Genomic DNA, 287,154 nt, shown 5'->3' with positions numbered 1-287,154 from the left:
TCTGTGACTATTGCCATTTTCTATAAGCTCTGTCATTTAATTCCTTGCAAAGATGCTATTTCTAGCACCATAGATATTCTTTTTCCCACAAAAAATGTTACAGACAGGAAATGTTTTGGATAGTGTAAAAACATTTCCTGATAAACATTTTATCACAGCTTGATAACCATTTCCTGTTGGTAGGATTTGTTTTAACTATTGACATTTTGTTTGCTTTCTTGCTATAATTAACACACATATGGGATCTGGCTAAGTGAGCTCATCCTGTTAAACAAAGGTTTTGACAAGTCACACATTTAATTATAATGTCATGCAAGATTTTATATTGTCCATTTCCCTTCATTTCAACTTCGTCTGGAGCAATAAATGAAGGAGCAGTAGGCGTGCAGCATTCTGGGAACTGGGAATTCCCAGAAGGGTGGGGGTTCCTCAATATTCCAAATAGAGCATTGTCTGCTGTGAGCTCAGTGATTTCAGTAAGCTTCCAAAATAACTTTAGATGAGAAGGTGGGACTTCATGGAGGATCTTGTTGTTTAATGCAGACTTGGACTTGAATTGACCTGAAGAATACCAGAAGAAATTTGTCACTTTCTAAGGAGATTTAAAGTATTGTCCTTGCAAACTAATATTAAAAGGAGACTTCATTCAAGAACTGTACTCTATGAAAATACCTTTTCAGTCAGCAGAACCACTTTTGGCATTTTTGTAGCTACCTACTTACTTTATAAGTGGTAAGAGTATCACGTGCATACAGCTCAGTCTGGTTCTCAATCACACAAAGATTGGAGGCGTTTTTAGCTATGCCTCTACTAAACAGCAGATGGCCAGGACACAGCCTCTCTCCCTGCCTGGAGGCATAGCCTAGCTCATGACCATATTATTTAGGGCTGTATTCCCCTTAAGATCAGATTGGCCAATCAATACCATCTCAAATGGCCCTGGAGCTCCCCTGTGCTGTTTGTCTTCCTGTGGCCTTCAAACATATCTTACTTATGTCTGTGGGGTTTTTTATTCAGTCCATTGTATTTGAAAGTGGCTGTTTATTACCTTTTGTTTAAAAGTTTCAGCTCCACAGTTTTCTTTCCCACAGTTTTTTTTAAAAAAAAGCTAAATTAGGTCACTTGAATGAAAGCATGTAGTATTTGAGGGTGCAACACCTGCTGAGATAGCACTGAGGGAGTCTGTAGAGAGCAGACTTGGAGCAGGGTTATCCATAGAGCCCACTGGAAATGGTGTTTAGCATGCACTACCCTTGAACTGCCCTAGTTGGCACAGGCTAAGTCTGCTGGGAAGTCAGCTAACCAGCAGTCTGGGTGATCAGAGGTCAAGTGGTCAGGCATGATGAGTTTAGGGAGTCTAAATAACACATTGTCTTAAGCTTTATTTCTGTTAGAAAAGTCAGAGGAAAGAAGAATCTGGAGGTCAAGTCTTTGGGAAAAGCCTACATGCATGGGGCTGAATTTGAAAAAAAGGAAAAAAAAATATTGGTGTGTTGTGGATAGGTATATTTTGCATGCACATCCTGAATGTATTCTTGGAAAAATATCCAAGGAAACAATCTGAAAGGTGGTATCTTTTGGGGGTTTGTTTGTTTGTTTGCTTGCCTTTAATTAGACTGGAAGAGAGTGAATAAAGTATTCTTACAAGTAGTTGAGCCCAGTCGTGCAACCCAGTGCTGACTGCACAATCTATTCAGGCATCTGGAAGAAGGTGACATTGATGTAATCATATATCTCACTCACTGAGGATGACTGTGAAAACATGAAGTGTTTGTGGAACAGGAAAATGAACTCACAACCTTGATTTAGAATTCCAAAAGGAAACAAAAGTGGTTGCACTGGATCCAGTAATAGTGAGGCTAAAGAAGATTGATTTTCTATTATTGGACTCTAGCAATAAATAAAAAGTAAGGCAAAGTGAATGCTATTTATGGATAGTGTATCACATCCATTATCATCATCTGCTTTCTGTGGAGCAGGCATCTTAGTAGCCATTACCTTTGACCCTCATGAATAAAGCATTTTGCTGTACTAAAAATGTAAAATTTATGGCAGCATGTATTTGATGAGGTGCAACATTTTTCACTAAATTGCCTTTAGTTGTGTAACTGTGTTATTGAAAGACAAGGTAATTGCTAATTTTAAGCAAATTCTTTAGCATTGCTCTCAGATATCTTTCTGGCAAGGAACATATACAGTAACCTTGTAAGAGGTAATGACTTATGTCTCAGGTTTTGTGGGATTTATATTTCTTGATGCAAACAATTTAAAAACAGTCTGCATTTTTTTTTCATTGGAAGTAATTTGCAAGTCACTCTATGGGCTGTTGAAAAGATAAATAAAATCAAGCAATTGCTTTTTGGATATATGTTGAAAAGAATGGTACAGATGATAGAAGCATCCCATTTTATCAAAAGCCAAGAGCAATGTTATATTATTTATGATTGCTATCAAAATTTGAACTTATAAAATTAATTGTCAGAAGACTGTTCTTTTTCCTTTTCAATTTACAGCATTAATCCTAAGAGTAAAAAAAAAAGTAATTTTCCTCCTGCAATTCAACTTTCAAAACTTTCCATTTTAAGATTCTGGAAGTGCTAAAACTTCATGAACAAGTGAAGGGAGAGCAATCAACTGAGATTCCTCACAAGAGTCTCCTGCTGAGAAATCTCAGAGCTCTGAATGTTCTAAGCCTAGGATAATACTTAAAGGAAGTTTCATATTTACCTACCCTGTTCTTTTCTAACTCACTGCCAGGGAACAGATTTCGATAGAAGGCCTGACCCTTTATGGCACTTTTCCCATTCTGTGTCCTCATGCAGAGGATGTTTAATTATGTGTCTAGCTTTTGAGATAACACTGATATGCACTTTTTACTTCCTGTGAGGAAATGCTCAATGCTTTCTGGGATTGGAGTATTTTTTTTGTGTTTTGTTTTTAATGGAAGCATTGTTGCTGTTTGTTGGTGTAAGTATTATTCTCTTTTAAGGTCAGAGGGACTGAAGATTTTTGACTAGTCTAAGAAATTCCATGTACGACCAGCCGGGCAGCCAGGCACTGAATCTAACATTGAAGGTGTCTTATATACTACTATACTAAAGCATACAGAAATAAATAGCTTTAAAAAGAAAGCATACTATAGATTCTGTAAAAATGTATTTTATTGTCATTAGCAGCATTGCAGTATTATACCATACACTCATTATAGAGTATGTACTCCATATATAGGTCTTGATACACTTAAAATGCTACACTAATTGTGACATAGCAGCTGTAAAGATGATTTACAGAGCACCACACAAGGGAAATAGATGGTTATGTTTATTAAACAGCAGCATCAAAAAATAAACTGAAAATTTGAAATGAAGATGAATCAAGCAACAGATCTGGGTCTGCTTGAGGAAGTGATCATATTTTGTTTTCCCCAAAGTGATGTGTAACCATTAGTTCTCAAAATACATGGGGAAAGGAAGATAAACAAGTTGCTCAGTGAAAAAAGCTGGAGCTATAAACTGGACACGGACAATTTGATCTCTCAGCTTCATTTGAAACATTCCTGAAACTGTTCATCTTTCCCAGTGACAGGAGTCTTTGGATCACCACAAGGTTTCAAAGTTCTTTTTTGTAGCCTAGGAAATAGCTCACGCTGCACTTCACAGCTTTTTCGTGTATTTCTCTAAGTGCAAGTCATGGTGTGTGACAATTCATCAGTCACCCTGTCAGTTTCTCTTCCAATGGAGAAATGAAGAGTGTTCTAAAAAACGTGATGGAAACTGGCATTCAGGGGAGCTTTTGCTTTTCGGAGAGAAGTTGGAACAATAAAGAAGCCTTGCCAAAATGATAATTTTGTCCTAATTCTAATATCAAAAACCTTTAATCTAAGTAAAATTAATTTATTGAAGTCATAGATACAAACTGTGCTTTACAGTTTAGCAATGGAACAGAATAGTTAATCTCAAATTCTTGATTTGCATGGGAAATGAGTTACATTTTTTTTTGTTCCACTTAACTTGTTTGTCTTTAAGGGCCATGGTTTTTCTCTTTTACTACTGCTGCACATTTATACACCACATGTTCAACAGTATTCCTTCCCTTCTCTTTCCTCAACCCCCTACCTTTCCTTTATTGTAGTCTTCTTGAAAATCTCACAGATGGGGTAAAATGGCTTCAATTGAATCTTGCCTCTGGCCTGGTAATTAAATGGCCAAAGCAGGGTTCTGACCACCTGACTATAATATAAAACCCACTTATTAAAAACAATAGCTGCAGAAGTCCTGGAAGCACTTTTGATATATAAATTGCATTCTTCAGAAGAGTGCTTAGCCCAGACCTGTAATTAAGCACCAAAACAGAATTACCACTTCAGATGTCACTCTTCTTTGCTACTTCCTCTGGGTCTGGGCATCATGCATAAGCACTGCTGTATGGTATAAACAAGTCTTGGGGTCAAGGCTGGGGTGTAGGGTATGCCCAGCAATACTGGGGCATACAACTCTTCCAAGCCAATGTTCAAGGAATACGAATGATGGTCAATTCCACTTCTTTCAGTACTGGAGGTCACATGGTTTTGTGTTCACCACAACTATACCTGTGGTCAGTGGTGTTCTCTCTTTCATTGTTTTGAGATAAAGACACAAGGGTCCCAACTGGTCCTGACTATTCAAGAAATGTCTGAATTGGAATCCTCTGGAAGAAGTCTAATCACCCTATGTAACTTACCTTGCATCAGTGGATCGGTATTTCTTGTTATCTAAAACATTAAGATCCTACAATGTTAAACATCCTTGCTGTGAACTATTTCCTCTCTCTTCCTTTTCAAATCCAATACAGAGACTAAACTACAAAATGCATTGATCAAAGTCACAAAGGGTTTCAGGTGCAGCCAGGAAGGTAACAAGGCCTCCCAGGGAAGAGTTCAATGCCTTAAGTACAGCCTGTTCAGTCTTTCCTTTTTTTTTCCTAACTTCAGAGAAGAGTTATCAACATTTGGTGCACTGCTTTTTTATGTAGATGTTGGTTCTACATAAAATTTGTAAAAAAGTTAGCATTTGGATAATGGATCCAATCAGCTTAGCACTGAAATCCTTAAAAACTCCTGCATGGATCACTTTCAGAAGTTCACCTCTTAGATATGCATTCCACTGGCTCCATTTTCAAAGGGCAGACTTGTGTCACCACTCCATGCCCACACCTTGCTTATCTGTAAATCAGGTCTACCATCATTAAAGGTATTCTATTCATGTGAAGGACACACTTTAATGACAGAACAATCTTTTAGCCCACAGCCCACTGAATAATTTAATGGGAGCAGATTAAAAAACCAACCAAACAAAACTAAATTACATTTTTAAAATATGTGTATAAAATCTAGCACGTGCAACCAGGTGGTAGGACTCCAGCTGCCAGGTAACTGGGTACAACATCATGGTTTATGTTAGCCCTGAAGTTACTTAACCCCATCAGATAGAAACAGTTCCCTCCAGGAACATCAGGATGCAGCTGGATCACATGTTGATTTGCTCTTTCCCATAAGTCCCATGGTCTGGATGGATGAGCTGCAGCAGGATCAAGTGTAAAAGTGTAAAGATCTCATTTGGAAGAGAGGAGATAAGCAGCAGAGCTGTGCCCCACTTTAGCTGCTTGCTCTAACCACTGCCACCAGGCTCTTCTGGGCACGATCCTTGTAGCAGATGGAAAGAATGTGAGGAGAAAGGCTCTCTTGGACAATGACCACTAGCCAGGAGATGCTGGAACTTTGTGTATTCAGCTAGAGAAACTCTCTAATGAGACCAGTTCCCTCCCTGAGGAGCCTTCTCTTTCCCCAGGCAAGGAGAAGAATGGTTTTTGAACTTCAGTAACTTCTCAAAGTGCACAAAGGCCTAATTTCTCAAAGACTTGACTGTATGTCCTGACCTGAGTCCACATGCCATTTCCAGATCTGTACACCTGTGCATCCAATGGCTTTCTCTCAATTGACATCTGGGCCAGTGCAGATTCCAGACCTGAGCTGTGTGATTGCACCTGAGAGAAGGAGGTCTGACTGTGAGCAGTGTAGGGCAGTACAGGCTGGAGACCTCTTTCCTGGTGTCAGGGAGCCAGATATCGTTCATCTTTCATGTCCAGTGCTACTTCCCTTTTGAGATAAGATGGACCGAGCAAACCCAAAGAATCCCTGAAATGACCATCTGGAACTGTGCCCAGCACACAAGTCTTTTCTTATCCCTGTGAATGCTGGTCAGGATGCAAAGCCAAATGAGAACCTAGGCCTTTCAACAGGGCCAGTATCCAGCAGGGCTCACTTCCCCAGGACACTCATGTCTGAGGCTGGGCAATGGCTTTTTGGCAGGTTTCACAACAATGTGGAATCAGGAACCGACATTCCATCCAGGTCCCAGCTTCAGTACTTAAGTCCTCTGAGGTTCTCCTCAGAGAAGTGCTTGTCACTCCTTCCCATGCATCATTAATGGAAGCGCTACAGTTTCATGTTTCTGCCATGATTGTTTAACTAGCCAAGAATAAAACACAATTACATCAGCATTGCGGGATTTGCTAAGTAAACCAAAAAATATTAAGATGCCATCTATTTTGCTAGACAGATTTAAGGGAGCACATCAGTAAGTAGAGAATAGACTTGCCTTTAGCACATTTTCAAAAGATTTTTTGTTTGTTTTGGAACTGCTTGTCCATAAAAATGCAACAACTGCCCCTCACACATCTGTCCAAAAAAAGCCTGTACCTGAATTAGGAAAAAGGAATATGCTGTTAATAGAGAAACACAGGAACATTGCAAGCTGTGATTGGTATTGTTGCTGTAAGAGAAGTTTGCTCTGGAATATCACATATTAAGTATTACTACAACCACATAAAAATTTCAAGTAAAAAGCATCTCTAAGTCATTAATCAGATCTGTGATATGCTGAGTGCCATTTATTGCCAGAATATAAGTTCTGATCACCTCAGAGTTGTGGCCTCTCGAACATTTTTGGGGACATAGGTAGAACATACTTGAAGAATAAATTTGGATTAAGAAGCTTAGGCACAATGTATTTCTGGTACCTAATGCTCAAGGTTCAGGGCAGCACACCAAACCACAGCCTCTCAAAGTCTTAAAAAACCCACTTAAAGATCTCTTTAAGTTTCTCCTGCAAAACCAAAGCTTAAAACATTTCTTAAGCCTCTCCCTGAACATCTACACTTCTCTCATCCAAATTTAAGGCTTCTTATGTGTCTCATCTAACCTGGCTGACAGCAGAGCCAGTGTTCCTCCAGGAAAGACCATGTAGTGGTTTGTTGCTCAGCCATGTGATCCAAGATGCTTTGGAGAGGTCAGGCACAGCAGGGTTGGTCTGTAGGGCTGACAGATACCTTGAGAACCTTGTGACAAAGAGGTATGGTTTCCTCTGGACATACAGTTTAGGCTGCCTCAGAACACTTCCACAGGCTTTTTGGGAGCAAGCAGCAAATCCAGCCCCAAGGTAGTTCAAGTTCGCTTTTGCAGAGCAGTGCTGAATAATGAGGTAGGATATAGCTCCCCTCATCATTTTGATGATGCTCACACTGGACTCCAGAGTGTCTTGCTACTTCTCTCCCTGCACCCATCATGTTTAACACAGCTTTGAATCACCCCAGTGCTTATCAGGTTGCAATACAAATGCAATTGCATGAGTACTACTGGAATTATGTGGGTACAAGCGGCAGAACTGAAGAATAAGGGTACTTAGGTTGAATATTGAAGATTATTTTAATGCTTTGCTTTCAGACCATGAACAGGATTATATAACCTGATTGCCAGTATTTTCAAGATGATTTAGTGAGCAAGGAAGTCCTTCGGGGCTTCCATTCTGTGGTTGTAGGATCACCTTACTTCATGCATGACTGTGACCTGTAGGGTGGCCATTCTGCAGCTGCTGGTGGTGCCCCAGTGTAGCATCCTACACACTGTACGCAGACACCATGGAGCACATAGCACAGAAGAGGAACAGCGCTGAATGTGACTCCGTCATAATTACATTCCTTATCATCCTGACCTATGTTATTCTTCCAGATGGAGCCAGTCAAGCTGCTTCAGCCATGAAAAACAACAGTAACAATCAGGAGAAACTCAAAAGCCAGAAGTTATCACGAGCAAATTGCACTGAATAAACAAAGAAAACATCAGCTTTACTTCGAATGTGTAACCTGATGCCTATGGTTGTCTTGTCTCTACCACAGCCTACTTTTCAAGTCTTCTGAATACTTTTGCAAAGGCAATTCCAAAAAAACCTTTAGGCCAGTGGAGTCATGTACAGTTCTCTATAAAAGCATAAAGGAAGGAAGAATGAAGCCCAGCGGTCTCTTTTACATTATAATGACAGCAAGTCAGCCATAGAAGATAGTCCACATATCTCAAATCCCTGGCAGTCCTTCCTGGTAACCACCATTTCATGTCTGTTTAAAAGTCCCCTGTGCACCTTCCCTTACAGAAATTGTTCAGGGGAAGGAATATTTGCCCTCTGGTTCAGTGCTTTGGTGTTGCCAGAACACAGGTCCATGCAAACAAACTTTAAGCTCTTTAGGGCCAAGCAGTAATTATCCAGCTTTGCCAGCTGACTGGTTGACTTGCTGCCAGGGGACTGAAGCAAGGCTGGAGACTTCTAAGCATATTGCCTGACAAGTGACAGAACATGCAGCGGGGATAAGGGTACAGATTAGCATGGTTCAGTGGACAGAGAAAGAAGCAAAGTAGATATTTATTCATTGGGTTCAAGCTTCATTTAGGGAATGCCATCCAAAATTTCAAGAGAAGTTTCTCCTAGCTCCAGTTTGCCAAAAGTATTTCCTTAGTGTATTTTTGTCCCCTTCAGGGGCTTCATATACAGGGAATTGTTCTTCAGAATCTCTTTCTTTGGCTTTTGTTCCCCCTTAGTGGAATTTCTTTCTAAAGAAGGGCTAAGGTTACAATCCTATCTAAACTGGTTCTCTTCTATCCTCTACCCAATCTTCTAGAAAGCTTTAACTTCTTCTGCCTGTTTCTTTCAATCCAAATGGCTAATCAAACCTGAAATTTAACTGAGAAAAATCAGTTACAGTGAAGCAAAAAACTAATATTGGTTTGCTTTTGTAAGTTCTAAATTAGGGATGCAGCTTAACTTCAGTATCACAACCTAAATTAAGGAAGCTTTAAATTATATTTGAAGCTTCAGTTTGTTCATTGCTCTGCTTGAGCAACAGGAATCTTGATAGGATAGAGTTCTATGAAGCAAGGTAATTAGGAATTAATATATAAAGCAAAATGTGCTGTTCAAATCATACATTAGTCTTCCCAGCACACACATGCTTACTCTATGAGAAAATGTTTCAGAGACAGGCAAAAAATACATAAGCAAATATATGTGAGGAATGCCAGGCTAAAAGTGAGTCTTTTTATAATGTAGGATATCAAGAGGAATCTGGCTCGATTCTCTGAAAGCAAGAGGCCTCACAGAGGTGTAGATGACTTCCCTTTTTAATGAATCTAAAGTATTCCTTCCTTCATGCTGTGAAATGCCAGGATCTCTTAAGGAGGGATTGGAGTTCACAGTTACATGAGCTGAGGGCAATGTTTGTATTCCTCAGCAGGGCCAGATCCAGTCCCCACACAAGCAGGTATCATGGGTAGGAGCATCCTTCCTACCTTTAGATATCCACAGGGTAGGCCTATACAATCACCCATTAATCCTTCCTAATCAGTGAAGAACAATCCCCATTTTGAGGGATGATTTACTGCAGGAACTCATGCCTTGTGATGAACAAATCAATATGATTGTGCAGAAGTTTCTTATTGTTTAAGATACCCCTTGTGTTCACACATCTCACAACTTTGACATAATACCTTACCTATACACTTTGCTTACCTATACATTCTACCTACCTATACATTTCACTTGCTTATCTTATACTAATTATACATAATACAGTGCTTATACATTTTCTTACTTACTTATACTTTTTACCACTTCTACATAACACAGTACTTATACATTTTATCTACTTATACATTTTGCAACTTCTGTACATGAGATCTCACACTGCTTGATTGGTTTCTGTATTTTATCCACAAGCTCCACACACACTTTTCTGATAATATGATTGGTTTTAATCTAGTGCAGCACAGTCCTTTTTTATCTACTCCTTGCTGTCTTGGTATTTAGTTTTTCAGCTTCTTCTTTCCCAATTTATCACAGTTTATCTTTCAGTCCTTGAAGAATTCCTGAGGGTTCTAACAGGTGGGACTCCCAATCCAGGCAAGCAGCATCAAGATGATGACAGCAACAAAACCCATCTAGTGATCAGCAGCCAAGTTAGTCCAGGAAATCCAAACAACAAGACAGCAAAGACCAAGAAACAAACACAAACCTCCCCCACCTCTCTCCTCGAGCCTTCAGAGTGGAGCTTAAAAACCCTCTTGGGGCTGATGTGCTGCAGCTGAAGGTGGAAAGGCCAGGTGAAGCCAGTGAGGGTAATTCCAGCCTGGTGCCACTCTGAGGGCTCTGATAAGAATAGCTAAAGATTGTTTGGCTGGGGCATCTTGTAGGACAAGGTGAATTAAATCCTGGCAATGGCTTTTTCTCTCTGCTAATATAGTTGGAATTTGGGATGGTGACTGGCACAGAAGTCCTTATTTGACTGGAAGTCCATCACTGGCTTCATGGGAACATGGCTGTTTACAAGGCAACAACATGATAACCTGCTGAAATGTACAGAGATTTTGGAAAAGTTTTTGATAATTAGAACTTGAGATTGTCTATTTGATGGTGTGTGCAACACTGTAGTGAACTACAAATGATATCTGATGCTTTCAGTTGATTTTCATCAGAACAAATAACTTCCATTCACACATTTTTACTCTGATCTGCGTGAAGAATTAAAAGTATTTGTTCTCTCACTTGATCAGGAAAAGCTGAACATAATCTTCAAACCCACAGGTCTAATTTTAAATTGATAGCTTCTCTGGGCATTTAAATTGCAATTAAGATATTAAACAACATAATTTTTAAAAATCTTGATATCTCTTTGGAACATTGACATCAAAAATAAAAAAGACATTGGATATTATTAGTTTCAATATGTACCGGGTTACTTAAAATGCAAATTGCTTTCTGAAAATTCTTAAACCTGAAGGTATAATTATTGATATCTATTATTGTCACTGACTAGCTCTCTCTTTTTTGGTCATGCTAATAATAATCCTAGTACTATTTCTTTCTCTTCTTATTTTGTGGGTGTTCCTCACCGTCTAATTTTTTCCTGGAGTTTTAAATCAGCTTTTCTAAAAAAAGTAAGGTCCATATGATCACTTCATTTGTTGACCTCTCCCCCTTCCATCCCCTCAGCAAATGACTTTTACGTTTCTTGTCCTGTTTCAACCAAATGAATCAGAGGGAGAGAGGTTTCCAGAATAATTACATTCTTTACCAAGTCTGTGAAGATTGATAGCTAGGAAGAGGGAAGAGCTGGACAAAGGACTCTGCTGATGGACAAACAAGTGGACCTAGATTATGACACGGCTTTGGCCCCAGTATGTAATTACTTTTGTGGTCCTTGGAGGACTCCAAGGGGACTTGGGGGAAATTTGGGCTATTCCAGGATGAGCACTTAAGTGCCTATAAAAAGAGGGGACCCAAATCAAGAAGTCTGATTTACCTATTACTTGTGTCATTCATGAAGTAAGTTCTCTGATTCTCTGCCTTTTTTTTGTCCCTTTATTCTTCTTTACTTTACCCTGTTTAAATGAGCTGATAAGAGCTCTCTAAACTTGTGCAAATATGCAAACAGACTGAAAACAGATTCCATTTGACCTTGGTTCACTGCCTCAGAATAAGCTTTTCAGGGTGTTTTTAAGAAAAATATGTAAAATTCCAGGAAAAGTGGTCTGTGATCTCAAAATTTTAACCTGAACTCCTTGAACTCAGAAGCAGGGCTGCTATTTCTGTGCCAGATAAGGACACACACTGTGGATACATCACAATTAGTGTTACATTTACTCACTTGTAGAAGCCTCAAATGGAATTGTGGCCTCTGAGCTTGATGTTTTACAAGTGCATGTGTGCAAGAGACAGAATGAGACACAAACCAAAAGCAGAGAACATTCAATTAAGTTTTCTGTGTAGATTAGACATGGCCAAGAACTTTTCACCTAAGTGACTGTCAACACAAAATGCCAGTTATCTGAAATGAAACTCCTTTTGCACAAATGCATTTGTTTCAGTTTCATTATTTGCATGTGACAGAAATAAGTCCCGGGCTTGGTCTGCCCTGTGCAGAAACCTGTTGCTGTCTGATGAAAAAAACCTCTCTGAAAGCTCACATACTGGATCATGAAGCTCAATCCTGGAACTCTTCTCATGACCCCCTGGCCGGATGTCCAGCTTGTGGAAGGATCCATGTGAGCCTGGTCATGGGACCTGCTCCTTGGCAAAGCCTGGGGTGAGCTAACCCCAGCCTCTAAAATGGGCAGACTGGCACCTCCACTCTGGGGCTTGGGCTCTAACTCAAACTGGGATCTCACTGTAAGAGGGACTTAGCACTTTGTAAAGAGGAGGTCATGATGCATCTTGCACTCATGATTTTGTACTAACTGGGTAAAGCCCTTAACCCTGTAAAGTTTTTAACCTTCTACCACAGAAGAGTCTTCACCCCATTTTGGCTGCGAAAATTAGATATTTTGAAATTCCTACTTTGTTATATCTTGAGACAATTGAAAGAGAAAAATAATATTCAAAATTAATATGTTTTTTACTCCTTATCACATATAGACCCTGAAATTTATTTCTTAAAAATTCTTAATCTAGTATGGGTAATTTGCTGAGTAGCACAGAATCAAAGAATCATAGAATTATTTAGTTTGGAAAAGACATCTGAGAACATTTGAGTCCAGCCATTAACCCAGCACTGCCAAGTCCATCACTAAACCATTTGCCTATGTGCCACACCTACACATCTTTTAAATACCTCCAGGGGTGGTGACTGGGTTTGATGGCATCAACACAATCTTCCAGTAAAGTGCTGCTGGATTTTGAAGCCTAAATACCCTTTTCCTAGAGTTCTTTTATATATACGGTATTTTTACAGTATTTTTAAACTTAAAAACTTGGCATTTTTTCCCAAAAATGGAAATAAGCTATTTTTATCTGACAGTTTCATAGATCGTAGTTACTTCAGCCATCACAGATTTTCATGTTTTGAACAACAAATTGTAAGGCAGATCATTGTGTTTGGACTGATGGACACCCAGACTTGCAGTGAACCGAGGGAGACCATGTGATTAATGGGTTTCTGACCTCAAAATTTACATCTGGATCAGAAAAGAAAGTCTAAGGCAAAATTTGGAGAAAGAGTTAGTGTGGATTAGCCTGTTTAAAATAGAGGGAAGATTGTGGAGAAAACTTCCTAATTCAACTCCTTTTTGTGCTGGCAGTTTTATTTCAAGGAGTGGCAGAATTATGTCCCACCCTGTAACATACAGCTGCCATTGGCTGATTACTGCAAATTAAGACAATCTGCAGACTAATTTTAGATGTGTTGGAAGTGAACTAAAGAATCAAGAAGTTGTTGCTTTCAATTTTGTTGTAAGCCTGTTCTCTCTTAGGGCGAATCACATGATATATATGCGTTTGTTCATAGCAAAGTACATCAAATACATGCTATTTCATCATCTCTGGTCCCACAGGCCACATGCCAGTGAAAAATAATTACAGACATTGGGTTTGATGGCATTTATGCCCAAGATGCTTGGCCCAGCACCTGTGTTTCTGAACAAACAGGCAGGGAGGGATAGAAAGGCACAACTCATGGGATCTAAGCAACTGTGGCACATAGGAGAAAAGAGAGAGCTCCTCATGTCTTTGCAGTCAGGAGCAGTTCTGCTGACAGCAACCAATTCCAGTTCCTTGGGCTCTGCACCCGCACTCTACCTTTGCTCTCAGCAGGTTGTGTAAGCACAATCAAGCTCTTATTTTCATGTAGGTATAAGCTTTCGATCTACTGACTTTTTAAGCTAGACCCTTTGTGTAGGATGCTTCTGAACAAATTGGACAGTGTTGTGTCAATGCCTGTGTCTGAGCTGGTTGTGAGTCACTAGAGAGGGACAGAGGTGTTGGGGCCCTTTTATATGTCTGAACTAGGTCAGATGCACTGCCTTAGACATGCCTGCTCATTTCCTTTCACTGTAAAGAAAGCATGTGAGATAAGTAAAACGACACAGATTGTAACTTGTGTACAATTTGGCACTAATAGGAATTCTATTTCAGAAACAGTTCCACCTTATGAGCAAATTTAAATTTTTCATATTACTGTAATAGTATCTTCCCACTTGCTTGGAATTCACAGTAGGACAGTGTTTAGTTTGGAATTGCCACTCAGAATTAAAATACACATTGAACATTTCATGTGACCCCAGCCAGTGCTGTACGAATTGAATCAGATCATGGATATAATAACATATTCAATCTGAAATAACTGAAAACAAAAGAGCAGTGCCCACACTTGGAGCTACTGCAGAGGGAGAAATGACTGAGTTGAAGCAGAATGGTTTTGAAGTTTGACTCCTAGCGACAAATTAGCCAGTAATTAGACCGTGGAGAAAAATTCTGACAGACCATAGATGGATGTAGATTCAGAAAATAAATAAAGAAAGAGGTCAGCCTTAATTTTACTAAAACTTCAAGTCTATAATTGGTTCTAGATTTTATTCTAGATTGTCTGTAATTTGATAATTCCCATTGTGTTCTTGGAAGAGTGCAAAGAAGAGCAGGACAGGTAGATTGCATGACACCATTCAGCTGTGCTTGCTTTGTGAAGCACAGGGCTGTTTGCTGTACCAGTTTCTGGGCACTGTCAATAGCTGTAACTCATCACTCTGTTTGCTTATATCTGATGGGAGATGTTGGAAATGGAAACAAAATTATCTTTCCTAAAATATCTTTTATTCCAGTGAAACTTCACCAAAATAGCTTGCTATAACATGGCTGTTTTCCTAATGTAACATTAGTAACCAAAGGTTTAATTCAAATATTCATACTCAAGTGTGTAAATCATTGCAGCAGCTAATTCCCTTAGTAGGGAGAACTACAGGAAGAATGATTCTGTATGCAATTCAACCCAAAGACAGTGATATTTATATAATTATGCTCTATAAATAATGTTTCCGTACACAACTGTATATGTTCCAGATACACTGTGATGTGTCTTCTCCACCCAGAGCTGCAGGAAAAGGGGAAGATGAGAAGAGGCACCTCAGCAGCAGTTCTGGCCAAAGGCATTTTGCTGGTGGTGCTGCTGCAGGCTGAAATTTTCTGTGGCTCCTGGGAAAGCTCCCTTTGAAGCTGCTCAACACCGCTTTTTAGGAATGAACTCTACATCATCTCTGGAAACAGCTGTACTTGGATTAGGGGACTTGTTTGTAACCTCTTTTTCAGCCTCACAAAGGGAGTATCTCCGTTGCCTTTAACACAGGTATAGAACAGGGGTCTGTCAAAGGCACATTTCTTCCTCTCACAAAAACTAAAGGAAAACCAGAATCCAGTCATCACTGGGATATTGTTATTTCCTCTAAACAACCTTTTTACTCCGGTATGTTTTTATAATACTGTGTATTATAATATACCTCGGCATGTTGTATTTAAAATAAGAGATTATATGATCTAAAACCTAGCTTAGACATTCACAGAGCAATTCTGAAGTTTAACGAAATCCTGTATCCGTCTGAAAACTGAAAATTGAAAGGTAACAAAAAGAAAAAAGGCCAAGTATTATGACTGGTCTTTGGTTACCATTTTGGCCAATAAGTTGAGACTGATGTATTTAGAGCTAGCAACAGAGACAGCCTGAAAACATGAGAGCTATCTGCACATCTGGCACACCAAGCTGTGCTAAAAGAACATGAATGCTTTGGATCCAACCTCTAAAAAGTTAGGAAGTGCCAGGGAAAAAAAAGCACAGGCAACCTTGGTTTTTCCCCTTTCTACAGACATGTTATAATATGGACTTTAGCTTTTACTTTTCCTTTAAAGAATTTCTGCCTTGATCTGCACGAAGAGTGTTGTTTATTCGAGAGCTGCTTCTCAACAGTTTGTTTTGTCCTGCTTTAGCCTGGCACTGGCACTGGAATTAGAGGACAGTTGTCCAAAGCTCCCTCTGGAGTCAGTGGTGAGACATTAGTGCTTCCTCAGAGTTTTTCAGTTCAGTGTAGATTTCAAGTTACTTTCTCAAAGCATTTCTTTCTCAGCTTTCTGCAGCAGGGAGCGTAAGGTGAATAAATGCTTTATCATGCACTTTAAATGAGCATTTATTTAGGTGAGAAAAAGCTGTTCCATAAGCCTTGTTTACAGAAATTGTTCTGTTCCTTTTCTCCAAACAATGGCTAATTTCCCATTTGTCATTTGCCATGATACATATTGCTTCAGTATCTCAATGCTTTGCAAATTATAACTATTTTTCAGGGTCCTCTAAAATGAGGGAATAACACAACTCCCATTTGTCTGTTGAGAGCTGATATCCTGAGTAACAATAAAAAAGCCCTGTTAATTTTGGCTTCTGTGTAATGTGCATTATATGTAAATTAAGAGGGAGTTCTCATTACCTTTGGCTGTAGCTCTGTGCCAATACACATCCAGATCACCTCACAGGATTCAGGGCAAGCCCAGAAAAGTGCACTTGTGAGCCGCCATGAGTAGTCTGGAGTAAATGATCTGCCAAGCACCTTTCAGGATGGTATCTCCTGGAAAGGGCAGTTTCCTTCTCCATGGCATCTTTCCATTGGCTGAACTGCATGGCTTTCTTCTCCTTCCCTTACCTCATTCATCAGTTGTCTTACAATTTCTGTTAGTTCAGGTCTTCCTGCTCCAGATCTGCCTTCCTCTTGGCCCTCTTCACTTCTCCAGCTACCTCAGTCTGGGCCTTTTTTTCCCCTGAGCCACATCAGGAAACTTCCTCAGCTACCTCAGTACAGTGGAAGGGTCTCCCAGGAATAGCTCTTTACAGGAATCTTCTTTAAAAATGTCTTGGCATTAAGCAACCGTCTTGGCTCCTGTTTGAAGCTACATCTGAAATATAGAATGTCCAGCAGTGAGTAAGCCAGCTCCAGCACTGAGTTGAGACTCTGGTTCAGATAAATTATCTCCCACTTGCAGTGGTTTTTCTTGTCACATTTTGGCTTTGCTTGTTTGTTTCTCATCCAAAGAAAATCCTGACCTCATTAAAATATTGGCCCTATGGACTTTGTGTCATGTCATAACTGCTATTACTTTACGCTTACCACCGGGGAAAAGAGTGTGCCAGCCTTCAAAGTTCAGAGGTAGAATCCAACACAACTGCCAACTTTCCTACGTTTCAGGTTTTCCACATCAACATCTTGAACCAAGTCGGTATGTTTTGAAAATTCAGAGACCAGGAAGTCTGGAGTCCACTTTTGTATTTTAATTTAATCTCAGTGCTCTTGGAATTAAACATACAGAATTCCATGTGATTAGATTGAGTTTGGACATAGTGCCAACAAAACACTTACTTTAGCTAGGAATGACTCATTTGTAAGGGTTTAACACTGAAGTTAGAAGCTTAGTTGAACAGAAATCAGGAGGTAGAGTTAATAATTGTTACAATACATTAAAATCACAAAGAATAATTTTATATTAGCTTATTATATTTTTTATGCTCATAAGCTGCTTTTCAGGCCAGAAGAAGAGAAAGAGCAGATGTAGAGCAGTGAGTTTGGAGGGCATTCTAAAAGCATTCCTCAGCCACTGCCTTTTAAGGCCCAAATCATCTAATTTTCTGGATATTTTGTAGCTGTTTCCAACAGGTCAATCATCAGTTAATTTATATCTATGTCATTATGGCTGCATTGGGACCTTGAAAGCTCTCAGCAACCTTACACACATCTCATGAGAGCTGCTGTTTCAAAGACAGATGGTCGATACCTTCCTTACAACACCTCAAGCAGGGTCTCAGCCACCTTGGCCTCTCGAGCTGCCCTGTCTGCGCTGCAGCAGTGACCAGCTGACATGGTCAGCAGCGTGCAGCTCAAACCCACAGCCTCATCCAGCTGGTAATTTGGCAGCCAAGAGGTAGATGCATTATACTCACTTTCACTCAGCTACTCCCACACTGCTGGTAAAACTGTCCCTGGTGTTTCTAGTAGCTAACTCTGTGAACCTCCATGACCCTGTAAAATGACCCTCGTTAAAGGCTTCTGCCCTGGGTTTTACCGAGTGAATGAATGCATGAGGCACATAAATCACACACAAACTTTCTGGTAAATAGGCATTTAAAGCTCTCCTTGTTTAGTACCGTCTTGCCTAAGTGTTCTGTACTGGAACCACAGATTATAATACTTCTATATTTTCTTTCTCCCTTTTTTTAGCTAATTTATGGATTGAACACACTCTCTGAGCAACATGGATGTGCAGGCAGGTTTTGAACTCAGAAATTATGGCCTGTCTAGTCTTGTGGAAACACTCTAGAGACTTTCTACCACAGTTATGAAATTTGTTGACTCAAGCACACAAAAAACCCAGAAGCAAACCGAAAGTCATTTGAACACAAGCAGATGTCAGATGGAATTTAAACCTGAAAGAGGGCATCCATTAAAGTCTTTGATTTGTCCTTTATAAGTGAAAGGACAGAACACTTTGTTTATTGAAAGTGGAGCTAAGAAGAGCAGTCAGTTCTTCTGTCTTTAGCACAACAGCACATGAAGAGGAAGAGAGGATTGCAAAATTAGAGAAACATGTAGAAACACAGCTGAAGTAGATGCTTTCAAGACATGGCAGTTGCAGATGGGAATTCCCAGCAAGTGGGATATCTCGGATAGCTGATCCTCTGGTTCCTGGTGATCAGGCTAGTTTGAGCTGTGCTATGGCTCATCTGGTCACCATCTCTCTCCTCTATTGCTCTATTAGCAGATAGGACAAGCTGCATCTGCTGTATCTCCTTGTTGCAGTAATGTCATGCAGCATCTCCCTCGTGAGAAGAGGGGAGACACTCCACCTATCCATTATATATCTGAGTGGTGACTGTTGTGTCATAAGGTTCAGGAATGTCCAAAATGTTTGTGAATACCAGACTGCAATAAGGACAGAATGAAGAGTTACTTTTCAACATGCCACCTAAACCAATTTCCCACCTTTGCTCTCCCATCTGGAAATGGTTCCTCATCTGTCCTAAATTGTCTGCTGTGGCAAAGAAGGAAAAAAGCCATAATTCCTCCCCTCGCTCCTCCCTAAGCCTCCCCAGCAGCAAGCCACAGACACACAGACCTCTGCAATTCACAGTGCTTCTGTCAGCCTTGCTGTGGCCCTCCCAGTGACAGGAAAAGTGGGAGTAGGAGCTGCCTAAGTCTCCCCTGAAAATTCCTGCTCCATGGGGCAGAAACATCTAGGGTCTAAGTCATATGAAAAATATGTGTAAAAACAGGATTAAGGCACTTTTAAGTATTTTTAGAATCACTGAGGGTTGGAAAAGCAGAGAACAGTTTTCACCGAAATGTGTTCTTGTAATTCATAAAAATACTGTGTATGCAAAATGCCTTTTACACTCTGTAAACCAGGCTGAGCTGCTTTTTACGCTCCACTTTTTTTTCGGTGTGTGTTTTATTCCTCTTCTAGATGGCGCTAGTGTCTCATTACTGATATGTCTCCTTCCTCTCCGTTATCATCTTATTTTTATGTTTTTATTTTAATGACTGCTTAGGTAAAGGACTAAAATAGGTGTTTTCCAAGACTCAGGTTTGCATCCTGTTCTGCTAACTTTTGCCAGTGGCTATTATTTTTCACACAGTCTTGACTTTATTGTATGGAATATTTTCTACAGGTGTTCATGTTTTTAGTATATATTTTACACCTGTTTTATGCCTTATTATTGTTAAATGGAACATGCCAGTTAACGTGAAATAGGAAAGAAGATTAATGATATTATTCCAATTTTTCCGTGCTCCTGGGCCCTCAGGGGAGCGGCCCCATAGGAACCGACATTCTCGAAGAGCAGAATGAAGCCTGTGTATACTGAGGCATTGCAGTTCATGTGTAAGGCCGACATCAGGGGGTTTGTGGTATCCTTTCACATGTAGCTGGTGCAGTTCAGTTTGTCTTCTCTGTGCTGCTGTAGTTTTAAACGCTTTACCACCTAATGTAAATTGGTTCTTCCTGCAGGATACATGTCTCTGGTTACAAAAAAAATGCAATTTTCCACACTGAGTTGTTTCAAGAAAAGCTGATGCCTTTTACTTTCAGATAAATCACACAAAGACCCAAGAAAAGGAGCTGTTAGGTTAAAAGAACTATTCCTTAAAGTAATGGTTTTTGTTATAAGGGTGATGTTGCTTTCTAAAGTCTGGACCAACATTTTTTTGTCTACCCATCCTGCTGAACAGATTTTTTTTATTATGTTGCTCTGCTAATCAAAATCCATGCCTGTCACAAGGTTTTCTACAGCATGTGTCATCCAAAACGCCAAATGCCCTCAGTGGAACTGGGATTTTCTGGCTTTTCTAGTAGGAATGTTGAAAGAAGAAGGAAGATTTTGCAGCATACCTGAAGGTTAATCACAGTTTTTATCATTTTGATTTCCTTCAGGATTTCATTCCCCATTGGCAATCTTGAACTGAAAACATCTGTCTGTGACTCATTGCTTTGATGCTGAGATTTGTTTCAGCAGCCAGCAGCTGCCTGGGTGGCACAGGGAAGAGGTGGCCTTGCTGTGGCAGGTGTCTGTGCCCTGGACCTGCTTTTCTGCCCAGCTTCTAGGATGGGTGTTGCTCTGCACCTTCAATACCTTAATACCTCTGCCTTGGTCGTGCTGAGGGCCTGCTATTTGCAGCCCTGCAGCCTGCATTTTACTCCCAGCTCTGCAACCTCTCCCCACAGCTGTTGTGGCAGCAGATTTCAGAGCTTCTGAAGAGGGGCCTTTCCCTTGTTGGGCTCATGCTTTTGTTGTTTTTCATGCTCTTTTCGTTGTTTTTGTACCTAAAAACCCAGACGTGGTTATAATGTATTTTCACAGATGACAATTACCACTGACATGAGTCTGCCACCTTATTTCCCCTTTTTCCTTATCTCTCATTTTGTAGATTTTTGATTTGAATCAGAGAAAGCCAAAACATAGTTTTTAGTAAAGTAGATAGAAATAATTTAAATATTCAATGGATGTTATCCAGTAATTTACATGCAATGCTTGCACATAAGGGGCAACCAGAGGAGGATGTTCATCTGGGTCTCCATCACTGCTCTTCCTGGTCTAACTGGTCACTCAGACAGTTTTCATTTTCTCCCTTCTCTCTCCTGCGGTGTGTTTTTATTTCTTCCAAAAACAAACTTTCAGCATTAGAGTGGATGTCAGCCATCAGCTGCAGATCCTGCAAACAGAACTGCATGTGCACCTCTCTGAACATTCTTTGTGCAACATAAGCACAAAGATGTCAGCCCTCTGCCATCCTGCAGTGACACTGTGGTGTCCCTAAAAATAGCCCACATGCTTCAACTGTATGAAAGAACAAGACTCCCTGGTCTCTCTTTCAGCATACATTAAAGAGAGAGAGAGAATACAAGTGTATATAAAAGCAAGTTTTGAGTTCGGACTGAAAAAGGCTTCACTGAGGAGTTTTAATCCTAAAGCCACTTCAGTACAAAAAGCACTGTTTTAATCCAGACGATTGCAAAGTGTCATATGAACCACTCTACATGTAAGAACTTGCTTTCTTCTTTCAACAAGAACTGGCAGGGACTTTGCTAACTCTGTAGATATAAATGGAGGTCAAAGAATGCTCACACCCACAGATCACACATAATTCAGCAGATTACTGGAAAAGTTAAAAACCCCTTAATCAAATAGCAAATGGCAAAATTATACAACAAATAAGCATCCATTAAGAGACTGCAAGAACCAGCATGCCTGAAATTCTGCTCTCCCTATTCACACCAACTCTCCCTATTCAGACCAATTCACTTAGCACGCAGATTGACACCTCTTTGAGAAGTAATTCCAAGTCAGTTTTTAGGTATTTTTAGTATTTCAATAACACAATTGCTCCTTTTTCCAAACACACAAGTGAGAAGTCTGACCTTTTCAAAGATGAACTGAAGCTTCACTGTGAACAGCTCTGGCTAATAGAGGCTTTGCCATCCCATGTCTTAAATTACATCAAATCTGTTAGAAGAAGCTAATAAAAGTTAGCTACAAGAAGGGGAAAGATGCTTGTGGCTAACAAACTATCCAATTTTATGTGAGATATTTAAGCTTGTGGGCACTGTGTCTGCATGTGCTGGCATTCCACCTATATTTACACAGGTACTACCCTGTCAGCAGTACCCCAGACCAAATCCTGCATCATTCCTGCATCATTCCTGCATCTTTCCGTGCTGTCCAAGTGCTGTCACACACCAGAATAGCTGAGCTCCTCTCTTCTGCTGTCAAGGACAGACTTTCCCAGTAGAACACAGCTGGCACATCTGGCCTTGCTCAGACCTTGCACCACCCCTCAATGGCATCTCCTGCCTCAGTGCTGCCCCACTGCCAAGGGACTCAAATTTACCTCACAACAGGTATGTGCCTGAAGAGATTTTATGCTTGAGTAGCTGCTGTTTGCAGCCACAGCCTGTCCTGGCTTGAACGTATCTCATCACCCACCCAGCATTTTGACAGAGACAGCACAGATAGACAGGCCTTTAGGGCACAGAGCATTGCAGCACATGGCCAGATTTAAAGAATAGATGGCGATAGAAAACCCAGACAACAGAATTGAAACCCTGATTTTGCCCTGGTGATTTCCCCTGGAATGTGAGTTGAGTGTACATGTGTCTGACATCTCCCACGAGTTCCACTTGGGCACACAGGGAAGCCACACTTCTTTGGGGAACCTCACTGTGCCATGGACTAGGGATACAGCGAGATCTGTGGAGCTGTGGCCATCAAAGGTTCTCTTGATGCTTCCTGTGTCCTGCTGAAGTGCCCTGGGCAGGCTCCCCTTGGGCACCCAGTGTACCAGACTGCAGATGCAGGCTTCTGTGGCTGCTGCAGGGCTTTCTCAGGAGACTGCCCATGAGAGCCCTGGCTTTGCCTGCGGTGTCTGTGAGTGAGGAAGGAGAACAAATGTGTTAAGCCTGGCAGGGGAAGTAGAAATAAAATGTATATTCCTTGACTGTGTGTGCCTTGCATCCTGACTTGTTGCATTAGAGCTCCCAAATCCCATCCCACTCCTTCATCACACCCAAGTATAAATCCCCAACAACAGTTGTTCCGCCTCTCCCATGGCCTAGGCATGTGGTCTGTCATGTCCATGGGTGCTCCTGAGTTGTGCTGCTTTTGTCTGAGGCTTGTAAGCTCCTTCTGTGGAAGAAGGCCTTCAGGCCTTTACCTCATGCCGGAAGAAGCCCTCAGTGTGCTGGTGGTTTGTCTGTTTGTCTGTGTTATCTCATGGGCACCTTCTCTTGTTCTCCCTTGTTCAGCGACAGGAGGAAGCCACCTTGGTGAAAACAAGGTTTTCATATGCTGAGGCACAATAGGAACTAATAGGAATGGAGTAAATCCCTCCCAGCACTTCCAAAATAAGTTAGGGCATAGAATTTTACACAGAAACTATCTACAATGTTGTCAGTAGATGCTGGCCAAGAGGTACATTTGGCTTCTAGATATGGCATGGACAGCTTGGGCTAAATTTACTTTCAAACATTAACATTATAAAGTTCTTCAGAAAGTTCATGATGGTAACAACCCATTCCTAAAACCAAGAAAGAAGAAAGTGACAAGTGACAAGGTGAGGAAGGTTTGTATCCTTCAAGCCAACATCTTTTCTGAGACATAAACAAGACATGTAATAGGTTCTAGGATATAACACACTTATTGACCTGGTCAGAAAAATGAGAATTCCTAGATTAGCTGAGTAATCTAAAATAATTTTAGTCTTTTTGTTAAATTTTGTCAGAATTAACTACAAGTATAAATTATATTCTTTTTCATTTCTGGTTCCTGTAGAGGGTGTTGAAGTACTTCTTAATGCAGTGCCTGCGTATGCTTGTTTTGGTGGTTTAGAAAACTGCAGATACATTAAAATATGTCTTCTGAAACCACAACTCTGCTTTCAGTTCTTTGCTCAGGCTTGTTTTTCAGATTTTTTTTTCCTCTGTCTACACAAAGATATTATTGAACTGGAGACCTGAAATGCGAGGAGCACTGCATTGAGGAGGCCACCATCTGAAATTTGGCCCTTTAAAATTAAACTGCAACAGTCTAATTTCTTTGGAGCACTCCAGCTCTGCTGGGCTGTTCAGTTCAGGGGCTGCAGCACCCCTGGCATCTTTGAACACTGTGTCCCTTCTGACAGTCAGGCATTTGTCACCTCTCAGATCGACCTTGGCGCATCATCTCTCACCCACAGTAAACCCAGCAAAGCCCATCACTCTTCATTAGCACCTGGCAAGGAAAGAGAGCAAGCACAAAATGAACTTGGTGCACTTTGTGACATTGTCCTCAAGCCTTGGCTTGGGAGCTGACGTGCTGGGCACAGTACAACCATTCCTTGCAATAGAACAGTACTGGAGGGACTATTTTAGGTGCCATATAATTTACCCATAGTTAGTAACAAAAAGCATATACAATTGAAAAGAAAATACTGCATTTGAGAATCTGAGTCTCTGTGCCTTAATGAACATTTCAGTATTTTGCAATCTTCATTTTCCTGGACACTTCAGGTAGGCAGTGCAGTTACCAATGTACCAGAGTGTGGGAGGGAAGCACTCTAAGTGAAGTCTCCTCTAGATATTTCCCTAAATAGATATATTTTAGCTGTTCCTTGGTATTTTCCAGATTTATTTTCGATACCTTTATGAAGACGGCTGCTTAGTAGACGTTCCTTCCACAGGTAGGCTGGAAAGGCAAGATCTACAAAGTCTCTCGAACATTACTTTCTTCTGGCATACAATCATAATGAGACAACAGCCCAAACTTTTTCAAAATTAATAATCTTGCCTTTTATTCACTGTCGTGATTTTCTCACTGATGAAGCCATGATTTTAATGTGTATCAGAAATGAATGCATTCACTTCAAAGAACCTTTCTTACTGCATAGGTAAGTAATTTTGCCTTAAAAAAAGACCCTTTCCTATTCGTCCGTGCATGCACTAGACATCTGTAGTTTTAGCTTGCTAACTGATTAGATCAAAGTCCTTAGGCCATTATCTGAAGGCTTTTTGTTGCTTTTGCTAACAAGTTGCCAAGAACAACCAGTCTTAAACCAAAAAAATATCCAAGTAATTTTCAGTAGACAAAGATTTGGTTTAGTATAGGTAGTCCAGCTCCTCAGTCAGATGCACTGTAAAATAATTCAGGCTGTTCCTTGAGCTTATTTTCGGAGCTTTACAATAGATTATATAAGAAGCCATCTGCATCTAGTAAACTTGAGTTTGTGCACATACCCTGCTTAGTGAAATATCACTGCACCGCCTGTCAGAGGTACAGTCACAAAGATGAGACATCAAAGTGTCAGTTCAAGACTTGCTCTGGAGTCAAAATGAAGCTTACATTTATAGAATACCCGGTCTTTCGGACAGAAATGCCACAGATGGGTGGGTTGTAAGACTAGTCTTCATTTTCCTTTGTACACATTTTGCTTGTACTTCTGCAAGGCTTTGCTCGCCCCAGCTCCATAGGTTACCTTGGCTCAGGCAAATAATTCTTCAACTAGACTGCAAGCAGCACCCTGTGCCAATAGACAAGTGTTTGCGCATCACCAGAAACAAAGTACCAACAGGCACCTTTCATATTAACTGGAATATTGTCTATCAGTATTCTGATATTGTTGTTTTCTCTGCTGCAGTCAAATCAACAAAAGTTCATAGCCTTGACAGTGTTCTCTGCATGTTTGTTGCACTGAGGGAAAGGGGAATTGGGGCTCAATGGCTAATTCATTCATCGTCGTGGATTTGAGGTACAATTTAGTAATGTCTCCCAAAAAAGCAACTCCTTTGGCAAAGTCTCTCTTCTCCTGGACATCTCCACTTAGGTTTTTCTCTCTTTTGCTTTTAAAGGGATATGTTTCAAGTCCCATAACTGCTGAGTCAGTATGCATGCCTGCCAAGTGGCAGTGGTTTTGTAAAATCTCCTTGTAATCTACTTCATGGACAAGATATTTATATTAAAAGTAGGAATGCTCAGTTCATTGCAATTAGTGTTAGTGCCATTGCATGGCAGGCAATAATTAGTGTATTTTTAAATGTCTTTTCCCTGCTTTGGGAGCCACCCTAAATAGTTTTTGCAGCCAAGGAGCCTCTCCCTCAATTCAGATCTGTCTGTTTTCTTATAAACTCATTTTTTATTTACTCAGAAATCTGTTGTTTCCCTACCAGATCGTGCCTCAGCTCTTGTCCTGAATCTTTGAGTTACCAGAGAAGATGAGTCTGCTCTGATAGGTTTTAGTCATTCCTATTTTTCAGCTCACTTCCCAGACCTATCACAATTGCCGTGGTTCTGGCTATACTAATAAGTGTGCTGAACTGTCCTCTCACACTGAGCAGAACTGCCTACATGCACATTGCAAAACTTTGACTGCTTCAGTCTTTATGACTCTCTGTTTTCAAAATGAGCTATTGTAATGACCCTGGTAATTTCCAAAACATACATGGAAATCGGAAGACCCCAGGCTGGCACTCCCAGTAGCAGATTGTTTTAACCATTTAGCAGTGTAGACCATCTGGGAACATTTCTGACATCTGAGAATATCTCTGGGCATGTATCGTTTCATTCTTCTAATTGTAGCCTGCATGTCTTAAAATAGCTGTTTCATAGACTCTTGCTCTTCCTAGAAATACCCATTTATGAGATTTCCCAATGGGGGTTTTTCCAGAAATAACATCTAAGGTTAGCATTTTTTCTACTGCAAATGCTACTAGTGTTTACCATTCATCTCAAATCTTAAATACACAGACTTATTGGTAATTGCTGCCAGAACCTCCTCACCTCTGTTTGAGGAGATCCCAGGGACAGCTTTCAGTGGATACAGTACACTGATGACCCTGCTGACCGTCTTCCCCTGCCTCAGAAGCTGAGGATATTTCTTTGCTCACTGTATTCCCCTGGTGTACCCAGCCCTGTCTATCTGTTGCAGACTTTCTTTGGTATCCTTCCTACAAGTGGATGAAATCTGTCAACAAAACTATTCTTTCCTTTGTTTCTTGATTTAAGAGGTCACCCTCAGCAATTTACATACCTTGGGTCTTGTCCTCCTGTGGGGCTGAATTTTACCCATGCAGCAATTGGATGCTCAAACCCAAGACAGCCTTCAAAGGACCTGACTCATGCTCCTAATGAATTAATCTGGGCACTAAAGGCCTCATTCTCTCCCAGCACTATTTTGAATGATAATACTCAAGGTTCCACCAAACCCAGCTTTACCAGCCCAGTTCCTGGGAGAGAAACAAGCATTTGCACTCTCAATATTCTTTCATAGCTGTGTTAGCAACAATCCACCTCATTCTATTGCTGTCCGCATTGTGTTAATACTTTTCCAAGTACAAGCAGGCATCATTGCTATGAACAAGCCATAACTCCTACAAGACAATTCCTTGTCTCTGTCAGGTCTTAGTGTTGATCATTGTGCTTTGCTCTTCAGCCTGTCTTTATCTTTTGATTAGTGATGCCACTGGGAGAGATCTCTGCCCACCTTCTGAGCCCTTCCAGTCACAGTCTGACAACTACTAAACATGTCTGAGTTAGTCATCTTGTGCTATTAAAATGAAAAAAAAATCCCTTGATTCCTTTTAGCTCTTCCTGTGCTTCAAGAAGCCCCCCTGCAGTGTTTCAGTTAAATCTTCAGTCTTAAAACCTTCCCCTTTTTTGCCATGGAGTTTTAATGTCACTTAGGAAGGCATTTCATTTTTAGTATGGCCCAAGTGTGGCCTACTAGCTGGCCTACTGGCTTCTATAAAAACAGATTCTCCTGCATCAGACATATACTTTTCAGGTCAGAATTAATCCCCTGGTCTTTAATTTGAGGAATTGAGTCCTTTATTAAGTCCCTAAATAACTCTTTCAGGAGTAACTTAATACTGAAATATTTCTACCTTACAGTGGAAACCACAAGAAGATGAATCTTTTCCCAGGGGTGCCCTGATTTTGCTGTATTTCCCTTACTAACCAGAATGAAGTAGCTGCCATCACTCCCTTCCCTCCCCCAAGTCTTATATATCAGAATTAAGCTGCTCTGGAGGCAGAGATACCCATGGAAGGGAGGAAAAGCTGTAGCAGTGGCCAGTTTGATCATCACCCATATAAATAACTGAACTCATAGCAGTGGCTTGCTTGCCAAGTGAACCTTAAAGTGCATCTGAACCAGCTTCTAGGAAATATTGGAGAGATGTTGGTACTTGTGACCTATGTTCAGCAGGATGCTGAGTTTCAGGATATCCCTGGCTGTACTGTCTAAAAGGCTCCTGGCACATTGTGCAAGGCTAAGAAGAGGCAGAGATGCAATTCCAGCTGGGGGGAGATAGTTAATAGGGGCTGATGGCTGCACAGGGACTGGCTAGGCATTGGTCAATGGGTGGCTAAGTAAATGTATTATGTACAGTTTTATTAATTTCTCGTTTTTTGTTATCTCCCTTTCCATTGCAATTGGTATTAGCAGTAGTATTATATTTAATTTTATTTCAATTGTTACACTGTTCTTATCTCAGCCAACCACATCATGGTTAAATCACAACACCATATACATTATTTTCTGGTATATTATTGTTATTAAATAAAATCACTTAATAATATCACAGAACAGTTGCAGGCACCTCTGGATATGATCTAGTCCAATTGCTCTGCCTCAGCTGGAGTAGACTACCTGGGACTTCATGGAGGAACAATATTAGCATATAGTGACTTATTGTGGAAGAGCCATTTGGTGGTCATGACCATGATGTACATGAACTTACAGCACTTTCAGGATCAAAAGAAGCAAGAATGCTCCAAGAATGAACAACTGCCTTACAGCTTTGAAATTTTGCAAAGGGGAGCTATATAAAGGAGAGGACGCCTATTAAAAAAGTGTTTATTTTAAATCTCTGCATACAACTTTAGTACCAGGTAAGAGTACCATAGTGGAGGAAGAAAGCAAATACTTTCTGCTAATCAAAAAAGATTTGAGAAAGCACAGAAGGAAGGCAGCACACATAGAAGCCATTGAAAGGAATCCTGTTACAGACAAGAAGACTTCCTCTGAGCAGCTGAAGTTGTGCCCAAATAGGGTGAAAGGGAATATCTGTTTGCTGTAATTAAGTGCGAAAGTGTAGCAAGGCAAGCCAAGAAACTTCGTCCTGAACATCCCCCCTTCCAAATTCAAATAATCCAGGGAATTATTTACTAAAATCAATTAATAAATCCTAAAACCATGTCAGGAGCAGAAAGCCTGTCAGAGGTTTGTTTCAGTAGCTCACTTCCCAGTGAGCTACTGGCAAGAAAAAGCCCCAGACAGAAAAAAAAAAGTATTCATACTTTTTGGATCTATCCACTGAAAAAGAGTCTGGATAGCCCTTCTTGCAGAGAATGTATCAGTGGACATGTCTCAATTTTAATTTTAGTGTCTTGGAAGAAGCAGACAGTATTAACATTAATGAGTCCCCATTACTTGATGTTTTTATCCAAAGTGCACCCAAGAAGCTCCAGGCACAAAGTGCTGCATTTCTCACTGTAATGTATAACATGGCACTTAGAGCTGTCTTACTAACAAAGGAATGGAAGAGAGTTAATGTGAAAAAATTAAGCTACTAATTTGGAAACCTGGCATGTGTACTGGGAAAATTACTAGTAATGCTCTTAAAAAAACATAGAGAATTAGTGAATAGATGCATAAACCAGACAGTGTGAGGAAGAACTTTTTTCTATTGAGGAAGAAATTTTAGACTGATAAATTGTGTTGCAAAAAATATATTGAGTTCCTCTGAATGAAAAGTTATGAGAATAAAGGAGGTCTGGATTCAGCATATCTGATGATGTCTAAAGAATACTGAAGAATCTAAATGCAAGCCTTTCAAGCAGCTAAGCAGCTAGTGCATAGAAGGGAAGGCCCTTGTGTTAACAATCAGGAGGAAAGGTAGAAGAAAATAGTAATTTTTTAGGGCAAAAAGGGGGTTGCTACTAGTGTGTTCCAGAAGTCTTTCCTGGGCCTTAACTGTTCCACATAATAAAATAATCTAGAAAAGAAGGTAAAAGGTGAGGAGAAAAAATTTGACGATGATATGCAGCATTCTTCGCTATTCTGCAGAATAGCAAAGATGAGGATTGACTTTGAAGAACTGCAAAAGCACCATGTGAGTATGAATAACGGAGCAATTAAATGACACATGAAATTTAGTAAAGACAGATGCAAAGTGATGCACATCAGAAGCATCCATGCTTGGCAGTTTTACTTTTAGCCCTAAGACGGGGGGCTCTGAGCTCATGGCTGCCTCACAAACACAAAAGTTCGTTGTAAGGAGACCTTGGAGTTCAGGAGCAGACAAAAACCCCAAGTTACTGCACCACTGGGTAAATCTAGAGTTTTTAACATCCTGTGCAGCATCAAGTGCCCCGGTTCAGAGGTTATTAACTCCAAAAAGTTAATAAAAAGGTTTACAGTTAAAAATGACCAAGGTGAGCAACCTGGCTTCTATACATGGAATGCATGTGTAGGCTGGGGCCCTCCAGCCTGCCAGACATGACATGGAGTTGTGTCAAAGGTCTACAGCCTGGAAGGGGTGATTACAAATTGACTGTACTGACAGAAAGTTTGAAAATAAAAGAAAATCTTTCACCTCTGTTAATGACTGAAAGATGCACGCTTTCTTTCAAATGCACCATGATTTTCTGTACCAGCTCAAGGGGCCCAAAAATAATTCAGAATAAACAAAAAAAATTGTCCATGCTAAAAATAATTGCAAGGTGGGAGAATATTAAGGGGAAGTAGTATGTAAGTTTGCTTTGTTCCTGTCCTTCTCTGTCATGCACACGGAAGACTGGATGCTGCTCTAGGTATATCCTCATTCTGAACCAGCCAATGTTTTCTTCATATGTAGAAAGGAACGGTTTTTTCCTGTCCTTTTTCAGTGGAAGAAGCAAGGAGTCTCAAAGAAAGGTGACAGCCAGCAGGTTCAATCAAGATGAAAGAATGTGATTTCATGCAGGTAGTTCTAATGTGTATATATATATATAGATATATATGTCTAATGTACGTGGTCTAATTCTGCAGCACTTATTTTCCATGGTATGTACTTGTTCAAAGGAATTCTTCTGTGCAAGATGTTGGGTTGCCAAAGGCTGACATTCACTGGAGGAAAACCCATCAAGAGTTACTAAATCTAGGCTGTTCTCCTGCAGCAAATCTTTAAGCAAGAATCGTCGACAGCTGAAAGACTGTTCTAGGGAAACATCACTACATACTTGTTTTTTATTGAACTGCTCCGCAGGCATCTGTGATTTGTCCCTGTCACATTCAGGGTGCCAGGTAAAGTGAGCATCTTGACTGATTTTGTGTGGCCTTTCTTCACATCTGAATTTCTCTTGCAATGATGTGAAGAATGTGTGTGTACAACTCTAGGTTTGATCTTCCAAAACCTGGTCTTCAGGATAAAGATTTCTTTTTTTTTTTTAACAGTGGGCTGGCAGCACACAGAAATGGCTGAGATACAAGACTAATTCTTATTGTATAGCTTATCATTCTGCATGGTTTAAATAAGGCTGCTGTTGTGCACTATCAAAGGCAGTCACGGCTTTCTAGCTGCAGTCTCCACTCTTGCTGGTGAACACAAGCATGGCCTGATGGTCACCCAGCAGTGACTTAATACATATGGACCAGCTCTTCATCACTAGTTTGATTTCTTTTTTTCCTTCCATTGAACAGTTGCATAAAGAGAAGCAATATATTTATGTTTCTACAGCTATGGCCTGCAGACATTGTATATCGTGTATTGTATCTCAAGAAAGAGCCAAACATAGTTTGGATGGTATCTTTATAAATGTGAATCCTAGCTGTGGCTAAGATTTCTTGTGCTGAAGCAAAGGAAGATTTCATTTTAAAATATTTAAAACCATGTTAGGTTTACTACAGTTTGCCATTTCAAAGAAAAGAGCCTCTATCACCCATTTGCAAACCCTTGACATAGCAAAATTGTGCTTTCATCTTTTGGATAATTCCAGCACTTTAGTCTTACAATTCCCGTTCTAATATGTGTCAGCAATACAAGTGATGGATCTATGCACTAGAGAGATGAAAAATGAACAGAAAACATCCCTAAAGTGGGAGCATGCAGTTTCCTCAGCCAATTTGCTTACACCAGCAGATGTTTTCCGTATTGCCTGTCAAAGGGAAGCAGAATTTTCCAGTGTTATATTGGGTGGATATTGTACATAATGCTGCTTTGCAGAGATGCAAGCAGAGGATATTAGACCTAGGAATTTTGCTTGACAAAAGGCAATGTTTCTGATACATGGAAACTACTCTATTACCTACAGAGGCTATAGTGACCATGCTTAATTATTAAAAAAGAAAGTAAGACATGATACTGTAGGCAAATTAGAAGATTCGGTTTATTTGCAAAAATTGTCTTTGATTAGTGGTGGAATGAAAGGTTTAAATTATAATATAATGACGCTAATACAATATAAGTGCTGATACAAATTTGCTAGAAGTAATTTAGCTAGCTCATAGGAATTATACTTACTATTCTACTGAATACACTTAGGAGATACTTAGGAAATTAAAATGCAGAATGGAGCAAATGAAGTGCAAAAGACATAATAAAGGTCTTGTTCTTTGGAGCTTTCCTCAGCGATGTTTTTTAGAGTCTGCATCATGTAGTTCTATCAAGTCATTATCAGATACAAAAGGTAAGCTGCTGCCTTGATTTTAAAGCATATTAACTTCATCTTGTTTCCTCTTTACATAAGCCTTTGACTTTCTGTAGTAACTTTAGTGTCACAGAATAACCCAGGAAAGTTTGAGCATCTCAAGCAGATGTGATGAGCCTCAGTCCCACTCTTGTCCTGTGCATGGGTGCTAGTGATTGGAGCAAAAAAGAAAAATTGCATTGCTCAACACCGAGAAATGCAAAACAACAGTTTGTCAGTCCGAGACATAGTTTACACTGATAAGAGCTTTCCTTAGCCCAGCAGGGTGCCACATACATCCCACGAGTGGGTCAGAGGTCCCAGCAGATTTAGGAGGGGACCTCTGGGTTTACTGCGTATCTCCCCTTTCTGCTTGGCAAGAGATGTTCTGATCATAGGGAAATCGGTTGGGCTTGTGAGAGATTCCTGCAGCAGCAGTGGTTGTCTGATGCATATGAGGGTCTCACTGGGAGAAAGCACAAGATCTGTGTGACAAAACCCAAGGGATTTCATCTGAACTGGAAATCTACTGACAGCCTGCTGTGTGTTTTGCCTCTTGTCTCTCAGCCAGGCAAGATGTTGTTAAAACCAGACTAGCATGTGGAAAGCAAGAGTGAGGATAAATGTTGTAGGCAAACACAGCTTTCACCTGGGAAACCAGGATCAGCCTTGTTGCCAGCAGAGTACAGCATGACACCATTGAAAAGGGATGGTAACTGAAGATGTCACCAGCAGGGCAGACTACACAGACCTTTCCCATGGAACCGTTTCATCTGCCTGGGGATATGGCTTTTATGGTGTTGCAACACATATTCAAAACCTGATGGAGCTGAGTGGGCAGATGTTTTGGCCAATGTCCCCACTTTAGAGTGGCTTCTGCTTTGCAGCCATGGAAGTGTGTTAGCTGAGCTAACAAGAAGCCTGAGTAGAGAGACTGCATAAACTGTACTAACACTTGGTCCCCTTGTGGCTCCTCCTTGTCCTAGAATTAGCTATACCAAAGCTTCATGTACCTGGTTCCGAGAAGAGTCACGACGAGCTAATTGTGGCACAGGCAGTGAGTCCTGCTGCAGCTAACTAGGGCTAGAAGGAGTACATTTTCATTGTGTCATTCTCTTTAATGAGAAATAAAATATGAGCTAATGCAGGAGATCCTGGGCGAGAGAAAGCTTTATTACATATAAAAACTTCTCTACTTTCCACCCAGTCTATTATGTGAAAAATGAGTCATATTTTTTGAAAGTGGCTGATAAGAAAAGTTGTGGCTGAGGGACTGTGAGTACAAAAGCAAGCAGATGGACGGGTGTTGGAACATGCTGAACAAACAGCTTACTTCATTTTGTTTATTCTCATCTAAATGATCAGTCACTGGGTGTTGAGAAAGTTGCATAAAACTAAAACCATTGCGCTAATTCTTCTCTGGTGGCATGCTCTGTATTTCCAGAGAATAGACAACAGCTTTGGTCTTGTAGCAACAGCAACAAAGTAGAAGAAACATCTCTGCCAAACAAAACTAAATGAGTACCTTTATTTCTACTTCCAGCAGAAGACCAGTCAGACTCTGCCCAGCTTCTCCACCTTGCACTGAGGACTCTGAAAGCAAAACATGAGGTACTTTAATCATCACCATAAAATCCTATGCAAGATGGACTGACTATTACCCTGTTGTGTAGCCAGCCCATGTCAGGCTGCTCAGAGCTGCCCAGACTGGTCCCAAACACTGCTTGAGCTGGTGAACAAGGTCAGCTGATGACAACCAACCACAAAGAGTGGTGCTGATATTGGAAATGATCTAACTCATTTTAAATTAGTTGTTTTAATTATTCATAAGCAGTGCCCACTTGTAGCCAGCCCAAGTTAAGTTTCTTTTTCACAGACTCTTATTGTTATTTTGATCATTAAATCACCAAAACTGAAGTTTGCTAAACTTGCCCTGGTAAGCTTCAATAAACAAAGCCTGAGAGAGTTAAAGATTGGTATCTGGGATCTTAAATTTATGGCTCTTCAAGGACATGTTGGAGTAACCAGAAGATACAGAGGAGATTACAGCCGGGAGAGATGGAGATTCTGTCTTAAAAAAAGATAAGAGGGATGAAAAAAATGTGGACTCATTACCTTGAGGAGTGAGAGATCAATAATCAATAGAGGATAGAATACTAATTAATAAAGAAAACTATGTTGTTACAGTGGGGATTCTGTAACACATGTAGCAGACAACGAGGCCCATAGAAAAGAAATATAAGGACAGATTCTTGGTGGATATTTTCGGAGATGTTTATTTCTCCAGCCACATGGCCGGGGCTCTGCCGAGGAACTGCTCAATCACGGGACCAAGGGTCCTTCTGCCCGCGCAGGGAACACAAACCAACCAATGGGAACGAGGCTGAGCAGGGGCAGGGAAACCCCGTGCCTCCCCCCCAGGGCCCCTCTCCCAGGATCCCAGGGCAGGGGGGGGAGGGCCCTAACATTTCACCCATTTATTTTTAACAAAAAGAGATTTAAAACTTAACATTGAAAACAACTGGATAAACATAACAAGAACAGTTTCAAAACAAAACAAGCCATCCTCCTGAGTCTTTAAATGTCCTAACAGATTCTGTGGAACATCTTAAGGCTGACAGAAGGGAGGCAGGACTCTCTGAGCATGCTTTGTGGGGAAACTGAGGCAGGAGAGGGTTTCTTTTATTTGTACCTGTTGGAACGCTAAACAAAAATAGTTAATTTCTTCCCTCCCCCTTTTCATCCCCCCCTCGGCATTGGAGAGGAGTTGTAGGGAAAGGAAATTGTATAGGGAAGCCATGGGGTGAAAAATGGGTTAGGGATAAATTGGGGATGGGGTAAACTTAGGAAAGGGTTCACTATGTAACTTAGAACCAATGAGCATTAATGTCTTTGTTTGCTAAAAGTATATAAATATATAAATAAATAAGTGAAAAGTCCTGAAGGGGGTGCATGTGGCTGGAGTGATTTTCTACACATCCTTGCCCTAATGCCTAACTAACTAGCTCTTATAAGATAATGTTGGAGGGTTTAATCTATCCAGACAATTTCAGTGACACTGAAGTGCCCCTGGGCTTGGTGCCTGAGCACATGAAGCAGGAGAGCTCACCCCGGGCTTCTCTTGTCTTCTGCAAAGAAACCCAGAGTTCACAGAAACACACAGAATGGGTCAGGTTGGAACGGTCCACAGAGGATCATCTGGTCCAACCTCCCTGCTCAAGCAGAGTTGTCCTAGAGCACACTGCACAGGATTGCATCCAGATGGTTCTTGATTATCTTCAATAGAGGAGACTCCACAACCTCTCTGGACAATCTGTTTCAGTGCATGGTCACTTACACAGTAAGTTCTTCATCATATTCGGGTGGAACTTCCTGTGCTTCAGTTTCTGCCTGTTGTCTCTTGTCCCATTGCTTGGCACCACTGAGAAGATCCTGGCTCCATCCTCTTGGCATCATCCCTTCAGACACTTCTACACATTGATGAGGTCCCCTCTCAGCTGTCTCTTCTCAAGGCTGAGCAGGCCCTGCTCCCTCAGCCTTTTCTCACAGGAGAGATGCTCTGGGCCCTTCATCATCTTTATCGCCCTACGCTGGACCTGCTCCAGGAGCTCCCTGTCTCTCTTGTGCTGAGGAGCCCAGAACTGGACACAGCACTCCAGATGTGGCCTCAGCAGGGCTGAGTAGAGGGGCACAATCACCTCCCTTGACCTGCTGGCAATGCTCTTCCTAATGCATCCCAGCATTCTGTAGGCCTTCTTGGCCTTCAGCACACTTTTGGCTCATGGGCAGCTTGTTGTCCACCATGATTTAAATGTCTAAGGTAAAGGGAAACGATTGCATTAATCAGCTCAGCATGGCAACTTCCCAGAGAGCAGCAGGTTGGGATGTGTGGGTGGTAGATTTCCCTTAGCACTGAACAATCCCCATCCTGTAATGGTGGAGGACCCTGCCACCTCAGAATTTACCCTTCCCTCTCCCACTTGTGTCACCACCATAGCCAGCCTTTCTTAGACAGTTTTGTTTTCAGTATATGACTATCAAGAGGATTTCATGAAATCATATCACAAAAACATGTAGCCTGGGACAAAGATGAGCTTAAATGAATTCTCACTCTTATCTGGGGGGACACTAGTTGCAAACTAATTACAAAAGAAATACGTCATTCTAGCAATTTTCAAGGATAGAAATTCCATTTATGAATAGACCTTGTTTTTTTTCAATGTATTTATGGCTCATCACAGACACATGGATATTTTCCTGAAATTCTGAGCAAAAAAAAGGGACAAAAGGTCATGTTATGATCTCTTTCAAAATCACATCTATAGATACTTTTATATGCCATTATAAAATACAGCTTAAAAAACATCAAACAGCGCACAATAAACCATTTCCCAAAGTCAGTAGAAGAGAAAATGTGTCTACTGAGATCTAATCCCATCTGAGTTTTATCTGAAGAAACATCGTTAAAATCCAGACCAAGGACAAAAATTTAAACTTACTTTTCGTGTCAGCAGCAGTCAGTGCCTGCAGGAAGAACTTCCCACATGCTCCAGGGAGAGGGACCTCTGGCAGTTGGAACCCATCAGCCTCAGATGACAAGAGACTTATGTCCCACATTGTGCAGAGAGGCACATTGTAGTCTCTCGTAAAGTTTTTGCTAACTATCATTGATGAGTACATTGACATGAAAGTGGGCTTGGTGGTCATGGGTTATGTGGAAGGACTCGCAGGTTGTATTTTACAGGGGTGTTTGGCCACTGGATATAAGAAGCAGAGCACCTACGTCTGGGCATTCTGATGTTAGAATGTTGTCATTGAATTTTGTCCAGCTCTTGGGTCAGGGATATCATGAAAGAGTCATTAGAGAGAGAAAAAGGAAGCTTATCTTGCTTTGAGTTTCTATATTTGTGTGGAAGGAGAGTTCAGCAGAATTCTCAGGTTTCACAGAACATTTAGTATGTGGTAAACACAGACCAAAACACAGCACTGTGTGCATGCATGCATACATGTGCCAAATACAATCAACAAGTCTTTGGAAGACCAAATCTTAAGATAGAGGTAACTAGATTCATTGCCAAATCCTTCAAATTCTGCACTTTCATTATCCCAGCAGTGTGCAATCCTGTAATGTCTAACACACGAACCAGAAATAACACAAGCAGAAAGCAACTTTGGCACCGTGGTGATTGGTAGGTAGAGAAATGGCTGCAGAAAGGTTTTGAAAGGTACATTACATGGAGAAGACAGAATATACCTGACATACTGACAAGTTTGCACATGTTAGATCTGAAATGCTTTTAGCTAGCTGAAGGAAAAAGAAAAAGAGTTGGTTTTTTTTCCAGTCATGGTTTCCGAGTCTGTCTTATTTAGGTTTTAATCCTAAAAGACGCTATTCTTTCCAGTGATGTCAATGGGTTTTAGATGAAGACCATAGAAGGTGTTTGGTGTTTTGTTTGGTGTTGACTACTCCAGTTCAGTCTTTTCAGAATCAAAGACTGGATCGATTATTCTCTGGGAAGAGCATTAATGCTCCCAGCTGCCATCATCTCCACAGCTTTTGGAGACAATCAATTTTTCCCGAGGCCCACAGCCACCTTTGAAGAAGCTGGCAAAAATATTACCAGTTTTAGTGCTTCATAGTTAAAAAAGAACAGTTTATTTTACTTAAAGACAGCATTAGATGTCTTTTTCCATTCCAGCTATGTATTAACGCTCCTCCACTCTCAACAGTATTTTAACGAGGAACTGCAAACAAATAAGAAAGGACCACAGGCAATTAAAAAAGATGCCATTACTAATGTTGCAAAAGAAACAGCTTGAAAACCGTCTGTGCTTTTCCTTCCTGTATAATTCCTTTTAAAATTGCCCATGCTTCTTCCCCCTTCTTCATGCAGCTGTCACTTTCGTCTTCCCATCCATCCAGCCTTATGGCTGACAGCAGATGAGCGACTAACATTGGATGCTGTTTTTTTCTGGATTGCACAGAAAATGAATGTCGGCTTGTAATTTTGGTCTCTGGAAATAGATGTGTGTTAGTAGGCTAAACTGCCGTGTTGAAGTCATGCAGTGCTAAAATCTTCAATGGAGGTAATCCCTTCTGTCTGTTTGACAGATCCATTTTTATCAAAAATTTTTTGGCATGAAAAGAAGTGAAACTTTGCCACTAGAAGTTTGTGCCTCCAGACAGCAAAACATTGAGCAACTGGAAAAATATGCAGGCTGCTTCACCTGGGTTGCCTGGGAGACCTGGTATCTCACCCCAGCTCTCCTGGTGCTGGGGATTTCCATGTCTCCCATGCACAGTCCTTGTGTCTGTGGGAAGCCAAGGTGCTGGAGCTGCTGTGCAAGAGTGTCCATGCTCTGTGAGCTGATGAACTTTCAGGACTCTGTTGGGCTGTGTGCATCCAGCAAGACCCGTGTGGGTTTCAGGTGCTCTTGGCCCCTCTGTTGAGGTGTGGAGCAGATGAAACTGCCCAGTGAGACTGCAGTGCTGGAGGGATGCACCAGAAAAGGGGGTAGGGATGGACCACTCTGAGACAGCACGTCACCTGACTTTAGGGTGGCACAGTACTGCTGGAGGTGGAGGCCTGGCTTATGGAGCACATGATGGCATGACGTATATTTGGGATGTCCAAGGTGTCCTATACAGGCAGTGTGGTACACAGGCTGCTTGACTGGCACCCCTAGCAGGTAGTGCTCAGCCCAAAAGGACGCTTGAACTAGCCTATAGAAAACTTGGAAAAGCTGAAGGAGAGTCTGAATTTTTGCTTTTACTTAGCCTGGAGTACTTATTTCAGACCCAAAATCTGGCTTCTTCACACATTTGGAGCCCTCCTCTGTGTCCAGTACCCCTGTGCAGGGCTGGAGGGCATGGGGTTTTATGAGAAAGGGGAAGGAATAGTATGAACAACCCCCTCTTGCATTTCTGTCTTGAAATTGGGCTGTTGTGGAGCCAGAAGTGCAAAATGGAACAGAAACAGAGGCAGGATGGAGACTAGCTGCAGCCCAGAGGGGTCGTTTGCACTCTGCTGTGTCCTCAAACCTCTATGCATTTTAGGGACTCAAAATTCAGAAATAGTCTAGGCTCTTAACTGCTGTTGAATACATGATAAGCACACAGCATCTTGTGATGAAAGTCTTTGGTTCTTCATGATATTCTGAGATGTCTTCTCCAGAATTACTGAAGTTTTTATTAGTAAGAAATGTAATAAACTCCCCTCGGAAGCTGAGTCATACAGTGAATGTTTCTAAAAAATTCCAAGCAGTCACTCCGGATCTAGCTCATCAGGAGCAGGGTGAGTTGGCAGCCAACCTCATTTGTTCAAAGCCAGGCTAAAAGCAAAACACAGAATTACTTTATAAAAGGGAGGAAGCAGTACTCTCCAGAAAGCAGGGCGTTTAAGAAGGTGAATGTGGGAAATTACCCAGGCAATGAAGATATTCATATCTCATGGTGAAAAAGATGTTCTCAAAATATCTCAGGAAAATAAAATGTGATCAGTGTCTTAACTTTTCTGCATATTTCAGCCTCTGATCCTGTATCTGAGAACAGGCTGCCCATCAGTCCCGAAGTGATTATTGCCACACACCTTGTGATGGGGATGTCATCAGACTGCTACTGCAATGCCTAAATTAGTCTCTGCCAGCTGCAGATAAGATGCAGTCTGAGTTACTGGGGCATTGCCCAAATGAAGACCGAGGCCAGAGCTGCCTTTTGGCAGTGACCTCACTGGCTGAAGCAGCCGCAGTTCCTGATGCATGTCATGGCTCTTTCCCAAAGGACTCTGTCCACAGAGCAGCTCACAGAATCTTTTCCACCCTGCTTTAGTCCATGTGAGCTGGGTGAGAAGATACGTCCTGAGTCAGGTGTCTACAGTACCTGCCTCAACAACTGGGTGGGGTTAGGGAGAACCTACGAGCCACTCTGCAGGCAGACCTTGGCAGAGAGGGAAACAGCTGTGACAGTAACCAAAGCAGCCAGCACAACCACAGCTGGAAGAGGACACTTATCCATGGGCTTAGATGCCACAAGAGTTGGCAAACAGTGGTTTCAAGAGGGTCCTAATTCGTTGTCATGCTGTGCCTTGAAAATTCAAGTGATGTGGATCTCTACTGTGAAGCTTTTTAAGTTGGCTTTGCTCTGTCAATTCAAACACAGGTGAGTGTCAAAACCCACTTTTTGTGCTCACCTTGGAGACCAAAAGAGTTAGACTAGTTCTTAGCTAAGGTGGTTTTCTATGTCCTTTATCAGCTCCATGCTAAAAAAGAGGACCCACAGAGCTGCTTGTGGGTCTAGGGATTTGTGAGCTCTGGTGACACCAGTCTTTGCAGCCTGCACGTTGCCACCATGACCCCACATGGGAGCACACCCAAAGCACTATTTTGGATGTTCTCAAGTTTACATGTACAAGGGGTAATATAGAGGAGAGATTAAAATCTTTATCCAAAGCACTTTGGGGTGTAGATATCTAAAAGTGTGGGTGGCAAGAAAGTTGGGTTTTTTGGAGACTCTCCATCTGCTATGCTAAGCAGCCATGTGTGGACTCCTGACCTGCTGCCAGTATGAAATACAGCACAGCAAGCAGGAGGCACTTGAACGTGTCTGGTCCACCTGCACGTGCTGACAGCACAGAACAGAAATAATCAAGCTTTTACACCTGTAGTGTGTATAGAAACCTATTTCACAATAGCAGTGGGCTCTGAACACCCATCTGTGCAGTCAGCATTGCTCCACTAAGAAGTAGTGAAACATAAGAAGGGAGTAAGGCATTCACTGCAGCCATTTGCTCATGGCTTAACAGAGCTATATCTGTTCCTATAAAAATTCAAGGAAAATTAGTCCCTCAGCTTGTTAACTCAGACTTGAATTATGAGTTGAATGAGATTATGCACCAAATCCCAGTAGACTGTTTACGATTTTGTTATTTGTGTGTTTTCTGGGAAGTAATCAAAACAAATATCCTCTCCCTAATTCCAAGAATATCTTTAATGATTCATGCAAAGATTATATGGGCATCTCCTCTTAATATTTTGAGCAACTCTGAGGAATGAAAGCACATATATAGAAGTGTGGGCCCGAACACAGAAATTCAGAATGCTTCTCAGCATGCCATGTAGCTGTAGAGTCTCTTTCATTGGGTGAAAGTAACGAAAGATTGCCGTGTGACTGCTAGCACCAGTCCCTGAGCTGAGAACATTTCTCTTTTAAGAATATGTAAGAACTTTTAACCAGGATTTACTTCCCTTTACCCTGTTCATGGTTTTTCTTTGGCTTCTGCAGTAGTAGTACTTGGTTTTTGCATCAAGTTTTTGTGGGTTTCCTTTCCATTAAAAATCCTGAAGTCTCTGAGCAACAGCAAGCAGAAGAAGGAAATACTGAACACACCAGAAGGCGCATGAGCTGAGGTAGGACAAGATTTGTCTACTTTCTCTGCTGTAGATAAAATGGTTGCAAAGATTAAAATACAACCTACTTTTCTTTCTTATTATTTGCAGTTAGTGTATTATTTGCCAGAAGCAGTGATAGCTGACCAAACTTCTCCGTGACAAAGATGGTGTTGAGAAATATTTTTGGCAGAAAAAAAGGGTAGATTTATGTAACTAGGATTGTTTGCCAGATGGAAGATAACAATGAAGTTGTGGATCTGATTAAGTGAGCCTTGTTTTTTAACTAGATGAAAAATGTGCATTTGGCTTATGGCAAACTTCAAAAATAAAAGGTGTTAAATGTCAGACTCTTGATTTTTTTTTTGTTACTGTGCATTTAGAAAGGTTAATAATATGCCATGCTTTGATGAATTTAGTGTTAATTCCAAATATTGCATTTTTTTTCATTTATTCTTGGTAATGCTGCTCCTGAAACACAAAGTGAATATTTGCAAGAAAGCCAGTAGGAACTTTAAAAAGACATGAGAACTGTTTTTCTTGGAAGTGCAGTGGCAAATGCAAGTGATCTCCTCTATAGCAGAGATATTATAATTGCCTTCCTATTTGGGTAATAAACAACAGACTCACGTGTCTGGGATCCTCTTCAGACAAAGGGTTACTGTGATAGATGCAAAGACCATCTTTTTTCCTGGCACAGAAGAGGTTCTATATACTTATCACTTTACATAGCAAAGTAGTATATTTTGATGGAACAGCCTGACTTCCCCATTTAACTTTGCATATGAAGAATGTCTTGTTAAAATGAAGTTGTTTCGTCATTCCTCATGTTATAGTGAACCCAGTGTTTCAGAGCAGCAGATCTCAGATCAGCAGTTTAGAAACTGAGAGTGTATTTACACCTCCAGGCACAGTGGAGGTTTTGTATTTAGGCCTTTAGCAGCAGCACCCCTCCACCACACATCTTCAAAAGGACTGTGTCCTTCTGTCCAGGCATGGCACAGAAACTCATCCCATTCTCTGCTGAGATGCCATATGACTTGATTGACTGCCCTCTGCAAGAACTTGGGTAGCCCAGGGCTGCTGACTTCTTTACTTGCCTCTCTCTGCATGTTCTCTAACTCCATAATCTCTGTTTTCAGTGTAGAGACAAGAGCTGCCCACTATGGGAATGCATAAAGGTTTTATACAAGGTGACATCCTACTCTGTTCTCCATAGCCTTTTTGATGGTGTCCCTCATTTTGCTGACAATTTTAGTTGCTTCTGTTGCTGTAGCCAGTGCAGAACTGACTTCAGCAAATGGTCAATGACTTCAGCAATGGCCAAGTGCCAAGTGCCCTTTCCAGACACTGTGAATGCAACAGCCAGTTTAAAGTTCATATAATTAGGCACAATTTAGATTATTTTTCTGTAGCATGCATCACCTTACATTAAAATATACTGATTCTCATCTGCCACCCTTCCAGCACCGCATCTAACAACCTGGAGAATTATCATCTCCAGGCTGTTGTTAGAAACATTGAATAAATCTAGTCTGAGTTGCAAACCCTAGAGGACTCCATTGCTGATTTATTGAGCCCTCACTTCACTTCCTACACTTCAGCGAGCTTTCAGCCCACAAAAGAACGTGACTTCCAGCTCTCTGGCAACTTAGGTACTTAAGAAACCTTTGTTGCAGAGCTATGTCGAAGGCTTTGACAAATGCAACTCTACAAATGCACACGTATCATAGAATCATAGAATGGTTTGGGTGGGAAGGGATCTTAGAGATCATCTCACTCCAAACCCCCTGCCAGGGGCAGGGACACCTTCCACTGCGCCATGTTGCTTAAAGCCCCATTCAGCTTGGCCTTGAACACTTCCAGGGATTCCATTCCCCCTTGTCCTATCTCTACATACCCTTGTGAAAAGTCCCTCTCAAGCTCTCTTGTAGGGCTCCTTTAAGTACTGGAAGGCTGCTATAAGGTCTCTCTGGGGTCTTCTCTTCTCCAGGATGAACAGCCCCAACTCTCTCAACCTGTCTTCACAGAAGATGTGCTCTAGCCCTCTGATCATCTTCATGGCCCTGCTCTGGGCCCCCTCCAGCAGGTCCATGAAGTTCTTATGTCAGGGTTTCAGAGCTGAACACAGTGCTCAGGTGGGGTCTCATAAGAGTGAAGTAGAGGGGAAAATCTCCCTCGGCCATATATGTACATCCAAATATATGTATGAAATTGCCACTGGGTGCCCTTCATCCATTGTCATCACAGCCCTTCAGCGGGTGAGTGAACAGGATCTCCCTTTTCAGAAGACATGACTCTTTCTCAGCAGACTGGCATTTCAATGACCTCAGTGCCTTCATTCTTCACTACAGATGCCCCTAAAATGTCCCAGAGGAGGAAATCGTTCCCAGTGGTCACTAGTTCCCAGGACTGATGACCAGCTCATGGCCTTGAGCTGCCTTATCAAGCCTTTCTTGTAAATGAGAGCTGCACTGATGACACATCAGTCCCCTGGCACCGCGCCTGATTACAATGGTGGGTTACGTGCCTTGGCCACCAGTCTCACAGTTGAGATCCTTTGGGATACTGATATGAGTGCCATCTGGTCTCAATTATTGGCCTCCCACTTATCTGGTTGGTTTAATACTTCCTGCCCACATCTGTCAAGTGGAGCTGGCTCCTCTGACCTTTTTACTGCATCAGACATGAAAATATCCCAACATCTTTGGTTGAAAAGAGTGAATTCCCTGAGTTTTCCTGCTATGACCTTGTCCCTAAGAGATCTTTTGTCACCAAGCAATCCTGCCAGTTCCCAAGTGGTTTTCATCTTTCAGTAGCTTTACAAAACTTACTGTCAATCAGAACACCCTTTACCAGAAGCTCTTCACTATATTTTTCTTTAACGCTCCTAGTTTCCTCTCCACATTTAATCTGTCATGTTTCCCATTCTCCCCATTTTGACAAGCCTTCTGCTTTCCAAATGGAGATCTTTTCCTTATAATAGTCTTGGTAACCATTTCACTGATAGACACTGGGCTCAGTATTTCTTAAAATACCTATTTCTTTTGGAATGTAGGCTTGTTGAATTTTCTGTTTGTTTTCCTAAACAGCCCCGAAATTTATGTAGGCTTCTTTCTTTTCGGACTACTTCTCTGTTCCACAATGCTGCTGAGCCCAGCTCTACTGTGATTAGCAGTACAAAACTCCCTCCACCAAAACCTGCTTGAACTAGGGCCTGTACAGCACTAAAGATCAAATGGCATCTTGTAGAGGTAGAATGCCAAGGTAGAATGGCATTTTTTTGCAGGACTAATTATTCAAGGAACCAGGAAGTTGTTGCATATGGACATCCCATCCCATTCTGCTGCAGCATTGCATCTTTATAAAGACACTCAAAGCCTCCTCCTGTTGCTACCTGCTTTCATCATCCTACCCTCACTTAATGTTTTCTGGCAACTGTCATAATCATGATAAGGAGTTCAGTAGTGCACTCCTAGTACTATATTTTTATTATTAGAGTATATGATGTCTGCCTGCAAGAACCCTGTTGTGCTTCTCTTTAGCCACAATATTTTTACACTGTTGCAAGTAATGTAGTCCCTCATGCACAGTGCCACTCCTCCACCCAGCATCCTACACTATCATTACCATAAAGCTGGTAGCATGGCAACACAGGCTTCTATTGATTATCCTCGCTCCTGCAGGTCTCTGAGGTTTCCCTTGCACCAGGGTTTTGGTTTCATGCCAAGCCTGACAGGTGCCCTGTCTCTTTTTCAGGTTTGAATCTGCATCAGTGCAGAATTACACGTAAGATTTGGTTTTCATCAGGCATTCAAGATAGCATGTGCCAGTCTATTGGGCTTTGTGGGCAGTTGGATTTGCCTTCCCTAGTTATTGCAGTTGGACGTTTTTTCCCTCCTGGCCTTTTCAGAGGTGCACTGGATGCGTGTTCACTGCCCTCACAAAGTGTTGTCAGTCCAGCCCTTTGCTCTCCTATGCCCCTCAGCTCCCCTGTTGCTTCTAATTAAACACTCCTCTGCAAACCTCTCAGTCTGCAGCACCAGCAGCCTGAATCTGCATCGGGTATGGTGTAGTCTCTCCTTCCCGTATTGCTTGCCTTTGTTCCCTCACTTCCTCACATACCTAAATTTCTACTCTCTACTGTCTCATCCGTTCATTGCAGTACTGGGTCTGACTGAGCTTCTCTTGCCTCATAGCGGAGCCCCAAACATCACAGCCTTCATCCCTGGTACCCACAATGACTACAGCCACCACCAGCTCCTCTCTCACACCCCCAAATTATCTGCATAGAAACCTCAGAAAGTCAGTTCCTTGGGCAGACCTGCTCCTCCCCTGCTCCTGCTGAGCCACTCTTGCCTCAAGACAGCCAGCCCTGTCCCGCTGTGTCCCCACACACACACCCTGGTGAGGTGGACATACATATCACACCCTGGGCAGCTTCACCTCTGCTGCTAGACTGCTACCTGCATCCTGAGCTTAAAATATGACGGGCTTGGGGCATTTTTATTAGCTTATTATCTCCTTCAATTAAACAAATATCCTCTTACATTTGCTCTATCAGCCCCCCACCTGTCTTGCACACCCATCCATTTGCTAAGGGCATAAAATTCACCTTAGTCAAGGAATGTCTTTCTGTTATCGTCTTACCTTAAATTGAACTCAAGCCAGGCTAAGCTAAAAGGCAAAATATATATTTGTAATAAATAAATGCAGTTTATAATATATATGTAATTTGTTATGAAAGGTAAATATTTATTTATAAAATCCATACTAATCAAGCTGTAAATATTTTTTAAAGATTTCACAGAGATGAAGAAAAGACAAAAACCCACCCAAACTCTAATCTACTTATGCAGCAATTATTTCAGAAAAGGCTCCCTTTTTCTTGCTCAGCTGATCTTCTCTTTCTCCTGCCAGGGAGGTTGTCAGAGCCTCAGGACATGTGTCAGCTGCTTCCATTTGATAGCTTCCGTCACTGACACTCACATATAGAAAAAATCTCCTGTTAGAGAATTTCTATCACAGAACTCTTTCAGTACCACTGAAGAGAGAATCCCATTTCAGTTTGTCCTTTCTCTCCTTTTTTTCTCAGAGGGCTGTTAGATCTTACTGTAAATCTTCCTTCTTTTGGGGGACCCAGAAAAGTCCTAAGTCCAGTCTTTCACTCTTAACCCATCCTGTTCATTCCCGATCCAGGAGACCATCTGGACACTTTTGCTGAAAACAAATTTATTGCCTGCCTTTAGATAGGTTGTTCTTTCTGTATATCTAGGAGCCATTTCCTAACCTTAACTGGCTAATAACAGTTCCTGGATTCAAGAAGGGCTAAAATTCTCCCCTTATTCTCTGTGGCTGGTTGAGGTAGTCCCATGTGAAATCTTTCACTTCACCTTCCTTTCTACTTTGATCTGTGTGTCAAAACACAGCTAACAGGAGTGTCTACATAGGAAAATGGCATGTGTCATTGTTGGCCCTTTGCTGAGGGCAGGCACCATGGTGCTTTAAGAGCTTTCAGATGACTGGTCTCCGGTTTCTTTCTCTTAGACATCCCATAACAGCTTGAAACTTGTGTTTGAATAATTTGGAGAGGAGTCTGAGAACTGATTTTCTTGCCAGGTTCAGGGATACTGAATTTTCTCAATTGCACATGCACTATTCTACTTTTAGTCTCAGCCTTTGGCCGGAAAGAGAATTGAGGAGCATTTATACAGATAGAGGACAGAATAGGTAGTTGTTACCTAGATACCCTCATATGAGAAGCCTGAGCAAAGTGCCTCAGCCCCTGTGCTTGTAGTGCTCTCCCGAGGGTGCAGGGACCCAAGGGCTTTTCATCAACTGAATTTTCATTGCCCCAATCCCATCCTTCATCAGATAGCATTGGGCACAAGCCATCACTCGTAGTGCTGAGCAGAGCTTGAAATTTATCCATGGCTCCAAACTCATTTGACTCCTCTATCTCACAGCTTCCACACACAACGGGAATGCTTCAACAGGTGGCAGATCCCTTTCCTAATATTTTCTTCTGTTTTGGAGTTTCTAAAAGCAAGGATGCTTGGACCACAGGAAAACACTGTCAGAAGGGCTCTTCTCTTTGCTGTACCTCAGGGTGCAATATTTCTGTGCAAAATGGGGGGATCATATTCAATCTGGAGAAAAGCTGGTCTTTGATCCCATACAGAAAACATGTATATCAGACGATTTTTCTGTAAAGAAAAACAAAACATTTAGAAGTCCTTTGATTGCAAAAGATTTGTTTTTAAGAAGAATATATTTTCTCTCTCCTCTGTGAGGAAAGAGGATCTCAAATGAGGAAGAGACTAACTTTAGGAGCATGGATATTGGGTCTCAGCAAAGTCCTCAGTCCAGGCCTTTGCTGAGACCCAATATCCAGGAACTCTTCCTTGGGAGCCCAGCCTGAGGAAGTGCTTCCCACGCTTCCCATCTCAGTGGGGCTGGATGAAAGGTGCCTGCTGGGCACATCTGGTTGCTATATTGAGGGTCTTGGACAGACTCTGAGATGCCATTCCAGAGATACCATGGGCTTTTCTGAACATAGTTCAGGCTCCCACACCATGGCTTCAGTTTGCAAATTAGTTCCCATTTATAGCACAGTGGGAATACCACACTGGGTAGCTGGGCATTCAGAGCACCCAAATGTAAAGCCAAATTTACCCCCAGGGAGGCTCCATGTGTACAAACAAATTAGTTTCAAATTGTGAAGCCAGTGAGGTTCAGAATAAGAGATAGGGTGCAGTCATGTACCCTGGGCACATTATCACTCTCACTGGAGCAAATTAAAAGCTTCTTTTCCATGCATCTGGAAATACCACGTAGTTGTGGTTTTCAGGCTAAAAACTTCCACACCCCATCTTTAGAATATATTGGCAGATACAAAGAGGGAATTGCTTCCACTGTCAAACAAGAAGCAATACTGACACCTTCCTTTGAAAATACTACTAGCTGCAGGACAGCTGAGATAAGAAATCAAGAGATCAGAAAAGAAACAGACACTAATGAGAAAAAAATTAATTTATTATTTAGAATGTTTTAGTGGTGAGTGGTTTTGATTTGATTGAATTATAGTCTCACAGGAGGAAAAATGCCACTCTCCGTGAACACAGCCCATTTTCTTAGAGGCCATTTTCATTAGGGCTGCAAATGTGCGCTGCCCTGGAAGCTGCAGTGTGTGTAGATGACTGACTGCTGCAGAGCAGATGAGCATAAAAGAGGTTAAGAGAGTGATACATGAAGCAAAGGCCCCACAAAAAGAGACAGAAAGCCACCAGACGCTAACAAAAAAGAAGAAATACTGTGTGAGGAGGAGGGAGTTAAAAAAGGAACCATGCATAATTAGCACAGTGTTTGCCAGTGTTTAAGGTCAAAATGTCCTTAATTGATACACGTATCAAAATATGTCTGCTATTGCTCAGGAAATACTGCCAAAAACATACCAGAAAAATTTCCCTGGTTCCAAGAGACAAATTCAATTCTTTTAGCTTTCCACCCTAATTTGAAATGCGGACTTAGCAGTGGGCAGTGATTTCTTTTCTGATCAGGTTTTGATGTTTCCATGCTAGGTGACTGGGAGCTCAGAACCTCCCTGCCACAAAATGGCTGACAGCAAGTTGGCTTGTTTTGCACAGTGAAGATCAGAGACTTGTCATTAAAACACACAGATAGCACCTCTAAAAGGTAGCACTTTTACAGGCTGAGACAACAACCAGCTGCTGTAATACTGAAACTCGTTAGAGCTTACTTGGGGCCTTGTGTCTTGAGATGTGTATTTACTGGGACATCACAAGTAATTATTCATTAACGAACCCTTACTTCCCACTGTTGTCTGCATCTTGCAATTTCTGCCCTCAGTGAAATAGTCTCACATAGCCAAACTCTCTGCCCAGCCCGTAACCCAGAACTCACACCACTTCTTTTCACTTTGGCAGAAAAATGGAGGCGCTGGCTCAGACTACGAACATTTCCAAGGTGACGCTAGATGGCAACTTCACTAACAGCTCCTCCAACTGTACAGTTGACGACTTCAAACAAGTAATTTATCCCATCATGTATCTCTTTATCTTCTTCCTGGGCACTGTTGGAAACGGCCTCTCCATTTATGTTTTCTTCCAGACTTCACGAAGGACCTCAGTAAACATTTACATGCAGAACTTGGCTATTTCAGACCTCATGTTTGTGAGCACTTTGCCCTTTCGGGCCACATATTTCCTCTTGGGATCACGTTGGATATTTGGTGATATTGTCTGCAGGATCATGACTTACACCTTGTACATGAATATGTACTGCAGCATTTATTTCCTCACCGTGCTCAGTGTGGTTCGTTTCATAGCCATCGTCCACCCGTTCAAACGCAGAAACTTGACTAACACGAAGTATGCCAGGATAACCTGCGTGGCCATATGGATCTTCGTGCTGGCAGCCTCCAGCCCTCTCTTAAACAAGGGAGTTGCTGGCTACAGCAACCCTGTCAAATGCTTGGATCTCCACCCCTCCAGCACACACAGGCTCCTCATGATGAACTGCTTTGTCCTTGTCGTGGGCTTCATTCTGCCGTTCTGCACAATTGTGTTCTGCTATGTCTTTGCCATCAGAGCGCTGCTCAAGTCCAGGGCTCTGCAGAGCAAGAGGGCGATCTGTCACAAGAAGGCACTGTTAACCATTATCATCAGTCTCATCTTCTCCCTCATCTGTTTCCTGCCCTATCACGTCCTGCGAACTGTCCACCTGATGTACAGCAGCTGCAGCCAGGCCAACCTGCACAAAGCGCTGGTGGTCACTCTCTGCCTCGCTGCCATGAACAGCTGCCTCGATCCCATCCTCTATTACTTTGCTGCTGAAAATTTCAAAGCAAAAATCAGAAGTCTGTGCTGCAGGTAGCTGGTGAAGAATTGCATAACAATATATGCGTGGTCCCGATGGGATAATTAGACTGGGCTCATACTATCCAATGACAGGCTGTGTTCAGACAGTGCGATTCCCTACAGATTCACAGTAGCCTGCCAGTTCCCCTTGCAAACACTGGCAAAGGGGTTGCACATTAAAGAAATGTAAAGCATCAATGATGCTTTCTGCTGAGACTGACTTAAAAAGCAGGAAGAGAGGCAAACAGGACCTAGCACCGGCTCAGGCTGCTCGGAAGTCACTAACATTTCTAAATTTTCCACTCTGAGCCAGCCACAAAGGTATTCTGCTTAACATTTTCATGGGTTGTCAAGTGAGAGAATGATTTCAAGTAAGTGGCATCACCATGGAGTGTTGTGAGTAAGATGACTGCTGGCAGTGAGGGCAGGATGCAGGCGCCCAGAGCACTGGGCTGCATCCTGCAGCTCTTCATGTGGCGTCAATTCCTTCAAGGTCATTGCAACGCTTTGTTTTTATGCCCAGTGTTGCCAGTGCTTTTCAGAAAGCTGAGGCTAAGCACTTCCTTTCCCATGCAGGGATCCAAAGACAAACTTTTAAAATTATTTTAGTCCAAACAGGTAGCTAGGGAGTGGTTTCCTCTGCACAGGTAAATCAGTCTGACAGCAAACTGCTGCCAAAGACATCTCCAATCCCTCATCTTCTGTCTCCTCTGAGGCAGAAACTGATCCCTTTTTTCATAGGATTAACTTCCAGTTCGTTTGAATTTCCTTACATCAAACATGAACGAATGCAACAAGAAAGCACTAACCCAGGTACAGGAAGAAAGATGGGCAACAGAGAAGGTGGAGGAGAGCATTTTTAGAAAGCAATGGGAAGCTACTTCTATGTGTACTTTGGAAAATTTCATCAAATGGCTGTGTTTTTAAGTCTCTGAATATTTTCTAAAATATGTTCTCTAAAAATCAGACCTAAGTGAAAACAGGCTCCAAACTCATTTTGACCATATTTAGATTATGGTTTTAATTACCTCATCGTTTACTAAAAACAGACAAGAAATTTAGTCATATTTTCCAAGAAAGCAGCCAGTCTTATAGGAAAACTAACAAAAATGCTGAAAGCCTTCCCTCACTGTGAAATTCAACCAAAGGAAGGTTTCTGCCTGTGAAGGTACTTCTCAATGCTCTGAACTTTTTATGGAGAAAGTACTTCACAAACTGAATGTTACTGCTCCCAAACAAAAATAACAGCAGCAAGCTATTTTTAGCTCTGTCTGAAATATGCAGAAAACAAATCATTGCTGGTCAGGTGGAAAAGTGCTTGGCAAAACACTGGGAAAGGCACATTTTTTTCTTGGCTATCTAAGAGTTATGTTCAATCTATTTCAGTCACTTGATGCTGCCTTTGATGTAAGCACAGAGTTTTATCAGAAGTCTTCACTAAAGTTCATGCTCCAAATTCTTATTTCAATAATGCATCAGCATACCTAAGATCTGACCTAATGATGCCATGTGAACTCCTTGATCCCATGCTATTGGTGAAAAAGGGAGTATTAGCAGTGGTTTGCAATGGGAATATGATTGAGATGGTAACCTGTGCAGATATAGCAGGCACATAATTGGAAGGAAGGGGCAAACTCTTCTTCTGTGGTTTTCACCTGTCAGGAGCGGACCTGAGCATCAACAAGTGACAAGCTTGAAGCCTCTCATGAGATACCATACACTTCAAATACTGCAAGAGAATGCAAAAAATTAGCCACAGTGTATTCTCACCAACGTACTTCTGTCTGTATCTATCCAATGCATCCGATTATCAGATAATTTTGCAACAAAAGGATATATGTATCTCACTTACGAAGTCACTTTTTTTTGTATTGACCATGCTACAACTTTGTTGGCAATTGAATTAACTGGCAGACCTGTGTTTTAATAAAGTAGATTTACTTGTGGCTGAAGATATATTTTTTATTGATCGCACAGCTAACAAGGGATCTCCTCTGAGTGCAGGGGGAGAAAGAACAAGAAACAGATACTGAGTTTCTGTAAGTGGGCTATTATTTCACAAGGGTGAAATGTCCTTGGAGGTGTGAGAACATCCTGCTGCCTTATTTACTTTACTAACAAAATAGTGAGGAACATGAGTCAAAATCTGAGGTGCAGGTGAAGGAATAGATTTTTTAAATTACGATTTACTTAAAAAAGGATTCAAGACCCTCCTTGCTAGGGATCTTCTCATGAAGCTTTAACAACACTTGTATAACACGCCATGTTCCCATTTACTGCCATTTCTCCATTTATTGTTCTTGCATGTCTCTACTCACAGAGCTGATTAGTGTTCTTCACTGTGGAAGTATCGTAGTAAAAATGTAGTTTAAAAAGCATCACCATATCTATTCTAAAAAATAAAGCTGCTGACAGTTAAATTCCTAGCAATGCCTCTAGGTCCCTCAAGGGATCACATACCCCTTAAAAAGTACTTTGGTATGTTTCCTGAAATTTCCAGGAGGCAAAATCTAAGAATAGCTATGTGTATAGACAATTAAAGCAACAGTAAACTTGTGAGCTTGAAGGAGACATAAGAAGAGGAAATGAAGTCTTTAAGTGACTGTGACCCTTAAGCAGCAGCAGCAAATGATCTACCTTCATATGCATGTTTCCCTGTCATTCAGGGAACCACTGGTACTTCTAGACAAAGGTAATTTTTTAATCCAAAGTTGTGCTAGAATCATAGAGAGAGAGCAGAAGGAAATGTCACTCTTCACATTAGCATTTTAGCCCCAGTTTGAGACCACGTGTGGTTGTGACTGCCTGATGGAGTGGTGCTGCAGCAAGCAGGGGAGCATCGCATGACTGTGGTCTTTCCCCTCCACTCTGCTCTCATGAGATCCCACCAAGAGAGCTCTGTCCACCTCTGGGGCCTCCAACATGACAAAGCCTTGGACCTGTTGGAGCGAGTCCAGAAAAGGGCCACAAAGATGGTCAGAGGGCTGGAGAACCTCACCCATGAAGACAGGCTGAGAGAGCTGGAGGTATTTTAGTCTGGAGAAAAGAAGGCTCCAGGGAGACCTTCTAGCCCTTTCTAGTACCTAAAGGGGACTACAGGAGAGCTGGAAAGGGACTTTAGACAATGTAGCGATAGGACAAGAGGAAAAGGCTTGAAACTGAAAGAGGGCAGGTTTAGATTAGAAATTAAGAAGAAATTCTTTACTGTGGGGGTGGTGAGTCACTGGAACAGGTTGCCCAAAGAAGTTGTGGATGCTCCACCCTTGAAAGTGTTCAAGGTTGGATCGGGCTTTGAGCAAACTGGTCTAATGAAATGTGTCCCTGACCACAGTACAGGGACTGAAACTAGATGATCTCTGAGGTTCCAAACCATTATATCATTCTATGATTTTATTATTTGTATTTTAATCAATGCATTATCCCACTAATCTTTGTGATATATCCTCTGCCTTCCTCAACATACATCCTGTCACCACAGCTTGTATTTTGCTTTGGCTCTTAAGTGTGTTGGGAGAAATGGGTGCAGATTTTGCTGCTCAGCATCTCCTTCTGAGGTGCATATTCCTTTATGCTACAACAGCACGCTGTGCTGGCAGCAGAGCAGGCATCAGACTTTTTCTCCATCTTAGAGTATCGTATCTGAGGCATTTTAAATGATGGCCTAATTAAAAGACCGTGCAAGAACAGATTTCCTGAGAGAGTCTGGTATTGTTTGAGGTACTTCAGCTTCCTGGCCAGCACTGAGCATGACCTGCTAGGCACTGTGACTGTCCCAACGTGCTGTGCAGTCCTGTCCTTCTCACATGTTGTGCTGTGTATATACAGGAATCTCCCTGGACATCTGCAAAGACAAGCAGTATGTTTAATTGCATTCAGCTGATGTCATGTAGCTACATCTGTTCATCCACCAGTCAACAGCTTAAGGTGGCCAAAGAATTCAAGTAACTTTCTTTGTCCCAATTTCCATTTCCATCTTTCAGAAAAACTGGCAAGAATTCCACCACTCCTTCTCCTTTGATTTTACAGCTGAAAGGATAAAGCTGCCTAACACAGGGGCCTGGTCACACAAGTCACATTCCTGTTCACAGGAGCAAAATGTGAGCCTTTACTTCTGAAGATGAGAAATAAAGCTCTGGACCTTGGTCCACCTCTCATACTGCATCACTCAAGGCTTGAATGCTCAGAGTGGTGGCTGGCAGTTTGCTTGTCATATTTGCAGTCTGCATTTCCAGATGCTGAGGTGCTGAGCACGTTAACTGTTGGGTGATATTATGTCTTCTGAGCAGCCGTGGTAGATGCAACTGGGGATGATTCACTCAGCACGGAGCTGTGTTTTGTAACATGAAAATTTTGGCAAAGGAACCACCGAAGAGGGGATCTTTGTTCTCTGCAGATTTTTCTTACATCATCACCAGTTTTCAGTTCTGGAGGCAAGGAGCCTGAGTGTCTCTGGCAGGCCAGCTCCAGGACCCCTCTGATGTCCAGCCCAAAAAGCCCTCCATAACAGATAAATCCCTTCTTGCGTTTAGTTTCTCCTTGCAAGTAGTGTCTCAAAAGAGTTTCAGGATGTTTAAGGATGCTTTGCTCATTGGTAAGATACTCCTTACATGCTGTAAATAAGCTTCTTTTTGGCAACCAGGACAAACAATCCAGAAGGAATGAGAAAAATAATACAGTTCAAGAACCAGACATCATACTACATCTTCTGATCTTTATTACTGCAGCTGGAGCAATCTCTTTTGGTGGTCCCTCACCATTAAAAACGAAAATATAAACACAGATAATGAATGAGAATATGCTCTAAAAACCAGTGCTCTCAGATAGGCTTCTTTTTTTTTTTTCTTTTCTTAACTTTGAGTCTCACCTAACCACTGAAGACATTGAAGCTTGTGGAATTCACTTGGTAAAGCAGCTAGCAGCAGCACAGGCACACCTGGATCCTCCAGAAGCAGAGGTGTGTACCTGGCTCAGTGCTGCTACCCCAGCCTTTCACAGACACACGGTCACGGGGGCAGTCTGTGGAGCTGGGCAGAAGGATGCCCTGTGGCCAGCCAGGGTTGTGAACCTTACTATTGCTTTGCAGCAGTCCAGATACACCTGACTCCACACCAGCACCAACCCAGCCCTTCCCACACCTGTGTGTCCTGGTTGCCATGGAAAGGAAAACCAGGTGCAGAGACTAGATGGGAAGGACATGCTCCAGCAGGTCACCAGCATGCATGACACACCCGAGTGTTGTGTCTGGCCATGCCACCTCCACCAACTTGTTAGTGCCAGGTACAATTCAAGATTGGCCATTTCCCAGTTCCTTTCCCTTCAAATTCCTAATGGCATTTAGTTACACCTGAGCTAGCTGGGCTACGTAAGTGAAGGTTGCCCTGGGAAACATAAGAGTAGATGGGCACATGGCCCAGCTGGGAATGGCATAGGAGAACCTGTTGTCCCATTCTCAGAGGAATGGGACATTCAAGCCAATGCCCAAAGACAAAGGAGCTGCTGCCCACCTGCAGAACCATCTCTCATTGTGGCATTTACTGTCAGGGCCATCACAAAGCAAGTAGCAGCCCATGCTCTCTCAGGGAGGATCTTTCTTCATGCTTGCAAGGAGAAAGATGAGCTCAATGACTACTGGCATGGTTTGTGGTGTCTCTTCCTATTTTCTGACCAGCTGTTCTAGAGTTTGCATGGTCTGTCTTTCTGGAGGGATCCTGCAGACCCGACTCAAAAGAAGCAAAGCTCAGCAGCACAGGAGGACATGATACAGGCAGCCTGGCAATGGGGAGGAGAACATGTTCTTTGGGCTGTGCTATGGGAGGGAAAAATTGTGAAAATGCTGGACGTGCCTCAGACACCAATTCCAGTGATGCAATTTACACTTGCAAGAGTCAAAACATTCTTATTAGTGAAAAGTGTTATTGCTGTCTCCCCACATATTGTCTTGGAATTATCCAAGACCATGAAAAAAATCAGGCCCTAAAAGCCACCATCCACCACAAAGACATCCCTTGGCTTTAATCCAAGGCGCTGCAAATGCTGTGGAGGTGGAGCTATTCCTAACCCATCATCAGTGGAGCTGACACCATGGTCACCAGCATGCTGAGGCAAAGACAGAGAGCATCTAAACAAGCCTTTCCCAACACCACTCCCCAAGTAAGGCCTCTTTCCCTGAATAAACCATCAGTAAGACCCTTTAAAAGCCACTGGATCTCCTGCTGAAAGTCCTCAGGCAACTGTGTTCTTTTAAGACATCTTCTAAAGCAAGACTGCACACAGAGCTACCCACTCAACCAAGCCAGTAAGATCTATTCAGAGAAACCCACTGAGAAAAGGAAGCTCCCAAGCCAAAATACCCCCTTTGGACACCTCTCCTGGTCTAGTGCACCTTGCTGTTTCTACCCCTACAGTCTGTACCTCATCTCAGGACAGGGGCCATGTGGGTAAGATGGTTTTGGAGACAATTTGACATGTTGACAGAAGATTTGTGCCTGATCAGAAGAGAAAGGACAATGATGGCAATCATTCCAACACTCCCTGAGCTACTTGGGCACCAACAATGCCCTGGCATCTGCCCATCTTCCTTATCCCCCTCTCCACACAGACAAATGACAACTTTTTTGCCTTGAAAGTCCAATGAGCAGAGAATCTGATGGAAAATATTGAACTAAGCATGACTACGGCTGACTCAGCTGCATTTTTCATAGGGAACCAGGGTCACCTAGCAAAGAGAAATCAACAGTCAGGGCATGAATACCAGAGACTTTCTCAGAAAACTCCAAAAATCAAGGAACTTAGGAACCTCTATGAGGAATACTCTTTATAGTATATCTATACTATATATACTTCCAGGAATTGGGAGGAGCTGTTGACTCCCTTGAAGGCAAAGAAGCCCTGCAGGGATACCTTGACAAATTAGAGAGCTGGTCAATCACCAACCATATGAAGTTTAACAAAGACAAGTGCCAGATTCTGCACCTAGGACAGGGCAAGCCTGGATGTATGGACAGACTGGGGAATGAGAGGCTGGAGAGCAGCACCTTGGAAAAGCACCTGGGGGTTCTGATCAGTGGCAAGTTGAATCTGAGTCAGCAGTGCCCCGGCAGCCTCCCTGTCCTGGGAGGCATCAGGCACAGCATCGCCAGCCGGGCAAGGGAGGGGATTGTCCCGCTCTGCTCTGCACTTGGGCAGCCTCACCTCAAGTCCCATGTGCAGTTTTGGGGGCCACAATGTAAGAAAGACATTAAGCTCTTAGAGAGGGTTCAAACAAGGGCTACAAATGTGGTGAAGGGCCTTGAGAGGAAGCCATATGAGGAGTGCCTGAGGTCACTGAGTCTGTTCAGCCTGAAGGAGACTTTGCAGTTACAACTTCCTTGTGAGGGGAAGAGGAGGGGCAGGCACTGATCTCTTCACTTCTGTGACCAGTGAAAGGAACTAAGGGGATGGCAAGTAGCTGAGTCAGGAGAGGTTTAGTTTGGATATTAGGAGAAGGTTCTTCAACCAGAGGGTGGTTGGGCACTGGAACAGGCTCCCCAGGGAAGTGGTCACAGCACTAAGCCTGACAGCATCCAAGAAACATTTGGACAATGCTCTCAGGCACAGGATGTGACTCTTGGGGTGCAAGGCCAGGAGTTGGACTCAATGATCCTTATGGGTCCCTTCCAATTAAAGGTATTCTGTGATTCTATGATTCCATGAACAGAAAATCATGGCAAAATCTCCATTTTAGAAATTCATCTACTTTGAACTCCTGTACCAGAAAGGAGCCTCAAAAGCCACAAAGAACTATGCCTCTGTTGCTCAGACTGTGCCTCACAGGCAAGAACTTTCTTTGTGTTTCACATACAGTACATTTCAAGATGTTTGATTTCTGGCTTGCAGTGGGCATTATCATTGCCATTGCGTGGTACTATAATATACTTGCCTTCAGAGTGCCATCCTGATTCCTTTTTTCTTCAAGTACTTGAGTAACAAAAGGAAGAATAGGGAGAATTTGAGATTGCTGCTGAATGAGGTTAGTGCCCTAGAGACGAAGAAACAGAGAAGGTTGACTCAATGAATACCACCTGAGAATACCACTTAATGAATACTGCTGAGGCCAGCCCTCAGGAATCCCATACCCTGGAAACAAGGGAGAAGGAAAGACTTCCCCTTCATGAGAGAGGATCAGGTTAGAGATCAGTTAGGCAAACTTGACACCCACAAATCCATGAGTCCCGACAGGATGCACCCCAGCAAGTGCTGAGGGAGCTGGCAGATACTGCTAAGCTACTCTCTATCATCTGTAAAGGATCATGGAGAAGAGGGGAGATTCCTGGGTAATGGAGGAAAGACAATGTCACTCCAGTCTTCAAAAAGGGCAAGAATGCGGACCCAGGGAACTACAGGCCAGTCAGCCTCATCTTCATCTCCAGAAAGGTGATGGAAGAGCTCATCCTGGATGTCACCTCTAAGCATGTGGAGGAACGAAAAGGTTTTTAGGAGTAGTCAGTATGGATACACCAAGGGAAAATCACACTTGACCAATCTGATAGCCTTCTAGGATGGAATGACTGAATAAATAGATGAGGAGAGAGCAGTGCACATTGTCTACCATCACTTCAGCAAGGCTTTTGTCACTGTGTCCCATAATGTCCTCATAGGGAAACTCAGGAAGTATAGGTTAAATGAGTGGACAGTGGGGTGGATTGAGAACTGCCTGAATGGCTTGGAGGCCTGTAGCTAATGATGTTCCCCAGGGGCCAATACTGGGTCCAGTCTAGTTCAGCTTATTCATCAATGGCCGGAAGGGACAGCCTGTGCCCTCAGGGAGTTTGCTGATGACACAAAGCTGCAGGAGTGACCGATACACCAGAAGGTTGTGCTGCCATCCAGTGAGGGCTGGACAAGCTGGTCAGCTGGGCAGAGAGGAACCTCATGAAGTTCATCAAGGGCAAATGCAGGGCCCTGCACCTGGGAAGGAATAACCTCATACAGCAGCACAGGCTGGGGGCCAACCTGCTGGAAAGCAGCTCTGCAGAGAAGGACCTGGAGGTCCTGGTGAACAACAAGCTGTCCAAGCAGTGCCCTTTTGGCCAAGAAGGCCACTGGTACCCTGGGGTGCATTAGGAAGGGCACTGCAGCAGGTTGAGGGAGGTAATCCTGCCTTTCTATTCAGACTGCATTGGGAGTACTGTGTCCGGTTCTGGGTTTCCCAGTTCAAGAAAGAAAAGGAAATACTGGAGCAGGTCCAGTGGAGGGATATGAAGATGTTGAGGGGCTGGAGCATCTCTCTTATGAGGATGGACCAAGAGAGTTGGGTCTGCTCAGCCTTGACAAGAGATAACTGAGAGGGGACCTCAACAATGTATACCTGTATCTGAAGGGAGAGTGCCATGAGGATGGAGGCAGGATCTTCTCAGTGGTGCCGAGCAATGGGACAAGAGACAACAGGCAGAAACTGATACACAGAAAGCTCCACCTGAACATGAGGAAGAACTTCTTTACATTGCAAGTGACCATGCACTGGAACACATTGCGTGGAGAAGTCTCCTCATTGGAGATATTCAAGAGTCATCTGGATACAATCCTGAGTAACATGTTTCAGGTGAGCCTGCTTTAGCAGGGGGGTTGGATGGGATGATCTCCAGAGGTCTCTTCCAACCCCATCTATTCTGTGATTCTGTGATTTATTAGTGTTGGATTTTATACTTCACATCCAGTAATTAAAGACAGCAGCAGAAAAATAAAATACTTTAACCATAATAAGTGAGTTAAGTATTTTCAGTAATGTATAGCAATATGAAAAAACTTGGAGAAATAGATAGATAGATAGATATACACACATATGCAGGCACATACACATTCTCATATTTATTTAATTTTTTTTACATTTTTATGTGTTTATATATTTATGTACATGACCACAGATCTTAATTTGCAAAGTCAATGAATATATATTTAGCAATAAGTGTCAAACCTCTCAAAACTAATGTCTTGTATAACCCTATTCCATTAATATCTCAGTAATGGATTTAAAAAAAGAATATATTCAGGACTAACTCTGCTTCATCATGAAATTGTAATGTAGATCTGAAGTATAAGAAAGTGAAACTTGTTCCCTAAGTGATGTATCAAAATTCCTACCTGCTCTGATGAGCATTCTTCAATAGGGGAAAATTCAAACCCAAACCCAAATACCTCTTGTCCTACATCTTGCTAAATTTTGCTTGACATTACTATTATGAGAAAATTTCTACTTCCAGTTTCATTGTGACTCCTCCTTTGGCCTGAGGTGACAGGTAAAACCTTTGACATGCTGTCTTTTTTAAGAAGTTGACAAGCTGTCTATTTTTCACACACAGGAAAACCATGTGGAAAAGATTTCAAAAATCTCTACTGACACCTATGAAATTAAGAACAGGTTTTTGGTCTTATGCTAGTATAATAAAATAAGGTTTCTTACCCTATGGTCTGCAGGCTGATGGGCTCCACAGATTCTTCTAAGAGACTACAGTATGTAAGAAAAACATCGAATCTGTAGTTAGCCAGATCAAATGTGCTGTTGGAGGGTTCACACCTTCAGAGGAAAGCAGAAAGATATTAAAATGTTTAGGACTAAACTTACTCTCTCCCATCAAAGACAATGTTCCCAATTACAACTAATTTATCATCATGGAGGGCATCAGGAGAATTCCAATCTTTAAAGTAGAATGAAGTGATGAAAATGTAATACCCAAAAATAAAGATGAAATAAAATTAAATTGAAGACTCACGAGAAATTGAAATTGATTTGAAGGCCAATATAATCTTCTTCAAATAGAAGACGATACCACATCTTCTTCTCATACACAAATGTATAAGAAGCGATCAAATTTTATTGCTTCAGAAAAGATGTGCCATAAGTGGAGGTGGTAACAGAACAGTCAGATTGTTCTGCTGCTCTGGGGACTTTTGTTCATGCACTGTGGAATTGACCAGCTGCCTCTAACAACTCTGGAAAAATATAAAATAAGATACAAATTGCACTGATGCTAGATTTTCAAAATCCAAACAGAATATTTAGAAAGTAAGTGTCCAAACCCAAGAAACATAGAAAAGCATGTTGATAATTATCTTAATTTCTATGGGAGGAGACAGGTAAAAAAGTAAGTCTGAGTAGGAAGAGAAGTGAGTATGAAGAGCATAACTCTTCATACATTAATTAATGTGCATGAATTTGTGGCTTGGTGTGGTCAGATGCTTTCCTGACCTGAATTAAGCAAGATTAATTAAAATTAGCCAGGTTATTTAGACCTCAATATTTCTGTATCGCACTGTGGTGTACAGTAAACCTATAAAGGATGGGTGTCAAGACAAAGTCAAAGTTTGAACCATGACTGTGTGGAAATCTGCAAGACACTGCCCTAAAAAGCAAGGATTTCCATTTCATAAACCATATTAGGATAGAAATCATAATAGTGCAAGGTTCAGAAATAGTGCATAGTGAGGATGTGCACTTAAAGCATCCCAAGTACCTTTGCCCACGGTCAGCTATAAAACTCCAGTGCAGGAGATTCACCCTGAATAACCTTGGCTGGAGATGTGTGACCCAAGGTGGAGGGCTGTGAAGGAAGCCCCAGTACGTTTTAAGAAAACACTCCAGCACATTAAACATGGTGCTGTTTCTTAACATAGAATTCAGTGCAAAATAAGGCACCATTTCCCCCAGATCCTTGGTATAGGAAACTAGCACCAGTTCCTTGACATTTCCCCAGTGCACCTCATTGCAAGAACTGCTTCAGGTCAGCTCTCCCATGCCAGGTGGATTTTGCTCTGTCCTTGCAAAGGTTGACTCCTTTGCCCTTGATCTCTGCCCAGGCTGGCTGCCTGCAGCACAGCAGCAGTCACTCCACCAGCCAAGCATCCCCAGCTGGTGGACAGATACTGGGGCAGTGCTAATGTCAGCCAAGGTGTCCCCACTTGCTCTGTGAGTCATCCTGACAGGAGTTGCTCCCGTTGGCTTTAATGGCAGCTCAGGGTGATTAGCTCCATCCTTTTTTCTATCTTACAAATAACTACACTTGGGCAAGGCACATCCCATCTTAAATCTTCCAGTTCTCACTCTTGAATACTGCAGGGACACAGCACTGGAAGAGATCTTCTGGGAAATGGTGCCTGTTGCTAGCACCAACATCACCATATGTCCATCTACACAAACTGATCAGAGTTGCCTAAAAAGCAGTTACACTACTTCCAAAAATATTTCTTTGACACAGCTTTTCCAGGTGACAGTGCTTTGATGACAAGAAATAATTTTCCTGTTCCCACTCTCCTGTTTGACTCTCTCCTGTGTTTTGCATAGCTGTTCTTCTCCATCTAGAGGTAGTGTTGAGGGGATACATTTTTGGTTTAGTTTTTGCTAGCTTAAACAAGTCACGTACTCTTGGGACAGTGTTTCCATTCACCTTGATCATCCTGATCATCTCCACTTGAGGCTGAGTGCATCTTCCTGGATGTGAATGTTTAGAACTGTACACGTTGTTTCAGCTCAAGTGAAAGAAAAAGTAGCAATGGCCCATTTTCTTGCCTTGTCAATAAATGACTTGACTGGTAAATCTCCAAACCACAACGGATTTCTCATGGTTACATCATGTTCTTGGGGCTCATATTTGCCCTGTGGCTACCTAGCATACTTCTATACACCCCACAGGTTTATTCTCCATTGGAGGAAGGTCATTTTTCTGCTTTTTGTCATCAGTCTTTATGGCAATTCCTACACTGCTGGATAAAGGCGAGACCAAGAAGCCCAGACCAGCTCACACCGACCCTGTCATGTAGAATTGCATTGGATAGAACCAGCTGAAGTCCTCCAAAACGGAGTTAGGAGTGAAACAGGGTGCAGAGAAGCAGATAATCAGCCTCTGGGCTTGGCCTGGTTCTCTTCTATCTAGTGATGTGGAGACACTCAAAGAGTATGTGGTTTCATGTTTTGCACTACTAAAGTTGCTCCTGATTTCCACTTCCCACAGGCTTTTTAAGATGATGCAAGAGTTCTTTGCTTTAAATTCTCTATCATATACCAAAACTCAGTGCTAGTATTGTCAATAATAAGGTAAAAAAGGGTGAGTTTCATGTCTGATTCTGGAGTGTCTGCAGTCCAAAGATCCTTCAAGCTTTGATCTCCTTCCCCCAGGACTACTTGCAGTGACCTTTCTTTAGAGAAGGATAAATGTCTGTTAGATTTTTATTGGACTCATCTACCTGTATGTCTTTTGCTCCTTCTTAAGTAGCAGTACTAACTGCTGGTCATTAAGTGCTCCCCCACTTGAGAGAGATACTGAAATGCTTTGCTTGCTGGTGACATCAGAACATGTGAATGTGGTCACACGAACTTAAGGAGCCCAAAATTGTTCCAGTAAGGGATAGGTTTATAAAATATTTGGCAGGGAACAGCCTTCTGGGAAGACCACATTGATCAACATGGTCAAGTGGGGACTTTCCCATCTGCTGTACCAGGATGCACACAAAAAAATGCAATGTGAAGAGAAGGAAGCAGAGGACAACAGAAGGCAGGAAAAACAGTGGTGAGGAGAAAGGGAAAGGAGAAAGGGAAATGGGAAAGAAAACAGAAATAGAAACTTGTTAGAGGGATAACTCATCATAGCATGAGTCATCTTAAGGTGCCAGACCTGGACTTTTGTCACAGGACAATTCTCTTTGGCTTTCCTTTTTTCTGTCAGATGAGAAATGGGTGTCAGTGTCTGAATGAATGGCTTGTCCCAGAAGAGGAAGTGTGAGGAGTCAGCCAGGCAGACCTGGGTTCCTTGCTGCTACTGCTGGGAGAGGGCCAGGCTCTGGCCTCAATGAGGAGGATCAGGTAAAGATGATGCTGATAAAATTAATACCTTTGGGAATAAGATCTTTGTACCAGAATGGTTGCTGAAAGAAGCTCCTTGGTCTAGGAGTATGGCTATAGTTGTGTTTTGGTGCTAACTTCTGGCATCATTCAAACATGTCACTTCTACAGCCACAGAAAACTGGAGTGGGGCACAGATCCAAGGAAAGGAAGAGGGAAGCAAAGGGAAGGAAAGCACACATTGGTGTGGAAATGAGGACTAGGAGAGAAAGGAAAAACAGTGGGTGATACAGAAATGTATGAGCAAAAGAAAAGGGATAGAAGAGAGAGGGAAAAGCAGATAGAAAGAAAATCTTATTGCTGAAATCCAAAGAAGGAAAGCCATTCAGTGACAGAGAGGAAGATACATGCTGCTATTGGAGTAGCATGGAAAGCTTAATATACATCAGTCACACTATGATCTGTACATAAGCCCAATACAACTCAGCACTTACAGGCTGCATGTTAGAGAGATAGAGAGGGCAAAACAGCCTGAGACACCAGTCTAAAAGGGTTTATTCACATGGGAGCAAAGAGGAAGAGAGTTTAAGCCTGTGGACACAATCCATGTTGCACCACTCAGTCTCAGAGTGAAAGAAGAGACCCTGGACTGTTCTCTTTACTGGTTCTGCCAGTGACATCAGGGGAAGGTTTGGGTTGAGGTACTGATTACAGTGGAGATATCTAAAATAAGGAGAGGATGAAGCTGCCCTGGTGCTTTAGCCCGCTTTGCACTATCCCCTTTGCTCTTCTGCTGCAAGGAAACTCTGTTACTTTTTGATCATGTGACTTGGTGCCACTCACTTCAATGTGTAGCCTTTTAATTCTCCCATTAATAAAATGCAACAAGTTACCACAAAAAACTGTATTATTTAAAACAGCAGCTGTAACTCTAATATCCCCATTCTTAAACTGCAAGTGAGGAGGTTTTTTCAGTGTTTGAAGAATTTCAGCTGGAAGTAGAGCCCTGAGAGTATGAATAATTTTGCCTTGTTGCACCAATGTATAAACTCTGTGTAATGCCACAGAGGTCAATGATGCTTCAGATTCCTACAGGTGAAACTGATTATGAAATGAGAGCAGCCTTGCAGGGCTGTGAATAAAAATAAAGCAAATCCTGTTCCAACACATAGACTTTTAGATCAACTTCATGCTAATAATTGCTGCATGCAGCCTGGCGTTCCTAAACATGATTTTTCAATAAAACAATGCAAGTTTTTAAAATGCAGCCATCACATAGCAACAGACAGAGCAAGCTCATACAAGTAAATCCCTAGGTACGGATGACACCACCAAGCTCTTTAAGTGATAAACTTTCACCTATCTGAGCCATACAAAAGCCTATTTTCTTGCTAAAAATACACTGTACCAGCAAATTGCATACACTCAAGCGACACATTAAAATGCAGAGGGAGCTCTCTGGGATTTGAGGACAAATATAGTCCTGTGTCAGCGCTGACTGATTTAAGGCTGTTAAAGTGGCGCTCTTAAACAATTAAAGATCTCCACCAGTCCTGTCAAGATGTTCTGCTGGGCTTTTCCATCTCCCACTATGCTAGAGCAGTTCCACAGTGATGGGATGATGGTGATGCACAGTGACATATGAGTGGAGGGCTGAGTTCTTACTTTTCCAGTCACCAGGACTCCAGATAAAGGACAAGAAGAGAGGGGCTTGCCAGCAATCAGACTCCTTGAGCAGCACAAAGTTTGGAAATGTCAATGTATCCAGAAAGATAAAAAACTGAAATTCACAGCAAAGACTCAAAGCTCAGCACTTTGAGAACATAGATCTTTCAGGATGACTATTGAGGATGAGCACTGTGTTCTCCTGGGACAGAGAATCAACATGTCTTGGCTTGGATTTATAGGCTCCTTCTTTCATAAAATTATCCCATATATGTTCTCAGTGAACAGGGACTGTATCCAAGCATACCTTGTAAAAATGGTCCTGCACAGGAGCAGCAAGGTGAGATGCTGCGATATTATCCAGCAAAAACATTCAGAACTGACCTTGGCAGTCTAATCCATGGCTGTCATGGATTTTGGACCCAAAATAGCTGGGTGAAGGTGCTGTGGGGATCCCGAAAATCCCAGATTTTCTTGTTACCTGCCTGCATTTCCAAAGAGATTAATTCCTTGAAGACTGTGAGACCAGAGACCTTGCTGGGCAAGAAGCCTTCCCAGCAACCGCTATCTGAGAGATGGGAGATTTTTATGTTCCGGCTTCATTTCTGGGGATCTCTGTCCAGTTGTGTATGGCCTTAGCCTTGCTTTACGTGGAAATGGAACAAAATCAGTCCTTCAGCGAAGTGTCTGCCAGAGGCACAAACAATGTGACCTCCTACTTACATGACAACCCCCTAGCCTGACATGGTTTTCTTTTACTTCATACGTGTACATACATACACAGATAAAGAAATTGATTCTTCGTGCCCTGTCCCTAGACTTCCAGAGTTTGCAGCAGCGGCATGGTCCACAGGACTCTGTCCACAAAGAGCAGCACAAGTCTCCAGAGCTCCCCATTGACAGCAGAAACAAGAACCTGACTGACTACTTGGAAATCCCCAACAAGCTGGGATGTGTCCATGACTGAGCTCCCTCAGCTGCTCCTTTGGGGCTATTCAGTTTTATCTCAAGCTCCTGAAACAACAGCAGCAGAATTGGACTGAATGTGGGGGTCAGGTACAAGAAAAAGGAGCTGCACAGACCAGCAGACCCAGTTCTGAAGGTTGCTGCAATTAATAATAACCAGTTGTAAGGGTTGTGGCTTTATTACCTGTGACCTTGCCTGTGGGAAAAACTAGGGTTCACTGCATCAGCCATTGCCAGGTGCAGCTAATGTGAGAGCTGCTGACATTGTTCTGGAGGGAGAAAACATATTTTTCACTATATTAGTGGTGGATTTTTTAATAGCCCATTAGCTGGGAAAGCACCCAGGTGAATAAAGACTCTTCATTAGAAAATGAAGTGATCAGGAAGGAGAAATGCATTGTTACAGTCACTTCTAGGGTCATTTTCTTCTGGTGCTTTCAGCTGTATGCAAAGAAACTCTGCAAGGAAAATATACAGCTTAAATGTATAAGGCAATGAACTATTGATTATCACAGACAAGTCCCATTACCCACAGACTACAGCCTGGAGGGAGGAGGAGCAGAAGGAGCATGTTAGGAAATAGAGTTGAAGGAAATATCCTCAAATGATCATAGGTCACTCCTGTTACCTGCTCACAGTTAAAGATTTTGAAGATACTCATGGGTGCTCCTGAGCTGGAATGTCTTGTAAAAGATGATCCATGTCTGAGCCCATCTAATGGAGGATGCAAATGGATGAAGGAGGTATCTGAGCACCTGCTACAGCTGGTAACTACATCCCAGAAACTTCCAGAGCTGCCGAAAGCAGAGGACCCAGGAGATTAACTGATGGTGTTTCCCAGCAGCCCCTTTGGGGATAGGTTTTTTCTGCCCTGACTGTACCATCACCTCTGCTTCTCTCCAGGAGTTCAGCTCAGAAAGTCCTTGCTGTCATCTGTATTTTTACCTCTCTTCACTAAAAAAACAAAGTTAAATGACCATTTCACCAGCCTGTCATTTCCCTGCACTAACTTCTGAATGTGCAAGCCAGTTATGACCCTATTTGACAATGGAGGGGTGAAGGTTTTAACAAATAGGTCTTTATATTAAAGGTACGTATGTTTTATGATGACATTGGGGAGATGAGAGACACCCAGATTCACTGCTCTACAGAGTTAAAGGCTGCCATCACTTGTCCTTCCAGCTACACCATCGACATTCTCTTATAGTAAGGGATACAAAAGAGTGTGGGATTTGTGCACTGGCAACAGGAGCAGGGTACAGGAATCTGTAGCTGCCATGGTAAAAAACCAGAGATTCAGTGTTTCTTCCTATTATAAAACATCTTGTTTTCCCACAGTACAAGGAAAAGTGACTTTCTGGTGAAGAACTAATAGGTGGAAAATCAGGATGTTTTTCTGCTTATTTGGAGATGCCACTGGATTTGTTAGGTGGAGGGAGCCTGGAAGGGTTTCTCCATAGAGATGGTGCAATAAGGTCTCAAATCATTCCCTCGCTCACACATGTACACATTCATACATGCACATGCACAGAACTAAGGTATCATGAATGGCAGTTCAAAATGTTTTTCTCATTTGTGGTGTCTGGTTGGAGTCAGACACATCTCCGTATATCTCACCCATTCAGCACCCCTCTGCATGTGCCAGCTTACAGACACCTGCCCTCCTGCCAAGGACCAAAACCCAAGAACTCAAGAGAAAAATTTGTCTGTGATCTAAACAAAGGGAGTAATCAATATACCCAGCTAAGTTATCCCCCTATTATGAACAGGATACTTGATAATTTACTTATCATTAACTTGAAAAATGTCTACATGCTGAGGAACTTGCAGCTCCAGATCATACCACACCTGACAGATTAAGTGGCAACACAATTGAAAAGCTGCTGCAAGCCTTGCTTTTATATTGGAATTTCCTGGATGTTGAGTAAACTGTTATAAATGTCCACACACAAATGCACACCACCTACTTACACCAGGAAAGTGCTTTGCCAGTCACAAGAGATGGAAAGAGCAGAACACAGCAAACCACACCATGGGCATGGTTGAGCGCTGGGGCAGTAGACGGCCATTTCCCTGAACACCTACCATTCACATGGACTGAGATAAGGGAAGCCTGAGAAGCCTGGAAAAAGCTGTTGGGAAAAAGCTTTCTCACAAGTATTTGTTTAACTTCTTATTGCATAGCCATGTCCAAACTACCACACCTAGGAGAGGCATGAGACAAATCTGGTCTATCAAAGACTTTTCACTAGCAGGAGGGAAGTCTCTTAGGAATGAGTCCATTCCCAAGCAAGCCTGATGGTGCTCACCTTCTGGCCTTGGAGCTGTTGTTTGGGGCTGTCAGATCTCAGGGTGCAGGGAAACCCCTTTCTCAGCAGGTTCGCACACACTCAGTGCTCTCCTACTGTCACACACAGCTGGGGTGGGATGCAGATCAGTCTCCGCGTCAGTGAGAAGTCTCAAGTTTCAACAGCGGTGATTCAAGGCTCAATTTAGCCACTCACATGCAGTGCCACTGAGTGATCCTTCAACATCATCACAGGGCCAAGAGACATGACAATGAGCCTTGGGGTACCCAAGGGTATCCCAGGGTATGACAGATGCTAACAGAGACTCCCCTCTCAAAACTGCTCAGCTCAGAGGCCCATTAGGCTCCTCTGGCTTTACCAACACAGACCTGGGTTTCAGTTGTCCAAACATCTCTACAAACATGGAGCCATTTGTGGTGTCAACCTGACGTTGATTTAAATGGTGCAGGATATCCTTCCTGTCTGGTGTATCAGGGCATGGACCTACTGTAATCACAGTGTCTTATCTGCCAGCTCTGAGAAGGTGTCATGGGACCACAGGGCATCTCAGAGGGCATGAGGTGATGAGATGCACATGGCTGGAGCTGGCAGCATAGACACCCAGGTGGAGGAACCTAAGCTGGACCTGGATACCACCCCAAATATCTAAATCACAAAGAAATTTGCAACTGCACGTTTTTCCCTGGGTTTTCAGTACTGTTTGATCAATATCAGCAAAGCCTCAAATCAACCCACAAAACACTCACTCAAGCACTTTTATTTGTCTCCTTCCCAAATTGAAATCCACCAAATCAGATTGGTAAATTGAGCTATTACCTTGTAAGACAAAGACTGAACAGAGGGTTTTGGCATTTGCCCATCCAGGATCCTTCCCTATTCATTTGACAAGATGAGCATGTAATAGCAATATAGTAACACTTTATATTTCAGTGCTGTAACAAATCACTGGTATTACATCTGTACAGGTAATTGCTTTAATATTGATGAGTACAGCCTGTGCTGCTCTGCCTGTATGAGGCACCTACCGCTTCTACCCATACTGTGTTCCAGGTAACCAAATAAACAAATCTAAAATAACTTTTGCCACACTAGTCCTGTGTTCCTTCCCGGATAACTCTGCAGTATTTGTTATTAATAAGCATGATATTGGCTGCACGTTAATATCAGGTTTTATGCTCTTAAAAGCTGTAGGCTTTTTGCTGAAATTTTGGTTCCAGTACTTTGTGCTACTTGCCTTGCTCCAAAATTACTGCCCGACAGCTGGGGTTAGTTCAGTATTTCAGCACAGTCAAAACCCAGTGGGAGATCGTTACATGCACCTGGTTTTGGCAAAATCTCTTCTGTCCAGTGACTTTCTGAATGGCTAGGTTATGACTCTGACAATCTCACATAGCAAATCCATTCCTGTCTCCTATGGGGTGCTCATAAGGACTTAGGAGCTGCCAGAAACATGCACAGGGACAGGTCACAGTGCTAATGCAGAGCTCTCTAACAGTGTCTTTAATATGGAATATGACAAAAATGTACATGGGAAAAAAACACTACCATCTGGCTTGCATAAAGGCAGACAGTCTTGATTCTAGCTGCCCCTGTGGCCATGCCTAGAAGTCCTTCAAGGTCAGAAAGGATAGGCCAAAGTACTTATTTAGAAATATTTAGGCATTTTAAGCAGTGAGAGGATTAAAGTGAGTGTCCTTTCCCCTCAGATAAGCAAAAAAACCTAAAAATACGTAAAGATGTTGAACTATAGTTTGTGTTTAGTAGAGACAGGTGGGTGAAAGACCATATTGTGCCATTGAGCATAGACCCGTGTTACCCACCAGGAGATGGAAGTGGGAGTTTGACAGCATCTGTATGGCCATTGCAATTGGGAAGGACAGGATGACAGCCCACAGATGGCTCTGGTTTGTCAAAGGCTGAGCTGCTTTAAAAAAAACCAACCCATAGAGCCTGAAGGAAGGCGAAATAGCCCTCTGTCTTTTCTGATTGCACAGCACAAAGGATGTGGTTTTCCTTTTTCATGTGGGACTTGTCTTTTCTGCCACTTCCCAGCTGGAGAACGCTAAACAGCCTTGTGTGGCTATTTGAAGGTCACATGGAAATTTTGTTAGCACAGGATGGATCTCCATGGCTGATCAGTAATGCTTAGCAGCTGGTACCTTCATTATTTTCTGCCTGAAAATGGAACTAAATCCTGCTGCAGTTTGAGGTTCAGTCCAACCAGCTCTTTTTAATTCCAGTCCTTTCTAACTGGCGTCCTCTGTTTCTAACAGCTTCCCTCCATATTTATGAGACAACTTAGGTGAAGATATTGCAAGATCATCCAAATGTCTATAAAAGAAAACACACTTCTTTCATATTTAAAAATATGATTCCTCCTTCCATTTCTCTGTTTTCTCTTTTTGTGTATTTTCTAATGGCAACTGTAACCTCTCCCAGAGTTTCAGATACTGTTTTTCTGGCCAGGCTTCAAACCCAGCTCAACTTCTCTTTTTCAGCTTTGCATTTAATTCCTTCAACATTCGTGCGTGTCTATCCACCATTTCAATGTAAGTTCCTTACAATGAAACCCAGATCTCTTCCCTTTGGCCTCTTCTGCATTATCTGTCACTGTGGACAACTCCATTTTCTTGTCTCTGTCCTGTAATCTGGCCTCTCCTCTCTCCTTCAACCACACTAAATCTTGTCTCATTAAATCTTGTCATTTCTTTTTTTAATGTAATCAAGATCAGTCTTTTTCCATTGTTATCTCCAGTGTTAACACCTGATTCATCTTCCGTCCTTATGACAGTAAATTCCTGTAATACATAGATAAGTGGAATGCTGCTAGAATGTTTCAGTACAGGAATAAATCCTGCTTGTCTACATTTTTTTGTTCAATCTGAATGATTTGTTACTCCGTCATAACCTGACTTTGCTTCATGGACAAAGCAGACCTTAGATGTAGTCCTGTTCTCTGTGCTGTTAATTGTACAGCCAGTACCACTTTTCAACATTATTGAACAAAATTTCATATGGTATTTTGAATTTCCTTTATTACTTCATTGTAGGGTCATCTGATCTGTTTTCTGCTCTACAGTAATTACTTCATGCCACTCATTATAAGGGAACAAATTAATTCAGTTTATAATCTCTGACTCTTCCTATCAAAACACTTTCTCCAGTGGGCTGCTTCCAGCTTGTGTTCTCCAAGCCACCGACTGAACATGCCTACACTGGATGTCATGCAGATAAAGATCTTTTTCTTTGTTTACAAAATGGTTCAGTGGTAGCTGTACTTTGATGGGAAAGGTGATGATTCCTCTATGACACCTCTTTATCTGAGCTCTTTTATTTGCACAATCTGTCTCTATTTTGTGCTTTGCCAGTTTAAACCTTTACTTAACTGGAACTGTATTGCTCATGCTCAGCTCACTTGCATTGTGTCCATCAGGAAACTGGAAGTTGTGCCAGTCATCACAAACACCTCTGCTTTTCAGTCACATCAGTTACAGGCCCAGCCTTTAGATTCCTGTCATCACCATTCACCTCTTAGGAACTCAAAGATCCATGAATCTTGTAGGCTTACATGTGTATGATGTTATATTCTAGAGAAAACTGGTAGGGATTCTTCTCTTTAGGAGGTCTAAATCTTCCTCACTGCAAAGAAAATTTCTTTTTGTAAAAATTTCTTTTTCCGGGATGGATTTTACTTCTTTGCACCACTTGGCCACCTGGGAAATTGCAGTGACAGCAAGGATGGAAGGTGTACGCAGCTGCACAAAGGTGTGCATATCTTACATTTATACACACACACACACAGGTCAGCCTCTGCCAGAGGAATCTGCACCACATCTGAGCAGCACAGGACCCATGACAGAAGCTAAATGTGTCTGATTGCTCCCAGCAGAGGTCAGTGGTATCATAGCTGCCAAAATTGCTCCCTGTGTCCAGTCCAGAATGCACACACAACCCTGCACCAGAAAAAGTGACCCAGGAGAGGGATGCCTCAGCAAATGTTTATGCCCAAGACTGGGAAATTTCATATGGATTTCTCAGTTTAGGGCCAGAAGCACTTCCCATACACAATACCTCTCAGCTTTTTTCTGAGAGGTATATTGGACTTTTCATTTTGGTAAATAACACCTGTGGCTCACACCATCTTCTCTTTCACACTGGGTTTTTGCCCTTCAAATCATGTAAACATTACTTTGTCAATTGTGGTCAATTTAACATAAAGATCTTCACAACATGGGGGGTTTTTGGTTTGGTTTGGTTTGGTTTTTTGCTACTGAAAATGCATTACCTATTAATAAACTTTCATTTCATGTTTTCATTTCTCTTTTGCTGAAAATGAAAGGTATGTAAAATACACTCCCTTTTTTGTTGTTTCCCCCATCTTTATGCCTTCTCCAAAACTCATGCTGCCAATATAAAGTGTATCTCAGATAGAAGAGGCTAGAGACCTCATTTAATAAATGGCATTGCAGAAGATAATTTTGTATTGTATTTTCCAGTATTTCTTTTCTCTTCTTTCTGCAAAGTATTGCAAGTTTTATTTCACATCAGCTTTCAGTACAGCCCAACCACCAAAATGGTGACAGAAAGTACAAGTGAATGGTAACAAACTTCTAATTAGAGCTCAATTTGCCTCTGTTAATGTATTTCAGATTTACCAACCTTGAACCCTTGATATATGGCAGACACTCTTATAATTCAGTTACTCATCATTTAAACAGCAATAAAAGAGATGCAGAGCATTTAATAGATATTAATGACCCCCTAGAGACCTGTTTGACTTAAGACCAAGGCCCAATAACCTCAATTGATCATAAATTCCCAAGCAACTGCTTTGGCCAGAGATCATCATTGCTATTGAAATCTGAAAGGCAGGGAATGAAATATGCCTGTGTTCTACCCACTGTCAGGTTCTGTGATGTGCATGCCCTAAACTGACCTGGAAATGCTGGGAGCTAACAGAGAATTGATTTTCCTTGTGTTAGCTCACCACATCCCATTTTTACATCTGAACTGCCCCATTTCCTTAATTTAGAGACTAAGTTCCAGTAGCCTGTAAGATTATTTAGTCCACAGGCTTCAAGACGCCTTTCTAGTGGTAACATAAAGTACATGGTATTGAAATGTGCTACAGTCTTAATGTTAAAACCAAAGATGTGGAAGTCTGATCACTTACGGATTTTTCTGCTTTCCTTCTGAGGTAGATTTGTCAATAGCTTTTCTAGATGAACTATCCTCTGTAAAATAATGAGGATACCCAAGCCAGAGCAGTGCAGGGCAGGACACAATCCTTAGGGACCAGCAGAAGCAATGCTCACAGCTGAAGCAACATCTAAATTATTGATGATATCAAAGCCACAGGGAAGCTAAACACTTCCTTACAATGGAGATATCAATAAATCAATGGCTTTGGTGTGTGAGGAATAAATCATGGAAGGTGTCCTGAGCCACTGTTAGGGCAAGAGAGCAGCACAAGCTCAGGATTGTATTTTGGCATGTCCCATGCTGACTTTGATAAGGATGGTCCCTATGATGTCAGGTCTGCCTAAAAAAGATATAAGATCATCTTCCTGGAAGCACATGCTTGCAAATGTTTCTGTGCTTGAGCTGGCCAAGACTCTTCCCAGCAGAGGCTTCAGTGGAGCTGATCGAGGGGGGAATTCCCATCAGGAACCTCCCTCACCTACTGTTTATTGCAACCTTCCTGTTGGATTCCAAGGGGGAAGCAGGGACCACCCAAAGGGAAAAGGGTCTTGCATGAAGGAGCTGGAGAGATGCTGTTTTCCAGGGAGAGTGGCTGGGCAAAATCCATCAAGCCCAAGGAGGAGATAAAGCAACAAAGACCTGGTGAAGGACAGGGAGTGTAAGACCACTTATTTTTGGTCATGCTTTTGTGGGAGGTGAGGCTAAGAAATTATGAGGCGCACAGGAAGGCAGGGGAGAAGGCGAAAGATGCTGAAAAAATTGATAATTTTATACCAAGATCATTTATTTAGCATGTTTTAAGTGTTCTTGGGGTGTCCCGTATCATAATGACACACACAGAATCACAGAAGCATCAGGGTTGGGAGAGGCCTATAAGATCATCAAGTCCAGCACTACCACTGTGACCACTAAACCGCACCACCCAGTGCCAAATCCAGACTCCTCTTAAACACTTCTAGGGATGGTGACTCCACCACCTCCCTGGGAAACCTTTTCCAAGGCCTGACCACTATCAGAGTGCAAAATTTTTTCTAATATCTAATCTGAATCTCCCCTGTCTCATCCTAAGGCCGTTTCCTCTGGTCCTCTCACTGCAGAAGAGATCTCATGGTAGAAGAGATCAGCCTCACTACACCCTCCTTTCAGAGCGTTGTAGAGAGCAGTAAGCCCTCCCCCAAGCCTCCCCTTCTCGAGGTTAGACAAACTTAATTCTTAAAACACTTGTATTTCTTACCTACATGCCTTCTGTCAGAAAGCAGAGCTCTCTTCTTATTACTTAATACAACTGCCTGAAAAAACACACCAGAGGAAAGATTTCAGTGGAATTTCTCTCCAAGTTATCTTTTCTGACTGTTTCCTAATATTTCAGAAGGTAAACAGCAGCACTACAGAAGAGTTTTAAAAACTGCTCAGCCAACAACTAGTTATCTTCTTCAACTAGTTTTCCTATCATAAATATACTGGCAGCACAGCATATATCAGGGGGGGATGGGTTGTCACAAAAATCTAAAAATAGGATCCTCCATGACCTACAGTTTATTAGAGCTGTAACTGTACCTCTTTTGGGTTGTTTTTCTGCAACTATTTTATGGGTTTTTCTGCTTGTGTGGATGGATGAGTAGTTGGATGGATGGGTAAGCAGATGTCTGGAGAAGGGATTTTATTCAAGCAAATGAAAAGTCGGCATGTGAACAAGTATATTCATGCCAGAATTGCTTTCTTGCCTGTCATGGATAGAGACATTTGACTAAATATAGGTATATACATGGTTTTTGGCAGAAATGTGAGACAAAAATGAAAGGAGTGTCTTTCACAGGATAGAATTTCTGCTGTCAGGAGGGAAGACAGCTATTTAAAATCTGGGACCAACATATAAAGAAAACATAGCACCCTTTGTTGAGCAAAAAAAAAAACCCTATGAAAACATTGTTAAATGCTTTGATTTTTCCTAGTCTTAGATTTCAGCTGTCTGTATCTGAAGCAGTGGAGAAAACCCAAGCACCAACATGATGACTATTTCTCCAAGGAATGCAGAAAGGGAAGTATGGTGCTCCTGCCTGCAGTGATCCCAGTGGGAAAGGTTGGTGGTCCCCACAGCTGGCTCCAGGGCTGTGACACATCTCCCTTGATACAGGACAGACTGAGCTGGGCCATTGCAGTGGAGGATCCCACAGGCACCTCTCACTCTGTCCCACATTACACCCCCTGTTTGGCCTTGCCTTTATCTCAAGTGCAGCAACAAGTTCTCATGTGAACAGCCTGCCTGTTGGGTGGGAGAAACGATGAACAGAGATGTTTTCTTGTAAGAAACCCCTGTAATATCTTGAATGACCAGTATAAGGTAACCCTTTCTACCGGCAGTCTCCACATTGTGCTGCAGCCAATGGGAGGGCAGTTGGATGCTGCTCAATGCGAGGCTCCCAGCACCTAAAGGGATGTAAGCTCCTCTATGTTATGCTCTCTTCCTTTATACTATCAGGCTTAATAAATAGTATTTTAAATGATACTTCATAGAATCTGGCTGCATTTCGTGCTAGGATTATAACAAACCAGCCAACATGCCTGACAGGCAGCTGTACAAAGAAGCCAACATACACACACTTTAATAAATGCACCATGCCAGGGGAAAGGGACAGGGGAGGGGGGCAGCTGTCTTTGCTGAGAGCTGAGCTTCATTGCCTGGTCATGGCCATGGAGAGAGGGGAAACCTGAGCCTGGGCTGATAAGATTGCTCTGCTGGTGCTGGTCAAGTCATGTCCCAGCAGCCATCCTCTCTTCACCATCCACCAACTGTGCTGAAGAAGAAATCCTCCATCCTTTAAAGTATGTGTAAAATACATATTGGCATTGCCCTCTGCTGACTAGTGCTGGCCCCACTGTGGGGGGCTTTGCTCCAATGAACACCCCATGGTGCACAAAGTGCCCATTGTTCCCAGCCCCTGCCTCAGTCTGCTGCAAACCTGGGCAGGTATGGGCAGCCACTACTGAAGAAACCAGGAGCTCTGTGTAGAATATTTTCCACTGCATTTTATTCATGTAGTCATTTTTAAAAATATATATTTTCTTAATTATTCTAAAAAACATCCTTTTAAATTTATTCATGGTTCACATTCACTTAATCTGTTTGGGATGGCTCCTCAGACTTGGTGCCCTGTGGAGAATCTAGGCTGTGTCAGTAAGTTCAGTAAAGATTCCTAATCTCTGTTGTGATGGCCACAGTCCTGCTCATCAGGAAAATGGCTAGAGGACTGGCAGAGAGAGAGGGATGATTCTCCCACAAGGAAGAAAAAGAACAAGATCAAGGAGATTTAAAAAACTGAGATTTAATCAAATGAGCATCAGTTTAAACTGCAACTTATCCAGCCCTGTTCTTATAAAACGTGTGTAGACACGTATCAGAAACATCAGAGCAATGGTCAAAACTAGTTATTGTTTATACCATGTTATTTTATATTTATATCATGTTATTTACAATTATAATTATGCTATTCCTTTATATTACCAATATAATTGATAATATTTATATTTACGGGTTTTCTATTACTATCACAATAATTTTGTACTACTATTTTATATTTTTTTATTATGTCTTGGAGGAAGTGTTCTGAGAGCCCTGTCTCTGCTGAACCAGCACAGTCCGAGGTGGTTAACAAGGCCAGAGCTAATATATCTGAGCATCCACCTCCACTCAGTTATTTGAAATGCTCATGGACACAAAATAACTAATGACTGAAAACACATTTGAGTGAAATAAAAAGTGAAGGGGGAGACCCCTGCATTTTTCTGCCCGGTTCCACACATAACCTGAACATGGCAACAAGCACCCGAATGCACAGATTTTTTGACCAGAACCCCCCTGACAATGCACCAAAGCCCAAACCTGAGTGCACGAGGACAAACTCAGGATGAAAATGCAATGGCAGCTGTGCTGTGTTTAAAAGAAGTCTTACCAGCCTGCAGGAACCTGGGATGCTGTAAAACTGGCAAGTGCAGAAGATTGCCAGCAAATAAGGGAAGAGGGGAGGAACAGAGGGGCAGGCACCCTCTGGGCTGCGTTCAAGGCTTTGCACCTGCACAGCCCGGCAGCTCAGTGCAGGTCTCCTCTGTACTGGTGTACCGGGAACACACGTGCTCATAGCGATGCTCATAGGGATAATTGCCTACCTTGGCTTGTACCTGTATCCTAATGAAGGGGATCCTGTGATGCCCAAAGTGATATTGAGATTTAATTTCCTTAGCCTAACTAGATTTTCCTCAGACTCAGGCAGAGGCCTTCAGAGTGTATGGACTTGTAGGTGAAAAATCTGTACAGGTTTGTGTTAAATCTGTGTCTTTTTGTCACAGGATTTACACACTGTGGGTACAAGGGCAAGCTGAGATCTGAGAAGTGCTCAAATTAGTTTTTTTTGTCCAGCATCCCATGGAGCTCAGCTAGGAAATGCATTCAGGTTATGGGATGCTGTGGAAAACATGCTGCAACAAAGTGTCTCGATGCAACTATTGCTTACAACACTGTGGGCTTGGAGGGTTTTCTGTTGAATTTCGGAGCAGCTGTCCAGCTCTGCAGTCACAGGTAGTGGGGATGAGGGGGTTCAAGGCTCATTCCAGGTACATCACAGGATGCCTATTAGTAAAAGAATTCAAATAATAGCAAAAATTAACCCTAGGATATGGTATTCTACATGCTGATCTTAAAATTGTTTCTAGGAGATACCCATGTGTGCTCACTGGTGCGCTGCATTTGCCTTAGAAGCACCAATTTCTGATCTCAGAGGCTCACACACTTCACTTTGTGCTACAAAAAAGGTCTCGTCGTGGTTTACTGGGGAAAGCACATGCAGAGGCCATGTCTTCACCTCAGGAAGTCTTTCAGTAGGATGGGAACAAAACCCACCCTCATATCAGGGGCATTGGCCTTCATCTGCTGGGATAGCCCCCATTTAAAGCCTTTATCCCTTTAAAGGCACCTGCCATGTAATGCCCTGGTAAGCCCAGGGAAGCAGGCTGTCATGTTTGCTGTCATTTCCTTTAGCACTGCTGGAAAAGCCAGAGGGACAGTCATAAAGCAAGCTAATGCCCAGAGGGCTGTGGTTTGCAAGGTATTGCTGTGGCACTGGGATATTCTTTCCATGGCACAGCAAGAGCAGGGAGCAGGCACTCTACTTCAGGGAGACATTTTGAGTCCAAATGCTTCTCCCATGTATATTAGTGCTTTCCAAATACAGGAATACAACACCCAGCAGTTTCTCTGCCAGGAAAGGTCATCTTTTAATCTCTGTTTTAAAACAAGGTGCTCAGTAGATGAGCATTTAAGATACTTCAATGAACCAGATCTGCCCCTAGCTGCTGCCCCATGACCTGTGCCACTGCTGCTATTCCAAACAGACATCTCAGACATGCTGAAGCATTGAAAACAGATTCAGATGCCTGTGCAGGTGACCTAAGAGGAGTGTTCAGCTTGAGGGCTAAGGCACCAAGCGCTGACACCCTGAGAAGCAGAGCTCCTCAGCTTGCTGTTCCCAAAGGGGCCAGGGGCTATGCTGGGACACCAGCAGAGACAACACCTTCTCCCAGCTCAGGGCAGCCAGGGCAGTGACCCTGCCTCCCCAGGCAAGCTCATTTCATCTGCCTGCTTTGGGCTGAAAAACTCCATTTTGCATAGACCACTGTGAAGCCCGGAGTCAGTTCTGAAAGACAACCCCAGATGCACCATGTGAAGGCACATGAGCTCACAGCAATCACCAGCTTTTGCCCTCCATCTGCTCTGATTACACATGTTTGTGACGAACTGGCTGTCCATTCCTCCAGGAGAATATTCTATTAAAACAAGGATCTTAAATTGAAATCAAAACAAAACTGACAAGGCAAATCTGTTTGAGAACTGGGAGTTCCAAACTGTGTCCTTTTGAGGATGAAGTCCTTTTCAACTTCCCCCCTCTTCCCTGTATTATTTTTATAAAAGGAGGAAATTATCTTGGGAATCAAAATTGTACCGTTCCTTTTCAAATGGACATAGGGTACAGTGCTCTTTTAATCTTTCAAGGTGTGCACTGTGAGGGGAAGTCAGGCAGATTCTGGCTGCCACCTTGACTGGTCCAGCAGAGCCCTGGCCCCCACCTGGCCCAGCGGCCTCTCAACCCATGAGAACAGAGACCTCTCTGCCTCCAGCACAGCTCACCCCAATGGCAGCTAGGGTAACCAGTAGCCACCATTTCAAGGAAGATTCCAGAATGGGCTATGGAGTGGGTGGTGAGCCATGGCCTAAACTATCTTTCACTGCTAATACCAGTTTTGGCAAGAGCTCAGGCTTGAGGCGTTCTGAAGAGAAGCAGTGTTACACAGGATGAGCCCTGTGTGCCTTAGATAGGAACGTTGAATCTCTGCTATCTATTAGATACCAGGTAGGAAATAGACAGGATCAATTACTATCAGGCTTCCTCTGGGAGTGCTGTTCACCAGCTGCGATACAGAAGCTCTGATGGGCAGGGAGGTTTTCACCAGCCGCTGCCTGCCTCAGGTGCTGTCAAATATCACCAGGCTTCGTGATGAGATCCAGACCTTTATCTCCTCCTTCTGCCTCCAGCCCATCAGCCCATCCACTGGTAATTGAAAGCTGCCAGAAAATTACTAGTCAAAGTTTCTGCAGCACAGGAAAGGCTGCTCTTGTGTATTTCCTTCGTGGCTTCCAGCAGCCTCTTGTTATGAATGTCAAACCCCTGCATTTCCAATGAAAGATCTAACAAAGCCTTCACATGGGCTGTTAGTTATTCCGCTGCTTTTTACATCCTTTTCTCCTGACCTTTTGAACGGATTAAGAAACTCTCAGATATTTGTACCTGGGGGAAATCTCAGCGGCTCAGCTTATATGCAAATTCTCCATGTTTATAATTCAAACTGTGTTGATTAGGTACAGTAAATAAGTATTGATTCCAACTAGATGGTTTATGTAACTAAGCAGCACAGCAGGAATGAAGCATTACAACTATTACAGCTGCATGTGCAAATTACAGAGCTCTCATTTATTGGAATAGTAGAAATGAGCTGCTCCTGCTGTGCTGATTAGTTAAATAAGCCATCAAATCAGGGAACATAACCATGTGCCATAACACCGTGCTCAGTCTGGAATTATGTATTGGACTGTAACATTTGTGATTCATACCAACCAGTCATCCATCTAGCCAACTCAAGGCAAAGAGCGATTTGTCTTATCCTAAACATATAATGTGATATTTATTCTCCTCAAATATTTAAATGTGGAGTTAGCCTATGGTGACTAGCTAGGGCTTTGAAGTGTTTGTGAACATGAACTGCACAGATACTAAATGTTAGCAGAGAGCAGGCGGGAAAGATTTTGGGAACAGGAGCCACATGTGAATTCCAGGCAGGGTTGGCCATGACCCTCATCTCCACCGAATCCGAGTGCTGTCTAATGGTGCCCTGGCAAAGCAACTCACATCTGTCAGGTGTGGCTGATCCCCCAGCTGGTCCTGCAGGAAAGAATTGCATTAGCAGCCCCATGGTGATTTTTGAGGAGAGTTTACTTTTAGTATTTTTATTGGTTTTTGTTGTCACCCCCCCTCGGCATGCTGAGCAAAAAACGCAGCAATGCATCTTGCACACAGGGAGTGCGAAGATTTGTGGTTGTTCCTACTTTTATGGTCTTGGATGGTTATTAGCTGCAGTAGACTTGCTATCCAGCTGGAAAGCTGTACAGTGGGTTCTCCCATGCTGTTTTTGCACTCTTTCCTATGCATCAACTTCCTCCTCGGTCCAGAGATCATCAGAATTCTTGCTTAGATGAACTTCTGGTCTGGCCTGCTAAGGTTGTCCCACCTTGAAACTGTCCTCTGCCTTTAGCAAAATTTCCAAACAGGGTAAGGTGTAGAAGAGATACAGGGAACTGTAGAGCTCTGTGTGGTTGGGTGACTTTGGACTGAAGACTGTGGGTTGAAGGACCAGAAACAAAGGTGAGTTGATATTTTAGGCACTGCTGATGCAGGGAGCAAAAAAACCAACCCTGTGGGCTGTGTGGCAGCCCTAAGGGATGCCTTGGGAAATGCTCTGACCAGCACTCAGCCTTTTACTGGGGTTTCAAAGTGGTGAGCTCCTCCCTTAGGACACCCTACCTGTTTACTCTTCACTTTGGGCTGTGTACTTCTCCCATCAGCAAGGATGGAGGGCAAGGCTGGGATACTGCCAGACAGTGCTGGTCCTGCCACAGACCCAGCGCTACAGAAAGCTACTCCAACAAAGCTGAGTAACTCTTTTCATCACACGGATATTTGCTTCTCCCAGACATTTAACAGGGTGGCTCACTACATTAAGCTTGGCAGCACACTTTAGTAAGCTTTTGGGGGGATGCCTGACAGCCCTTATACAACCCATGTGAATGAGGCATGGTGTCTCAGAGAAAGGGAGCAGCACACACTAAGCCACAGCAACAAAAATGTGAGGCACCTGTTAACGGGCTGGATCTGATTTTGCAAAATCTGCCCACACCTTTGGCTTAAGCCTTACAGAGATGTGACGAAAGCTGAATATCAAGTCAAGTGGAGTTATATAATGTTTTGCAGTGACTGGTAAGATTGATGACCTGGAAAATAGGATTTGGCACTGCTGGCAGCAATTGATGAGTGTGCTGCCACTGCATGCAGGTAACAGTGGGTCTCTCAGCCAGGCTGCCTCTGCCTCAGATCCTGGCTCAGGTTTGTTCCTTCCCTACACTGTCGTACCTCCTGACTCCAGACTGACCTCCATACTCTGGAGATGTTTTCCTATTTTCTATAAGAATCCTGTCAGATGCCTCTCAATAGCCTGGTGAAGGGGATGGACTGCACCCACGCCCAGTTTGTGGAAAGTTGGTGGAGGGATGAGCTTCATTGGTCCTACCTAGCCTGAGTACTTCTTTGGCTCTGTAAGTCAGTAATATTGCACTTGCTGTGCAAAATGAGAGTTCATATTTTGCACGGCAAATGAATCCTATCTTAATTGGAAGTCGATATCACAGGGGAATAGGCAAAGCTTCACTTCTGAGATCCTCTGGGAAGTTCTGGAGTTTGCCTCCCAAAGCAATCCAAGCACATCGCCAAAACAAATCAACTCAGGCTTAACCATGGGTCTGCAACCTAAAGCTGGCAGAAAATGTTAACTTCTGATTTATATTGCCACAAGCAGGAAGAGGATCACACTTTTGGTCTATCAGCCAGGCTTCATGCACTACAAGATGACCTCCAGATATCCCTTCCAGCCTCAGCTATTCTGTGATTCCATGACTGAAGGTGAGGGTTCTGAAGCACAAGTCATATGGGGCAGGGGGCTGAGGGAATTTGGGTTGTTTAGCCTGGAGAAAAGGAGGCTGAAGGGAGACTTTATGGGTCTCTAGAACTATCTGAAAGGAAGTTTTAGCAAGGTGAGGATCAGTCTCTTCTCCTGAGTAATAAGCAATAGGACAAGAGGAAATGGCTTCGGGTTGCACCAAAGAAGGTTTAGACTGGGTATTAGGAACATTTTCTTCATGGAAAGGATCATCAAGTATTGGAACAGACTGCCTGAGGGAGTGGTTGAGTCACCATCTGTGGAGGCACAAAGATGTATAGATGTGGCACTCAGGGACATGGTTTAGGCAGTGCTGGGTTGACAGCTGATCTTGGGAGTCTTTTCCAACCTTAGCAGTTGTGTGATTCTATGATTGTATTTGTTTAGTGCTTTCTCACAGAAAGCAGTCATGATATTGTACAAGACTCTGTTGCAAAAGGCCAGTGAAACTATCAACTCCTGGATTAAAAAAAACAGAGAGACAAATGAAATGATAGAAGAGACAGAGGTGGGCTGAAGGGTTTGTAAAGTGCTCAGCGCTGGAAAATATTTCAGTGACGGTGAATTTCTGTTAATCACCCTCAGTTCAGATCTGACTCCCAAGCAGTATAAAAATGCACATATATATATATATATAACTGTACAGTTTTGCAGAGCCCTTCAGAGTGAGCTCCACATGGCTCCATGTACGTAAGAAATTTGCTACAGAAATTGTTACAGAAGTATAAAAAGTTGAAAGCAGGCAGACCATCATAATTAACCCTTAATTATTGCCATGAATATAAAATATTAGAATAAAAATAAAGAGTGACTTCTATCTGAACTATCAAATTCTTTTTGGCCATAGAAGTATATTACAATCAGGAAAATAAATACATAAAGGCAGAAAACCTAATGGGACACTGTGGCGATCTCCATCTCTTTGGGGTGCTCTGCCGAGGCACCACAGAGCCCTTCTGAGCTAAACCAAAGCCAGTATTTCCCAGAAAGCATGCAAAAAGGTCAAGCCATGTTTGCCTCTAGGAAGGAAAAACAGTGGCTCCAGGAGCAAACTCTTCACTGTAGCTAAAGGCTAAGGGAGCAACTAGCTCAGGAGGGTTATTTGAGGGCAGGAGCTCTGAGCTGGACCGAGAAAGGGAGGAAATTCCTGAGTTCGTGACATCCTGACACCACCATTTTGTAGAATCGAATTAAACTGGTTTTCTACCTGGGTTTTCCTGTTGTCTATAGGTGGAAGTGGTCCTCCAAGCTGTGCTGGGGGCCTGTGGTTCAAGGGTTGGTGTGTTCCCTGCCATTGTCAAGATGTGGTGGCTGAAACACTTGGGGACTGGGAGTCTTAGTGGCTGTTCCAACTGCCCATAAGGCCCCCAGCAGATGTGCACATCTGGAGCACTCCGGTGAGCCCCTCTCCCTGCTGTTCTGACTCCCAGGACAGCAGAGGTGGGAAACATTTTGGTAAGGTCATGGCCTTGCACCCTCTTTGCTCTGGCATAGAGCACTAAGTAAAACACCTCAGGTGATGAGTGAAGACAACACGCTTGTTTCAGGTAGCTAAAAGCAAACCTTGCTTTTTCCTCTAGGCCTGACCAGCTTCCCACTTTGGGGAGCACAGAGGAAAGACATGACTCAGCTGCTCCCATCTCACATATTGCAAAGTCCATATTATTCAACAAGGATGTCACCAGAGGAAAGCCATTTCAGAAACAGTGCAAGTAAATCCTAGGCAAGGAGGGGGTTACAGGTATGGAGATTTTGAGAAGCAAAGGTGTTAAGGAGATCATATCTGAATGCCTCATATGAAAGCCCAGGGCCTGCCCGGACAGAAACAAACACAGAGGAGGCTGCCTACATGGGATCACTTCCCGCAGGCACCCTTGTTCCTTCTCCAACCACTTTTTCACTACCTTCTCACTTTTCACTGACATTTTCACTTCTGCTTCTCTCCGCGGGACCTTGCTGTGGCCCTGCCTGCTGCATTGGATTTCAGCATCTACACACTGACTAGCTGTGGTCAAGCTGCCATCTCTTGTAAAACTGTAGAAGAGCGGTACAAGATACTGTATTTACAAAAAAAAAAAAAAAAGAAAAAGAAGAACAAAAAGGAAAGGAAAAAAGAGCAGAAGAACAGAGCGTACAGCAATCAGGAAAATAAATTCAGAAGCGTATGAGTTCTTCAAGGGGAAGGTGACGATCATTTTAGTTTTAGTGTTGTTGCATATGCTTGCTGGCTCTTTTTAGAAAGTGGTAGGGGGTTGCCTCATCTCTGCTGCAATTCATACTACCTGAGCACTTCCCACAGAGCAGACGTGGCTTTGCAATTTTGTTTTCCTTTTCATTTTTCCTCCCTGGCCCACTGGGAAATCACTGCAGCAAGCACAGAGCTGCGTACACACACACACGGCAGGGGCCAGTGCCAGCCCTGAACCAGGGATGGGGACAGAGAGCATCCCCAAATCAGGTGCCTGCTGCATCATGCAAGGAGTCTGCATGCAAGGGGATTCCCACCAGAGGCTTTGCCTTTCCACTGTAAGAAGAAGACTCAACAGCAAATTAAATTCCAGAGATGGTGGATTTAGCCAAATGCAGGCTCCAGTTCAAATGGTTGATAGAAGATCATGCAGCAGCTCTCCTCTGCTGGCATAAGCCATGGCACTTTGCCTAAGACTGAAGGCTGTATGCAGCCCTCTTAAGTTCTGTCCTATGCTTTTTGGGCAGTTTTGTGGGGCACCTTCCCAACAGAGAAGGAGGAACAGTATGTTTTGTATTCTCAGGTCAGCTACTGTCCTTGGGAAAAGCAGCTTATCCTGGACCATGACACCACTTCCAAGATTAATATCCTACAGAAGCAACGGGCCAGTTTTATGTGGCCCATGGGCGGTAGCAGCTCTGGCACCCTCTCAGCACCACACCTAGAAGAGAAGAGGTAACCAGGACAATGTGGTCAAGGAAGAGGAGCAGGGAGACATGCACTGAGTGATAAAGTTGACATCTGTGGAGATCTATGGTGCAGTCACTGCTGTGGCATCCTCTGAACTCTGGTCTGGCTTTGGGAAGCTGCTGGGCAAAGCAGTGCAAGCAGGTCTTCTGCACCTCTTCCACCCTGGTCCCTCAGAAGGTATTTCTCCACAGTGTTTTTGGACACCACCATCACCTCCAAGCACTCTGGCAGAGCACACAATGCCTGTGTTTTCTAGCCAGACTGATGCCAGACTTACTGTGCAAGCCCTAACTCAAGTGGGATTTTGCTTTTGAAGTTATTCAAAACAAAGAGTTCAAATGCATTTGTGCAGCTGCAGAAGGACTGTTATGTGGGCTAAAGAGGTGATGTTGAGTCCAGAACAGCAGGTCAACATGTCCTGCTCCTTCACAAGGCTCCTGGTATCTTGGACCAAAAGCAGCAGGCTAGCTTTCCCCTCCATCTTTTTTTCCTTTACCGTGCACTCTCCAACGGCATAAGTTCTCTGCCCCTGGCTACTCCAGCAGCCCTCAGGAAGTCCAAACAGCCACAGCTGGCACCTCTTGACAGCATCTACCACTTCAGATCTATATCTGCTGACTTTTATTGATTCTTCCAGCACCTTTTCTTGGTCCCCAGAAATAACAATTGCAGCTTATCTGTGAGCAAATGAGCAGTGTGAGGACTTACTAAGAAAAACATTGAAAAAGAGGTAAAAAACAAAGCCCAGAATGTGACTCTTGGCATGTAGGAAGGAACAAGATCTGTGCAGGGAAACATGGAAACTCACAGTGGGAGTCGGCAGAGGCAGCCAAGTTGCATGCGTCACTGGGTTGAGTAGGGTCCCAAAGCAAGCAGCAGACCTGAGGTGACTCGTCCAGTGAGGAATGTCAGCATGAGGCACAGGCAGCAGGTACCTGGACTGAAAATCCTGGTGTGTCAGGCAGTGAGGAGAGTAAATATACTGAGGATAGGCATGGAGGAAAAGGAAGGAGATACCATGCGCACTGTGGGCTGACCAGGTCCCCATCATCTGTGCTGGCTCCTGGCCCTTCCTTTCCCAGGCAAGGGTCTGATCCAGAGATAGAACCTTGGGGCATCAGTCAAGTGAAAGGTATGCTGCATGGGCCCAAGACTGTATAGAAGGGTGGGAGGCAGCATGTGTGGTGACACCAGGAAGGAGGAAGGAAAATACAGAAGAGAAGCCTGTGGTAGAGCCACAGGAGGTCAAACCAGGGAAAGGCAGGGTCTGCAACAGCAGAACCAGGCCAGGCTCCACTGCATCGCTGGATCCATAGGCCGAGGCCAGTTGAGTGAGGTTCAACAAGGAAAAGTAATAGGTCCTATACTTGTGTCACAACAACCCCTGCAGCACGACAGGCTGGGGGCAGAATGGCTGGAAAGCTGCTCAGCAGAAAGGGACTTGGGGGTGCTGGTTGACAGTAGGTGAACATGAGCCAGAGTGTGCCCAGGTGGCCGAGAAGACCAATGGTAGCCTGGCCTGTATCAGCAATAGTGTGGCCAGCAGAACCAGGGCAAGGATTGTACCCCTGTACTTGGCACTGGTGAGACCACACCTCAAATCCTGGGTTCAGTTCTGGGCTGTTCACTGCAAGCCAGGCATTGAGGTGCTGGAGTCCAGTATCATCTGCATAATTGCGTTTAGATACAACATTTGTGTTCAAAGACCTGAATCTTTGCTGCTATGATTTCTTTTCTTCATAATTAAATGTAATTATAGGCAGATGTCTTGTTAATTGCTCACATCACATGAGTGCTTTTCCTCATGGACTTCTTGACATCTCCTGAAAGTGAGTTACCCTCTCCTCAATCCTGTCGGCATTGAAGAAAAGAGGAGGTTTTGCCTTGGCTCCTGTTACAACAAAGGCAGTCAGATTTTGCTGACTTATGGTATTCTTGGTGTAGTCTCGGTGTATTCTCAAGGCAAGTAATTTTTAGGCCTGTGCTGTCTCTGAGTGGAAAAGTATTATAAAAACTTTTATTCTCCCCTTTGGTAGGAGCTTATTGCAAGACACAGCACCCTGACTTTCAAATAACAAGGTAATTGCATCATCACCTAATCAGTTGCCTTAGTAACAGATTTCCTAAATTTCCCTGTTGCATTTGCATGTTCATAAGTATGAAAATCAGATGTGGGAGAAGGAAAGGAAACAAAAGAAAATCCAGGGCTTCGTAGGCTGTGGTCCTTGATGAAAAAGCACCCATAAGACAGTTTGCTGATGGCCTGCACTTTGTTTACTCACCTTTGTGGTGACTGTAGCCCCTTAGTGACATGGCAGCAGCTGGTGTTGGCTCAACTGTGGAGGAAGGGGACAAATCTGGAAAATTACTGGCATCCTCTCTGCAAGGTTTGGAGGCACAGAGAGAATTAGATTATGGGCAAATCTTTATATTTGTAACTTCCAAGGGAGAGCTAAGGCAGAGCTGGAAACCCAGCAGATAATGAATCATGGAATCATTTAAGTTAGAAAAGACCTTTAATATCATAAAGTCCAGCCATTAATTTACAATTTTAAGAAAGCTTGGGGTAAAAGGCCTGGGCGCTTAATCATCAATGCTTGATTCAGCAAAGGTTACCACAGCAAATGCCATTTCCCTGGAATTTGCAGGAAGTCTTCCAGATCAGCTCCTGTTCAACACAGACTCAGATGGCCCCTTTGACTTGCACACTCGGAAGAGGCTCTGGAGATGCTGCTGCTTGCCTTTTCAAGGGCATTTGTCCAGGCAGATCCACTGCAGCTCAGTAACTAGCAGCCTTTCAAATCTGACACTGCTCTCCTTCTTTCTGGCAAGCTTTGGTGTAGAAATATGAGTTGGGACTGACCTGGAAATAATGGTGGGGGAGAAGGTGAAGGTGCTGGATGAACACAGAAGCAGCGTCCAGGCCAGCTGTAATGGTCTGAGAGCAGCAATCCTTGGGGAGGGATGGGAGCTTGTCCATCTGGTCATGAACCCTGGTTATCCTGATGGAGTCTGTGCCATGCCTGGAGATCAGATAACAGCCTTCTCCCTGCCCTGGACACTCACAGTTCCTGAGTCTGTGAAGCTCCTGAACTTCACTTCCCTGATTGACCTTAGGAGACACAGTGTGTGGTGGCAGTGTGGGAAAATGTTTCTTTTAGTACTCCTCACAATTTTTTACGTATCTGTCTTCAAGGAGGGAGGTAAGGGCACCAGTGAGGTGCCCTTAGCTCCCCACCTTGCCCAGCACTGCCAGCACATAACTTTGAGACCTCCCCCATCAAGAACAAGCAACTGACAACAACCACAGAGGTATTTCTCATCATGTAAACACACCCCAGGTGATAAGGCTGAGAACAAGCTCCAGTCACACGTTCTAAAGTACAGCTGCACCTACCCTGTAACTACCCAGTTGTGCTCATTCAGTGTGGGAAGAGAGCAAAGGCTACAGTGTGAGGCTGGCAAACACAGCAAACACATGGCCAGTGTGATGTGGCTGTGATATCTAGAGTCTTGTTTTCAATTCCCATGTTTGGTCTCGAACTGAGTAATATACATTTGAGAATTAGAGCATGCCTTGCTAAAAGGTGAATGTTGAATACAATGAATTAAGAAAGCACAGTATACAGAGAGCTCTGTAATTATATCATCAGAGAATATCATGTACACTGTGCAATGCTGTGATTCATGATGTTACAAGTAAATAAGAGGAGATTAAAAATGTTCTTGGGTTCTCATCTGTAATGTAGCCCAGTTTAATGTTATGCTTATCAAAATTATCAGTGGAAAAACACTATTTCAGAGCTGAGTCACAGAGAGTCACACCAAGTCAGAGACTAAGGTCTTGCTGGGAGAGCTGGGCTTTGATACTACAAGCAAGGCCTGAGGTATCCCCAGGGACTACCACATATTGAAAATACTAGAGAAAACATTACTGGATGTTTTGGGAATGGCTATGAGAGGTGGGTTTATCCCTATTTTACAGACCAATTACGTGAAAAGCAGTTCCTCAAGGAAAAAGGACTCCTGAGCCAGGAGAGCAGCAGGGCATATCCCTGCTCACTCTGGCAGAGCACATTACCTGTGGTGGGTACTGGTTCCCTTCACTCAAACATGCAGCCCCCTCTCTCATGGCAGCACTTCTCTTTTCACACCAAACCAGACGGGGCGAGATTTGTCTCCATGTTGTTAAGAAAGGCTTCGGTAAATACTCAATGCCAAGTGCCGGGAATTGTCATCCCTGGGAGTTGCTTTGGCCACTTGGACATGTACGTGAGAAAGTCGCCTTACAGAAGGGCAGGAGGCTGGGAAACAGGGTCCTGAACCTATGCACCAATTTCATCTCCCTGTGTTGGAAATTGTAAGAAATCATTTCAGTAATCCAGGCACGAATGTGCCACAAAAAAAAGACAGTGCAAATACAAGAAAACTTAACGGTATGGGACAGGATTTCCCTGCATATTAAGCTGAAGAAGGATGCTACACATGCAACAATTGATATCTGAAATAAGGCCAGAAATGGATTTGAGTGTAAACAAAGGAAATACTAGAACAGGATGTTTTAAAACCTTAATGTTCATATGAATTTTTACAGCTAATTTGAGAGGTATTAACCCCCAGCTTGATAGCTAGGCAAAATACTGAGCAGGGGAGGCAGAGAGCTGAATGCAAGTGGGCTGATGGCCTGTAAGAAGTCTCACAAGGTGCAGTACTGACAGTGAGGTGAGTATCAATGAGTTCTTTGCAGCAACACCTATGGGAGAGCCAGAGGTCCCTGCCTGTGCTGCAGCACCATCCCTGTGGTCACTGCAGGGTGACAGAGAGCCCTGCTGGTGCTCTGCTTTCCCCTATGGCAGGGGAGGCATGGTGAAAGGGGGCCCCATCTCCACAGTTGCCAAGATTCAGATTTAGACATGTGATTACAAGTTTTCTTGCTGTCAGAGATGCTCACGACTCATTAATACTTTTCAGGCCTCTCAGTATTGTGTACCTTCAATAAATCCAAGCCTTTGCACAGATTCAAGGTATTTAGTGGCACTGTTGGTCCAGAAAAATGATCAGTGGTAAAGCTGTCTGTGGATCACTGGGTTCCTTCATCCTTGATCTGAGGTCTACCAGAGCTGATTGAGAAATTCAGAAGCATTTCAACCAGGTCCCATCATTGCTATTGCCGACACAAGTGACAGATACTAAACCAGTGAGGAGCCATGGGTGATGTGTTCATCCAAATAGGGCATAGCATTTGTGGATGTGTGAAATGCATGAGGAAAATTGCTAGCACAACTGGGCCTGTTTGAACTAACAGCTGAAATTCTGTCCTTCCAGCCAGCAACTGGATGCAAGGTCTGGGACCAGGCAAGCACGGATTGAGCTAAAGTTCTTTGGCAGCTTCTAGATCTGTAGGGGGAAGCATGCCATTGCTGCTGAACTAGTGGGGATCTGGGGATGCTGCTCCAGCCAGAGCTGGTACACAGCTGTGGCCAGCAAACGGTGTGGTATGCTCCAAGGAAAACCTTCCTGCCTTTCCCCTTGCTCCCAAAATGACCTACATGTGGAATCATGCATGTATCAGAAACCAGAGCTCAACAAGAGCACCCAGAGATTGTCCAAGAGAAAAACGGAGATGTCTTCCCAAAGGCAGCACCTGGGTAGGATCGGATAGCCAAGGCAAAGGTGACCCAGGTGTAAAAGTCCTTATGGGCTTTCAACTCCATACAAAAGTTGTATTCGGCTCCTCTTGACCTGAGGACCGCAGAAAGAATAAAACGGCAATAGATTTCCTCTGACTGCAGTGAAAGATGTAGCAGAGTTTTGCTGATGGAAACCAGGCAAGTTAAAGGTGCTACATAGAGGTCAACAGTTCTGGCTCTTATTTCACGTCCAAGTTTTGATTTCAGACACAGTTCAGTGTTGCTACAGCTCTCTCTGTTGATAAGAAAGGACTCAGGGCCAGCCAGTGATGCCAAGTGAACACTGAAGGACATTGCTATTTGGCTGCTGCTGGCCCAAGGCTCTGCCCCAGTTCTATAGTATCTCACCACAATCCAGTGGTGACTCTGAGGAAAAACCTGCTCACCAGAAACCTACCAAATAATGCACTGGAAACATAGAAGTGTTTGTCCTTCATGCTATTAAACAATTAGGGGGAAAACTCTTTTTGTAGACTAGGTAATTAATAGTTACATTAAACCATAAAACAAAACAAGAACTGGATTACTAAAGTCATTTATCAAAGCTGGTTATATTTCATATACAATAAAGGAGATTACCCTGGAACAAATGCCAGTTTGGAAGAAGAACCAGAAAGGTATGGTTCCCCCTTGCTTGTCCTTTGAGGAATGGCAGTGGTGAATTAGCTGTTTGGAGGTGCCCCAAGCCTTTACCACCACCCAGATGTGGTTGCTTTTGGGAAGAGACACCCCAAACAGCACTGCTATGATGTAGGGCATAAATGCTACTTAGTGCTGGGAATGGTGCACAGAGGCTTGTGTGCAGAAAAGGTACCTCTAAGGTATTTTTAAAACCATCCCCAGTGAAATAATAATGACTCTTGGAATGGGAAGAGAGGGCTCAGTATTCCTTATGTCAGCCATAATATCCAAAGCAGTTTTCATTAACCTGGGAATCTTACACTGGACAACAAATTCATATCCAGTGTCATTGCAGTAGCACACACACTCCTTGCAAGAGCCCAGTAATTTCTGTCAGACCCTGCCCTGCTCCTCCCAAGCCCACCACCCAAAGCCATCAGCCCACCCAAGGAAGCCTGGAGGCACCGCAGCAGCCAGGGGAGCCTGGAAACGAGGAGGAACGAAAGGTGGAAGAGGGCGCACTTGGAGTCCGTAGGTGAGTGGAGTTGTCTGTGTCAGTCTGCTCCCTAACAACTTGCACATTCCTCGTCAGCCTTTCATGTAAAGGAGGGAACTTCTGTGACCCATGGATGCCTCATGTGGTCGCTATGTGTCCTCCAGCAGTGCCAGGAAGGAAACTGCTGAAGATATCCCCAGCAGCGGGGAATCCTCAGCTGCACTGCAGGGCGGTGCCTTCCGATACCTGCCCCCTCCTTGCGCAGGGATCACCCAAGGAGGAGGCAGCAGCAGAATTCCCAGCCAGCCTCTGCCTGCCCATGCCTCAGCACAGCAGGCTCTCCGGCCCCCTCCAAGCAGCTCCTTTCTGACTGCCAGCAAAGCCCACGTTTGGGAATGGAGTTTTAGCGAGGTCGGACTGCGGTGAAACTGCTTTTCTGTAGCACACCGCACAGATGCGAACTGACACGGGTGCTGCAAAGCATCCTTCAACTTTCCCCTGACTTTTCAGTGGTTTTTCCTCATTTTTATCACCTAAAATAAAATTCTCATGGCAGGAGGAGGAAGTACCAGTCCTATGCCTCATAAACCAGGCCTCCAATGCCATTTGGAGCCATTCTGTTCCATGATTAAAGCTGGACTGGATATTTTATCCATAACAACCACATTAGGCTCTTTCTGTGATGTTTGTGCTACTTCCTCTTCAGCCCTGCCCCCCTTTCAGGGCATTGATGTGTGTAATGATTTCCTCTCTGCAGGATCAGAGTTCACAGTATAGGAATAAACACACATTTTAGCCAAGGGTGAATTCATGTCTGTAATTCATATTTTAAAACAAGGCAAGTCCTTTGCTTATAGACAAGCAGATCATGTGGTTGCTGTTGAAACTTAGGCATCAAAACACTAAGTGTGACATTTACAGAGTAGGATCCTAATGGAAGTGGCAAAAAAAGGAGCAGGGCACAAAAAAAGAGCTGTCTCCCTCTGGCAGCTACCTGTCCAGATCCTGCCTTTGCCATTAGTATCCTTTCCAGCACATAACCCTGCACTGGTTTCCTTGTTAAACATGTGGACTTTATTTTAATAAGTTTGAAAAGGCATGGAAAGGAGATGAGCTCCCTTTGGCAGGGAAGGTGAGGATCTGCAGAGGCTGTTGAGTCACTTTGAAGCAAAAAAGCATGAAAATGAAAAGACTTCATTGTCTGCCAGTCACACGGGGATCCTGGAAGCACCTGAGTGTGACTACATCCTTCATACCTGCAAAAAGCCGAGGCAAAACCTGAGAAGGAAGGAAATGCCCCGCAGAAAAAGAAATGTAGCTGTGAAAGAATGAAGAGTAAGGCTGGTAAAGGGAGGAAACACAAATAATCTTGGAAGCTTTCAGCAGCATGAGACTGTTGCACAGAACAGTCTCGTTCCTGCAAAGACACGCAGTTAACGTTAGAGGCACAGCAGCCCCATCGGACAAATCTGAGCACACATTTATATTTCTGCCAGACTACAACATCTGTTTGTGGGCTTAAATGCCACCTTGACAACGTGAAAGGTGGACAAGTCATTGTCTCTGGAAATCCAGAACTGGGACTGATCACTCAGTGCTCCTAAATGGATGGCAAAGCTCCCCAAAGGGACCTCACACTCCTCTCCCACTTGTGTGGGAGAGGTGTGTGGTGTAAACAAGGCATGCATAGCTTCAGGAGTCACATCAAATATATGTCTGAAGCAGTTCACACAAAGCAGCAAACAGCATGCAAACACTCGAAATCCACTGCATCCCGAGAGCTGAATCCTTTACCCGTTAGTTACCCAGGGTTACGGATACAGGAGTTGCTGAGTGAGCTGCAGACATGGGGAAGTTTTGTTTATCTGGAGAAATGTGTCCTTCAGCCCCTTGCCTTTACATGTCTACAGCCCAGCTGCCCTGTGTCCTTTAGGACATCATCCCACAGGCAAGAGACAGCATAATGTGTTTCAGTCTTGAAGTGTTCTGTGCTCCAGTGACCTGACAAATAAGCACGTGCCAAGCACCCACTCAGATGATATCACAGACAGGGTACCAACAGCTGGGTTCATCCTGCCCTTATCTCCAGCAAGAGCTGCGTCCTTCCCTGAGGAGCAGCCAATTTTCATGGCACCTGTTGAATAATTCACCATAAGATGTCCATCCCACCATCAGACTGGAATGAAACAGGGTCACGGGGGTTTGGGGAGAATGGACAGGTGGGAGGAATAGACAGCCAGATGGGCAGCCTCATCAGCCTTGTTTCTTTAGCAAACCAAGCTAAAAATTATAAGAGCAAAAGACAGATATTTGAGAAGCTGAGAATAAGGCACAAATGTCATGTGAATCATAGGGTCTAAAAGGATGCCAGGGCTATCTCAGGCAACTGCATTGTGTTATTCCTTTCATACACCATCCTCAAGGATGGCTTTCTCTTTCATTCCACCTACTCAATGGAAAGCTTGAGTTACCCTTTATTCATCTGGTCACTGAACACATCCTCCTAACTTCCAGCTGAATTTTTCTTGCTTTCTTGGACAACTTCATTAAAACAAGAACTTTGACTGCACCCAATGAATTTTAAGCTAAAAGGAAAAGTATGAAGTCAGGAAAAATAATGTCAGCTATAGAAGAGCTGTGACAAGTGTTTGGGAAACACAGCCTGAAGGAGGCCTGTTGGTTTGCATATATCTGAATGATGTTTCTCTGTGTTTCTGTAACACCTCTCAGACAATGTGTTCAGGAAGCCAAAGCTGGACTACCACCCACATTTCTGAAGCCCAGTCTCACAAACATCAGTTTGGAGTTTGCACCTTTTCATTATCCCTGGTACTGATGCTATTTCTAGAGTTCACAAACCCTTTGCTCTACAGTGAGATACTGTTCTGAATTGTTCTGGGGTTAGAAAAAGGAAAAAGACCCATCAAAAATCCTTCATTGTTGCAAAAGGTCTTAAACAAAAAGTGAGGCTGAGGGTGAAATAGCAGTGAAAAGACAACCAGAAAATATTTTTTGCATGCCAGGAAGTACTAGCTTGTGCAATGACTTTTCTTATCAGCCTCTGCTTGATTTCTTGAGTGGCAGTTTTTCATACAACAGCCACCACCTCACCTGAAATCCACAGCAACAACAGAGCTGATGTGTTGGTGCCATGTAGCAGTACAGACATTGCTACCCAGAGGGGACAGCCCCAGCATGGGACTGCAGGCTGTCAGAAAATAGCTACTCCTGCATGTCAGATGCATGCTGTGTAGTGAGTGCACAAGCTTCACCAACCTGTATTTATTTGGGCGTGGATCATGTAAGGCACCTTTGGTCTACCTACAGCAGCTGGACGTTGCTTTTCCTCTTACACTTCACAGCAGTTTATTTCATAGCAGCCTGCGGAGGAAAGGGTCAGGTTGAAGGAGCTTTTCTAGCAAGTAATACAAAAAACAAAATATAGTCTGTGTTGTGAAAAGCTCACCGGGCACACATCAGGCACTGCAGATTGATGAAATACTGTGGAAAGGAAAATGGCAAAGAGACAGCGTAGGAGCAGGAGCAGAGGGATTAATTTACTCAAATTGCAGTATTTGGATAAGGAGAAATAAAAAAGTCCAGAGTAGTCTTCACATCCTAAGGCTGTGGGACTTGTGGTGGATTACAGAAAAGGAAAAAGTATGAACCAAGGATTCCCGACTCAGCACTTAGGTATGACAAGTAGGTGCTGTGTTAGTTGAGGACCTTCTCAGGGTGGAGCAGTCACCTGAGGATATTGAAAAGCATGTGCCATGAAGGAGAGGGCCTGAAGGGTCCTCTTGAGCCCATGACCACATCAGCCACAGTCTGGACCTGCTACAGTGGATACAGTGGATACCTGGCAGTGGATACAAATCCAGATTTGCCCACAGTCTGAGGTCTTCATACAAATTCTCTTCTAGTTAATAAAATGCCTAGGACTAAAGCAGCAGTCCCTTCCCATGCCACAATAACTGCTTCTGATCAAGAAGGGCACTCTGTGTGCTTCCCAGAAACCAGCAGTTCCCACTAGAAACAAAAGACCCACGCCTTTGTTTCAATGTCCCAGTAGCATAAGCACAGGGAGCAGTGGAAACACTGGCAGCAGGCAGTGGGGTCGAGGGAGCAGTTGAGCACAGATCCTAGGGAGAAAACCATGACCTTTCACAGAATCACTTTTGTTTGCATGACAGGATGGAGGAGATGGGGAGAGGCTGCAGTGACGTGTCGGATAATTACCACCTGGGTGTGAAGGGCTCTCAGAGAGGCCAAGGAGATGCTTTGCCAGCAAAGGCACAGTACTGTCTGGGTTTGCCCGTAGCACACTGGCGTCATTGCCCCTCTGCAGCTGTAAATGCCAAGCTGGCCAGGCCATATGCAGGGAAAAGGCTGCCCATAATCAGGGAATGTTGTGTCTGCTGGCGGCACACAACGTGCTAAGCAGGACTGAACACACTCCCTGGATTCCTTGCTTGCAGACGGCATGAGGGGGTCACCCACAGCTCCCCTGGGAGTCAGGCAGTGCTTTTAGGGTGGAATAGGTCCAAACGCATTTAAAGGGTTACCTTAGGAGGAGAGGAACTGCAGCCTACAATTGCACTTATGCCTAATGAGAAGAGAGCAGATGGGCAAATCTTGCTCAGGAAAGGTGCAAGGAGAGGTCCTCTGTAAGCACCACTAGTGTCCACCACCACCATCCACACCTGCAGCACCATCCCCACTGGTGTCCCATAGCTCTGACACATGAGCAGATTGGCTGGCACAGAGCTGTATATGCATCACTTTGCCACAGACCCTTACATCTGAGGAATCCAGAAACCCTACACTTGGGATCTTCTTCTAACTAAGGCATTGTCTAGTTTAAGGATGCAAATGTGACTGACCTACACTGTAGAGGCAAGAGGAGAAGACAGTCTCCATATCAATGAGATTCTGTTCCTCTGTGAACAGAAAAATGAAAATACCCGCTGAAGGTTTTTCTTTGGTCAAAATGTTGTGATTCTAAGAAATAATTGGCCACTGTGAATTCCTAAGTCGTTTTTTTTTTTTTCAATAAGAAATACAGCCAACTCACAAAAATGTAGATTGGACTTACAGAGGTGCAAGGGAAAGTTTTTGCTTTATTATTCCTGCATATTTTTGTGTCTTGTTGTGAGGACATCTTCTGCTACAGCAGTAGCTATGATAGGACATGAAGCCAGAGATACAGCAGCTCAGTGCTTGTCAGTTCTACAACTCCAGTTAACCTTGGGTGAGGACACTATCGCTGGAATATAATAACAGGTTACTGGGCAACATGATCTCCTGTTTCTCAAGTGATCAAACTTGATCATCTTTCTAGACTGAACCTAAACAGACACCGACCTTTTCATTTAAAGCAAATTAAAGATCTCAGACTACCTAACATGAATAACGATGGTTTTTTGTTGATTTTTTCCCCCCTTAATTAAATGAAAGTGGGTTTTATAATTTAAACATTCCCACACACTGTTGAATGAATGCAAATTTTTTCCGTGATTATTCATGCAGTGCAGCAGCAGGCTGAAAACAGCAGTGTTAATTCCCCTGTGATTCCTCCAGAATGTATAGGGTGCATACAGAGAGTTACAGTAGCTCCTGGAGACCTGCCACAGAGGGCTTTATTGTGCCAAGTCATGCACAGAATAATAGGAAATGACAGAGTGTGCTCCAGCACTTCCACTCTAAAGCAGAAGCTTAATGTGACAGAGAGGCTGGGAGAAACAAGAGGATGCCCTCCTTTCCCCACTGCACAGCCCCGATCAACATGTGCATGGTGACATTTGACAAAGCAAAGCCTGGACCATTGCACAGCTCCTTTCCTGGCTATGTCCATCCCTGCTTAGCCATGGGATAAGGCAGGGCAGAGGCAGAAGGAAAATGGAGGTTATGGATAAAGCGGTGAAGCATGCCATGGCTGGGGTGGCTGAGGCACACGGGCTGGTCACACTGTGGGGCACAGCTGCCTGAAGGGTAAGTCATGAGCAGTGTCATGCTCATGTCCCCAGTGCCATTGCCATCGAGTGGGTTTGCAGAAGCAGTGAGGCTGTAAGGACGGTGCAGGTCCTGGCACCACTGCTCCTGGTCTCTGTTACTGCTCACCACTGCCAGGGACTTGCATGGTGAGGCACCCCTGGCTACACCAACGCTGGTCACTTGAGCAGGATGGGGCATTGAATGTCCTCAGATGCAGATGACTTTTCCCCCAGTGTCATGTAAAGAGAGATGAGCTCCCTTTAGAAGCAGTGGGAGACAAGGGCCAGTACAGGTGTGTGGCTGGGCTGTGCCACAACACCTGCAAGGCTGTCCATCTCCGGAGTGCCCTAAGGAGCCTTGACTCCTTGTGATTCTTCCTTTGCTATGTTCCACCACCAGCAGGACTCCCCACACTGGAGCAGATTGTGAAGAACTGCAACCCATGGGAAGTTCTTAAAATGGAAAAGTTCATGGAGGACTGTCTCCTGTGGGAGGGACCCCCCTGCCGGAGCAGGGGAAGGATGTGAGGCATCCTCCCTTGAGAGGGAACAGCAGAGACAACTTGTGATGACTGACCACAGTCCTCATTCCCCAACCCCCTTCAGCTCTGGGGTGAAGGAAGTAGAGAAAATTGGCAGTGAAGCTGAACCCAGAAAAAAGGAATGGGTGAGTGTCAGGTTTTTGCGTGCTAGCTCAAAGAGAGCTCGGAGGTCGAGCCACAACCCGACTGCACTGTGGCAGGCACAGACACACAGAAGCGCAGCCAGACGAGGGTGCGCTCCTCACCCGAGGGGGCCGTCCCTAAACAGGGTGTGAAGGCACACAGGCAGAGGCAAAGAAGGGAGAGAGAGGGGACTCTCCGTGTAATTTCTACGCAGAAGGCTTATTGAGGGAGACAATGAGAGGAGGAGATGGAGAGCCAAGGATCTGACAAGGGTCCAGGGATTTTATAGTGCGGATAGGAAAGGCGGGGATAAGAGATACAGCAAATGGGATACTTGGCAGGAGGCAGGGTTGAGTGCAAGGGAACCAATGGAAATAACACAAAGGAGAGATTTAGGGAAGGAACCAATGGGGCATCGAGGAACAAAGAACTTTCTAGAACTAATACATATTAAACTTGGGAAATGGATATACACAACCTCATACATAAAGCAATGAGGGAAAAACATTAACTAATCAGGGGAAAACATGCAAACAGCAGAACAAAGGAATCATGGGTTCTCACCATGACTGCAAAGTTACATGCTAAACTTGGGTTGCTGACCGCCACAGCTGGCTGTCTGAGTTCTTCTCAGGAGACAGAATGGCTGGAGCCACCTGTACCACCACAGGTGAGGGTAGGTTGTTTTAAGACTTCGTTTTGTTTCTTATTATCCTACTGTGATCTGATTGGCAATAAATTAAATTGATTTCCCCAAGCTGAATTTGTTTTGCCTGTTATGGTAATTGTTGAATGATCTCTCCATGTCCTTACCTTGACCATGAGCCTTTCATCATATTTCTCTCCCCTGCCCAGCTGAGGAGGGAACTGATGAAGCAGCTTTGGTGGACACCTGTCATCCAGCCAGTGTCAACCCACTGCAAGGGGTTAGGTACTTTCTGAGCAGGAGATTGTATCTGCAATATCATTCTTAATAATCACAGTCAGAGGTAATTTGTTCAGTCTGTCATGAATATTTGTATGGTTTCCACCTTCACAATTAGTACAGCAATCAGTTCCATCATTTTATAGGTACTCTGTGAAAAAAGTACTTTCTTTTGTACTTTTGTACAAAACTTGCTGATGGCTGGACTCCCTCTAGTTCTTACAATATGAGAAACAGTAAATGACCTTTACTTTTTTCACCCTTCTCTATGGCATCCCAAGTTCAGTGGGCCTCAATGGGACATAGACACCTCTACAGAACCTCAGCTGACTGTATCCCAAGGTGGAGACTCCTGATCCACTTTGCTTCTTTTAGTCAGGAAAGCACTTTATACTTATATCCTTCTCTCAAGATTTTCTGTCTGTGAGATGGGGGAAAAGCACTGCATCCTGCATTCACAGTTGGACTACCCATTACTTAGCAACATAACATTTTTTGACCTATTCATTATTCATTTCCTAACAATTACCTTACAAAACCTTTAAGCCTTTTTGCAATAGCACTATCTTACCTCTTAGCTAACAGTTTCAAACTGCATTGTCTAATACTACACCTCGGTCCACAGGAAATGTGACCTGACTTTTCAGTGTTTTCCGCAATTCCCACTGAAGTTGTTCTACTCAAATTTCCCCTGAAGTGCAATCAGGTAAAGATACATGCATTCCTCTGTGGAATTAACCTACATATCCCTAGTGAGCAAACAGCCATCTGTCTCTAGCTGAAATATGCACACTGCAGAACATGCCTGACTGAGCTCTGGTATTGCCAATGCCTCCCCTGTGACGGTCCTGAGCACTGGAAATCACCACACTGAGCATGAAGCACTATTTTGCCCCACAGAAACCTGTTTGCTTCAACAAATGTTAGCCAGATTTTGAAAGGAGTCCAGCCCATTAGAAATTATTAATTAAATTTTTAAAAATGTATGTGTGTATGTATGTATCTGTCTATCTATCAGGAAAAGGAATGTTATCTAAGCAAATGCATCATGAGTTGGAATTGGGCTTAGTTGTAGTGTTAGCCTTGGTGATTGCCATCTGACAACCTAGTACAATACAGAGCCAGACTGAGCTTGCTGTGTCCACATCCATGCCCATATTTCCTTGTGTGTTCTGCTAGGCAATCGGCAGAGATAAATCCATGTTTTTCTGGGCTTCAGCATCTCAAAACCTCTGGTTCTTCCTCATTCAACTGCAGTAAAATGCTGTTGTGTATTGTTGAGTAGAGGAGGGGGTCATGGGGAGGCACTGGGAAAATGCATGCCAAGCGCAGCACTGCCCCAGTTTAGATCCTTCCACGTATTTCTTATCTGGGCCACCCATGGTGCAGGGACCTCAGCCTCAGCTGCCATTAGGGTTAAGGATTAGGGTTTGGATTCAGAGAACCACCATGCCTACAAGCTCCACAGATCAGGGCTGAAAAAGGCATATCAAGGAGAGCATGTCACTGTACCAACATTGGTCCACCCACAACTTCCTGATCTTGACAACTCATGGTACTAGGGACTTCAGTCTCAATCCCAAACCTTCATTAGGATTAAGGTAAGAGTTCAGAGATCTACAACAGTGATAGCTCCAGGGGCAGCAAGGCTGGGAAAGGCACGTCAAGACTGCACCAACATCAATCTGTCCACATGTTTCTTTTCTGGGCAACCCATGGTACATGAGACCTCAGTCTCAACCACAAGTGAAGGCTATCACTGGTCTCTGGTGAAATATTTCAGTCTCTCAGCACTGGAAATCTTGGATCTTCCCAGTCTGATGTCAATGTCTTGGCCCTGAGAGGGGCTATTAGGGACTTCAGAGGAAGAAGCACAAAACTGAATCAGACCACTGAGGAAATACTCTAACAGAATATTTTTTTCTCCTGTTCATTCAAAGCCCAAACATGCCTTGTACTTTGGATCCTCAGCCTTTCCAGAACTCACAGAGGTTTTATTTATTTTGTAATGTTTGCTAATCAAACTGGGTATTTCTATTGTCCAGAAATGGACAATGAATGGACAATATAATGTCCAGAAAAACATCCAGTTTTCTTTTGATTCATACTGAACTCCTGGCGAGAGTGTTATATTAAAGTTCCTAGAATAATGCAGAACAAATTTGGAAATTTACTTTGGGATTGAATTTTGTAGCAGGCACCTACCTCACACAAACATTCACAAAAAAACTATGCAAAATGATGTCTGGTTCTTACACAGCACTTCTCCATAGGCTTCAAAACTATTTGCAAAACAGGTCTACATCATTTCACTTCTCTTTAAAACTGAAATGACTCATTTTTATCTAATAAATCAGGAAATTAATTATGTCAAACTTCTGGTCTTACTCCAGGGAGCTACCAAATTGTCTACACAGTCTTCCAGAAAGTAGATGAAATTATGGACAGTGTGGCCATATGTAGACCTCCTGACATACGTGCATCTCCTGGCCATCTTTGTACTGCACTGTACGGTACAGTGCAGACACAATGTGCCTGCACTGGCCCACGCCATGTCACTGCTGAGCGCTCTTGAGCAACGTGGGTCCTTATGGCAAAGACCAAGCGAACACTGGGCTGTGATAGAAAAGCATGGCCCACAGGTCAAGGGAAGAGGCCATTGCCCTTTACTCAGCACTTGTGGGACCACATCTGGACCAAACGAGTCTGATTTTGGGCTCTCCCATACTGAAAGGCTTGGGCATAGTAGAGCAATCTCAGCGGAGGGCTGCCAAGCTGGCCAGGTGACTAGTCCATGGTGTATGAGGGGAGGCTGAGAGAGTTGGGCTTGTTTATCTTGTAAAAGAATCAAATTTTTCCAATGTTTCTATGATTTTGGGTTTTGAAGACCCTAGAAATTGTACCAGTTCAACAGTGGGTAATAAATCCCTGTATATGCTCTGTTTACCAGTTGCCAAATATTTGAGAAGCCTTTGGGGTACTTTGAGAAGATCACAACATGTAAGTTAAGATAGTAATCAAGAGCTTTTGAAGTCAACTCTAATGTGAATTTTGCAATTTTTCCAGCTCCTCCCTGTTAAAGATAATAAGTTCCATGCTGAACTGAGGAGCATTCAAAACACTTACTAATCTAGGCAAGGTGTCTGATGCCATATTTAGCACATCATTTAAAAAGATGCTTGAGCTCAATCTGTCTTTTATATAACCCATTATACTAAATCCCAAAAGGTGGAATAAGGCTACTAGAATCAGCTGATACTAAGTGAAAATGTGAGTAATGCTCGAATGTTTCAGAAAATTTTTTTTTTCTCCATAGTTAGCAATGTATGAGTCACTCAGGCTCCCTAGCTACTGCACTGCATGAATGACTCAAAACTCCATCAAGAACGGAGGCACAAGCAGTTCTCTCTTTGTGCCAGATTTTCTCCTTTCAAATCACCCTTGCTGTATCTCACCCACTTCAAAAAAAAAAGGAGAATCTCTTTCCCTTTTACTTCCTTCCGCCATCCCCATCCAAGCCCAGATAAAGCATTGTGCACAAGGATGGTCAGTGCTAGTTGTGATTGAATAGCACAGGATATGATGTGTTAAAGTAAACTCAGTTAACCTTTTTTTAAGAAGTGAAAATATGCATAAACTAGTTGCTTTGCTGAACTCTTCTGAAGTTCTTGGAAGAGCAAGGACACTGCATTTTTAGTCATGTTGGACCCAAATGTCCTCTATGGAATTTTCCTGTATAGCAGAGTTCAGTCTGGGATCTTGAAAATTTTAGCCAATCATTTGTTTGAGAGAAAGTTTTAAATTCAGTGCACTGTAGACTTTAAAACACCTCAGTCCCCAGAGACCTGTACAGTTTAACAAACTAATAATCTCCCTTTAGTTTAAATGGGATAAATTGCTGCTGAGAGGACCCATTTTAATTTGTATTAGGTATCTCCATCAGAACAACACATACAACCCCATTTTTACTGATTTCTAGCTACAAGCCTGAACCCAAGTTCCCTCTGCAGAGCTCCGAGAAGCTTTTCAGAGTCACAGGCAAATCTGTTCTTGGTGTCATACTGCCACTGTCTCATCACTTGATGCATCACATAAGTCATTTTCCAGGGACAGAAAGGTGGAGAGGGAAAAATCATGTTGGACTGTATATTAGTTGTCACTTGAAAAAAAAATATGCTGCATAACCTGGCCATTGCCTAACCCCATTACCTCACCCCTATGCTGATCACCAGCTTCTTATTCTCTCAGCACATCTATGTTGCAATGACCATGGGGTATTTTGGACAGTGATCATTTCCTCTTCTCAAAACCCTTCCTCCATAAGATCAGTCTGACCTTTTGGTCACATAATGGGAAGAAGAGTACACAGCCATTTGTCAGAGCAGATCTCAGTAAGACAAGCCACTGGTTTCCGTTCTGCAGTCTGTTTCCTATTTATGAGAAAGTTACCAAGTTCAGAAGGAATGACTGTGAATTGTTTTCCTAAGCCACGTTTCCCATTACACATTTATAATTCAGCTTTTTCAGAAGATGTTTGAGTTTAATTCTCTTTGATTCTTCAGCCTTCTGGATACATCTTTATACAGACAAAAGCAACAGCTGTCCAAGAGTCATGAGCTCCTAATGCTCTTAACACAAAGTCTTTTTGCTAGAATTCCTGTTTCAGAGTTAAGCATTTTGCTGGTGGCTGCCTTAACCATCTGAATCCAACAAAATGATCCAAGAATGGGGTATTCTGCTAAGTAGGTAAAAGGCTCCACTGCCAGACAAACTTAATTTGGGTGAGTCCCTTCAGCTTGCCCATAGTTTCTTCTGTTGTCACCATGAAACACAGAATTCATCTGGGTCAGTCATTCGTTCCTTTACCTTGGGGCTTCTGAAACAGTTTTTGATTACAAGTCTCAAATTATGGTCAAATACATCTGACTTTGTCCTCTCTTTGGAGGCTTATTCTGTTGGTGTTTAGACACCTAATTCAGGAGTCCAAGTTATGTCAATAGTCATCTGAGAAAGCAGATATCCAGAAGAAGAACATGGATATATGAGGAACAGGAGATGGATTTGGGCTTGTTCAGCCTGTGGAAGAGAGAGGTTGGAGTCATCTCACTGTTGAACACAACTACATTATGGTATTATGCAGAGAAGACAAACTCTTCTCAGAGGTGTAGAGGAATTGGATGAGAGGCAACAGACGCAAACTGCACAAACAGGAATTCCAATCAGATTACAGGAAACATCTTTTCGCTATGAAGACAGCAAAGCTGGTACAGGTATTGGCATCTCCATTTTTGGAGCCATTCAAAACTCATCCAGACACAGTCCTGAGCAACATGCTGTAACTGGATGTGCTTTGAGTGAGGGATTAGACAAGAGGACCTACAGAGGCTCTTTCCAGCCCAGATTTTCCTATGGCTCAATAATTCTGTGACATTGCAGGACATCTCAGATATGGAACAAGAGTCAAAGCCACCCTCTTAAATTGCCTTTCACATGTAGCTTAAGAAATTTTACACTGGTAATTTCCACACCACTAATAGTGAGTTTTTCTCTTCTTTGACTAGTTCATTGAAGTTTAATTTTGTTTCAGGTGGGGACCTATTTATTTTTTAATAAAAGTACTTTAGCCATAATGCTCCCTGAAATCTTTTGGACATAGACTAAAATCACTCATTTCTCTCTTTCTTTTTAGCTCTACTTAGAGGATCTCATTTTTCTCCTTGCTCATCATTTTACCAGTTGAATTATTCCTGTATATAATCTCCTCCATTCATTAACTTCTGCTTGTCTGTTGGCTGCAAAGATATTTGGCATTGAACACTGACAGAATATCAGTATATGTGGTGGCCTTATGATTAATTAGTGTTTGGAGAGCGCTTTGCAATCAGTCAAGGAAAAACTGCAAGGCTGTGAGGGTTAACAGTGAGATCTTTTCTCTTACTTTTTGCTTGATTTGTTTTATAAACAGTGACGCAAGCAAATACACCAGGACCCAAATTGGAAAGCCACTTCTTACGATGTTGGATTAAAGGAATAGAAGATCAGTGCGATGATTTTGTTCGCTTTTTGAAAGATATGACAGCTCTGGCTTTTTCTATACATTTTCAGTCAGCTTAGTTCTCATCAGCCTGTATTTTGTCAGTTAAGTACTTCTCTGAAAACCTTGCCCAGCAATCTTACCTAATGATGCCTTTCTCACTACTGTTGCTTTCAAAGCAGAAACTCACACAATCTTGTTTGGCATGTTATCTCCTATCAACTCTTATTCAGTTGAGAAAAATGTCTTCAAAAACAATGGGAAACCTTAGAAAATGTGATAACAAACATCAGTGTTTTAGGGTTTAGGAAAGTGTGATTAGAAGCACCATGGAGACCATTGTCAGGTCATATCTGTCTTCTTAATTAACTGAAATAGAGAGAAAATATAATGTTAACAAGATTAACAAATGAAATTACCAAATTGTAGGTGTTAAAATTGCTAAGTAAAATTTCGCTAAGTATTATTTCAGAAGATATCAACCTAGAAAATAATTTTCTTTCCATTTTTTTAGTATTTGTTTCTCACTTCTTTTTTTTTCTTTCTCTCCATCTCACAGAGATTGGAAAATGTTCTGTGAGAGCCTCCCGAGGACTGGACTGGAACTGGCCTTCTTGTACTTTATCTCAGAGATCAAACTCTTTTACAGAGAAGAAAAAGAGTGCTTTTGGTTTTCTCTTTTTCCTAATATACCAACTTAAAGATGTCATCCCTTGGGAAAAATTCTAGGCTACAGCATGAAGCTTTCCCATTTCCTTTTGATGTTTTCAGAATCATCTCCTGGAAAAATTATTTTAGGGACAGGATTATTAGGATGGTTTTTCCCCATTTTAAAGCTTCTTAGGGTCTTCCTTTGGAAAGGTGGAAAGTATGCATCTTAGAGAGAGAGCACAGATACACATTTCTGTGCAAAGCATTGGCAGTTTTATTGCAGAATCTGTATCAGTGATTTGGAGATATCTAAAGTCACAGCTGGCAAAAGTCATGACTAAGCCAGTCGCTGACTAACAGGTATGTGGAAAACAAGTAATGGGGAGGACAAAGCTTGCCACAGATCTGGATTGATCAGCACACCTGTAGCATTAAAACATAGTTTATCATACACCGTAGTGAAATTAAAAGGTAAGTGTGTGTCATTCAGAAAGAAGAGAGATAAACCTTTCTCCACATTAAGAAGTTCTCCAGACACTCTGCATTGACTGGTAATATTCACACTTGTAATGAAAAAATAAAACATGTCACTGGTAGCACTGTCAAAAACTGCAGTCCTGCCAACATTTATTGTGAGGCAGCATGTAAACACTGAAAACTACAGACAAGGAAAGGACTCCTGCCCCTTTGATGTCTGTGCAGCCTTGGCCAATTCCTTAAGCAGTATTTTGGTAGTCAAGAGTAACAATTCTATTTCAGTCTCATCCACCCTTCCTACTTCTTTATCCTAGATGGAAATGACGGGAAATTCATAACATCTTAGAAAACTTTGCCCATATAAATGCTATTAATTGCTCCTTTCACACATACAGTCCTATTCCAAGCACTCTCCAGCAAAAATTGACTTTCCCTATGTTTTTTATAGTGGACGTCACAAGAGCTTGCACAAAGAAAAAGTAAACAGCTGCAACTATAAATCATACAATTCCCCTAAACTAGAAGTCTTTTCTTCTAACTGGTTTTATACAACACAGGCATGAAGCAGGTTATTCTCAATTCTAGAGAGATAAATACCTTCCTCCATCATACCACACTCCTGGTTCTCAGTATAAGAGGCACACATGACAAATACAAATACAGCTTGGAGAACATCTTATTGAAGTCACTAAGGCTACAAGGGGCACATGAGCCCTCAGTGTTTCAATATAATTCAGAGTGCTTGCAAACACTACAGCAAGAGCAATGCCAACCCAATGCCAAAAGATTACGGAAGTGTTCTCATAGCTCAAGGTCAATAAAGGCTGTCTCCTTCAAATAGATTCTGTGGTTGGCAAAGGTTGGCAGTACCAAGCCTTTTCCAAGCACTAAACTTCAGTATAAACAGTGCAAAACACATTTTCACACCATCTTTTACTATACAAATGGGTTTGAAGTAGATATCCCATCCCAGCCAAAAGACCTAGGTACATTCACTTTCTACCTTACTGGGGCCCAGGTTAAGGATGTCACTAACAAAATTCCCAGATGGGCACAGCCCTCAGACTATTAGCTGTTAGTACTCCTTCATCTGCATGGCAAAAAAGTCCAAGGGCAATGAAAACAGTCTTCTGAGCGTTAGGACAGTTGGCAAGGGAATCAGGAGCACAGGTTATTTTTACCTCTCTCCTTCCAGTTGTGGGCACCAACACTGAAAGAAACAGACAGGCCTAGTCTACTAATACAGGACTCTGTTGCTGATGTCCCCACCACAATTTTGGGCTGGCCTACACAGCACCAGGCCCACAGATGTCAGATGGGATCCACCTTTCTGACGGAGGAAGAGTGTTTTTGCTCACAAGCTTGAGGTACTCCTTGGCAGAGCTTTAAACTAGACTTGAAGAGGGAGGGGGATAATATTGGGCTTGCCTGAAAAGCTGTGGGATATCCCCAGCAAGTTTATAGGAACAGAGTGCTAGTGACGGCCCTCAGCCTGTTCCTAGACTGGAGCACACTTGAAATCTTATGTAGGTGAGCCAGGGCCTCCTTTGGGAATAGGAGCCAAGAGGGAAACACCAGTGAAACCCCTCAAAAGAATTAAGGGGTATTCCTCTAAGAAAGTGACACGTTCAAGAGCCCAGCTGAAGTGCCTCTACACCAACGCACACAGCAGAAACAACAAACAGGAGGAGCTGAAAGCCACTGTGCTGCTAGAAAATTAGGTCATAGTTGCCATTACTGAAACTCAGTGTGACAAATCCCATGACGGGAGTGTGGCTGCAGTCATCACACACTGGTGGACATGGCAGTCCTGGGGAATATGGGTCAGGCAAAGAGTAAAGTCAGGATCCTCCTGAACTTTAGAAAAAACTTTCAGCTGTTCAAGGAGTATGTCAATAGGGCCACCTGGGAAACTGCCCTCAGGAACAAAGGAGCAGAACAGAGATGGCAGGTCTTTGAGGACTCTTTCCGTAGAGCACAAGAATCATTGATCCTCAGGCACAAGAAATCAGGAAAGGAAGGTAGGAGACTGGCATGGCTGTGTCTAGACCTGCTGGTAAAGCTTAAGGGCAAGAAGGAAATACATATCCAGTGGAAGCAGAGGCAGGTACCCTGGGAAGGGTATAAGAACACTGCCCAGTTACATTGGGATGACGTCAAGAGTATAGTACAACAGATATGAGAGCAGAACGAGTGTGTGGGGACTTCAGGAGCAGTGCATACAAATTAATGTGACTGCAGTGACCATCACAGCAGTGACCCAGTACACCCTCCTGCCCCCAGGGTCAAGGAGGAGACACAACATACAAGGTCACAGGAGACACAAGTCTCTCATCCCAGGAGAGAAGCTGTTTGAAATGATCTCTCATCCAGGCCCTTCACAGATGATCTTCCTCTTCTGTGGCTGCAGAAGGCTTAGCCTAGGACTCATGGTGAAGTCAAAAGAACAATGTGCCCAGCTTCACACTGCAAGCCATTGGATTGGTACATGAGGACTTGTTCTTGGGCACATGGGATGAGCCAGGTAGACACTCCCAGCAAATCTTACAAGCTCAAACTCGCAGCATCCCAGGAAATGACAGAGGAGGAGGACATGTCTCACAGCTCTAGCTACCCAAACAGCAAGTAGCTTTTCATGAGTAGATGGCTTTAAGACAACAAATGAAGTCTACTACTCCAAGTTTTGTTTTCTAGGTGAGTCTTTAATTTTAAAATTTTAATATTTAATCTGTCTCCCCAAAGACTCACACAGCCTTTCTACTTTAACTAGATTCCTTATGAGTTTGTCAGTAGTACATTTCATCTTGATTTGAATCCTTTGTCTTCATCTTCTTGGTAACTGTTTCTCTGGAACTCCATCACTGGCATAGCTCTCCTATAGGGATACAAAGGCACCAACTCTAGGCATGGCTCTATGAAAAAGGAAAATGACTGTCAGCTGCTCTCTTGGAGGCATTTTTGTTTTATGCAGGGTGGGAAAAATTTCTGAGAGAAGCATTCATTTCTGTAGTAATGAAGTCAGCCAGAAAGTTAAGTGCTTCTGCCATAACTGGCTCCTTATTTCAGAAGAGAAGATTTCTAACTTTGAGAACAAAATTCTGTGAACAAAGCACTTTTTTGGAAGCCTCGTCTAGACACAGTCTTTCAAAGTACAGGGGTTTTTGTTGTGCTTTTTTTTGCAAATACATACTACCAAACTTTTCTCAGTTCCATAATTGCCATCTGCCATTAAAATCAACAGGAATTATGCTTGTATACCCGAGGAAAGATGTGTCTGGTAGTTCTTAGAAATAAGAGCTGAATTAATTAAAAATGGATTTCACATTAAAAACACAGGAATCAGCTGACTATGTGCTGTAGAAAGGAAAAGAGCTGACTTAGAAAGCCTTAGGAATCTGGGTTATCATAGGAATTCTGCCAAGGCATTTATCTGTAGTGGTAGATACTGCTATTTTGACTTGCACACTTCTAAAGAAGTATAGACTGCTTTATTCCCTTGTCCCAGATAGATTAGTCGACTACTTAAGCACTTTATCTTTTAATTAATTGTATCAGCTAAGTGCGTATTTAAAAACTGAATTTCTGTACAGAAATCCTCAAAATATTAATCACTTCTTGTACACCCCTCTTCTCCACGGCCTGCCAAGCACTGAATCATAATTCCATTTTATTCTATTCTTTCCATTGCTGCACAACAATTACACAGTCTATGAGAAAATGATATTTGTTGTTTAATCATCAGGGAGACCAGCCTTTCACAAGAGGAGGAGACAGCAGCCTGTGCACATAGAGGATGACTTAAGGGAGGGCTGCAGAGCATGATCTGGTTAAAAGTCATCTAAACTCAGTAAATGGAAGATTTGGAAGCCATGGTGGGAGGTTGTCTTTTCTGGCAGTCTATTTTAAAAGAAAAATTGTAAAGGAAGAAGACTACAGCTGCTGGTCTCACATTCATTAGGTCAACCTGCAAACTTTTTATTTTCCAAAACTTCGCTAACCTAGAGGAAACACAAACTGCATGTGACTGTTGTTGACGGTTTGGATTGTAAAACAAAATCCAAAATAAGGCTTTCCTAACCATATATTGTTTAATTTGCCCGTTGTGAATAGAGCAAAACCAGTGGCTAAACACAGGAATAAGTTCAGTCAAATGACTTCTCAACCTCATCCAGCATGGGTTTTTAGCAGCTGTGCTTCCCCAGAAGCCTAATTCTGAAACTATCCCTAGATAGCACTGCAGGGCAATCTCTCCCTCCCAACCACTCAAACAGAAACAGGAAAAAGGACATAGGAAAATTTGGCCACAAAATGCTCACTTTAAAAAATGTTAAATATATAAATTCTGCTTTCAAAAGTTCCAAGTCTGGACAAATACATAAAATCTGTTTTCAAAAGCTCCAAGGTTGGACAAATGAATGGATATATAAAAAAATGTTTTTAAAAGCTTCAAGGTTGGACACAGTGATCTTCTACTTCACGGAAAGTCAGATTGCCTTGGCGAAAACAGTGTTTCAGGATGTAAACATCAATTCATCCTGAAACCCTTCCTGACTAGACAAATCAAATGCCCTTAGATTACAGCCCAAATCAACATGCCCAAGTCAGGGCTGTGCAGGCAAGCAGCATGTCTTGAAGGATTGTGCCCAGACTGTAGTTGCTCCATTACAAAGCACAGTGAAAGGACTGTATGTGACAAACAAACAAATTCTATCTGTAAATTTCAGTGGAGTCTTATCCCGGATGTGACTGCTCTCTTCAAGCCAGACCTTGTGGTTGGGACTGAGCTTGCCAGTCCTGCCTGGACCTGCTGCCAGTGAGCGCAGTGGCCCACCTTTATTCCCTGCAAGCTAGCCTGATGGTCACGGAACAATGGAGAATGGGCTGTCGGTGCATGCTGGACAGACATCCTGCCTGGGAAGTCTGCTAGCTATCCCTAGCTTCTTCAGCCACTGGGATAGTGCAAATTTACCGTATTAGAGGTCACACTGCCACAGCTGGTTTCTGAAAGAAAGGAGTTAGGAGATAGGTTATGTTGAGTTAGGACCAGGGTCAAGTCAAACCGAAAAGGAGGCCTCAGGTGACAGACTAAAGCTCTGGCAGCCAGGGGTTTGCAGTTACAACTTTAAGCCAAACTTCTGACTCATGCTGGATGTGTGAACATGAGCAATGCAGCTGGCTCCTTGCTGCCTAAATCAGCTAGGCTGGATGATTGAGTCATGGCTGGACCTCCCAGAATCCAGATGCAAGGTCTGAAGTGACCTTTCTAGAATAAATAAGAAAAAGTTTGCCCATTGCCTTCAAACTCAGCATATAAGTGTTAGTCTGTGCTAGAGAGCTACAGTGAAGAGGATGAGGGAGAGAATGACATAAGCTCCCCCTTCCTTAGCACAGTGGGGAGCTTCTTGTAGAAATGAATGGGGCCTTTTCTCCCTTACACTGTGGGAATGCTACTTTCCAAGGAGTTCGCACTCAGCTTGCCTAAATATACACTGCTCCGTAACACAGCACACAAGTTCATCCAGGACATTGGAAGGAGAAAAAACCCATAGAATCATGCAAGCATGAAGATTGGAGTGGACTCTGGAAGTCACCCAGGCTGACCTCTACTCTCTTTACACCCCAAGGGCTATTTCCAAAGTTAAATCAGCTGGCTTACAGCTTCATTGAGTGACGTTTTTAATGCCTCCTAAAGACAAAGAATTTGTGGAGTTTTTGAGAAACCTGCTTTAGTGTTTGACCACCCTCTCTGAAGAAGTTTTCCTTACATCTAGTCGAATTTCCTTTACTGCAGCTTGGTTTTCATCTTTCTCTGTGTACCCAGAAAGCTGTCTGGCCACATCTTCCACATAGTTCCCTTTCAGGTTAAAACAACAGCCTGTAGCTTTTGTCTTCTCCAGCCTAATCTCAGCCCTCTGTGTATTTTAGTGGTCCTCAGCTGGACTTGCTCCAGCTTTTCAGCATCTTTCTTGCACCGGTGTCCCTAAGCTGGACACTGTAATGCAATCTCACTAGTGACAAGTAGAGGGGACTAGTCTCTTCCCTTGGTCTGTTGGCTATGCCCTTCTCTTTCTGTGTATTCCAGTATGCATCAGTCTCTGCAAGGGGACGCAGATGACGTGTTCGCCTTGGGGTCCACTTCTGATGAGCTGCTGTCTAGCCAGTCTGCTCTTATCTTCACATGGGGTTTTCTGTCCCAGGTGCAAAACATCAGAAGCGAATCCATGCTAATTAATATACCTATTGCTTTGGCTGGAGCAGTTCATAGTCAGAACAAGCTGCATGTGGAGGGTATGGGGGCTCAAAAATGCTCTCCTCTGCCATTACTAGGCGGGCTATTGGGGAACTGGAATGCAGGACTCTGTCTGGAAAGCGAGCAGAGACAGATATGAACCATGATCACAGGAAAGGGAAAAAGAGGTCAGCTGGACCAAAGATCTCCTCTTTTACTGGTCTGGCAGGCTCCTCACTCTAGATGGGCTCCTGAGAATGGCCCTGACTGAATGGACCTGTGGCTAAAGCCGCTCCTCGAAAATGAGAGGAAACATCCAAGTATATGCTCCCCTGGAAGCTGAAATCCCTGTTTTACCCATCCTCAAATGAAGCAGCAAGTGCATTAGAAGCAGAAGAAATCTCTGTTTGCTGCCGTAACCTAACACAAACTTCTGTGTATGGGTCCTGTAATGCTACTGCTGTAGAGCTGGTGCAGAGGCAGGCAGGGTTTTGACACCTAGTCTGTGGCCATCCTAAGTGGATATAGATCTCAGGATAAAGTCTCTGCCAGGGGATATGTAGGGAACAAGTGGGCATTCAAAGTCAAGAGGCTACAACTCACTTCTCAGCTTTCAGCATCCTTGTGACCTTTAACACAGAAAGGGGACTTATAATTGGCTCTTCTGAGCTGACACGGGAATTTCTGCTGAAAAAACCAGGGAGAACATCCTGCCAGCACCTGGTCAGAGATTACTTGAGGAGAGGACCCAGTGCTGCCCATGGAGCATGAGACAATGTGAAGACTCTGTCTTTCCCAGCTGGGCACTGTGAAAATGTCTCCCTTCACCTCCTCCAAGTTTTTTCCCTGGAGTGTCTCGTGTAAGTCATTTTATGCTCCTGCCACATCCTGTAAATGTCACAGCGGTGACACCCAAGTTAGATTACAAGTGCCTGGGGCAAATTCACATGAGTCCTGTCCCTAATGTGAAGTCAATTAAAATCAAGTAACAAAAGAAACACATCTGGTCATAGACATTCAGGATAATAAAGAAACCCCATTATGCTACTCATGTAATATAATTACTACATAGCAATTTTTGAGATTACATCCAGAAGTAGCCTGAGCCACAAAACTGAGATACTTGTTCTAAGGTGGATTTCAAGCCTTTAGGGTCTGCAGATAAATAGACTCCATTTTCTCTTCAGATTATTAAAAAGCTAGATCTTAAACACAGCATTGAGCCCTACAGTTAGTTCTGCACTTTGAACACTTACTCTGCAGCAACTCTACCAGAAACAATTACAAAGAAGTCACCTGTGGTTCTGATTTGGGGGAACGACAAAATTAGGACAGTGAGGAAGCTTTAAAGCTGGGATCCATCGTTTCAGTAACACAGAGCAGCACACCAACATCTTAGTGACCTGAAGCAGCTAGCTCAGCCTGATTCCTGTGAATTCAACTTAATTTCCTCACTTCGAGCTTTTTTCTTTTTTTTAATGTCTATGAATCATTGCACCCTCCAGAATGGATATGGACAGAATGCTTCCCTGGCTCAGAGATAACAGAGCCCTTTGCTCTGAGAATGATTTAAGAAAATCAATGGCTTTGCTTTGGTTACAAAATAAATTTAGAAAATAACAGAGAAAGAGCTAAACAGCTGGAATGCCAGCAGGGGGATATTTTATTTGACTTCCCTTACATACCAAAAGTTTGCCTGACAGCAATTAGATAAACATGTTTCTCAGCAACATCAAATCTTAGGCAAAGTCCTATAGCTATTATTCCATCACTAAAATATTATGAACAATCATGTTAGGGACTTGTCTTGCCCAATAAGGGAGCTCCAAGCACCCTTGCCATAATTCCCCCAGTACAGCACTGAAGCTATGACTAGCTGAGATCTTCAGGCCACACGATCTTGATAGAATGATAACATTAACTTACGAAAAGCTTGCAGTCATCTACAGAGTCGAATGTGGGAGCTGATAATTTTTTTGTGCTTTTCGACCAAAGCACTATTCAGTCCTTCCCATGGATGTTGACCTTGAGCAGCACATGCAATAATTCGGGGTTTCCCAGCTCAGGGACTCCCATCCTTTTTTCCTGTCCTCCTCCTCCTCCCTTTGATTTCATCTGCCGGTATACCACAAGAAAGTGGTATCTGCAGCACATCTTTCCTTTCTACCGTCTGTAGTAGGACCCTGCAAGCCTTTATTTTCGTCTACACTGCTAGCAGTAGTGAAGCCTAGTGGATTGTCTCTGACTCTTACCCTCTCTTTGGGACTAAAGGGTGCTAAGAAGTTGTTCTAACCCCTCAGTGATAACACACATTTTTCTCAAGACCTTTTCTCCATTTGCTATGAGTTTAGACTGTGAAATTCTCTGAAGAAGCATCCATGACAAAGTAGAGTAAATCATGGAGCATTCAATAACAATCTCAGCTATCCCATAGGTTAAAATCTATTACTTTTAAGTTGATTAATTTCTAAACGAAGACAAACTTCAAACTTACACAGCAAAATAAATCTTCCATATTCCTATTCTTCTGTAATCCTATCTGGCCTGCAGTTGGTACAGAAGCTGAGAGAGGTCTATGTTTCCCCCAGCTCCACATTTCTGATGGAAAAGTGCAAGCAGCCTGCATGAGCAGCTTCCTCATGCTTCAACAAGGCTAAGGAGAGTATAGACTCATCCCTCTGGAATTCCTGGCCTTGTGCTACCCAGCAAAGGTCCTTCCAAAGTGTCTTTTTTTTCCCATCGTTTCACCTGCATGCAACACACACAGCAGGCACTTGATTACCACCATCTCCTGGACTACCAGAGTGATCTGGCATTAATACTGTCAGTAGAAGTTCCCTTGGCTTGCCCTGGCTGGACCCTGTAGCCCATGACTGGAAGTCTTACCCCAGAAGATACATCCACCCCTGCTGTAATTCGCTTAATTGAGGCCAACCGTGGCATAACCTTTCACCATAAGGTCACTAGAACTGAGTCACCTGCACTCTTTTAAAATAAGTCACTGAGCAACCGTGACTTGGTAAAATGTTCAGTCACAACAGATGTGGGCAGAGTTAGGATTAGTCATGGAGGATGAAAAGGCTTCACCAGCCATTCACCTTTAGAAATGACATTTCCATAGAAAATAAATTCAATTTAAAAAGCAACAGATTTCTTATACATGAAGGAAAGCCTCCTCCTAACTGAAGATTTGTTCATTGTGAGCATCAGTGAAGCCTTTACTAAAAACCAACCTGCTTCATGCCCAGGGCAGCAAGCACCTGTCTTTGAAAAGGTTTCTGTTACCCTGTAGTCATCATCTGCTTCCAATGGGTCTGCAGGGGAGAGATGAAAGGGAAGGAAATGCTTAGTTCCCTGACAGCAACCCACAAAGAGCTGCCTTCTGAGGGAAATGACAGCTGAGTCAGCAGAGATCAGTCCCAGGGAGTGGCTATATCTCCATGATTTTACATGTACATTTCCTCTAGAGGAAGACCAGGAAAATCCCTCAGTCTTCCCAAGGACAGAAGACTTTTTGGAGGAATGGTAGGACTGAAGGGAAACAGAAACAAACCAGCCTGAACATGCAAACACCCTTGAAACTTCATGTTCATGTTGATGTATGACTGAAAGTGGACATCTGCATTACTATGCTCAAAAATGGAGGAAATAAAATAAAAACAACCAAGAAATTCCAACTGAAATCTTGGCCAAAATATTTGTTACCTGCCAACTCAGTACTGGAATAATTGCTCCTTGCATGCCTCGAGCACAAATCCCACCCAACAGGGGCTGCAGAGCTGGGGCTGCACAGTGTGACAAGGCTCTAATCTCCCGCAAGTGTGGCCACCCCAACCATGTGTCCCTGCCATGTTAACACCCCATTTCTCCCTGACAAATGCAGAGGTCAATGCACAGGGACTGTCATTTTCATCCCCGAGCACTTCTACATCACAGTGACACCCACTGCAGTGTGATCCCAGCTTGTGCCTCCGGGAAAAGCAAACTGACAGTTTCCACACAGCCCATGTTTGTAGCCCACATTAGCAATCATAGTGTGGACCACAGGGGAATTTCACCTGATCAGCAGCTTTTGCTCCAGAGGTGTCTAAAACTCAGCTTTAAGTGGGATGCAATCGTCTCTCCTGCCATTAAAAATCCAAAAGCAAAATGGACAGCATGAACTTTACAGGTGACCACTGCAAGCTGGATCCTGTGAAGAATTCAGTGGAGGCAGGTGGACATCTATAAAGCAAAATCATGCCTGGGATCTCATTCTTTGTGACCCAAATATTCAGCTAAAATATTTCAAATGAAAAAAGTCAGTTGGCTTGCAGTCATCAGTCCACTGTGGATTGAGGAGAATCTCCAGTGGGAGAAAGAAGTTTATTAAACAGATTGTACAGAATACAGCAATATGGGGCAGAAAGGAAAACTATGTTATGAAATTACTTCTGTCTCAGATACCCAGTACAGTTTTTATTAAAGTCAACAGGAATTGCACACATGGCTCCAGGAGCAGGCACAGTCCTTCAAGAGAGTGTTAAAGCAAAAGCTATGAGAAAAACGGAAAGGTTTGAACTCTATGATGGCTAAATCATAGCAACCCTTGCTGCTTTTTACAAACAGTAAGACTTGCAAATCTTATGTGTGCAAAACCCCAAGTCTGACATCTCAGAAGAACTGAAATTTTGCACCAGTTCCTCTGTAGAGAGGTGCAGGAGACAGCCCACAGGGTGTGCCAGGCAGAGGAAGAAATTTGGTACTTCCTCCCCTAACAGAGAAGCAGAAGCATCTGTGTAGATGCACGGAAGCAATAAATAAAGATTGCTGAGATTTTTTGTGCATCAGACAGGGGAGATTTATATAACATATAGTGATACTAGATTGCTTTATGCACTCTCTTGGTTTTTTTCCCCCAGTCAGACCAGGTGAAGTATTTAGGGAACTTTTGGATTTAATCACCCATGGACTATGCTGAGTAACTGGTCTGCATAAGGTAGTGATTAAGCGTCATGACAAACCCCACAGCACTTGGCAAGATTAGCTGCACAAAGAGATCTTCTCACTTACCACTGACACGCAGCCCTCTTGCATTGCAGCTGCTTAAGAGTGCAAGCAACATTTCTCCACAACCACAGACGAGAAATGAAACACCCTTCTGTAAATGCAGCAGTAGACCTACCAGCATCTCCAGTAGAGCTACCAGTACCTCCCCACACCACAGTGCAGCAGGAGAGCTGTGACACCACAGCTCACAGCCCACCCCCGTGGCAAGTAATGCCACCCAGCACTAGCTACCACTAGATCCCATCACCTGATGGCTGAAGATGACAACCTCATGCATACAGCCATGTATAGAGACGATGGCAGCCCTGCTGATATGCAGTGGCTAATGAAGCCATCAACGGAGCTTAGATGCAGAGTCCTGGTTAGGTACCTGTCTGAAGACCCACCTTTTTGCTCTGTAGGGAAACAGTGGCCCAGTGAAAGGTCTGAGAAAGAGACATGGAATCAGGTGCCTCTCTCCCAGCCCCGCAACAGAAACAGCAACGTAAGCTTTCCACACTGTACAAAGTTACCTCATTCCATGCTCTCTTCCAAGGACTTCCACCTATTTATGCAGTGAAAAGCAAACAGAAGTGCTCAGTATGGTTTAATGACGTCATTGCACAGCTAATTTGTTTGCTACAAATCATTGCAGGCATGAATTTTGCCATCTAAGTTCATAACAGGTTTGTAATTCACACTGTTGAATGGCAACATCAACTCATACCAGTCAGCTGAGTGCATGCCAAATGGAGGACTCTATCCATGTGACAAATCAAAAAACCCATTAACAAGGGAAACTTCTATTGCTCTGGAATTTCTTGCCTCTGGCATAAAGAGCTTCTTCCTTGGGAGGGTAGAGCAGTATTGGAGCAAGGATCCAGAGACATCTGGAAGGTTTTCAAGATTTGACTGCACAAAACTACTTCTCATGTGACCCAGCATCGATGATATTCCTGCTTTAAGTGGGAGGTCAGACAAGAGCCCTTTGCAACCAACATTTCTATGATCCTGTGAGCTCTTCCTGCAATCTCAGTATATTTCTGATGCAAGTAATTTTCCACATTAAAAATGAAAGGGAATGAAGATTTGTATGGGACTAAAATATACTTGATCTTTAAATGAGCTTGAAATTAAAATGATGGGCATTTGAGAGGGATGTGTTAATGGACTCACGCAACTGTGCACAATAGTGAGGGCTATTTAGGGGCAGACCCTGAGATGAGCATGACTGTTCCCACATGCAGTGATGCCAGCTCTCTTTCTAAAGAGGGGATGTCAGAGAGGGACAGTTGACCTTTAAGACACCAGCACAGTTGTGTTAAATTTCCCTTCACAGTGAGAAGACTGTCAAATGTCACCATTCATTGTAGAATTGGTCAAAGCACAGGGCAAAGCTGTTGCTGCATTTTTCACACTAGAGCTTTGAAACAAGCAATTTTTATTTTTTGTCTCTCATTCAGGCCAGCAGCTCTAGCATGAAATCTTCCTCTGCGAAGCAAATTGAGTTGCAGAGACTTTTATTCATCTTCCCCAACTTCACGTGCTTTAAGATTTCCATAAAGCAGAGAACATCTGTATGAAGACTATGTCCTTGATGGAGATAACTGTCAACACCAAGTCACATGTTATTTCACATGAGGACAGGCACTGTCATCTTAATTCAGTTTCATATACCGCAAATTGATTTCTCTGCGGGAGAGGAACAGTTGCTAAGTGTTATGTAGTCTTTCACATTAGAGCTGCCCCTTTTACCTTCTCATTGAGAAGTATCCTCAGTTAATCCAGGTTGTGAATCAAGTCTCATATTAGTCTCACCACACTGCTTTGCACCAGCATGACTAATGCTTGCCCTTTAAACATCCTGTGACACTTCTAACAAACTTGTTTGCTACTGACCAAACTGCTGGGGAAAGGCAAGACTGAATAGGACCCAGATCACAAAGCTCTGGATTTATTCTGTTCTGTTCTCATTCAGTTCTAGGGTTACTTAGGTTTGGCAGCTCCCAAAAACTGGCAGAGTGGAGATTCCTGCAGTGCTGTCAGCAGGGTAGCAGCAGGAAGCCAGAGGCAGCCTACCCTGGAGTCCTACAAGGCAGGGCACAGGGAGCAGGGCTGCTGTAGTTGTGAGTCTTTCTGTGCTGCACAGACACACATAGGCAGCTCCTACCAGGCTGAAATGTTATTGTACTCAGTGTGGTGCATGGCTTTCAGGAAATACAACACAACCTCTATTTCCCAAGGGAAACAGAACAGGACCTGGATGAAGATAAATCCTGCAGAGATTCTCCAGCCTCTGCCTTTTTATTTCATCAGCAAGTAAACTTAATGTTTTTTCAAAAACCTCTTGCATTATTTTCTTTTCTAAAAAGCAAAGCCTGTCTTTGTGGTGCCTTTGGAATGACCTCAAAGTATGAGATGTGGATGCCTGATGCAGAAATGGAGCTTGTAAAGCACGAAACTACAGGTTTTGAGCTCTAGTTTCAGCGGTTCCCAGTCAGACACCGGTGATACTGATTTAATTGTCAGCGTTGTTAACAATTTCGCAGCTTAGAGAGGGGGTAAAAATGAGAACATTGAATTGCTCTGCTAGTCCTCAAAATGTGTGTGTGTATGTATATGTGCATGTGCATATATACAAATGTGTGAGCAGGGATAGGAAAAAAAAGGAAAATTAAATAAACCATATAGGCCACCGCCATACATATAGTGAGTTCAGAGGATGTTTGGTTTAATTTTCTGTAAGGAATTTTCTATAGAGAAGGGACTCAACATATAAGAAGCTGGCTGTTTGGCTTCTTTGCCATTCACAAAATCTGGCATGAAGTAGAGAGTCTCAGCAAAGGTTACGAACCAACAACTTCAGAGTGGGTGGCAAAATTAGACAAAATCTATCTTTCCATCCCTCAGAGCAGACACAGCAGCAGATGTGGGTGGGGACTAAGGGGAACCACAAGACAACACAAACAGAACCAAAAAAAACCACCTTACAAGGAGCAATGATATCATACGTTGTTGCCAACACTGCCAGAATGTTCATGTCATTTGCAAAATCGTTATGTTTCAAGCAAACCCTCCTGAAGTCTAAAAAAAGAATAGGTACTGAGAAAAGAGACAAACATTTCTTTTAAATTTTTCTTCTGAGTGGAACTGGCTCAGTTCTAAAGTAGGCATTATGGAAATAGCCAGGGCCCATTGAAAATTTCTAAAAAGGATAGACATCACCTCCAATTATTTTGCCATGTACTGAAAATATCTTGGTCTTAAAATATCTTGAGAAAGACCCTGAGACTGAAAAAGTAATGCCTTTGCTCTCTCCATGTGTCAGTGCTGCTTCTCATCCCCCACTTTGTGAACTTCAAAGAAAAATCTGTAAGAAAAGAAGAATGATGACAAAGACCTCAATAACCTGAAAATCATCTCTCTGCTTCTCAATATCACTGTGAAAATGGACACACTGATGTCAGCTCAGGAGAGGGTAACAATTGTGTCCTGTGTTTTGGTGCTAGCAGATACCAAAGTGAAGAAATGTAAGCTCATTGATTTCTGCTGCACAGATAGTGTGAGATACCATCTTATCTTTCACATGCATTAGTGAAGGTGGTTAAAAACCAGTGTATCTTCACAGCATCCCTTCTGTAAGGCAGGTTATTATTCAGTTCCACAAGGCCAAGAGAAAATTATACTAACATGACCAGATTACAAAGAATCTTAAATCTTTCCTGTGATGTAGCAACTTGTCTTTATGTATACATGCCAGCCACACATCTACTGATCTGCCTGTGGTAAATGTGAACTTTTTCTTTGGTTAAAGATGCTCTTTCAGGTACACTGGACTATGCAAAAAAATTTCATGCAATCTCATACCTATCATACCCTGTATAGCTTGTAACATCTCTATCAGGAGCATTTTATAGTCATGGGCATTTTATAGTGTTCAGAAATTTATTAACTGGACCACTGGAGACATAGACAGTGGCTATACATACAATTTTTTGAAAGACAGCTGATAAATCATAGAATCATGGTCTGGGTTGGAAGAGACATTAAAGATCACCTAGTTCCAAACCCCCTGTCATGGGCAGGGACACCTTCCACTAGATCAGGCAGGTATGTCAGTTTTAATGCATGTACATAAGTTTGTAGGGAAAAACTGAAGATCCTTTTTCTCATTGCATGGTGGGTATGTATGTGCCTGGTGAAAGGGACACCCCCGGTCAGAGAGGGCTATGCAATATATCAGCCCTTTATTCTAACAGATCTACTGGTCTTCCTGAATCCTATGGATACAGCCTCTTACCTGGGTATGCAAGATCCTCATAAGGGTTAATGTCTTTTTCTTTGGCCAGCAAGAGCCCTGGATCCTATTTTATAGGTTGTGAGCTGAAGAACAGAGAAACTTTGCTAACAGTCAAAAGTCATGGGAGAAATCATAGGGAAGTGGACCCAAACACGACTAAATGAACCCAGTGTCCAGATCACGAGGCACAGCCCTAAAGGGCTTACACAGCTCACAGCAAAACAAGCAAGGATGACAAATATTTATGTAATGGGTATTTGGAATGCAAATGGCATGCATTGGGTAATGCAGAGCAAAAGTTCCCTGTGATAACAGCAGGGTTTGCTTAAGGATATAGGGATTCTAATGCCATAAGGTAGCACCTACCACGATTTTATTTCATGTCCATTCCCTCACTCCCTGAAGTGTCCCCCAGGCACCTCTGACTGTCACTGTAGAGCTAGTAGGTAAAATAAAAGCTCAGTCTCTCACTGACACTCCATTCAAGGAAATTGTTTGGATTTGGTCTTTGGGTTTGCTTGTTTTCAAAGGGATGATGTGACTGTTATTGGAAAGATGAGTCAGTGAAATGAGTTTTGCCATTCTGGAGGCGAGAGTTATTGGCTGCTTTTTAAAAAAATGTAACCCCAAGGGGCCTCAGGGCAGCCTCTGAATGAAGTTTTGGCTCCGCATTCTAACATTATCCCCGAAAAAGACAAATATCCCAAGTCATTTTTTGTCTATGTCTGTGTTTAATAGACTTTTGCTGCAAGTAAGAGGGGTTTGTTTGATCAAAAGTGGGTGAACCATAAATATATGACACTAAACTGTATCGTTTCATAGTAAAAGAGTAGATAAGCAGAAACACGGCTGAGCACAAGGCAATGCTAAATTTGGCTGGTGCTTTTTGCTATTTTCAATCTCTGTAATAACAGACATGATACGGCAAAACTTTCTTTCCCCACAAAAAGCCCTCTGAAATCTGAGAGAAGGAAGAAGTTAAATACCAAATTAAGGAAATTACTTCTTAAGTGGGCATCATTTTTAAACTGCATGCTTTTAGACTATTAGAAGATTATTTTCCTTGGATCAGAGTTACAACACTGAATGCAGTTATGCTAAAATGGAAATGCTTGTATTTTGAAAAATTAGTAACAGAGTAGCTACAGATATTTTCCAACATTTGCACTCTCTTTATAACCTTCGGGGCTTATTTGCACATAAGCCCCAAAGCCTCTGCCTCTGATGCAAAACCTCATGTGGAATACTGTGTGTGATTTCAGGCTCCTCAGTCCAAGACAGACTCCGGAATACTGGAATGAGTCCTGCAGGGCATCACCAAGGTGCCTGGGGTTGCAGTACTAGTTGTATTTTGGAGGTGTGCAGAGACCCCTTTTCATTTAAATTATTTTATTGTTCTATTCTTTTCCCTTCTTATTCCTTCTCTGTGTTCAGTACCATTCTGGTAAGCTTAATTCACTTCATCCCATTTTGGCAAATAAGGATGTATAGCCCAGGAAGTGATTTGACTTCACCAGTTTCTAGCTGTGCTCTGAGACACTGGTTTTGTACCTTAAAAACTGAAACCTGACACCCTGTCTCCCTGTTACCAGGTAGAGAGGCCTGGTAAAAGTCCCTATGGAGGTTTGCAAAGGTCAGTGGGTCTTACTTGCTGGGTTTGACGGTTCTGAGCCACCCTTTGCCCTCCTCATTGCAGAGCTTCAGGTAGCATCACTGTCTTTTAGATTCAGCCAGATTGGCTTCCCCAATTTGGTTTCCTTGGTGTTGTCTGTTCAATACATTAAAGACACTTTATATCAAAATAGGTCAGAATCAAGCTTCCTAGAACACAGAAATTCTCTCCCTTGACTTTGCTCTCCTTTACTCGTTCACTCTCCTTATTAATTCTGCCTTATGCAACTTTCCTCTTCACTCTCCCATTTTTCTTTCTAACACTTTACTAAACTTACTTACTGTTTGATCTCTGAGAACATTTCTTTAACCCTACTGTTCTTACAAAATTCTTTTTCTTCTATTTCTGGCTTGACCTCTTTCTGGTTACAATTACCTCTCTTATTCTTTCTTGTTTTTGTCCTTTCTGAAAATAAATAACCAACTCTTAAGTCCTTTTTCCTACCTTCTCCATCCTCCCATATTTTCTCACCTCTGTCTTCTGTCTTCTTTTGTGCTGTAAACCTTTTTCTTATTTCACCTGGCTTCTCACCACTCTATACTCCAGGTTGTTTTTCCGCTATTGTTTCCCAATTCTTTTTCCATGGCACTCACTCTGTTCCTAAGTAAATGGCCTTTTTCCCTGCTGTTGGTGTTGGACATATGATGTTATTCTTTTGCCACCAAAATACTCCTAGATTATGAGTGAAGTTGCTAAAACACTCCAGAAGATTTTTTCCTGCAGGGAACTCCCCTGTGTCTCCACTCCAAGTTTAATTTTCCTCTTCTACCTACGCTGGTCTTGTCAGATAACCAAATGGTATCTCCATTTGTATCCTTCATTAAGAAGCTGCTCTCCCATGTTCTGAGGGGCCACCTATGAAAAATGATTAATATTATATAAAGCCTTCCCAAAGACTCCTGAGGAAACCACACAGCAACCCCTCCCAAAAATACAGTACCGATATCTTCAGGAGCATTGTGCCCAGAGAGGACACAAACATCCATCTCTCTGTTTTCCTGCAAGACAAGCCAGACATGGCACTTCTGCACACAGTGCTTTGAGGGAGGGAGTCATGTCATCCTCTCTGTGTAAATCACATCTCAAATGTTTTTTGAAGTCAGTTAAGTATACTTCCAGAAATGCATCCCAGAAAATGAAAGTACACAAGAAAAATAAGCATTTAAGAACTATGCTTTGCTTCCCATCCAAGGTTAATTTTTGGATTCTCTGAAAATATAGACAGATGACAAGAAACACAGAATATTGAAAGAGTGCAATAGTTCTGCGCAAACCGCTCACCCACATACTCTCCCTTTTCTGTTTCTGGCTGAGTCATACAAGTCGACTTCAGGGAAAAGAATTACTTTTAAAAGCATGCCCCCTCAGCAACTAATCTTCCCTGGATATAGGGAAGGTGCTTCTTTGATCTCACCTTGCTAGGATAGCCAGAAGAGCACTTGCAAGTACAAATGCAAAATTCAGGAAAGAAAGCCTTGGTCGGTAGCTGATCCATCTTCCACAATTGTATTTGTTTTAAGATGGAAGTCAGGGTTCAGTGGTGGCAGTAGGATTAGAAGGTGACTCAAGTAAAAGTTATGGGGAGTTTGTAGACCATCTGCTGTGTGCTGTTTCATGACAGCTGTCTTATTCTTTCTGACAAGATCTGTGAGAAGTGTTAATATTTAAGCTGCTGAATAACTCCATTAAAATTTCTTTTGCTCTCTTCAGGAATAAGACATCACTTTGAACCTGATGAGCCACTTTCTATTAGCTCCTACCCAACAGTTTTACATAAAAATCTGGAAGTATTATATCAGCACAATGGGGGCATAGGCACAAAGGATTCTGGTGGATCACCAGACCAACCCTGAACGCACCAGATCTAGAGCCAGGAACAGGCACATATCCAGACCTAAGGCAAGGATTTTTAACACCAAGCACAGCCCAGACATGCCCTCAGATGTACCCCTTGGCAAGCTCTTGCCCTCTGAGTGGAGAATTCTGGTCAATCCATTTGTGTGATCTCTGATCGCAAGGAAGATATAAGGATATGCCCAAGTAAGTTGCTCAGACCACCATTTAATTCTGTTGTGAGAGATCCAGGGGAAACTCTGAGTAAAAGCAGACTTCAATAATCATTAAAGTCTCTTCAAAAACTTTTTTCTTTAGCAACCAAAATGAACTTTGTGAGCTAGAAAAGACAGGCTTTCTTTTTCTTTTGAAGAAAAACACAGTTTTCAATTAAGAGAGTATCACTGTCATACAGATTTGGACATGGAAACGACAAATTGCTTTCCGCATTCATTTCTTAGTAACATCTTCCATTCACCTCTGTGTTTCCCTGCAATAATAGAGATAATTGAATTCTTCCTGTACAAGTGGGGTAAACTGAAATTGTGGATTTGAGCATCTTTTCCCTACACATCCCAAAGTGCTCACAGAGAGCACCAATCAGGAAGGCTAGGACAGGATGAATGTATATCTTGCTGCATTGCATAGCAATGGGTGAAACACCAAATCCAACAGACTCAGTATTGCAGTTTGGTGGCACCAAGGTGTCAGCTCCAATTTCCTGCTCTAAACTTGATGAGTCCTCATCAACATGGCCGTCAGCAAGTATTTACTGGCCAGCACATCTCACAGGCAAATTCATAAGGACAAACCCATTACTATGTCACCATTCCTGTCTTACCAATTGTCAGTACCTGACTTAGGTGCCTAAATTAGAAAACCACCCTTCCTACCTCCCTTGGCAGTCAGTAGAAAGGGGAAAGTCACTCCCAAGGACAACTCAGAGTAGGCACTAACACTCAGGTGTGTTCTCGTCCATTACTTGTGTAGGAAGATGAAGATCTTTTTCAGATGTCCCCACTCAGGTTTTGTACCTTTCTTCCCCCTGCTCCTAGTCTGTTTTCTGAAGAAGCCACTGCAACATCAGTAACCTGACAACCTGTCTGCTCTAAATCACCAGCACTGAAATATTATTTTAAAGAGGAAATACTATTTTACAGTTCAGATCAAAACTATTTTCAGTACTGATGCTTCCATTCATATCTCTCTTGCAGATAAGCAAAGCACATGTTGTGAAAAATCCCCAAACCTTTCTCTGTGCAGTAAGAGAATCACTGGAGAGCCTTGACCATGTTCTATGCTCTCATCATGGCGCAGCAAGCTCAGCTTGGGCTCCTGCATTCCTTGTAACTTACGTCAATTTATACCCAAAACTGATTGCATTAATTAAGCACTCGAATAGAACAAGGAAAAGACAAATTAGAAAAAATGGAGGTTATATTAAAATCATGTATGACTTAGCTAGTGGACAACTGTATTTAATTAACCAATTGCTAAATCTTAAGAACACCATTTGCCTGTTAATTGCTATATTTTAGCCAAATAACTCTACCAAGTAGATTTATCACAGAGTCTGGACTATAAAATCAATATGGGAGACTATGAGCAGGAACATTGTTTGCAGAAGTATAGAAGTAGCATCAAAATTTTGGCTTTTTTTTTCTCCTCTGTTGGGAGAATTTTTCCTTCATAAAAGCTCTGAAGGAGAAAAAAAATCACTGACACATTTAAAAATTCCTGGGAACCAAATCCACTATTTTACCTGTGATTCTGTCAGAAAAGAAAACCAAACCAAAACCAAAAAAAAAGAAAAGCAAACAAACAAACAAACAAACTAGAAAAAAAGTGTAACTATGTGCACTCTAAAGCAGCTGGAGAGTAACTATTTTGTCTGCAAGACTGAAAATAGTTCTCCATTTGGGAGACAGTTTTCTACAAAGGTTGAGTATTATTTTCCTGATGCTTTCTTTAAAGGACTATTGGAGAAAACAATGATTTACGTGTGAAGTAAGAATAATAAAATGTTGTGGAATTCAGGTTGGAATTCTAAGTAAAACAAGCAAAAAAGCAGAATGATTTTACAAACCACAGGTAATAGAAATCAAAGGAGCTCAATGAAAGCTAAGAGGAGGAAACACATTAAAACACTCTGTGTGGATCTTCCAGCAAACATGATGAAGGAAGCAAAATTTCAGATGCAACTTAATTTGCCACAACTAAACATATCAACACATCAGTGACCACAAGAGAAGAGAACATTTTCCTTTTAATTATAGGGTCATCACAAGCAGCTTTGGATTTCATTAAATCTCTAGACGAAGATACCCTTGGCAAGATTTCATTAAATGGCACTCTGCAAATCAGTATTCTTATTCTTCATACACTGCATCTGCTTGCAGTTTTGTAAGAATGACTAAACCCAGGGTAAGAGTTTTTACACATGCAAATCTCAAAAGTTCAGATCGCACAATAGCACTGATATAAAAAAAAAATAGGCAGCTGGGATGAAAAACACTGGACTTCCAACCGGTGTTGCAGTGTAATTTACAAATATTCTAAGTGCAGAATGAGCTCTACAATTGAGAACACCCATGGTGCAAAGCTTGGGGTGAAGGAAGAATCCATGAACCCAGGAAATGCAGCCCCATAAAGTTAATAATACTTATTTCTACCAAGAAGGGTGTCTGGGCATTGCACCCCAGTCACTTTTGCAAGCTGTATCAAAGTTGCAGGTAGGTATTGCATCTCTGAGAAGCTTTGAGCTAAGCCTCAGGAATTGACTTCAGGACCAGGGAAAAGGGAAACTCACAGGCAGAGAGAGCAACCCATCCACATCTTTAACATTTCTGCTTTCAGTGCAGATGAAATGCACCCAAGAAGTGCCCATTCCTCTCCATAACTGTAAGGAAACTCAAGAGTGCCTGGCTGATGCACAGAACATGCACAGCATTGCCACAGGAACCTCTATCAAATGTCCATGGAGATATGACCTTCACAGGCATCAACTGTTCCTATTCATTATTCAAAGGGACTGCACACTGTCTGTCAGATTAAGGAGCTATGTTAGCTTTTATAGAGTTTGGGGGCAGAGAATCTACAAGAAACAGAACTTTTTCAGGAAGAGTGGGAGGATAAGTATACATTTTAAATAGTAACAAATGAGGAAATGCATCTCATATGTCATGTTAACTGTGAACTCAGCCATTGAAGAATTCTAAAAAAAGTCACTTCTCTTCCTAACAATGAAAATAGTCTCAAAAACACTTTGAAATGACAAATCCAGATACAACAAACATAAGAAGTATGGAGTTGCCTTATACACTCAATTGAATTGATCAGAAATTACCTAGGCCTTTTGCACTATAGGAATTAATCCAAAAACTTCAAAAATGGAGCAGAGATTTTATGCGTCTTCTTACAGAATTCTAGCACAAAATAAAATAATTATTGTACTTTATAATTTTTAAAGGGAAAAGTATAGAAAAAATAACAAAGCATAGGAAAATACAGAAATGCTATTTGCAGATGTATTACATCATCTCAGAATATTGTCTGAGGGTGACAGAATGAACTCATAAATAATATGTTTCAAAACCTTCCATGGAAAATTACTTCAATAAGTTGGTTGCAAAGTGAAGAAAATTTTACAGCTGAGCAACTATAGAGTGGAGATGGAAATCGTCACCATACAAACAGAAATTAAGCTACAACCCAGATTAAATAATTTAGCCCATTAATTTTTTATATATATATATACACACATATATAAGGATACCTAATAAATGAAATTTACTAATCTGAACTAAGTCAGATTAGTAAATCCTAAGTAGGTATCAGAGGCAAAGGATGAAAACTCCTACTCCAGGGCGCTGCAAATTAGAAGCATCTCTACTCATAAGCTATTGCTGGAGCATTGAACACTGGCAGCAGGGAATGAAAATTGTTGTTACAGTAAATGAGCTTGCTCAAAACTTTTTGGAGAAGTTCTACTCACTGAAGAGACATTGCTTCAAAATGTGTGCAATCCCAGTGCGCACAAACCAGGTAAGCACACTTCTCCGAGTGTGATAAAAGGTAACTTTATTCAGCATTTTGAGTGATGAAGTAATACAAATGCACCTACACATATGAAATCATGACATAGCCAGATCCTGAAAAAAAAAATTCAATCAGATAGTAACATGGAGGTGAGAAAATATTGAGAATGTAAAGAAATCCACATGGTACTGCTAGGAGAAACTAGCTGAAACGTTCCATCAAAAGGTTCAAAGACCAGGGGTAGGCTCCACAGCACACTCCCAGGAAAGGTGCTCTGCTGCACCCAGGCCAGAAGACAGGTCATATACTCTGAAGATCTCATGCTTCAGCACTCAAGACCAGGAAGTTTGTGCCATGTCCTGTGCAACCACTATGAGGCTTCTTGGCACAGCCATGTAAACAAGAACCAGATCCTTTGATTTCAAAGTTGGTGTTTTTCAAACATAAGAAAGATCCTCTGTGGGAAGGACTACGTCTATGATTGCTGTGCTGTAGTAAACACATTTTGAGTTACTGACTGCATAAACCTATAGGAATATATCTGTATTTTTAAAGAAATGCTACTTCTTCGAGTAACATAATGGTTTGGCAAAGTTCATTTTAGTGTTCCACGTGCAAAATAAGTTCTCTTTTGAGAGAGCAATTTAAGTATGGAGAAGACTAAGCAAAAGAGTGAAAAATAATAAGTACTCCTGTGATTTAACTGCTGGGTGATAGCTACAACCCTGTAATCAATCTACCTAATAAAATAAAAGATATACAGTTTTACCACTCAGAAATACAGCTTTATTGGGGTAACAAAGCTTTTTTCCACACACCTCAACTTTCATGACTCAAGCTTTGCCATACAGCCTAAAATATGTGTGCTGTTGCCAATATACCGATGGAGAGACCACAGAGAGATCATAAAGATCATCTTGTGTAGAGGATCAAGGAAAAGAGGATGGTTATCTTGTGAATGAGATTCTTCTTTACAAGCATTTCAGGGAAGATGCCAAACATAGCTTTCATATTTACCTTTTAAAGCAGATCAGAAATCAGTGTCTCTGGAAGACCATGCTTACTTAATATTTTACCACTTAAAAAACTGGCTGAAACAATTTGCAGTTGATTGAGGTTATTTTGCAGAAAATGACAGCAGATTTTCTCATACTCCAAGGATTTTTCTGCTTTCTGTACTGATGACTGCTTGATGCCCCATTACCTTGCTGTTGTCCATTCTGACAGTGTCCTGTCCACTTTCTATCTCCTCAAGTCAGGACAGACGCTAAGGTGAGTCAGTAACACTGTTAACAAGTAGTTGGCTCCCTCATGGTAAGAACCACAGCAAAAAATGTAGGAGTGTTTTATTGCTTTCACATGTACAAGTACACTGGTACTAAACTAGGGACCACTGCTTCAATCTAAGTTTTGTTACCCAGGGTGGATGGAATTTAGCCTACAGTATTTTAGGGAATAGAAACTATCAGAAAACCGTCTCTACACAAATAATTCTAATTAAACAAGTTAGTAGGAATGTGTCCAGACCAGCAGGGAAACTATTTCCTGTTATTTCTTATTCTTGTGTATGACAAAATAAAAATATGAGTTTTAGGGCAGTAGGGTTTGAGACATTTGAGAAGGATATTTAAATTTAGAAGAGAGCAGATTAGCAGTTACCAAACAGTGGTTCATCTAGAGAAACACTGTCGCTGACAATATTTGGATTGAGATAGAAAGCTAAAAAGTCATGTAACGGACAAGTCTTATAATTCTACCTCCAGAGGAAATGTCTTCCTGACCCTAAATAGGAAGTGTCTGACTTTCATCCTGGAACATGAAGTTTTATAACTTTTTGCATGTTATTTTCTATTTAAGGCAGCAGCAGAAATTCTTATTCAACTCCTGCTAAAACACATGCTTGAGTAATGAGTTCTGAAAGTCTGTGTGCTTTTTGGAGAGATATGTTTCATCAGTTTGAGGGGTATTGCCATTTTAACCTCACCAGAAACTTCCTTGGGCTCATTCTTTTGCAGAACCTAAGGAAAATTTTGCTTATACCTACTGTATCATCCCTTGTTTGTTCCTTCACAGCATCCAGTAGCCTGACCTTTCTGTCTCTGCCTCACACAGCAGCCTATTTTTGTTCCTTCCTCTAAACCTTTTCCTGCTGTATTCTTATTTCAGAGAGGATCTGAGTTCAACACAGTGATTCCAGTTATACCACTTTACAACAAGGTTTTCTAAAATGCTGCTGGACATAGTCTCGCTTTCCACTAAAATGAGATTCCTTGGCAACTGTCTACAGGCAGCAAAGATTTCCTGGAAAAGGGAAAAAGTGGTCCAAGAAATGTGTGCAAGAGAGTATGACAGGTTCTCTGCCTAACAGCCCACAAGTTTAGTCTTGCAGATATTCGGGGGTTACTCTCATGGTATGCACAAATCTATTCCAAAAAATGCACTGACAGATTCTGCAAAAACATAGTATCTTAACATGGTCCACATTAGCCTTTAGCATTTCCCAAATAGCCCCACATCTTTTTGAGATACCTTGCATCAAATGCCCCCACAGTATGAAATGTTAAAACACTTAATACTAGAATAAACATAAATTCTTCAGCTATTGCACATCAAAATTCTTTATCGGGAATATGGAAATTCTTCCTCCACTGAAAGAAAATTACTTTAGTGAGGCTCACAGCCCTGAGCACAGAACCTGAAATCTCAAACATCCTACAAATTGTAGGAGGTTGTGAGGCTAGAGGAGTCTTACTGCTTCTCATAAAAATCCTTGAAGAAATAAGATGCCATCACTGAAAATACAAATATGCCCTAAACGATTGGAACAGAACTTTAGATAGGCAAAATAATCTTATCCTGTGTGCCGAGACACATCTGTCTAGACTGATTTCCTCATCTTGCAGCCAAACTGTTCTCCCTGCAGCAGTCAGTCATACCTTTCAGTGGGCTCTCTGTCCAGACACACAAAAATATCCAGAGGAGGACCTCTGGAAAAGTGCGTGTTCTGTTGGGCAAAAACTGTTGGAACTGTGTCACTGGATAAAGAGGATTCTTTTTGAAGCACCTTGAGTTGTAGTGGTTAATGAACATGCCATTGTGCCAGCAGCAGAAATAAATTAAAGTCAGTAATACTAAGTTGAAGAGTTGAACTAGTGAAAGTGCCAGAGAAGCTGAATCCCTACAGATATACACAGAAGGCAAGAAAAAAAGATCTGTGCATTGCATCACTCTGTATATTCCATCAGTAAGTGCCAGTGGAAAGGAAGATTGTAAGAGACTTTTATGTCTGACACCAGACAATTTGGGCAGACTTGTTCTCTACTCATTTTCACCTAAAGTCAGAGGGAAGTCAAAAAAAATGGAAAAGAAAAAAAAAATAGGTGGGCTGCACCACACTGAAAATAAAATAGGTGACTAGTGTCTAAATCAAAGGCCTGAAAAATTAGACCAAATTGAAAGGGTCTGTGACTGATCTAAGAGTGAAGACCCAGTACCCTAGATGAAAAGAGGACAAAGAGTTAACCAAGACTTTGATGACAGGCCATACTGTGACTAGAATCTAAAATGGGGAAAAATCACATAATTGTCATGCCTTTTACCAGGAAACCCAAAATTAACATTTCCCCAGACATCTCAAATTTTGCATGAAACAAATTGCTCATTCCAGAATAAATGTTACTGTGTAAGGACCATGCTTGAATATCCTCAGCAACATGAAACCCCAAAACACTACATGAAAAAAAGTGTGAAGCAAACTTTTTTCTTCTGAAGTGCGACATTCATGCTTCTTTCACTTCACTTACCAGTATGAAGAACAGACTTACATCTAAACTTAAAAGTTGATGGAAGATGAAGGAGAGGGGGAGAATTCATTAAGACATTACAATAACGATGAAGCTCCTATATTTTTGAAATTCCTTTGTCTATATTTTAATAAATGGTGAGAATACTGAAGTACTTACCATAGAAAGAAAATACAAAGAAAATATGTACAAGATGGCTGCTGCTTCTTGCAGACTTGATGCTTCTTTCTCAGACAAAAGTTTCAAATCACAGCTTTCCCCACAGAGAGCTCCACTACATCCTGAGTTTCATGTTTCCAAGGGAGAATCTGATCTGCAAACACGGACAGGTATTTTTTGCACTATACAGGGTGAGACAATGGTGGAACTTCCCAGCATAACACAGAACTTAAGGGTCGTTTACTGAGGCAAGAGGGTCATGCTATGTAGATTGTATCCCTGGACTTTTCTCACTTGCTGGGGCCTTTGGAGTGGTGCTCATCTACCCTGGAACAGATGAGGAGTGATTCCTACAAGATCAAACACAATGAAGAAGAAATATAGTTTGCTCTTTTTTACACCACCAGCAAAATTTCAAGCTGAGTGACCCTTGTTTCCAAAAATAGGTCCAAGAATTCTAGGCCTGCTATCATTTGGAAAGTTAGCATACAAGAAATCTGCTTCAGTTACCATCACCGAACATATTACCATTGCTTGGATTCAAAGAACACTGAAGTGAAAAAGTATCAAACAGAAGCTCAGACTGTTTGTTTATATTCCTTTTTGTTTATTGTTCTTAATACTTTATTAGGAACCACTTGTCAGTTGTCTATTTGTAAGAACACGCAAAAATAAACAGAAGCTGCTCACTTCTACAGTGGAGACTCAGTGGAGTCTTTTAGTTTGCACAGAAGTGTCTGCAGTAGTCTTCCAAATCAGACACAGACAAGGTTTAACTACCTACTGTCTCTTCTTGACATGCATGTAAGGATTACAGGCTACTTGGGAGAAAATTAAAGCAGAATAAAATAGTTTACAGATTTAAAACAAAATCAGCTAGAACCAAAGAGATGCTTCAAGGTAAACAGAAGGATTTCACTTCATTAAGCAATTTTTCCTGGCAAGAATCTAAGACCATAGCAGGTACTTATATTTTCTGCTCATGCCTCACATACACTAATGTTCATCACCAACTACAGCAATGTACAGAGATGGACAAAACCTTGAGTGGGGATTTTTAGTTCAAGGGGTAGTTTTTCCTTACAGACGAACACAACGTAATTTAATTTATTGCTAGCCTATTTTTTTGCTACAATCATTTTACACATAAAAAAGATAAAAGCAGATGTAGTGAAAAGGCATACTATGTCAGACCAAAGAGCAGTTCTGTGTAAAAGCCCAGCTGCAGCCCTATCTCCAGCAATCGCCAACAGCAATGCAATAGGCAGGTGCACAGAAATACTTACCAATATTTTCCCATCCTTTAGAAATTTGTATCTCGAAGACTTATAAGCCAGAGGTGGTGTCTCTTTTTAATAGCCCTTCATGGCAAGGTTATTCCCCTTTTTCATCCTGCCATGTTGCAAACTTTTCTGCAGCCAATGCAGTTGCATTACACAAGTGACTAGCTAAATATTTCAGTTTGCTGAGAAGCTGTGTGTACATTAGCCAGTACCATTCTTACCCAAGGAACAGAGACCACATAAAAGCAAGACATGTTTTTTTTTCTGGGGGCTAAAACAAATTCACTTACAACACATGATGATTAGAAAGGAGGAAACTACAATTCCAACAACAATATGGACAGTTTCTACTGCTTGTGGCACTGAGGTGCCTTAGTTATTTCCTGTCACAGGAACCAACTGCCAGTTGCTTGACACTGCTAACATCTCTGAGACAGCTTATCAACCATGACTTGAGCTTTTTACTGCACGGAACTTCAGAAGACAAGACTGTTCTTTGTGCCCATCCTGGTTTGAAGATTTTTCAATGGCTTCATTATTCTGAAGCTAGTGAAGTATACTTGATTTCCACTGTCATGGAGTTTTTGGGTAAGAACAGCATTTGTCTAAACACACGGGTTATGCTTTCACATCATCTGGATCCTTCATTTGGAAGAAAAATACTCGAAATAAATATGAGAGGAACCTCCAAGCCGCCATGAAGCAGTTAAATTCTTCTGGAAAATCATGAAGAATGTTGGCAACATGCTAAATATTCAGACTTCTTGGTGAAAAACCAACCAAACAAAAAAACCAAACCAGGAAAATCTGAATGAAGAGAGTAATTAGTATTCCCTGAGCACATTGAACTCAGGCTGTTATCTTGCCAGAAAAGGACTTGCACTGCAAGGTCTTTTATTGAACAAGCTTGAAATACACCCTTACGTGAAGAGGCTGATGAAAACTTTCTTCAACTTCTTTGTTTTCAAGCACAACATGAGTCTGGTATTTCAAAGGGCTGGAAAAAAAAAGAGTCACAGCACAACCCCCAAATCCAGCATTTCAGGATGAGATAATGGAAATCTTGTGCTTCTTAGAACTCCTCAACAGAGGGGCATAGCTGCTCAAATAGGACAGGTAACTTCCTCTCTACTCAACTAGGTCAAAAAGTCCTAAGCACAATCACTCCCTCCTATACTCTGCCGGATACAGCTCTTCACCAAAAGAAAGAAATCCACATTTGACTCTCAGTGGTCCATCAGATGAAAGCTAGCATTTATCCCAAGAGCAAATCTCCTGGAAAAATCTAAACCTGGGTAAGAAATTCCTGAATATTCAAGAAGGAAAAAGGTCCTAAATAAATGTGGTTCAGTAACCTACCCACTTAAATTCTGCACCTGAATTTTCTAAGTCTTTCTGTTTCCATACAATGGAGCTTTTAATGTCTAACTTTTCACCATAGTTTGAAAAGGAAGGCTACAAAATTATTTCCAACCATCAGCAAGCAGAAGCACAAACTCAAAGTATGCTTCTGGTAAACAATTTGATTACAACCAGGGCTGGCTGATTATTCAGCTTTATCTATCACAAGCCAACTATTAGCTAGGAGACCACTAAAGACAGTTCAGAAATACCTCTGTTCACAAAGCCAAAACAAACATCAGTGTTTTCTAAAAGTGATGAGGACAATAAATATTGCTTTGTTGGTGTCTACAACCACTGTTATAAATGTCACTTCAAGGCAAAAAATAATATGAAAACATAGCTTTAATTCATGATGGGAAAATCACAGTTCAACTAAGTGGCTGATTTCAACAAATAAAGATTTGCAACGTATAAAATGCTCAGTTGCAAGAATACTAGGGTAAATGTAACTATAAGGCATTTTTCACTGCTTGCATTTTAGTTTTTTGATTTGAGCTTGACAAGTAATATTTTAACAAGTTTGTACCTTATATTTTTTTCCATTTTAATAAAGTAAAATAAATTAATTTGAGTTCTAAACCCTGTATTCCATCTTTGTGTGTATGTATTTTGCTTTTCCTGCTGGCAAATGAACATATCAGACAAACAAATGCCATACAATTAGGTTGCTCTGTCATATATGCTCCAGTGAATGTTTTTGAAGTCTAAATCATGGCACTAAAATTAAAAATTTTTGACCCATTAATTTTTCTTAAAGAGTTTGGTTTGGTTTAGTACTTGAACATCTTAAGTGCACATTTCCATACCTGTTCTTGTTATTCAACACCAGTTCTAAAAGTAATCCCATTGAAATCAAGGGAATTTCTTCCAGAAATGAAATTAATCAGTAGGAGGGAAATGGCAGATTCCAACTAACCTCTGAATTTAAGAAACTGCAATTTTCCTCAAATTCCTGATTCTGCGTTGGAGTCACTTCTGTAATGCAGAGTTGAATGGTTGAATTTTGTTGCCTCTGACGGAATTAGTATTTTTATCCGTTTAATCCTCCCTTTCTTTTTGGTACCATCATTCTAAAGTTTCAGTTGGTTCAATCCTATCATAAAAATATTTACTTCATCATCCATGTCCTGAAAAGCAGGTAAAGAAGACAGTGAGCTGTGGATTTGTGTCCATCAGCATTTTGAGAAAAGCATGGTAAAATATATCATACTATACTTATTCTATAACAAGTGTCAAAAAACAATTCTAGACATGATAAACATTTTATTATATGCCATTGCTGAATGTGTTTTGAGTTCTACTAATTCACCAAATTGTGTAAAACCACAGCTGATCATATCAATTACATCTCAGATTCCCTTTTCCCCACAAACACATATTTTACCATTGAAGTTAATCATGCCTAGCATTAAACTGCTGTCAGCAAACCATTATTTTGATAAAACATTCTGATAATAAAGTTGGATTTTTACAGTTCAAAACCTTTCACACAAATCAGAAACCAGGAAAAGGTTTATATTGATTGGCAGCCTCTTTGAAAGCAATCTGGACAAATAAAAGACTGTTATGCAGCTCAGGTGAAGACACAGTATGCCTGATGACGCAGAGGAATCAGTAACTCAATTTTGTGATAATCAAATTTTCTGCAATTTTTTTGCCAACATATCAAAATTAAACCTCATTCACCTTGCTATCATCTATAGCAAGTTTACTTTAAGGGAGTTATATTCATACATTAGTTATTTGTTTTAGAAAATAAGCACCGGCTGTATTTCTTTAATTGTTGTGTATTACACTGATGCTGCTTGTCTGGTAGAAGGCAGCCGTGCTACTGAACTCATGGCTTTTGTAGTCCACAGTCCATCCAAACTGCTGTCCTTGTGGCTTGTGAGACTATGGAAAACACCACTAGTGTTTTCAAGTGAAGTTTAGATGACAAACCTTTTTGTAAAGAAACTGTAAAGTTTAACTGCGGGTCTGCTGATCTACATTTGGCAACCACTGCCCTTACAGGCTGAGGAAGCTGTGACAGCAACGGAGCTGCCACTACTGAGAGAGGTCACCATTCTCCCTCCTGGCAGAGGTGTTACAGGTGATTACAAAATCAGCTGAAGTGTGAAAATGGGACATTCACTATGGAGGAGCATGTTGTGTCTGAGAAACTTGCTGAACTCTCCAACTTAAGCCACATTATTTTAACTTTAGAACTTGAGGTTTTCCCCATTTAACTATTGAATGCTTCACAGAATAGTTTGGTTTTGAAGGGATCTTTAAAGTTCTAGTCCACTCTCCTGCAATGAGCAGGGACATCTTCAACTATATCAGGCCTATTAGAGCTGCATCCAACCTAGCCTTAAATGTTTCCAGGGATGGGGCATCTTGCAAGGATGGAGAGAATTGGAGGATTGGATCAAGTGATGTAGGTTTTAAAACTAGCATGAGTTGCTCACTTCTGGTCCCAGCACCAGATTGCTACATGTTTTGCTGGATAAATACAACTCAATGCAAACCTGAAATAATGACTGTTGTAACACCAATTCTTCACAGTTGTCTGGAGACAGTAACTTGGTTTGACTGAAAAAATGAGAGCCAAAGAAGGGGGGTACTGCTATACAGTCATGACTGTATCTTAAGGGGGTACTCTGCAATACATTTTTGTATTTGTCTCCTCACCTCTCCTCGGTGGGATTTAGCTACAATATCAATTTCATTAATGTTCATCATTAGCACTTGGATGTGTATCTGGTATATTACTGTAAAGAAATTCTGTCTTGAATGAGTCCTTCTGAGAAGTTCTGCAGTGGATGAAAGCAAGAGCATTTGGTCAATCATCTAGAAGTACCTGAGAATCATATAGGCAACTTAGATTTGTAAATAATTCCAATCTAGTTTAGTTTTGGTTTAGAAAAATCCGTTTACTCACAAGCCCCTAAAGAGAGGCACAGAGGTCCCCAAAGCCTTCTGCCCACTTTTAATATTATTCATAATGATTTCTAGGTGACTTTAACTGGGTTTCCAGCAGAAAATGGAATTTCATATACACTTATTTATACACTTATGAGCTAAAAAGGAAGGAAGCAGGTGAAGGACTGTGTCATGCAGTGAAAACTTACACACACAAGGCCCAGCGTTCGGATGGGGAGAAGAGCCCTAAACACTCTCATCTATCCTCTGTCCCAGCTCTATATCTGCACCCATGCACCCAAAACACTGCACAGATTTCTTGATTTCACCAGCAAGGGAAGTGCAGGGGAAGCACGCCTGGGAAGCCAGGAGGAGGAATGAAGGACAATCTCTCCCAGGACTCTCAGGAGTGGGGCATGTACAATCAGCACTGCATCATCAGTTCAAAACCCTACAGTCTGACACAAAGCCAGGATCTGTGGCTGCTTACAGTGGTGCCCATGGCCACTGCTGCCACTGCTGTTCTTGGCCCCACTGCCACCAGTGAGTGGTGCCTGACAAAAGGAACTATGGAAACGCTTTGCTGTATTCCACCGCAACTGCTGGCCAGTTCCGGAAAGCCGTACTGAAACTGAAATGAGGTAGGAAAATCACTGATCTCCCAACAGCTGCAACTGGCAAAAATCTCCAGTTTATGCCCCTGAATGGTACGACCCAGTAATGTTGTGCAGTGGCATTTGTTCAGCCCTGACTCATAGACAGAAGAATGCCACTGAATGAATCACCAGCAGCATTTTCCGCAGTATCTAACGAGGTAGCTCATCCAAATATTGATCAGTCCCAAGTCTCTCTAGTTTTTGAGATCTGAGATACCATAGTCTATCATGCTATTCACCAGTAAAATTCTGCATTTGGGAAAGGGGGCCTAGAGTGAGAAACCAGGAGATGACCAAACATTGGTTGGTGCATCCTTGGTTGATAGGAGATACCTTCTGCCCACTGTGAAGCTGTAAAAGCTATATGAACACTGCTGAAATGCAAGAGAAATAGGAACTTAGTAAGTAACTAACAGAGAGCTTTAAGGCAAATTAACAAAACCACTTTATAAAACATCTCATTCTGTTTGGTCCACTGCTGCAGAAGGTCATGAAGCCAAACACTGTGGTAAAATAATTTTGATCCATAATGGCTGAAAGGACAAACATTAAGCAAAGGATAATCACAAATTAGCATTCAGAACACCAGCTGAACATTGCAGGTGCTGAGGGAAGATAGTTGCTCCCTGCATAAGTTCCTAGAGAAGCACGTTTCTCCCCTTTCCTCTCAGATGTTGGACACTACGTACTTCAGCAGCAGGCAGTGCCCACAGTCCTGTTCTGCTCAGCCTCAGTCCTTTGACTTTCACTGTGGTAATGGCTGTATAGGAAAGAGGCAGCCCTTCCTACCTGTCACTCTACCCAGCAAGAGCCCAGTCTGGGCAAGCAGGCTGATTTGATTTGAGTTGCCTGTTACAGGAATTACTACTGCAGTAACCACCCAAAACAGTGGAGGAGAAGCCTTACAAGAAGCAGTGCAAATGCATCAGTGAGTTGGCTTTGGTGCTCAGTATCTCCACACAACACACCTCTCCTGTCCCAAGTGACTACCGTAACTGATGGAACCCAAAGTCATGGACTACATGAACTCAAAGGACATTTTATGGACATTTTGTAAGGGTGATCCATTGACTAATGGAATAACATCTGTGTGTTACATCAAATTATGGGAAGAAGAGTGGTGGTTAGTGCAGTTGTATTGAATAACACGGGGCCTGGGCATAGCGTAAATGGTAGGGAACAAGGAGTGCAACATATGCGGGGTGTGGCTGGGGTAAATTTCTTCACAGTGGCTATGTGAAGGGCTGTGTTTTGGGTTTGCGCTGAAAACAGAGCTGATAATGTAGGGATGGTTTTGTTATTTCTAAGCAGGGCTTACACAACCAAGCCCTGACCCCAGACCCCAGTAGAGAGCTAAGGTCAAGGCCCCGGTCCGGCCGAAGCCCGACCCCACTGACCCCACTGACCCCACTGACCCCACTGACCGCTTCCCGCTCTCCCGCACGCCCCGCCCCCTCCGACCCGACCACGCCCCCGCAGGCCCCGCCCCGCCCCACGGAAGCCACGCCCACCTGCCGTGACCACGCCCCTCCCTCCGGCCGGCGCCCCCGCCCGCCCGCACGGGAGGACTTCGCGCAGGCGCAGTGCGCGCTGGTGCCAACTGCCCCCTCGCGGCCCCCCTAGCCCTCCCCAAAGATGGCGGCCGCGCGCCGCTGGGCGAGGCAGCGGTCAGCGTTGAGGCGGTGGGGCGGGGGCGGCGGCGGGAGCGGGGGGCAGTGACAGGTGCGGGGAGGGCAGAGAGGCGGCGGAGCGGCGGCAGCCGGAGCGCAGGTACCTCGAGTGGGCGGGCAAAGGGGTGGGGGAAGCGCCGCCCCTGCCCGAGCTGCGCCATCGGGAACTCCCCCCCGGCGCTCCCCGCCCCGGCGCCGCTGCCCGCTGGCGGCGGAGCGCGGACTGTTAGCCGGGAGAGCCGCGGGGCCATGGCGGTGAGTAGGCGCTGATGGTGAACCGCCGCCTTCCCCTCCGCGGGGCGGCGAGAGGGGTGCGAGGGAACCGGGGCAGCGCCGCTACCTGCCCCCGGTGCCTGAGGAGCGGCGCTCCCCGCCGGGAAGAACCGGGAGCCGGCGCCTCCGACGGAGCCCCGCGAAAGAAACTTTGTGTCTCCCTCCCGTCCGTCGCTCGGAGGTGCCTCTGCCGGCCGGGGCGCGGGGATCCGCCCGCTGTCAGCGCCGGGCTGCGGCGCGGCGGCCGCGGGAGGAGGCGGTGGTTGAGCCGGAGAAAGAAGCAGATGCGGAGCGCGACCAGAACAGCTGAGCCGGCTGTGACAGGCGGGGAGGAGAAGGCAGTGGTGGTGTTCGACACCTCTTTCTCGTTGTTGTTGTTGTTATTGTTGTTGCTCTCCGCCTAAGCCGTAAAGGTTCCCTCGTAACGCCCAGCTAAAGGGATTGAGCTTCTCTATGTAGGTAAAATAATCTTCCCGAAAACACGGTAATCATCTTGCCGACTGCTAGCAGAGGTATTATTCTTTCAGCCAGATTTACTCCCGATTCCCCCCTCCCAGAGTATCGCCCAACCTAAACAGAAACTTTTCGTTGCTTACAGGCGACTTAGAAAGTGAAACCAACTAAAAGCAAAAATGAAACTTTTCAGCTGATTTTTATTGTGCGAAGTAAAGAAAATAAGCAGTAGAAACAAGGGAAAATACATTTGGTAGGAGCAAATGTTATAAATGGCACCTCAAGATGTGTTAGTCATTTGTTTAACCCTATCAAAGGCAATTTATTAGCCACCTTGGATGTCAAGTGTTACTCTAGAACATTTCGTGTTATGAAGTAATTTCTGAGAAATGTTATTTGTTTTTAGAATTTAAGTCTGCATTTGATCAAATACATACCTGTTTAGAAATGCCTTAAATTTTCAAGGAGACTTAAAATCTCTAAATTTTTGCTGCTGAGTACTTGGCAGCTTCTGTCTCAGAAGCTGTAGGACCCAGTCCTGCTAAGCTTTCTGCTTAAAAGAAGCTATTTTGTTGTTATGGCAATGGGAAACTTTATGCTTTACACAGCATAGAAATTTAACTGATGTGAATCTGCATCTATAATGTGTTTATTTTCTGTGTTGTGAAATAGCATGAGTCACAGCAAATCAGTGGTCCTTAAAATTCAGAGGATGATCGGTTACATTTTTTCTGCCTCTTTTTCATTTCTTAAGGAAATGGTCTCAAAGAATTACGAAATTTAATCACATGATGAATGGGGAAGTAGCAGGCTGCCAGGTAGGGAGAAAGCTGTACACACATGTGAAAGTCAGGAATATCTGAGGATCTCTAGCACTCAATGTTGGCAAATTGGATAGAGTTCTTGACAGCCAGTGTCTCTACTAAGCATGAGGGAGCAGGAAGGGTGCTGGTCAAGTTTGAAAACACAGCATCTAGTCTAGATTCACTCTCTGTACATAAGTCATCTTGACACACATGTGTTGAATCTGGGAGTTGTTTTGGCAAACTACACCAGAATGATTTTTCTGGTGACTTTGAGGGGAAAAATTGATGTGCTGTATCAATTCCATTGGGGCGCTGGACACTGATTTTTGGCAGATGAAGCACTGGTTAAGAGAGACACAGATCCTTGTCCTCAGAAAGGCCAGGACTCAGTGATCTGTTGCTTAGGTCACTTGGTCAGGAGGTGAGCAATCTCCTTTGAGCAGAGTCACAGGCTGATTACTGTAGATGATGATAATATTAAAGCAGAATTAGATGAGTGTCTCAGGGGTTTTTTTCAGGGCAAATGGAGCTCTTCTGAGGTTTTTTGCTGTATGACAAGCTCTAGATGTATGAGTTACATGAGGCTCAGGTCATTACACCCAGCACTAAAGTTCCCTGATTTCAGTCCATTAAGGACATTTCTGCCTTTTTCAAGTTGGAGTTTCTACTAGTTTGTGAACTTAAAACTCAAAAGCTTTAGATTTTTATAGGCAATGATGTAATGGAGCTGCAGAAACTTGAATTATGATTTGGACTAATAACTCATTTGCTTTGGGCTGTGAGTCCTGTGGATCTTGGGATGCTTTTCTTTGTTATTCTTTGCCTTGTGGCCATTTAATTTTACTTGAATTTGGACCTCCATCGGGTAATTCAGTGTTAAGCTGATCATTTTGGCTCAAGATCTCAAAGAGATCTTTTATAGTTGTTCTTGCTGCTTTAACTGCTTAACTGAACATGTTTCTGCAGTGTTCTGTCTTAGGACTTAAGGAAAACTCTTAAAGCCTGACTTTAGGAGAGGTTCAATTTTTCATCCTTGTCAGTGCTTTCTCATAAATAGCTTTAACATCTAAATGCTTTTAGACGATGCCACAATTTACCCTGCTGGCAGGTCACTTCTGAAATAGCGTATGCTGTTGTACACATGTTGGTCCCTAGAAATATTGAATGCTGGGAAGGTGTTAAGTGCTGGTGTTCTGATTGTCTGTTCATGCCTCTGTCAGTGACAAATCCCGTAACCCAGCCCTGGCCCCCTTTTTGGGTGGATCTGGCAAATATTTAGTCTTGTTCATTCCCAGACAGACAGATACTAGAGGAGACAGTTTTTGTGAGGATGCAGGCCTACTTCCTAGATAGTGTTGTCTGCATCCATCGATGTTCCTTGTCAGTGCCTTCTGAAACCTCAGGAATTCTTATCTTCCTGTAGCAACTTTGTATCTTTTTTTGACCTCCAGCATCTAATTGTCGTGGGGTTTTCTAGTTCAGTCTCTGCCAAAATGTCTACAAATAATGTCATGTTCCATCAGTGCGTTTCAGTTATCTAGAATATGAATTGGATTCTCTCTGTCATAGGTGTCAATAACACTTCTATATTTTATCATGGATTTCTTTGAGACTGTTGGCTTGGGGAAATTCCCAGGCAATTTGTAGTAAAATTCAACTTCACTGCAATTTAGAGTGCATGAGTTGAATTGAGAGCCATTGTTTTTCCTGTAGGACCAAATCTCAGTAGAAATGGATTTGCCTTAGATGGTCAAGTCTTTAGCTTAACTAAAAGATACTGTCTGTATCTCAGGAAAGCGATAATAGTTTGGAATGAGTACACTGCTGCTTTTTCTGTTCAGCAAACATGAACAATGTTTATTTTGCTCATGGGGCCTATGTTTCCTGAGCTACAGAAATGACTGGCTTTTTGCTTGTTCTTTGCCATATACAGTAAACCTTGAGCTTCCTTAATGCTGATGTTCACTTGATGTCAATAGAAAAACACTAGCAGCCTTTTTCTTAATCTTGGCTATTCATGAAGTTTAATGGTTGTGTTTATGTCTAGTAGTATTTTGGATTGTCATCCTGAGGTCCGTATTTTGTAGGGCTGATGAGGTAGCAGGATGTTTAGGAAATGTCTGTAACACTTAATACTATTACATGTTTCTTTCAGGTTGTCATCTTTAATTGTTCCCATTAATTTACATTCGGTTTCAGATAGAACAAATATTTTCAAAGTCATTTTGTTTGCCCCCCAGAAATCTGGTCCCATTCCAGCTGCTGTCACACTCTTGAGCCTGTAACCACTGAAAATCTGCAGACTTTTTATTAACCTGTCAGAGATGACTTTAATGAAATGTAAATTAAGATAGAATTTGTTATGCTCTTTTGTCAATAATTAAATAGAAATTTTCTATTTAAAGCTGTTCCTTTCATGGTGGACTCTTGATGTACTCTCTTGTTAGGTTATGCACCTTTTCTTGGTTGTGTTGATGATCTGTTTTGGTTACAACACATGCTGCAGAAACTGTTGCTCTTCACTTTGATGGCTCAGTTGTGTAGGGGACTGTGTTATTGCTCTTCTTGGATGTATTGATTTAGAAGGCTTTTGTAGTCAGAATTGCAGTACCTCAGGAACAGAGTATCCTTTTATTTTCTAAATTCTGTATTAAAACTTTAGCACCATGCTCATTAGTGATGATTTCACAGCACATTTCAAGGTGAGTTAGACTGGACATGCTTAGCGCTCTTTGTTCATGGCTCCAAGTAAACTTTCACTGTTTATATCTAGGCAAGCACATTTGTTGGCTTCAATCTCACTAGACCTACCAAGGTATCTATCAGTTTGCTTAACAGAATTTATATTTTTGTCTCCCTTTAAGTTTTTACTTTTTCAGGATATGTGGACCTTCTGCTCACGCTGCTCTGCAGTCAAAACATCACTTATGTTAACATTGGTACCCTCTCTTTCAGTTTAGTACCTTGGGTGTCAAACACCATCCCAACAGCAGTTTGCAGAACAGGAGCACTGAATATGCCTATACTGTACCTCCCCCCAACTTTGCTGCCAGAGTTGTTCCAAAGCATTTAGGACAGATGAAAAGATATGCTGCAAAATTCTGCTTTTAAAGACAGTGGAAAAATATTGTACCTTATTATATATTTAATTACTTGGGGCATAGCAAGTTGTCAAAGATGAAATTATGTGCAAGTTTGCAATCCCAGTTTGACCAGAAGAGGTAGTTTTTATTAGCCATTAATAAGAGGAGCACAGCACTTTCTAAGATGTAATAAATGTCTTTAACAAGGTCCAAAAGTATTTATACTTTGACAGGTATGGATAGATAGTAACTTTATTCTGTAACTGGGAGTGAAAAGGAATACGCAGGGCACGAATGCTAACTTTACCTTCTGCATAACAGTTCTTTTTGAATTTGCTTTGGGTTTTTTGTACCTTGGTTGAATTTAAATCTGTGAAGCTCAGCTCTTATTTGCTTTTGATTTTGAATAGCTTGAAGTGAAAATGCACTTAGCAAACCTAGAGCTTTACTGTTACCGGCAGTAAAAAGTAAAAAAACTCTGTAGTTCACAAGTGTAAATACTCCCTTGTAAATGGGATAGAGTTTCCCCAGTGTATAGACCCAGTGTCTGTGGTATACAGGATCCTACAAGCATGGGCTGCTGCCCAGCTGTTGTCTCATTTGCCCTTGCTAACATAGTACACTCTATACCATATTTTACTCCTTTGATTATAAAATAAATCCTTCTTTTCTAACTTCCAGTTTTTAAACTGCAGGGTTTTGTTTTTCATAGTTTGTTGTCCTTTTAACTGGAAGAACTGTATCTACTAGATGACTTCACAGAAGGAAATGGAGACAACAGAATGGCAAGTGGACTAATTTTACTCTGTGGTAGAGGAACACATTTTAGGTAGAGATAGCAAATCAGGTAGTAATGAGCTGAAAAAAGTGTGCATGGAGCTGGAAACTTATTTGTAAGCAAAAATTTAATGGATAAGAAGGTTCAGCACAAACTTTGGTGACCTGCAATGCCTTGGCAATGAGAGGGGGCCATGACTATAACTATGCATTAATATTTCAAAATACATATTGGTAGGCTGTTAGGGGACTTTCTACAGTAAGAATAAATGTCATAAAACACAAGAGTTACCACGCCTCTGAAAATCTTGTAGAGTCTATTAAGTGTAAGTGGGGAAGATGACACTGTAAGACAAGTGTTTACCCGTTTAGTCTAGTATGAAAGTGGATTGAAGATGTTGAAATGAAGTACTAAGAAGTTAGGACTAAAAGAAGCTGTGGAAGTGAGTAGTGACTGTTGGCAATGTTAAGTCTTAGATGCAGCTGAAATTTATATTGTTTTAATTTGTTCAGGTTTGCTAATAACTTGTCTGCCCCCATTTAAGAATATTAGTATATATGCACATTCCACTCAGTGGTGGCATTTCAATGGTGAGGATAAGTTACCATAAATCAAGCAATAGATCTTGAAAGTACCCCAGTACATTTAAGTATGTACATCATGGCAATACAGCTCAAAACAAATCAGTTTCTGACTTTGTGACTGTATTGTTGTTATAACAAATAGATAGCTTTTCAGTGTTGCAACTTCATACGGAAAACAGGAAGGTGAGAGCAGCTTTGTTCTCTTGACTTGATTGGGCAATCAAACTAGTTGGTCCCACAGTGCTTTGATTAACTAAAATTTTTCTAGGAGGGTGGTGTAGAACTTGGGAGAAGGGAGAATATCATTTGAGAAACCCACTCTCGTTTTGCTGGTCTTCACCTTCAGTAGCTGCAGACACTCCTCCACTGGAGAGCTCTTGCATGAGGAGCTCATTCAGACTTCACGAGTTGCATTCAGGTTGAGATGCTGATTGACTGTTCTGCTTTTTTTTATTTTTTCTATGGGGTACAAGTAACTGCTTCAGTACCATTGTGGCTGAGTTCTAATGCACTATTAGGAAAGTGAAGCACCTAGCAGGGTGCCTCTTGACCTTTCTTACTATCATAGGCTGTAACTTCATGAATGTGGTGCATTGAGACTGGCAGAAGCAGTTCCTCTTGAAGCACTTCCTCTCTGTTTATTCCTACACGTAGCATCCGTTTGTTTATTTGCAAAAATGAAATTGACCAGGAAACTTCTGTGTTAAAACTGACAAATTCTTATATGACTAATTTTAAATTGCATCTGTTTGTTGACCACTTGCTGGCAGTGGTGGAAGTGGGATCTGCTAGAATGATTTAGCAGAACTGATTTAGAGCAGTTTAAATTCTTGATAATAGAATTCGCTTCAAATGTGTTTGTTAGGCCTCAAAAGACCTTCTTTTTTGGTGAATTTTTACTCTTGGGAAGTAGTTTTCATATGTCTGTCTTGATTTGTCATGTTCTGTTCTGTTGTCCTGTTCCTTATGGAAGCAGAGATCTGCAGCTTTTCCAAAAGAATCAGTGGAGAGAAATTTTAAAGTCTTAGATTTGTAGCCTCATTGATCCTACGTCACCTTACATTTGGATAGCGCAGTTTTCATTTTTCAGAATGGGCAGGAAAAAGCTGTTTCATACGAGTTTTTTAGAAGCTGCTCATTCTGCTTGAGTCATGCACTCTTTGTAGCTCCAATACCAGCAGCTGTCTCTGCAATAAATTTATCTCACTGACCAGGTGCAGGCATTAATAAAAATATATCCATGTTTTTAGTTTGCGCTAAAGGTATCATGTGAAAAATTGTTTTGGAAATTTGTACTTGCTACTCATAACCTCTGAGAAAAGGGAGTCAATAACAAATGAGGAAGTAGCTTGATTCTTGGCATTGAATTTGCTTGTTTTCTCAAAAACTAAGCATGTTATTAAACAGAAATGAAGGCAAGAGTAATAGTTAAGTGGGAAAGGCCAAGTTGGTTTTGAAGCCATGTGATTTTCAGAAAACAAGCTGAAGGAAATCCAGTCCTGGCAGAAGCTTAGAAGAATCTAGTTTGGCTGGTATAAAAGTAAAACTAGGAGGGTTTAAGGAAATTCTTGAGAGTTACAAAAGTGTAAAACAAAACGTAGTTTAGATCAACGTAGCATAAATAAAGAATTGTGTTATAGATCTTTTACAAGTGGTGCAAAAAATACACTATGCAGTTCATTCTCCTCATTTCTTCTTGAGGATGATTCCTGTGAGTATCTAAATGGAAGTTGTTCTCCAAGACAAAGCAGGTCACAGTATTGCAGCCTGTGTGTGTCAGTGCATTGGATTAAGGTACCTGCTAAAGACTAGGCATAGGTTTGCACCCGACTGTTGACAGTTTGCTCATTGATTGTAAAATGCACACTATCAAATTAGTTCCAAATAAAATTAACAGATTAATTCCAATTTGTGTTAGGTTTGCACTTACCACTTACTAAAAGCTACAGAACCAGTTTAGACTTCTTTGAAGGTATAAGAGGGAGGGGTAAATAGGTGGGAAGTACTGAATTCTTCATAGGCAACAGCTTCAAGTTATATGTACTTCATCCAGATAAGGTTTGTGGATGTTTTTTTATAATACAATAATAACAACAACATTTAAAACCAGAATGTGGTGTTTTGAAGTAGTCTTGGTTGCACTGGTCTTGCTGTGTACAGTCAAGCGTTCAGCACTTGTACTGGGCAAGCTGAGGTACTAAATGTCCATGAACATATTGTGCCTTTACGGATGACTGGTTTATCACTGTCTAGTTTTTCCTCTATGCAGTCTTCACCTTCAAAAGTTTAGTTTCCTACATCAGCTACTATTAAAAACTTAGCCTCTTTGGCTCAGATTCAAAAACTGCTGGCTCATAAATACAAATGCATTAAACTTGAACAGCTGGGGTATTTCCAATTATCTACTATGCATTCTCATATAGGTTATAGTACCCATGGCATAAATGCATGAACTGCATTTGAAACTGCTCCTAAATCATTGCGCTTTAGAGTCTGGAGTATGAAGGTAACCTGAAATAAGTATTAATTTACTGTAGCACACTAAACTCCTGCAGTGCTAAGGCTTGCTGTTGTAGGGCTTGGCCATTCTCGCTCTGAGTAGAGCGGGTGGTGATGATTGGGCGTGAGTTAGATCTGGTAACTGTTTGGCTGTTGACATGCAACTTGAATTTGCTCAGCAGTCAGTATTTACTTCATAAGAGTACTGCATTAATTTTACACTTTTTAGTGTTCACCTTCTGGTGGTAACATAGTTTGAACAGAGTTGTGTATTGTGTTTCTCAGACTTTGAGAATTACGTTGAGTGAGTGTCTATGACAACGCTTGAAGTATTTCCATAGTCATGGTAGATGTTGTAGATTCTTCTTTTTTGATAGGAACTTCCAGTGCTTATTAAAACCTTTTGCGTATCTTCACTCTTAAGTGACTGTCAGACTTTGTTGATTTAGTTCATGAAACGATACTATTTTTATAATTTTCCTGTATTGCCTATCTGTGACTTTAGTATTATGACCAGCACTGAAGGGAATAGTCATTTCATTTTCAACGTACTTAAAAGGAGATTGACAAATTAGTGAAGGAGAAATGTTCCACAGAACACCTTTCTTCTAACAAAAAATAACCCTTCTCTGTTCCGTTGAAAAATATTTTATCAAGTGTCCCAGGAAAATATTTCTAAAACAGGAAAAATACTTTATCAGGAGCAAAGTGTATATTTTAAATAAATTGCATATTAATTGAAATAATTAGTTCAGAACTGAAAAAGAAAAGCTGATTTACTGTAATTGCCACATCTGAAACTCTTTGACTGGAAAATGTGGTAAATGTACAGGGAGGGGGAGAAATTAAAATCCTTCTGCTCAGTTCTGATTCTTAAAAACAAACACAAAACTCTTCAGCATGCTTCATGACTTTAATAGCTCAGCTACAACCTTATGGATCTCTGGGTAATTATATTCTAATACATTTCTACACCAGCTGCATCACTCTATCTGAGCTTTTTCCAGTAGTGCATTAAGTGATATTACTAACATCTGTTGTATATTGTTCTTTCAACTTCACCCTTGGGCTGCGTTGGAATACTAAAGAATTTTCCTCATTTTAGCATATTTGTACATCTTGGGCACTTCTATTTGTCCACTCTTGTCTCATAAGTTCTGAACTGGATGGCTGATTTGACAGATTGGAAGGAATTAGTAATTTTTACAAGTATCTCCTGCCTGACAACTTCAGACATTTTAAGGACTGTAGAATATAATAAAGAATAAATTTATCTCACAGTAGGCACCAAAGAATGGACATGGTGTGTGTTTACTTATAAATGTCTCAATCACAGGAAAAGTTTAAATAGTAGCTTGCATCTTCTTGAAAAGAAGAGTCAGATGTGAGGCTCCAATCTATATAAAATAGGGCTTTTTTGCTTCAGCCATTTGAAAGATGTTTGTTTTTCAAGTGCATCTGCTGTCTTCATGTTGGAGAAGGCAGAATCAAAGCATTTCATGCATTAGGATTGGGTGATGGTTTTATGGTCTTTTTGGTTCTGTAAATTCATTCCTTGGCCTTCGGCAAAACCTAAGAAGTGTTGCCCCCTGTTCAGAGAAGCTTTCCTTTCTTACTGGAAGTTATCTGGACTGGAGGATGAGGCTTGCCTGTGGTTCCTGGGGGAACATAGCTGCATGAAGACCCAGGTGAATAAGGAATGCATACCTGCTCTGCTGTGCTGAACCCACTGGGAAAACACAGCTTATGGCAACCTTGAATTGGCAGCTGTAATATGATACTGGTTGAAGCATGTATGAAACTGCAGTACTGACAAAGAAATCATAGAAAAGCCCTGGTTTTTTTTACTTCTTGTGTAAGAGCAATATGCAGTTTGGAAACATTTAATATTGATTTCATTAAGCCCGTTTCTTACATTGCACCCTTCTATGTCAAATGCTTTTGTTTTGTCCCTGCTTAAACTTCTGTCCTTGTGTTGTATAGAATCAAGGCTCTTGTGAACAGCTCTCTGGAGTAATAAAAGTTTGTGTCTGTTGTTCACTAGATTTGACAGAATAAGGATGTGAAAGAGTATTAAGTTGCTGTAAGCATTGTGATGATAAGTAGGTAGGTAGAGAAGCAGTACTCTGTAAATTATAAAACCAAGGAGAAAAATAATGCAAGTTTCTCCTTCAGTAGGCACCAGCAGTACCACTGTGGAGTGTGGCCTTGTAAGTCCTCTACTTGTGGGAAAATCAATTAATTATATTTTGTATCAAACTCAGTAACCAGAAGCAGTGAATCTCTAGGAAAGGAGTGGTCCATATGTTTTTCTTGTACACAGCACTGTTATTAGCTATCACTACATTTGTCATAGTAGTGCCTACATCCCAGCTGAACTGGAAAGCCTGTTTGTGTAGGATGTTTAATGCAGAAATGTAACTTTTTAATTTGTAAGTATCCTCTAATGCAGCCTTCCTCTTCTTCTTAGGAGAAAGGCCAGATTATAGAGCAGTTCTGTTGTGGAGAGAATTATGGGTATGTCTTCCAAAGTTTGAGTCTTAAGTGTCCAAGTTTGAGTTTTGATTACCATTGTCATTGCTGCTTTGAAGTTTTAATTGAGAATCTGACAGCTTTTAAGAGCTTGGAGGCAAACTATGGTCCCCTCTCTGGGTTCTGATCTACTGTAAACCATTTAACTTCGGCATTATGTGTTGTATTTTGTTTGACAGATATTCTGAAATTCATAAGAGAATTCTGCTTGACAGGGCCTTTGGAGATTGCCTTCTTCAGCCCTTTGTTAGGACCTTGCCATGGTCAGGTTTTGATTTTCTAGAGCACTGGTCTCCAAATGTTTTGATCATGCACTCCGTAAGTAAAGATGTTTGACTGTGCACCTCCAATGTATGTAATCTTTTTAATTATATGCATATGCTACTCTCTTAATTTATGTATACTATAAAGCATACTCAAAAATTTAAAAAAAGGATAAGATAGAGATGAAAACCACTATTTAAAAGGGGGCTTTTTTCAGTAACAAAAAATATTTTCTTCTCACATGCCAAGAGTTTGACTTGTGCTGGGGTGTGTTTACCCCTCTTTGGAGACTACTGATCTACAGGATTAAGAATTTTGCAGCCTCTCAGGGCAATGTATGCCAGTGCTACATCACTCTCATTGTCAAGATACCATTTTTTTATCTTTATGAACAGACAGAATTTCCAGTGGTGCAGTGCATGCCCATCACAGAATCATAGAATATGCTGAGTTGGAAGGCACCTGTCATGATCATAGAGTCCAACTCTTGGCGCTGCCCAGGACACCCCAGGAGTCATGCCTTGTGTCTGGGAGCGTTGTCCAAACACTTGTACTTTTGCAACACACAACAGGAAGAGTTTGCTTTAAGGCTCTCAACAAGCATCCTTCAGGTAGTGGTATCCAGCTAGCAGGTGACCCCTGGCTACTCTAGTGCTCTTAGCTTCTCCTTGTCTTTCATGGGCCTAAGCCCAGGAACAATCTTTGCAGCATCTCTCTTATACTGGGAGGAGGAGGTGGCTGAGAAGAGAAAAATGAACGCGGTATTCCAGATTCCACCTTATTACCACTGAGTAGCAGGGAATAATTGCCTCCCTCAGCCCATTGGCTGTACTTCTCTGCTAATACGGCCCCATATGCCTTCCTTGCTACGGGACACATGCTGCTGACTCATGTTGTTTTACCTTGGAGATCCAGCTGATATAATGCTGATGTGTTTTTCAGAGACTATCCTTAAGATCAGCTGCTAGTCTCTTGGAGAGGGAAGTGCTGATCCTTTGCATGTGCAGAGGAAATGTACTGAATGCACTGCCCAATGATCTCAGCCTACAACACTCTTTAACCCTTAGTGAACAACTGACTTGAGTAAAAAGCAGCATTCTGTTGTGCTTTACAGCCTGAGGGTAATGCCACAGAAACATTAAAGGATCAAATCTGAAGGCATTTAAGGATTGACTCAGTTAAATTGTCATTACAGTTCAGGAAGACAAACTTGCTTACTGGAGTGTGGGTTGGAACACAGTTCTTGAGCTTTAACATCATTTAGCCTTTTGCCTTGTTAGTGTAATTCATTCCTTAAAGGTTCCTCAGGCATAAGCCCTGGAGTCTGAACAAATCACATCCAGTAAGTTTAGATACCCTCACTTTGTTTCAGCTTTAAAAGGCTTCAGAAAACTCTTTCAAGGTACTTTCAAATTCCTATGATAATAGGGAAAATTAATAGCAGTTCAGGTGGGGGTAGTGGGCAATAGGTAGTTTATAGTGTAAGTCTTGTACAAAGCTTTAACCTACACAATTTGGTTGTAATCTCAAGAGACCCTATACTTTCTTTGCATTGTAGAACAAACTCAGTGGAGATGCAGTGTAGACTGAGTTTGCAGTCTTGAATTCACTCTGAATGTCTGCTGCTACTTCAGTATATGCAGTAGCAAGACAAGAAATTAAATAGCTGTTCATGCACAGTTGCTGCTGTGCATGAAGCAGTATAGATTTCTAAATAACCATGCATTTAATGCTCCACCAGTAGCAAATTACTTCTCGGCTGCTTCTGTGCTTAGCAACTGAGAATTACCTATCTAGTCAACTAATGTGTCCTCTTCCTTATCTGGTCCCTTCTAATATGTCCACAAGAATGGTGCAGTGAGTAGGCCTTAAATAAATCCTTTGGTTGATCCCATATGTTATTTTACCCCTTCTGAAGGCTGCTGCATCAAAGTTTTCAATGGTGCAGGAAATCTGACAATAGGCTAGTGAATTGTTTGTAGTGGTTCTGCAGTCTGAACCTTTACCTGTTGTCCAGATGCAAGTTGTTTTTCTTGTGCCCTTTTCATTACCTCATTAAGTCCTGAGTATATCCAGAAGCTAGATGGAGTTGGAGGACAGTTACATCATCTGAAGCAGTTTTATGAGGATTAAGACTGAAATTACTGTGTGCATATACTTTGCTTTCAGTATTTTCAGTATAGAACAATATGTTCAAGAAGTTGTTGCTCACACTTAGAACAGTTAGCAGCAATTTTTAGTCAGAAAACTGGAGACAAAGCTTGTGAAGTTACTCCAGTAGAGATGGTAGGTATTTCCAGCCAGAGGCAAGACAAACATCTTCCTCTCCATGTTGCTAAGAGAGGTAGACCTGTTGATATAACTGATAAAACCTTTTGGCAAGCTTGTGTTTGACTGTCCACTTTTATTATTCTGTCCTTGTCAGAATCAACCCTTCACAGGATTGAGTTCATTCTCTTTAGTTTTAGAAGGAGTAGCTTTACCTTTATGCATTAATACTTATTGCTATGCCTAATTTTTTTAGCTATTCATGCTATTTTAGTTTAGTGAAATGACTCAGTCTCTTATCACTCTCATGACTTGTCATTTCCAGACTTCCTTTTGACTTCATTTTTTTATTTTTCCTGAGAGCCAAGTTAAATAATGTTCTGTAATGAGAAGTCAAGAACTGAGACCTTCCCTTCCTATTGGAAACTCACATGGCTCAACAACTCTGTATTTACTGTTAATATTTAAGTACTTTCCATCCAGTATTAATCCATGTAATATCTGTTCTGTTTTTCTATTGAAGAGAAATGCTCTCTAATGCCAAATAAGATTTTAAGATTGTTTTTCCAGTCCACTTATTAGTACCTTTTCCAGCAATATCCATCACCAGAAGGTTTATATGAAGTTGATTGGACAAGGTTTTTTCAATCAATCTTAATTGTATTTTAGTTCTTTACAAATAACATCCAGTGTTGACCATTTTTATTTGGCCTCAGATTGTTGTTTGCTAACAGGACTAGATTGTCCCTTTTACAACACAGTATTTAATGCCAAACTTCTAGTTTTCTTCCAGACCTCTGAGACTTTCCTAGGACTCAAGTTATTTGCAAGTCTTTTTCAAAGGTCTAGGTAGATATCTTCAAGAGGTCTTGAATGCAAGCTACTGGGATCTGCTGATCTAAAGGTTCTGGCTGCACAGGAGGTCCTTGCATTGAATATGATATAGTTTATTTCCAAGATATGTTTATTGAGCACTTCTGCTTATCTTGATGCCAACCTTTTGTCCATTTTAGCTGACTTCTCCTCCTGCCGTACATTCTCTCTTTTCAAATTGGTATCTTCCTTTGTCCTCATAGCAAAAAAAAAAAGGCACCTGCAATGGCTGAACATACCACATCTTACTGTGTGACCATATTATGTGCACTGACTTTTACAGATTGCTGCCTCTCGACTACTGATGGGGAAAAGGCTTTTGATGAACGTGTAGTATAGACCCACATTGGTGTGAAGTTTAAACCTTTAGTCTTCAAGACTAGTTCAGTGACATTGCAGAGAAATCTAATATTGTGTTGTCAAGAAAACGTTTTTTTTTCCCTAGATTGATTACACAGTCTGACAGGTAGCACTTTTATTATTGTTGTAGAGGGTGTCAGGAACATTCTACATAGTACCTCCTGTCAGGTTTATTGACAAGCAGAATAAATTGTCTCCAGAATAAATCAAATGCTTGAATCCAGACATGGAACTTAGCTGTGTCCCAGTTAAGGCACTAGAGGCTGGGTGCCAAAGGTGGACTACCAACCTAAGCACTTTGGTGTCTGTGGGCACCTAATTTTTGTACAAATCAAATCATTAAACACCTGTGCAAGAGAATGGAAAGATGCCTGGTGGAGGAGAACCTGGGAGTGCTGGTCAACAGTAGCTGAACATGAGCCAGTGTATGCCCAGGTGTCCAAGAAGGCCAATGGCATCCTGGCCTGTATCAGCAATAGTGTGGTCAGCAGGAGCAGGGCAGTGATTGTCCCTCTTTACTTGGCACTGGTGAGGCTGCACCTCAAACCTGTGTCCAGTTCTCGGTCCCTCGCTACATGGACATTGATGTGCTGGAGCGTGTCCAGAGAAGGGCAACGGAGCTGGGGAAGGGTCTGGAGCACAAGTCTGGTGAGGGGCAGCTGAGGGAGCTGGGAGTGTTTAGCCTGGAGGAAAGGAGGCTCGGGGGTACCCTACTGCTCTCTACAACTGCCTGAAAGGAGGGTGCAGCCAGGTGGGAGTCAATCTCTTCTCCCAGGTAACAAGTGATAGGACAAGAGGAAATGTTCTCAAGTTGCACCAGGAGAAGTTTAGATTGGATGGTAGGAAAAAATTCTTCACCAAAAGGGTCATTAAGCACTGGCACAAGCTGTCCAGGGAAGTGGTAGAGTCACCGTCCCTGGAGATATTTAAGAGATACGTAGACGTGGTGCTTAGAGACATGCTTTAGTGCTGGGTTAACGGTTGGACTTGATAATCTTAAAGGTCTTTTTCAACCTAAATGATTCTAGGAATGAATGAACCTGAGACCAGGTGTTAGACATGTTCAGAGCTACCTCTGTCTTGGAAGACCTGAACGGGTCTGACATTTGTATTTGGGTCAGTTTAGGTTATGTTTAATTCTCACTGCTGTTCAATTTGATAGACGTGTTTTGATTTATGCCTAATAAATAGTGATCACACTGAGTGCATCATAAGTTATGAATTCAGTCAAAAGTGTGTGATAAAGGTGATTAGTGCTTTCTGATACAAGAGGCTAGTCATTAGCATGGTGGCTTGGAAATAATGAGCTGCACTCACCTTAAACCTGGGGAAGTTCAAGCCAGCTTAGTTCAGGAGTATGTTGCATTATTGCTTGGAGTATTGAAATTACCTTTCTCTCTGTGACACTTAGATAGAACATTTGGAGCTGTAAGACCAAGAAATGGCACAACTTCAAGCCTGGTTGTAGCTGTTGTGGGAGGAGGGATGCCTTGATTCTAACCTCTGCTTTCAGGCTGTGCATTCATTTTGCATTAAACAGTCATTGGGAGATATCCTGGGGAGCTTACCATCAAACTTGCTGGCTTGAGAGATGATCTAAGTAACTTTCGTTAGCCCTCTGCCCACCTACAGAAGTGGTGGAAACTGACTGTAGCCTGGAGAATTTGTTTCATGATGAGGAAAGCTTTTAAAGTAAGGCAGGAATAAAAAACCCTGTCCTTATTGCTTCAGAGACCAATTAGTCTGGCTAAGCAGGTATAAATGACTTGGCATAGGCAGTGATGAATTCTTAAGTAATCACAGATAGGTTTGAGTGTTTTAACCTAGAGAGATTTTTCTATTTCCCCAACTTAAACCTTTGCAGTTTATACCATGAAAGGAAATGAATCATCTAAAATAATGTTAGAATGCTTTTTTTTTTTTTAAGTTCTCAGTTTTACAGTAGGACAGCCAGCAGTATGGGAATAGTTAAGCTGTCCTGTATATGTGTAGCTATACAAGAGGCCTGTAGTACTTTGTTAATGCATGAGTCCTGTTGTACTGAGAGCCCTGAACTACAGATTTCAACCCCCAGCAGAGCTACAGCATCTGCCTTAGAGGGACAAGTGAGTAAAACCAGTCCATTGGGTGGGGTGAAGTTTTAGAGGATGCCTCTGAGTAGTAAGCTGTACCAGTTAACTAAGTATCTCTAGAGCTTGGTACTGAAGTCATTGTCATGAAGCTGACTTTATCATCCTTCCATTTTATCGGGTATTTTTTCATTTAAAGTTAATGCTGTAACTAGTAAATACCTCTGTTTATGAGCAGACAGTATATCTGAACCAGAAGTTTGGAAGTCCTTGTAGGGAGTTTCATTAGCCAGATGATATGAAGGCAAAACTTGTAAAAGCCTGAAACACTACTGTCTATCAGACTGTATAACTCCAAAATGGTATTTACTTTTTTTCACCAGGCTACTCTAAGTACTGGCTAAGAGAGGCAGGTCTGCTTTAGAAATACTGTACAAGCTTCTTCTCAGCCTGATCTTTATGTCTATGTTTGATGTAAAGCACTGTTTTCAGATACAAAATGTGATTAACTTGTGGGAATTCTGAATGTGCCATTCACCCTTAGTAAATTCTTTCCATCTTTCTGTTCCTCTGAAGTTCAGCCGCTAGGGGGGGTGTAAACCGCCCTCTGTATATAATTAAGGCTTGTACTATCTGGCAAAATACGTCTTCAGGCTTGTGTGATTGCTAGGTTGTTGTGGAAATGTACTTTCTTAGGGTGTCTAATTTCATAATCTTCTTTTGTTGTTGCTATTTCTAAAGTGAGGCAGGTTTTAAGGATAATTATTCTGAAATATTTATATAGTTTAACCATCTGAGTAACTTTTCTTTGCAGGTGATCTTGTGAATTAGTGTACCATCAATGATGGCAGAACATCCACCGTTACTGGATACCACTTCAATTATAAGTAGTGAAATCCCTCTTCTGACTTCCCCTATTGTTAGTGGGGATGGAGCACAACAGGTAAGGAAACTTCAGTATATATTTTTTTTTCCTTCCAACAGCATCACTGACATGTTGACAGTGTAAAAGATAGTAATCCTTCATCTGGAATATATTTGTGCAGCTTTGGGCATACACATATATTAGAGATTGAGGTGAAGGCAGAACTGGTGCAGAGATGAGATTTGTAAGAAATATGAAGCAGGAGACCTGTGTTGTGAAAGAACTTCGTGGGAGAATGGGACCAAACAGCTGCCAAGTTGTCAAGCCATGATTGTGTCTTAGTTTGGAAGTTATATATTTATATTACTGGATGATCTTATTAAGGTGAATAAACCTTTCCCTATGGTAGAATATAGTAGCTCAGGCACAACATGTGCTAATAACTGTGATCTCCAGACTGATAGTTGCTTACAACTGGGTAGCTTGAATGGTGGGACTTGCTTGTGTATGGTAGTGTCTGCCTGGACACTTCTAGAATTTGTATTTCTCAAAGGCCGTGCAACCATCTAGTGCATCAGCTGCTCCACTCAGATTTGTGTCACTTGTTCATGATGCACTTTGTCCCATCATCCAGGTCTTTAAAGAAGATTGTAGTCCTTGTCTGCCCCAGTGTCAGCCACTGCAGTAGGTGACCAGAGGATGGCCTCCTGCTAGGAGGAGTGCTCCTTTGCACTGCTGATCACAGCACTTCAAGACTGGCACTTGGTCCAGTTTTCAGTCTACCTTGGTGCCTATGCTCTGTGCTTCATCAGTTTCTGTGTTATTCAAAGGAGTGTCAAAAGCCTTGCTAAAGTCATGATAAACATTAGCTATGCTCTGCCCTCATTCACCAAGCTAGTAATTTCACTGTAGAATACCATCCAGGTTTGTCTGGCATGATTTACCCTTTGTGAATCCATACTGATGACCCCAAATCACCTTTTTGTCTTTAATGCATTTGAAAATGCCTTATAGGAAGCTTTGTTCACTCATCTTCCCAGATCTGAAGGTGATCTTGGCCAGCTTCTAGCTCCCTGGATCCTCCTTCTTGCCCTTTTTTGAAGACTGCACTGACATTTGCTTTCTTCTAGTCCTTGGGAACCTCCCCTTTTTACCATGACCTTTCAAACATAGTTGAAACCGAGTTACTTGTTCTGCCCTCCATAAAAATAAGACTGCCAGGCTGTACTGTCAAGCTTACACTGTAATCATGCAAGATTTTGAGTCAGGTATGAGTTTAAATGTTCTTTTGGATATACGTTTTCTTAAAACTTTGTCTCTTTCTCCTGCCAAATAAGATTAAAACTGGAAAACAAGCAAAGTATTTCTTCAAAGAAATGAATCTGGGGGGGGGTTGTGTTAATCTTCTTATGGAAAAACAACATATATGCTGTTACTGTCCTTTTTTATTAAAAACAAAAGGCAGCTCATTACAACTACTGTCTTAAGTGGAACTGGTAGTAATCACATGTATTTTTAAAAAGAGAATTTTCATTGGTCATCAATAAGGCAATTAATTTTCTTTCCCCATTTCATGATAACTGGTGGTTATATACCACAGTGTTGTCTCCTGTTCCGTGTTTCACAATGTCGAGTGAAAGTTGCAACTTTAATTCTCTGTCCTTCCTTCACATCTGGTACAAGATTCATGAAGAGTCAGCGAGTGAATTTGTTCAGTGGCAAGAAACTTTAATGGAAACCCTTTTTGCATCTGGTGATTTAAAAGCCATCAGGAGGTAGAAAATACTTTGTGTGTCTGAAATATGGGAAGTGCAGAATTGCAGGGACTGTGTTCTCTGTCAAGGTTGCCCAGTTAAGACTTGGGCCTCAAAAAGGTCAGGCAGTTGCTTATTTATTTATGACAGTCTTAAAATCATTTATGTTTGTTTTATTTGGTACTCATGAAAGAGGTAGATACTGCACTTGAAAATATGATGTATTCAAGTACAAAACACTGTAGCGTTGCACCTTTTTCATATTTTTTTGAAAAATATTTTAAACTTGAATATTAGTTCATTGTATTCCTTTATTTTCCCTTGTAACTTAGAAACTATAAAAAGGGAGAAGACTTCTATCTTTGTGATGGAGGTACTAATTTTTCCGTAATTAGTACAGAGTAGTACTGTAGACTGTAGCTTTTTACTTAGCTACAGTACACACATTTTGTAGGGATTACTTCCTTGATATATGAAAAGTACTTCTCCAGTTCCTTTCGTAACAGCATTGGTGTTGGATTGCATAAACTTTAACTTAACCTGTAGAGCTGACAAAATTTGTGTTCCTGCAATCAAAATTCAGAGCGGTTTTGTACACGTAAAGAAATGGATATTTTCTTCTATATTCATGGTGTGTAAGTTGATCTGTAGCTGAACTAATTAGTTTTAGTCAGTCCTGACTGAAAAGTTATTGAAAACCAGTAGAAAATTCATTATTTAACTATTTTGCTTCTATGTTGGTATTTTTTAGACTAGCTAACTGTATACTAAACTTGCAAGTTTTTGTTCAGATGTAAAACATCTGAGAATTTTAAAAATCAATTTACCCCTTCTTGCATTTTACCAGAATTAACTCTTATATTTATGGTGACTTAGATTGTTTATACTGCATAACTGAGTTACCAGATGGATACAGACTATTCAATACTTTTCTGGAACAGTTCATATCTTCAAGATAATCTATTTCAAATACTTGAAGTTCTGCTAGCAGTGTAAATGTGAAATAGCAGTACAAATATTTGAACATGTTAAGAGGAAAGGTCATATGCTTCAAATAGCGGAAGTGTCTGATCAGGTTAAAGCTGTAACTTTCCACCATGTTTTAAAACAAAACAATCCACAAAGTTAGAGGAATGTGTGAGTGTTCAGTCAGAAAACATGGGGAACTTAAACTGTGTGGATATTTTTATGTCACTCAGGGCTGTTGTGGAAGATTGCCTAGTTCTGTGTCCCACAGAAAAAGGGATTAGTTTCATAGGTGAAACCAGTGAAGAGAAAAAGCAAAGACCAAGCCTGCTGGCTGCTCCTCTGTTAAGCACAGAAGTATTGCTTTTACACCTTCCTGTCACTGTGCTCAGCATGAGGGTATAATGTACTTCTTATGTCTTGATGGTAAAGTTGTAGATTGAGAATGGAGTAGGTCTATAGTAGTTGATAGAAACCAAGTGAAACTGGGAACGCATGGTATAAGGACAGAAGTGCTTGAGGGTTTTTCACATAAGGTTAACTAGTGCAGTGATGCTTTAGTGATTATTGCTGAGGCTGGACAGGAAGGATGTGCTTGATAATGTGAGTCCTGATTTGGTGGAAGGAGAGGAAAAGAGGAGGCAAGAGTTCAAAGTACTTTAACGCACTGATGTTAAATTGTTTTGGGAAGTTGCTACAGCACCCAGTGCTTTTCCAAAACAAATTAGTATATTGCTGACACGAGTATGGAGCAGCCCTGGAGTTCTAGACCCTCACAGCACCTTCCCACTAAAGGTAACAGTTGCAAAGTGAGACATTCCTAGATCACCTATGTGTCCTTTATTACCAGAAAACATAAGTAGCCCAGTACCCGTCAACCATTTCCTTTTCTCTGGGGAATGGGACATAGTGTTTGACCTTTAGCTGACTTTATTTCTTGGCAAGGTATAGGGTTAAAGTAACACTTCTAGCTTGGGAGGATGGTTGGTTATCCTCCAAATTTCATTGAGAAGTTTAGATGCTTGGTGGGTTTTCCAGAAATCCCACTCTGTGTGTATATATGTGTAGTGTGTGTGTATATTGTATGTGGGTTTAAATAGATATTTAACATCAAATCTACAAATTAATATTCCTAAAACCAATTTCTTCTTTAAATATTTAAACCTGTGGTATAAAAGCTGTTATTATTAACCTGTTGTCATAGGAGGGTATCTTCAGTCAGCAGAGTAATAGATGGCTATAAAACAAATGAAGTAATCCCCTTTTACGGCTTTCAGATTGTTTACATATGTGGCTTACAGCAGAAATACAATGGTGAATATGGTGTTGGAAAATAAAAATCTAGACTAGATTGCTAAATTAGTTTCCTCAGTTTTTGTTCTGGCACTTCTGCTTCTGAAAACCATATGGTACATTATCAAGTTCCAGCTTGCTTTGGTTTTGCCTTGCTGCTGAAAATCAAGCTTAGAACTGCAATATGTTTCATGATCTTTTCCTCTACAAGAAAAAAAAATCTGTGTTAGAAGTTGTTTAACAACATACAGTGTTATAACTGTTCTCACTTTCCATATTGTGCTGTTTTCCTTTCTTTTATCTGTGCTTTGATTTCACAGAACACAGAGTATGTGCATGGCTGCTTCTGTCCTTTTTGGCTGATTTTTTTTTTTTTTTTTTTTTTTTTTTTTTTTTTTTTTTTTTTTTTTTTTTTTTTTTTGGTATACTTCCCCTTTGGCTCTATTGAATTAGCAGATACATCTAACTTCTCATTTTGGAGGTTCATTGAAGTTTGTTTTAGTTGACAATTATTCTTCCATTCTTCAGTGACTTCATAGCATTGAAGCACAGCACAAGTGTGTTCACTGGAACCATTGGAACTCTCAGGCATGCAATGCTTCAGTGCCAGCTTATGGAAGCTCATTACCAAGCTGTATTTTTCCCCAGGATTGATTAGCACTTTTGTGTTGCAACCATCACTGGAAAATACATAATCAAATTTATATGAGACAGTCCGTATACAAAAACATCTTTTCCATGGAAGTTTTAAACTGGTTGTTGGCTATGATTTTTTTAAAAAATAGCATCAGAAAGAAAAGCTAAAAATATGTGAGTTTTGCTGACTCAGGGTTGGTAGATCCTTCCTCTATCTCATTTAATAATATTTTTTTCTTAGGAAGGGTGAAGTTTTTTCTTAGTTAAGCATAAATTGGGGTTTTTTTGCTTTAGAGGTCAGAATTTTTTCTAATTTATTTAAACTGTGTCCTTGATAGCAGATGCATTGAAAACTTGCTTTAAATTTCATAGAAGAAGCCATCATCCTCAGCAGAAAGTGAGGATTCAAAATTCTTTGATGTATAGTAATGTATGAATACTATGCTGCTTTTAGTGAGCAGAAAGCAGCTCCAGATTTATTTCACAATTTATACTACCATTCAGATATGTTTATTTTAATATTTTCTGTTTGAAAATAAATGTAGGAACAAGAGTGAAGGCTGTGTAGTTCATAGCCTTTTCTACTTCTATTTGGTATGAAAATTCATGGAGTGAAGCATCCTCATAAAACTTTTCAGTAATCTTCCTTTCTCTCTAAAATATCTGTTTTCATGTGCATGATATGAATCCTAGATTAATTTGGTCTCTGATACAGTAGATTCCTCCCAAGATACTTGAGGCATTCAACCCCTGTTGAATTAATCTGTTCAGAAACTGACATTTGGGAGAATTTGATGACACATGAAAACTGAATTTCAAGTCAGTTAGTCACTGTAGGTTGCTAATACAGTCAATGGGGAGAAATAAGCATGTCCAGAAGATGATCCCTTTCATGGTGTACGAAGGTGACTAAAGATCTGTACTTTTTTTCTCTCTCTCTTTTTTTATAAGGTGAGTAGCTGCAAATTGCCTGGACCTATAAGTATTGAGGTAGCTCAGTTCTCCTGTGCAGTCTGTTGCAAATGGGTCTGGTTCCTGAGTCTGTGTGCTCATCTATTAATAAGGTTTGGAAGGGTATAGTTATGCCTAAGCAGTGTCCTGGACTCAGGCATGTCCCCATCTCTCTCCCCTTCTCTGTGCCAGGGGATGCTTAATGCTGAGTAAGCCATGACCTGAATGCCAGACTCCCAAGACCTACAAAGTGCTTAGCTGTGTTTCCTCAAAAGACAGTTATTGTAGTCTCTCTGTAAGTTGTGACAAAAATGTAACTACTTTGCAAAGTCATATTTTTAGTTACAGAAACTCCTCTCTTAAAATACGTGAGAATTATACACTTGGCAAATAAGTTATCTGAGGTACGTACTCTGCTAGCTGAAAACTGTTTTTCCCTGGGAAGCGTTTCTTTACTGAGAGGGTGGTCAAATGCTGGAACAGGATTTCTAGAGTTGTGGCCAAAGTCCCAAACCTGTCAGCATTTTAAGAGGCATTTGGACAATGCCCTTAACAACAACTTGGTCAGCCCTCAATTAGTCAGGCAGTTGGACTAGATGATCATCATAGGTCCCTTCCAACTAAAATAGTCTGTCATATTCTATTCCCTGCAGACTGAGACTTTGCCATACTTGAGTAAAGTCCATTAACCCTTTGCATGTTAATTATAGAATTATACACTTTATAGAGCAGGCAGAATGACATTCTCCACAAACAGATAGACTATAGTTTACACACTATAGTAAAAAATAGCCCTTGGCTTTATTTTTTCTCCCATTCTCTTTAAGTAGAGGAGAAAATACATAGGAAAGGATTGGGATTGTAGAGATTTCTTCCACCAAGCCCCTGGTCCATTACTGATTAAGTCTTTCCAATCTGATCTAGTTGAGATGTATCTTTTAATTTCTCTTCGGGCTCAAGTTTGTGTTGTCACAGTGTTTTGATATACAATGATGCCCAGATTTACACAAAACTGGTACTTTTTCAGGGTAAAAAAGGCTACTTTAGAAGTGATGCTGAAATTTTTAACATTTGATTTTTTTTTTTAATTAAATGCTCTTTTGAATAACTAGAAAACACTGTTCTTCCTTTGGCATTTCCTTTTATGCACTATTTAGGGTAAAAAGGTTAAACACATCTATCAGTCTTAAATATTATGGGCTTTTAACTTGCTATATCAGCAAACAGGAATCTGAGCTGTCAGAAGCAACGTTGGGAAATATAAAATTCTCTTCTAGGCCATAATACATTTGGACTGTTGCAAACTGGCAGATTGATCAGGGAGGATGCCTGCTGAGGGGACTAGCCCCTGTGAAGTACTAGCTGGAACCTTAGCTAGCCCTTGCTACCCGTTTGCTGTGCAGTGTGAGCTGTTTCTCATCCACTTTTGCTTAGCAAAACTGGATGAGAAACTGAATTTCTGCAGACTTCAAACAACAAATCATGAAATGAGAGTGATCTGATTGAAGTCCTCCAGTTTTTTTTTTAGAGGTTGATATGTCTAGCCACTGGCCATGACCAGATGCCTCAGAAAGTTCCAGAGTTCAGTGACTGCCCCTAACACTGCTTCCTTCTAATTCCATGTAAACATGGATTAGCTTTAAACTTTGAAGCCCAAATGTTTGTCTGTTGCATTATCCAGATTCCTTGAAACACTGCTGTTATCATTATGTTTGTACTTTAGCTGATTTAAAGATACAGTAGTGGTATTATTTTAAGTAGCAAATTTTCTGTGCACTATCTGCCAGCCACAGACTGTGTCAATGCTAATGAAGCAGATTGGGTTTGCTGTAAATTAAGCAAATAAAACTTTATTTAGGCAAGCTGTGGGAACTGAGAATGCAAAAGAGAGGAGACAAACGAAGAAGCAGGTAGATCAAGATCGTAAGTATTTCTTAATACTAAAGAATGAGACAGACTTGTGGAATGTACACTGATGGGCACTGTTATCTGCGGACTCTAACAAGCCTTGAACATTTATCAGTGACATTCAATGCAGATTTCAACATTTAACTTTTACTGGTTCTTCTCAGAAAGCTTTGTATTTTTACAAAACAAGGCTAGAAATCATCTTCGCCTGCACTTTTTCTCAGTGGTCAGCTGTTTCAGCTGATCATCTTCCTCATGAAGAGAAGGGGGAGAAACACAAGTACAGTAAAAATTTTTAAAACTTTTCATAAATAAATTTGTTTTCTAGGGAAAAAAATCACCAGTTCTTGGATCTTCCCAAGCTGCCTTTCTACAAAAAGCAATGAAAGTTTATTGAGATCTATGGTTTTTGAATGCCAGTGCCGATGAACAATCTCATCATCTTTCCAATCTCCTTGTTTCCAGTTTCCATATCTAGGGATATTCTGTCGTCTTAGCACAATCAGTGATGCTGACTTGTAGCAATGGTTAAAAGATGAAATGTTTGCTGATTTTATTATCTGTCAGCTGTCTTTTAGAAAAATGATGCAGAGTTGCTTGGTCTGTCCTCTGAAAATACAGGCCTTAGGAGCATGTCACTGAAAAGAAGGCTTCTTTTGCTCGCTTTTTCCAAACATTCAGCTACTGTCCATGTAAGCTGAAATAGTTTGTATTATATTTGTTTTTTTCAAAATCCCAAGTATGTAAATTGCTATTGCAACATATTATGTAACAATTAATTCTGTATGGATTTCCTTTCTGGTCCTGAAACACAAGATTTGTTAATGACCTTTACTACCCGTATCTTAACTATTCTTCATGAAGAAAGTTTTGAACTCCATATCTAGAGCAGTTAGATCCTCATAGTCAGTACTAGCAGATGCTAGAGTAGAGAATTCTGTAGTCATTGGAAACCTGTAAACTGGAATTTGCTCAAATAAATGTGTTGGAAAATAGAAGATGTAGAACTTTGGTGTTTAAGAGTGTTGCATCATGTTATTTGGACAAAGATCGAAGTCTATAGGATGCTTCTATAAATAATGATGAGAAGCCTGTTTTTGTCTATCATTGATACTAAAACCAGAAGATAATTTGAGGAAAAAAAGAAAATTCTAACATTTCTTATATAGATAACAGAAATGTTGTGTGCTGAGTCTGCTATGAATTGGTGCAGTACGAAACTTAACATAAAGTTTTCAAAACTCTTTATTGGTTAGTAGCCAATGTGCATGTGAAAAGAGGAAGCTTTTCTTAAGTTTAAAAGATGATGGGAGACAGAAAGATCTTTTGAAAGATGATTTTAAGAAAGAAGTACTTGGAAGTAGCACTTCATGACCATGAAATTCATAAGCCGTTGGCAATTTAAAACAATTTAAGGTACTGTTTTAATTTAGCCTTTAGTACCGATGTCAGGTGTTCCTATTTAATAATCATATACTCTCTGTAATACCTGTTACATAGATCTTTTGTATTTTTCCATTTAAAATGTTTTTTTAAGTTATAGTGGACTTGATTATGGAAAAGAGTAGTTCATAGCCTCATTAGCCTTGTTATGATATAAGCAGCAGATTTTGAACACACCATCAATGGAAAAACAATTTGTGCTGTGTTCGTAACTGACATCACCTTAGCTCAACCACAGATGTGATTCCATCTGGCAGTTTCTGTGCTGCTAATGAATAACAACACTCAAGTCTTGCTGTATTCTTTGATCAGAAGCATGTAGGAACTTAAAAATACTGTTGGACTAGTCCTACAAATGGGAACTCTGGAATAGGTGAGGTGACAAATCCACAAATCACAGTAAGTCCATGTGGGAGCCACAGTAGTGTTAGTATCTTGAGTCTGCATCTAGTTTTCCTTGTTCACTGGACCGCACTCTGTGGAGCCAACATAGATGTAATGATTTTCCTTGTAACAAAAAAATCTTGTAACAAAAGATGGGTGGGAAACCATCTGCTTTGAAACCAAAAGTAGGTGTTTTTAATAATAAAATTATACTGGATATGAATAACTGATTCTTTTTGCCTAGAAAGTTTTTACTTGGTAAATAATTTCATGCTGATCAAATGTTACAAATATGACTTGAAGTTAAAAGAGTGGAAAGTTACTTTTTTTTGTTATAAGTAGGCTGTAGCTTTGAGTCCTTTTACATAAAAGTGTGTGTGTTTGTACACTTAGTTATTACCTTTGAAGACATTAGATGTTAGTAATGTCAGAATTTTTTATTATCTTAGACAACATTTAATCTGTAATCTCATGTTGTTGCATTCTGAATACCTAAACAATTTCAAAGCAGTTTCCTGTGTCTTGTCTGCGTATGGATTAGAACTTAAACCAGTGATGCATAAGTGGTATTTGAAGTAATTTCTGACAAGAGAAGAGAGGGATGTGTGTTTTGCCCTGTGTAACTGTCTTTCTTCAGATGAGGGTGTGCCAGTGGTCCCCAGCTGTTGTTGGGATTAAAAACCACAGATGTGAGATTGCCAGAAAACAATACTGGATGTTTTCAGGTGAGCTCTGGAGACTGTAACAGAGGGAAGCCATCTTTGTCATCTATCTGAAATGTCTTTAATATTAATATTTAATGAAAGGTATTTCTGTCTACAGTATTATTTAGGGCAGACATATGTAAATTATAAAGTGAAGTTCAGAAACATACTTCTTTCTTTTCATGTGTCTTAGTAAATGCATGATATAAAGTAGCACCGTATTTGAGAGAGTGCATTAGAATCCAGCTGATTGTTTCTTTGCTGTTTCTTTTTATTCTTTTCCAAAGTATTTTTTCCCCTCCCTTCTTTCTGTCTTACTTGCAAAATGAAGGCATAAATTGGATCCCAGATTATAAAGTCAGAAGTTGGTTCACTCTGAGTTAGTATATGCTATCTGGGAGTCAGGAGGCTAAATTAAAAATGCAGTTATAAAACGGCATATATTTGGAAGCTTTGTTCTCTTAAACCCGAACCTTCTGTTGACTGACGTTAGATGATCCAGAAGCAGATGCTGCAGCAGCTATTTGTTGATTTAGTTGCTATGGTGACATGATACATTCATGTACGGCAGGAAGCTCACTGTACGTTGGCTAATTTGATAGGAAGGAAGGCTTGAGGTAGGTATTGCTGACTATATTGTTAATTGATCCTACCTTTCACATCCTGCCTCCACATGCTTGGTGGATGCACAGCTATAGAGGAAGGTAAAGGGAGATCTTCCTGCGTGGCGTTCAGGTTAAGGTGCCTTGTTAACGGGGGGGGGGGGGGGGGGGCAGTGTTCAACACATCACCGAAGACTGCCTCAGTATTAAGTGAATGGAACAGATTGGAGCTGCCGGAGTGGTGACTGTTGAATCTTCCTTCATCCTTTGTCACTGTGGTAGCACCAGTTGAATGAGAGAAATAAAAGGATGCGAGCAACAGTAAGTCAAAGCGCTAAGGCTTTTGAAATGGGTTATGAGATAAAGCATGTCACTAATTAACATCTTGATTGGAGCTATTAGTGGAGAAAAATGTAATTGTTCTGAGTACGTGCCCTAATGACAGAGCATAAATGTGGCTCTGCCTGGAAGTTGTGTGGTATTATATTCGCCCTTTCCTAGAAATACACCCTTTTATAATCTTGTTGCAGACAGACTGTTAAAGATACAGTGTACATCTTACAAAGAGCTTGGCTGTACCACCTTCTTAACAGGTTCAGTGTTCTAAAATTTTCTGAAGTCAGAATGGCCAAGATTATTAGCTATGATGTTTTCCTAAATTTGAAAAATACTCAAAAATTAATCTACCTTTGTCCTTTTGGGTAAAAATCTTCTCACAAGTACTGCTGAGCTAATTTCAGTTGCAGTATTTTTTGACAAACCGCTGCTGTCTTTTTTTTTTTTTCATGTTGATGTGTATTAGTAGTGCATTTAGAAATACGATATTGGTGAAGTCTTTCCATTATTTGTGATTGTTGACAATCTTTTGCTACTGACTCAGCACCTATAACTATGTAATGCTAAATATAGATGTTTTAAGACTAATAATAAACAAAACCAAAAAAAAATCCCAAGCCTGAAACTCTTCTCTTCCCTAGTAAAACATCTCAGAAAATAGTATTGTTTCTGCTAGTGTAGAAATGGTTTGTGATTTGATTGTCTTCAAATTACAGTTTTAAAGATCCAAGCAAATATTTTGGAACACTTTACCCTCTTGCTTTTTAGGAAGTTTGTTTGTAGGAAAAAAACCCAAAACTCCCCATAACCCCAAAAAACACACACATCCCCCAAAACCATTCCAGAATGAGGGGAAAACAGAACTCTGCTTCTAGTAATATTGTTTTGCTCCAACTTGTAATCTTCCTTGTTGTACAGGAACAGTCTCTTACTATATAGTTACATTTAAGTGTGCTTTAACCACAGTTGTAATGTAACATACTCTTATTTCTTCATGCTAAATATTTAATATTAGCAATGACTAAAATTAATGTAGCATGTTCTAGCTTCCTTCCCCCCTACACTTTCTCCTTCACATCTTACTTCCCCACATTTTTTGGTGTTTTAATATGTATGCCAGGCTAGGAATCAGCTTTGTTGCTGAAGGATTGCTTTTTTGTTTGTTTGTTATGATATGTTTAGTGGTAGATCTATTAGCATTCTGGTTATATATGTATTCAGAGGCTTTTAACTTGGTTGGAAAATTTGTCCCAGATTTCACGCATTCTGGAAAAATTTGTAAATTTACAAAGCATAACTATCTTCTTTTAGAGGAAGAAACCAAGTAACCCATTCAGTTCCTTTCCCCTTCAGAGTGAGCTGGTGGGTGGCTGGGGAGAGAAAATGATTCAAAATCCCCATTTACACTGAAATTCAGTCTGGTTCCTTTGGTTTTCTTGCCTTTATGGCTGTGGACAGTGCTAACCTATGGAGAGAACAGAGTGCCAGTTCTCATGTGGGCTTATCCCACAACTTCACACATGACACAAATGTTTAATGTAGTTTGGTTTCTTAGCCTCAGTCCAGATTTAAAAATGTAACCTTTTTTCTTTTCCCCTTCAGGAGACTGATAGTCCTAGGTACTGAAGGATGGCTTTGAGAGCCAAGATATTCTGGAGACAGAACCAGCTTGATGATTTATTTTTCTTTATTGCAAATACAAAAATCTTTCTCCCATATCCGAGTAACTCTAAAATTACAGTTTCAGTCTTTCAGCTAGCACTTAGCTGTTTTGGAATAAACCTGTAAATATTAGGAAAGTTAAAATTTTTATATTTATATACTGTTTTATATTTAGTAGCTAATAACTTCTACAGACAGAGAAGCTTTTGGGTATGAAAACATTTATTTGGACAACACAGTTTGTTACGTGCTAGAAAAGATTTTAAAATGTGGCTGTGAATACCAAACTTGTAAACAAAGTTTTGTTGTATCTGACTTGATTCTCTTGATGTTTGTGCTGGCTTAGAAGAATCAGAAAGTGTTTCAGTCAGTCCTGTCCTGTTAGAAATACAGATGTTATTTAGCTGTAAAGTGTATAATACTTGAGATCATCATGATGTGGTAAGGGTAAGTTAAACTCTCTTCCATAAACCTTGTTCAAATCTGATCTGCAAAAAATTCCCCACATTAGGAAGATCCTCATAACTTTATAGAGCAGTGTGAAGGAGAAGGTAAACAAATGTCTTAATTCTGGATTTGTTTTCTTTTGTGTCTGTGTGAAAGAATATCTAGTATACTTCTAAACACAGTCGTTTGTTGTTTGGGTGTTGGGTTGTTTTGTTCTGGGGGGTTTTTTTTGGTTTTGGTGGTTTGGGTTTTTTTTACTTTGAACTGAATTTAAATTTTTAGAACCTAAACAATAAATTAAAAGTATTTAGTAGTGTTTTGAATGTGTAGGGTTTTTATCAAATAAAATCTCTTTTGCCTCTTTGGTCCACTTCATGTATGTAATTGATAGAAATGGCAAAATAATTTTGAGGTATTAGTTTTTGACTGGCTGTATTGTACGTGCTTATCTGGGGAGAAAGCTTTGCTCTTTAGCCTTCTAAATCTTATTTGAGACCTCCTTTTGCACATGTATAGTGGTGAGCAAAAGAAAAATGTGTCAAACTTGCTGTGAGATCTTTTGGAGTTAGCTTTTAGGGCTCTTTGTTTTATTTTATTATTTACTTAGCAGATGGGCTATTTTTTTCCCTCCATGGGGACAGAAATAGTTTCGACTTCTAATTGTATTTACAGTTTCTGCTGTGGAAAGATGTTGCCTTAAAACAGTGAAGATATTAATTCTTAGGGATTAGTCCCAATCTCTTTTTGTTTTCCTTCTCTGCAAGTCTTTCACTTCATCTAGGGTCCTTTTCAGGATGAATCCAATTTTGATATTAGTATTTTACAATTATGTCCATAGGTATATGTTTCCATCTTTCTTACTAACCACCTGACAGAGATCAGTTATTAATTGTGCAAGGCTATTTATAGTTTGTCACTTTTTTTTCCACTGAAAGTACCAGGGAAGCTTTTTTCCTTCATGTTGCAATGTAAATACACATTCGTGATGGTGCCACAAGTCTAATGCTGCCTTTCTTTTCTGTCAGGTAGCTGAAATTATTTTGAAACCTGTCAATCTCCTGGTACATCACTACTTCTGTTAGGAGGATGGACGTTCAAGTAGAGAAGCTTGTAGAAGTGCGTATCTTAAAGAATGAAGGGTTGGTTTTAATTGTTATTTCAGTGGAGTTAATGGGATTTTTGGCCTTAATGAGTGTGCAAACAAACATATCCAAAACAAGATTAGCTAACTCTGTGTTTTAAATTCCATTCTGCCCTCACTGTGCTCCGATGAAGAAATAGGTTAACTGTGTATTCATCTGGCACAAGCAAAATCTTAGGTTGCTTATGAAAGTATTCTGTATACCTAAAGACAAAGATTAGTAAGATACAAATCAGCTATATCTTGTATTGTTGCTGTTTTGCTTTTGAAAGACACTGCCGTGACCATATTGGCAGAGTGAAATACCTCTAAGGATCTTATTTTGACTTCTGCAGCGTCTGCTTCTTGCTGATAAAAATTACTTCTAGACCTTTATGGAGATAAGTGTTAACGTTTGGCCTTAAGTTTTTCCTTTCTTTGGAGCAGCCTGCTGCGTCAATGTGGCTGCAGCTCTGCCTTGCACAGCTCTCCCTTCCACCTTTTGTTGCTTGCATTCTTAGTCTTACAGGGGTTTTTTATGACTCCAGCCATTTTTATCTAATTCACTTTTTTCGTGTTAGAAATAAGCTGAAGACTTGGAAAAAACATTAAACTCCATTCCTGGTTCAGTCTGCAGAAACATCCTCTATTCTCTCTTGCAGATAGTGGAGAGTTTTACTGAATAAAAATAGGTAACATTGAGCATTCTCCTCTTTGAACATTTGTACTTCCATTGATTCTTTATATGCAAGGTCAAAATACTTTCCATCCTACTCACACTGATGTAGTAATAAATCCTATATGAGATCTTAAGATATAATAATTAAATAATAATTGTATCTGTTAATGGTAGTATGTCCAAGTCAGTGTTGCATGTCTCTGTAGGATGTGATTATGCTACTTGAGTTGCAATAAAATTATATTTAATTTTCAATTCTTTAGGGAGAGAAATATTACAGAATAGTTTTATATAAGAATTGTATTCTAAAAAATGTATTTGCCACATCTGACCACCTCTAATTGTGATTTAAGGTGAAGAATAGATTTTCAAAACCACTCAAGAGTGTGTCCCTTATTTAGTCCTTCAAGAAGGCAAAATATTGTAGTGCTTCCTCAGGATACTGTTAGTAATTGTTTATATATTAGTAATTTAAATGTGCTCCAAGTGTTAGTGGAAGCTGAGGCTAAGTGTCATGAAACGAGTCAGTTTTAGTAAAATTTTTTTGCAAACTGCCTGGTAAGAGTGATCTCAGGAACAGTTTTCAGTTCTGTATGGACCTATGTTATGCTCAGGACTACTACAGTATATTCATTATTGCAGGTGACTGTTCCAGCACCTGGGAATGTTCCTGAGTACTGCTCACTTTGCTAATATAGATGTTGCCTTAGGTATCACTGATGTGTTCAAGGCAATGGAGCAGTTCTCGCAGGATTGATCAGAAATATTGAGACCCTTCAGTTTGCAGACTGGGTACAAGGAGATGGGAATTGTCAAGACTTAAAAAATATTGAAGGAGGTGGATGAAATTTATTCAGAACTGTTTTTCAGCAAATCCCATAGCAGAGAAGCTAGGCAACATGTAACAAGTAGGAGATGGTTTTAAAATGTCTAAAAAGAAAATTTCAGGAACTTACTGCCATAGGAGGTTGTGGAGGCAGTTCAAATTGTAAGTGAACTCAAGGAGTTTAGGCAAATTTATGGACAATAAGAGAGGTGGACTGCAGAAAGTGGCCTGGCTCTCATACTCTCCTTAAGCAGCATCTCAATTGATACATTAGAGTCAAAGTGCTTGGCTAGATGGACTGCTGACCCAGACCATCAGGACATTTCCTATGTTCTTACTTGGCTTCAGCTACTGCCTGAGTTCAAACAGCCGTTTCAGGAAATACATACTGAGCTTTCTAATATATGGCATTATTAGTTTTGTTAGGAGGCTTTTTGTTAGGAGGTCTTTGCCAATCTGGGCAATTAAATTAAACTACTACAAAGCTTAGTATGTTGCTCATTTGGTTTGGATTTATTTTCTGAAATAGCCTATATAGAACAAATTAAGTACCATTGAAAAGTGTGAATTTTTGCTTTTGAACCTGGCAGTCTTTGACAACTGATGTTTCAGGTATTTCAAACTTCAGCCATTCAGTGGCCACTTTGTTTTGTTTATGCAAGAGCTGCTTTTAGCATAAGTCTGTGTCTGCACTCTTATATTGTCAACTTGTATGCTAATCTCTGGAAAGAGATTTTGTATTGTTTTTCATCAAGAACTGTATTGAGGTCATGTGGATCATCATTAAACAACTGTTTAAAGGAAACAATTTATAGTCACTGTGGAAATGACATAGAACTAGTTCACCTAATACTCCTATTTCTTAATGTCAATGCCTTATCATGTTTTGAGACAAAAATACATTGAGTCAAAATTCCGTTAGCATTCAGAAATTACACTTCTAGATTTTATTAGGTTCCATTATAGTTGGTTGTGCTTTAAAAGTGTTTGTATAATTCTAGAACTTGTACCTAGGTTTCAGTATCCTAAATTCACGTCATTTTGTTAAGATTGTGAAGTCCTCAATTAGTGTTTTGTTGACTTAGTAAGAGAAATAGCCTTTGAAAAGTGCCCATGTTAAAGGTGCCTCCCACTCAGACTGACACATCACAAATGAGGGGTTTTTTCAGTATCATACTTACCTTGGAGCAGGCAAAGGAAATCTGGATAGAATCCATGTCAGCCTTTGGGTAGCAGAACTTTAGGTGCTGTGAGTAAAGCAACAGAATTTGTCACAAAAAGATTGAGGCACAGGAAGAGAGGCTGAACCATCAGATTTTTCCAAAGCTTTTCTTTTGATTAAAATAGTTAATATGAACTAACTTCAAATTAGTTCAAGCCAATTTGAAGCTTTGCCCAGAAGAAGAAGGAGGTCAAGATCTAGAATATTCAGTGTGAAAGACTCAAAGACTCAGGCTGTGGTTTTCAGAAGTACTAATGTCAAGGTGCATGAAGTAACATGTTGGGTGATGGGGTGTGCAAGCCTGCACAAAGGCACCTCGAATAAGATGAAAGAGCTATAAATACTGAGCAACCCGCAGATATATTTTTCGTTGTTTTTTTTTTACCTAAAACATGATGCTGTGTAAAATCCATGTTACATTTTCCTTTAGAGAAATTTTCTTGCATCCTTGCTTATGTGCTGCAGACTTTCATTAGCTAAGGGGGAATTCCTGTGAGAGACTGTCAGTCTTTTGTACTCTCTTCTGACCAGAAAGGTACTGATCTCTCTCTGTACATAGCTTTAATTTTTCTTATTCCAAATCATATCTACTGAGGTGCAAAGTGTCAGAAATGCTCTTTTCAAAGCTGTGAACACGCCATGGGATTCAACTGTGATAAGGTTGGTCCAGAAACCACTGTTGGTCATACACTGCCCCAACACAAAGACTGTTGAAACCAGCAGTTCTTGAAACTTCTGAAATTTCTTCAGCCCTGATTCAGAATCCCTTTTGGCACACTTGGCGACATACACAGCCTACCTTGTAATAGCTGTAAAATACAAATGTGAATGCATAACATAAAAGCAAGGCTGAAAGTGGGAGTCAGTGAAATACAGTCAGGCATCAGGTTGGCTAATTGTCCATTGTCAAAAGACACTCTATTTCCTGTTTCTGGGAACTGAGATCTAATTAAACTGCATTAAGTTGGTGAGTCTCCCTGCCCTTTGGATTGGCACTCAGATGTCATCAGAGATGTGAAAATCTGATGGCATCCTGAGTGTCAGAATGGTGCTGGACGCCATCAGTTGGCCTGTTGCTGCTGCTGAACAGTTCCCGTCTCACTGTGTTGCACCATGGCTGCCATGCTGAGCCTTTACTTTCTCAGAGCAGTTGTGAAGTGAGCAACAAAGGTGCTCACACCAGGACAAGCTGCTGTAACACAAAACCAGGAGGCACAGGGCCCACATGCTGCAGCTGGGCAGGTGCATGTATTCCCATGCTCAAATCCTCTCTGCCAGCTGGAGCCTCAGGTTTGGGTGGCCTGCAGCAAGAGGTCTGGGGGAGGAAAGCCAGCAGGTTCCCAAGACAACATCATTACCCGGATTACCAACCTCAGGCACTCACACAGAATAAATAGGAACAACTGGGAATACCAGTCAATTTACATTCCCTGTCACTTAAAAGCAGGAATCAAGGGCCAGCCAGCACCCAAAAGCTTTTCTGCTTTTCACAATTTGTGTGATGGAGACCAAGAATATTGAGCTGAAAATGGTACAGATTGCCATGTCAGCTGTAGCCAGAATGGCTCCTCCCAGGAGTTTGGGCATCTAAATCAGCCGAAAGAGATGGGCAAATGTAGCTATCCAGCCCACACATAACAGATGGAGAGACATTCTCATGTTACCATGAAGCTTTTAGGTACTTTTATTCCAGTCTAAATTTCGAGCTAAAACTTTCAATTGTAACAGAGGAAAGAGTACATCAATGAAATATGTCTTCAAAAAGTTATGGCTGCTTGGGGAGTCTGGAAAAGAAATTGTAAGAACTCATCTATTCTTATTTCTCTCCTTCATCACATTCTGAAGGTGATGATAGCCAGTTGTTAAAATGCGACCTTCAAACACTTCAAAATAAACTCTGGCAATACAATATTTTCTGAAGACCTTTAAGTCTTCTTTGAAGTTCATTAATAAAATAATCTTGTTTAGATAATATTATGAATGCTAACTCTTAGTGAATTTTACTTTGAGCCACACCTCAGAAGATCTGGAAAATTTATTAGCTTGATAAAATGCAAATAGTGATACAGTTCATTGTTTTTTCTCAAACAGCCTAAAGCTTCTAGAAAAACCACATGAAACAAGATATAGTATTTTTAAAGTGCTTGCTCAAACCTGAGCCACTCAGTGTTGAATCACACAGCCCGAGCTTGAAAATGCAAATGCCTATCGTATCTCATCAGTATGTTAGTGTAGAACTTGCTGTCTTTTCATTAATTTGTGAAACTGCTCCACCAGAAAGGGAGGAATTCATATGATTTCTGCCGTTTCCTTATCCTTTCCTTTCTCTCTGGTATTGCTAGAATGAGGAACAATGAAGTTTCCTGTTCTGGGGCTTTTGGTTGGTTGGTTGTGTTTTTGTAAACATGAAAGATTTTATTTTCTTTTAGCAATTTAACAAAGTAAGTTTTTGGCCATAATGCTGAAAAGTTGTGTTCATAAAGATTTCTTGCCCTCTGATTTTTAGAGGGAGGAGGACATAGGCTCTACGTAGATGTGTGCAAGCAAGACTGAAAAAAGTTGTGTCCAGAAAGGAAATTATAAAATACACCTGCTCTTTTTTGGGGTTTTTTTTCTCCTTTGTTCTTAATTTTAGCCAGGTTTTTCATGTTTACAAACTTTTTTTCCTCACAGAAGGGCAGGTTTCTAATAAGAACACAGAAATCTAAAATGGTAACAGGCTTCTGCTTTGGTACAGACTTTGTTTATTTTGGCTGATGTGTGCTTTGCTATCATTTCTGCCTCGCTTGGGTTTACAGAATTAGGATAACCAGCTTTCCACAAATAAAATTATACATACTGTTTCGCGCTGGGCATCTGGTGCACTTACTTTGTCATGACTTGAATAATTTTTTATCATTAATGAATAATAACAAATATGCTTGGGTCATGTAAAGAGGGACATGACACAATATTTCCCGTATGTTGAAAACTGTTTGTCAAGTGGTTGATGTCAAACACTGGGAATTCTAGGCTTCCTTCTGAAAGTTTACGTAATGGTTTGATTAATGTTGAAGTTAATGCAATTTGTTGAAATAATTTAAGCTGTACAAATAGCTTTTTAATTATACCAAGCAGTTGAGAAAATAAAATTTGTATAGGTACTGTTTTAGTTAGTTGTTATTCTCTCCTTAATTCTTTGAAAAATGTTTGTTTAAAAATATCTGTGCTTGTTCTTGCTCTTATCCCTTTCTCTGTGGGATGAAGACAGCAAAAAGTGTGAAGTGAAAAATAATGTATTTACTAACCAGAAAAAAAAATTGGCTTTTCCCAGTAAAACTTTTTTTTTTTTTTTTTTTTTTTGCACATACCAGACTTCTGTAACATATTCCTGTGTAATGGTTGTAAACACTCTTTTATTTTTAAGGTTATTCTTGTGCAAGTTAATCCAGGCGAAGCATTTACAATAAGAAGAGAAGATGGGCAGTTTCAGTGCATTACAGGTAAAGTTGATACATTTATTTTAATATTTTCTGAGTCTGAATCAGGATTAACAAAAGGCAATTTGTGATGAAAGTAAAAGAATGACAGAACTTATTTTAAATACAAGAGCTGTTTTAAAGACCTAAAAGATTATGTGCTAAGGATCATTGGGATTTAGATTTCGCTACCATAAACAAGTACCTTTTCTTACATTGTATTAGATGAAATTAAATTTCTTGGGGAGGAGAAGGGGGGGAACATTTTCAGATTGCATGGGAAACACAGAAAGGCTGTTGTAGCAACTTTTGACTAACCTCATTTATTTCACAGACCTCAGATTAAAAGCTACAACTGTTAATATGGCTTGAGTTTAGTTTTTTTAATTATCTTCTGTCGTGGACATTGTTTCCCTGTTGGTTATCCCACCTGGTTTCTCATTATCTCTTGGGGCCAAATTGCATTATTTCTGAGTTCTAGCAAGAGCAGCTTCAAAATACAAATGCTTCCTCTAAGCATAGCATCCCCTTACGCAATGGTCAGTTTGAACATTGTTTTCCATTCCAAATGACCATAGCTACCAGTTAAGCATATCTAGAAGATACTGCAAGAAATGAGCAATTAACTGTTGCTGCTGCTTAGAATACCATTTTACTGTGCTCTAAGAGAGTATCCACAGATTTAGCTACGGGGTCACATTTTTGCTTGTCATCATCTGGGCCAGTTAATCCTACCTTCTTTTTTTTTTCCTGGGTGTTGGCCCAGCTCCAACAGATACTGTTCTGGGAATTTGAAGCGAGTATTTTCCAGCTCCTTTCCCTCTTCTCTCCAGTCTGAGAAGAGCTGAAAGATGTGGTTTCCAGTGTCATGGGCAGGTCCTTTGTCTGCAAAACAACTGATTCAAAGGAGGGCTTAGATGGTAATTAAGTTTCTATTGACAGTTCTTAAAGTTTACATGTCTGTTAGCACCGTGTTTCATAACTTTATGCTGATTGCGTGGTGTTCTTGCATCCTTTGAGCCACAAATGGATCAGTGTTGCAGCTCACCATCCTATACAATTTATTTGAAACATGATATGTAATAATTACTTGACAGTACCTGAGGGGAACATAATGATTTTTGTCTTGCAATTCAGGAACAGATAAGATATATTTTGCTTCTGTTGCACAAAATACTGAGGGGAGAGGCATGCGTTGCATGTTTGGTTCGAGTTTTTGATTTACCAAGTGGTCTTACTGGTGGAGAATGAATTGGCACTTTCCTTTCATGACTGTCTTGAGAGCAGGAAGTGTTTAATGAACTGCAAAAATATTAAGATCATCTCTTTATAGATATGGTTCTAACCTTCCATGGTACAGCTTTTATCCTTGCCTGGTCCTGCTTGCTTTTGGAGTAGGCAGCTCGCTATTGTGATTTGATTCAGCTGTGGATTTCTTCATCCTTTAAATATGAAAGCAAGCATGAGCAAGTTATTAGACAATTGTTTCTGGGATTCACTAAGTGTAAGCTGAGGTACAGTCTTTACAACTTCCCTGAAAAATGGCACTAGCAATCTGGAAACTACAGCCCCAATCAGTTCCATAGCTTTTGCAAACCTCCTGTCATATAGACATTCCTCTTATCCTTATCCTTCCCCCTTCCTGGAGATGAAATTGTGGATTACAGTTGGTAGTAAAATAGAGGGCATAAAGATTTTTTCATATCTGTGCATTCACTAATCTTAGTACAGAACTTGAGTTGCACACGATCTTTCGAATGTTGCTTTTCTGGTCTGTTCTTGCCACTTCTGAGACATTTCTGTGCTTTTGAGTGCTGTGCCAATGGATCTGCCTAAAAGAAGAAATTCCCTTAGTAATTGAAGCTGTTCCTTTTTCATGGTATGTATTGCAACTCATGAGGAGTGTCTACTGTTTGGTTTTCTGTGTAGAGATTTGTATAAAATAAACAATTTGGGGTGGTGTAAACTGTAGAGAGTAATTTGGCATTGGTCCTTTTTGTTCTGCCACAACTTCTCAAACATAGTTTGCCCTTGACTTGTCTACAAAATGACCAGTCTGCAAAATGGGTTACAGCTGCAGGAGTCTGTTGCATTGTCTTGAAAGTAAGAAAGCAAGCAAGCTCACATCAGTTCCTTGGTTTTGTCTTCACTGTATGCACTCAGTTGTTAGGTAAAATCATAGTTAAAGATGTGGAAATATATAATGAGAATGGTTTGAATAAATGTACAGAGATGTTTATTTTTAGAAAGGCATGAAGAAGGACAAGATGGCTGAAATTTAGTGGAAATGCAATCAGTGGGAAGTGAATTTAGTCATTATAATGTTTCTTAATAATTTTTTTTTCAATCTTAGTTTCTCCTGTAAATATTTACCCATTTTTGTACTCTTTTCTGACTTAAAAGTCTCTGCAAAGAACACACATGCAGTTTTTCCAGTGATATATAAAAAATTGAAATTATGTAAATATAGTACTAACATGAAAGAGTGGAAGTTGAGAAGTAGCAAACTGCTTATGGATCCCAGATAGCAGTGCAGATAGCCAGATACATTAGTTTGAATGATTTGGTAAGTCATGCTTCCTTGGAAAATTCTAAATCTCTCTTGTGCTTTATTGCTGGTCAATTCACCTTGAGATTGTGCTGTCTGCTGAAGTCAATGGGGATTGTTAATAAATCTAACCGTAATGTTAACTGTGTTTTCTTGCATCAAATATTTGCCTGTTGGAAACATTGAGGTGCTCTGTCAATCTCTGTACTGCTCGTCACCCGTTCTGTTTTTAAAGAGAACTCTCCTTACTTTGGCAACGCTGTACATAGGGTAAGATTTGTCAACCTGAAAATGATGAGAGTTAGTGTGTCTCCAGGAGAAAGGAGAGGTGTGAATAAAGAGACTGTTTAGAGCTGTCCTTGAGTCAATGAAGTAGTGAAAACTTAAAGCACTCATTAACGGAGAAGCACACGATGCATTTTCTGCGAATTACGCTTCTGAAGAAAATGCTGCTTTTACATGCAGTTCTTTGTACTGACTTACCATGTGTTTGCTCTCACTGGTGATCTGTAAAGCTTTGACTGGTTTTGTACTTCATTAAGTGAGAAGCAGCTTTTTAATGTGGGCCTCTTCCATGGTAATTAATACTGAGGGATAATTCCTGGTTTGAAGTCTCCTAAGGATGGCAAAAGAGCAGTGTTGGTTGAGGGACCCTTTATCCTTGGTGAATTCCATTCCTTTATTTTGGTGGCCTTTTAATGAATTAAAATAACATGTATTTCATTCTTTATTTCTGTAGAATAGGAAGCATGGTTACTTTACATTTCTGTAGTTAGTAGTCTTGGATCATAGTTGGATTTCTGTTGTCTGTATTTTGACCTAAATACAGCTTTGAATGAGCACTTCTGTGTGCCAATGGCCATATTTTTTGGATACTGTAAAATATTTTCTTTGCCTACCTAGTGATTGTCTGATAGTGACAAGTCATGCTCCCCCTTGACGCAGCTTCGATTTAAACCATTTGTCAATCTCTAACTTTACAAAAACACCATGCTTTTCTTGCTAGATAGATAGGAACTATCTGTCTGTGTATCCATGTGTTAGACCAAAATGTTTATTTTCAAAAGAGGTCTTTTAAATCTATGAAAGTTTTTGCATATACTAGCAATACACAGATTTCTGTGGAAACTTTCCTTAAGCCAAAATTTTCTTCTGTTAATACAAAATAATCAGCTACATTACAGTGATTCAGAGAACCAGGTTTGAAATGTATGAATGGGTTCTCTTTGCAGAAGTGAATTACTGCAGATCACTCATTCATGAATTCTTCCTATTGCAGAATAAATGAATGAAGATGACTCATCTTGAGGACATTTTGTAACAGTCCCAAGTTACAGCTAAAGGCTATTAAATGTTACTTGACACAATAAGAGAGACCATGTTCTATATGTCTCTGCAAAGGAAAATTGCCATTTTCATAATAGAATAAGAAGACTTATGTAAATTAGAATGAGTCATAAATGCTTCATGCTTTGAAATTAAATCAGTATTAAGGTTAGGCTCTGGGATAAAAGTTAAGCAAGCTTAACCTAATTTTTTCTCTTTGAAATAAGAAATAAAATACTTCTGAAAAGTGTTTTCAAGGAAGTGGAAGAGAAAAGAAGAGACTGCAGTGGTGAAACACAAACTTTAGTTCATTCTAAGGTCAGCTTGAGCTTTGCAAAACCAAACCTGCCCATTACCCAGAATATTTTGTGAATAAAACTGTTACAGAATCACAGAATGGTTTGGGGTGGGGAGGGACCTTCAAAGGTCATCTCTTTCCAACCCCTCTGCCATGGGCAGGGACACCTCCCACTAGATCAGGTTGCTCAGAGCCCCATCCAGCCTGGCCTGGAGCACTTCCAGGGATGGGGCATCCCCAGCTTCTTTGAACAACCTGTGACAGTGCCTCACCACCCTCATGTAAATTTATTTCTTATATCCAATCTAAACCTACTCTGTTTCAATTTAAAATGTTGCCTCTTGGCCTGTAACAGTAGGCCCTGGTAAAAAGTCTTTCTCCATCTATTTTATATACCTCTTTGTATAATCAGAGGCTGCACTAAGGTATCCCAAACACTTTCTCTTCTTTAGACTGAACAACCCCAACTCTCTCAGCCTGTCTTCACAGGAGAAATGCTCCATTTCTGACCCTTTTTTGGCCCTCCTCTGGACCTTCTTCATGTCCATGTCTGTTTTGTGCTGAGGGACCCAGGACTCCAGGTGGGAGGCAGAATCACCTCCCTCACCCTGCTGGACATGCTGCTTTTGATGCAACCCAAGATACAGTTGGCTGTCTGGGCTGCAAGTACACCTTGCCAGCTTGTATCTAGTTTTTCATCCACCACTATCCCCAAGTTTTCTGCAGGGCAGCTTTTAATCTGTTTTCTAGTCTTTTCTGCTGTCAGGCTTTGCATAGTTTTGGTTGTTTACAGATACTGTTAGAGCAGCCAAACTGAGCATCTCAAAATCTGGAAGTAACTGCTATTTAAGTACATTTGAAGTAAAAAAACCCTAGAGTTATCTTGTTCAAATATCGTCTTGTGCTTTGGTGTTGAGTCTTATTTTAAAACAATTTATTAATGTTGGAATGGGTTAAAGACCCATCAGAAATTCTGTACAAGTTGCCACAGACCCTGAGAAGGGACATTGTTAGTTGTTAATGGTCATTGGGAGTTGCTTCTCTTGCAAGACCACCATAGCTTATTATCAAATCCTAAACCATTGTGTTAAGTGGAGGAAGTGTGCGCTGTCATTCTATGGTGCTTTTAGAATGTACAAGGATACCTGTCAATGCAGTAGTGATCGCATTTATAGACTTAAAGGGTGACATCACCTCTAGAAATACCATATTTTGTTTGTTAAATTACTTGGTATCCACATTAGCACTGGGCAAAGTTTAGGAATAAAAGAGTGTTTATTTAAATACACAGCTCTAGTAATGGAACAAAGTAGCAAAGGCAATAAAACACTATTAACAAGAGTTCTCTCCTAGAGCATATCCAGTCTTCTAGGTAGCTTAGTAGCCTGAGTAATGGAGCCCTTACAAGTAAACCCAGATGTGTATTACAAAGGTCTAGTGCTTTGGTTTTCCTGCTTCTGTTAAGAACAGCTTGCTGAAGCCAGCCAGAGAAGCTCCTCTGGGTGATCTTTTTCTTTCTGTAGCCTGAGAAGAAACTAATTCTTCATCCTTGTTTCCATTTTCCTGTTTCTCATTCCTAAATACTGAAATGCTGCATGATGACATGTGTAAGTTTATTAGCTTTCCTTTTCATCTTCAATGATTCTTCACAGTATACTTCTGAAAACACAGAAATAAAGTTTTATATATCAGTTCATTAAAAAAAAATTCTAAAAAACCCCTCAAAACAACCCCGCCCTAAATGGTAAATGTTTTCAGTTGTCATCTCCATTCCTTCTGTGTAGAAGACTAAACATATTATGTGCGTCTGAAACTGGATATAGATACTTAGATTAACATCCTTTTCTACATATTAATTTTAAGATCTCCTTAGGAAGTATTTAGAGGGCCTTCATAAAAGGCACTGAGGGAAGCTAAGACAAATCAACTGAAAGTATGGGGTCAGAGCAAGCTACAATGATTTGCAGCTCACTAACTCTTGGTTAAGGATGTCCAGGTAGAGGGTCAGAGCTGAGTCTATAGGAGTAGCTTAACTCTTAAGCACCTCTGTTTGGGAATGGCCTTCAATATACACAATTTTTTTTTTTTTAATTAAAGGGTTTTTTATTTCTAGGTGTCTTCACTCAAACTGAAAATAATATTAGTATTGGCCAGCTATGTGGGAGTATGACTGCAGAGGAGACAAAATTCCATTTTGTATTGAAACAAGATGATGAGGGAAAGCGGTCACAAAGCGTGGTTGTAGCAGCTTGATTTGGAGGAGTTTCATTCCAAAATAATTTTTAGTAGGAGCTGCTCTTTTTATAGCTTAGATTGATAAACAGGTTGCATGAATGCCCTTGCAAGTATTGTTGAAGACTTAATCCTTCTACCTTTTACCGGTAGGTTATCCTAAACATTGGATTGAGATATGGCAAGTACCCTTCCAGTAAGGTAAAGAAATAATGATTTAAGCCCTCATTGCAGTGCATGTAGAATGCTCATGTGTTGGCTTTGACACATAGCACAAGTCCAGTTTGTAAGTCAAGTACTATTGGCAGGTAAAACTTGCCTGTAAGCCCTGCTGCTGCAGCTCTTCTAGTACAACTGCTGAATTAAAGCTGGATTCAGACACATCTCCTTGATTCTGTAGTCCCTTTTGCAGTAGGGCAGAGGCAGTCTTCACTCTTGTCATGACCCTCTTTCAAATTTCTTGTGCTAACTCAATAAAAATTGCAAAGTAGTGCAAAACAAGGTCATTTTCCTGACAAGAATAAAACATAGCAATCCAGAATTCTGTTCTTTAGATTGGCCTCTCTCTGCTCTGAGAGTAACCATGAGAATTAACCTCCTAACGGAGCTCCCTCCGCCTTCTCTGGGAACTGTCTGACCTTGTCCTCCATTAATTCTGATGACTGACCAGGTCTTTGTGGTCCCAGTCTTATCAAGCCATTAAAGAAGCAGTCACAGATGACACAAGAAGCTGTTATTGGAAAAACTTACTTTATCATGCTGCTTTTCTGCCAGAGCAGCTTGTGTTACTGTTGTGCCTACTTTGTTAGTGTTACAAGTACTAGACTTCTAAAACATTATATTCCCAGAACAAATTGAATTTGGTAAAAGTTTGATTAAAAAGCAAGAAGCTAGATTTGTTTTATTCTCTTCTGCAGTAGCAAATTAAAGAAAAAAAAAGGAATGCATTAATTCATATTTCTCATGATGTGGATTGTAGTGTGTCTTAGGAAAAATGTCATTTTGTGCCATTGATTTCTGTTTAACATGTGTTAAATAGAGTCAATATCTTTATATGAACAAAACATGTCTGTAACATTTTTTGCCTTGGTTATTTTCTCATTTTTCTAATAGATACTTTTTTAACTCTTGTTCTATCTTATTTCATGCATTCTGAGATGTGATTTCATAAGGTACTATATTCTCTGTAAGATGTTCAGTCAGGTTCTCCTTTTCCTGTTTGATTTTCCTGTATATTCAGATCAGTTAATCTTCCCTTGTACCTTCTTTAATCTTCTCCTTTAGTCCCTCTTTTCACCACATTGCAATCTCCACACTGCAGACTGAGCCTGACTGTAGGAAGGTTCTGGAGACATTTGTTTGAAATATCAGTGCTTCAGCTGCATACTGAAGACATCTAATTTTAGGTGTCTAAATGTGTGTTTCTATATGTGGCCTTGGATTTAAGCTCCCATTGAAATTAGTGAAGATTTAGTCACTAGCTATAGTACACTCAGTGCTTTTCAGCTGACATCAGTTTGCACTCAGTAGCTCTCCAGGCTCCACTGTCTGTACCAACTAGGTCTCCACTTGCTATAATGGGAGTGTAAAGTCCTAACTTGCATGCAGACATACAAATTTAGATACCTAAATGAGATGGCTCCATTTTGGAACTAAAGCCTGACTATTGTAAGCTGAAATAAATAAGGCTACATCCTGAAAGTGCCTCATTTAGGTGTGCTGACTCAGAGTTGTACCCTCAGTGAATGTCTTTGTCCTCAAGCACCTGAACTCTTTGAGCTCATCCATGTCCATGAGCATCTAACATCACATTTTACAAGGATGGTACTGGTTCTTGGAGGTGCATGTTAGGAATTAAGTTACAGCCCTAAACTGCAGCTAGAGAATGCCCCTAAAACTTAGTTTCCATTACTCTAGTCAGACATGTCTAGCCCCCAAAACTGTGAAGTATTAACTCAAGCTACTGAGATTCAGGTGCTATTACTGCCCGAGTCTGAAACCAGTTGCATGAGCCTTGTATGAAGCATGCTAAGCTTGACAGGTTTGTGTCTGGCAGTATTACAATATTCCCACGGCATTGCAATCACTTAATCTGATTTCTTCTCTGACTATGCTGTTGATGGGAAAGAAATAGTCCTATATTACCTGCTTTATGGGGGGAAGAGAAGGGAAAATAATTGGTAGGATCTCTTCTTGGTTTCTAGTGTAAGAAGAAAGTTTGTGTAATGTAACCAGTAAGCAGTTTGAATTAAATAAAAAAATTAGAGCTGTGGGCATTTTACTTAGTATTTTGACTTAGTGTACAAACATTTTGCATAACTTAAACTGATAGCATTTTCTTTATCTTAATTGGATGCAATCTGATTAACTGAAATAATAAAGATTCATGAAGATTGCTAACATTAAAGAGTGGAAGAAGTTCCTTAATTTCATTATCTGATTATTTAAAAACAAATGGTGCTTTTATTTTGTAGAAACTCAAACAATGTTTTTAAATGGACTTTGTACTGGGTTTCATGAGAATGGAAAGGCTAGAACTTTGTGCTTAAAGGACTTTTTCTGGATCCTCTTTCACAATTATGTACAGTACGAACAGGCTGGTGTGTCATCTGTTGGAAAAAGCTGCATGGTGTTAGATGAGACCTCAGGAGAGTTCCTTACAGTTCTACCCTGTGCAATTCAAGTTGTATTGCTGCATTCTTGATGTATAGTTGTAGCTGTCAAACTATTCAGACATCTATCACAGAATTACTGTTAATAAGAAATAGCTTTGAATTAATTTTGGTTTACTCTTGTCCTATTTGTACTTCAAAAAGTAGTCATGGCTGCCTTATCTTGTGCCACTGCCACTGTCAGGCCCATGGTAGTTGCGAAGGATTGCAGACACACTGGGAAGGAAAACAGTCTTCATGGTTGTGGAGCAGCTCTTGTGGCCATTGTTTTTCCAGAATTCCTCAAAACAGAGCCAGTTCGTCATGCATGCCCAGGCTGTCACAACCATGCCAGCAAGCTTACAGGGCCTGATACTGCTCTGCCTCTGTGCCTTCTCTGATGCCAAATGTTGTTGAGTACCCAGGAGGTTAGTCTCCCTTTCCTTCATTTTCATCTGTGCAAGGCTAATGTGCTGTCCGTTCTTGCAAGAATGTAATATCTAACTAAATGCTGCAACTTTGAATCCAGGAATTTTTAATTCTGTGCTTAGTTTTGCTTTTTTTTGTAGTAGTAGTAATAGATGAATCAGCAGCACATGGCTTGATAGATGTGGCTGTGCATGTGTTATTAATAGTAAATTAATAGCTGTCTTTTTTTTGACTGTCTGTGAAATGACTGAGATTTTATCAGCTTGCATGACTTACATGATCATGTCACTCTTCAACTTTATTTAAAATCATGGTAATATAACTTCCCCTTCTTCCTTTTGCAGACATGCAGCAATCTATTTTACATCTAAAGCAGTTTATTATCCAAATGAGGGAAAGGAAGAGACAGAAGATAACAAGATCATTACATATAGGCTAGCTGTGCACAAATATAAACAGCTCCTGTGTAATGTGAGTTAAAGACCAGTTACAAGCATGTAAGTTCAGCCACTTAAAGCCATTAAGAAACAGTGTAATCATAAGGAGTTTCAAAGTTGGAAGGGCCAAATTCACTGGAAGTGGTTACAGGTATCCACACTGCTGTTCTTGTTTCCTTAGGCCAAAGAGAAGCTCTTTCTCACACTGCAAAGGGCTTTCCAGTTGTCTGAGAAAACTCAATTGTCTAGAGCAGGTGCTCTAGGACACCATCCAAAGAGCCTCAGATTTTTTCAAGTGACTGTATAGCATCTAGCAATTTGTAGATGGGTCTCAGGTTAATGGTACTGGAGCTACTGGAGAAGCTGATGACACCTTCCTTTCCTTTTGATTAATCAGCTATTCAGTGAGGGTGTGGTTTATCTCCTTTGCTTGTTCTCGATTTGTTTTTCCAGTGACCCATTCCTCAAAAGTTTCAGTTATCCTTTTGCTTTGATGCTCTATATATGGACCATTTTCATAAATACTGTGTATAATGTGTTTCCCTTGGATGATCTTCACAGTTCAAAGATTGAATGGATGTGCCTTTCAAGGCAGCTGAAGAAGGAGCTCCAGTAAGGGCTATAAATGCCAAACTAGTAGTATATATTATTGCTCATTAATAATTCTTGAAAGGAGTTAATATGAAATTGTGGTTTCAATAAAATGTGAGTAAATTACTATGAAAAGGAGAGTGGGTATTCCTCATGATGACCTCTTCCTAATGAAGTCTGGCAATAGTCCTAGGAAAATCTTATGAAATATGGGGAGATCATTTAACGTAGATGGACTGTGCTAAACGAAGACCACAAAGGACTGTAGGCTGAGACAAAAGCCCCAAAGCAGGGAAAGCTCTACTCATAAAACATAGCTTTAGCAAGCTGGTTCCCAAAACAAACCAAAGAATCAAAGCTAAGACAATCAAATTCCTGGGAAGAGGCAGGCAAAGAAGTGTTAGGTCCAGGAGCTGTAAGTTGATGATACTGCAGCCTTCTCTTCTAAGAAAGAAGAATGAGTCAGAATGGAAGTTGAAGATGACAGATAGAAGGAGAAAAATGTGTCTACAGAGAGTGGTCGGCCTTTCTCTTCTCTGTTTTTCCAACAAGTTGTCTTTAAGGTAGTCTCTTGAAAGATAGCATTTAAGTGAAGTGCTACTATGTTGCATCCTCAGCTGCTTTAGACTTGAGAAGTTTGTATTTTGAAAGGCGCCACTCAGTGGTCAGAGTTAACTCTTTTGGTTTATGCAGCCAAGAGACATCTCAGTAAAGCTCTTAAGCAGCAGCTAGGTTTGGAAAATTATATGAAACATACTTAAGTTTGCATTTATTCTTGTTGTTATGCTTTCCATATACTTTGTATTTTGCTTCTTGTTTTGTGATCAGGTAGATTTTGGATCAGATTCTGTTAAATGTACCAAAAAAAAAAGGTACATTGACTCTTACCTTGATTTAAAATCCAGTTAAATCTGAAATCTTATCTGACCTTTTACTCTGATTTTTCAAATGATAGCACATACAAATAAAGCTACCTTGCAGGCAGATCCTTGGGGTGCCTAAAGCCCAAGGTGAGTTTGGGAATTTGAGAAGCTAAACTGTGTTTTTTCTGAAAGAGAATTTTTTTGTGAATTGGGGTAAAAAGCAGATTGACTATCTCCCATTAGAGTGTGACACTGCTGGCAGTGCAGTTTTGGGGAGCATCTGGTGACTATGCAATGCATTAATGAATGAAAATATTTAATACATTCCAAGGGCAGTCTAAACAACTGGAACCAGTTAAAGTTCTTCCAACATGAATGAGTTTTAAAAGTCACCTGCTAAGAGAGCTGAAAAATAAGAGTGAATATCAATAAATATTGATCAGAAGTGCAGAGGACTGGCGAGTGTGAGTCTAACTTCCATTCATTTCCTTGATTTGTAATACAGATGGATACAAGAGGACTGTCAAGCATGAAGTTTTTGAGATTGATTATTGATGGTTTGATCACTTTTTCACTTCTGGCCCATATGTGTTAGAACAGTGCATTTCTACACAGGTTGTAAATATTACATGATATCTATGTAGCATTTTCAATAAAACATTTGTAAAAGCTATAGTTTTATGCTTACTACACCCTTCTAATACTCATGCAAAGGAAAATTGCATGAACAGGAGGAAAATGTACCTTGGAAATACCAATCTTTTCTTTTAATTGCAGCTATATATACACATCAAAGTTTCCTTGCATCACTTTCCAGCAAAGATATGACACATAGTAGATTATTAATATGCCCACACAGCTTTTTCTGTTCAACCTCTGCCAGGTCTTTCAAATGCCATACAGAGCACAAATTTCTTCACAATAGCTTTCCAATTGTACATTATGTTTATAGAATTTCAGTGTGTAGTCATTTTTTTTAGTTACTGTGCCTTGTTCTCTCAACTGAAAAACAGATCCATTATTTTTGAAGGGAAAGAATCTAGTCTCATGTTGGTGACAGTAGTTAAATAGAAGGGTAGTGCCTTTGGAGTTCTTTTCAGAAGCACGTAAATGTATGTTGCTGCATCATCTTCTTGTATGGTGCTACTGTGCTGCTGGGTCTGGGCAAGTAGTACAGTAGACATTTCTGTGCAGCTTCAGAGAGCTGGAAAGAAAGTCTGAAGTGCCTGGGAACATTGCACAGAGAAAAAGAGGCTTAATGTTGGGTAAGGTTACATCTATTTAGGATATAGTTTTGGTGCATATGAAGGCCAGTGGGAAGCAGATAGGAGTAGAAAATGCAGGTGTAAAGAATTGCAGCTGTGCAGTGGAGTCTTGAGGCCAGGTACCTGCATGTTGCTTGTCTCCTTGAAAGCATAGCACAGAACATTTTTGATCACTGTTTCCAAAGAACTTCAGCAGAGTCAATATAACCTTTTTTTTTTTTAAATGTTCTAAATTGAGCATGAAATAGGAAAGGATTGAATGCTAAAGCATGATGGCACAGCTAGCTTAGGATGTAAATATATTCCTCCTTAATCACTCAGTAATCAATGCACTCGGGTATCTTTCAGCTAATGAGACATGCTAGAAATACTTGGTATTTCAGCAAAGTTGATCATCCAGACAACTCTAATGGCATAGGAAATCCATATTCCAGAAGTGGTGAAAGATCGACAGGAACATGCATTAGTTGTCTAAAGCAGTGTTGTTTGAATGGTACCATTGAACTGGGTGAAATGCAGTTATATACAATGCAAGGTTGTGCATAAGATTAATAAATTGTAGATGGGGATCTCCTCACTTGAAACTTGATGAGGAGGAGGAAGAAGCAGGCAAGCTGTTTGACTCACAAGATAATATTTATCTCCAGTATAATGTTATCTGTCAAGCTTACTGTGATCATAAAATGCATCAGGACAGTTGTTGTTAGTATAGCTTGGGATGTTTAGTAGCATTTTACAGGATTCTGCTGAGATTTCAACTGTAATTTGATAACCCATGTTTACAAAAGATGAAATTAGGCTGATTCCAGGTGTTGTGAAAAAGAACTGCTAGGATATTCAGGAGAAAATATAAAAACAAAGTAGAAGAGCTTGATTTGCTTGGCTGAAAATGACTTTCGGTAGAAAAAACCAGGGATTTAAAAAAAAAAAAAAATTAATGCCAGAGCTAGTCTAGAGCCCAGTTGGCTATCAAAAGGCTATGAAATACTTTTATACAATTATGAGAAAACTTCTGGCTACATAGGAGAGTGGTGCCCTAGAACAGCAGTCCAGTGGGGAGACATATGGGTAAAAGAACTGCTTCGGAACTGGTCTTCATGCTTCTACATAGAATCCGTTTATGGTGGATCTTCATGTATGATAATGGGGAGAAGAATGAAATTGCAGTTGCAGGTAAATAGACTTGATTCATGAGGTATTTTTCAGGCCTTGAGCCCTCATGGTCCAACAACAGAAAATTTACATCTCCTGTATCCAGACAGTAATGAAGCAATAAAAAGGTTTCTGCACAAAGAGCATATTTAATTTACAGCTATTAAACAATTTTCTTGTCTCAGCTCCTTCATGGAGGGATATGTTGATCCATACATAATGTATGGTAAAGAATTCCACCATATGCATGTGTCTTTTTTCCTTTCTTCTGGTTTGGAATGACAACTGTTACATGTCTGAGCCAAGTTAATTGTTTCATCCCTGGCCTCTTGTTTGGCACAGGTAAGTAGATTCCTTACATAGTTCTTTCTGGCTCCAGGTTCATTTTGGATGCCAAAGCAGTGGGTGTGTTACTTTCTAAAATGTATTTGGTTACAAAGCAAATTGAGTTTGAAGAGAACACTGCAGTGGTATAGGCTTATCTTTGTTTCTGGTCCCAGCTTACTGCTTTCCCAGATACTTCCTTTCTGATAACACGTTTAACATTGCTGAAAGCTTTTTATCAAGAGAAGCCTTTGTCATAGATGCTCTTAGTATTTGAGCTTACATACTTCCCCTGTGTGGTAACTTGCTTGAGATTTGTAGAAAATAATTCCTCGTTGAAGTGATCTGTATAGAGTTTGTTGTGGAGAATCAAGGAGTCTTAGTCACATAAAACACCAAAAAGACCAAATTTTAAACTTCAAATTCCAAAACAAGTTTAAAACATACAGATTTAAAAGTCTTTATTAGTTATTAGTTAGATTGCAGATCCTGAAAACCACTTTCGTATAATTTTCAGCAAAGAAATGTGAGGTTTGCAGTGCAAATTGGCTGATAGTGTTAAGTGATTTGTGTGATAGTAGAAACATTTCACTGCAGAAGATGCTGCAGATATTTGTAGCAAGCATGGCACCTTTCTGTGTTGCTAAGTCTGACTGATAATATCAGCAGGTTTTTTATGTGTATCCTGATTTGGGGTTAATTAATTTGGGATCAAATTTCTGCAAAGCTTTTTGAGTATGAAAATTCTTATTAAGGTGTGTGGACCATAAGTCATTAGCAGAACCAGAAGTCTTAATATAAGTGTTTAAGTATTTATCATGTCCGTTGCAAGGTCAAGAATGTTCAAGATCAATAGTTTTTCAGTCAAACTTTTATTTCCACTGTCTTCAGAGCATCCTCTATTGTAGCTGCATTCATATCATAGGCTTGTTATTAGTGAAAAGACAGAGAAAAGTATGTCTGTGGGAAGAATTGTGATTGCAAGGGGTCATGTTTAAGATGCTGGGATTCCGCCTTGGTTGTAACTTAGATTTAGCTGCAGAAATCTCAGATGCAGCCCAGGCCACCTACTAAATAATGACCTAATCCTAGCAAGCATGCTGAATCTATTGCTTCTCCTGTTTTGACCATGGAATTCCCTACTTGCCTCTAATTTTACAAACCATGAGGCTGCAGAGGACAGTCAGAAGCCAGACATCAAAGACAGAGACAGCACAGAGACGGTATATAAATGTTGCCTCTCTTTCTCTCCAGAAAGAAAGGCAGGTTGTTTACTTGGGCTATATTAAGTTTATCCTGAAATGCAAACAGTATCATCAGCAGGAAATTGTTTAAAACACTTGCCCACAACCAAAAAAATCTGAGCTCTGCAAGTACCACAGAATCAAAGTCTGTACCTCCCCAATTCCAGCAGTGTCCCTTAGCCGAGAGGTTCTGGGATATTCTGAGTTGGCCTTTTCTTTTGTTGTCTTTTGGAGATGGGCGTCTTCACCTCAAGAAAAGATTCTAGAGGGAAAATACCTAGGAAAGCAAGCTGCCTTTTTCTGTTGATTTAATGGGGATTCCTCTATAATTTAGGTGACATCCTGGGTTCTGCTTCCTGTTTTAAAGGCTGGCTCTGAATTTTCCACTTAGAAGCTCTTGGATTAAAGAAGTTAAGCATGTTCCATTCCAGTTTCTAGTGGTCCATCTCCAACAGAAGTGGCCCAGGTTATTTCTTAGTTTGGTGTTCATAGGACTCGCCTAAATAGGAGCAAGCTGTGGTAAATGTGCAGAAGCAGAGACTTGTTTGTCCTCTGGAGGCAGCCAGTGAATCATGCTGCTGAAGCCGAGTGTTTGGTTTAGATGCTGCAAAGTGTAAGGTACATGACATCAGATGTTTTCAATTTGGTCTTAGGTCTCTGTTTTGTCATATGATTCTGTATAATTTGCCTGGGTCTTGTTCCCAACAGTTTGTGTCACGACAGAAGGATTTCTCATCACAAATGTCATCTTTTGAATTGTCAGCTTCAGGGATTGTTTTTTCCACTCATGATTTGAAACAAAACTGTGTGATGAAGTGTTACTTCAAATTTTATTTAATGGTTAAGAAACCTACATCTGAACATTTGTTTGTGGAACTGCAGTGTTGCCAGAAACTGTTGGTGGACTCAAGTGAACACCTCACATGGAGACATGAAAATAATTGTATGCGGTGAGTGTGAAGAGAAGTAGGCCTGTAGGACCAAACTCTTTCCATTGCTTAGGATTGTTACAAATAATCTTTTTATCTGATCAGAACAGCAGACCCACCTAATAGAAAAATAGCATCTAAGAGAGTAAAATTTCAGTGAGACAGAGCTGTTGGGTGGGAGGGTTTTTAAAAATCAGCAGTTGACATTAACTTTTTACCTTATACAGAGAAAAAGATTTAGCCCTGTTTTTGCACCCTAGAACTCTAGTGGTGGAGCCAATGTCTTTCTAGATTTACCTATTTTTCCTTCTTCTGCTAAATCATGTAGAATCCTGAATTATGGGTTTTCTGGAAAGCTGAAACACCCCACATCCTGCTAACTTAGTTCTGTATCTTCTAGTTAGGAATGATCATTCCCAGACTGGTTCCTTTAAAGAAAGATGTGTTTTGTATTTATTTTACATACTAGAAGGATTTCAGCTGTTTATAATCATAATGATTTTTGTTTTGCTGTGGTTTTATTTTAAATGGGCAATCTGAATCTGCACTGTATTCATTTATATAATTAGATTGAAACCTAGACAGCTCGAAGGTTTTTCAAATAAAAGCACTTGTTATTAGTAGTTTCCAGAGACTCAGAGTAGTACATCTTTAGAGATGCCTGCCTTGGATAGAAATAAAAATTTGAGTTGGGCACTGAATTTTCTCATGGCAACCTTTTCTGATATGATTTTTTCACTGTAGATGTTGTATTAATCCCAGTTTGTTCAAACATTTTTTTTTAATGTATCCATGGAGTCTTCTCTCTTGTCCATAATTTTAAAATACCTTTCCCTAGAATCTGGTAAAATTGTTCCAGCATTTATATGAATGCTATTGATTTTCTTAATTAATACATTAGATTTGTATAAATAATATTCAATAAGTGATATTCAAGACATTTCTATGTGTATATATGTGTGTGTGTGTATATATATATATATATATATATATATATATATATATGCATAGATACTTGTGTATGCATAATAATTTGGGGAGTGGTAATGTTAAGAAATTTCCACAAAGGAAAGGAGGCTTCTTTGAGTGCCAGCAGAATGTGCCGGAAAATTCTGTATTCTAGTTTCAAGCCAGTGTAGCCAGGTAAGTAAAAAAAAAAAAACTCATTAATATAATAAGTTGAATATCAGGATGATGAAAAGGCTTTTACAAGTAATTATACTATGTAATACTATTCTTAGCACAATCAGGCAGGCAGGGGGAGGAAGTTGAAGTTAATGCTTGTTCCTTCCAAGATCTGTCTTCTCTGGATCAACACAGTCTTTTGTAGAAGACACTGTCTACACACCAAGAACTGCCAACTGTTGAGACTCACTTGTGCTTTTCACTCTTAATCACAAGCAGCTGTCAGTAGCAGTGCTTAACTTTTTAACTTCTTGGTCTGCAGTGCTATGTGGGGAAAAAATCCAAACCTGATCAGAAAAACACCAGTTCTAGTGGTAACAACTGTTAGATGATCAACTTGTAGATTATTCTGAATGTTGTGAATCAAGTGCAACATGATTAAGCAGCATGCACAAATATTAAATTTTAGTCTGAAAAGCTTGCAGATCTGTACTGCTCAGCATCAGTGCTAGGAAATTAAGCTCTCCTTGAAGAAAAAGCTAAGCAAATATGCAGTGCAGTTAAATTAGAATGAGTGCAGATTATTTTTCCTGTTAAGAATAATAACATTTTTATCAAAGCCTCTCTGTATGTTATATCACATTTGACTCCCTTTGAAATTCAGCGATTTATGGTTTACCCAATATTTAAATTGGAACTCTGTGAGGGAGTGAACAATTTTTTGACTTAACTGTTACACATAGTTAATAAATCATTGCCGTAAGCTAGCAAACTAAACAGAGTAATTTAACAGTCCGGATTGCACAGTACAAAGTGTGTGTTGTATTTCCACATTAACATCTTTGTGGAGTGTTTGTTACTTGTTTGTTCCAGTAATGTGGAATCCTTGTTACTTTTTTTTTACTGAAGTAGAATTCATCAGTGTGCCACACAGTTGCTTCAGAAAGCAGGTATAAAAAGTCTTACTATTGGAGTATCTCAAGTGACTACAATCATTCTTCTGCAAATTCCCAAGTGTAACTTTGTGTTATGGAGTTTGTGCCATTCAGAGGCATGGACTTGCAGTATTTTTTTAATCACAAAATTGCACTGTGATCATTGTTTAGAAACAGGTGAAATAAAAGTACATTTAACATTTGAACATAGAAACCATTGTCACCTTTTTCCTTTGAAAGTATATCAGGCCATTATAGAAGAAAACTGATAGCTGCAGTTGTGATAAAGTGCTATAGGAACCTGTCATCTCTGCACTTTGCCTGAGAAGGGATTTTCTTGTGAATATTTATGTGTGGTTTCATGGGAAAGATCAGGATCTCATTAGGATGTAATCTTTAGAAATACTCTAGTTAGGCTTCATAGCTTTCTGCTCTTTTATCCATTATTCCAAAGTCTCTGTAGATGAAACTGATGCTTCCCCTCTCTCCTCCCCCCCACTTTTGAAAGGAACTATTATAATGTTTTACCTTCAGTTTTTCCTTTTGTTTGCCAGCCTGCTGTCTACTGATAGATTCCCCTTTTTTTCCCTAGTCAGTTAATACATTTCAATTGATGTTGTGGCTTTGTCAGCTGCTGTTCTTCAGCCTTGATGGCAAAAGTAGACAGATGGATGGGGGAAGGGAAGGGATTGTTTTGTCAGGATGAATTTAGAGCATAAGGGATACGTTAAATTGACAGCACTGCAAGCTGAAGTCTTCTGATCACTTGTCCTTGCAGCAATCCCAGTTCCTTCTTGTGCTTCTTCTCCAGCTTAGTTGCAGTAACTTCTGTGCTTGCTTTCCTTTTTTTCTTATTACTTGCTTTTATTATGTGTAAAGTTGTTGAGGTTAACTTAAAGTATTAATTTGGACATGTTTTCCAGGCATGGCTTACAAGACAAATGTAGACCAATTGGTGGTTGTTGTTGTAACTGGATTTTCTAATTAGTTGAAGCTGTTGGGAACCCAAAATAAAACTTTGAAGTCTTAGCGCTTATGTAAAAGACAGAGTGGTGCAATTGTTTGTGGCGTCTGGGATTATTGATTTACTGCAGCCCATCAGTGTTAGAGGGGTGTGCTGCTACGTCAGCTGGCGCTCTATTGTTTCAGCTGCTGTGGCCTTTGTGTTTGATCCTGTCTGTGCTTGCGTCAGTGATGCATATCATCGCCTGTGTGATGTCAAAGTGTGGGTGTTCGGTTATAGAGCCATAGTTAACCTAATGTGCTGCAGTAAATACTGAATGCTATTTCCTCCTGGGGATAGCAGTGATTCATCACCGTTCACATTAGACTAATGCTAAGTATAGCAGTGTTCATGAGCCGCAGTATCCACATAGATTAGTATCAAAGTCATTGCAGCTCTCCAAACGCTGGGCCGGAAAGTGTTTGTTTGCAGGCAGATCTGTTTGTGCACCCCCTTTCTTAGGTGTAAACTGATTAGCAGGTCAGCTCTAAGGAAAATCCTCTGGAAGGACTGGGCCTAAGCAATTCTTTAGCACTTAATTATGCTAATTAACGTAAAAGCATTCAGCTAAATGACTCGGATCACACCAGGCAATGACAGTCGGTAGATGACAGTACAAAGGGGAGAGGGGAGCCTCGTGGGCTGGCAGAGGATGTCGCTCTCTGCGGGAACACTGCCCCTTGAAGCGGCGGCGCGGGCAGGGCGGGGCGCAGGGCGCGGAGAGGCCGCGGGGCGGAGCGGAGCGGGTCCAGCCGCGCACCTGAGGGAGCCGCCCCGCCCCTCCCCGCCCCGCCGCCGCGGCGCGCCGGGAGCAGCCGCCCTCCGGCCCGGCCCGGCCCGGCCCGAAATGAGCGGTAAGGACTCCCGCCTGCCCGGTTCGGCCGCCGCGGTGAAAACGACACCTGCGGGCCGGCGGCCTCCGCGGTTGTGCGGCAGTGGCTGATAGGGGAGAGCTGCAATGGCTGGGAGAAAAAAAAAAAAAAAAAAAAATCTATGGGGCAGGAGTCGGAGCGCTGCCAGGCCCCTCTGTCGGTGGTGCGCTCTCGGAGCGGGGTGGCGGCGGTCCCGGGAGCCGCGGTGGCCCCGGAGCCGTGAGGGGAGCCGGACGCCCTGCACTGGGAGGCCGTAGGAGCCCGGGTGCTGAAGCGCAGGGCCGGGCACTGAGTGCCCCGGAAGAGCATTCCCTGCCCTGGCGCTGGGAGTCCGGTGTGTGCACCTTTGCCGGGGCTTTTATGAGCCGCTTATAATGGAGCGATGCTTCACGGTTGAAATAAAAAAAAAAAAAATGGTGTATCTGCTAGGCGAGGAGTGGCGGTATCCTCAGGTTTTCGGTGTTACTATGTTTAGATCTGCTTGTCACGATCCTAGCGATGATGCAGCGCTGGTAATTTTGCTACACGTTTATGGTGGCTGTAATGAGCATAATGTGGTTTTTATAGTCTGCTCAAATAGACACGTTGGAGAAGTTGGCCAGCTATTGCTAGGGGAAGGAGGTATTCCTCCTGTTGATGGGATTTTAGGACGATAATTAATTGAAAATGTGATGAAACATCTGTTTCTTGGGTTCAGTTCCATTAAATCAACCCTTAATGAGTTTGATGAGACATTTTTCAATAATAAGTAGCACAGTTATTTGCTACAATGTTTCTTTCCCCCTTACTCTGTAAGAGGACTTGTATACCTGAAAATGTATGAAAGATTTGAGACCTCCCCTTACCAGCAATCAAGTCATCAACATTCATTAGACAGTGATTTGAATGAAATCAATTCTATTTATGTGCAATATGGAAAATTAGATGTTTCCTTAACATGAATTCCTGATGCTGTTGTTTGCTGATACTTTATAATAACTCTCACCTCGTGGTAAAACACACTGGTTTTGCCATGCAGCAGTCCAGCCAATACCTAAAAACATGAGAATTCCTCTTGCAGTGTATTTCACTAAAGGAGATCTGAGATCTTCACATTAGCAAAGAAAAAATACACGTTTTTATAGCATATTAGCATTTTATCTTCAGATAAAATTTTTCAGGTTGTAATATGCTTCCTGTCAAGAAATCAGTAATCTTGCTGTAAAACACAATGTTTATTAAAAATACCTGTGAAGTGTGCCAACTTTTTGTCCCATGCTTACTATTTCCTTGGATGTCCCTCTAGAAATTTCTTTTCACAGCCACTTGGAAATCTAATCAGACATAAATTAGAGTTCTTGAATATTCAAAATATGTTTTCATTAATTCTGGTACTTTAAAGTGTGAAAGGTGGGATGCAAGTTTTGAAACTACTGATTTGACTCTGTTCTAGCACTGCAATATTTTTTCAGGTTCATACATTCAGTTTATGCCTTTATTTTTGTGACTGCTAGATTATGGTATGCTGAAAATGGCTTTGTGGATCAACCTTTGTACTGGATTGGAGATAACTGCTCTGTGTTTGTTAGAGAGATTAAAGTGCTAAATAAGTGAGCTTTAAAAAGGTTGTTAAACAATATTCTCTAGATGCTTAAAACAAAACAGCCAAACACAGATAATCACCAGTTCTCAAAGAAACCACTTGCTCATGTGAGTTTCGTCGTCCCCCAAGGACATTGTGTTCCTTAAGAAGTTCAAGTAAACGCGGTCTTAATTTTCCATTTACTTGAAACGTATGTAGTTTAAAATTGTGAGTTTAATGGAAGTGTCAGCGTTTTGTACTCATTATAGAAAAAGTGAAGGTAAGCAATGCAAGATACAAGTTGTATACAATCCACCTTCTTATGTAAGAATTTAAACCATTCTTTGCTTCAGTGGCAGCTTACAATAAATGTGCTTCCATTATTTTTTACCTTTTTGAATTTATTGTAATAATGTAATGCACTATTTGAAGTTTCTCTTGCAGCTTTTCACTTTCATTTCTTTTTAGCACTTCATACTCAGGAGAGACTTTTGCTGAAACATTTTTGAGTTTCAGATGAGCAAAAACAAATGAGATTGTTCAGTTATATCTTACTGTAGTCCTTATATTCTTAGCTGTTGCACAGATCAGTGAATCATTCATTAAAGACCTTGTTCTTAAAAAGTCTCTTCACCCCCTCCCCCTGTTGTGGGTTAGCATTTGGTTGATAATAAAGCTGTGATTCTTTTTAGGTAACATGTTTACAAACTTCTGTGTCTTATTCTAAAGAAGTTCCTGTAATATGTGTAATCAAGTTGGATTGCATGCTACTTTTCTAAGGAGTGCTTTTCATTCCTTTTCCCTGCTCTTGGCATTCGGACAGAGGTACCTTTATTTTTCTGTCAAGTCCATACTTATCAGAATGAGGTATGCTAATCTTATGTACTGTACTTAGCATTTACTTAGTACTTTCTATTTGCAGATCCTAACAGAGTTTAAGGTGGAACTATGAATGCCCTTTCTGAAGTATTACTGAAACTGCACTAAGTTGGATTGGCACTTTTGGTAGCTTCAATATACTGAATTGGAAATCTGGAGAATGCAGCCTACAGTATCTAAATCCCAACCTTATGTCTTGTCACAAAACTTGTTCAAATTATATTGTGTTTCAGTATTTCTTTCATTATTAAACTTCAGTGTTTGTTCCCTTGTGTATTTAAAACACAGTAATGTAAAGATGTCCCTCTTGAACCTGTACCAATGTGCTTGCTCTGATAGAGGCCAGTGTCAAGTACTAAAGGGGACAGCATAAGGATAGGACAGGCACACAGAAGAAACTTCCTTGTTCCTGAAACAAAAGTAATACTTACTTTTTTACAGCTCTTAATAGATTACCTCTCCCAATCTGAACCTAATCTTTAGTTTCTCCAGTGTTCCTAAAGCAAGGAGTTACACAATTTAGCTGTGCATTTTATGAGAAATGCCCTTATCTGTTTTAAAACTTATCTGGTGAATTAGTTTACTATCTCTGATTCTTGCAAATGAGAAGCTGTAGATTATCTATCTTTCCATTTTTAGGTGTTTTTTAAATAGGTCTTTTACTGTTTCTCTGCTGCCAGCCATTTTAACCATCTTCTGGTGGAAGAATCCTGGTCTCTGTAATATTTCCTGATAAACAGGTGGAAAGCCACTGTAAACGTTCTTTTTTGTCCTTTTCTAATCCTGTGTGTTCTTTTTGAAAGGTGGAATCAAACACATTGCTCAAGGATTTGAGGTACAGCGTGAATTCATACCACAGCATAATGATGTTTTCTGCTTGTTCCCTGTTCTGTTAGTAATGATTTTTTAATGTTCTCTTTCTTTCTGCGAATGCCACTAAACAGCACTTGGCCGGTATTTCTTTAGAAATCCATGTGATAGCTGCTTATTCCATCTGATTTATGGCTTATCATTGTAAATAAACACTTCTGGTTTTGTCCAGGTGCATCATTTTGCACTTACCAACACTATTCCTTCTAGGATTTTGTCATCTGGTCCTTGAGCACTTTGATATCCTTTACAGCCCTCTGAGAACATAGCAACAATTTATCACCTTGCTGTTCATTTTCTTTTCTGGAAGCTTTGTTTAGTACACTGAACAGGTTATTTGGGTGCCTGTGGGACTCTTTTTTTGGTCACTTGAAGGACTTCAAAAGCTGGTCATTTACTTCTCTTTGTTTCCTGTTCTCCAATCAGTTATTCCTGGAAAGACCTTTTCCCTTTTTAACCAAAGGCAGCTTTACTTCTTTAAGAGTCTTTGAGAGACATTGACAAAAAGCTTTTTGAAAATCCAACTATGTGACTGCATCCCTAGGCTCTTTGAAGGTACCTGATTTTCCAGGCAATACTTTATCTACAAATGCCACCTTAACACATTCCCATTGTGTCATATTTATCTAAGTGTGTGTAAACTCCTTTCTTTTTGGTTTGTATGGTACAAGGATCACCATGCTGTCATGACTTTTCCCATTACTGGAGCACACTTATTAGTTGGTAATACACTGGCTTTTCCCTGGGACCTTAAGTTAGTGTCTTGTTTGCCACCCCCCACTGCTGTGGTACTGAGACTACTTTAGTTTATAAGACCATAGTAAAAAACAGCAATATTGTAAGTCATTTTCTTTATAACTCTTAACTGAATACTGTCTGGTTTCAGCAGTTTGTTTCAAATATTTTTGTTTGTTTGCTTCTTGTTTATAGTCTCTTTATTGTCTTTTCATCTTGGGACACTTCTTTTGATTTGTCATCTGTTGAGTTTTGACATGAGCTCTTCTGTGAGCTTATTGACAGAGATGGGAAAATTCCTGCTGGGGACTTGGTTTTAGCTTGTTTCTGGTTTTGTTCAACTGGTTTTTAGATTTCAAAGGGTGCCCTTTGCTATAATTTTATCTGTACAGTTCATTGCTTTTGTTTATCCATGTTATCTTGTATATTTTTCACAGAGATTTTGCAGTTCAGTATGTTCTTTCAGCTTTCTCACATTATTAAATGGTGCTGTACTCAATATTTCTGTAACCCACTTAGGTCCTGCTCAGGTTCCAATGATGTCCCCAAATGGTTCAGTGCCTACTATTTATGTGCCTCCTGGATATGCCCCACAGGTATGTCACTTCACTTCTTATTTTATTTCTTTTCATGCAAATTTTGGAATTGGAACCATAATCACTAATTCAGTAAAATAATTTCTTAGGTTTCAGTCACTGTCATCAAGGAAATAAGAGGAGATGTCCCCCAGTATCTCTGAGATGGGAGACTTCTCATGCAGTGTATGTGCCTGTTCAGTTATATATTAACTATGTACGTGACTGTAACAAGCACAGTTCCTTGCTGAGTTCAGAATCCTAATGTACTAGATGCCTTCTGAATATAAAATGCAATCATGACCCAAATAGCTGCTTGTGCAGGACCTGTACTGATTCCTGTGTTAGTGGATGTTTTCTCTTGGCAGCGATATAATTTATACATGTACATAGCTCATGTCTGGGCAGTTCCCTGCAGATAAGGAGCAAAACAGGTCAGTTGAAAAAGTACAGCAAACAGCATGGAAAAAATGTCAGCTGTCTGCTGGGACTAAGTTATCATATAATAGGTGTTTCTACCCCTTATCTTAAAATGGGGCTTTCATTTTTTCACTGCTGTGTGATTCCTAATTTAGATGCCTGAAAATTAAATGTGAGATAGATAACCTGGACATCCTTCAAAGTAGATTAAAAGGATGATTTCTCTTGGATATTTCTGACATGTGTATTATAATGAGATGTGTGGCCTTTTAGATGGTGCCTCTTTCTTTCCCTCACCTGTAGAACAAGTCTAGGGCTTAGTAGGTCAGATCTGGAAATAAGAGCAGATGAATACCACTCCCCATGATGTAAGTCTCTCTCAAGACCTTCTGTTCTTGTGACCAGTCTACCTCTGACTTAGTGGGTATCCAGTGGTGTACACCAAGAAGGGACTACAACACATAAAATATAACAATAAAGCCCACAGTGTCAACAGATGTTTGACAAATTATCTGAACAACATTTAAAAAAATTGTCCTCTAGCAAAAGAAAAGGCTGTTAGGGCAGGCAGACTACTACTCTGATTTTATCTTTTGTCTCTTGGAAGTTGGCTGATAAGTTGATTCTACGCATCCTTTGTAGTTGAGTTCCCAGACAGTCAGAAGAAAAATTACTTATAAATAATCACCAAAGTCCATATATCTTCAGGTCATAGTAAAAAAGTCCTGATTCCTATTAGAATTCATTTTTAAAGAAGTGAAAGAAGTTTAGAGCTAAATGAAAATTGGAATTTCACTGTATTTCTTACTTGTTTTCAGTTGATGAAGTACATATTTTAAAAGTTGTGTAACATGTCCCAGTCTGAAAAATATTTTTTTAATTAATTTATCCTTTCTTTGGGGACAATTTAAATCGAGGATGCTGAAGGGCTGGGCCTTGCTGAGGCCCACTTGCTAGCCTTTCACTGGAGTTTGTTAGTCCAAGCAGGTGGTGTTTTAGCACAGCGCTCTGACCTTTGAACTGAAGGTGCCTCACATCCGTCCAGCTCAGAGTACAGGTGGGATGAGCTCATCTGCTGTTTTCATCTGAGTGAAGTACCATAGTCCAGGAAAATCCGTAGTTTATAAGCCTTCTGAAGTGTTAATTACTGACAAAACATAGCAGACTTTGAGGTCTATGATGGGAGTTCCTCTTACAAGCCAGAAGATTTGATAGTAGTCTGCAAACAGGAAAGTCTGACATTATCAAGCTAAGAATTTTCCCAGACTTACTTCAGTCCTAGCAAACTTCCATGGTTCCTTCAAGCATACTATATTTTTAAATGTCAGCAGCTGCAGCTATATTTTGAGTTGAATAGGAAACCAGCTAAATGTCCTAAGCTGTCAGCCTGGAAGAGCTTCAACATAACCATCTTTTGTCTCTCCATTTTCATTTAGTTCTATTATGTCTCTGCTTGCTTCAGTTCCTGTTTGGAACTGACAGTACAGTGTACTGTCCTCTGTTAGAAGTTGGGGATAACCACTGAATAAAAGATTCACTTTTCTTATATCACATAACTAAAAAGCAATTCATGAGCTGATTTCCTTTTCCCTTCCTCTTCTTTTGGAACTGTAGTTGTAAAACTAGACAGCACATCTTTATTCATCCTCTCTTAAGCCATCTACATTCACTGTCTGCAGTGAGTTTTACAGTGACATTTACACTCAACCAAACAGGCCTATGCCAGAACCACGTTGTATTAGCCCAGTTGGGATAATAGAGAGCTTGTTTACTTTTTAAACTTACAATTATAGACTTAGCATGGTGCTCTGACTGCATTTTGGAACTTTTTTTTTTTTTTGTGTAGTTGTCTGCTAGAGGCCTACCATTGCGCAGATGTTAGAGCTGGAAACACAGTTACAGACTTGTTAAACATAAGGTCCCTGCTGTTATGAATTGTTATTTCCAAGTTACTTAGGCTATTAGCAGATCCAAGGAAACAAGTTATAAACTAAGTAGTTTGTTTGTTTTTTAATGGAAGCTGCTTCCTACATAATCTGAGCCTACTCATAAAATCATAGTAAGTTGCAGTATTTAGGGGGATTTTGTAACCAAAAGGGACTTAAATAATTAAAACTACATTTCAGTGTTTAGAGAATTTCATTGGGCAGCAGAAGTTCTAGTTGTATTTACTGCTAATGTATTCTGCCTTTAGGATACTACACAGCTATGGTTACAGATTTAAATAGTATTGTCTTTAATTACTCTTTCCCAATAAAGGACAATTTCTGTGTACTGAAAATAACCCATTTTTTAAAGTCATATGGTATGCATGTTTTTTAAAGCTGTATTCACTTAAGTAACATATTAATTTCCAACTGTTTATTTATGTAAGTTAAGTGGGATCAGCTCCATTGCGTACACACTTCTATGTCTTCTGAAAGTTGTTGCATATCCATGTTCTACTGTACCAGAAGCAGGCAGCTCTAGCTACAGTACTGTATCTCTCAGCACAGTGGTGATGTTTTGGAACAATTTCCTGTACCAATCTCACCTTGCATTGGTTCAGCTAGCAGGATAATTTGGGGATGTACAAATTAGATTGCTGGCAGAGAAAACAAAAGCAGAAGCTCTGTTCCAGATGTACCAGATGCACACCAACCCCTAACAGAGACATGATAAAACCAATGAGCTTTCCATCGTGGACTTGATGGAAGCATTCACTCTAGGGCGCAGGGCTAAATCTAGCCAAGCATGATTCCATTAACCTTAAACAGTGGAGCTGAAAGCAGCTTGGCACCAAGAGTTTTGATCTATTGATCTGTTCCTGTTGCACCAGGATGTTTATTGGTGTATGTGTACATGTCCCCATCTCATTTCAAATGTCAGTGAAAACTTATGTCATAGGGTTGCTTTGTCCCCTGCTGTTGAATGTAGTCATGATATTCCATTCTTCTTCTCCCCTTTTCTGGATAAATGTTTCATCTAAAACCTTACATTGCAGTTTCTGCTGTGACTTTATTCTACAGCATTTTACTAGGAAATGAAGAACAATTTATTCATTGGCATCCCTTACACTAAAGTTACTGACACTACGATACACACAAGTCAAATTATGCCAAGATCATCTGTCACCAACAGTCATGTATTTATGTGAATTTACAAACATTTAGAGAGGGTAATGATGTGAGGTGCATCAGGGGCAGACCCTTGTTTCTGGTCTAGTTGATGACCCACCCTTGTTTACTGAGAAGCATTTTCTGCTTCAGTACTTTGTATGGTTTGTTCCCTTGTGCCTGCTCTCCGCCAGAGTCCCACATGCTGCCCAGCCCAGATGTGCTACAAGTACCATGCTCAGCACTCCTTAGCTCCATGCATCTTGCAGATTCTCACCATGGGATTGCATATGCTACTGCCATTGCTTGGCACTTCTGGCAGCATTGCTAAGGGCCACGCTCAGATACCTCACACAAAGGCTATCCTGTCACATCTCCCATTGCTAATTTTTCACAAGCCCCTGCACTACAGAGTCTGCCAGAGACTGCCACAAAGGCCTCCATTTTCTCAGTAGCATGTGGCTTCCTTCAGGCTTCAAGACCTCTTAACAGGTAGAGGGATAGGGGGAGGAGAAGGAAAAAAAATTTTAGAACTTGACTTGTGAAGGAGTTTTGAGAGGGCTGACTGCCATCCTGGTAGTTTGTTTGTGAACAGCTTGATGCAGATGATGGCTGCTGCAGGGCCAATATGACAAGTGTCTCCTGGGTTAGTGTTGGTGGGCTGAGTTGAGGACAGAGCAAAACCCAGACACTTCTTGCCTTTTCTCTCACTATTGATGCAGAGCGAGGTCTGTCAGTTCACCAGTTCATTTCTAGGGAGCAATCTAGTTGTTATGCTGTAGAGCAAATCCTACAGCAGTGAGACATACAAGCACTGTGAATGAGGGTGGAAACAGGACCCTTAGGAGAAGCTAGGCTCGTGCCATAAATATACCAGGTTGTTTGTTAGATACTCTCAGATATTTTTTAACAGTTTTCTTCCCCACCACATTGAGAACTTGCTGCATTGCTGCAGTTAATACACTTAAAATAGGTAGCCCTTTATTGTCCCTTTCTTTTTTCTTGCTATTTCCTGTTTTCCTTTCATCAGATTTAAGGGGCTTACTATTCCTGATTTTGTTTAAGGATCTATAGAAACGTATTTTTCAGACTGTCATTTCTCTTTTGGTGTGTGGTGTCTCTCACTGTACAGGTCATTGAGGATAACGGTGTTCGAAGGGTTGTGGTGGTTCCCCAGGCTCCAGAATTCCATCCTGGTGGTCATACAGTGATACACAGGCCTCCACATCCCCCATTGCCCGGCTTCCTTCCTCTTCCAGCCATGATACCCCCTCCACCCCGTCACATATACTCACCTGTGACTGGAGCCGGTGACATGGCAACGCAGTACATTCCACAGTATCACACTTCACAAGTCTATGGGGATGTGGGTAAGTAGCTCATCAGATATTGCAAGTTTTGTCAAAGGGGATAATGTTCTGCTCATTTCCAGCATCTGTTACATTGTTGTGTGGGCTTTGTCAAGCAAGACTTATAGCTTGAATGGGAGTCATACACAAAAAATTTTATGTGGATACCAGCCTTGATTTGACTGAAGTTTTTTATACCAGAAGTTCTTTTAATTTATTTCGTTGTCTGTTCAGTGATCCACTAAACATAGAGATTACTTCTTACATGTATCAGATTGTCCCAGGAAAGCAATGCAGAAAGTGTGTGTGGTGATTCAGCATTTAATTCCATGCCTGAGCACTGTTCTGAGATCTCATGTCTTGCAAACATCCTGTTTGAACCATGACATAGGAATTCTTAGTATTGATTAAGGAAAAAAGTAGTCCATTTTTCATAAAACTGTATGCATTTAATTGACTGTCCCTTTGAAGTCCAATTGGAGTAATGAAGTGCCACTAACCTAAACTTAATAAAGTAGTTTAAGCTGTCTTTGGTAGTGCTATTGACATCTGCCTTTACTATGGTTTGGTGGCAGTGTGTTTGTGTTCTAGCTCAGGGCTGGATTGTTAGATTAATATTTACATGTCTGGTAGACTTGCTTTTCTTTAGATAAGGCAGGTGCCAACCTTGAAAGACTTTCAGAGAGCAATTCTAGGTTGCTGTTTTTAGAAAAAGCTAGAAGCTGTGGAGAAGAAGGCTGAACACAACTTCTCAACATTCTGTGATACCATTAAAATAATCTAAAAATGGCCTTCATCTAATTTGTGAGCTTAAATAGTCAGGATGTATGAAGCGGTCAGATAAGAATATACCAATGTCTTGATCTTCCTGGAATTCTTAGTATTTCTATATTCTTGTGTTGTACTTTATTTCTTCTTGCACTACTTTGATAACAGTACATTACTAGATGCTCTTTGGGTGCTTATTTGTAGTTTTATTAATTTCCTGATTTCTTGTAGATGGCAGTTGTTTGCTTTTAGTTTGCTAAATTAAGAAATTGGAGTATGATAATTAAATGCATCAAAGATAAATGATACTTCTTAATAGAATAATGTTTTTTTAGATTTCTGCTGCCAGGTTATTTCACTTTAAGTATGAATTCAGTGATAATTTGCAAAACTGCTAATGTAAAATATATTGATAAAGTGGGATTTTTTATGCTTCCTTTATTTTTAATATATATGTAAAATGCCCTTGGGTTTAGGAAATTAAAGGATTAATACTGTAATTTGTTATTTATTTGCTACATATCTGGTATTTAATTCTGGATATCTGACTTTGGCTAGAGCTTTCAAAAGTCAAAACCCACGGTTAGGCTCCTATTTCAGGAATCTAAATTTAAGGAAAAACAAACAAACAAAAAGCCCCCACCAAAAAGCCCCAAAAAAACCCAGGTGCTCATAGAGTACAGTAGTTCCCTGACAGGAGCACTGAACTCTCTAAAGGTAGTGAAAATCGCATTTCTAAATAGATATAGCTTATCTAGAAGTTGTCTGTCAAACTTTCTGGGAATTAAGCTGACTTTAAAAAAAAAAAAAAAAAAAAAAAACCAGAAATTGAGAAGTTCTCTAGTTTGTTTTTATTTTTATCCTTGCAAGGAAGTTCTTATTTGATCTTATTTTCAGTACTTCCTGTCTCATAAGGAATAACAAATAATGTATTCTTCTGACTGACTGATCCAAATTAACTGAAAATGAGCAAATTCTGTGGATTTTGAAAGATGTATTTTGTTATAAAGCTTTCAGCATTTATCATAAGCAGGGTTACACTGAGGAAAGACTTGGTATATTAAATCTTGAGTCATTAAATTGTTTCTAAGCATAAAGGTGAAATGAATACAAATGTTAGAACTGGACAGAAGAGTCCACCAGTTTGCAGTTTAATGCTATCAGTACTCTGGTACTGACTTTTTTCCAAAGCCGGTTCTGACTTACAGATGAGAGTTTGGTGCTGCTGCAGCAATGCCTCGGGTTGCTGTGTGCAGGTATAGTGCACTTACAAGGCCTAGCAGTACTGCCTTCAGTGTTTTAGTGTCTCTCCATTGCCCCATAGATCATAGGTTCTATGTTTCTATGCTTTTATGGGTGTTTTCCCTGTTGATTCCTGCTGAAGCATCATTAAAGTATTAGAGTTCTAGTTGCATTCCAAAAGTTAAAATAATGGATTTTTAAATTTAACATTAGCTCAAGCCCCTCCAGTGTAATAATGTAGCACATTTTTTCTGTATAGACTTTACCCTGTACCTTACAGCTCAATAAAGATTATAGAAACACTTCAAGAATAATTTTTAAGTGGAGAAAAGATGGGAGAAGGAAAGATTACACTTTCTTCCCTAACATATTGTTAATGTCCATTTAGTGTGTATCAGTTTACCTGCTGGACAATTCAGTTTTCAAATAGGAGTAGAGATACAGTTTTACACACAGGTGCTCATTTAACTCACATAGCATTTTTAGGTAGATTTTTAATTAGATTCTGTTCTTAATGATTTTTTTGGTCCTTCCTTCATTTAGATACTCTGCCTGCTCATGGAAGATCCAACTTTAGAGATGAAAGGTCTAGTAAAACATATGAAAGGTTACAAAAAAAGTTAAAAGATCGACATGGAACTCAGAAGGATAAGTTAAACAGTCCTCCATCATCTCCTCAGAAAAGTCCTTCTCCTACAAGTGAACCTAATGGACTTACAAAAGGACAAAATGTAGCTGGTATAAGCACAGGTTCTACCAAATGCAAGTCTTTGGGTAAAGGAAAAAGCAATTCTCAGACAGACTCAGAAGTAGAAGGTAAGTGTTACCAAAAATACTGCATACACACGCATATTAATATATGATGTAAGTCCAGTGTCTGGCTGAGCATAACATTTGTAAATAGAACACTACACTTTGACAGTCTTGCAGTGGAGTAGCAGCCTGTAACTGCCCTGACTTATGTAGAATGGAGTTAAGGGTGATCAACCTGCTCGTCACATGGGAATGTGGGCCTAAGAGAACAAAAACTGCTGGTATGGAGGTCGCCATGTACATTTGAGAAAATATTATGAGTCATACTTCGTAACACTCAACAAAAATCTCTGTTTTGTTCGGAGTGCTCGGGTTTTAAGAAATCCCTGAATATTGATGGCCTGCTTGATATTATAGAAAACATGGAAAGAATCAAGTGTCTGAATCAGGTAACATACATTCAACTTGATAAAGAATATTTTGTAAAAGAGATACTGCCATTATATAAAACTGGCCTATCCCTACCCACTCATTGTTGAAAAGCCCTTGTAGAAAAAGGCTGGTCCTCACGTTAGTCCCTGTGAGTTCATGTGTTCTAAGACACTACTGTAGGGGGTGTGCTTATTAATAATATTTTTATTTCACTGGAAAGCTTGTGATCTCATTAGATGGACTGAACTCACTCAGTAATACAGTCATTGTCAAATCTGATGATGTGTCACTATGCAAGTTTGAGGTCTCTGGCATAGACCCTCAGATTCTGAACATATCATAGACTTGTCATCAGCTAAGAGCAGTGTTTTCAGAATAAGGAACTGTAACTGGTGATGCTAAGGGAAATAAACCATTGTTTTTTCTCAATTCTCTGAAGTTTGCTTTGAGATAATAATTTTGTGCTAATAGATTGCTGTAACCAAAAAAATTGTGAAGAAAGTACATCTAATCAAAACCAGGAAATCTCAACCTATGAGAGCTGTTTAAAAATTTTTGTAGATGATGCCCTGTGAAAGGGTCACATTTGAGATACAGCCAAAAGTCAGAAGCTGGAAACTATGGCTCCAAACTTGAATACTTGTCATTGTAGTTCCAGAATGGCATCTTGTCTTGGCTTCAATTTACTTTCTGTTGGTTGGTGTTTATCTGTGAGCTAACTTTAACAAGGCACAAGTGATAAAATGTACTGTTGTTTACACATTACAAAAGTTATGGTGATGTTTCCTTAGAAGTATTTTTTATGAAAAATGGGAAAGTCCACTTTTCAAAATTATTTCAGGAGACATTGGGGAAAATTATGTACTGAGACTTTGACTTGTCAAACAGAAGTCAGTGACTTAGAGTTGTCATACAAGTCAGAAAAGCATTGGATTTGTTTCAACAGCATAAACCATCTTAGAAACAAAGTTGTAAATAGATTTGATTTGGTTTTTCTTAAGAATTTTGTTAGGCTTTGTTTTTTCTTTTATGTTTCTTTTAAGGCAGGTTAAATGAATTAAAAATGCCTGGCCACAGATTGAAAACTGAGTAGCCTGTTCACTCACACTATTGAGGTAATAAAATTTAAATTTTGTGTGAGAAAAGCAGGTAAAGCGCTTTCTGTAAAATCTAAATCCTTTATAAAGCTCAGCTATACCTTCAGCTGACACAAAACACTGTAGATTGTTTCCCTTGCAATTGAGGGAGGCCAGTAGTGTTACCAGTAGGCTTACAGCTGATGTGCAGTAACACATTTAAACTACTGTAACTTGACTGCATCTACATCCAAAGAGAAATCTGTGGAAAATATCCAGGATCTTAAGTTCTTCAGAGCACCAGTTGGTTTAAAGTTATACATTAATAAATGATAACCAGGCTTTCTGTATTCCATAAAGCGTAGAAGGGCTTTAGAAATAGTTTTATATTAGCAACTTCTTCAGAAGCTTTTTTGCGTTTATGTTGCCCTAGATGAATGCAAGTTAGCAAGATGTTCTACTTCATAAATGCTTTCTACTGTGTGCAGTTGTTGAATTTTAAAAGCTATTTCACTGTAAAGTTACTGCACAATATTCATGGGTACTTTCTCTTTTGCTTTGATTTACTTTTTAAGAAAAGGATGAAGAAACAAAAGCACTGGAAGCGCTGCTTTCTAATATAGCCAAGCCAGTGGTAAGTAACAAAAGCTTTCCATAAAATCAGAATATATCTGTTGCTATTTTACACAGTTACACCTCCTTTTCTCTCTCCCAAGTTTAAAGGGTCTTTAACTTTCCATACTAAAGCAAATTCACTTAACTTCTTGTTACTGTAAACAACTGAAGTAATTTTTAGTGTATTAACATTCATGAAATTAAAACTGTCTTAATACTTGCTGTGCAGAATTCTTCCTGGCTACTCTGTGAATCTCAGTATTAACAGAATTATTTAAAACACGTAGAGAGATATGTAACATTGCCAGTAGCCATAATGCTGCTGCTTAATGGAATATGATGCTTAACATAATATTTTACTGCAGAATCTGTTCTCAATTTCCTGTAACTTTGTTTAGTCTTAACTGTTCAGGAAAACAGTTTTACACACCACATATCTCTAGGCATGAGAGATACCTGACAGGGTTTTTGGAAATATCACCAAAAATGAGGGTTTGTAAAACCTTATTTGCAAAAGTAGAGAAAAAAAAAGACCTATTTCTCTTTAAGAGTTTTTTGCACCTCCAGGGGAAGAGAGACGTAAATTTCACCAAGGAAGGTGACTGTCAGCAGTGACTTCTGAGCTACCTGCTTGAAAAATCTACCAATTTCTTTTCTGTTTTGTAAAGCTATGCATATTTTTGTGTAGATACTCTTTAAAGCATTGTTGGCCCAATTCAGGAGTTTCTTGCATTGTAGGAGCAGGCTGTCTTTTTCTTTCATCGTCTGGACCTTCCCTGGTCCCCACTTTTCTGTGAAGATTTCCACATCTTTTCCAAAAATCTTCACCACATCCTGAGTCCACCATCTTTCCTGAGTAAAAACAGACTGTATTCCCCATTGTAGCATGGTCCATACAACTGAAACTTCCAACATGGAGGAGCTTGCCATGAGTTTGTCCAGTCAGTCAGCTACTTCCTCCATTTCATCAGCTATGTATCTTCTTCCCTTCACTTGCAAGGTAACCTCATCCCAGTTTAGTGTCCTAGTCTTGATTCTTCTTTCATATGTTTCTTTACAGCCTGATGAGGAGAGGCCAAGAGAGCTGGGGCTGTTTAGCCTGGAGAAGTGAAGGCTCAGAGGGGATCTTATCAATGTATATAGATATCTGCAAGGCAAGTGCACAGAGGATGGAGCCAGGCTCTTTTCAGTGTGCCCAGCGTCAGAAACCAGAGGCAATGGGCCTAAACTGAAACACAGGAGGTTCCCTCTGAACATCAGGAAACACTTTTTCACTGTGAGGATGACAGCTCTGGCACGACTTGCCCAGAGAGTTTGTGGATACTCCCTCTTTGGAGATACTGAAAAGCTGTCTGGACATAGTTCCAGGTAGCTGGCTTTACATAGCCCTGCTTAAACACGGGAGTTGGACCAGATGACCTCCAGGGGTCCCCTCCAACTTCAACCATTCTGTGATTCTGTGGTTCTCCAAGCGCTGAGCAGGGATTGTATAGAGGAAGTCCTAAACAGTTGGTGTCCTGCGGTGTCCAAAGCATCAGAATGGGTTTTGACATGTCTTCAATGCCCCCTGTGTCTTTGGTGGCTAAGCAGCATGGAGGTGGGAGCTGTCTGAAATTGGGGTCTTATCAATGGCTGCATTGCCAAGGGGAGTTCTGAACTCTCTCTGAATGAGACTGAGAAGAATGGATCAACAGGTGGGGTCCTGTGCTGTGTTGCTAATGACATAGGGAAAAACAATGTAGTGCCAGTGCTCATCAGTGTTTTGTTTCACTTCCTTCTGCCCTCAACATTGAACCATCCGTGCCTTTTAGGCAAGCGCACTATTTCCCCTCCCTGCCTGTGTCCTTGCTTGAACATCATTGCATGGAGCTGTGTGCAAACAAGCGATCTCTGCAGCTCAGAAGACATCACAGGCACAGGCAGTGGTAGTCTGCTACAGATACATAGTGTACACAAGGCAAAAAAGCCAGACTTCAAGCACTTGGAGAGGCTTACGCTTTAGGAAGGCAAGGGGACTGTCAGGGCTGTGAGGGGGTGAAGACTAGCTGATGTTGCAGCTTGGGGATGTGTGGTTGTGTTGTGATGTGAAAGGAGTCTGTGTTACCTACTTGGGCCTTTCAGGATCACAGGCAACCCTCCCACAGTTCTCATCAAGGAAATGTTTTCCTTACTTTCCCACAAGTTGAACCAGGACACTGTTCTGTCCTTCAGGAACCTTCTCTTTGTGGTTCTTATCAGAAATATACCTGCAGGTTTTGATTAATGTTTTGGTTGAAGGAATTACTATGAGTACTGTGGTTTCTGATGGATCATTCAGTATTCTGTTCTCTCGGTGAACAGGTGCTGGCACAGGCAGTGCTGGCTGTAGTGGTGGCCGTTACAATCAGATGATCCATACAGGGTGCTGTACTGTGCAGTGTCCATTGCACCATATTCTGCTCCAGAAAGCCTGGAGGAATGCTGAAGGCTGTGGCCTGTCCTGGGCTGTCCCATGTCTCAATGCTTGGGTTCAGGGCATGCACATCTAAATCAGGTGGTGGTCTCCATCATGTTCTTTCATTCAAAATACCTTTCAGTTCTATGCAGTATGGGATGCATCAATTTTGCTGCCTCCAAACTCCTGTTGGATTTGATATAGTTTCCTTGAAACTTTTCCCCATATGAATCCCTCATCCTTTCACACAAGGCAGTGTTAAGTCAAGTTGAAACGTGATACTGACACCAGATGACCCTTCTACTTAGGGAGGTCTTGAACTATTTATACCCAGATGTAAATTGGAGTGGTTCTGCAGATTGCACCTCAGTGTTTGAGCAAAGTCTTCGCCAACTGTCATGTATGTTAACCAAATAAAGCAAGCAGAAGAGAAGACCTGAAAGGCAAAACCAAATGAAGAATGATGCAGAAGGCTGACTATTTAATAAGAAGAGGCAGTAACAGCTCAGAATTTGAGGGTTGGTTATGTAGCATGTAAATCCCTTTGGAGAACATGATACTTTCTGGTTCTGTGTATGTTTGTGGACTTCTGGCATGTGATGCACCTTACTCACAGTTAAGTATCTTGGGTTACTGTGAATGCAATCCAGATTGCACATGCTAAAACTGCTCTTTTGTTTGACCCAAATGTCACGTGTAACATACTTAATGAGGAGATTCACTTTGGCAAGCTGGATTGCTAATGAAGACATGCTCACCTCTTGTTTCCACAGTGCTAGAGCCTGACCCAAGTATTATACTCTGCTTTGCAGAAGTACATAGTGCTCAGATTTGCAATCAGAATCAGCTGCTTGCATAAGCATACAAAGTAATAAGTAATGCCAAGTTTTTTGAAAAAGCCACTCCCAAGTGTCTCAGAGCACATAATAGTAGTGGATTCTTCTGATCTTAAATCTTGGTTCTTCAAAAATACTTTTTTCTTTCCTTTTGTCACAGAGGTTTTTTTGAAAATATCCTGTGAAGGAAATGTAATCTGTCAGGTGTCATTAGCAAAGTGTTAGATGGGGTGTTCTGTGCAGTTCTGGGCAAAGCACTAAAGAAAATCAGTAGGAGATAAGGAGAACAGTGGGAATGATCAGATTTGATAGGTGAGAGGAAACTCAAATGCTAACAGTCTTCAAATGCGTAAGAAACAACTGCAAAAGGAAGGGAAGATCTAATGTTCAACTCCATGATGGCTAGGACTAGTAGGCATAGCTGGTAGTAAGAGAGACACTGCCTGGACACTAGGGAAAAAAATTCAACTGTTAAAGCACCTAAACCTAGGAACAGATCATCTTAAAATGCATCTACTAGTCCTGAAGTACAGTAGATCCTTGAGGAACCTACATTTTCTTTCCCTCAGGATCTCCTGCTGCTTGCTGCAGTTCAGGAGGATGGGGTAAAGATTGTCCAGGAGGGAACTTTGATCAGATGCTTCCCACAACTCCAAAGACTAACAGAAATGCTAGAATTTTACTTGGTGGTGGTTATAGATAGTGTTAGTCTAGTTTGTGATTGCATCAAGATAGTAGTGGGTTTTTTCTTACCAGATTTTAAAGATAAAGTTCAGTGTGTAGTCCTACCAGCATTTGATCCCTTTTAGGATATGATGTACAGTCCTGTTAGTGCATAACAGTTTGGTGACATTGTTTCCAAGACATTGAAGCTCACATAGTGTGATTTTTCTTCCTGTTTGCTGTCAGTAAGTCATGTCTTCTCTACTTCATTCTTGAAGCTGACCTATTCAGTTTTTTAGTTCAGTAGATTATAGCAATTTGAGAGCACCAGTTGTGAAGATAGCTTTTTGATTCTGATACTCAAGTAATAGATTTTCAAAAGCAATTATTCCCAAAATAGACATATATTATAGTCATATTGTAAAACTAGTCATTTCATATAATGAAACATGTTTTGAGTTCTCTTATAAAAGATTGGAAACAGTAGGTGGGTGCAACATACAAACCACGATAGCAGATGTGCAATACTTAAGAACAGCCACAAATTTCTAGGCATTCTTCTATAACAGATCCTTAAAATGTGTAATCACCTGCATGCACCTGTGCACTCACCTACAAAAACATGAGCATCCTCAGCCCCTTGCAGCACCCACTCTTTTGGGAGTGTGGGCGCCCCTAGTCACGCATCTCCTTTGGAAGACATGGTTGCTTCAGTAGCTTTGTGTGTAACTGCATTATTCCCTAGAATCTGTTGTTCCCTACAATCTGCTAATCCAAAGGCCATTGAGAAAACTCTCCACCAGGTCACATGCACTCACCTGAGCTGTGAGTCCGTGCCTGCTGCACCCCAAACTGCTGTTGCACCAGCTAGGGTGCAGCTACTCACAGCGTCCATCAGGCCTGGATGGAGGCAGCAGTGGTTGGCAGGGCAATTTCTCACACTGTCAGGCCAGGTTTTGATCATTGCTCTGTTCTACTCCAGCATCTCTTACCCCTCAACCCCATTACAAATTTTCCTGCTACCTCTACACTTTGAAGCTGATGACCTCTGTGTTTCAGGAGTCTCCTTGTGATTCTCCATTTCCATTTAACCCACCCAAGGGTTACTGCCTTTAGTATGATTAGTCTGCTGGGGCCAGCACTAGTTGGATAGCTGGAGATGTTGCATTCACACACAATGGTTATACTCTTATTTCTGTCACACCAACTGTTCGTATCCAGGCTTTCTGCAATGACTGGGGTGTGCAGGCAAACACCACCACAGAAATTCTTCAGGATATTGTCTCTATGTGTATGTACATGGACCTTGTGAGCATGCCTTCATCTCTATATATTTCATAAGAAGCAAGAAGGTATTAAAAAGTTATAGTCCCTGTGGCTTCAGAGAAAAAGGTGCCAGAAGCATGATTTAATGAAGTGCCCGGTGTCCCAGGATGTGCTTTGCCATCTCCTGTGCCTTGCCTAAGCTCTGGTCCATGTTTCAGCAGCCCACTGGGTGGCGTTTGATACCGACAGCTGTCTCTGCCCTCAGCCCCCAGCCTGGCATTGCATTTCTCTCATGGCATTCCTTGCATTTCCAGCCTGATTTCATCTGTAAAAACTAGTTAGTAGCTAGTGTATCAGTATAAATACTCTGATTTGGTAGTGGTATATGACTTTCTTTTCTCTTCTTGATCCTTTGTGGCAAAGTAACATTTATATACAATAGCATTTAAATGGTGGAGATCTCAAAACTTTGTGTTTCTACAGGTATCGGATATTCAGGCAAGAACAGCACTGCTGATGTGGTCCCCTCCATGCAGTGATCCCGGAGAAGACACAGACAAGAATGACATACCAGAGGTTTATACTTATGAAGTGATGATTTCAAGTACTGGAAAAGATGGAAAGTACAGAACTGTGTACATGTAGGTGTTGGCTATTTTTATTTAATCACTGCTGCACTGAAATATGTGGCTTAAAACCTCATTAAAAATCTGCTTGTTGTCCAGGAAGTTAAACAATTAGCAGTTTTGGGTAACTTCTATTTTGAAATTAGCTACCTTTTTTCAGTAGAATTTGTTTCATTTTATTACTGAAGTCTCTGCCATCAACCGGATGTTCTTACATGTTGGAGGCATATTTTAGTACCACTTTTGCTGTGTTTCAACCAGCTCCACTAGACACCATGGATTCTCAAATAGTGAGACATGCAAGTACTGAGAAAAATTAATTTTATTTATTATTTTTTATGTCAGCACATGATCCTGCTCCCAGTAAGGCTATCCCTCCCTTCCCTAAAATTGCTCTTTGTAAGAGACAGTCTTATTATATGAAAAAAAAAAAGGAAATTCACACAGAACACAACTCATAGCAGTAGCAAAGCAAACAAAACTCTCCAATTGTTTCATTCCTAACACAATGGTTTTCAGTCAGTTTTTTGCGATTTGGAGAGATATGACAGTAAAATTTAGAGTTAAGGGTATAGAGCTCTCTAATAGCTATAAACCTTTGTATATAGCTAGTTTATCTTAGTTACCTTCCATGAATTTCATGTAATTACAAGTTGAGTATCCCTATCCAAGAAACTAGAGGAAGAGAAATGACCTTTGCTAAGATAAGCTGATGTCAGCAAGAGCAGACTAATAGGTGTTATTTTGGTGCCTTTTCTGTTTCCTAGGCTCTAACAAGTAGGTATATGCAGTCAGGTACAGTTTTAGATAATTGTTTTTGCAAGACTGGACTGAGCTTCTGTGGGCTCCAATACTTAAATGGTTTTTTTTGAGTAATAACATACATGGATTCACATGCAGCTTGTCCTACTAAGTAAAGAAGAAAATAATTGCTACTTTTTAGAAAGCACCAAACAAAAAAGTGCCCCAAAACCACCAGGGCAAAAGAACAGGAATAACACAAGAAGCCTCTAAAATTCAAAGGTAAATGCATTTACGTGTTGCTATATTTAGCAAAAGACAAACTGTTAGCAAATATATTTCATAGAAGGTGTATTGACTGAGTTAGATGATACATGTCTTTTTTTATAAATGTATGGAATTCTGAAGTAGACTTTAACACAAACTTGTATCTCCTTCCAGTGGAGAAGAAAATAAAGTCACTGTAAATGATCTCAGGCCAGCAACTGATTACCATGCAAAGTGAGTATCTCACTTTCTCTTCATTAAATTCAGTGGAAATGTTCTAAAAGTTTCATTGTGTATTTGCCTAAGTCTTCAGAGATGGTCTTTACCACTTCTCACCCTCTTTAGAGTCACAAATCAACGTTTTTGGCGTAGCTGTCCACTCAGTCCATTTTGGACAACATAAGATTGGTGCATCTCCATCCTACATCCATGCTCTTTCCTTTATGCCAGCACAGTGGCCTTTTTCTGTCCTTGGAGCCAGGCACAGATGCTACTTTTCAATTTTCCACAGGCAGCACTGTAAAGTACCTTGCCCTGGAAGATGCTCCCTGCCTGGCCACCCGAAGGTCACATTATACTGCTTTTGCTTTGCTCCAGTAGATCAGTGACCCTGACCTCATATGCACAACAAAGTATGCCCCCAGCTCAGTGTAGTTCTACCCTTCTAGCAGAATTGACTACTTCAGTAGGTCAGAAGAAATAGCATAGGGTTGGGAAGATGGGGTTAGGTGTTGTTCTTCCCTCTTTTTTTAAAATATTGGAGGGTCATCTGGAGCTGAACTTGGCAAGGGATGCAAAGAGTAAGGGCTTCTAAAGCTTTGTCACCCAGAAACAAAGGTCAGAGAAAGCGTATCCTCCCGAACAAACACAACTGGCAAACTGGTAGCTATGGATGAGGAGGAGGCTGAGGTACTCGACAACCTTTTTGCCTCAGTCTTCACTGGCAGCCTCTCTTCTCACACCTCTCCAGTGGATGGACAGCAGGATGGGGACTGGGGGAAGAAAGTCCCTCCCACAGTAAGAGAAGAACAGGTTTGAGGAACCTGTAGGTAAGTGTATGGGACCTGTATGTAAGTGTATGGGACCTGATGAGATGCATCCCAGAGTCCTGAGGGACTTAGGTAATGTAGTTGCCAAACTACTCTCCATCATATTTGAAAAGTCATGGCAACCAGGTGAAGTCCTGTGTGGCTGGAAAAAGGAAAACACTGCACCTATTTTTTTAAAGGGTAGGAAGGAAGACTGTGGGAACTACCAACCTGTCAGCCTCACTTCTGTGCCTGGGAAGATCATGGAACAGATCCTTCTAAAAGCCATGCTAAGGCACATGAAGGACAGGGAGGTGATTCGGGACAGCCAGCACAGCTTCACCAAGGACGAGTCCTGCCTGAAGAACCAAGTGGCCTATGATCAAGTGACTTGTATCAGTGGACAAGGGGACTGCAGATGTTACCTATCTGGACTTCTGTAAGACCTTTGAGATAGTCCTCCGCAGTATCCTTCTTGGAAAATGAGGAATTGGTTGGATGGTCACATTCACAGAACAGTGATCAATGGCTCAATGTCCAGATGGAGATCAGTGACAAGTTGTGTCCTGCAGGGGCCTGTGTTGGACCGATACTGTCAAATGTCTTCAGCAGTGACATAGACAGTGGATCGAGTGAGCTTCCAGCAGAAAACACCAAGCAGCTTGCAGTGTCAACCACCAAGTGGTGCAGTTGACACACCTGAAGATCAGATGCCATCCAGAGAGGCCTGGACAAGCTTGAGCAGTGAGACCATGGAAATCTCATAAGGTTCAACAAGGCCAAGTGCAAGGTGCTGCCCTTGGGTCAGGGCAACCCCGGTATCAACACAAGCTGCAGGATGAAGGGATTGAGAGCAGCCCTGCCAAGAAAAGTGTGGTGGTTGTGGTGGATGGAGAGCTGGGCATAACCTGGCAATGTGCACTTGCAGCCCAAAATGCCAACTGTGTTCTGGGCAGCATCAAAAGCAGTGTGGCCAGCAGGGTGAGGGGGAGGTGGTTCTGCCCTTCTGCTCCACTCTGGTGAGACCCCACCTGGAGTGCTGCGTCCAGCTCTGGGGTCCCCATCATGAGAAGAACGGTGACCTTTTAGAGTGGCTCTAGAGGAGGGCCACAAAAGTTGTTCAGCCTGCAGAAGACTCAGTACTTAAAGGGGGCTTATAAGAAAGATGGAGACATACTTTTTAGTAGGGCCTGTTGTGACAGGACGAGAGATAATGGTTTCTAACTAAAAGAGGGTAGATTTAGACTAGATATACGGAAGAGGGTGGTGAAACACTGGAACAGGTTGCCCAGAGAGATGGTGGATGCCCCATCCCTGGAAACCGTTCAAGGAGAGGTTGGGCAAGGCTCTAAGCAGCCTGATCTAGTTGAAGATGTCTCTGCTTATTGCAGGAGAGTTTGGACAAGGTGACCTTTAAAGGTCTCTTCCAATCCAAACTGTTCTGTGATTCTTGGTTTAAAAAAAAAATTGTGTGAATACAGCAGTTTACAAATAAAAGACCATTGTGAAGGCAGAAATGAAGGCCTCCTTAGAAGAACTGCCTTTTCAGGAGATAATGGCATGTGGAGAGTACCTTCTTAGACATGACTGAATGTCCAGCATGTGAAGGATTTACCTCTCTTGACTGTGTGGAGAACCTGAAGATCCCTGTGTACTGACCAAGGGAAGCAATTTAGAGGCAGCTGGTAAGAAGCACAGGGAACAGAAGTGTGTCATAGTAGGAGTCTAAGTTAACAATGTTCTGCCTCCTTTCACATCAGGTTTAGGATAGGATTTGCCTTGTACAGTAGCCTTTTTGACATTTGCTCAAGTGGGAGAGCTAGGTTCTCAGTCCTTGGTGTGAAGGGGTCTACACCTCCCAGAGCTGTTTTCCACAGTGTTGTCCTGGTTGCCAAACTGAAAGCAAAAGAGGGTTGGTCTGTTCTTATCACAGCCCTCATTTAATTTGAGCCTCTGTATTGCCTGGAGCACAAGGTCAGGAGAAGGATGAATGTTAAATTGGCTCAAAGCTCTTTCACGTGGAAGTATTTCCCTGTGATTTTGTTCCTATTTTAGTGGCATTTATATATTTTATCCAACAAGGTTGAAGTTGAAAATTCATGGAGTATAAGGGTCAGTGCCTAGAAATTTTTTTTCTGTTTAATTCTTTTCTATTGGGCTACATTCAGATTTTTTCTTGCTTAATTCTGATTGTTGTAGGCAATACATGGGAATCAGTGGCTTGGCCATCCAAGCTCTTCCTAAACAGTATTCTGCCAGTATGAACACTGCATAAAATCAACAAAGACTGGAACGACTCAACCACAAAGATAACTGACATATTAAATATTTGCAACTGTATGTAGATTTCACAGACAACTTTGTGTTCTACTTTTGTCACTGTTGGAATGTCTCCTCGCTGTCTGTGAAATCTATAAAGCCAAATTTCCTGTGATTTGCTGTTGATGCATCAAAAATATATCAGGATTTTTGTATCTTCTTAAGCTGGCAACTCAGATCTTATATTGGTGATCAGAGGAAAGAGGTTTTTTGGAGAGTTTTGGTTTTGGGGTTCTTTTCAAAGGAACAGATGAATCAGAAGAAAGTAATGTGCCATTGACCCAAAAAAGAGGCAAGGCATAGCTGCACAGCTTAGGGGGCAGAGGGAGGCCAGATGATAATCATGTATTTCCTTTTGGAGACAAGCTTTTTGAAAAACAAGCCATTTCTCTTTGAGACAGAAGCAGGGATTCACTCTTTTGAAGTATGTGGAGAGTTAATTCACAGCCTTACTAAAGGAAAGGACAAGGTGAACACACTCAGCAGGACACTTAAAGGAGTGCAGAGGATACTCTGAAAATATATCAACAGCTTTGTTGTGCTCATCTGATGAAAGCCCTTGCAGAAGAATTATTCATAATATCAGTTAATATCTCTACAACAGATAATGAGCCTGCAAAATGCTACCATTATTTTCCAGCCAAAGTACAGCTAATAACAGACATATTTCAAATATAATTGTGAGACTAAAGTCGACTGATGGTAATGATGTACATCCGAAGTAAAGGACTCTTTTCTTTCCTTCTTATTGCTTCTATTGACCAAGATATTTCCCCCAGTTATTTATTTATAACAGTGATATTTTACTAATGAATCAGCAAGGCAGTAACTTAATTCCAAATGCTCGGTTTTCATTGGAAAACAGATTTTGAAGCAAAATGTTATTGACTCTTCCACTTTAGAGTCCAAGTGGAATGCAACTGTGTAAAGGGGAGCCCATCTGAAGCAGAGAGTTTTACCACAGCGAGTTGTGAACCTGATACTCCAAATCTTCCCAGGATAACTAATCGGACCAAAAATTCTCTTACTCTTCAGTGGAAGGTAAGAATTGCTTCACAGCCTTTAAAATAAATATTTTAAACTATTCAGAATTGTTGTGGATTTACCAATAAAATATCAGTTCATTGAAACTGACAATTTTTGTCAAACCTCATTTCAGTCACAGTTCCCTGACTGGAAATAGATTTACTGTGTTAAATATGGGCTTGAGTAAAAAGAGAAGGATTCACAGAAAAGCAAGGAGTCTTTTAAGATAAAGTTACTGAGTTCAGTCCCCAGTGCCTTTCAAGATCCAAGTTAGGAAAAAAAACCATAAACATGAAACAAGCATTCATTGAATGGAGACTGAACTGGGACTGTCTTGGCAAGTGAAACAATCATATAATGGGAGCCTCATTTGCCTTCCACTGTTCTTGTCATGGTTTGGCCCATACATGCATTTTTTAAGTGGTCTTAAGTTAGAGTTTTAATTTTCTTGTTTTCCTGTTACAGGCATCTTGTGATAATGGTTCCAAAATCCACAGTTACCTTTTAGAATGGGATGAAGTAAGCAAGTTATTCTTCTATTTTTAGTCTTGTAGTTTTTTCAAGTAGTTGTATGTGTCTGTGCATGTCAAGTTGTGTGAAAATTAAGACTTCTGTTTAGAGGCATGTGACAAATATGTAATTCCTGAAGCAATTATTAAAATACAGTTACTGCTCAATTTTTTTTCTCAGGGGATATAAGATAAAAGGATCTTAATTGCGTGGTTCTGCCACTCTTAATAGTGGCTTTTTCACTTGTAGTCTAGTACTGTGTTCAAGAGCTGACACAGAAGGATCATTTTTCTATAACAGTCTGTCTTTTTTAGTAAGTGGATGGATCAGCTATGGCTCTGCAAACATTTGCAGTCTCTACCTGGACGGCTATCCTGAAATGGCAGAGCTGCAAAATCTTCATGGCCTTTATTCTTTCAGCCCTAAGGAACTGGGAAATGAAAGGAAGGAAAAAAGCCTCTAATTTAATACAAATACAAAGTTTCATACGTGACTGCCTCACTATATGGAGATTCTTGAGTTATATTTCATTTCAAAAAATTATTTTACTTCATGCTTGTGTGTACTTTAATTGATGCATGCATATGTAATTAGGTGAATAATATGATTAACTTATTCCTTTTTAGGGAAAAGGAAATGGAGAGTTTTGCCAGTGTTATTATGGTCAACAGAAGCAGTATAGGATCACTAAACTATCACCAGCAATGGGGTACACCTTTAGGCTAGCAGCCAAAAATGACATGGGAATGAGGTAAATACTATTACATACGTAAATATGGAATGAATATGCATGCATGTGTGTGTTTCTTTAGGAAAAACATACGGTGGCATTTAAAGAAAAATGTCTTTTGTCCAAATGGTCCGAAATGGAATATAGAATATATATTTCAGTTAGAAGGTACCTACAGTGATCTAGTCCAACTGCTTAGTTAACTCACAGTGTGTGATTGGGTTATTCTTTTTGCAGATAGCCTGTGTGCTGGGGTACTGTCCCTTCATCTAAGGTGTCTGTTAGTCTCCTGTTACCCTTGGAAATAGACAGAATATGACATTACTGTATCAATGAATTCTTTTGAAGTTCTAAAGCTTACTATAAGTGCTAAAGATACGTGGTTCATGCTTTTAATTACTACTTTTCAGAAGTTATAGAGCACCAAACTTTGTTTTGAATTTTTGACTGAATGACATCTAACTTCAGTGGAGAATATAAGTAAGAACTTGGGGAAAAAAAATGTTTTCTCAAGTTATGCTTGCACTACTGGGTACCTTAGTTCTTGAATGTGCTTCTTGGTCATCAGGCAAAGCAGATGCACCTGGCTAACAATCACACCACCAGAGCTCATCTGCTCTAGAGCAGACTCCTGGTGTCCACACTGCCTAGTAGTACTTGGACCCTGAGGTCCTGTGGGGCTTAAAAATACGGTTTCCCTCACAGTCAGCCTAAAATTGCTATTTTGTGTTTGTTTTTTAATTCAAATATTATGAACACTGTGCTGCAGCTCAGTAGAGTGGTGATCTTATAGCATGAAATAGAGGATGTGTGTTGTGTGTCCTTCAACTGGCAGAAGAAGGTGCAGCTGTGGAAGAAGAAACAACAGTGGCTGCTTGTGTTGAAGAGCAGTGTAAAGAGTAGGGAGCCAGACCCAGGGTCATAATTCATGCTGGGCAGAAGGAACTTTATGCAGACTATTAAGTATGTGAAAAATACAGCTGGCTCAGGAGATCTGAGGCATGTGTTGGGAGTCTTTGGAGAGTACTCAGGGAATGCATTGCATAAAGTGCCTGTTCCTTTGTTTTTCCTTAACCACCTGCTTTGTGCTACTGTCAGTGGACACTATAGTGGACTAGAATGACTTTTGGTGTGTTCCAATAGTCTTTATTACATTACTGCCTTCTGGATGATGTTCCTGGAATTAATTATTCTCTTGAGCTGCTCCTGGACTTTGTCTTGATGAGATTTAGTTGGAACTGTTAAAAGTAAAGACAGGGAGGGAGCTGGCAGTTAAGCAGGGTCCAGTGCTTGGGCTCTCTTCCTGTTCCCTTTTTACATCTGAGTATAAATGTACCCTCTAGGAATAGCTACACATATTACAGATTCCTCCAGCGTAAGCTTTGAAGACACTAATCAGTTAAGTACCCTTCTTAAACTAATCACACTGAATAGATTTTTAAATCAATATTTCATAGCCTTGTGAAGATGTGCTTTATTGTCTTCATGGTATTATTTAATTAAGAAGTCTCTTGAAATAGTATTTATTAGTGTAGAGTGCCTGTTTATCCCTTATGAAGAACGTTGAGAACATTAGGCATCCGGAGACAGAATTTTGTCTAAATAATTTTACCAAAAAGAACAGATATTTTATCTCTGAGTTACTCATTTTTAAATTTAATTCTAACCTACATGAAACAGTGGTTAAAGAAAACTGGAAAAATAAAATTTATTTTCAAAAATAGATAGTCTTGTACTTCTGAGGGAATTGTTTAATAGTCATTCAAATATGGCTATGGCTGGAACTCTTTTAGTTTATTTCAGTGTATTTTGGAGTGGTTCAATCAAGTTTAGAGATTAAATATTTTTATGTGGGGTTTTTTACCTTATATCTACTTTTAAGGTGACTCCTTTAATAGTTTGTTTTGAATACAGCTAGACATACTACTTGTATCTAGCCTGTGTTCATGCTTTCTCCATGCTACCTATAAAATGCTGATCTTTTTTTAGTAAATATATTGTAGATATCACATAATGTCCATTCCAGTAATTTTCCTGCTTGTGACTTCTGTCAGGAAAAAAATTACTATTCTCACAAATTTAAGAGTTCTCTCTTGTTTTGTACTTTTTCCCATCTTGCTTCACATCTCTGTCCTCACAGACAGTATGTCTGTTTCTGTGCTATCAACACTCTTGATAACATGTTGTCTGTAAGATTTTTTCCTTTAAATGCCAAAAACACCTCAGTGCAGACCAAAATTTATAACATATGCATCACTATAATACAGGTTGAGTAAGAGAGAAAGTGAAATTATCTTTTTATTGAGATTTTTAAGGCAAGTCGGGTTCAAAATTACATCTTTGTCATTAGTTTCATATAGTTAAAAAAACTAGACTAGCTTTAGGCTTGTAAGTGATTCTTCAGATTTGATGTAGAAGCAGCAAAGCCAGCTGAGATCAGGTGGGGCTTTTTAGTCTAGCTGCATGTGTGTCAGACCATCTGTGCAAGCATAGTACCTGTTTACTGACTTTTACATTGTTTCACAGTAGGCCTTTTTATGTAGTTTATTTGTATTTTCACCACAATGTGTATCTAATCTAAATCAGATAAGGATAACAGTTTTGTTAGGAGATTCACTGGAATACACTCTACTTCTTTTTCTGCAATAAGACTTTCATTTTATCAGCTCTTAAAGTAGCTCACCATTGAATTAGACTATTACTCTATTATTTTCTCAATCACTAGAGAAAATGTACTTCAAAGTAAGCTGGGAACACATAAGCGAAGTTTGTTTTGAGGTCTTGCTAATGTTTTTATGCCTTCATGTGTTCACTTTGAAAAGGAAGGACACTGTGTTATTAGTATATTATTGCATTTAGAGCTTTAGTGTTTTAGAATACTGAGTTAATACGAAAAAGCAAAACATTTTGGTTAGCAAAACATTGTAATTATATCATACAAAGGAGTCTTTCAATTATGAACATGTTAACCTTGTTCAGATGTTTTGTTACTGACAGACTCATGGGCAAGTTAAGTTGTTTGCTTGTAACAGCTTGCAATTTCCCATTGTGCATATGTCCAAGAAACTGTCATAGCCGTGTTTAGTAAGAATTTTGGTTTTTAGATATTAATTATTGTGTCTAGTTAGTTTACATACTGTCTGTTTTAAACAGTGATTTTAGTGAAGAAGTCCTGTATCATACCTCAGGCACTGCCCCAACCACACCAGCAAGTCCTTTGCTGATTAATGCTGGAGTTACTTGGTTATCCTTTCAGTGGACAAAACCCTCAGGAACACCATCAGATGAAGGAATCTCATATATATTAGAGATGGAGGATGAGAACTCAGTAAGTTTAGAATACTTATTCTCAGTATGTTTGATACATTATTGTTTTAAGTGTAGCAATGATTATTTTTGCTAGAATATTCTACAAGGAACTGTCTTTTCTGAAAATAAGCTAATGACTTGTCATTGCTGTGACCAGTCCACCTAGATTTCTTCTTTTAATTGTGTTTAGTGTTGTTAAGCCCCATTCCTGCAAAGACTTTTAAATGGCTTATAACTTTGTGAACTTCTGTGTGAAAGCTAAGCTTTATAAGAGCTGGATCAAAGCAATTGCATCATGAAGTGTGGTCCCTCTAGATGTTCAGATTTCAGACTAACATTTGTTTTAAAATCAGTACTGTTCTATCATTGAAAGTGTTAGGTAAAATTTCCAGTGACACTGTATATGTCTTTCTTACTGTTCTTCTCTCCTGATTGGAAAACGGTTAATGAATTCACACCTCTTCATAAAAAATTTTTGTGTTTACACAATGAAGGTGCACTTATTACTTTGTCAGAGAAGCATAACAATTACAGTTTGAAATAGTAATTTATTTGTATGAAATATGTTAGATCCTCTGGTCTGCAAAGATAATGTTTCAAATAATCCTATTTAATTCTGCAGGGATATGGTTTCAAGCCAAAATATGATGGTGACGATCTTACCTACACGGTGAAGAATTTGAGGCGTAGTACAAAATATAAATTTAGGGTAAGATTTTTTTTGTATGTTTGGGTACCAGACTAGCTTGAGATTGACTCAGAAGTGGGGAGAGCCTTTTTTTAAGGAAGACTGAATTTGATGCCAGTTTCTTAAAATTTCAATTTCTTAAAACTGTTGGCTGAATACCTGCGTTATTGTTTCTGCAGAAGGATTAAGAACCTCTGCAAGCGCGTAACACAGCTGCAAATATCTTGAAATTCCAAGTCATAAGTACGTGTTCTTAACAGCTGGGGTTTTTTATTTGGCTGGTTTGTTTCATATACGTGGGTGATATTACTTAGTGTAGCTATGGGTTCTTTGATAGTAAACACAATAAAGGTGTTGGGGTAAGGAGCAGCCTTGATAAAAAAAAAATTGTTAGTAAGTCATCCATATTACTATGGTGCTGAGCTCATTCTAATATGTCTTGAGGGCTGAACTTTTAGTTCAGGAAGAACTCTGCCCTACCTATGAGCTTTTGGGTGTGGTTAAAAGCTAAACAGAAGCATACTGGCCATGGGAAGGTGATCAAATAGCCATCAAGGTCTACAAGAACTTTGCCAGGACAGGCAGAGTTAAAGTCAGGAAGGCTAGGATCAGCTAGAACTGAAATTGGCCAAAGATAACAAGAATGACATAAAAGGCCTCTTCAGATATGTGAGAAGTAGAAGCACAGGGAAGACATACAGAGGCCATTCTTAAACAGGGCAAAGAAGCAAGTTACTAAATAATGCCAATAAAGCAGAGGTTCTAAACACCTTCTTTGCCTCTGCCTTTACCAGCATAACTGGACCCCAGATTACAGGATAAGGTAGCTGTGACAAGGCTGGGGTTTGGTCTCTTAGAAGGGCTCAGTTCACTTCTGGATGTTGAGAGGAGTGGCTGACATTGCTGCAGGACCCCTATCTATAGCATTTGAAAAGTGATGCAGGTCAGGGGATATCCCTGATGTCTGGAAGAGGTGAATGTAATACCCCCCATCTACAAGAAGGACCCAGGGAACTATGGGCCTATTAATCTTACTTCAGTTCCTGGAAAAGAAATGGAAAGTCTTCCTAGGAAATGTGACATGCCACACAAAGCAGGCAATTGGGAAAAGCCTACACCAAAAGTAAATTATGCCTGACTAGCCTGATCATGTCCTACATCAAGGTAACTCTTCCAGTTGGCCCAAGGAGATCAGTGGATGTTCTTTACCTGAACTTCAGCAAGCATTCAACAGTTTCTCACAGCCTTCTCCCTGGCCAAATTGGCAAGGCACGAACTGGATAGGTAGTATGCTAACAGGCCCCACTCAGAGGGTGGTGATCAATGGTTTCTAATCAGGCTGGCAGCCTGTCTGAATTAGGAACTCCTGAGGATAGGAGGCCCCATGATGTTCATTTGCACAACTGATCTTGACAATGGGATTAAAAGCACGCTCACCAAGTTTTCTGGTCACACTGCACTGAGTGGCCAGATGAACACATCAGAAGGCAAAATGATCTTACAGAAACACCTGGACAGGCTAGAAGAGTGAGGTAGCAAAAACAGTATGAAGTTTAAGAGAGACAAGTGCAGAGTTCTGCACCTGTCTGGAATAACCAAGGAGCCCACTATAGGCTAGGAGCAGCATTGCTGAAAGGGACCTTCAGGCAAACTGGATCCTGGGCTGATTCTGCAGTGGCATCGCTAGCAGAGATAAAGAGATCTTCCCTGTATTCAGCTTGTGTCAGGTTACACCTGGAGAACTGTGTCCAGTTCTGATCCACACAATTCACAAAAGACAGGCAGACTGGGAGATGGTCCAAAGGAGGGTAACAAAAATTATTAAAGGGCTGGAAAACCTGCCCTGTAATGAAAGTTTAAAGGAATTACATATTTTCTCCTTGGAGAAGGCTCAGAGGGACAATCATCACAGTTCGCCAGTACTTAAAGCCTGACTACAGAGAGGAGGGAGGTTCTCCCTTCACAAGGAGCCATCTAGAGATGACAAGGGGCAGGAGTTGCAAGTTGCACTGGATGGGGTTTCATCTTGGTGTAGGAAAGAAATATTCCACAGTGAGATCAAGTAATCACTGGAACAACCTCCCCAGAAATGTGGTGGGGTCCCCATCACTGGATGATTTCAAGATATGACTGGAAAGGGTGTTAGATAATCTCGTCTAGGCTCACTTTTCCCTGAAGGGTTGGACCAGATGATCTTTCAGGTCCCTTCCAACCTGGGCTTTTCTATGTTTTAAGTCACTCCTGAATAGTTGCTCAGGTTTTGGAATAAAGCTAAAGATATGTCCCACAGTATGGATCACAGTATCATTTAGGTTGGAAAAGACCTATAAGATCAGGTCCAACTGTTAACCCAGCACTGAACCATGTCCCTAAGCAACCCATCTGCGCATCTTTGAAATACCTCCAGGCATGGTGACTCAACCACTTCCCCGGGCAACTTTGCCAATGCTTGACTGCTCTTTCTGTGAAGGATTTTTTCCTAATATTCAATTTAAACTTCCCCTGGTGCAACTTGAGGCACAGTCAGAAGTGACCTCATCTGTCTGCAAGTGAAAAATGTTGATAGCTGTTGTCACGCATACACCTAAAATACTATTTCTCAAGGAACAATTGGGAACTGTTGAAGAACAGCTTCTCTTTGCAATGTGAAAGGTAATAGTTCAAGGGTTGGTTGATTTGTTTTGAGTTAACACTAAAGCATGTAAGTACTTCTTTTTGGATGTTATTTTGCACTTCTGAATATGATTTTGTTGGGGTTTTTGCATAACTTAGTATTTAAATAATTTAAAATATACAGTATGTTTCTAGCACTATTATGGCTACACATGAACTGAAGAATAGCTAATTGCCTTGAAACTAGCTTCTGCAAGACTTGATCATAGTCTTCCTTTGAAAGTAATATTACAGATTAATCATCATCATTAACTAGTAAGTGTATAGTTACTTAAACATCCTAAGTTTCTCATTAAAATAAAAAACCCCAATGTTTATACCCTGGTTTTATTAGCAAAACAATAAACAGAAGTCTCTGTTTGCTCATTCATGGGGCGTAAAGGAGAAACAAATGTTATGTTAATCAGGTCTTTAATTTTTATTATACAGGGGAAAGACTTAATTAGTAGTAATATTCCTTAAGGCTTTTGAAAGAAGCTTTATAACCATTCGAAACCTTATTATAATACGTAAATGCTAACTGCCTGTTTAACTTCATTTGTAAGGGCACAAAGACAACCAGATGATTACTAATCTTGTAAACTGGATCGGGAGACTTAATGTCTGAGAGACATGTTAGCTTGCATTTCCTCTTCTCAGTCTGTACTAACTGCTGTCATTTCGATTCTGCTCATTTTTAAAATAGATCTAAAAGCCAAAAAAAACCTCTTTTTTTTTCTTTTTTTTTTTTTTAACTAGGTAGTTTAGCGTTTTGTTAAACTAAACTAAAAAGTGAAATGTCAAGATTAGCAGGAAATTGTTTTCCTAGACTCACAGAAAAGTCTAGCTTGGAAGGGCTTTTTAGTGACCATCTGGGTCAAATTTGTGTAGAAAGCAGGGCCTTAGCTTAGGCAACTCAACCCTGTCCCAGCCCTGTTGAGCTGAGATTTCAGTATTTCCAACAAGGGCGAGTCAACCACTTCTTTGGGAAGTTTGTTCTAATGGTAATTAATATCTTTTCTTATATCCAGCTAGAATTCCCCTAACACACTGGCTCTTGTCCTGTCATCATAGATCCTTTGGAAGGCATTGTCTTCATCTCTTCTGCAGCTCTCTCTTAGGTATTGGAAGGCTGTGATTAGATCCTTCCCGATGAAACAACTTCTTACTTAGGCAGAATAAAACAAAACTTTTTTTCCTGTGTCAGGTTCTTTAATCCTCTGATCATTGTGCTGGCCCACTTCTGAACTCTTTCCAGTCTCCCAGTGTCCCTTGAACTGGAAGGACCAAAACTGGATACAGTATTCCAAGCATAGTTTTAAAAGTGCTGAGTAAAGTGATGTAATTAAATCCTTTGTTCTGCTGGGTAAATTCTTGCTGATGCAGCCCATGAACCAGTTTGGTTTTGCTACTGCCAAGATGCTTTGCTGATTCATTTGGCTTCCTCCTACTAGAATCCCAATGTCTTCTCAGCAGAGCTGAAAAGAGAAAAGCTGGCTAGAGTTAGACCCCAGACTGCACTGGTGCTGGGATTATTCCATCCGAGGTGCAAGACTGTATCTTTGTCCAAAGCTCATACAGTTCTTGTTCATGCAATATTTCAGCCTATCAAAGTCTGTATGGTGGCTCTTCCCTCCAGCATATGTCTATCTTCTCCTAGTTTGGTGCTGTATGCAAATCTGGGAGCATCACTCACTCCTGTCATCCAGATCACTTCTAAAGATATTCAGTAGAATCTGACATTGGATTGGCTGCTGAGGAGATCCATTCATGAGCAGCTGCTAATTTGCCTTCGAACCATTAGCCAACATCCTTTGAGCCTGGCGTTTTGTCAGGTTTTCTTGTGGTCCATCTGTTCTGTCCCTATCTTAACCAGCTTGTGTAAATAGGTGTTGTGGAGGTCAAACTAAAATTAGGGTAGATGATGTCCACAGCTCTCCCCCATTTGTTGAGCAGGTTGTTTCATCATGAAAGGCACTCAGGTTGGTTAAACACTATTTACCCTTGACCTTCACGTGACTTTCATGACAACTTTTGCCATAATTATCCTTGGGATTGAAGAGTTGATATCCCCTTTGCTGTTTTTAATACAACTTTCCCATATAAATGCTTTTTTTGTCTCTCAATGTATTTCTGTAAAAGAGGGTACTATGCTACGATGAGAGGGATTTTTTTAAGGAATTGGTTTTTTCTGGCAATTTGCATGCATTTCTATTTTCAGTATAGTGATTGTCTTAACTATGGGACTAACGAAAATGTAAAATTAATGGGTATAATAATTTTAGTTCTTGTGGTAATTTATTGTGTATTTATCCATCTAAATATACACATAAATTAATTTGTCCTTACCATAAAGTGAATAGCATACTACTATCCAATGCATTGATAGTATTTTATATATATTTGCAGGTCATTGCCTATAACTCAGAAGGGAAAAGCTGTCCAAGTGAGACGGTGGAATACATTACTTGTCCAGACAAACCTGGAGTACCTTCAAAACCCACAGTGAAAGGAAAAATTCATGCACAGAGTTTTAAAATAATCTGGGGTAAGAATGTTGTCCAGCTCTATTTAGAGTATGTCTTCTGTATTTTATATGTATATATATATATACACACACACACATATATATATATGATATTTTTTATACAGAAGGTCAGGTTTTACTTCATTAACACTTCAGTCAACTGAGCCATTATGATCTATTTTTGTGGAAAAATACCGATTCAAAGTACTTAGTGTGCCGGTGTAACTAATTATGTGGGAAGAATAATATGCTAATTGTCATAGGGACTGTTATTGCTACATAGGGACTGTTAGGGACTACAACACTTTAAAAAGTGTGGTTAATTGATGTACTAAGAAGTTCAGTTTTTCTGGGACAAAACGTAGGTGCCATGACATTCTGGGTTCTTATCAAAAGAAAAGATTGAAGTTCAACCTGTATCTTCAAAGTATTTGATTTTGGTAGATAAATTTTTATTCGCTAAGGATCTTGAGAAACTTTTCCTTAAGCTCAGGAATTTTTAGCCTTATGCTGTAAAATAGGAGAAGGTTAAACAGTACTGTGCGATGCAGTTTTTTAGCAGAAAATCAAACAGTTAAAAATTACACTTATTGTCACTCCTTACCTATTTCCATTTAATAGTGTGTTTAATTCTTTAGCATCAATAATAAGAAATTTACTTGTAGAGTATAAATAGTACTCAGCAGGTCCAGTCTTGCATCTTCCCAGAGTGCTTTGCTACATCAGGACCTGATACTTGATCTTTTATGTGTGATGCATAATGTATGAAGTTATTAAAAATGCCTGATTTGTATATCAAAAGCTACCTAAAATACCTACTTATATATAAAACTTTTAATGGTCTTTATTTGGAACAGGGATACTCTTTCTATGTGATAATTAATGTGACAATTGTATTTTTCATTTGGAGTAATTTCCTTCCAACCAAAGAAGTGCTATCTGCCATATAAGTCTCATTTTACTTAGCTTGAGTTTTATGATACGTAACCGTTGCCTAAGACCCAACATCATTTCATCCAGCACATCCATAATGTGATGTTCAGGCAGGAGTACCCTTCTGTGCTGAAGTGTGATGCTGTCTTTATATTTGTTCAAAATGTTGTTTCACATTATTTTCATTTTGATATTTTCTAAATCATCTTTGAGAAGCAGGATTATATGTCAAAGAAAGGTCTGTAGATTTGTATCTTGTACGTGAATACTGTACCAGGGAGGATAGTGCATTCAATTTCTAGTGATATGTTAGAAGTTAAGAGAGAATTTTTCAGTGTAGAGCTCCTGACTTCTATTCTGTCCCAAAATATTTAGGTTTTTGAAATTCTTTCCTGAAATAATTTTGAAACATCCTTATATACAAATCCGTATGATACTTTTTCCTCTCTGCTGTCCAAATTACAGGACCATTAGAGTCTGTGTCCCTGAGTCCATAATCAAGCAGCCTTCCACAGCACTTGAGACTGAAATGTTTGCTCTGGCATCTCCCAGGGGCGATTCCCTTGTCCATTTTCCTATGTAAAGTGTACAGAAGAGTTGAGAGCTGGCTTTCACATAGCAGGACTTGGAGTGATTTGCTGCTGCCCTGGACTAGGATGCTCTTTGTCTAAATAAGCACCCATCTCCAGCTTTCTGTTGATTTTGCCTTTGGGAAATCCTCCCCAAAAGCTATAAAGCCATTTAACTTCCCTTGCTTAGTTGGAATATTGCTGTTTTTTTATAGATCCACCAAAAGACAATGGGGGAGCAGCAATAAATACATATGTTGTGGAAATGTCTGAAGGCTTAAGTGGTAAGTATTAGAATTGTACATTGGCATTTAGTTGTGTGGGGTTTTTTTCCTGCCTCTGTGTGCATGTGGGAAGAATAAAATGTGTATTATGACAGGGAAAGTTAGCCAGAGACTGACATCAAAAAGAAAATAGAGGCACATTTATGCTTGTATACAAGAAGTTCTTTTTCTCTGATTTAGAAAAGAAAGATGGCACAAAATTCTGTGACACAAGAGATGCTTTTTGTTTAACTTACTAATTAGGTGTATTCAGGTTTGGAAATGAAATGACACATTTCAGACATTTTAGGGCAAGAAGACAGGGACATGTAGCTTTGGTGTTTGCATGGCAGATGAAAGAAAAACTCCATTTATCACTATTAAAAGAGAACAATGATGCAGCTGGGATAACTTTCTGTTATTTCCTTTTCTGTTCTTTCATACAGAAAGGAAACTGACAGTATTTCTAAATTGGACATAAACCTATCTTGCTAAATTATTTAAAAATCTAGACCTCTTAAGTAGCCTTATTGAGTTCAGAAACACAGTCACATTCAGAATGAAAGTTTAAACTTCTCCAGTGCTGTGTCAGATTAGGACAGAGCACTGTCCCCAGATATGATGGGAGCCCCCTCAGGGCTCTCAGCTGTGGTTCTTTAGATACGTAGTTTGTCGCTTTCCTCTCTCTGTCACGTGTCCACATTAAGTCACTTTTGGAATGGGGCACCCAAGCCTTTCTTGCAAATTAAGTGAGCTGTGCATTACATTTCATACCTATCCCTCTAAACTCTGTAGTGTATTGAGTTGTTGGAGATTTAATTAAAATTCCCCAGGTTCCCTGCTTAATCTCTTAAAAAGAGAGAGAGAATGCTAAAGAGTTTCTGATTTAAGAGTAGCAAATAACGGAATCAGTATTTCAGATGCTGCTGGGCTATTCAGGAATGCAGGAACAAACTTCATCAATTGTAAAGTGTAGTTACAGCCTGAAAAATGATAGTGTAATTTGAAGTTTCTGTGAAAAATTTTACTTTTGTATCTTTCCTGTTTATTTGGTTATGAGTTGAATGTGCTTGCTGACCCAGTAAGTTCTCTTCTAGTTAAGGTAAATACCAAATAAAGAAGGTATTTCACTTCAGCAGATCTACACCTAGGAAACTGCCTTTATGAAATTATAGGATCTTCCAGGAAATTCAAAGCAGTCTCAATTTCTGTTTTTTTTAATAAACATCAGGCACACTTACTTAGTGAAGTTAGGATACCTGCTGTTGCTGGTACTGAAGTGTGGAAATTTGCACTTTGGTTCAGTGCACACTTATTCCTTACCTTTCAGGAAACAAGTGGGATACAATATACAGCGGAGCTGCTAGGGAACATGTGTGTGACCGACTAAATCCGGGCTCTTCCTATCGGTTACGTGTATATTGCGTTGGGGAAGGAGGACAAAGCACGGTAATATCAGCTAATATTTTCATTAAATACAATGTCAGAAAATCTGGTCTCGTAGCTATTTAAGCAAATATTATGCAGAAGTGCCTAACAAAATAGCCATAAATAGAACCTCAGGGAAGTTCCAGTATTGATGCACAGTGGATCAAGTTTCCGTTCATTTGTTAAAGAAATATATCTGAATATTATTTTCTGATATTATATTTTTTTTAACATGATTGTCTTGTTTACAGAAACATACTTTTCCTATGTGATACATTGATACAATGTCATTTATTGAGGCCTAACCCAATGCAGCAGTTTAAGCAGGGTACTTGAACAGGCTCCCCATGGAAGTGGTCACAGCACCAAGCACAACAGAGTTCAGGACGCATTTGGACAACAGTCTCTCACACAGTGTGATTCTTGGGGCTGTCTTGAAGCGAGGAGTTGGACTTTGACGATCCTTGTGGATCCTTTCCAACTCAGAAGATTCTGTGATTCTATGAATTTATTGTATTTCCTGTAGTCAATGGAGTACCTTGTCTGAGTAGCCAAGTCAACTCAGCAAGCAGGGGAGGAAGAGTCTTCACTCCGGCTTTACAGGGTTATGTTATGCTCTGTAGTGTCTTCCCATGTTGTCTCAAGCACAATTAAAATGTTTACGTTGCCCTACTTTCCAGTATTCCCAAACAATTTGCTGTGCCATACTAAGCTCCTTTATACATGCACATTACATACACACGCGTTCACTGTCAATTCTGTGGTGTAGTTCAGCTGCCAGTGCCAAAATGTCATGCTGTATTTCCTCACGCTTCTCAGCAACGACTGTAACAAAGCCAGCCCTGGCTCTCTGCAGACTTCCAGCAAGGCGTCACTGTCAAGCTGCTCTCACAAAAATCTTAAAGCCTTGCATTCTTGGTGTTTGCCATTTCTACCCCGTCCCACCTTACAACATGAAGTGTTTGTGCTCTTCCTGCACATAGAAGTCTCCTGCAAAGATAACCTTGACTACAGCCACCTTGTTTTAAGAATAAATCTGGACTCCGTCAATGCTGGCTCAGCTGCACTGCTTTCCCAGTCACCAAACCACAAGTCTTTGGAGACTTTTACTCTCCAACCTACTTCCCCACAGCCCCATGATTTTAGAATAAACATTGAGTACCAAAGAGAAAATAACTTCTAGAAAGTCCTGATACTTTCTGAAGGTGTCAGAAATCAACAGAAGAACTGTAAAGAAAGATGTAATTAACTCTACTGCAGCTTCTCATGAACATCTGCGTCCTGAGAAACTTTCTGCTTTTTAAGTAGCAGCATTTGATCAGTGCAACAATATACTCAAAGGAAAACTGAAGAGCAGCAGATTGTCCAGTCCACTCTTTCTTGAACATACTTAGAAACCTGTTGTGAAATGAGACTCTGAGATTCATTTCTTCTGTAAACCTAAAGGCTTTCCAACTTCCTATTTTTTCTGTATCACACTGAAGCTAATAACCCCTCATTGTCTCTGCTCACTTCTGTCTGAACAGTCAATGCCGTCTGCTGCTTGTTGTTAGGTTCTTAGGCTATTTTTGCCCCAACTTCAAATCTGAGGTGGAAACTTGTTGCACATTAAGTATTGCTAAGCAATGAAAAAGTTGAAATCTCTTTTTTTTTTTAATCTCTTCTGATTGACACTTCTGCCCACTTTTGCTTTCTGTAAGGTTCTTCCACAGAAAGTATACAACCCTTAGAGTAAGGGTTTAGAACTCATTAAACTGCAATTTGATGCGAAAGAGAATGAGTTTATGTTGAATAAGTCATATTTCAAGCATCTGTACTAGGTTTGTACTGATAATTAACCACTGTTTTTAATTCTACTCCTTGCATATATACCAAAATACAAAAGCAAATTTTGCATATTGCATGATTATTTTGGCATGGTTTATATTATGAGAAATACGTACCAGATCACTTCAGCATCTTCACATATTTGAAGATGTCATTAAAAAAGGGGAAGGTCTTGTTTCTGGCTCAGGTATTTGCCTTTACTTGTGGCATAACTGATAGTTCTTGTTTTGGCCTGGATAATTTCATTAATCTTTCTTTCTTTTGTAGGTATCTGATTCCCTACTGGTGCAGACACCAGCAGTGGTTCCTGGTCCATGCCAGCCACCAAGGCTACAGGGTAGACCAAGAGCAAGGGAAATTCAGCTGCGTTGGGGTAATTCTATTACAAGTGTTAGAGATTGTAAGGGATCCAAATGTGGTATGTGTTAAATTAAATAAGCTTTTCTTTCTTTCTTATTTTTAGGACCACCTCAGGTAGATGGTGGTTCACCCATTACCTGTTATGGTCTGGAAATGTTTCAGGCAGAAACTGATGAACACAGAGAGGTTTACCAGGGTTCTGATGTTGAGTGCACAGTGGGCAGCCTTCTTCCAGGGAGGATGTACAGCTTCAGACTGAGAGCAGCTAACAAGGCTGGGGTAAGGAGGAAGTCTGAAATGAAATTCATTCCAGAGACTGCAGTCACTATTAAGGATTTTTTATTTCAAAATAAGCATTTAATGGTAATTTTAAAATGAGGATTTCCTAATGTAGAGTCATTTCACTCACACAGCTTATTGTTGTGTGGGAACAGACTGTTAAACATCAGTTTATAATGAAAGGGATTTTTAGATGAAGAGAAAATAGCTAATTATGTATTTTGTCTGAATAGTAGGATTAGGAAATCATTAGGAAATGCTAAGTACTTTATTAAAGCACTGTTACAACTTCAATATTCTTATGTGAAGTAAGGTAGCAAATTGTTTTCTGTATACAGCTTTGTAATTAATTGACCTTTATTTGTACAGCTGTTGGTGTTCAGAACATAATAATTAATGTTTCCTGACTCTCCATTTTTATATTTAGTTTAACTTCTGAGTACATGTTCTATCAGATACAAGACTATCTTCCCTCTGAGTATTAAATGTGTTTAAATCAATCGTTGCTGTATAACAACCTTTATTTAGTTATGTACCCAAACTCCTGATTTGTTCAATAACGTACATTTCATAAAAAACTGTCAGGATGAGTTGACACTGTTTGTGGAGAGGTCTGCAGCTTAAGGCTTTAAAGCACTATCCTAAATTTTATCTTCTGTCCACCCTGCAAAGAATGGTTCATAGCTCAGCAGTTTATGAATCCTTTGTTTCTTTTAGATAGGTATAAATAGGCAGTACAAATTGGTTTATGTTTCAGTGCAGCCATCGTGTAACTTCAAAATAAGGCTTTGGGTAGTACTTCCCTGGTTTTCCCAAGAGTTTGAACTGTCAAATTTATTCACATTGCATTTGCTGGAGTGAAGAAAAATTTACAGCTCTTCTGGAGAATAGTCAGATACTGGAAATAAATCCTGAATCCACAGTCCACAGAAATTTATTTTATAAAGAAGTAATACAAAGTTTCAGGTTGCTGTTACATGTCCCTACTATGGTAAACTGTTACTTAAAAAGTAGTAATTTTATTTTTACAATTCAGTTGTATCAACTCCCTTTTTAATAGTTTGGACCTTACTCGGAAAAATGTGAAATCACTACAGCCCCTGGACCCCCAGATCAGTGCAAGCCCCCTCAAGTGGCGTGCAGATCTGCTGCGTGTGCTCAGGTGTCATGGGAGGTAAGAATGCCATGGTAACAGCTATCTTAATAGGATGGTCTTATGCATTTTTGAGCTCAGCTTGAAAAGCCTAATACTGTATTTTAATCACTTTATTTGTAAGCATACTTACCCGATTATCCAATAGGTGAAACCTTAGTTGTTCATCATGCCATTATAAGGCAGCTGTAAGTTGGCAGGCTGCAGGTACTGGATCTTACTGTGTTCTTTTGTTTAAAAGTTTTGACACAGCTGCTGCTCTGCATTTCTGAGTGATGCAGTCTCATCTTAAAATTTTTCTTTAACGTAGTTATAGTTCCTCAGAGACGATGTATCCACATAATACAATAGATTATTGTGTGTTTCTTGGTTTTATAATCTGATTTAATTTTATATAATTACATCAGTAATAATGTAGCAAAAGCCTCACAGACTTCCTATAAACCCACAGTATTTAGATATCTGATTAAAAAAATGCAGTATATAAAAATTAAACTTGTAAAAAGAAAGATTCTCTCTGGGAATACTGTTTAAACACTGCTTTTTAATGGCTTAGAGATGGGATGAAGTATCTGAGTTACAGAACTGTACAGAAAAAAAAGTTAAACTGTTTTACCTGGAAAATAGTGTTCATACTTCCTACTGGAGGAATGTCAGAGGAGCACTTCTTAAATATCTATAAGGCAAAGCCTTTTTAAAAAAATCTCTTAAAACATTCAAGTAGAGTTAATTTGAGTGATGTTAGATGTCTGTTTTACAGAGTTACACAGTAATTAAGGCACAAGTAGACCTCTAGATGTCATTTAGTTCAGCCTTCTATTCAAATAGGTTAGGTTTCTCAGGGCCTTTCCCAGTGAAATTTTATTTATCTCCAAGAATGAAGATGTTGCAGCCTAGTAAAACTCTCTGGGTAAACTCTCATTCTGTAGGATTTTTATTGTTTATGTCTAGTCAAAATACCCTTTAATGCAAGTCATGACTCTTGTCTTGGCCTGTGCCATCTTCAAGAAGAATTTTGTCATAATCTTTGTACCCTGCCAGTAAGTAATTTAATTTAAGGCAGCAGTAAGATCTCCCCTTAGCTGTATCACCTTGCTATCAAGTAAGCTATACCTTCATGTTGTGCGTTGCACTCCTGCCTCATGACCCTTCGCTGGACTTACTCCATTATGTCAATGTCCATCTCCTTTTGGGGATCCCAGGACAGGACATGGTACTGGAGATACAGCCTCACCAGTGCTGAGTAGAGGGGAATCATTATTCCTTTTACCCTTCTTGCTGCTCGTTTGCTAATACAACCAATATATAGTTCACCTTCATCAGACACATACTCCTGATTCTTATTCAGCTTTTTCACCAGGACACACAGGGGGTTTTTTGGTAAGGTTGCTCCTCAGTCTGTACTTTTTTGTCCCAGTCCAGGACTTTGTGTTTGCCATTGTCTTAATTGAACTTCCTGAAGTTTGTATCAGATTCTGCTTGTTATTTGTATTGTACTAAATTAAAAATCAGCAAAGAAATGGGAGGGTAAGACTCCTCTGGAACAAAAAAAAATATAGATGTGGTGAGTGTGGTTGATTTTTTTTTTTTCTTAAGTCAGTGAATTTAACTTTTAATTTATGATATCCATTTTAAAGGTACCAGTAAGTAATGGAGCTGATGTCACGGAGTATCGACTGGAGTGGGGCGGTGTGGAAGGATGCATGCAGATCTCCTATTGTGGGCCTGGGCTCAGCTGTGAAGTGAAAGGGCTTTTGCCTGCCACTATATACTATTGCAGGGTTCAGGTAAAGATGTAAAACTATTGTTATTGCAATCTGGAAACAGGAATTGACGCTGCCATAAAAACATGGTCTACTTTGGATTTGCAGGCAGTGAATGTTGCAGGTGCAGGCCCTTTCAGTGAAGTAGTGGCATGTATGACTCCAGCCTCTGTACCTGCAGTTGTGACGTGTCTTCGTGGACTAACTGAAGATGAAGTTGAAAGTCCACACTATTCTCCTTCCACATGCCTTGCTATAAGCTGGGAAGAACCTTGTGACCATGGATCTGAAATCCTTGGCTACAGCATAGACTTTGGAGATAAGCAGCCAATAACTGTTGGGAAGGATCTGACCTATTTTATAGACGGCTTACAGCCAGATACTACCTACAGGTATGTGTTGCACAGCTACTTGACAGCCTACTGTTTCCTCCACAAGAGCAGATGCTTTGTTTCCTTGTATTTTTTAATGTCTACATTAGTATTCTCAGAGACACATTAGTGCACAGCCACGGAGTAAAAAGAAGCTTCGTAATGATGATCATCATAAATAGATGAGCCATGCTATTTTTATTTTCTTTCAAGTATAATTTATGTTAGTTTATTGTAGTATTGTTGTATCTGTCTGGTTAATGTGTCAATTTAACTGAATTCACATTACATATTCAGATTCATACTTGGGTTTGGACTGGTTGCTTCACTGTTTGAAAAAGTAAAATCCATTCAAGGAAAAGACTATGTCCAGCAATCTAATGACAGCTCATTGCAACTTGCAAGGCCTTATCTGCAGAAAAAGTGGAAGTCAGCATAAAGAGTATCAATTTAAAAAATCAGTCAACTATGCATCTCTTTTGAAGAATTTTAGTTGCTGAAATCATCCTTTATGTTTGGTCTAAGTGTTACTGAAAAATACAAACATAAAAATCAGTACTTTTGCCTGAAGGCATTCTACGTCCGATATAAAAACATGTCCTCAGTGTTAAAGGAGAATGGCAGTTCCACTGAAGTCAGACTTATAGCCCACTCTGATTTCAGTATGATTAGGATATCATCTGGCTACGCAGTTTTCTGAATCCTTAATTACTGTTTTATGGCTTTATGTCAGAATACAGTGTTTCTGTGTGACTTACAATTATTTAACAATAATGGTGGCAATCTGAAGATCTGTTGCTCTCTGTGTCAATAGACTGAAAAAAAGAGAAGCTTCTATTGCAGAGATAGGTCTATACTTCTACCCACATAAGTTTTTTTATAGAATACACTGTCAACTCCTTGTGCAAATAAAAAATTGCATATATAAACCTTAGTTCTGGGCTGTAATAAATTAGCATAATGTTAAATATTACTGTAGTGAAGGAGAAATATTTATTCTTTAGCCTGCATACACATTTGCATTTCCACATTTTGCAGTTGTGTGGTTGACTGTTTCATAATTTGATTACTGTGATTACTTCTTTCCAGTTACCTAGATACTATTTTGGACAAGCAAATGTTAAGTCTGCAAAACGAAATTAGACACACTTTGCTCCCTGTGGCTACCTGTGAGATATGTAAAGAGCCTCTGTTTTCTGCTTTTTCCTTTTCAGAAATAATTTCTGGGCTAAGTCTTTTAATTCTTACTTACAAATCTGATGCCAGCATTGTCTTCCTTGGCGTATCAAAGAAGAAAAACAAAACCCTACCTTCTCCCTGAGTATCAAGTTCTACAGCTTCCTCAGCTTTTTGTCATTTGGCAGCTTCTGGTTTCCCCTTCTCATTTTGCAGGCAGACCCAAGAGGGCCTGTGTTTGCAGGCACCCAGAGATGTGTTACTGGTGGAAACAGCAAGAGAGGTGGCTGGGCACTATCGCTTTATTTCCACATGAATAGGATCTGTTCAAAAAAGTCTGTAGAAATGTCTGTTAGTCATCCTTGAATTCACCTGATAAAACAGTCTCAGATATGGTTTCCCTTCTTTGGGGTGGGTTTTTTTACCTTCCTCATCACTCAAATGTGGCTATCAAAAATTTCGGTACAAGGCCTGCACAGTCAGAAAGATGGACCACTCTTGAAGTTACTCACAAAGCTTTTGCATCTTTTCACTAATGTGAATTTATTTTGAATATTTTTATTTTTAATCAAGCCAGCTCTTTAAAATGTGGTAAGGAAAGCAACGCATCTGCATATTCTTGACAGTCTATCAAAGCATAATATTGATAAAAGTCTTCATTGTAGATAGTACCATTATTCTCTCTTTAATGAGAATAGTGAATATGACCAGTTATTTTTAGGACCTAATTTCAAATTAATTTATTCTTTTTTTTTCCAAATGCTAGAGTACGAATTCAAGCCCTAAACAGTCTCGGAGCAGGTCCTTTCAGCCACACCATAAAACTGAAAACAAAGCCTCTCCCCCCGGATCCACCTCGCCTGGAATGTGCTGCATACAGTTCTCAGACTCTCAAGCTGAAGTGGGGAGAGGGAACTGCAAAAGCATTGACTGACTCCATCCAGTACCACCTTCAAATGGAGGATAAGAATGGAAGGTTGGTTTTAGCATCACTTTAATCTGCCCAGTGTCGCTGAGCTCTGATGCTTGGGAGATGGCAGCAAAGGGCAAAATTCCATACGCTTTGCTGAATTTACAACAAATGTAGGAGGTTGCCTCATCTGGCAAGGCAAGAAGGGCTCTAGTGTTCTGTGCTGAGAAGTACAAGATTAAAAATTTCATTGTTTTTTACTTACAGTTCAACATGAAGAATTTAATGCAGTGTTTCATACTAGCACACTTTTCTCTCTCACTTTTGATTAAATATTTTCTAAGTAACAAGTCCAGTCAGTGTAGTGAATTTTTATACTTAATATTGGAAGGGATGGATGCTTTACTCACTGTTGCCTTACATGCAATTATTTTAGTGGAAAATAATACAAATTATTATTTTAAGGGATCCCTTGTCTCATGTTAAATCAGAATGTCAGCTGAGATGGTACAGCAAGAACCCTTGCCTAAATATTAAAATGAGCCGTACTACTACAGAATGTTCTATGTCTGATGAGTAGCTTTAGCCTGGCAAAAAGATAAGAGATCTATTATGTGAAATTGCTGTGTTGTAAGGAGGAAAATAAATTAGACTCTTTAACTGGAAAGAAATTCATTGCCATTACCAAAAACTAGGTCATGTGCAGGTACCATCTCTTTTAATTTTAAAAGAAAAGAAAAAGCCAAAGTAGGTGACAACCCCTGCCAGAAGAGAGAAATTTGTGCTGTGTCCTGAGGCCACCAAAACTGACAATCAAACAAGAGCTGCCATGATCAGTTTGTGCAAGAATCGCAGCATGAAGGAGAGTGGCCAGTATACAAAACTTTCAGAAAGAGATTTGGTGCGCACTACAAGAGTTACTCTGCCCTCCTGCATAAGCTTATTTCTAACAATGGTGTACAAAAGCAATTGGATCCATGACACTTTTTTTAAGTGTAGTAAAGGGAGAGTTGTAAAGGGGCAAAAAGCTAAAATCTAGTTACCTAATTTTGAAAAGCTAAAGATGATGGAGGAGTACATGGCCAAGGAAAAAAAATGCAGCTCACTGAGAGACACAACTGCTGTCCTTTCCCATTGTTTCAAATGCAATATAGTTTCTTAAGATGCTTAGGACCATTTTTGGTAAGAGTTAATCTGTAGTGTTCTTTGTGCAAGAGATTTTTATTTCAAAGACATGAGAAATAAAAATTTGGCATAAAATAGGAATAGAAATAAAAATGAGCTTATTGTTTTATAGTAGCCAGAACACTGTTTAGCTCTGAAATAAGTGTTTCTGGGCTTTTCATTAGATTCTGGGAAATTATGGAACAGATTTCAAGACTATAGTGTAGCTGCTTCAGAAGTCCTTTTCTGTGTTCTAAATCAACTACTCATTCCATTTTCAGGTTTATATCCTTATACAGAGGACCGTGTCATACCTACAAAGTTCAGAGACTCAGTGAGTCAACATCATACAAATTTTGTATTCAGGCATGTAATGAAGCTGGTGAAGGTCCCCTTTCTCAAGAATACATTTTCACTACTCCCAAATCTGTTCCAGCTGCATTGAAAGGTAAGGGTGCTTCTTTTTTCATTTGGGGGGTCAGAGGGTAGCAGGTTGGGTTTGGTATTATGTTGTATTTGGGATATTGAGAATACTAAGCCCTTTTTAAGTGCAGATAGGGATAGTGGGAAAATGGTCCTTTCATGTAATTGCCTAAAATATTCACTCCAAAAATGAAAGACTTGGGTTTATGCATTCTTTGACGTAAGAAGTTTGTACTTAGAATTCCTGCTTGCCAGGACAGGGGCAAGTTAAGGTGAAAATGCTTCCTAGGATGTTTAGAATAATTTTAAGCATTGCAGTTCGGCGTTTTTTTGGTATATGATGCTCTCTTACAGTCACCAAATTTTACTTGCTTTTTCTTGGGTACCTAAACTAGCAAGAGAGGCCTATATGAATTGTCAGTTGTTGCTCCAGAAAACACTGCAGGAAGAACAAAATTGAATCTGAATATTTTGTTTCTCTGAGACAAAAGAGGAGGCAGAATGTAGAATTTTACAGGTCATTAGAATATGACAGTATGTGATGGGGAAAGCAGAGCTAGCTGTCACTTTTATGCTTCCTTCCTTCAGCACCAAGGATAGAGAGAATAAACGATCACACTTGCGAAATCACATGGGAGGTTCTGCAGCCCATGAAGGGTGATCCCGTTATCTACTGTCTTCAGGTCATGGTTGGAAAAGACTCAGAATTCAAACAGGTATGATATGTTGAAGTTATTGTAGTTTTCTTCAATTATTATTTGTGATAGCTAGTAAAATTGGTTGAGATTAGTTTAGATTTAGTAAAGCTTATTGTGTTCCAGTATGTTTTCGTCACCATGTTAACTTTTTATTACTAAATAATATAAAGTAGTGTCGCCTAAACTCATCCTCACATAGAAAGGAGATGCTGTACTAAATTTTGCTGCCTCTCTGGGTTACACTGATACTCACTAAATACAGCTTGACACCTCAAGTGGTGAGGAAATCATCGACTAATGGAACAACTGACAAAAAGAAACCTTTTACCTGTGGTACAGAATTGAGACTGGGGAGAAAAGGGGCAAAGGATTCTCTTTGAGAACCTAAGATCAAAGAAGCAGTTCAAAATGCCAAGGTACAAATTATCCTGCATTAGTGCTAATTTTGCTTCCCTATAAACTGCCTGATATTTGACATGAAATTAGACTTGAAAACTGTTTCATACTATTAAGCCAATGAACTTTCCTTCCAGAACAGAGACAGTTAATTCTAGTATATTATAATTTTATTATAGTTCAATATTAAATTTTTTTCCTATGCTTTGGTAGATTATAGGCCTTCATAGTTTCATAACTTTTAGTGTAGCACTGTGTTTGTTATGCCCATGTGTTAAATTTTTCAGTAAAAGATGAACCATAATCCGAGGTGTTTGTTATCTTGCCATGTGAATATTCTTTTTTGTAACTTCAACATTGTAAATGCAACATTAGGTATGTAAGGCGTGGTCTGTGTTGCTTTTAGACATGGAGTCAAATCACACTTTGATGATCAGTGTGTACTGCCAAATAAGCTGGGCAAGAAAATAAAGTTTGCTCTTTGAGTACGGCAATAACAAAGTAGACTGAGGTGTGTGATTGCTTTTGCCTCTGCAGAACAGTCTAGCATAGTAAATCAGAGTAAAATTAAAAGACTAATTTTCAAAAATTAAAATTGGAACAATCAAGAAGTAAACACTATGAAAACAGCCTTTAAGACACTTAGACATGATGGTGGCAATTTTATTTGACGTGAACAAAAAATAAACTGCCTGGAAGTCTGCACTAAGCTGTTTCTGCTATTTCACTGCCAAAACTTCACTCTCCTCTCCTCCTTCTTCCTGATCCATCATCCAAATTGCTCATGTCATTGCTCCCTCCATGCTACAAACAAAAGAAGTTAACAATGTGTTGTTTGAGCTGTATACATCAGTCAAAGATCTTAAAGGGGTTAGGAAGCAACCATATAAATACCCCAGGAAACACATTTGAGGCGAAGGCAACTTACAGCAAGGCACTGGGAGCAAGCAGCTGAGGATGGTAACCCCTGCCAGCTAGTGTAGCTGGAGCTGCAGTAGGATGTGTGTCAGTGGCCTGTTTGCTCACTCCCAAATGCAAGATCCAAATTAGCAGAATTTTGAGGAAGCTGCACTTCTGATGACCTGCCCTGCCTCAGAAAGAAAAGTCTCTAGGTTATAGATTCCAGTAAAGCTCAGCTGTCTGTCAGAGAACTCTGAGTCTATGACTAGCCTCAGGCACAGCAAGAGGTCTTCAAACAGCAGAATCAGAAGGGATTTCCTGTTTCTTTACATTTCTGGTTTGCATTTTCAGAATACTGTCTAACAATATGGTAACTGTAGGGAAAGCTCCTGATGATGTGATATTTCTGTATCATGCTACCAGTTAAATAAAGCAAATCCAGATATTTGGAGGTGAGAAGGTGAAGAGTTTTGAAGAGAGAAATCAAATTGCACTGTGCTACCCACCTAATACCTCAGTACCTATTGATGTACCTGTAAGTGCACCCTTGTGAGGTTTTGTTGGCTTTCACAGAACCTTCACGTAGCTGCAAATTTTACTAATTTGGGAAACCAGAATTTAGAGTTCACTGAATTAGGCACTCCATGCTGAAATGTTGTGAACTCATGTTAACCAGCCAACTGAGAGACCTTTGGAGAACACCCTCATAAGTCATCGCTGTCTTGGGAATATGATAAAATTAAGAATCACAAAGAGGACTTTTTGTGGCTTCCCTGATACAGTGTTTATTGGGATAAATCATATTATTTTAAATACAGATAACTACAACAAAATACATTGGATTGGATTAGACTTAATGAATTAGTTTGATACAGAGTCAACTGCCTAAAATCCCACGATAGGAAATTTTATATTGCATCCAATTGTAAGTGGTCACTAAAACACCTGAACGCTGGGGCTTGTGACAGAGTTTATTTGGTGTGTACTCATCATTCCACACAAGCAAGCATAGTTTTTGTGTTTCACCAAAAGGACTGGAGACTTTATCTGGTATTTAAATTGCGTGTTTGAGCTTTTTGTCCATTTTTCTTTGCATGGGTGAGAACACTGGTGAGTTGCCGTCCTTTTTACAGTTACCTTCACCGTAAACACAACCATACTGAGATATGTCTGTATATATAGGACTCTTTTACTTGATGTATCCCTTTTTTTCCCCCTTATTGCCAGATTTACAAGGGCCCAGACTGGTCATTCCGATACACAGGCCTCCAGCTGAACTGTGAATACCGATTCCGCGCATGTGCCATTCGCCAGTGCCAAGAGGCCACAGGTCACCAGGACCTGGTGGGCCCCTACAGCACCCCAGTGCTATTCATCTCTCAGAGGACTGAACCACCGGCAAGCACCAACAAGGACACTGTGCAAACCACAAGGACACAATGGTCACAGAGTGACCAAGTGTGTGCTGCTGTCATCCTTGCACTTTTTGCTATCTTTTCCATTCTGATTGCTGTTATCATTCAGTACTTCGTCATAAAGTGAAGAAAAGAGATCTATTTTATAATGCTGCCCATTACATTTTACTTTCTCATAATCTAAAAGTAATTCTGTTCTCTTGCTTTTACAAAACCAGGCATTTAGCACCGGCATTGGGACTGATGCAAACTTTCTCAGCCACTTTAAAATGCTTACTCGTAGGTATAGGCTGATTCATGTTACTAAAATGCAAGCCACAGAAATATAATCTTTTCTTTATATGCCTTCTTGCAGTACAAACTCGATATGGGGCAGGCACGCAGTGTTTAATAAAAAGGGTTTGACCTGTAAACACAAGTGTAAAGATGATTTCCTAGCCCACACTTTTAAGGGTTGCTAACATAACAGGGAAGAATGTGTAGATTGCATTTAAAACTTACACTAACAAACTTGTGCTGTACACAATATTAATCTGATGCTGTGAAAGCAATTTAGCGCTGTATTTCTACCTCCTCATTTGTCTTAATTATTTGGGAAGCAGGATTTATGCTGAAAACCAGAAGGGGCTTTTCTCAGGCAGCAAATAATAAACGGGATGGAAGAGTATGCATGAAGGAAGCTTAATATCTGATAAATGTGGAGTTCTTCACTGCAAGTAGATGTTTTCGAAAGACTACAAGGAGATGGCACAAGTGGTTTATCTTACCCCCAGGATTTGATGTTTACTTACAAAAATGCCTCTTTTACTTCTTCTGAATATAGAAGGGAGAGTGTGAAAGAACTTCTTAGATTTATTATTTAAATTGAAAAACACATTTCCAAAGTTGACCTTTGATTGGATGTAGTTTATACAGATGTCTGTGCCCTCTGATTTTGGCTAGTCAATAGAATTTTGAGATAAAATTCATTATTGAATTTTTGCTGTTTCCCCAACATTCACTTGCCATATCCACCAGAAATAAGCACTGCCTTTGTTTGTTTGTTTTGTTTCTATCTTTCTTTCCTTCTTTCTTTCTTTGGGGCACTAAATCAGAAGACGAAGTGTAGTAATTTGCACCAGAAAACTTAAAGCTGCTTTTTTCTTGAGATCCTAATGTTTAATGTAATGTCTCTTTGGATACTGTACCAAATTGTTGATTGCATGTAGTTAATGTTGCATTAGAGCACTTTGCAATTGCATAACTCATCAATGTTTTGTGAGCTTGCATTTGTGAGTTCTTGAATGACCAGACCGAATTTTAACAAGTATCCCATTGAACATCTTGCTAGATGTCAATGATTGCCAGTGACACAAAGCTTGTAGTGAAACTATCTTTAAAAAAAAAACCACCTTGTCTCATCACACTTATGTTATTTGTTATACACTTTGTAATTAGCTACTTTTAATTTATTTGAGTTACAAGATAGTGGATCATTAATGACTTCTAGTTGTGTTCAGTTTAGCATTTTTAATAGTATTAAACACTTCTGTCAGTCTTAATAATAATAAAAAAAGGAACCTCTGTCTTGTGCTTTGAAGATCTCTGAAGAATTTCTCTATGTTAGAACGGGCATGTATTGTAATTGTTTATACGTCCAATGATCTGTGCTGTAGAATAATGTTGCTGAGTTCGTTTTTTTAAAAGAAAAAAAAAAAGAAATGGCGAAGAACTTGGCCTCCACGTGGTGAGAACGATCTGTCTTTAAAATGTACTGTATGTTTACATTTTATTTCGAATTTGTCGTTTGTACATATAGGCTGATACCTGCCCACAGGATACCGCGATAACTGATGTTTTCTAGAACCTTCTTAAAAGTGCCATGTTTGGCAGTGCAAATGAGGTTGCGTGTCACAGCCCAGAGATTTCTTATGGTTGAATGTCTAAAACGGTAAGATTTGTTACTGCAGGTAACCTGCAGTGACTTACGTTTTTCATAGTAAAATTCAAATGAGCTCCTATTTTTGATAGTCATTTAATAGTGTATTTGCCATTTGAGCCTCAGTGCATATTACTGCATTGAAGACAGTTTTTAATGTAATATTAATTTTACCTCATATACTGTACATTCCAAAAATAAATAAATAAAAGAAAAAGAGAAACTCTAAAGTTTTTAAAACGCTATAGATACACTACCAAACATATCACTTTACGGTTGTACAACGTCGGGCTCCATGAAGACGAACCTGTATAGTCTGATAGAAAATACATAAAACGATGTAGCAAAGTACCTTTAAGAGTCTGTGGACAATAAAAGTACCTTCTTTTTCGCTGCTGGTGGTCAGTCCTGTGTGCGCACCGCCGCCGCCCCTCTCCCCTCCCTCCTTCCCTGCCTCCCCCTCTGCCGGCCGGGCCCGCGGGGCGGGGCGGGGGTGCGGTACCTGCGCGGGCGGTGGGGCCGCGGGCGGGGCGGGGCCGCGGCCGGAGGAAGGAGCGGCGCTGCCCCGGGCACGGCGCGTCCCCCGGCGGGATGAGGCGCGGCGGCGGGAACGGCAGCGAGGGAGAGCCGGAGTGGCCGTGGCCGTGGCCGCCCTGCGACGAGCGGCTGTGCCTGGCGCTGCCCATGTGGGTGCTCGTTCCCATCACGGCCGTCTGCCTGGGGCTCTTCGTGGTCGGCGTGGCGGGCAATGTCCTCACGGTGCTGGTCATCCGCAGCTACCGCGACATGAAGACCACCACCAACCTCTACCTGGGCAGCATGGCCGTCTCGGACCTGCTCATCCTCATGGGGCTGCCCTTCGACCTCTACCGCCTCTGGCGCTCCCGGCCCTGGATCTTCGGGCAGCTGCTGTGCCGCCTCTCGCACTACCTCAGTGAGGGCTGCACCTACTGCACCATCCTCCACATCACCGCCCTCACCGTGGAGCGCTACCTCGCCATCTGCTTCCCCCTCAAAGCCAAGGTGGTCGTCACCAAGCGCCGGGTGAAAGCCATCATCGGCCTCCTCTGGGCCTTTGCTTTCGTCTCTGCCAGCCCCTTCTTCTTCCTGGTCGGCGTGGAGCAGCCCGACAACCACACTGACTTCAGCCGCGAGTGCAAGCCCACCCCACAGGCCCTGCAGTCCGGCCTGCTGGCCACCATGTTCTGGGTCACCACCTGCTACTTCGTCCTGCCTGTCACCTGCCTCAGCGTCCTCTACGGCTTCATTGGCCGCGAGCTGTGGCGAAGCAACACCCGCCTGCGGGGCCCCAGCTCGCTCCTCCGGGAGAAGGGGCACCGCCAGACCATCAGGATCTTGGGTGAGTCCCGCTACCATCCCCCCCGGGCTATGGCTGGGGCAAGGACCGGGGCTGGGAGGCCATGGCAGGGCTGAGGCACCCGCAGCTCCCGTACAGGATAGGGAATAGCACAGGGGGACATCCCCGCCACGCTGCCGAGCCCATCAGTACTCCCGGGAACTGCCACGGCAGGGATTTTACTCCCTCACAGCTGAGGCTTCACCCGCGTGGCACTGCACATCCAGCAGCACGACTGCCTTCCGTAGAAATACCCTTTTCCTGAATTTTACCAGGCAGAACCAAGTACAAGGTAGCCTGCAACTTCAGAAAAACTGTGGTAACATCAGCAGTCTCTTCCAGTGGGCAGCAACACCTCTGCGTAGAAAATTTCTGCTTCTGAAAAGTAAGCTCTTAGCGGTCATTTGTAGCTCTCCTAGGAATAAATCCACTGGTTGCCCAAGGAGGCTGAGAAATGGCAACTTAACCCCTACGAGCTGTTTGGAGACAAATCCCATAATACCAAAGCACTTCCTACAGATGTAGGATGCTGATCATTTTTAGTTCATTTTATTAGTCATACATTCACTAACCCAGCATCAGACTCTGGAAAGTTAAGAGATCTTAGTCTGCTCTGGGGCTTTAATGTTTGTAAGTAGTGACCAATCTAAAGGGAAAGAAAAAAGAAATCCAACCATTGATTAAGGAACATAAAACAAAATTCCCAAATTATTTTTTTTCCTACCTTTAGTGTAGTTTTTACATGTCACATGAGAAACTTCTTTTACTGAGAGTGTAACCAGCTGGATGGAAATAGCATAGCACAAAGGAAAGAAACTAATAAGCCTGAGAGAATTTTGCCAACTTATTTGAGGAAGGTACTTACACTGAAGCAGGCACAAGGTTTTCTGACAGAAACACCTATGCCTATGATCTCAGAACCCATTGAATGAGACCAGTGCCCCCTTGTCTCAAAGATCCAGCAGCACTATGCCTGTGGTGTATTTCAGATGTAAACTTTCTTTGGCTGCATCCCTTTTATTTAAGCTCTGAGAAACACAGAGGATGCTCCACAAATGATTGTTTTACTTACATGCATTAATAAACAAAAATAATTAAAAGTATGGATACAGTAATACACTTATTTAATTGTTCCTCATCTGCTCCTGCTGTGTTGCCGTTGCAAGAGGGTCTGTATTTGTTTGCATTGTGCTAAAATGCAACACAGAACCAGGCGAACAGCTGAAGTGACTCAGGCTAGAGATCCATCTAGGCAAATAGCTGTCTCCAGCAGTAATTGTCTGGGGATGCATGCAAAAGCTTTAGTGGAAAAAAATCGATAACCCAACTATACTGTAAAGTCTTTACATTAGCTACCATCCTGTCACAATAGAGCAAATTCTGTGGGAGCTTGGGTGACTGAGGTGCAGCCCAGGTCTTTTTCAGTGATGTAGACATGTTAAACAACAACTCTGCAGCGAATGGAGCTGCTGTGGAGCTTCCACAAAAACTCCTTATTCTGACTTTTGTTTCCCTATCTCCTATGTGGCATTGCAGACATTGCCAAGGGGGGGTTCTGTAGTGCCTGATGTTATTATACACGTTATGCTACTGTTGTTAACATTTTTCTCAGCAAATCTCACCTCACAGTTTAGCTTAAAATTTTACCAGTTAACTTTTACTTCAAAGATTTGATGCTATTCCCATTTTTGTGGTTTTCCAACAATTTAATGCTATTATCTCTATATATCATTTGTATCAGTTAGAAGAACCTGCAAAACCAGCCACATAAACTTTAGTTTACTGGATGGTTGAAGAGTTAACTCACTCCTTAACTGCCGCATGTGTTATTTTGTCTTATAGCTGTGGTGGTTCTGGCCTTTGTAATTTGCTGGTTGCCTTTCCACATTGGCAGGATCATATTTATAAACACCCGGGACATGGGGACAATGCTGTTCTCCCAGTACTTTAATATATTCGCTCTGCAGCTTTTCTACCTGAGCGCATCCATCAACCCTGTCCTCTACAACCTCGTTTCGAAGAAGTACAGGGCAGCAGCCTGCAAGCTGCTGCTGCCACGCCGAGCTGCAGAAAGGGCTTTCACGGTAACAAAAGACGCTGGGGGCTACACAGAGACCAGTGCCAGCACAAGGAACGAGTACACCACCGGCTTCTGAGACTGCACCTTTGCACTTCTTCAGGCATTCTTGCCTAAAGAAGGGAACTACCTTTTCACAGGAGAGTTGCAAAAGGATGGACACTTGTTGGGGCATGTGGTATTTCATAACTGTCTGTATTTTGGGATACCTGTATTTTTGTTAACAGAGCAAGCAGGCACCATAAAGTAGGGACAATGATGTGCAACTCGTGAAAGATGATAAGTCAATAGTAAAAGCTGGAGTAAATTGCCAGTAAAACTACGGGTTTACTTTATTACGTATTGTTCATTGCATGTGTTCTGTGCCATTTCTAGTATTTTCTAAAAATCGTAACACCACGGTCTGCAAAGGAGCACTTCTTGGGTGCAGTAATGGGTACAACTCCCAGACAGCCTTTGCCATTTTAAAACAGTTTTCTTTTAAACAAGATTTTAGGAAACACAGTCTCTCAAGGAGATGGACACAAAATCACCCACCAACCTGAACAGCCTTGGAAAAAGAGGTGTTTGTTTTTAGTGCCTGGTCTTGTAATCATGAAGGGGACTTTCCTGAACAGTTTCACTAATTTCTCTTAGGAAAGCATGTGCTGCATGCAGTAGTCTCTGGGCTTAACCCTTTTGGCCTGACCCACACGATCAAATAAGGTCTCTTATTTACATGTTAGCAACCAGTCTCTGTATCTGTAAAACTTCAGATACCCCCGATCACTTCCTTGGGATAGATGTGCCGTGTTTGGTAAATGGTAGTGGTGTGTCTCCACTGCATCACATTGTGTACTGAGTGTGCAAACTCCAAGTTAACCCACCTTGCCACAAACAAGACCCATCAGTGAATGTGCTGGACTATGCCCAGGACTTCATGCTGCATAACGCTGCACTGCAAGTCAAAAACCAATTCACTAATTCTACTCCAAAAGATTTAAAATGCAGACTTCAACTGTACAATTTAGGAAGGAGGCTAGTTGTGAGGAAAAGCTAGAAGAAGCTGCAGCATCATTTTCTCTGGAGGATCATTGCATCTGTTACTTTATTGGCTCTAGTGGTGTAAATCTGGACCAAAATCAATGATGTGGGACTGTGCTTACAGGAGCATCACAGGTGGTATGTCCACACTTGCCCTTGGTTTTCTGTTAATTCCTTCTCTTTTCAGGCAGTTGTAGAGAGTGATACTGTGCCCTCTAAGCCTGCTTTTCTATGGGCTAAACACCCCCATCTCCCTCAGCCGCTCCTGGCTTGTGCTACAAACCCTTCACCAGCTCCGTTGTCCTTCTCTGGACTCGCTCCAGCACCTCAATCTCCTTCTTGTAGTGAGGGGCCCAGAACTGGACACAGGATTTGAGGTGTGGGCTCAGCAGTGCCAAGTACAGGGGCACAATCACTGCCCTGCTCCTGCTGGCCACTCTATTGCTAATACAGGCCAGGATGCCATTGGCCTTCTTGGCCACCTGGGCACACTCTGGCTCACATTCAGCTGCTGTTGACCAGCACCCCCAGGTCCTCTTCTGCTGGGTCACTTTGCAGCCACTCTTCCCCCAGCCTGGAGCGCTGCAGGGGTTGTTGTGACCCAAGTGCAGGACCCAGCACTTGGCCTTATTGAGCCTCATACAACTGTCCTCAGCCGATCCATCCAGCCTGTCCAAATCAATTTAACAGAATTCAACAGCCAGCTCAGAGATCTCAGGACAGCAGAGTTGAACCCAAGTCTTCTCTAGGTTTTAAAAATATGACCAGTCCTCCATTAAACAATCTGTAACTCTGAGTCACTGAATAAAATTTTTAAAAATCTAAAGACAGAAAAAAATCTTCTATCTCACTGCATACACTTTAGGTTTTCTTTTTCTATTGGCTTCATACTCTGGTGGAGAGCAGTTGTCTGCAAGGCTTGGGTTAGGTTGCTTTTGCTGGGGGGTGTCATTAAAATGTTTAGTTATCATAAAAGAACAGCTGTTATTTTTTGGGGGTTCGGACAAGTTACTATGAAGAGTAATCTTTGTAAATGTATGTAGACTGAGGGGGAAAAAATCTTTAAAATATTGATATGTGGCCGTGGAGCTGCTTCTGCACGCCTGCAGCCTCCTGATAATGGCTTTTCCTTTATCAATTGCTACTAAATTGCACTGGGAGTAAAACGCCCATCAGAAATTTCCCCAGAAGTAATTGCATGGGTACCAGAAGCACAAGGTGAGCAGGAGAAGGGAAGGAAATGCCCTGGTGGGATGCTGCCCTGAACCCCCGTTTTTTAGGGTGTGCCCTGTGCCACGAACAGCCCTGGCACTGCTCTGCTCTCTGTGGGTGCTGGGTGTCCAGGGCGGGTGCCTCTCAGCTGGGACCCCAGCTCACTGTTCCCAAGCCACTCATGGAGTGATTGTTTCTGCAGGGAGCTCCAGGCTTGGGCTGCTCCTGCCCAGCCTCAGACGCTGCAGCAGCAGGCTTCTGCTCCTGGTGGCAGACTCCATAGAAATGGTCTGGTTTTCTGGGAAAGTCATTTGTACCCCTGTTATCAGCTATCCCTCTTGCATGCTTAGTAGGAGCAAATCACACCTGTGAGCTTGCAATGCCTTGTTGTTAATGCTCTCTCCCCACCAGAACAAATGCTTAGGAAATAGATGAAGTTTGGCATGTTTACTCAGAATTAACCAGGCCTGGCACTGCTGTCTCTGGCATTCAGTACTGGATTGTGTAAACAGGGATGTTGTAAATAAAATAGCACTTCCCAGGAACTCTATGTTCAGGTGCTGCCAGGCTATCTCTTAAGTATTTCAGAAGTAGTTCCATACCATGAAGGCTATAAAATACAAGAGAAAATGGACTAGAGAGAAAAATGGGGCAGGGCTGTAAAAGAAAAGCACAGAGACCAGATGACAAAAAGGGAAGCGTGGTGAGATAGTCTCCTTTTTAAAACACACATGTAGTTATGTTGAAAATCACAGGAAAGAAAATTAGTGATTTGACATAGCCCTGAGACTTGCTAGAGTTGTGGTTGTACTGAGGAAGAGCTGAACCCAAAGCTAGCCACCTGAAGCTTGAAAGGAACCTAAAACCGTTCATTCTTAAACCCATAAACAGGTTTTTCTTAACAGAGAGGAAAGAAATTCTTCCCATGAACTATAGTCGAAAGGCACAGCTTGGCCCCCAGCACGAGGGTGTCATTGGGGTATGCCCACCTGGAAGGAAGGAAGATAAAATGAGAGAAAGAGAGAGAGGGAAAGAAGGAAAGAAAGAAGAAAAAAGGAAAAGGGAAGGGGAGGGAGGGGAGGAGAAAGGAAAGGAAAGGAAAGGAAAGGAAAGGAAAGGAAAGGAAAGGAAAGGAAAGGAAAGGAAAGGAAAGGAAAGGAAAGGAAAGGAAAGGAAAGGAAAGGAAAGGAAAGGAAAGGAAAGGAAAGGAAAGGAAAGGAAAGGAAAAGGAAAAGGAAAAGGAAAAGGAAAAGGAAAAGGAAAAGGAAAAGGAAAAGGAAAAGGAAAAGGAAAAGGAAAAGGAAAAGGAAAAGGAAAAGGAAAAGGAAAGGAGAAAGGGGAGGGGGGGAGGAGAGGAGAGGAGACGAGAGGAGACGAGAGGAGAGGAGGAAGGAAGCTGTTTAAGAGAGGTTTGGTGCATTCACGGTGAACAAAGACCTCTCAAGTTCAAAGCTGCTCCTTTGCTTGCTGGAGTGATGCTGTCTCCAAGGGCCATGTGCAGCTGGCCTGGCAAACAGAGAGGTGCAGGGACACATTCCCTCCCCAGAGTCATCCCCTTAAAATTCCATTTGTCACTGTGCTGCATCACTCCCACAGGGAACACAAAGCCTAAGGCCATCTCAGCAATAAAACAAAGGGATAATACAAAGTAAGATGGGAAAAAAATAGGCATAAAATGGCCCAAACTGCTCTGAATTAGCTAAACTGACTAACATAGTCTTGGCCTTGGATCAATTGAGTCTTATGGGAACAATCCCCAGCATCCCTGGGGGGCCACTTCCTATTTGATTGAGGAGCAGGCTTAACATCACCAAAATAAGCTAATTCTATGATAAAATTAGTATCCAGAAGTATATTTCACAGCTTTAGGGAACTGTTTACAAACTGCTTTACTGTTGCTATATGCTTCTGGTCACCTGTGATGCTGCACTTGAGCTTTGGTGGGGATTTCCTGGAACTTAGAAGAAAACTGGGGGAAAACACTGCAGCTGGTTTGCATTTGAGGAGTTGGGGAGCAGACACAAAATTTAACCACTTGTGCACTTGGTACCAGTAGATGTTAAAAGATTTTCTCATCAGGCAAAGCACAGCATTTTCCACAGGCTCAAGTCTAGTTGTTGCATTGTTGTTTATTGCTGAGGCAGGCTTAGTGCTTCTTATGACAAGGCAGATGAGGGCTTGCAACATCCAGGTGAATATCAAGGGACCAAGGATATCTGGTGCCTGCCCAGATGTCACAGATGGAACCTCAAACTGAGCCTCAAAACACTGGGAAGCAAAAGCAATGCTGTCTTCTACTCAGTGTCCCCACTGTGGGAACCCTCTGGTGACCCAAAATGTTAAGGTTGATGTCATCCAGTGCTTCTTCCATGGGTCACACAGACCTCCAAGCATGCCACCAAAGCCTAAGGTTTCCAGAGCATTTAGAAAAGCCAATTTTGGACTAGAAAATGGCTGTCCAGGTTGGGAAGAACCTAACAGAGATGAGGCTGAAACCTCCTGCAGCAGCTCTAAGCAGCAACACTGCTTTGTTTTTCCTGGGACTGCATGCATCCAAGAGTCCATGTCCTCAGTCTGCCATAGCCAGGATCAGAGAGAGCTCCCCTACACACCATCTCAGTCTCCTTTCCAGTGGCTGGGGGCTTCCAGGCCCCCTGGAACAGCAGAACTCCAAGGGTATATACCCCAGATGGGGGTGGCATATGCGGGAGAGGACAGAGAGCAGTGGGGCTGACAACTCTGTCCTGCCTCTCACTTGCCTCATCTTCCCCTCAGATCACCCCATCTGCATGCCATTCCAAGATGAGTCTCTGCTCCTTCTATCTCCACTTTTGGACTTCATCTTCCTTCCCTCGCTGCACGGATAATGCCATCTGCTTTCCCTCTTTTTCCCTCTCCTTCTCCCAGCCAGAACTCACCAGATGGATTCATTTATTTCTCTTTCAGAAGTTGTCTGTGACAAATATCTCTGCCAAGGAGCTCATCCAGGCTGCCAGGGATTGGTGGGGAGCTAGATGCTTTGACTACAGCCTGTTCCCGTCAGCCATGAGCCTGTATGAACTCACGTTAAAGTTGTTTAAAGTTTTAACAGCACCTCTGTGTGAGCTGATTTTAAAAAAAGATTAACCCTTAAGAAGGGCTGGGTCAATTTTTTCCCAAGATATGAAGGCCATGTGAAGCCCTTGCACAGGTACATCGCTCCCCATAGCCCCTCGTGGACACTGTCCTAGGGCCCACAGACAAAAAGGCAGGGCAGGAGAAGAAATTCAGAGTGTTTTCCCTTGACCCCAGCATGTCCCCTGCATGCAACCAGGGATGTATCCACAAGGTCAACCTTCAGTGTGGGCTGAAGTCAGGTGCCCTAAACCTGAGACTCCACCAAATACCGCTGTCCTTAGCAAAGAGCCCAAATTCAGCACAGTGAACCAGCCTGAGATGCATCATCTGGAAATCACTAAAACTGGTAGGAAGTTACAGGAATGCAAGCCAGATGGGAGGGTGTATTTACCTGGAATGGAAGAACCACCACCAGTGTATTGTTGCAACACGAGGCACTCAAATCCCTGTGGAGGTTGGTGCAGTTGCTGTGGCAGAGGTGACAGCTACCCTGGCCAGAGTAAGAGAGAAAAGGCAGCAAAAGGATAAAAGTAACCTTTTTTCCCTCCAGAACTTATTTAACTTCATCCCGTGTGACAAGGAGCAGCATTTCACCACAGCAAAAAGAAGTCAGCTCTGTGTCAGTGTTCTCAGAAACTCAGCTGTGATGTCAGCTCACAGAGCCCATGACGGTTCCACAAGACTCTTGCTGTAGCAGGCGTATGCAAGCACAGCAGGACTCTGTGAGTGGGTTCAATCCCTATATGGGCCATTCACTTAAGGGTTAGACTCGATTATCCTTGTGGGTCCCTTTCAGCTCAGAATACTCTGTGCAATTCTGCGTAATGTTTCTGCACTCTGAAGCTCTGCAGAAGTTACAAAGCAATGTCAGGAAACCTTGAAAGCAACAAAAATGACCTGGCTTCTGCTATAAATCAAGGATACCAGCACTGGCAAGCTTGCAGCTAAACTGATTATAAAGGGAAGCATATGCCCATCAAATGTGTGGCTCCTGTGCAACAAATCTGCCCCATCTTAACGAGGAAATCAGTTCCCTAATTTGAATATAGGTCTGGTTTTTGTCTGTGCTGTGCAAATACGCCCCAAAGACAAGTTGTGTTTTGAACCTGTGGAAGCACAAGCTGTCCACAACCACAGAAGAGGAATGTGGAGAGAGGCTGTTTCCCCCTCTACTGCAGCAGCTGAGCACAGCATAGGGAACATTGTCTTATTCCAGGGTTTTAATTCTGCCAAGTCAGGCAGGATTCCCAGCCTTGGACTTTATTTGAGGCTATGTAGGCTGCTGGACTGACCTGGACAAGCTGTATCTGTGCCAGGGAATCATCTCATCCACTTGCCCACAGCATTCTGCTCCTCCAGAGCAAGCCTGTGTGCTAAGGCAGCTGAGACAAGGGAAGCTGCTCCCACAGAGAGTGGCAGGCCAATTTTCCTGCCTCTGGGAAGTTACCACAAAGATGCAGAAGGCACAGACTCAGAACAAAGATATGTTTGCTCCTTTCCATGCTCCCTGTTGTGAAGGGAGATCTCTCCTGCAGAGCCTGGGGATGGGAAAGAAGCAGGAAAGGATGGACGTAGCTGAAAATAGCCCTGGCTGAGACAAGCCTGGGAAAGGCAAAGGAAAACATGGAAGAGCAGCAGGAGTTGGTCCCATGGAGCAGAACCCAGATCCATGTCTTCCTCAAATACTCTTCCCTCCTTATGCATTTTCCCTTCATTAACTGATTCAGTCTTCATTTTACAGCTGTTGGTGAGAAACAACAGCTCATCAGGAGCTTGTAATAGCCAGAGTCCTCACTTTCGTTTTGTTTTCTTCTTCTCAGACACCTCTTGCTTTGTGAAGTGCAGTGTGTGTGAGGAATAATATGTCTCTATGTGGAAATGTCAAATGTATTACATTTTAGCCTGGGCTCTGGGAATACTGCATTTATTTCTAAATACAGAAACAAAATTGATTTCTTGCCTCCTTGTCACAAAAACATGGGAAAGGCTGTCAAAGGAAACACATATCAGTAAGAAAATATTGACAGGTAATTTCTGTTACATAAATGGAGAAAAATACAAGTTAGACCATTTGAGAGTACACATCACTGCATTACAACTGATGTCAAAAAAGACAACCTTAGAAGAAACTGCCTCTATGGGCTTGCAGACTGGAAGAGCAGACAGGGTGCTGGTTTTGTGCTGGGCAGCCTTTGGGATATTTACACAACAGAACCATGAGCTTTATTGCACAAATGACAGGGAGCAAAATCCCACAGCTGTGCGCAGGGAAGCTGGACCGTGAATGAGTTTGGGTCACAGACCCACGGGGCAGGGTGGTGTGCAGTGACCAGGACCTTACACTTATGTTGAAGCCAGTGGAGCAAACTCAAAGTGGTTGCTGAGCAACAAAGGAACCTGATAGTGCTTGGTGCCATTTGGGAGGAACCCTGGTGCAGCCAAAGGATGCTCACTCACCACCCCACAAAACACTTCTGCTGTGCCTCAGTGGCTGTTGTTTACCAGAAGGTATAAGCAGGCGAGTGTTTGACTCCAAGTATTTGCAGGTAACTGCAGAAGCAATCACTTCCAGGCTGTCTGCATGAACCTGGCCCTGCTAGGAGGAAGGAAGAAAGAGGCATCACTGGCTGCTTTCAGTGACCAGTGAGGAAAAAGCTACTCATAAACAAATTATCAGTGGTGCCATGCACCACTAACATGGCAGGACACTGAGCTCTCCCCTCACAAAGCAGGAACTAGGGCCTACAACTTCTACAGCAGGAGACAGGCAGAGGTTGCAAAACCATTTTTTCTACCTCCATGATGTAGAGTTGACAGATGCTGCCTTCACTGTTGTCAAACTGACTTTTACATGATTCCTAATCTTGCTGGTTTTCAAAGCAGTGAAAAAGGCACCGAGTGATAAAGACAGAGGCTCTTGGAGGGGCTCCTGCTCAGGGCAGGTTTCCCTGCTCAGCATTGCAGCCATCACAAATCACACTCCTGCCAGCACACACTCTAACTATTTCCCTTTCCACTGTGTGTACTTCAGCACACTGCTTTATAAAGCAAGTACATCTGTTCCAAGGTCATTTATACAAGGGGTGTTAAGAGATAAAAAGAGCACCTTGTTGTATTTAGTACTAACAAATATCAGCTATTTCCTACATGAACTCATGGGCCTAGCTGTTACAGATGCTTAACGGCTCACAGATAAAACTTTCTAAGAGGAGAGAGTTTATTTTTAAATCCAGAAGGCAAAACAAAGGTCAAAGTAGAACTCCTAGAGATTAATAAAGATCCAAAACACCAAGAATTAGCACTGTAAATTCTTCTTACTAGTCTTTAAACAGATTAACAGCTTCACTGTTTATCATTATACTCCAGCTAGAATTTTGAGGTAGGTATAAAGTCATCTACTTTAAGAGAGTTTAAGAGGAAACCTGGATCCAGGATCTAAAACCTGCAGTGCACAGACACAGAAAAATACTGCAAAGTAGGTAACTGCAATGCAGGAATAAGTTTTCTCAGCAAACTAGCCCCAAAAGAGATGGTGATGGGGAATGAGATTTTCAGTCCACTTGTACCATGAAGATGAGGGTGTAAAAATGTACTAACAGTGGTACAAGAAGCACCAGAAAAGCCCAGCAAAACATCTCAGTAAATTCTGAGTGAGCACTGTTGTTATAGCAAATGGCTATTAAATGATTGCAAAGGCTATAATCCTGAAAGTCATCAGCCAGGACGATCACACAGCTCTGTAGCTGTGTATCAGAAGGTACCTGCACAAATGGAAACATACCAGAGATCTGAGAACACAAAGGACATGACAACTTCCAAAGGACATTGTGGCAGAGAGAGCTTTTGCTTTCTCCCATCTGTCAGATCAAAACACAACATATCAGCAATGAGAGCCTTCTGGAACATTTCTGGGACATCCAAGCAAATGGGTCTGCTAAGTAAAGGAAAAAGGGGTGGGGGGAAAGGGGTGTTAAGCAATCAATCACTTGAATGAATTGGGCTTGTAAGATGCAGACGCAGGAACAAAGTGCAGCTGTTGAGAGAAGCAGTAGGTTTTTTCAGCATGTCTTATTCAAGGACAAAAGGCCCATCCAGAAACTCTTGCCAACCTGTAAAGTATTCAAAATTGAAGCTCAGAGGGCAACATGCTGGTTAACTGGACAGGCTGCATTGCCTTGAATTGTATATAAAAGAACAGCAAGACTAAGACCCACTTTTTCTCATTACTACCATCCTCTTCTCCACTGTTATCTTGCCAAAAGAAGCCCACTTAAGTCTCTGGGCAGGGATGATTTCTGCAGTAGGATTGGTTCCATTTTCCTTTCAACAACTTTTAGGGAATTACATGATTTCTCTTGGTTCGGGAGTGAATGAGTACCCTCCTCGTGCCCACAGAGATGCTGTTGTCAGCTGCCCTCTAGCTTTCACCTGCAGCTTTTGGTGGAAGGCAAAGAGAAGCAGCAAATCCTTTAGTCCCAGTCCAGTCAGTGGGACAGTGGGAGCTTTCAAATTCAAGATCATAATTAGATGAAAAGCCATTGTAGGATGGGACATTATCTCTCTCTCTCTCTCTCTCTACCTATCAATCTATCATGCTGCCTCCCCTCTTATGAAGACAACTCCAGCACAATGAGGTAACTGCAAGTTACAGATTAATGTTGCAGTAAATTTGATTTCCACTTACTTCAGGCTTACTGACCCTCAAAAATCCCACCTCCATGCCCAGCTCTGAATGGAAATCCTAGAGCACACAAGTCAAATACTGTGTCTGAATCAACAAGCTACTGGTGAGAGAAGATTCTCTAACACAGTGGGGGGAGAAAAAAACACTTCAAAATAGAGAAAACAGATTCCTTTCAAGTCTTGGTTTGGTTTTGGGGTACCAGGAGAAAAACATACTGAAAAGTGTTTTTTGCTTGATGTGGTCTATTTTAACACAGAATTCAGCAATGGTCCAGTCACATTTGAGAGATTGGTAAGTGTAAAACGCACACATCATTTTTGTAGTCTTTCATGAAGAGGGTGCCTAGAAAGGAATTTTTCCAAACAGATGAAAAATTCATCTGAAATAGTCATGCAGTGCATGCACAGCAAAAAAATTAATTTTAGGCCATACAGGAAACAAAAGGATCCTTAAAAAGAAACTATTTCTAACCCAATTCATGCTCTTATCCAGTTCCTAGGCTTCAATTGTCTTGATTTGAGACTCAACAATTTCTATATTGCTTTAGGTCACATCCTCAGGAATTCTTTTACTAATTTTTAGTCCTTCTAGTCCTTAGTGTTTTTAGTCTAGATGGTCTTAGGACTTCTGAAACTCTTCAAGATGGGATTTTATTGTCACTGACTCTGAATAATTTTTTTGGGTTTTATACATGACAGCAGCTTACAGATATATCTCAAAAAATGTACCCACAGAGAAGCTTTTAGATGCCCTGATATTTAGAAAAAGTGGCAGGGGCATTAAACACTCCACCACAGAGGCTCTGGTCAAAAAGCCCAGAGGTCACAAGCAGATGCCTTGGTTTATAGAGACCATGATGCCCAGCAGAGCTTATTAATGGAGATTGGTCCCTCTAGACACCTCTGGTGAAAGCTGAATAATCTGTCAGAGCACAACCCCCAAATCCCTCGTAACACCAGAAAGTTAAGTACAGTAGCAGAGGCTCTGGTCTTTGCTCTACCTGCACCTTTTGCAGCTGAGCTGCCTGTTGCAGGAAATAACTTTCTGGGATCCCATTCAAGCTACAGTTGGACTTGATGATCCTTGTGGATCCCTTCCAACTCAGAATATTCTGAGAGTCTTCTTCTGTGATTCTAGTAGAGAGTGTCCAAAAGAGGGCTACGAATGTGGTGAAGGGCCTTGAGGGGAAGCCGTGTGAGGAGCAGCTGAGGTCACTTGGTCTCCAGCCTAGAGGGGATTGAGGGGAGACCTCATCGCAATTACAACTCCCTCGTGAGGGGAAGAGGAGAGGCAGGCACCGATTTCTTCTGTGTGGTGACCAGTGACAGGACCCGAAGGAATGCCCTCAGCTTGTGTCAGGGGAGGTTTAGTTTGGATACTAGAAAAAGGCTCTTTGCCCAGAGGGTGGTTGGGCACTGGAACCTGACAGAGTTCAAGAAGCGTTTGGACAATGCTCTCAGGGGATGGTTCTGTGCAGGACCAGGAGTTGGACTGGTTGATCTTTGCGGGTCGCTGCAACCCCGCGCTCCCCCGTCAACTTCCCGCTACGGAGAGCGGCTCCCCGGGGAGCCACCGCCCCGCCCCAGCAAGCCCCGCCCCCTCGCCCTCTCGCGCTTCCCATTGGCCGAGGTGCCCGCCCGTCAGCAGCCGTTGCCCTGCGACCGGCCCCGCCCCGGGGAGGAGCGGGCGGCCATGGGGGCGGGGCCGCCCTGGGGGCGGTGCGGGGCCGGCGGCGGGGGGCTCCCGGCGGCACCGGCACCCATGCACGGCGCGGAGGAGGTGGCGGCGGCGGCCGGGGGGTCGCGGGTGAAAGCGGCGAGCACGCAGACCGACAGCATGGCCGGTGAGCCGGGCTGCGGGGGTGGGGGTAGGAGGGCGGGCCGGGGCCTGCCCCGCCGTGAGGGAGCCGCGGCCCCGCCGCGCTGACGGCCGGGCGGGCCGGGCGCGGGCGAGGGGGGTGTGCACTGGCCGGCCCCTCGCGGGTCTGGCCTCACCCACCGCGTCCTTCCAGGGCCCACCCGGTTTGTCCTCTCCTCAGGGGCTCTTCCCGCCTCTTCCCGGGGCTGTTCAGAGAACCCGCGCCTTCCCCCTTCTCCGGTGATGCTTCAGAGAGTACTCCTGCTCCTCACAGACAGTGCAATAAAGTGTATATATACATATATATATATATATATCTACATATGTATATGTATATATATATATATATGTGAATGTGTAAGTGTGTGTATATATAAAGCATATATATACTTATATGTAAGTATACTTTCATATATAAAAATATAGTATATCAATAGTATGTAAATATATAGATACTTTATATATATGCACACTTTATACTATATAGTGTGTGTGTATATTATATAGTGTGTGTATATATATATGCTATACAGTGTATATATATATATATATATAAAGTATATATATACTTCCGTGTATAGTATCTATAAGCATATATCTATACATCCAATAAAAAAGTAATTAAAAAAAATTATCTCTTCCTTCCTCCCCCACCCCTGCTCGACAGCGCCCTTCTCCGTAAGGGCCTTTTGATAACATAAGGTTGTGTTTTGCTCCCCTCTCCACCCCATTACAGCGATTTCTTTTTCCAGCCCTATACCACGTATATTTAATGTGCATACAATGCAATGTGCAGGAAAATGCTCGCCTTCTGAGAGGTGTTCCTACTAACCCCACAGCAGGCCCATGGTATGGGTTTGGTAGAGAACAACTTTCTCACAGGGCTGGGGTTGCCCAGGTGAAGCGGATGCTGATGAATTCCATAGTTCCCGGTGCTGTGGTCCCAAGGTCCCAAGATGTGTTGTATATATGGTTCTCAGACTGAGCACCATGGCAGGGCTGCCAGGTCTCCTGGAAGGGCATATGAGTTTTGTTTCATCCTGGTTTTATGGAAATCCTGCTTCCAAGCAAGCAAAATTGATTAAGTCTGAAAATGGGTTATAGTTTCCTTTTCCCAGGCAGCAGAGTGTTGTCACTGGTAGCTTCCTCCTTGGTGTCAAGCACTTGTTATAAGCCTTTCAGACTTTGGACTAGGAACTCCCACATTACAGCCAGGACATAATCCTGGATCTGAGCCATGTCTGGGTAGGCAGTGCCTTGCTCCTTTTTGCTTCCAGGTGCAGGGTGCAGGAGCAGCAGGGTTTTTTGCACGAGCCTTCATAGCACGCTTTCCCTGGAGCATGCCTCGCCTCACTGAAGCAAGATCCATAACCAGGAGGAATAAAATCATACCTTTGTGTGAAGTAGGCCTGATGCACCTGGAAAGAGCACTCCTTTTATTTGTGGCTTTGCTCTCAGTAGCAGAGAGCCTGATTCCTTTACTTCCCCAGTCTTCTGTAGTTGCTTTTAATTCTGTAAGACATCTTCTGCCTTTTTTCCAGTCCACTTTAATCAGCCTTCTCTTCACCCTGTTGAACTTAAGGAAGTGTTTAACTACCTGAGTGAGTGAAAATGCAAATGCATAGATAGGATAACTGTAACTAAAGGTCTTTCCTTTTTCTTCATAATATTCTCCTGCTTCTCATTATAAATTCATGTCAGGATGTTCTTCAGTTTGTTTCCCATGTGTTTGACAGGTCACATTTGGGTTAGGTGCAAGAAAACAAAGAGTAATTAAAACTTTTATGTGGTGCATGCAGTTTTAAGTCTACTCTGTGTGCCAAATTGTAGTCCATTCTAGAAAACACAAAGGTGTGTGTGTGTGCATTGGTATAACTTGCACTGTTTGTTTTAACTTGCCACTTGGGAACTGTACGTGTGTGTGCTATGACAGGAGTAAACAGGGGTTCTAATGAGAATGAGCTCAAATGCCCATTTAAGAAAACAGATCCTGCTTCTTTAGATGTGGCATGAAGACTTACTTTTACAGTTGGCTTTTAGTTCAAGTGACAACAGATCTTTGTGTGTGCTGCTTGCCATGTACATTTCTAGCACACGTATCTGACTGTGCTAACCAGGTACCCCTTGCAGTGCTTGTGGGGTAGCAGAGCTTGGCAGCCTAAGGAATAGTGCACAATGTGACATCGGATAATGCTGCTGACAGGCCTATCTTTGCTTTCCCAAACCACACTTATGTGTGAAAAAAGCTGCTAAAATACTGTCTGAAAATGGTATTTCAGTCATGGATTGCATATGTTTATCTGCTGTCCTAATTGTTTGGGTTCACCGACATGCCATTAAACTAACCCTCTCCCCCAGCCAGGTAATCTTAGTATCTGATTATGTCTCTTCCAAGCTGCTGGAACTACTGAAAGAATGTTTATCTCTAGTCTGTTCCGTTCTTGCCACTGCCATTTCCTCCTTCGCAAAACCAGTAACATTTGTGGGAAAAGATAGAAACAGAAATAATGCTATTGTCAGACAGCACATGTGAGACCTGCAGAGGAATACGTGTTCATTGCAGCTCTCTGTAAGCACCCCTGAAACAGGGACTGGAGGTTTTTCAAAGACTTAATTAACTTCTTGCCAAGTGTGAGGCAAGATAGCTTTACATGTGGAAGAGTGCAAGCTTTATCGACCAGTGCAGTACTTCCTCTTTTTTCCTTTGTGGGACACTCAGTAATGCTGAGCACTGGCCCTCACAGTCCAACATCCAGATTCTGAATAGAAGCACAGCACAAGGTGGTGCTTCAAGAAGGGATTTTTTGCATTTGGATATTTTGTCAGAAGTGACGGCCTGAGCAAAACGTTTAAATTTTTTTACAAACCTAACCAAAATCTAAGCAGACTGTCAGAATACAGAAGCAGGATCACCAGAATCGATATAACTGGAAGGTTTCATAATGATTCGTCCACTCTTCCTGTGGGCATCAGTGTAAGATCATGGTATGTGCCTGGAAATTTTTGCCCTCTTCTGTGGTGAGCCTGAAGCTGAATCAGAAGCTGTCTCAGATTTCTGTAACCATCTGTGAATCATTTGAGCACATTAAGTTATGTGGGGTCTGATGATCTAGTCTGTGATTTCTGCTCTACACCTCTGAGTCGAACTAACTCACTGAATTTCAGTGAAAGTTTCACCACTTCCTCTTGTTGCACAAGTCTGATCTTTGCATCCAGATGTGAGCATCCTGAGTTGGTAATGACTGCTCTGAAAAGGACAGTGTGGATTTAGCAGCTGAAAGAGCCGAAGGGGTTGATGAACCAGCTTCTGTAGCAGCTGCGGTGTAGAAGGCTTGAAAAATAATGTTAAACAGTGTGGAGTTTCTTTATAAATATTCTCTAATAAATATTTCTTCTTTTTCTTCAAAACAGGTCAAATGCCAAGACTTTCTAAGGTCAATCTTTTTACTTTATTAAGTCTCTGGATGGAGCTCTTTCCCTCGGCTGAGCAACAGAAGAAATCCCAGGTAAAATGTCTGTGCTTACTGTTAATTGGTCTTTCTGAAGAGCTCCTTCAGTGAATTTAACCCAACTGCTCTTTAGATGACACATAGTCAAGATGTAAAAAACAAAACCAACCAAATGTAACAAACTTTTTTCAAATATTTCTTAAAAGTAGAAAAAAATCCAGTGGTGGGAGAAAAACACTAAATGGCTAAATAGCGTGCTATTTCTGAAAAACTTTGAAAGGCAAGGTATATACCCCAAGAGGTGAAGCAAGCCCAAAAAAATGGCAGATGTTTTAAAGAGCATGACAGAAGAGGCGTGGTGTATACCATGTGTGTAAAGTCAGTGTGGTTGTTGGTGTAGAGAGACTCTTAGAGTTACAATGTTCATGACTGTAGATGAGGTTTTTTTATACAGTGGAGGTGCACACAAGTACTTGAAATGTTTACTGATCAAGAACTTGTAGGTAACTGCTTTAGTGACAAGGAAAAGAAACTGCCCTTGAGAGTGGGTCTTTTAAACAGTAGCCAGTTACTCCTCAAAGTCAAGAGGCATTTTCAGACTGACCTGGAACAGGATGTTTCCTTTTGTGATCAGAGTTGTTACTGTGCTCTTTAAATGATTATTGCATTGTGCAGAGCATACCCATGTGCTAAGATCCATAGCACATGTATCAGCCAGGGCAAGAAAAGACAGGAAAATAATCTGAGTGACAATTAGGCCTCATTTTCAGAGCTGGGTATGTCCCAGGCTAGATCCAAAACAGGGATAGATGAGCAGCACCTACAGCCTTCAAAAGCAATTTGAAATTTAGTAATTCAGTTAGAAATGGTACTTGGCTTGTATCTAGAGCTTTAATAAAGTCTCGTTTCTGTAACCACAAAGCAATTGAATAATTTACAGATCTAAGGCAACAGTGTTCAGTAGCAGCTGGATTGCATAATGAGGTCTGTTTCACCAGCTTCATCAAACTAGCTTGTATCCAGTTTCCTCACAATACATGGGAATCCAGCTGTAATAGCTCTCGTCTGTGGTATGCAGACTTCTCCCATGGAAGATTCTTTAGAACCAGGATTCATTACATAAATGAAGAGACAGAAATAAAGCTAAAGAAGATACTGGCTCCCAGGATGGTCAAGCTTAAGACAGAAATTAAATTCATGAGCATTTCCAGGTGTCTGATTCAGAGGAGGTTTCAGCTATAATTGACAGAATTTTCTATGCTGCTTCTGGATTTTGTTACGGGCAAAGCAATGACCAGAAAAAAATCAGGAATTTGTGACAAGTCCCTCTTTGGAGTTTGACAGAGACACAGCACCCTGATATTAACAGGCACATGTGAAAACAAAATGCTTAGGAAAGTGCAGATTGTTTAATGATTCATTTGTACTGAAGAGCTCTATGGTCTGCTGCTGGTTGGTTACTGTTATCCAAGGAAGAGCTGTAATGTCTTTATGGATTCAGTGCTGGAAAAAAGTAAAATAATAGTGATGCCTTTTTCTGTAGGTGAAGAAGAGTGGTCTAGTTGTGGTGAAAAATATGAAGATTGTTGGTCTGCATTGCTCCAGTACAGACTTGCATGCTGGCCAGATTGCACTCATTAAACACGGATCAAGACTTAAAAACTGTGATCTTTATTTTTCCAGAAAACCATGCTCAACTTGTTTAAAAATGATTGTAAATGGTAAGCAATGACTGTAGTAGAGTAGGAGTAAATGTAATGCTTGTGGTTGAAAACAGAAAACGTCTTTTCTCTTTGGGCTGTCTCAGCTGTGAATGCTAATCCCTAGCTTGTGTAGCCTGCATTGATGTTTTCCATAAGGGTGAACGTACATTTCCTGGAGCTGATGGTCAAGAAACTGGGGTTTGCTACCTAGACCATGTTTCTCTGTTATGTGCAACCATTATTACTGCTGGTGTTTGTCTCTCAGCTGGAATGCACTGCTCAGATTCTGACAGTCCTCTTGCACTCTGCCAGGACAACCTTAAGCCTGATGACTAGGCCTAGATTGCTGAATTTTTCCTTGCTTCCCATTGCTTGTCACTGGCACCAGGGAGGAGTGGATTTTTATGCAGAAATCACAGGGAGTACTTAAGGGTTTCCTTTTCCCAAGGGAGATGAAGACAAACCAGATTATTCACTTCCTGAAATGGGATCTGCTGGTACAGCCCTTCTGCAAATACTGATTTTTAATCTCAGCAGCAATGTCTATCAGTGCTAACTTCTTTTGTGTGTTGCTAATTTATCTGTTTGATGCAAGATGCAAAATTAGGCTGTCACAAAGATCTGAGAACTTGGGAAACTCAAATTTTTGTCTGTAGTCTGACTAATAAATTGGATAATGCTTGATACTTGTATCTACCAGCATTTTTGTTGTCTAGACACCCCTTAAGCAGCACTTGGGGCCTCAAAGAAGTAAAACCTGGGTTAGGCAATAGTGTGTTGGATATGAGGTTTATGTTCCACTGAACTTGCAGGGTTTCTTTTGCTGCATTATCTTCTCTTCCAGCCGGGGTGAACAGGATTTCTTACTGGCCTGCAGATCCTGAAATCAGCTTGCAGAACGAGGTATCCAATCCAACAAGCACTGAGGATGCAAAGCTGGATGCCAAAGCAGTGGAAAGACTGAAGTCAAACAGTCGTGCCCGTGTGTGTGTGCTGCTTCAGCCTTTGGTGTGCTACATGGTGCAGTTTATTGAAGAAACTTCCACCAAGTTTGATTTTATTCAGAAAATAGCAAAATCACAGCCTGACTGTAATACTGACTTTTATACTGCATGTAGGCAAGAGAGAATAAAAGAGTATGAAAGTTTATTTCTAATTTCAAATGAGGAAATGCACAAGCAAATATTGATGACAATGGGACTGGAGAACCTCTGTGAAAACCCGTACTTCAGTAACCTTAGGCAAAATATGAAAGATCTTGTCTTGGTCTTGGCATCAGTGGCTGCCAGTGTCCCTGTCTATGGATACTTTGGATTTTACAAGAGTGGATCACAACAAACAAATGAAGCAGACGATCAGTGTTTGCCCCAGGACGTGGCAAGGCACTGTATGATACAGGCCACGCTGCTTGCGTATCGGACAGGTGAGTTGTTACCAGAGCGCAGGAGGAGTGGGGTCTCACCAGTAGAGCGATTTCCTGATTTCTGTCTTGTTCTTCCACACACTTGCTTGAGCAAGCTGCTTGATTCCATTCCTACATGTGTGAAACAAGTGCAGCAGTAATAGTAAAGACTCCCCAGGGGCACACAGTATTGTGTGTGAAAGCTTTCCATGAGGAAATTGGTGCAGGTATTTCACATACAGTGCTGGCAAACCCTGCCCTGCCAACGTGTCCAACACCCTAGTGAAAATAGAACAGAACGACATTTAAATTCTTCAAGCTGCTCTGAGGCTCTTTTTACTAAGGTCTCACAAGATGCTTCTGTTATCCAATAAATGTCAATATTTCAAGCAGATTATGTACACCTCAGAAAAAAGCAGTGAAATAATATCCTTCAGTAGGACATTAAGTACAGTTATATTATGTCTCCTAGCTCTAATCTTATTAGTGGAAGTGCTTATATATCTGATGAGGGTTTTCTTTGCGAAGATGCTGGAGTTTTATGTCCAGGCTCCTGAGGTGGAAGGATAGTTATTGACTTTCTCTTGACAGAGATGAATTCTGTTACCTACTTTATTCTCTCTGGGTACCGATGCAGGAGACTGCTAAGTTTTTCCAGAGAACAGAATATGAAGACTTCAAACTTGATGGTACTCCTCAGTGATGTTTTTGTACTCTAGATGTGATAGTTGCTTTTTTTAAACCATTGAAACAAATAAATAGTACATATATAAAGGTTAAACCAAAACTCATCCCCCAACACGCACATCTAGACCCAACCTATTAAGTCAGGTACCCTCAGCAAATTTTGTCTCCAAAAATTGCAGAGGAGATCACATTTTTTAGATGTAATTCAGGAGTTTCATGGAACCAGTTATGAGTTCTTTGTACAGCTGCTGTTATACAGAACAAGATGGAATGACCAAGCTTGAGTATTCATTCTTGGGGCAGCAAAGTTCAGGTTTATCTGTAGTATTCAGATAAATAATGTAATATTCAGCCTGGACTCAGGTCTGGTTTTTGAGCCAACTCTTATTACACTGTAATGAAATTAAAATAAATAGCAGCTCACACACACATATTTAGATGCTTTACACTATTATATAGATGGATATAAGGGGAGCAAGAATATAGGATGTTTTCTATGCTGGTTTAATCAGTCATTATCATCTTGCTCACTTCATCAGTGACTAATAAATATGCAGAATATAAATGTAGTCAGCTTTGATATAATACATCTTTGCCAGGATGACCCCAAAGACCCTCTTTGAGTGGTTGCATATTGTAGTGATATTAAGGATGATGGAAACAAGTAATGGAAGCAGTGTGTTCTGCAATATTAATCAATGGAAGCCTGAAACATTTTTTTCTCCTTGATATGCGCTGTTTTAACTGGTCAAGATTCTCATCAATAGCTACTGGGGAAGATTTTCAAGTTCCATAAAAACCATCAAAGTCACATAATGAAAGCTCTGCACCAGTTTTTCTATGGTGGTAATAGAATACACCCCCAAAATCTAATTGTTAATATTTTGTCTCTGAATTGGGTGTAAAACAGAACTCATTTTGATAGGACTTCAGACCACAGAACCATAAACTTAAAGAATGGCAGAAATTAAGTCATTAAGTAGTATGAACCTATCCACACATATTCTTTGCACACATTTTCTTAGCTATGTGTTGGTTGCTTTGTTGCATTCGTGAACAAATGTACACAGTAAAGCCTTAGAATGACTGCCTTGCAGTTAGAGCACAACCAGCTTTTACAGTAGACTCACGTGATTTCAAAGCTTTTAATCTTTCTGCATTTCTTCCCTCCTGTCCACAAAGCAGCAATAACTGTTATTCCTTACTCTAGGAAGTCATATGTTAATGTATAGGTAACTCAGAAGTGCTTTATTTGTTATTTACTCCTAAAATGTTATGTATTTTAGAGGATCATAAAACGGGAGTTGGAGCTATTATTTGGGCAGAAGAAAAATCAGTAAGTATTGAAAAGAGTTACTTTTTCTTGCACTCACAATTCATACACTGGCTTTGAGCTTGTTATTTTCCTTGAAGTCTATACAGTCCTGTTTTTCATACACACACAGGTTTAGTAACTACGTTAGTGACTGGTTCATTGTTATGCTTTAAGATGAAGGGGAAGTATAAATGATTTTAGTAACTATGACAGTCTTTCCGTCTGGATTTTCAGTACGCCTGCTTCCCTAGTCGTTGTCAGTTATTCCAGATATCCTGGCTACAAGGTTTTGCCACAGGTGCTGATCAGGCAGCATGTGTCCTGCATGGTCCCTCTTTGCAGCTCTTTTTAGGAGAGGTCTCAGTGCAATTATAGCCTGACAGTCTCCTGCAGCTTCTTGTTGCAGTTGAAACGCTGTACGGGCTGTAGCACATTCCTTTTTGGATCAAAGTGGTATTTTTCTACTAATATTGTTACAGTGCTTTTTCCCATCCAAACAGAAAGTTTTTGTTCATATCTCTGCTTATGCATGTTACCAATCCCAGGAAGCTTCATTCTTCATGCAGCTGCAATATACTCTTCATTTGTTTTTAACACTTCAGTCATCAGCTGCTGATTGCGGTTTTGTTTCTTTTTCTGATTTCAATCCCCGATTGCCTCTTATCAGCCCAGTGGTCACCGGGTCTATTGAGAGATGGCAAAACATGATCTGGCACATCAGGGATGAACTCCAGCTGTCTTTAATTGTGTACATTGTTAAGGAATAAATCCTTCAGACTTCTTGTCCCTATTACTTGTCAGTATTACTTGCCAAAAGGAAAGCCTCGAAAGCCTGGTGCAGGTAACTGAAGCGTTACACTTTGCTTGTGTGGCTCCTACAGGGCTCAGTGGAAAAGCTTCATACAGTCATTGAGCAGTTGGCAAGAGCTGAACTGTCTGATCATACAAAAGTATACATTGCACAGCACTTTGACTAAGAACTCAGTTTAAATACCTCCAAATGTGATGCTTTGTTTACTGTTGCAGAGAGGCTGTGATGGAACAGGAGCCATGTATTTTGTAGGCTGTGGTTACAATGCCTTTCCTGTTGGATCTGAATATGCTGATTTTCCACACATGGATGATAAGCAAAAAGATCGGGAAATCAGAAAGTTCAGATACATTATCCATGCGGAGCAGAACGCCCTGACATTCAGGTAATGGATTTATTTTTACCACTGAGAAGAATGAGATGGTTTGGAAACAACTCCATGACAATGAATGTTGTGGTTTAAGCCCAGCTGGGAAGTACACACCAGGCAGCCTCTCGCTCACCCCCCTGCCCTGCTGGAATGGGGAGAAGAATCAAAAGTAAAACTTGCAGGTTGAGACAAGGACCGTTTAGTAATGGAAACAAATTAAAATTTATTAATAATAGTAAATAATAATAAATAGGAAACCCAAGGTAAAAACAAGTAATTCACAATACAATTGCACACCATCCACTGATCAATGCCAGACCCCATCCCTGAACTCTGATCAATGTCTCTTCCAGGTAACTCCCTCAGTTAATATACTGGGTGTGACACTCTTTAGCATGGAGGAATATCTTTTTGGCCAGTTTGGGTCACTCTTCCCACGTCTTGTGCAGCTCCTCACTGCCAGAATATGCCAGACTATGAATCAAAGCACTTGATTCAGAGTAAGCACTACGTAGCAATAACTAAAACATCAGTGTGTTTTCAACATTATTCTCATACTAAATCCAAAAGACAGCACTGCACCAGCTGCTGAGAAGAAATTAATTGTGTCCCAGTCAACACTTGGACAATGTGTGATGTCTCTGTGATGAACTGTGGATTGCAATCGCAGTATTTTTTATGCCTGTGATGTAGAAGTTGGATGTGTATGGACACAGTCAGCTCCTGGGGTTTCCTCAGATTTCTTGTAAGAACCTGGGTTTTAAAGGATATTGGCTCCTTCAGTTATCCTTCAGATACAAGCCACTGGCTCTGCTTCTTGCTAGACCATGCTATAACCTGTAATGTGGAAGGGTGGCAGTTGATGAAGCTTCTAACAATAATAGGTGTGGAGACATGGGATGGGTGTTGCTCCCAGGTAGTGAAACCAAACCAGATTCCATTGTGTACTTGTGCACTTGATTAGGAATAAATTGATTCTGAGAGTAAATACCACTTTTTGCTTGCTTTTTGAGGTATCAAACTTGTCACAATTCAAAACTATCAAGATACAAACTCTGAAATTCTGTTTTCTGACTGCTTGTAGGTGTCGAGAAATAAAGCCAGATGAGAGAAGCATGATATTTGTCACAAAATGTCCATGTGATGAATGTGTTCCTTTAATTAAAGGAGCTGGTATCAAGCAGATCTATGCAGGAGATGTTGATGCTGGAAAAAAGAAAGCAGACATATCCTATATGAAGTTTGGTGAACTTGAGGGTGTAAGCAAATTCACAGTAAGTGTCTATATGTACTGTACTCTAAAAACTGGGGGCAGCATTGATGGGAGAGTGGAGTGAGCAGTCATCTACAGCCAGCATAGAGGAGCGCTGTGCTGTTTAGTCAGGTGAGTGGAATTGAGAGGTTGCTCCGTCACAATTCTGGGGAGTAGTGCTGTGCCATGTGCCAGATGATGGGGCCAAGCCCCTCTGTTTCCTGTATCTACATGGAGGATTTCCCTCTAACTTGCTGTTGTTGGAGGTGGTCTCTTCACATGGTGAAGTTCTCTCCAAGCCTTCCCTGTCATAGCATGGCAGCTGATGCGGGAGGTCACTGTGTGATTTTGTTGGCCCTTCCAGCAGCTCCTGAAAGAGCTGCAGTGGGTTTCGAATGTGGCCAAGTTCGCCTGCAGTCAGGGCACTCACCATGACAAACTGCAGCACTGTCGGTGTGAGCAGCCTCATTCCCCCTTCTCAAGGGAGCTCATGTCTGCATGCCTTAATAGTTATTTGTCCTCAAAGCAAGTGTGTGTTCAAGAGGGAGTCCTTCATTTCCCACCTCACCCCTAGTCATGCCTTTCAGTGAAGGCCTGTAGGGTACTTTTCCTTTCTCCCTTTGCTCCTTATTCTGTCTTCTGAAATAAGTAACCATTTTCTTCTTCTTTTACCAGTGGCAACTAAGTCCATTGCACACTAATGCCCTTGAATTCCATGACCCTACAGCCAGGGAAAGTAAGTATTTTTTCATTAATTCATTTTATGACTGAACTCAATAAGTGAGATCACATTTTAAACAAACCTGATTCCCTCTGGGATTGTTTAGTTTTAATTAGTCTTGATTTCAGTGAGTTAAATTTTGCTATGAAAACTTTTCTGAGTTTTTTGAATAGATGAGCTAACTGTAACAGGTAATAACTAACTGTTGTAGGTGAACTAACTTGTAACAAAATGCTTGGCATTGACACATTACAAAATCTAGCAATGTTATTATGGAGGTCAGCAACATGCTGTTTGGCATGCAGATCATTTCAGACTACTTGACCATGTTTTAAATTTTGTTCTATGAAGACTTTTTATATTGTGTTCTATCAAGAGTACCATTATTTTTCAAGAGAAATTGGACTGGACTCCTTCAAGTCATTTAAGTATGTTCTGCAGAACATTTCAGTGCTTTTACATTTGTGTATATATATGCACATGTATAATATAAAGGTCACAAAATCGTTGTTGACATGCACCTCTGTAGCAAGGGAGCTGTCATCGTCTCAAAACAGTTTAGATAAGTCTTACTTCGAAGCCTTTTTGTGCTACAAAAAGGGACTCACCATAGGCGTCTACTGTCAGCTACCAATCCTTAAAATGTTACTTATCCAGAGGGGAAAACAACATGGAAAATGGCAACTAAATAATTTTTGTGCCTCAAGCATGAAGATGCAGTGTAAAGATGCATTGAGTACCATGCCAGGAGCATAAAAAAGACTGAAGGTTGTTTTTGTGGCCCACAAATAGCCACGTACTCCAAGCAAATTCCTAACATGTACTGAGATAGATTAGTGGAGAAGTCTCTTTGTTAGCTACTTCCTTATGGGCTGGGGGAAGGGGGGCATGGAAGGGCTTAGAGTAGTGTTTATAGCACTAGTGATCACTGCAAAATGTTAGGGCTTGTTTGTCCCTCTCTCTCTTCATGGTTTTTAGACCCAGCTGGAGACAGATTCATCCTGGCATACTTTGTTTGACAACTTTTAACAGGGCTCATTTCTCTAACTGTTTTCTTTAATGTGATGTGCCTCCATTTTCAATATTGAACTGGTTTAAGTTCTCTCGTTCCTTAGTGTACTCCTCTTTGCTATGACTATTGTATGTTCTTCTGTAAGGGGAAGAAGACAATCTCCATCCCATTCCCCACTCCCAGTATTCCACTGTGCCTGTCCATGTTGAGTATTAGGCTATACTTGCTGTTGTATTAATGTTCCATGCATGTTTTTTTCTTTAGATGGGGTCCAGAAAACAAAATCGCTGGATGACCAGCAGCACCAAAGCAAGAAACTGTGTCTTGGTCATTACTGAATAATTAAGCACTTCCTGCAGTCTTGCTTCATACTTTTTGTAATACAGCCTGTTTGCACTTTCAAATAAGGAAGAGTTTTATTTATTGTTTGGAAAGTGAATTTTAGAATAAGTTTATTTATGATGTCTTTAATGTTTTACAGCATTACCTGAAGGTCTTTTTAATTTAGAAGCTCCTGGCGAAAAAATGCTGCTTGTATTTTCTGTGAAAGTAACTGGGTGGCTGATCATTTTTAACACATTAAAAAATATACTGAAAGTTTATTGGTGGTAGATCAGAGTAATAATAAAATGGTGTCTTATTTGCTTGGTATATGGATTGAGGGAATGGATTTATAAGTTCTGGGCTAGCAAATGGCAGAAATAAGCTGTAGTTCTTCAAATACAATCATCAAGGGAATCTTTTAGGAAATGGTAGATAAATAATCACCAGCAACTATCTCTGTTCTTGGAAGTGGCTTTTGCCTCTCAGTCTGCTTCTCAGTATGAAGAACACAAAACCATTGGGATAGCAATCATTGCTAGGTAAATGACTTGGAGACCAGTCTTGTCTCTCATATACACTTCCTACCATAGCAGCAGAGCTGTTCAGTTTTGTGGTACTTGCCTTGCTGCTCTGTGTGCTTCCTCAAGTGTAGTCCATCTGAGTTAATGAACACAAAGATTAGCTTTGCTTTTTCTCAATTTCTGGAGGCAGGCATAAAAGATTTGGCTATATGCATCTCACTGGCACCTACATACATGTGAAGATTGCTAGCGTTGAGGTTTTGTTAACCTTCACTAACAGGCTCCTAGACTACAGAAGCTAGTAAATCACCAATGTCCTGTTGTTTCTTAGATAGGATGATCTGTACCAGTGGAATAGCCCAGATCTTTTCAGGTGCCAGTCTCTTGGATGACTACACTACAAGGGTGACATTGAAACAGCTAGTGAAACTGCAGCTTAGTGTTGTTGCTAGTTTAGAGGGGGTAAGTAATGTGTAACCAGAACAAGGAGTTGCACCCAGAATCTTTTGAGAGTTCTCTCTCCTAATTCCCATCTGTTTCCTGCTTTGAATCTGACCTCTAACTGTTTGTTTTAGCAGATGTTCCAAGACTTTCTGTTCACTCCTTTGCTGAGCTCTCAAGTGCAAATACCATAAATCTTTTTCTGCTCTTGCTGGTAGGATATGTAAACAGCTCTTTCCCAGTTCTTTCATGCATCTTGTCTTTGCTGCCCTTCTTAAAATCCTGGAAGGGAAATCATGTCTTAAGATGCACCTGTAGGTTCTTTTTGTTTCTTTTAGGTTTTGGGAAAGCTTGGAACTGGATAGCAGGGCTGTGACTGGATAGTGTACACTGTCCAAATGAGAATAAAAAGTCTGCCCTACTCCACCCACTGAAACCTTGTTTCCATAATCCATTGGCAATGCTCTTCTACTTGAAGTAGAAGCAAGGAAAAACAGGGTGAGGTTTAAGGCCCCTTCAAGTTTTATAGTGATCAGTTTGCTGGTATCAAATCAGTAAAATCTGTATCTTCATAGGAACAGCTGAAATTGAAAAGTCCCTGAAACATCATAGGTGGCCTGGGTACGCAGAGAAGTAAATTAAGTCAAATATCACACACATGAAATAACTACACTGCAGTGAATGCTGCTGGTAATCTCTCCTTCAGGAGGAGTTAAGATTCTACCTTTACTTTTAATTACTTTTTTTAAAAAGAGGAGTTTTTTACAAAACTTTCTGTGAAACTTGGAATTGCTTGTAAGGCTGAAGGCTTGGAAACCTGGCTTTATTTCTGTCTTACTATATTCTGCAGATTCTTCCAGAGGCTCAAAAATTTCTGTAGGCTCTGATTCTCAGTATAACCCTACTTCTTTAATTTTTACTGGAATTACAAAGTAGGGACTTTATCTTGGCCAACAGGAGCAATGCAAGTGGGGTTCCTCTCAGCCTGGACTCTGTAGGTGCTGTTCTGCTTGTCTGCTTACCAGCCACAGAATACTGGACATCTCCTGCAGTGCTTATTTTGCAAATCAACTGTAGGATATTTGTTTCTTCCATAAAAACTGCAAATTATTTACTCAAGAAATGTAAAAGTTACATATTTTATAGATTGTATGAAATTTCCATATGCATTTTGAGATTCTTTTGTTCATTTCAGAACAATCATTTTAATTGCAGGTATTAACTATCAGTAATATTTGGCCTCCTGACAGAGAATTACAGAAATTCTCTGTTAATTGTCTGCCTTACAGCAAAACATGCTTCCTGCTAATAAATTAATATGACAGTAAGTACTGAAGTGTATTTTTAAGTGCTTTGGGTTATTAGGAACATTACAGAGTGTTTTGGAATGCTCACGCTCCTTACAGGCCCGGTACTGTTTGCTGAGCTGCAGCGCCTCCCTCTGTTCTGCCTGAAGAATTTGTCTCAACGTGAGACTGTGCCTCCTGTAAGCCCTGGGAAAGGGCTGGGATCCCCTTCCTCAGCCTGTGAGGATTGATTTCCTCTTCCTCAGGAGAGTGGGAACTGCATCAGGGAGCACTGCAAGCTGCCACCTCCACAGCCTGTTCTTTGGTGGAAGAGGATCAAAGTGGACAAAGCTTTGACCATCCACCAGTAAAATTGGCCCCTGCTAGCTTCCTGCCTTGCTGCCCTGGAGTTCCTCTACGGGCATAT

General features: G+C 41.1%; 4 protein-coding genes across 12 annotated transcripts; all 4 read left to right on the top strand.

Annotated features, from left to right (window-relative positions):
• The first annotated feature begins 41,934 nt into the window (after window positions 1–41,934).
• CYSLTR2 (cysteinyl leukotriene receptor 2) lies at window positions 41,935–53,062 on the top strand. Of its 2 annotated transcripts, XM_032099748.1 has the most exons (3): window positions 41,935–42,252; window positions 50,178–50,280; window positions 50,362–53,062. In XM_032099748.1, the coding sequence occupies exons 2-3, from the start codon at window positions 50,182–50,184 to the stop codon at window positions 51,124–51,126; spliced, it is 864 nt and encodes a 287-aa protein (XP_031955639.1). In that variant the 5' UTR covers window positions 41,935–42,252; window positions 50,178–50,181; the 3' UTR covers window positions 51,127–53,062. The 2 variants fall into 2 exon arrangements, with proteins under 2 accessions (XP_031955639.1, XP_031955638.1); XM_032099747.1 differs by having other exon boundaries at window positions 41,937–42,252; window positions 50,178–53,062.
• Window positions 53,063–143,866: 90,804 nt separating this feature from the next.
• On the top strand, window positions 143,867–256,500 carry FNDC3A (fibronectin type III domain containing 3A). 7 transcript variants are annotated; one of them, XM_032099740.1, is made up of 26 exons: window positions 143,867–143,946; window positions 161,503–161,631; window positions 181,893–181,968; window positions 206,733–206,809; window positions 211,436–211,673; window positions 214,206–214,478; window positions 216,499–216,557; window positions 222,221–222,378; window positions 223,546–223,605; window positions 227,621–227,759; window positions 228,210–228,263; window positions 228,881–229,005; window positions 232,138–232,312; window positions 232,916–233,002; window positions 238,043–238,181; window positions 239,878–239,946; window positions 241,256–241,374; window positions 243,448–243,553; window positions 243,644–243,819; window positions 244,880–244,993; window positions 246,610–246,759; window positions 246,844–247,127; window positions 249,049–249,258; window positions 250,638–250,804; window positions 251,368–251,495; window positions 254,001–256,500. In XM_032099740.1, exons 2-26 carry the CDS (start codon window positions 161,530–161,532, stop codon window positions 254,313–254,315), a joined length of 3,600 nt encoding a protein of 1,199 aa, XP_031955631.1. In that variant the 5' UTR covers window positions 143,867–143,946; window positions 161,503–161,529; the 3' UTR covers window positions 254,316–256,500. The 7 variants fall into 7 exon arrangements, with proteins under 7 accessions (XP_031955631.1, XP_031955630.1, XP_031955632.1 ...); XM_032099739.1 differs by lacking the exon at window positions 143,867–143,946 and adding an exon at window positions 144,008–144,101; XM_032099741.1 differs by lacking the exon at window positions 143,867–143,946 and adding an exon at window positions 144,613–144,631.
• Window positions 256,501–256,672: 172 nt separating this feature from the next.
• On the top strand, window positions 256,673–259,878 carry MLNR (motilin receptor). Of its 2 annotated transcripts, none has more exons than XM_032099738.1 (2): window positions 256,673–257,466; window positions 259,431–259,878. In XM_032099738.1, the coding sequence occupies exons 1-2, from the start codon at window positions 256,698–256,700 to the stop codon at window positions 259,655–259,657; spliced, it is 996 nt and encodes a 331-aa protein (XP_031955629.1). In that variant the 5' UTR covers window positions 256,673–256,697; the 3' UTR covers window positions 259,658–259,878. The 2 variants fall into 2 exon arrangements, with proteins under 2 accessions (XP_031955629.1, XP_031955628.1); XM_032099737.1 differs by having other exon boundaries at window positions 259,306–259,878.
• An 11,459-nt stretch (window positions 259,879–271,337) lies between these two features.
• CDADC1 (cytidine and dCMP deaminase domain containing 1) lies at window positions 271,338–286,772 on the top strand. Its single transcript, XM_032099731.1, has 9 exons — window positions 271,338–271,419; window positions 274,845–274,939; window positions 276,426–276,603; window positions 277,430–278,008; window positions 279,961–280,010; window positions 281,016–281,185; window positions 282,255–282,444; window positions 283,098–283,158; window positions 284,420–286,772. Exons 1-9 carry the CDS (start codon window positions 271,338–271,340, stop codon window positions 284,491–284,493), a joined length of 1,479 nt encoding a protein of 492 aa, XP_031955622.1. The 3' UTR covers window positions 284,494–286,772.
• Window positions 286,773–287,154: the final 382 nt, after the last annotated feature.

The sequence above is a fragment of the Corvus moneduloides genome, chromosome 2, assembly GCF_009650955.1.
Source record: "Corvus moneduloides isolate bCorMon1 chromosome 2, bCorMon1.pri, whole genome shotgun sequence".
Taxonomy (NCBI): domain Eukaryota; kingdom Metazoa; phylum Chordata; class Aves; order Passeriformes; family Corvidae; genus Corvus; species Corvus moneduloides.
This window is presented reverse-complemented; position numbering and strand designations above follow the sequence as displayed.

Excerpts from the sequence above, each read along its gene's own strand:
- CYSLTR2 (XM_032099747.1), top strand. The coding sequence starts at position 50,182 with ATGGAGGCGCTGGCTCAGACTACGAACATTTCCAAGGTGACGCTAGAT.
- FNDC3A (XM_032099740.1), top strand. The coding sequence starts at position 161,530 with ATGATGGCAGAACATCCACCGTTACTGGATACCACTTCAATTATAAGT. Across the intron at positions 216,558-222,220 it reads CTAATATAGCCAAGCCAGTG|GTATCGGATATTCAGGCAAG; the intron begins GTAAGTAACAAA and ends GTGTTTCTACAG. Across the intron at positions 233,003-238,042 it reads GTACAAAATATAAATTTAGG|GTCATTGCCTATAACTCAGA; the intron begins GTAAGATTTTTT and ends ATATATTTGCAG.
- MLNR (XM_032099737.1), top strand. The coding sequence starts at position 256,698 with ATGAGGCGCGGCGGCGGGAACGGCAGCGAGGGAGAGCCGGAGTGGCCG. Across the intron at positions 257,467-259,305 it reads CCAGACCATCAGGATCTTGG|CTGTGGTGGTTCTGGCCTTT; the intron begins GTGAGTCCCGCT and ends TTTGTCTTATAG.
- CDADC1 (XM_032099731.1), top strand. The coding sequence starts at position 271,338 with ATGCACGGCGCGGAGGAGGTGGCGGCGGCGGCCGGGGGGTCGCGGGTG. Across the intron at positions 271,420-274,844 it reads GCAGACCGACAGCATGGCCG|GTCAAATGCCAAGACTTTCT; the intron begins GTGAGCCGGGCT and ends TCTTCAAAACAG. Across the intron at positions 283,159-284,419 it reads TGACCCTACAGCCAGGGAAA|ATGGGGTCCAGAAAACAAAA; the intron begins GTAAGTATTTTT and ends TTTTTTCTTTAG.